This window comes from Sabethes cyaneus, chromosome 3, assembly GCF_943734655.1.
Source record: "Sabethes cyaneus chromosome 3, idSabCyanKW18_F2, whole genome shotgun sequence".
NCBI lineage: Eukaryota > Metazoa > Arthropoda > Insecta > Diptera > Culicidae > Sabethes > Sabethes cyaneus.
The window spans coordinates 147,836,381-148,124,738 of record NC_071355.1 but is presented as its reverse complement, the minus strand read 5'-3'; the positions used below and the strand labels follow the sequence as shown (position 1 = coordinate 148,124,738).

At 40.2% G+C, this 288,358-nt stretch overlaps 2 protein-coding genes and 1 long non-coding RNA gene across 9 annotated transcripts; 2 read left to right on the top strand and 1 right to left on the bottom strand.

Annotated features, from left to right (window-relative positions):
• Nucleotides 1-71,860: 71,860 nt before the first annotated feature.
• On the top strand, nucleotides 71,861-157,071 carry LOC128741425 (Kv channel-interacting protein 4-like). Its single transcript, XM_053837233.1, has 5 exons — nucleotides 71,861-72,272; nucleotides 93,294-93,485; nucleotides 125,759-125,832; nucleotides 126,012-126,224; nucleotides 154,358-157,071. The coding sequence occupies exons 1-5, from the start codon at nucleotides 71,861-71,863 to the stop codon at nucleotides 154,466-154,468; spliced, it is 1,002 nt and encodes a 333-aa protein (XP_053693208.1). The 3' UTR covers nucleotides 154,469-157,071.
• LOC128741426 (uncharacterized) lies at nucleotides 106,367-107,640 on the bottom strand. Of its 2 annotated transcripts, XR_008412213.1 has the most exons (4): nucleotides 106,987-107,640; nucleotides 106,738-106,806; nucleotides 106,582-106,675; nucleotides 106,367-106,521 (listed from the first exon to the last, which is right to left on the bottom strand). It is a non-coding gene; the product is annotated as an uncharacterized LOC128741426 (long non-coding RNA). The 2 variants fall into 2 exon arrangements; XR_008412212.1 differs by having other exon boundaries at nucleotides 106,367-106,675.
• A 3,623-nt stretch (nucleotides 157,072-160,694) lies between the features above and the next one.
• LOC128744612 (uncharacterized) lies at nucleotides 160,695-276,375 on the top strand. 6 transcript variants are annotated; one of them, XM_053841750.1, is made up of 9 exons: nucleotides 162,914-163,218; nucleotides 196,689-198,176; nucleotides 230,819-230,985; nucleotides 251,580-251,724; nucleotides 256,870-257,057; nucleotides 257,133-257,376; nucleotides 257,457-257,554; nucleotides 262,619-263,108; nucleotides 272,978-276,375. In XM_053841750.1, the coding sequence occupies exons 2-9, from the start codon at nucleotides 198,071-198,073 to the stop codon at nucleotides 274,219-274,221; spliced, it is 2,682 nt and encodes an 893-aa protein (XP_053697725.1). In that variant the 5' UTR covers nucleotides 162,914-163,218; nucleotides 196,689-198,070; the 3' UTR covers nucleotides 274,222-276,375. The 6 variants fall into 6 exon arrangements, with proteins under 6 accessions (XP_053697721.1, XP_053697722.1, XP_053697725.1 ...); XM_053841746.1 differs by lacking the exons at nucleotides 162,914-163,218; nucleotides 272,978-276,375 and adding an exon at nucleotides 160,695-160,970 and having other exon boundaries at nucleotides 262,619-265,266; XM_053841747.1 differs by lacking the exons at nucleotides 162,914-163,218; nucleotides 272,978-276,375 and adding an exon at nucleotides 161,036-161,487 and having other exon boundaries at nucleotides 262,619-265,266.
• Nucleotides 276,376-288,358: the final 11,983 nt, after the last annotated feature.

Genomic DNA, 288,358 nt, shown 5'->3' with positions numbered 1-288,358 from the left:
GTATTAACATTGAAAGCCGAATATCTACGAATGAACGAATATCTACGAATACTCGAAGCATACCTTAATTACGTTGCAAAAAGAATGCCATGCATGGAACATTCCGAACGTAATTAAATATAGAAGTTTTATCTTTTTTTACCTCTATCTAAAGAGCTATGCTGTTCCAGCAAAAAACCTAATCATAGAGGATCATGTCACTTTCTAGTTTCAAACACTGCTCTGCACCGCGCATATGTACGTTCTATTTGAGTCTTTAGTTTCCATTAGATGAGATAATTTACTTGTATGTATTCTTCCTGCATTGTTTCCGTAAGGTTCAGTCATTTCACAGAAGGAAGTCCATAATTGCATTTAATGTAGCCCCCGTTCATTGCAACGGGTACCCGAGCGCAGCACAGACCGAGCAGCACGAGATTTTATACCGCCCAGCATCCAGCGCCAGATGCTGTGACTGCAGGACCTACAATCTACATGCACTACTAGAAACAGGACAGGTCCGTTGGGGCTTCATTGGGAAGTTTTTTTCTCTCTTTTCTTTATTTCAGCTTACATTCGTCTTCAAAGACTAGCATTTTTGCACTGCATGATTTCGCCGGATGCAATTAGATTTAGTAGAGGGGTAAATGGTGCATGTTTTTTCGTAATATTGCTTTTCTTGGTGAGCGGTCTTGTGACTTGAATTTTTATTCCATTTTTTTGTATTTTGCAGTAAAATTACTTCAAATGCTAACATGTTTTTGACTTTGAATGAAATCTACTTTTTTTATTGACAATGGTTAAGGTGAAACGGTACTGAATCCAAACATGGCCGGAAAATGGCGCCCGTGTGAGGCAATTACAGAGACTGTAGATTACAGAGGCGACAAGGCATTCAAAAACCGCTAAATTTTGAATCAAAACGGAGAGTTACTTTTATTTGTGATGGTACTCACCGTTTTGTTTCAAAATTTAGCGGTTTTTGAGTGTCTTGTTGCCTCTGTAATCTATAGTCTATTTTCACAATTTGGACGTTTAATCAATTCAAAATTGACTCTGTCTTAATTTTATATTTTTACCTAACTTTATTTCAATGATTATTAGGCCTAGGTGTTGCAATTCATTAGTTAAAGTTCAGTAAATGAGTTGAGCAATGGTATTATGGCTTGAAACATACGGTGTCTCCATCGAGTTGGTTTTAATGGAGTAGCATGGTTATTAAAGACCGACGGCGTCGTTTGACAACAAATGTTCAATCTAGTTTTTACTATTTTCGTGAATTTCACCATGTATGAAACGTCGTATCGAGCAGTTTAAGTTAAAATATTTGCATTCACTGCATACTTTGCAAAATTGAATAGCCCGTATAATAAAACATCCACAATAAAAACTTCCTGTCTGCTACTGCAACATTCGCAGCCATCACCACTGGCACAACAGATGCCGCGACAGACGACACATTTGGGCATTAAATTTTTATGACAATGATTATAAGTGGCAACCCCGCAAACGGAACGTGAGCATATCCATCAGTAATGTCAGAGAGATGGCAGGCTGAAAAAAGGCAAAGACCGGATTCCACCCGGAAGCAAATCATTGTGCAGTTAGTGGAAACTTAAAAATTATCACGAGCGAACATGGCGGGCGCCTAGGCGCAACCGTAAAAGCTTTTGCTTATCTGAAAACTTTCTCAGCAGAGCCCAGGAGAATGCCGGGAAAAAGTTAATAGTGTAAGCACTGCAGCACCTTGACAAGTCCGTGCTTTGGTCCAATTTGCCAGTGCCATGCAGAGCAGCAGCTTGCTGGGTGTTGAGGTTAAATAATAATTCATTTTAGCTTGTTTTGTATAGGGAAGCGCAGAATTTCCGTCAACCATTAATTACATTGCATTCAACAGATGGGAATTCTGCATATTTATAAATGGAAAAAGCAAGTATACATTAATGAAAAAAGTTGAGTGTCCAGGTCAGTTTTAACCCGTGGGCAAAGGTAAAAAGTAAAACCAGTTTGTTAAGAACCGCTTCCTACAGCTCTAAATTTTTCAACAATAGTCCGTTTGTCAACTTCTACGTTGGTTTGTACTTTGTTCAAGGCAAAATTACAACTTCCTTCCGCATCAACTCAGCACAACCTGCCGAAAGCTGGGATCCTTTTTCAATATAATTTACTGCCCATTTTTTGCTTTTTTCATGTTTTGTGTCTGAATAGCACATTTGAGGCATATTTATGAGGCACAATTCGCTGCAACTTCCCAACCTGTCTGTGGTTTTCTGCTCTTACACAACAGTTTTGGCCGCCACCGCCAGTACTGGTCGCAGTAACAGAAACGATAACCTTTCGTAATGTTACACAATCCTTTTTCTATTTCGGGTCAGCAACGGACCGAATTATTAGAGCATGATGGTAAAAACTTGAAATGCTAGGCCCCTACCTATATCGATTGTTACCGTTGCAAATGTTTCGGTTTATTTCAGACAGGATCGTTCAAACTAATGAAAACAGATTATAGACGGAGTGGGCCGTACTCGTGAAAATTATTACATTTTTTCGCTCTCTTAATTCAAATCGTCTTTCCTGTGGCACTTACTAGAGATGCCAATACCGGGAGGTATTTTGAAAACCGGTTTTTCGGTATTGATAAATGCAATACCGGTAAAACCGGTAAAAAACCGGTAAAAGTTAACTCTTGAAAACTATATTCAAAAATCATATGATTTGAAGAAGTTCCTTCCATAATCAACGATTCTCAATTTCTGTCGCGTAGTTAATTCATTAAAAAAATAATATTTAACAATGCGAAGAGAATTTACCATGTCATCTTTTAAACGAGAACAAATTTCAATGAAAAACTTCCGGAGGCAGAGAATCTTCATTCGGTCTCCACAGAGAAAGAAAGAATAATTCCTAGTGATAAATTAGAAATATAGCGTAGGAAAACCCTTGTTCAAGAGCTTTTAATAAGCTGCTTAGATACTGACATTTATGATAAATTATAACTGAAGGTTCAGTTGATTTTGGTTCCTCTGCCTGCTCGGTTTCTGAGTTTATTTAGTTTTAGAGTGCGTAGTTCGTAGAGTTTGCAATTTTTCGGGTACAGTAATTCGACAGCAGCCAAGGCTGGTTTTAGCACTGCGACAATTTCTTATTTCTTCATGAATTCCTCATCGCTTAAATAAAGCGTATCCTTGTTTCTCAGCAACGAAAACAGTTCTCTTTAACGACCGCCTCGACACCACTAACAGAGGAGCTCAACATGCAAGATGGCATGATCAGATCGATAGTGATTTGCGACTTCTGAGACGACTGAGAAATTGGTGACGAGTAGCCCAGGGATTGGAACAAGTTGAATGGAGACGACTGCTTAAAAAGCATGAGGCACTCCGGCTCTATGCTGACAGCGGTGAGGTATTTCAGGGGTTTCCCTTTGGAAGAACTACATAATTGAGTTATTATTTGTAGAACCTTCAATCATGAATTTAAGTTTCCCCTTGCTTTAAACTTTTTACCAGCGATTCAGGCTTCTTGAGTTGTTATTTGATCATGCAAAAAAATACCGAAAATACCGGTTTTTGGTCTTTGAAAAACCGGTAATTCGGTATGGGAAAATAGCCCGGTAATACCGGTAAAACCGGTTTCGGTAAAACCGGTATAGCATCCCTAGCACTTACCACGAGTGTCGAAAACCGGTATCTACGCTGATAAATCAAGTCGATAAAATAAATCATCTACCCAAAAGCACGCCATCCATTTCGTTTCTATACCACGCAGCTTTTGCTACCGACCGACGTGTGCCAACTTTGCCAGCGGAACTTTTCACCATCACAATCATCAAGCAAACGAAAATGGTTCACGCCTATCGCCTCATGCAACCAGCTTCCACTAGCGTCGCTCGCAGAACTTATATCCCGGACCGTGAAAGTCACACGAAAGTTCGATGTGCTTGCTGTAGTGAACGAAGGTGTTTTGATAAATCATCGTTCTGATAGTCATTGAATCATTTGAAGGTTGTGCAAGTATAAATTGAAGTCATTTTTTAAAAGTAATCCTTGTTTTTGTGCGTTCAATAATAATTTAAAAAATGTAAAAATATATGTTAAACGCATTAGATGGAATGAAAATATCAATCGGCAATATCGGTAAAATATGAACTCACTTTTGCACGTACCTTTGCGATCACGTTTCCTCTGCACGTTCATTGTTATGATAATTTGCATCTACCTGATTCTATGCTCTTGACTCTTGACGCTCGTAATGGTTGCGCTGCACAGTCGATTTTCTTTCATGTGTTGCTAGCTCGCATTTTCACCCGTTACGGTTGGTCTGTCATTCTACAGAGGTTCAGCAAAATGCTGGCTTGATTCCTTTTATGTTAGTGTCTGTGTATGTGTGTATGTTTTTTTCATACCGGAAGGATTGCTGTGCGTCTAGCATATTGTTTCCATTCATAGATCAAGCTCTTCCACTTCACCGTGGATAGCTCTTATGCCAATTTCTCTGTTATTTCAATGACTTTTGATGACTTCTTTTCTATCATGAAAGGGTTTGTTTGTTGTTCTTAGCTACATATTTGTAGATAGTTTTCGAGGTAACGAACATTCTGTACACGTTAAATGTCCTTTTTTACCATCTCCTCGACAAATGCTAGAGATGCATTATCATTTAGTGTTTATTTGTGCCTATGAAGATTCTCAATAATTAAAGTCAACAATTTCACAAAAAAATGCCATCGAAATTTAAAATGCTTCGATTGTGTGGTCTCTTCCACACACGCTTATGGACTCTATTATGTAAGGCATGTCGAGTGTTAGCTTGTTGCACTGGTCTGTTCTGCTGGTGATCCGAAGTACCTTTTTCCCGCGCAAGGATATCCACAAAGCCACCTGGAGATCACCTGACCAACGTACAATGAACCAAATTGACCACGTTCTCATAGAGGGCCGGTTCTTCTCTAACATCACGAACGTACGCTCCCGTCGGGGTGCGGATATTGATTCTGACCATTACCTAGTAGCAGTACATGTGCGCTCAAAGCTGTCCACCGTATACCGGACACGTCAAAGCCGCCCTCCTCGGCTGAACATCAGGCAGCTAGATAACCCACAAGCGGCCGAGAACTACGCGCGAGTACTGAATGAGGCACTGCCTTCTTCTGAGGAGCTAGGTGCTTCAAGCCTCGAAGACGGTTGGGGCAGAATACGCTCGGCCATCGGAGAGGCCGCTACCGCGGCACTAGGTATTGAGCCTCGGAGTACACAAAATGATTGGTTTGATGGGGAATGCCAACAAGCGGTGGAGGAGAAAAAAAATGCTTGGAAAAATTATCTAAGTATTGCCACTAGAGAGAACCTGGCCAAGTACCGACGAGCTAGGAACCAGTTGACCACGATCCTGAGGAGAAAAAAGCGCCAAAAGGAGGACAGAGATCGTGAAGAATTAGAACAACTATTCCGAGCTAATGACACGCGCAAGTTTTATGAGAAGGTGAACCAAACTCGGAAGGGCTACACACCGAAACCTGACATGTGTAGGGACGAGGGAGGGAATCTAATTACAAACGAGCGCGAGGTGGTCGACAGATGGAAGCAGTTCTTCGATGAACACCTCAATGGCGAAGTCGCAGAAGGAGGCGGAACGGAAATTAACCTAGGAGCGCCCATGGAAGATAGTAATGTCCTAGCACCTGATCTCCAAGAAGTCAAACGAGAAATCAGGTTGCTGAAGACCAATAAAGCCGCTGGGAAGGACCGCCTACCGGCAGAGCTTTATAAACATGGCGGGGAAACGCTAGCAAAGGCTCTACACTGGGTTATTTCGAGGATTTGGGAGGAGGAAAAGCTACCGGAGGAATGGATGGAAGGAGTGGTTTGTCCCATCTACAAAAAGGGTGATCGGCTAGACTGCTGCAACTATCGTGGTATTACGCTGGTAAACGCCGCCTACAAGGTACTCTCCCAGATCCTGTTACGCCGGCTGTCACCGATAGCACAAGGTTTCGTAGGGAATTATCAGGCGGGTTTCATGGGGGCTCGCGCAACTACGGACCAAATGTTTACTATCCGACAGATCTTGCAGAAATGTCGGGAGTACAACGTGCCCACGCATCACATCTTTATCGATTTCAAAGCAGCATACGATACAGTCGATCGAGACAAGCTATGGCAGATAATGCACGAATACGGTTTTCCGGACAAAGTGACGCGACTGATCAGAGCTACATTGGATCGAGTGATGTGTTTCGTACGCATCTCTGGGACACTCTCGAGTCCCTTCGAGACGCGACGAGGGTTGAGACAAGGTGACGGTCTATCCTGCATGCTGTTCAACATCGCTCTTGAGGGGGTGATCCGACGAGCGGGCATTGAAACGAGAGGCACGATTTTTACCAAGAGTAGCCAACTTCTAGGCTTTGCAGATGACTTCGATATCATAGCCAGGAACTTTGCGACGGCGGAGGCAATCTACGCCAGACTGAAAGCGGAGTCTAGGAGAATTGGGCTAAAAATAAATGCGTCGAAGACCAAATACATGAAAGGAAGAGGCTCAAAGGAAACAAATGCGCGCCTCCCACGGACGGTAACCGTTGACGGCGACGAACTAGAAGTGGTAGAAGAGTTCGTGTATTTGGGATCGCTGGTGACCGCGGACAACAACACTAGTAAGGAGATCCAGCGGCGCATCCAAGCGGGAAATCGGGCCTACTTTGCCCTTCGTAAAACGCTACGATCAGGAAGCATACGCCGCCGCACGAAGCTAACAATGTACAAAACCATTATTAGACCGGTAATTCTTTATGGACTTGAAGCCGTGACGCTGCTTACGGAGAACATACGCGCCCTTGCCGTGTTTGAGCGGAAAGTGCTGCGGACGATATTTGGCGGAGTACAAACTGAAAGCGGAGAGTGGCGGAGGCGTATGAATCACGAGCTACAGGCACTGCTTGGGGAGACTCCCATCGTACATCTAGCGAAAGTTAGCAGGCTACGGTGGGCCGGACACGTCGTAAGGATGCCGGACGACAGTGCGACGAAAACGGTCCTCTTCAACAACCCCACCGGCACCAGGAACAGGGGGGCCCAACGTGCACGATGGCTCGACCAGGTCGAAAGCGATTTGCGACTTCTGAGACGACTAGGAAATTGGCGACGAGTGGCCCAAGACCGAGTTGAATGGAGACGAGTGCTTGAAACAGCACGAGCCACCCCGGCTCTATGCTGCTGAAGAAGAAGAAGAAGAAGAAGAACTGGTCTGTTCTGCAGTTATAGTAATCGAGCTCGACAAAATTCTAACGAGTAACTCGGCTGAGTCGATCGCCCATCCAGTAGGAATTTGTCGTCCGACGTTGCAACAGCGCAAGGAAAAGTTTCGCTTGTAATGGACGTAGTCTGTTCGACTTGTTATCCGTAACGAATAGACGTATGCGAATGAGTGTACCTGTCCTTTGCATATTTGCCTTTTTTGTCAGGATATTGATGACACATTCCAGCGTTACGGGACACTATCCCTACTATGCAGATCGGTTCCTGTTTCATCAAATCCCTGGCATTGTGGTGGAAAATGAAGTACTCCTTAAACAACTATTTTACAAGGTATTTGCCAAAAAATTTTTGAAACAGGAGACGATTCACAGGGTAACAATGGGTGGTAATTGTGTCCCGTAACGCTGGAATGTGTCTGATGCATTATATGTATAATCGTTATTGGTCTCGAAATCCACATCGGTATTCACCAATAAAGATTTCTTGTAACGGCGACAGTTTGCGGAATGTGTTGGTGAATCCATAAACCTCAATCTCCATTTTGTTCCTTCTAACGACTTTATTTCCTTTACTGTTTAACAGCACGTTATGCCATCATCAGTGGAGAAGTACCCGCCCTGTTAGCTCCGAGGTACGATGTTGGTCTAACAAGCTAGTCGTCGTAGGTTCGAATCTCAACTGGGCGGTGCTGCTATTGAGTCAGTAGGATCTTTACACTAGTCCCGTAGTTCACCTGTGCTCTAACAACCGGCTGCGAAGTTTGTCGATAAAGAAGGGCCAAGTTCTTAAGAACGTTTAATACCCATGGCTTTGCTTTTTGTTTTGCGGTGGTGAAGTGGTCAGGTTTTAAGCGTTTCTCGAAGGGTGAGAAATGAATCGAGGAAATGCTCAGAGATTTATAGCTATCTCAAAGGCCGGGTGCTCAGGAACAAGCGAAAGAAGTGACTTCCACGTGTGGTTTTAGGGGAATCGAGTAGGTTTATTGCGCATAATCTAAGTTGGTAAGTTTTTGAGGTAGTTTATGTCGGTCGAAGATTATGAGGGGATTGTGAAGCCTTCTCTTTATCGAGTCCGCTGCGGTTCAAAGGTTCACCAATATCTACGATCCACAAGGCCTGGGAGGAGAAACGGGTTCGAATCCGGTTGTAATTGGCTCGATCCGCAGATCCCCCAGCTTAGGTAAAGAGGGATAGTACCCAACTTTCTAAGCGTTGCTTCAATGATCCTCGATTACCTCATTTTCCGCTCTCTTTCCCACACGTCTTGTCTCCCCTGAGGTCTACTATAAACACCTATGTTTCTTTGTTTTACTTCACTTTCTCCTACCGTCTGCTTCGTCGATTGTAAAAAAATACCGTTATAAAATAGTAATCTCTTGATCTGAAATATGGCTTTTATCTGTCAACAAGACAGGTTTACGTTTACAGTTCGGATGTCTTTGGGTAAGTTGCGTCACCATGAGCCTCTGGGTCTGCCTCATCTACGCTGTCCTTGCGGATTGCAGTCGGGTGCTTCTCTGCAGATCTCGTTCGCTCCTTTCCTCAAGGTGTGTCCGACCTACTTCCACATTTTTTTTCAGTAGCATAGAGCCGGGTGGCTCGTGCTATTTCAAGCACTCGTCTCCATTCAACTCGGTCTTGGACCATTCGTCGCCAATTTCCTAGTCGTTTCAGAAGTCGCAAATCGCTTTCGACCTGGTCGAGCCATCGTGCACGTTGGGTCCCCCTGTTCCTGGTGCCGGTGGGGTTGTTGAAGAGTACGTACGTACGTATGTACGATGGCGCCACTCTCCGCTTTCAGTTTGTACTCCGCCAAATATCGTCCGCAGCACTTTCCGTTCGAACACGGCAAGGGCGCGTATGTCCTCCGTGAGCATCGTCACGACTTCAAGTCCATAAAGAACTACCGGTTTAATAAGGCTTTTGTACATTGTTAGGTTCGTCGCCGTGTACGGTTACTGTCCGTGGGAGACGCGGATTTGTTTCCTTTGAGCCTGTTCCTTTCATGTATGTGGTCTTCGACGCATTTACTTTTAACCCAATTCTCCTAGACTCCGCTTTCAGTCTGGCGTATATTGCCTACGGCGTCGCAAAGTTCATGGCTATGATATCGAAGTCATCCGCAAAGCCTAGAAGTTGGCTACTCTTGGTAAAAATCGTGCCTCTCGTTTCGATGCCCGCTCGGCGATGTTGAACAGCATGCAGGATAAACCGTCACCTTGTCTCAACCCTCGCCGCGTCTCGAAGGGACTCGAGAGTGTCCCAGAGATGCGTACGAAACACCCCAGCTAGCATTTTCATATGTATAAAAAAGGTAAAAATCAGCATTACGTACAGATATACATGCTAAATAAATCGTATTTCATGCGCAAAATTGGCATATCCGTACTATTATGGAGGCGATATACGTGATTACGAATAATTTTGAGCGTTACGACTATATAAGTATTTATATACGATAATATCCGATTAAGCGCGAGTCGCTCCGCATTACTCTACGATTTTGTACTGAAAATCGTACGTATGTCAGTCATTATCATTATATACGACAAAAAATCAATTTGATCCCACTTTATCCAGCTTTAGTTACGATTTCGAGTTTGTTAGGAGATATTTACGATAGTTTTCGTACATTGATATACGAGTTGGTGCTAGCTGGGACATCACTCGATCCAATGTAGCTCTGATTAGTCAGTTTGTCCGGAAAACTGTGTTTGTGCATTATCTGCCATAGCTTGTCTCGATCGACTGTATCGTATGCTGCTTTGAAATCAATAAAGATGTGATGCGTGGGCACGTTGTACTGCCGACATTTTTGCAAGATCTGTCGGGTAGTAAAAATTTGGTCCGTAGTTGCGCGAGCCCCCATGAAACCCGCCTGATAATTTCCTGCGAAACCTTGTGTTATCGGTGACATCCGGCGTAACAGGATCTGGGAGAGTATCTTGTAGGCGGCGTTTACCAGTTTAATACCGCGATAGTTGCAGCCGATCACCTTTTCTGTAGATGGGACAAAACACTTCTTCCATCCATTCCTCCGATATCTTTTCCTCCTCCCAAATCCTCGAAATAACGCAGTGTAGAGCCTTTGCTAGCGGTTCTCCACCATGTTTATAAAGCTCTGCCGGTAGGCGATCCTTCCCAGCAGCTTTATTGGTCTTCAGCAGCCCGATTTCTCGTTTGACTTCTTGGAGATCAGGTGCTAGGACATTACTATCTTCCATCGGCGCTCCTAGGTTAATTTCCGTTCCGCCTCCTTCTGCGACTTCTCCATTGAGGTGTTCATCGATGAACTGCTTCCATCTGTCGACCACCTCGCAATCGTTTGTGATTAGATTCCCTCCCTCGTCCCATGTCAGGTTTCGGTGTGTAGCCCTTTCGAGTTTGGTTCATCTTCTCATAAAACTTGCGCGTGTCATTATTTCGGAATAGTTGTTCTAATTCTTCACGATCTCTATCCTCCTTTTGGCGCTTTTTCTTCCTCAGGATCGTGGTCAACTGGTTCCTAGCTCGTCGGTATTTGGCCAGGTTCTCTCTAGTGGCAAACTTAGATAATTTTTCCAAGCAGTTTTTTTCTCCTCCACCGCTTGGCATTCACCATCAAACCTATCATTTTGTGTACTCCGAGGCTCAATATCTAGTGCCTCTCCGATGGCCGAGCGTATTCTGCCCCAACCTTCTTCGAGGTTTGAAGCACCTAACTCCTCAGAAGAAGGCAGTGCCTCATTCAGTACTCGCGCGTAGTTCTCAGCAGCTTGCGGGTTATCTAGCTGCTTGATGTTCAGCCGAGTAGGGCGGCTTTGACGTGTCCGGTATACGGTGGACAGCTTTGAGCGCACATGTACTGCTACTAGGTAATGATGGTAGAGGACAACCGGTCTAATTAGCGTTTTGTACAGTGTGCACTTTATACGGGAGCTCAGATTGTTTGTGGAGTCCGTAGTAAACCCGTAGTACGAACTCGTCGACTACCCCAAACTCATCCCCGTCGATTACCATGGTGCTGTTCATGCGGGTCGGATCGCGCTCGCACAGACCCCCCCCTCCGCTCATATACTTCATTTTAGACGTATTTATCTTCAACTCCCCCCCAGTTGGCTTCGAGGCATGACGCAGGCCTTATAAGCCAGTCGTCGTATGTTCGAATCTCGATTGGGAGAAGCTGTTAGAGTCAATAGGATGGTAGCAACTGGCCCTGCAATTGTCCTGCACATAAACAGAAGCATAAAAACAGAAGGTCAAGTTTCGATAACGGAATGTAGCACCTAAGTTTTGCTTTGCTTATCTTCAACTCAACTTTGCTTCGCGTTTAAGTTTGGTGCATCCACATCGTTAGCAAAACAGATACATTGACTGGATTTATTGGTGCCCGCATTTTCATCGCGTCTCGTCTTATAACAACTTCAAGCGCAATGTTGAATAGTAGGCCGGAAAGACCATCTCTTTGTGGAAGTCCCTGGTGAGATTCGAATGAGTCCGACAATCCGACAATCTCGGACTTCGCGGCGCTTCTGGAGGATCTGTCGTAGGGTGAAGATTTGGTCCGTTGAGGACCGACCCTCCATGCAGCCGGCCTGATAATTTCCCACGAATCTTTTAGCTATTGGCGACAGTCGATGGAAGATGACTTGGACAAACACTTTGTAGGCGGCATTCAGATAGTGACCATTCGGTAGTTCTCACAATCCAGCTTATCGCCTCTCTTGTAGATAAGCCTAATAACCCCGTCTTTCCACTCCTCCGTATCCCAAATCTTGACAATCAGGAGATGCAGACAGCCGTCCAACTTGTCCGGACCCATTTTAATAAGTTCCACTTCAATGCCATCCTTTCCCGCTGCTTTGGAGTTCTTTTGCCGCTGAATGACTTCTTTAACTTCCCTTATCGATAGGTGTGGCACATCTTCGTTGCTTGCTACACTAATGTGGTCACTTCCTCCGCTATCATGGTCTTCCGCCTGCACGCCATTCAAGTGGTCATCGTAGTGCTGCTTGCACCTTTCGATCACGGCATGCTCGTCAGTCAATATACCTCCATCTTTATCTCTGCACATTTCGACCCGCGGCATAAAGCCTTTCTCCTACATTCTGGCGTAAATTGCCTCGGCCGTCGCAAAGTTCTTGGCTATGATATCAAAGCCATTTGCGAAGCCTAAAAGTTGGTTACTTTTGATGAAAATCGAGCCGCTCGTTTCGATGCCTACTCATCGGGTCACACCCTTAAGAGAATTGTTGAAAACCCACATTCCTCAACCAACTTCCTTGTCTCAACCAGCCCTCGTCGCGTCTTGAAGGGTCTCGAGAGTGTCCCCAAAATGCGCACGAATCACATCACTCGACTTAATGTAGCCCTGATCAGTCCTGCCAGTTTATCCGGAACAACTCCTTCTATCTTTTCTACCGATAGCTTCTCCTCCTCCCAAATCTTGGAAATAACCCAGTGTAAACCCGTTGCCATCGTTTGTCGGTTATGTTTATAAAAGCTCTCCGGTTATAATCTCAGATTACAGCTTGGTTCGACTCATGCACCTTCCAGCATTGGACAAAAGGTAGGAGTCAAAATGCCTACTTGTCAAGCATAGCTACCAATACCCCCCCCCCCCCTTCCTTTCCGCTCTTCCCCCCTCCTTCACCAAAAATTTTCATTTCTTTCCCCTACCGTCCCTTCATCAATTGTAGAACCATCGTTTCAAAAAAAATATTAAATATATGTATGACCTCATTCCAAGGTCAAGACTAAAATCTTGAGATTAGTCTATTACATAGGAACGGGGCCTTCCCTCGAAAACCCGCGCCGAGAAACGCGGCTAACATACGCTGACGGACGAACAGCGTCACGTGCAGTACCTTGCAAGTCGTAAGGGCCGGCACAGTGCCGTCGTCCTGAAAGTAAATAGTAGTTAGATTAAAACTTCTCGCTCGGTGGTAATCTGCAATTGATGCAGGAAGCGGCACAATATGTGTCGATAACACAACCAACACGCGTAGCTATCCTTGAGAAGTGGATTTTGCGGTCTCCTTTTGTCCAGCGCCTCTATGGTTCAAAGGTACAAGTACCAGCGAACCACATGCCCTGGAGGGTGTTGTGGGTTCGAATCCGGTTATAATCTCAGATTACAGCTTGGTTCGACTCATGCACCTTCCAGCATTGGACAAAAGGTAGGAGTCAAAATGCCTACTTGTCAAGCATAGCTACCAATACCCCCCCCCCCTTCCTTTCCGCTCTTCCCCCCTCCTTCACCAAAAATTTTCATTTCTTTCCCCTACCGTCCCTTCATCAATTATAGAACCATCGTTTCAAAAAAATATTAAATATATGTATGACCTCATTCCAAGGTCAAGACTAAAATCTTGAGATTAGTCTATATAAAAGCTCTGTTGATAGGCGTTCCTTACCGGCGGCTTTGTTGATCTTCAACAACCCGATTACTCGTCTAACTTCTTGGAGATTATGTGGAAAATTACCATCTTGCAGGGGCATTCCAAAGTTGACTCCTATTTCATCTTTTTCTGCTACTCCACCATTGAGAAGTTCATTGATGAACTGTTGCTGCTCGTTTGAGATCAGACTCCCTTCCTCGTTCCTACAATGTCAGTTTTCGGATCGGCGCGGAATTTGGTCACCGTGTTTTGGTTCAGTGAATCCTGGACCTTAAAGACATCCATGTCCGGCACATTTAATCGATTTTTAGATAAACCAGATGGAAACATCAGCCTTCTTCGCCGTATCGTGAATCGATAGTTTCGGCCGACGTTGGAATATACTTTCCGATTTTTTGCTGCTACCTGTCCGCCGCTGCGTCACCTGGGTCTCCTTGAGTGACTTCAACACCCGGGACACCGTCGAATAATGGGTTACCAGTTGTTTTTGACCCATCTGTGGGACACAATATATGGTTTGTTGGTTGTTGCTCCGAGGCCATCTCGATAACTACTTAACAGATTGTGATAAAATTTTGATGAAACATTACACTCTTAGATAACTTCTATGAAATTTTCATCAGTTTTTATCCACACGCTACAAAGTAACAAACTATTTAACGTGTTTAATTTTTTCAAGTACAGATTTTCGATATTGAAAATGACTGTCTCGAATTTTGAAACAGAAACTAACAAATCAAACTTATATAATATGATGTAAATGAATGTTGTTGTTGTGTAAAAATGAATAATTTGTAAAGTATCTGCCATATAGAAGCCTTGATGATTGTCAACAATATTCGTTATAGACTATAGTAACAAATTCGCTCTATGCCGTTGACAATAAAAGTATTTTGATAGACAAATTTTATTTTTTTGCAAAGATATTCGGTTGACAAACTTACTCTATGATTATAACATTCTCGATCTGCTTTATCGTGCTCGTTTTCCACGCGGTTTAATGACGTGAGTGTTTCATGCCGCAGAATTAGAGTCTACCCGCCAAAGCCTATCAGGAACGAAAGGTTTTACAGCGGATTATGTTCTTCTAACCGACACAGCTCAAACTTAAATACGCTGCGAATTTCTTAGAATGTGATTAAATGGATTTCAGTGCTGTGAGTGCTGTGAGCGAACATCGCAACAATAAGCTGCGTGTTATTGTACGGTATACGGTAGGATTTTTACGCGTGAGTAATTAGTGTATAGATTTCTGTTCGCAGGATCTTTTGGTTTATTGGAGTTGACACGGTTGTTTATAGGAGACCAATATGAGTAAATATACCATTGCAATTTGGAAAATTGTTTGAATTCAAAAGTTTAAAATTCCTAGTTCTCAGCAGTCCAACTATACTCGTAATCGAATACGATAATGGCGGTAGCAGTTTTGTAGAAAAGTATTATTAGCCAAAGGTTGACGAGACAAATTAATGACTGGTGATGTAAGGGTTACAACGTTTTAGTAAATCAAAAGCAAATACTAATGGGTATAGGTACCAATTGAATACATTATGACATTTTAAAAATATATTTATTATATTAAAACATGTAGATATTCGTTAAACTTTTCTTTCTATACTAGATTGCTAGAAGAATTATTAGCTGACACCCATAGATAACAGCACTTACGGTTCTAGCAGGACGCAATATGTTTTATTTGCAAATATCCTTGCTAGCAATGTTCTCCACCCGAGCACGGCGTTTTAATTCGCACGTACAGCCGTAATAGGATAATGACGAATTGTGTTGGAAAGTTATGGCACTCATACAGATCGTAATTTATATGCGGTGCGTGGTCGTCGTAGTCGCGCTGGAATGGAAATGCTCACATCCGACTGCACCCAGGGTCAGCGTTCCAGTCCCCCCGGAACATTAAAATGTGGTCATATAAGTTCATTGCTGCTATACGCAGCATAGCTCGGGGTTCCATTCCAGGTGCTTTGAACAAAGCAGGGAAATCAGTTTATTCGAAATTTATGATTTTAATCGGAAGCTTCAACAGTCCTGAAATTTGATTGTACATTGTGGAAGAATTTCGATTTTGTGCAGTCGGAGCAAGCAAGAGGTAATGTCGTTGAAGCTGGGTGCAGTGCGATAGTATAAATTGAATTTGGCTTTGCACATGAGAAAGTTCTGAGTGCGATAATCAATTGTGCTGTGAAACGAACGAAAAGTGCAATTGTTTATTATAGCCAGGTGTGTCAGACAGGACATACCGAGAATGTGCGCTATATATTGGTGAGTTTTCTGCAGCTTTTCATCAGGACGGGAACGGGCAGAGGAGCGGTATAAAGAACTTTTGTCACTTGTCACAGATGTTTCATATACCTATATAGAAGAAGCTGTGATTCAACGTATCGAGTAAAGCTGTAATTTTTAATGCAAGAAATTCTACTCAGTAGACTGTAGAAAACAATTTGAAGCAGCAAATACTTTTGGTTTTGAGGTTGTTTTTATGTTATTTGTTAAAAAAAGAAGAACCACGATGCTCATTTTAAAAGTAGTATGCTTAAAGGATGTCCTACATCAAATTGCATCACGGAAGCAACGTTGTAGAAAATTACCTAATTGACCCATCCTTTTCAAATTTTCAGACAATAAAATTTAACCAATTGAGGGGCTCCGTAGCGGCAAGGTTACCGAGTCTGCTTTGACAAGCGAGTGGCCGTGGGCTCGAATCTTATTAAAATCAGACCATTCGATGTCACAAGTGATTTTAGCATGGGTTTTCAGGCCCCTCATTTACCCTTCCTTCATGCTGAATTTTATAGAGTAGGGCGGGGCATAAGTGCGATGTTTGAAGTTGTCATTTATTTTCGTGAGATATAAAGAAGGACAACTACAAAATATATTTTATAGCGATGCAGTAACTCAATGTCTTCACATTCAACTATAAATCATCTGGAATAATAGTGTTATGCGAAATAAATTTTTCATTCTTCTGATCAACTGCCGTTTCGCATTTTTACCCCACTAGCGGGGCAAAAGTACGAATACCGCGGGGAAAAGGGCGAAGTTCGAATCCATGAAATTAGCACAGCAGTATCTAACAAAAGCATATTATCTTCAATCTGCGGTATGTTTCGGTACGGAATATTTTCAATTTGCACCTTTCCTATTTTGCGCTGGTGTATTGCAGCCTCCATCAGATCGAAACTCTTCTAAACGTTTGTTTTACCTTTGTTATACTATAACAAAGGTTTAAAAATTGGTCGAAAAACACGAAATTGATCCGAGGCCCGGAGGGCCTAGTCACATATACCAATCGATAGGGTTCGACGATTTGAGCAATGTCTGTCTGTGTGTGTGTGTGTGTGTGTATGTATGTAATGATTTTTTCTATCGCCTGTTTCTCAGAGATGGCTGAACCGAATCGTTCGCTATTGCTTTTGTTTGAAAGGTATTATTGTCTAGTAGATCACTATTGAGTTGTTTCGTGATACGACGTTTCGTTTAAAAGTTATAAGCAAAAATGTGAAAAATACGTGACACGGGTTTCTCCGGAACTACATGACCGATTACAACGATCTTAGTATCAAATGAAAGCCCTTATTAAAGCTAAATTGTTCAGGATTTTTTTTATTGGAAACAAACAAGTAGTTTAGAAGTTAGTCTTAAAAAACCTGTTTTGACAAGGTAATAATTATCGCCTGTTTCTTAGAGATGGCCAAACCGATTTATGCGCTATTAGTCTCATTTGAAAGATAATATATCCTAATAAATCACTATTGAATGATTTTTTGATTGGACGTTTAATTTGAAAGTTATGAGCAACCGTATACACCACACCAAAATTAACAATAATTTAGAATGATTTTAACGAAGAAAATTTACCTAATTTCAATTATTTTAATATCAAACGAGAGGTTTTCACACTACGAATATATATGCAAAATTTCATAAGAATTGGTTTTACCGGTCAAAAGATATTAACCCTCGAACACTCGCGCCAACTTTTGTAATACAGTTACTCGCGCGCAAAATAGTCCCAAACCAAAGAAAACGTGTGCAAGGGAGTTTTGACTGGGAAAACTTGGTTTTAAGTTTATTAAACCATTGTAAGAGTTTCTTGAAATTGAAAGCTCTATCGTCTGGTAGAATTTAAATTTTGATTAATCCCCCTAAAAGTGAAATAAAAAATTTATTTTTCTTCAGTGTCAATATAACACATTGATGTGTTCTGCAAAGTTATAGAACATATTATTACAAGAAATTTTGTTGAAGACTGTAACCTTCTATCTCTGCAGCGAAGATAGAAAAATCTTATTTATTGTATATGAATTTGTAAAATCAGTTTTTCTATTTTTGCTCTTTTTGTAATTGTTGTATAACTTTTATATGTACTACAAAATTGTACAAATAATAAAAATACACAACTTTGCTGAAAATAGTATACCTGTATGTTTGCTTGTTTAGGAACTGTAGAACTTTGATTATAAAGAATGCCCCAATTTTGACTCCGAATTACTTGACTACCAGCAGACGGATACATTTTAAACATTTTACATTTGCTGATAGTTTTGCTGCATACATTTTCCCAACAGTTTAAATTATTAATGCATTGAATAATTATGACATTTTGCGCAGAATAAGTTTGTTGAAGAATATACGTTGGTTAAACAACGTTTTGTAACTTTATAACAATATGGCGTTGGAAAACCTACACGTGTTGTATCAAATACAACAGCGTGAGTAACCGAAGGTTAATAAAAATTGATGAAAATTATACAAGAAAACTTTACTGATGTGATTCAAATAGAATAGCCACAGAGAACAGACATCCAAGCAAAAGGTCCCCACTTGGATAAAACTTATGTCAAATTAGTTGGGAAACTATAGTGATGATGTCGCTGAAGGCGCATAAAATGCTACACTAAACTCACAACAGCTAGCTTCTGGCGCTAGCATAACGCTTATAGTCCATATAAACTAGCGCCAGAGGAGCCAAAGGTTGTGCAAATCAAAAGAATCATTTAGTTGGGAAACTATAGTGGTGGTGACGCTAGCATATTAGGTGATTTTAATTTGAAATTTTATCCAACAATTCCCAAAAAATTTGTTCGTGAATGGATGTCTGTTCTCTGTGGAATAGCATTACAGGAAACTATGCATAGTTCAAAAACCTATAAACTAGACCTTTACTAAACAATGTATATGTTAAAGAATAAGATTTCCTCTTACAACTTACTTTTATTTGCACTTACTCAGATTAATAACAACAGATTAATAATAACTTACTTATCCTTACTCAGCAATTTCATGAAAAAAGGATCTATCAAAATTTAAGTGTTCTTATTTTGATCAAATTTTGTAAACTTATTCAATTTTCAAAAATTTTATGTAAACCAACGCACTGCGTAACGATAACCAATAGATGAATTATGTTCCGAAGCCGTGTCGATTTCTATCTCAAATAGCAGGTAAGACCGTATAACAAAGGTTCCTTTCACCACTAGGTGGATTAAATCGGGTTTTTTGTTTCATCGGCGGAAAAACATTGTTTTGCTTCCCCAAGTAAGCAAAAGTTCCGGTAAAAGGTGACTTTTTGGATTAATCAGCCAACGAAATGATCATGAATAGAACTTTATTCAGCTTAATTTTTAAGTAATTAGCCGTACTTTCAAGTACGTATTTGATGATTAAACTTCGAAGGGAATACAAAACAGCTTCTAACAGAACTAGAAAGTTCACAAAAGGTTCACTTAAGTCGCTATATAGAACACTGTTCAGCTCAAAAAGAAACTCCAATAATCTTAAAAATAAAAACCCGATTTAATCCACCTAGTGGTGGAAGGAACCTTTGTTATACCATCTTATACGTCATTTGATATGGGCATTTCCAGCACAAATATTATTTTTGATTTGTATTTGAATTTGTAATTTTCATAAAACTGGCATCACATTGAACTAAATTCATATATAAACTGTTTCTTAGGCCCAGCCGTTCTCAAGTTATTCAGAGGTGAAATCTAAAAATTTTCTTTTAGAGTCAACACATGCAAAGTATCCGATAACCGTGTAATCGGATTTGAACCAAATTTTGTCAGATTGTTCATTTTAGGTCAGAAAGCAAAAATCTTAAATTTGGTGCCAATTGATGCGATTAGTGGTAGTACCCCCTTTTTTAAAAAAGATCCTTTTTGTCAAACCTTTTTATTTTTTACTTACAGATAAACATGGAAATCTCGACCAACATGTCAAAAGGTCCAATGTGCAAATGAGAGATTCTCTTTGCGTTTCCTCTCTTATGCTTATTACGGCGGCATAAATACATTTCAACCCAATTATTCTAAAGGATAAGCTTTCCAATAACACCAATAATCGTTTCATGCAAAATAGACGCATTCAAGTGCATTTATGCCGCCGTAATAAACCTAAGAGACGAGATGCAAAGAGAATCTCTCATTTGCACATTGGACCTTTTCAAATTTTGCTCGTCAAATATTAGGTTTAGAAAGAAACTATTTTCACATTCAAATTCCAATTCCAATCGAAAATAGTCGAGTAAAAAACGCCTTTTTTAGCGTTTTGAGCTGGAAATGATCATACAGAAATCGACACGTCTTCGGAACTTAATTCAACTGTTTGTTAATGCTGTGCTAGTTATCATCCATATGCATCCTAGCGATAAATAATCTTCATTGTGTATTTTAACCTACTAAATAACTTTATAGAACATATGAAAGCAATGAAAACAGCGTGTACAGAATTTTTGAGCAGAACTGATTTTAAAGTGGCTGTTAGCCTCGGGGTACAATGCTAGCCTAACAAGCCAGTCGTCGTATGTTCGAATCTCGACTGATCGGTGCCGCTACAGAGTTAATAAGATCTTTGCCCTAGCCCCGTAATTTTCCTGTACTCTAATAACCGGCTACGAAGTCTGTCGATAAAGAAGGGTCAAGTTCTGAAGGACGTTTACACCCATGGCTTTGCTTTGCTTGATTTTAAAGTGGTTTCTTCAAACAAATCAGTAAATTTCGCAACCAGTAAGAGATAGATAGTTACTATATGCAGCAAAGTTGCTTATTTGAATGTGTTCTAGAATTTTTGTGAAGACGCTATTTTTCTGGACGCGTTTAAAAAACAAAAATTTGGGTCACCCTATTAGGTGGATTCACGGTCACGCTAAAAGTGTAAGAAAATGTGCTATATTTTATTAATTAACTGCTGCAAAGAAACACCCGTTGAAAAATTACACATTTTTACTATATTATTCTGTTTTTGAGGTTTGGTCCCATTAAAGGTTTGGTCATTAAGGTTTTCTTGAATAAATTTCATCAATCATTTTAAAATATCTTTTGACCAGTAGAACCAATCCTTATGAAATTTTATAAATACATTTGCAGTGTTAAGACCTCTTGTTTAATGTTAAAACAATTGAAACTAGATAAATTATCTTGGTTAAAATCGCTATAAAGTATTGTAAATTTTAACGTGTAACTTCAATTGCTCATAACTTTCAAACTAATAGTCCAATCAAAAAACCATTCAATAGTGATCTATTCGGCTATATTACCTTTCAAATGAGACTAATAGCGCATAAATCGTCTTGGCCATCTCTGAGAAACAGGCGATAATTATTACCTTGTCAAAACACGTTTTTAAGCATAACTTTTAAACTACTTGTTTGTTTTCAATAAAACTTCCTGAAAATTTTTATAATTTAGCAAGAGCTTTCAGTTTGTACTAAGATCATTGAAATCGGTTGTGTGGATACGGAGAAAATCGTGTCATGTAGTTTTCACATTTTTGCTTATAACTTTTAAATGAAACATCGGACCACGAAGCAATTCAATAGTGATATACTAGGCAATAATACCTTTCAAATGAGACTAATAACGCATAAATCGGTTCAGCCATATCCGAGAAACAGGCGATAGAAAATGAGCTGCACACACACATACACACACACAGACATACACACACACAGACATTGCTCAGTTCGTCGAGCTCTATCGATTGGTATATGTGATTCGGCCCTCCGGGCCTCGGATCAGTTTCGTGTTTTTCGACCAATTTCTAAACCTTTGTTATATACTATAACAAAGGTAAAAATATTGGGGGAATTTTCCCACTTCTTCCTGTCTTGATAGATTCATGACATTTCCCATTTGAACTAAGGTATTTAATTTCAGGTAATAGTGATAACCAATATCAAATATTTTATTTAATGAAAGATCATCAGAAAAATAATGGACTGTATTTTTTAATAAATATTAATTTATTGTAACTTCCCACACACCACCAACCAAACCAAACATCGGAGACTCCCGGGAGTCCTTTCGATGACTTAGATGCATACCACTGCTCCGTTGCTGGAATATGCGATTTGCATCAATATTACTCGATGTGCTAATTTCTCATTTACCACGGCCCCGAAACGAACTTACACTCAAGAACAACTCACAAGTCATCGGCAAAATTCAAGTCACTGGCAGCGTCAGAGATGGCGCAATGCATCAGGATAGGCTTACAACGCGGAACACTCGGGTTCAAATCCAGCAGCGGCTATGTGTTAGGGAGAGTTTTTTTTATATGGTCTATCTTAATCGCATGAACCGACTTTACAGAAATTAGGAGAAGGCAGAGGTAGAAAATAGAAAAGTATAAGAATAGAACTTAAAGTACTATTTTATAAATTTCTGACAAATTTTCTTTCGAAGCTGCTTAGCGCTCTATGCAGCGAAGTCAAGGCAATTCTAAAGTTCGGTTAATTACGAATAAAGCTGCTTAGCAGGCAATAGATCCATAGACATAAAGCTTATTAACCTTCCTTAGACACCATTATCCGAACTCCTAGTTACTTTCAAGTTGCATGTTGAACCTTCAAGCTGCGCGTTGAACTTTCAGGTTGCTACAGATATTAACGGTACTTTATAGATAATGAAGTTCGGTTTACAAATGTAGTGTCTAATTGTTCAGCAAGAAAGTTCTGCGGAACCCAGTTTGAACCAAATATGAACTTCCAAGTTCGTTTCTTAAGTGAAATTCGAAATTTTGGCTGTTTGAGTCGGCCTACATCATCTGTAGAGCACATAATTTCCTGCAGATGCCCCATCCGTGAATCTCACTTTTACCCCGCTAGGCGCTTGACGGGCTTTGATTAAATTATGGAAAAGCGAAATATATTTTGTAAATTCTTTTCACCGTATTTTCAAAACAGATATGCGAGTGATGTAAAACGCTGCCACAAATTTTCAACAGGTAATATCCACCTGTTGATATCGTATTGACCGTATAACGAAAAGTTACATCAAAACCGCCATTAAAAAACATTTGCATATAACTCAGCAACTATGCCTCGTAAGCAACCAAAGTTTACGCTAGATTCAATCTGTCAAAGTAGCCATCCATCCATGCCAATGTAGTCAATTTACTCGGAATCTGTACCGATGAACCATTGAATCGCACTTTTACCCCTCCTTACTCTATTACCCGCTTAAGCCTCTTGACAGTGCAAAAGTCCCTCCTATAGTTAAAAGTACTGGTCAGAGGAACGAATGAGTCCTCGCCAGGGACGGCTATATTATGGGATAGTACTGGCAACGGGGAACGAGTGGGTAAAGTAGAGCAAGCTTTAAAAGAAAGGTAAACCCCAGTACACACAAGCACGCATAAAATTTAATAAGCATATCGCTCAATAGCGATTATAGCAAAAAAATGCAGTGCGGGTCATACAGCAAACACCCGGGCGATATCACAATAGGTCAACGATACTGCCCAAGCAACCAAAAGTTCAAATTTCACTTATAGAACCAACTTGGAAGTTCATATTTGATTCAAATTTATATCCACAGAACTTTCTTGCTGAACAATCAGACACTACATTTGTAAACCGAACTTCATCCTCAATAAAGTACCGCTAATATTTGCAGCAATTTGAAAGTTCAAAAAGCAGCTTGAACGTTCAACGTGCAACTTGAAAGTAACTAAGAGTTCGGATAATAGTGTTTAAAGATGTTTGAAGATTAACAAGCTTTATGTCATTGGATCTATAGCTTGCTAAGCAGCTTTAGTTGTAATTAACTGAACTTTAAAGTTGCCTTGAATTCGCTGCATAGGACGCTAACCAGCTTCTAAAGAAACTTTGTGAAAAATTTCATTTTTATGCTTTTTTATTTTCTACCTCCTCTTCCTGCTCCTTCTGTAAAGTCGGTTCATGCTATTAAGATAAACCTAATGAAAAAACTCAAACTATCACATACCGCTGTTGGATTTGTACCCGAGCGTTCTGCGTTGCAAGCCTGTGCTGATGCATTGCGCCATCTCTGACACCGCTAGTAACGTGAATTTTTCCGATGAGTGGTTCTTGAGTGTAAGTTCGTTTCGGGGCTCTAGTAAATGAGCGATTAGCACATCGAGTAATATTGATGTAAATCGCATATTCTAGCAACTCGAGTTCAAATTCCCGAAGTTTGGTTGGTGGTGTGTGGTAAGCAATAAATTAAACAATAAATTAAAATTTGTAAAAAACAGTCGATTATTCTTTGGATGATCTTTCATTCAATAAAATATTAATTGATATTGGTTATATCACTATTAACCGAAATTAAATGTCTTAGTTTAAATGGAGAATGTCACGAATCTACAAAACAGGTAGAAGACGTGAGAAAGACTGCCGCAATCTTTTTTATTTTCAAGATTAAGGGAGTTCTTTTTTGAGCTGAACAGTGTTCTACATAGCGACTTAAGTGAACTTTTTGCGAACTTTCTAGTTCCGTTAGAAGCTGCTTTGTATTTCCTTCGAAGTTTAATCATCAAATACGAACTTGTAAGCACGGTTATTTACTTAAAAATTGAGCTGAATAGAGTTCTATTCATGATCGTTGGCTTATTAGGCCAAAAAATTCCCTTTTATCGGAACTTTTGGGTAGTTGGGTGGTAGATACAACGATGCAAAAAAAACCATTAGTAAGCTTTTGGCTTTTTTATTTCATTCAACTTCAATACCATAACGGTATGCTCGCACCTTACGCTTAACTCCACTCTAAAATAGACTAATCTCAAGTTTTTAGTCTTTGACCTTGAAATGCGGTCATACATATATATTAATATTTTTTGAAACGATGGTTCTGCGATTGATGAAGGGACGGTAGGGGAAAGAAATGAAAATTTTTTGGAGAAGGAGGGGAAGAGCGGAAAGGGATAGAAGGAGGGGGGGGTTATTGGTAGCTACGCTTGACAAGTAGTCATTTTGACTCCTACCTTTTGTCCAATGCTGACGAGTACCAGCGAATCATATGCCCTGGCGGATGTTGTGGGTTCGAATCCGGTTATAATCTCAGATTATAGCTTGGTTCGACTCATGCACCTTCCAGCATTGGACAAAAAGTAAGAGTGAAAATGACTACTTGTCAAGCGTAGCTACCAATGTCCCCCCCCTCTCCGTCCCTTTCCGCTCTTCCCCTCCTACACCAAAAAATTTTCATTTCTTTCCCCTACCGTCCCTTCATCAATTGTAGAACCATCGTTTCAAAAAAAATATTAATCCACTCTAAAAGTTTTGTGCAACATCTCGCAGCAGCTTCTTCTGTACGAAAACCCATTTTTTCTTCATGTCTTCATCCGATTTAACCTCCTCGGGATGCTTTCGTAGTGCCTGCTTCATAATAGTTTAGTATTTTTCGATGGACCTTAGTTCCGGTGCTTTGGCGGAGAGGGGGGGGGGGGGGGGGGGGGGGGGGTTCATGTCTATGGGTACAAAAGTAACCCCGTTGACTTCGTACCACTCCAGGACATCCTTTGAATAATGGCACGAAGCTAGTTCCGACCAGAAGTTCGTAGGGCACACGTGTTGCTTCAATTAACTGCGATAAATATACAGTGTAAACAATACACTCTAAACTGCTTCCCAGCAAACACCAACTCGTATATCAATGTACGAAAATTATCGTTATTGACTTTTAATAAATTCAGTATCGTAAATGTAGCCTAATGAAATGCACACTGCGACTTCCAGTACAGAATTGTATAGCATTATAAAACTAATCGCATTGAGTCAGGTCTTATCGCATATAAAGTTTTATAAAGTTGAATTGTTAACGTATATTTTGTAGTATGTATTTGGCCTCCAAATTAGTAGGCATATGTTAATTTTGTGCATCAGATACGATTTTTCAGGGTATATACAGGTACATGTAACTCGTTTGTTACTCTGATATGCATACGAAAATGTTTGCTGGGTTACACTCAAACTTTCAAGAGAAAATACCTATTGTTTAATTTTATACAGCGTTTTTTCCGTGTTGCAATTTGATGTGGGACACCCTTTAATAATTTAATTATTTACCAAAATGAATCAATATATACTTATACTTAGTATACGCCACATTTCCGTTTGGACTCGTAATCCTATTAGAGTTGTCATAATAATGTTTGTTTGCCGTTGTGTAGAACAGACCTATCTAGTGCGCCATAAAGCCACAGTAGTCACATCCAGAAACGTGAGAAAAATAACTAGTTTTTTGGTTTTTGATCGTACGTTGCCAAATGGCAACATTGAGGAAACGTAGAGTTGAAAACGGTTGGCATTGCCAAGACGTATGACCCAGTTCGTTTCAATTGTTGATTTGTCAAAAACAACTAACAATCACAATCACAATGATAGTGACAGGCTTGCATTTATATATCTTCGGGTTCGAGCTAGTTTTCATCTCTTTGTCTGTTGTGTTCGATTTTGTAGAAGGTACAAACTTTTCTAGTCGGACTCAGAGGTTATAAATGAATGCTATTAAAATTTTACCTAGACGATGGCTTGTGCAGAATTTAAGTGTCGTTCCACGTTTCACTAGCAGATGAGATTCATCGCATTCAATACGATAGAAGAAAAATCGAACACTACAATGAGTCGTTTAACAATGCGATTAATCAGACATTTGGGTAATTGAATTTGGCTATTATACCAGTTTATAGCTTTATGGCTATACATTAGGGTAGGGTGCAAATGAAAATGGAACGACGCTTGGCGCAAAATTTGATTGGTACATCCTGTGTAAAATTTCAGCTCAATCGGACTTGGTTTACTTAGTGCCATAAAGTCGTCAAACTTTGAGTTTTGTGGAACTTGCAAGACACAAAGGGGGCGGGTGTTCGAATTTATATTTGATGCCAAATAACTTCAAAATGCATGAAACGTCGAGAAAAAGAGTTTAAATGTTGTCTGTCCCTAAGATGCATATGTAATAATCAAATAAATCATTGAATGTTAACAGCACTCGAATATACTGGCCAACATTAGTCCTTCTGTTCCGACTAACGGTTGCCGGGCCATCATTCATGCTAAATGCAGACGAACGATTTTCATTATTCTGGGGTCGCATAGTCTGGCATTTAAAAAGTGGCCATCGCCATTTGCTGAGTGCTGAGTAAGGCATACTCGAAAGGCGAATGCTTAGAATCACGTTAAAATTGATTGTTCGCGCTGTCTGTGTTGGTGTCGTGGGGAATGAAACGTGCTGTGTTTTTTTGCAATTTGATTTCTTGTTGTGGCTGCTATTAACGATAGTTGATGTGTTTTCAGGTCTGTTTGCTACTATAAATAGCAAAATATTCAATACTTTTTGATTTTTTTTATAACTAACTAACTAACAAATATACGGTACTTATTCCTACTGCCAATGTAGAGTTTTTAGTTTTGGCGAGTCTGCTTGAGAGATAAGTGTATTTTTATGCTAGTTTATGATATTGTAATAATAAACAAAACCATCGTTGCCATCATCGGTGAGCAACAGCTGTCAGCTGCAAATGATGATGAACTAATCATAATTGGCCGTAACACAGCCATGTGTAACAATTTGGATTCGCCAGGCTAAAATTGCCTTCCTTTTGGCAACTTTTGTATTTCGTATTGATTTTTTCGAGTACTGAATCAGCGAAATTCTCTTCGCTTAAGTGGTTTTAATACACGACGTGTAGGTTGAGTTGGTATTATAACAATACCTCGTAGTACACGTAATTGTTGAAATATATAGAACATGAGTGGATGCCGCGCGGTAGTAAAACGGAACGGAACGGAACGGAACAAAGCAATATTTATCGTTGCTAATTCTTTTGTATTTGATAAAAGCTCTTTAACCTCAACAGCCTTTTTGTTGTGTTTTTGGGTTCTTTGTAGTATAGTACAATGTGCATGTAAGGCCATAACACGTGGAACGCCGACCATGCTTTCGACGCTTAAATTTTCCTCCAATTAGCGAAATGATGAAATGTTCCGACCGTCCCACCCAAGAGAGACTATTAGAAAATGGCTTTTTGCACTGAAATTGACCATAAAATCGTGCCGTGCTGAGTCACCGTTAACATCGCACGCAAACCTGTGGGCTACTCGACCGCAGAAGAGCCGGGAAAACTGATGTGATTAAATGTTTAAGTCTCCTGGAAATTGTACAATCTCGCTTCGAGCCCGGTCAAACATGAAAGGAAACTTATGTTTTACTTGCACTGATGTGCTCTAACTTATCCTCTGTTGGTCGACTATATCGTTGCTCAGTTTGTCAAACCGTTATAGGCAGGGGATACCGGGGCTGGCTCGTATTAAATAACTCATCCGTGCATTTGCATGATACCCTATGTTAATTTCTAATTTATGCCTTGTTAAATAACACTAAATAATATTGATGGATCTTCCAATTCCGCCACAATTCTCTTTAGCTTAACAGGAAAGGAGCCGGAATCGGTAGACCTGCATCACCTTTCCACTTCTGCTCGACCCACTGGGGATGCTATGTCATTGCACATTAGTTGAGCAAACACACACCGCATACATTATGCCTTCTGCGCCATTATACTGGCCGGTAGGCTAACCATGTTACTAACCGACCTTGCACTTCGCTTCGCCTGTTCCACTCTGACAGATAATTTAAATTTCGCCTGACCAGCTTGACCCAACAAGTGGTTTTTCATTCGGAAAATCGGTTTTGAGCAAAAATCGGGGGGCAAAAAGCTATAGGGTAATTTATAGTTTGATTATATTTCTGTATATTTTTTTCCAACCTCCCAGTTGGTTTCGAGGTACGATCGGTACAATAGGATTGTAGCTCTAGGCCCGCATGTACTCTTATAGCTGGCTGCAAAGTCTGTTTTATGAAAACAGAAGGTCAAGTTTCAAAATCGTAATGTAGTATCCAGCCTTTGCTTTTTGCTCTTTTTTATTGTTTTCCGGTCGATATTGTTAGCTATACCTATGTAACATAATGAATTGAATGAGATAACTCAATCACACCACAAGTAATCACGAGTAACCGTTAGCGGTTGTTTCTTCGTTATAGCCAGATCAGCGGTTGTCGCACATAAAACAAGTAGATGATGTTTGGGATCTACGTGAACCATCAATGTGCAATAGTTTATGAGCCTTTTTTTGTATTAGGCCACATCAGCGCCGGTCACATCCTACATCCGAAGGTCAATAAAGGAACGGGAAGGAACATATTGGACGGATACTCGTTTTGTTAGCAGCGGAAAACACCTCTGCACTCCCTCGAGAAATCAGACAAAAGGTGAAAAAAAGTTAAGGGTTCACATCTGGTCAGTACACCGAGTCCATGTGATGGGTAATAGCTGCTTCCTCGGAAAAGATGAGCATAATTGTGGTTGGCAGCAAACTGAGCTCCAGACAGCCGCCCGATGGGAATGTTACCGAATCGCGCGCCATCAGGGCTCACCCCGTCGCACAGTGGGGAATCGCTGGCCAGCAGCCAAAAAATGAAAGTTCATTTCGACTCTCCGTTGTATTTTTCCTGTGATTCTATAATATTGAAGTGTTCAAATCCAAAATTTTAGATCAATATGACAAAATTTGAATTTTCTATGAATCTTGAAAGTATGCTATCTCAGCATGTTTTAGCGTTTTTTTGAAAAATAACCCAATATTTCAAAACATGCTAGAGGTCTAATGGTAGCTCGGATTTCAACGGTGTCTAAGAAAAAGTTGTACAAAAAATAGTGCTCAATAAAGCCCATTAATTGAGTGTGCAGTAATTTTATCATAGTATGCCACAATTTTAATTTTCATTAAAAAAGTGCCATATTTTCGCGTAAAACACACTTAAAAGTTTTGAAGCTAAGGTTCGCCACTATTGACACTACCGGTAAAAGTTAGCGTAAAATATGCGCTTTCAAATGGATATAGTCTCATTTAGCGCAGAGTAGCGCAGAGCACAGATGTTACGCTTGTAAGGCTACTATATCAGAATTCAACAATATAGACAAAATGCAAGCACTGAAAGTAAACATAGGATATCTTAATTATGGGATATCTCCTTTACATGGTTGGATAAGCTGCTTCGAATGTATGGTCCATATTGCATATTGACTAGATTTTAGAGGTTGGAGGCAATCTGGAGGATACAGCGATAGTAATGACGGAAATACAGCTCGAATATCTTATTTCAATCCTGGTATTAGTTCTGAAATCACGGGTATAGATATGAAATTAATTAAAAGGTTGAGAAATTTTCTTATAGCAAGTTCTTGAACACATTATTTCAGAAAAATTCGAAACTTATTGTTATTGTAAAAACCTGTATGTCAGGGTATAGTCCTCATATAATGCAAATCATATAATCCACTGTAATGCAAAGAATTTGAATTCGCGGTCATACATGAATCTAGACAACTATATTGCTGATAGGACGAATGACAGAAGAAGCACAAAAATAAGTTTTTTTTTGTTTAATTATAGTCACTTTAACAACTCGGGTCATTCGTGACTTCCGCGGGGTTGGGAATTGAACCACGGTTCTCGGTGTGAGAGGCCTGAATGCTAGCCACTACACCGGTATTGACCCTCACGAAAATAAAGTTATTGCCTTATGCTAAAAATAGTAATAAAAATACAAGACAATATTTTACATGCAAAAATGAGTGTGAAAATACAAATCGTGATAGAATTATTCATCTTCTTATTTCTCCGGATAAAGCTTATAGCTTCTTCGAAACGGAAAAATGTAATTAGAAAAATCTTTCTGAGAACGCTATCTATTGTGAAACGAGTGATTCTACAGAAGGAGAAGAAGAAGAAGAAGAAGAAGAAGAAGAAGAAGAAGAAAAAGAAGATGGAAATAAAGAAGATTAAGAAAACTAATAAGGGGAAAAGTTTTGATATTTGATTAATATTAACTTATATGGATTTTGTGTTGATTACTAAAGCTCATACTTGCTTTGTATTGTTTTATATAATGTTTTATCCTATAAAAATACATCTGCTATAGTTTTCCAAATGACCCTCATTTCTTATATGTCATTATACTTAAAAAATACTTGAAAAATAGTAGAAAATTCTCCCTAACTCAAAAAATATACGTTCTAATGCAAAATAAACCTGAAATTCGGGCTCAGCGCCCCAAAATTACTTAAGAACCACATATTACCCTTGATTTAGAGAGATTTTTTTGCTTGGCCAGCATTTGTATGGAGTCGCCCCACTGTGCGTCGGTTAATGTAGTCCCTTATGAACAACGAAAGCAGCATCCGGTTTTCAGAAGGCAGTAATCGAAATTGAAACTTGAAACGAATATCTCGAAACTCATGCCACTGAAAACCGAAAAACATTTATCTTTATTAACTCGATGTCCTAAGAAACCGTTCTGTTCATTAAAACATTCCTTCGGGGTATTTCGGTACATGATTGAGATTGCAAGCACGATGATCGTATACCGGACCGGAACTGCATAGAAGTCACTTAATTATTCGATTATATTTCTATAGCGATAGTTCATGCAGACGGATAAAATTAATTTTAGAGGTCATAATATTTGCAGCTTCGAGATAACTATTGCTTTTTATGTTGCGGATCGCGACACCAAACTACTAGCAATGCATAGATCTGAAACATTTTAGCTTTATTTTATTCACATTAAAGTAAAACTGTAAGCAATAGGGTAGATGATCCACTAGTTGCGCTACTAAGCACAATATAACTTCATTTTGCTTGTTCATTGAGGTATATGCTTCAATTAATGCTTGTGGGATATAAATTTATCAAATACAAGGTATTTGTCACAAGGCAAGACAATTGCTTTCGTTGTACGAGAAGCTTTATAAAGAAAAAATGAATTTTCCGATTCAATTATATTGTAGGGTAGATGATCCATTAGTTGCGCCACTAAGCACAATATAACTTCGTTTTGCTTGTTTATTGAGGTATATACTTCAATTAATGCTTGTGGGATATAAATTTATCAAATACAAGGTATTTGTCACAAGGCAAGACAATTGCTTTCGTTGTACGAGAAGCTTTATAAAGATAAAATGAATTTTCCGATTCAATTATATTGTACCAACAGTTGCGCTAATGTTTCCTTAACTAAGTTTAATGTTCCTTTAATTGTGGTATTCCATATACATTGCTAGGTTGCTAATCTAATCTAATCTAATCTCACACTAACGCAGCCAATTCTTGAAGGCATCCTGGAAAATGACGATTACTTGAATCAATCATTTTTCTTGTCAACGGCCAGGCCAACTGCGCAGCATGTACCGCAGAGAGAATTCCAAGGAATCAAGTGGAACCAGAAAAAATACCTAATTCCATTAAACTCCTTGAAATCAAGGGGAAGGAAGGAAGCGTGGACCTCCCGTACCAAACGCTTCCCATATACATAGATAATGATTTATTTACAGTCGTAGGGAGTATCTTTGCTAATAAAGGTTAAGTGATACTCCGGACCCTCAGGGATGAACTAATGGCATTTAGACCAGAAGCCAGGCTGCAATTGGCCAAGGATATAGCGCCTTATTTCGCTCTCTGAAAATAGATTAGTTTGCCAAAAATATTAGTTTAAATCATATAATACTTGAAAATAAAGTCGTGTGGTTTAATGGTTGCCTAAAACTACATTTGTAAGGTTAGGAACTGAAAACCGCACGACCCCGCACCTCCTAGCTTGGCTACTCAATTATACAAATTGAAGTATTTCCAGGTATGGCCACGTGGAGGCGCTAGGTAGGGGCTTGGGATGGCTAGAGCTATATTGGGCGCTTTTTCCTAGTTGCCTTCCCCATTTCATACCCCCATATACATTGCTAGGTTGCTAAGTGAAAAAACATCGTAGCAAAACTATAGACGAGCGCCTATAGTTGTGCGCTCCAACTGCGCGTTGGATTTTGGAAAATTGGCATTTTAGCAAATAAGGCTTTAATTTTAAATAGTGTAGTCTAACTACCAATACTTCTTAAAACCTGTTTTATATAATGAATGATTTTGTTTTATCTAAAATGCTACGGTGACGAAAATATGCATTAATAATGAATAGTAGCGCAACTCTTGGTATTACCACAACTATTGGATCAAGTACCCTAGTTCTTCTTTAGCTGCTCACATCACATACAATCAGAGTGAAAAAATGTAAAGCACATTGATATATACATAAGTGTCTTTTTATATTTAAGGGATGTATTAGGGTAAGGGATCTAGTTTTCGACCCTGTGCTAGTTTTCTGAATCATTCTTCAAATAAATTCCTAAGGAAAAGGTAAAGAAAAGTTATTATTTAGGATATTCTCAAGGTTGTTATTTTGCTAGAGAGTTTTTAATACCCCACCAAAAGTTTTTTAAACTGGAACTTGAGTTCGACTGTTTTCTTTTCGTCTAGTGAAAATAGATACGGAATCAAAATTTCTATCAATTGTGTATATTACTGCACTGAATTCATGCAATATGTTAAAAGGCAATATTGCTGTCAAATTGTCGTTTGCTGCAGTTCATATTTGTTTTCAATGCTGTATTTAACGACAAGGTCGTCAGAGTACGTTTATGGCAGTCAGTATGGCACCGAATATCACCCTTCCCTTCCCTTCTTCAGTGTACCAACATGCTCCCATAGACTCACAAAAATCACAATATCACTCACAAAAAAATAAAATTAGTTCAACTAACCTGCTAGCCGTAATATTATCTTGCAACTTAAAGCATTGCATTCTATGGGTTCTATTACTTTTTGGGGCATAAATTACACTAAATACTGAGATTTCTGCCCAATTAAAATTCATCATTATATGTTTACTTTTTCGCCGTCGATTTTTCAATAATTTTTTTAGGCCGTTCCATTCGTCGCATCATTCGCGAAACTTATTTTGCGGCACAGAAAACTTTGATGGTGGTAACCCAACAGTTATTTAGTAAGATATTATTACGATTTTGCCCAAATTGTACATTTGAATTGATAGGTAAAACTTCATTTCGTTTCGATTCCAATTCAGAATTCACGACCATCGTTGCTGTACGTTACCAAGGGAACGGACGTATATATGGAATGATGCCAACGTAAACATTTGAGCATGAAATTGACCAATTATTTTCGTTATTAAATTAAAGGTTTTAGAGTATCGATAATCTTATATATAAAAATGGATTTCTGTCTGTCTGTCTGTCGTGAATATTTGCACGTAGAGGTTTTTGGGACCAGGAAAGGTTTTAGTGCCCCACTAAGAGGGGGGGCTCCCATACAAATGAAACACAAATTTCTGCATAACTCGAGAACTAATCAAGCAAATAGAACAAAATTTGGTATGTGAAAGTTTTAGAGGGCAGAATATTTTCTATGATGAATTAGGACCCCTCCCCACTTTAAGAGGGGGGGGGCTCCTATACAAACGAAATACAAATTTCCTCGTAACTCGAGAACTAATAAAGCAAATGGAACCAAATTTGGCTCCTATACAAATGAAATACAAATTTCCTCATAACACGAGAACTAATCAAGCAAATGGAACCAAATTTGGCATGTGAAAATTTTCCAGGGCAAGAATATTTTCTATGGTGAATTAGGACCCCTCCCCACTTTAAGAGGGGGGGCTCCTATACAAACGAAATACAAATTTTCTCATAACTCGAGAAGTAATCAAGCAAATGGAACCAAATTTGGCATGTAGGTGTTTTTGGAGGCAAGAATTTTTTCTATGATGAATTAGGACCCCTCCCCACTTTAGGAGGGGGGGCTCCTATACAAATGAAATACAAATTTCCTCATAACCCGAGAACTAATCAAGTAAATGGAACCAAATTTGGCATGTGGAAGTTTTTGGAGGCAAAAATAATTTCTATGGTGAATTAGGACCCCGACCCACTTTAAGAGGGGGGGATTTTACACAAATGAAGTACAAATTTCTTCATCATTCGAGAACTAATCAAGCAAATGGAACCATATTTGGCAGGTGGGTATTTTTGGAGGCAACCATTTTTTCTATGATGAATTAGGACCCCTTACCTTTTTAGGAGGGGGGCTCCCATACAAACGAAATACAAATTTCCTCATAACTCTAGAACTAATCAATCAAATGGAACCAAATTTAGCATGTGGGTGTTTTTGTAGGCAAGAATATTTTCTATGGTGAATTAGGATCCCTCCCCACTTTAGGAGGGGGGGCTGCCATACAAATGATAATACAAATTTCTTCATAACTCGAGAATTAATCAATCAAATGGAACCAAATTTGACATGGAGGCAAGATTTTTTTCTATGGTTAATTGAGACCCCTCTCCTCTTTAGAAAGCGAGTTATGACCCATCTCCCCTTTAAGAGGGTGGGCTTCCATACAAATGAAATGCATATTTCCTCTTATCTCGAGAACTAATCAAGCAAATGGAACCAAATTTGGCATGTGGGAGATTTTGGAGTCTTGAATTTATTTTATGATAGAGACCTCTCACCCCTGTAGTAGGGGGATTTGAACTCTCATACAAATAAAACAGAAATTTTTGCGAAACTCAAAAACTAATCGTACTCGAGAAATTCGAGACTCTTCCATAAAACATTAGTCAATAACAAGACCACAAAAACTATCTATAGTAATACTAGATCATTCAGGACGAGACGGCCGCGAGTGTTGCCGGCGACCCGCCGTCGGAAGCGCCGCCCACTGATGGGAGGCAACTCCCCGCAGAAATCACTACTGTCTAGGTTTATTTGCTTTCCTACGTCTACCTGGGTTTCCTGGAACGAGCGACAGCGTGTAAGGAGAGAATCGCGAAATGGTACTTTACACAAAAATTTTTTCCGTGAAATGGTACATTCCGCTTAAGGTTTTTCGCAAAATGATATTCCGCGAAATGTTGTACAATCATGGTGAACATTACTATCCGCTTTCTGGCTATGCAATGAGGGGACAGGGGGATTGTTTTCTACTTTACTGTGAGGAAAAATTGCAAATTTGTATATTAAACTACCCATTCCTGGAAACTAATAACACGGTGTTACACGGAAAAAATACTTCTCAAATGACCTAGTGTACGTTGTTAGTCACACCTAGTACACCATAAAAACACGTTTGAAATCTTCCTAACACCCCCAAAATTTCAAGTTATTGCAAAAAAACCTGATTTAATCCACCTAGTGGTGAAAGGAACCTTTGTTATACTGTCTTACTTGCTATTTGAGATAGAAATCGACACGTCTTCGGAAAATAATTCATCTATTGGCAGCACTTATAAATTTTGATAGTACCTTTTCTCATGAAATTGCAGAGTAAGTTGTTACTAATGTGGGTAAGTGCAAGTAAAATAAAGTTGTAAGAAGAAATATTATTCTTTAATATATACATTGCGTAGTAAAGGTCTAGTTTATAGGTTTTTGAACTATGCATAATTTCCTGTAAGGCCATTTTATTTGGTTCACATCAATAAAGTTTTCTTGAATAAATTTCATCAATTTTTATTAACCTTCGGTTACTCACGCTGCTGTATTTTGTACAACATGTGTAGGTTTTTGAATGCCATATTGTTATATAGTTCCAAATCATTGTTTAACTAACGTATATTCTTCAATAAACTTGTTATGAGCAAAATGTCAGAATTATTCGATGCATTAATACTTTAAATTGTAAGAAAAACAGATCAGCATAAACCGACAGAAAATCATAGAAACGAAGCAAGCAGCATGTGAGGTGGGACTTTGGTTTTGGGCTATTGTGCGCGCGAGCAACTGTGTTACAAAAGCTAGCGCGAGTGTTCGAGGGTTAATATCTTTTGACCGGAAAAAGCAATTCTTGTAAAATTTTGCATATATATTCGTAGTATCAAAACCTCTCGTTTGACATTAAAATAATTGAAATTAGGCAAATGGTTGAAATCATCATAAATTGTAGTTAATTTTGGTGTGGTGTATACGGTTGCTCATAACTTTCAAACTAAACGTCCAATCAAAAAACAATTCAATAGTGATCTATCCGGCTATATTACCTTTCAAATGAAACTAATAGCGCATAAACCGGTTTGGCCATCTCTGAGAAACAGGCGATCATTTGGACTTTGTCAAAACTGGTTTTTAATAGTAACTTTTAAACTGCATATTTGTTTTCAATGAAACTTGGTAGAAAGTTTAGCGACAGCAAGAGCTTTCATTTGGTACTAAGATCAATAAAATTGGTTGTGTAGTTCCGGAAAAAACCGTGTCACGTAGTTTTCACATTTTTGCCTATAACTTTTAAACGTAACGTCGTATCACGAAACAACTGAATGGTGATATACTAGGCATAAATACCTTTCAAACAAAAGTAATGGCGGATGAATCGGTTCAGCCATCTCCGAGAAACAGGCGATAGAAAATGAACTGCACACACATACATACACACACACATACAGACACACATACACACACACATACACACACACATACACACACACATACACACACATACACACACACACATACACACACACATACACACACACACATACACACACACATACACACACACACACACACACACACACACACACACACACACACACACACACACACACACACACACACACACACACACACACACACACACACACACACACACACACACACACACACACACACAGACATTGCTCAATTCGTCGAACCCTTTCGATTGGTATATGACACTTGGCCTTCCGGGCCTTGGTTCTATTTCGCGTTTTTCGACCAATTTTTAAACCTTTGTTATATAGTTTATACTATAAGGTAAAACGTTTTTTGACTCGGTGTACACATACTATCATGAATAACTCAATTATTTTCCAAGCAATTTTAGGTTTTTTATACATTTTTTGAAACCTTAGAGGATAAGGTTTCAGGATATATATACATTTACTATGGTTCTACAAAAGTTAGACGAGACTTTTTTAATTAAATTTGAAATTTAACTAAATAATTAAAAATTTTCTCACTTTAGGGGTCTATAAAGTGACCTTAAAAATGACCCACATTCCTAAGCTCAACACGACTTGTTTTATATTCAATCCTAAGACTTTGGTCAAAACTTCAGCCAAATCGGTCAACATTTGCAAATTTGAGACCATTTTTAAGAGTTGTAGAATTTGTTGCTTCTTATATATCACCCGCCTAATCTTACATCGTGTACAAGATGCTCAGTTGCAAGTTTTTTACTCCATTTGAATGCCCTGTTCTTCTTCTTTACAGAACCGGGCTATTTGTTAGTTGTTCCATGACAAATTTATGAAATATCACTTGCTATAGATCTCAAGGTTTGCTCAAAGTTCAACTTTTTTTGAACCTGTTATGCCCCTTGGCGAACGAGGCGTCCACTATTTCAAGGTATCAAAAGTGTAATTCTTATTTTTTAACCATTTTCAACCAATTAAGTGCAAAAGTTTCAATATTTGAAGAACTCGTGTTAGTAGCGGGGGTTTAGTTGTTACCCATTAGTGCTCTTACCGTACCATGTGTTGCGATATGACGTTTCAGTAAGACGTAACTCGTGAGTAGTGATTAAAAGTGTGATTAAGTAGTGATTGAGTTTAAGCATATTTATAAGGTGACTAACTGTAACTGCATAAAATAAAACGCGACTCCCAGGCGGACCATTGACGCATCCGCCGACACAACGATATCCATACTAAGATTGTAGTTTGTCAGTAACAACGGCGACTGAACGGCGACGACCATTCGAATTTTGTGCCCACCATTAGCAGCTGAGCCAAGGGCTGCCGCATTCTCCTTGGCATACTTAACATAATAATTAATGGCACCCAAGTACATTTCGAGTGTAGGGCTGTCGTGCACGTCGGGGCATGTTGGTGATTGGCAGCTACCTTTTCCGGGTCTGATCTGATGCCACCTCCATCGAGAATCTGACCAATGTATTTAACGCGACGCATGTTAAAGGTACATTTTTTGATGCACACATTATTATGCATTATGTGTCCATGTCCGCCGGTCCGGCGGAACAAAGGGATGAAATCAGAGATCTCCACTGCTGACGGTTACCCGCCATGGCTTTTACCTGTCGCTAGGACAGGTTCTCGTCTACAGCCCGGATATCGTTGGCTAAGCTCCGTCGCCATGAGCCTCTGGGTCTGCCTCTTCTACGCTGTCCTTGTGGATTCCAGTCGAGTGCTTCTCTGCAAACCTCGTTCGCTCCTTTTCTCAAGGTGTGTCCGATCCACTTCCACCTACGTTCACGAATTTCTGTGGCTATCGGCCGTTGATGACACCGATGATGGAGTTCCTCATTGGATATCCAGTTATCAGGCCACCAGGCACGAATGATGTATCAAAGACACCGATTAATGAATACCTGCAGTTTTTGCGTTGTCTCCGCTGAGACGCACCACGTTTCGCAGGCATACAGCGGTACGGATTTAACGTTTGAATCAAAGATTCGGGTTTTCGTACGTAGAGTGATCTGGTTTGAGCGCCAAATGTTTCGCAGACCTGCAAAGGCACCCCTGGTCTTCCTGATCCGTGTGGCTATATCAGTCTTGGTACCACCATCGGGCATTGTTTGGCTACCAAGATATTGAAAGGCGGCTACCTGCTCAACTTGTTGTCCCGCTACTGTGAAGTTGGTGGAATTATCAGTGTTCACTACCATAGACTTAGCTTTCGCTACATTGACTGTGAGACCTGCTGCCTGGGAGCTCTCGGAGAGGCCGTCTAACTTGCTCTGCATATCGTTTCGGCGTTGTGCGAGCAAGACAATGTCGTCGGCTAGGTCGAGGTCATCTAGCTGCTCCATCGTTAGAGGATTCCAAGGCAATCCTCGATTTGGTCTACTGTCAATTGCTCCAACTAATATCTCATCCATAACGATGAGAAACAGAAGCGGTGATAAAATGCAGCCCTGTCTCACGCCAGCAGTAACCCTTATGGGGTCGAACAAGACGCCGTCGTGCAAAACCTTGCACGAGAACGCCTCGTACTGAGCCTCGATGAGATGGACTAGCTTATCTGGAACTCCTCTACGCCTCAGTGCGCCCCAGATGTTTTCGTGATTGAGTCGGTCGAACGCCTTTTCGAAGTCAACGTTTTGATGCACACGGTGAACTCAAATTCCTGCAGACGAGTGAGAACACAATAAAAATTACGTCGATGTTTCTTTGGCGTTCGGCCCCTACCATAATGTCGTCTAGACAATCAGCGGTGCACTCTAGGTCGGCGAGCATCGCATCCATTATTTACGGAAATGCCCCCGGAGCCAGGCGACAATCGAGAATACTGGTAGAGACCTTTGTGCGTATTAATTGTAAGAAGCGGTTGATTTGCTTTAGCGACCTAAACCCGGAGGTAGGCGTCCGACAGGCCAATGTGGCTAGAGTAGCGTCAGTAGGCCATTATCGTAAAGATGTTTTCCGGCAGGGTGACTGGATAGCAATTCGGTTGCATCGCAGCATTCAACCCAGTCGAATAATCCGTGCATATGCGAACAGTTCCATTCGGCTTCTATACGACCACTATCGATGCCACTCAGTCGGAAAAGTCAACTTTCTTGATGATTCCTAGACTTTCCAACCGGTGTTGTTCCTCTTCCACAAAGCTCTGCATGCTATAGGTTACCGGACGCCTAGAATGTCGTGATGAACGGTAAAAGCTATGCTGTTGTGATGAACGGTAAAAGAGGATTATGCTACACTGCAGCTCTGAAATGAGGTCAAGCGGCTCCTCAGACGCTGTTTGGATCGGCAAATGCTGATTGTGCTCTTGGACGGTCAAGTTTGATCCAAGACTGATGCGAGATGATGGATACGTCTGACCTGGTGTCCAATTGCTGCCGTAGAGGAACATCATTTACCTGTACGCCTATGAATTTCCGACTTTGGTGGAAGTTCCGCTTTTCTTTCTGTGTTTCGTCGGTTTTCGCTTGCTCGTAGCGCTGCATGATGTTCGATGAAAAGCATGCACGATACCACACTCGATGACCTCGCTTACCACATTTACGACAACTATGATCGCGGAAACTGCGTGTACCGTTTACTATTGATTGATCGACGCCGACAGATGCTGGTTGCGATGAACGAAATTCACAGTTGGTGGATTTTACACCATTTTGAGGTTAGCGAGATTATTGCATTGCTCAACAGTTTGTTGAATAATAAGATTCGCAGCTTCGTTGAGCATGTTAATCAGCTTTGACTACAGACATACGCAAATGCTTGAAATGCTCTTCAGTGAGCTCTGACAGTTTGAAGTCGACGTAGGATTTGTTCACCCTACATGAATAGGCTAGATAACCCTCACTATCCTTCTTTGTTGTCTCGAGACAGTTGTAGCGTCGGCGAAAGATGGTAGTGGATGCATCAAACATCGATTTTTGTTTTTCACTGGGGAGTTCAGGTAGAATAAAGCTGTTGTAGCGCTCATGATTCGGTGGGCTCAGTTTGCGTAGGAGGAATAGTACCTTAGCAGCGGTATCCAACTTATTGGCGCGTTTATCAAAAAAATCACAGACCGTCTTCGGCCATCGCTCTTTCTGAATAACTACAAACTCGACCTTCATCTTCTGCAGTTTTCTTGCCATGGTTGACGCGTGTGCCGGTTCAAGTAAAGTCCTGATCCTAACATTCCAAGTACCGAGTTTCCAATCATTGTTGTCTTTTTTCGTTCACCTATATGTATATGTTTTTGAAGCATGTCGCCTTACTTGGGCTACGATGTCAATTACAGCTACAATTAACAAACATACAATTATGTTCCAAATTATAAAATAAAAATAGACAAAAAAAAATTTAACAAAGCGATTATTAGCTAATTCTTAGACACGGCAAGGTGAAAACTGGTGGACGGAATGTAAAAAAAATAAATTCAAACAACTCAAGCAACTTTTTCTTCAATTGAAATTTAAATGAGGACGGTAAAACTTTATGTCCCTATGTTTATCCTCTTCGATTTGCTGGCAGTAAATGGCGTCATGATGGGTAATAATTCACTGCACCGACGCGGAGGTAGACGTTTTGCGGAAACGACACGGTGTCGCATTGGCAATCCATTTCGAAAGGATAAGGGACACGAGTCGAGTGGTGTAATGAACCGAACAAAGTGAAGCTTTAGAAAACTGAACGCTGCCAAAATCGGTGTTATCGTTAAGTAGGGGAGGAATCAATTCTAATGCCTCTCACGAGTTTTCTCCGAATTTGTATGCAAAAGGTCGTCCACATATATATATAGTAGAAAATCGATGAAGGATTATGCTTGGTGACGCTTGTTTGCAAAGTGGTAGCGCCATTTGAAAGCTTCTATTGCTGCGATGGAAAACTAGGATAAAATTTTGTTTGCAGTGGAAAGTACTGCAGGATTGAGTAATGACTGCCCTATAAGGGTATATGTGGTACATGAAATTTGTAAAACTGATTTACCCTTTACGCTAAATAATAATATATTTTTAACGTTGCGAAATATTATTTAAATAATCTAAAGCTGCAAAACTTTTATGGAATAGCTTAGCTTCGGTTACACTGTGTGTACAGAGAGTGTGGCTTCCAACAAACATGTCCAAAAAGTTTGTTCAATGTTGCAACCAGTACCTACGTGGTCACGAAAAAGGGGAACACCCGACTCGATACATATGTTTGGATGTTTATTTTTTACAGTTCTCTATGAGAAGTATCACTACTATTTACTGATGTTTGAACCGAACAGTGTGCTGTAGGGTGGTGATGCTCTGATCAATCTCTCGATGAGTTGTTTTCAGTCCCTTGCTTAGTAATAATACATAATAATTTTATATATAACCGATTTTAACGAAATGGAAACAAGTTCAGTATCGTTCAAAAATCTTATGAGGAATAGGATCCCGTCAAGTTTTACTGATTAGCTCCATCGGATATTTTCCAGATGGCTCTACACTGTGTGACATACCTACACTATAACCGGCACAATGCTTCGAAAGCAGCATTAGTGGCAACTTGTAACGAAGCATTTGACAACCACACTTGCTTCAGTCTTTCAATCAAGTGGTTCACTTTGCCGCTGCCAACTCGCTTCTGTCGATCGACTCATTTTACGGTGTACGTGCCAGGATAAAATGCTTTTAACGAATGGCTTGAGTTTTGCTCCGCTGAAGCCTAGCTGGCAGGAATGTAAACTATCAAGCCTTCTACAAGTAGCCACGGTTTGGATGTTTGACAAAATTGAAATCGTGCCGGTTTCAAAATTCAAACCATGAGAAACGATTGCAAAAACTTCTAAATGCTAATTTATGCAAACAGAATAGAACGAACCATTTGCAAATTCAAGATTTACAAATACCTACGTTTATGTCTATCCACAGGGTGACTGAAATCTAATTGCATCACAAGAAAAGATGCGACAAAATTCTCCCATTCAACCGATCGTCGTCAAACTTACACCAAATAAATAAAACATATTATTTATGCAGTTGCGATACATTCGGAGGATTGGGATCCTGAGCACGAAATTGGCCTCTTTAGCCTTGAACCACTGCAGAAAATCCGTCAAGTAATGGCACTCGATAAATCCGATCAGAAAGGTGTAGGGCCTTTGTGTGATTTCAGAAGTAAAAGTAGATGCTTTTGGAGGTATTTCCTTAGTGTATACTTCCGGTTGTCGGTGACGAATGGGGCGATCCGCTTTCCACGCGAGCAAATCACTTGCTAAGTGATGCATTTCTTGGTAAACTTTGATAACTTTTGCTTTCTAAGCAGTTAAGAACTGCTCCATGGAGTTATTTTAACGAAAATTCTCACAATTCAAGAAACAAAACCCTTTTTCTTCATTTGAATGTGTCTACCCCCCACATTTTGTTCCCCAGGCCAACCACTTGTAAATGTGTCTTCTTTTCGGCAATCCCTATAATGCGAGACAAAGTCTTTTATACGTTTTTAAACCGCCCCCTTGCTAATTCCTTCCTTTCAGAAATCCCTCCTTGTCGTCTAGTCACTCGTACAACTGCTATCGTGGCCAATAGTTGAGCTAGCAAGAGGGCTGAGATGAGAAAGCCCATGTCCAACATATATTAAAATTGAACCGGGAAAAGGCATGGCCAACGTAAATTAGGATTGAAGGAGGGAACTCCATGGTCAAACCATATTAAGGTTGAGCCGGCAAAAGTCCTTGGCCACAGCATATTGAGGTTGGGTTGGGAAAAACCCTTAGTAATCATTTGTTGGGGTGGAGTCTGAAGAAGTCTAAGCCCACACATATGAAGATTGGGATGAGTGTAAGGCCGATGTTTCGAAAACATTAATACGTTGGATAAATAGAATATCATAACCATTGACATCAGGAAAGTAAAGCTGATAGACGTACGATATCATTGACATGATACGGCAGATACTGGAACGATTATGGGTATCCTACCAAGCAAGACTTTAGAACAAGTAGCGTTTTCTATTTTGGGTCAATTCATTGCAACACAGAAAGTGATTTCTTTACAGATTATGTATGAGGTTTAACGAATTTAAATATAACAAACAAGAATAATCTGGAATTAAATGAAAAGAAAACTTATCCAATTTAATTCTATTATGTATTGACTACTAAGACGCTTCAAAAACTTCAGTCAAGAATAATCTGTCGACTATACCAGCAATGTAAATAATCTATAATTGAATATAATATAAACATTTAGACTTATTTTCGCTCTTTTAATTCATTCTATTAACGTAAAAATTGTGATTTTGGAAGTAAAACGGAAATTTTTCCTTCATTATTCAATACGATCTAGCAGAAAAGGGCCGACCTGAACCGATACGATTTCAATTAATTTCGGTGGCCAATATATTACTAAACATCTATACAAAATTTGATTTGCTGCTTTTCAGCAGTTTTTACGTTATTGACATTTGAAAAAATGCGTATTTTTTTAAATAAAAAATGCCTATAGCTACGGAACCGAAGGAGATAGCGACTTAATTCCTTCAAACAAAATGTGCGTTTTCGTTGGATGTGAAAGTGCTCAGAAGGCAAGATTTATGAGAAATAAACACGAAAGCAGATATTAAGAAAAAACGGATTTTTTAGGTCCACCCCGTCCAAAAAACTTTAAATTGCTCCATCCTATCAACCATAAAAGATAAGACTTTCATTTCTTTAGTAAAGTAATTCAAAATTTAATGTTCTTTAACTTTGCTGAACATTTTATTCAGCTAACTTAAGCCATAAAAAAGTTTATGTTCTGTACTCGCTTATTATGATAGTCACCCTGATGTCAAATACACCAAAAACTGCGGAAGTTGAAAAAACAAATTTTCTCCGAAGATGCTATATACCTAGGACTAACGGTTTTAGCGCAATTACTTTTGTCCACCTAGATTTGGGTTTCATCCCACAGTGTGGCGATGGTGATGGATGACGTGACCTATCTGACCCTAGATGGCAACGACTGGCAGAGCACTTTGTATTTTACTTCCCCCACGAAGGAAGTGACCTCCGAAGTGAAGTTCATTTCACAAACCAACTTCCCCAAGAAGGTGCTGCTGTGGCTGACAATCAGCAAGACGGGGATGTCAAAGCCGCTCTTCTTTTGCTTCGAACTGGCCGTGAACGAGGAAACTTATAGTACGAAGGGCCTGACGAAAGTTGCGTCGATCATCTAGAAATACCATTAGGACGAAGACGCGGTGTTCTGGCCGGATCTGGCGTCGGCCCACTACTCGAAGCGATCGTTGGAGGAGATGGAGCGGCTCCCAACTGCGTCCCATCGGGAATTTCTGGGTAAACCTGAAGCGTAAGATCTACTCCAACAATTTTGTCGTGAAAACTGAGGAGGAATTGATAAATAAAACGAAGAAAGAACTCTAAAAACATGCTTACACGTATGTTTTCGTCCGCCATGGCGAATGCTCCGGTTAACTGTCGGAAGGCCGCTCGCAAGGGCGTAGAATTTTTTTGCAAGTAAGCCAATATAATTACCTTCCATGGAAAATTTACCGAACTCAATTAGATGTCTTAGTATTTTTTACCACCATCCGAAAAAGTACATTTTTAATGTATACGTTATTCTGCTATTGAAATCAACTAGACATCATGTTTTGTTACCGAGTCTAAGTGGCACTTATGATGTATCAGAATTTGCTTTCATTTTCATTAAAAGAGAATGTTGACATGTTGACATGTTCTATTTATGAAATAAATGTACCTAAAAGCAAAGCCTAGATGCTACATTCCGTTATAGAAACTTGACCTTCTCTTTTTATACGACAGACTTCGCAGCCAGTTGTTAGAGTACAGGATAATTGCAGGGCCAGTTGCTACGATCCCATTGACGCTAACAGCCTCTCTCAGCCCCAGTGGCTTATTAGGCCAGCATCATACCTCGAGGCCAACTGAGATGTCCAATTTACCTACAATATTACTCATTACTCATTACTCATTAATACTGTCACAGCCACAATAAAGGATTCCTGGAAATAATTTAAATTATTTCTTAACATAGAAATATTTCAAACTATTTTCTTGTCAGTATTGACATTTGTAAAATATCCCAGATATATCACAAAAATCAAATCGGCCAGGCCAACTGTGAGGTATTGCCGCAAAGACGATTCTGTGAAATGAATCTTGTGTGAATAATTTATTCATACATAAATACATTTCTGAATCAACAGGGGAGGAAGAAACGGGGACGTCTCGTACCAACCGTTTCTGTTCAATTGTTATTATTTAGTTTTAATGCTCGTTGGGAGTATTTAACTAGTAAAGATTAAATAATACTCCGGACCCTCGGGGATGAACCTATGACATTTCGACCATAAGCCAGGCTGCAATAGGCCAAGGTTATAGCGCCTTATTTCGCTCTCTGAAAATAGATAGGACACTCCAGCTACCGTAGTGTTAGAATAGAACAAGATATAAAAATAGCAAAATAATTGTTCAATAAACCAGCGTAAACGAAAAAATGATGAGAGCGCATTCATACTAAAGCTTAATTAATAAATTATGCATATAACTGATTATTAATATGCCGACATAATAATTTAATAATTGTTCAAAATTGATACAAAACCAAATTAGCGAAAGAAAACAATAAGATAAATTAATTTAACACCAATTTTCAATAAGTCAGATTAAAGAATTGTAAAATCCACTATGCTATGTTTAGCATAGAGAAAATCATAGCTAAGATAAATAGTTAAAATACGAAACGATCTCACCGGCATGCATTTGCAAAATGTTCTCTTGCCCGTTCCATCAGCACAGTGAGGTTTGTGAATTTGCTGCCATCCTCCTGTCAGGTTGGAAGGAACATGAGTTATATAGCAGGGAAGAATCTTCGAGTCCGTGGTTGTCGGCGTTCGTCGCCGCCAGGAGCTCCGGGTTCGGCAGAGTTTGATTTTCCTTAAGTCGTAATTTTCGCTTTAATCCGTCAATTAGTACTAACAATCCGGTTAATTGAACAATTTTTTTTCGGAAAACCGCACGAAAAAATTGCAAGCGAAAACTAATCACACGCGCTGCTTTCGGAACGTGACGATTTCCGCAACATTGTAAACTCTTTAGCAACTGCTTCAAGATCCAAACAAAGTTCCGCGTCCGAACCTCGCGTCCAAAAGGCAAGCCGATCACTTACTCACTCAAAACTTATCCATTTAACACTAATCACATTGCGGTGCATGGTTAAATAAGTAAATTATTTAAAAAATTCCGGAGTGAAAAATTCTTGACGCGAAAAATTATATTTCGACCATTCCTGTCCAATTTACCTACAATATTTAAATTAAACTATTTTCACTTGCATTTTTTTCTAGGGCTTAAATTATATGATGATAGTGATTATTAAGCAAATTGGAAACTTATTCAGCTTTCCCATTAATATTGTGTAACAACAAGATTAGTACTTCGTTTGATGTTTGTGATAGCAAGCCAACATAATTTCAGGACAAAGAATTTTGCAATCAATTTTGATATTTTTAGCATTAAACTATCAAATCACACCGTGTAATGAAAATCCGTGATCTCAAGATATGAAATTTAGTTTTCAATTTGCTATAAAACTTTGCTCAGGTTGTGCAACGTCGAAAGAGGCAGCAGGTAACTTTCATAGCGCAACTAATTAATGGTAATATTGACTCACCGACACTTGTGCCTTTCCTAAACTTGTGGGCTTCACAACATTCTCTCCGTTCAACTGGCTTGAAACAAACTCCTTATCATCGCATATTAGAAATAACCGCAATACCATTACCATCACCGCATGCATTAGGATTTTCGAAATTGCAGAGGAATTGTTTGATTTTAATGATAAAACTTTAAGTCCAACTTTGTTCAAATTGATGCCTAATTTAATGTTCCTTGTCAAGTTCAATTTTAAGCCCACCTTTAAGTCCAATTTCAACTCTAATTTGAAGTCCATCCGATGTCTAGTTTCTAGTCTACATATTTCAAGTTCATGGGACCTATTCATCATGTTTAAACATTAATTTTTAAATCTAGGATTATTTGATTTTTCCACGCCAAAACATACTTCTCGGCACGGCTGTCAACTGTCACCTTTTGTTTATGACTGCCTGGACACGCTAGTGATCGCCTTTAGTCTTCGCTTGGTGCGGCATCGATGAAACATTAAAACACACATTTATTCCAGTTTACAGACTATCGAACATTCCTTTCTGTTTACGTTTATGAGCCAACTGCAGTAATATTGGCAGACAGATTTTTGTTCAACGCAACGACATAAAGCATTTATTGTCATCAATTCAGAGTACGTAATCATATATTTTGGACAAAGAGTATACTGTGTATGCATTGCATATGGTTGTAAATTTCCGATAGACGAAATGAAGACAAATAACTTGTATTGGTTGGAAAATAGAGTACATAAAAGTACACGAAAGCCAATAAACCAAAGTATGCTTGACAATGGTAGCAAATCATAGATAAAAATAAAATGTTGCATGTCTCTTCGAGTTTTTATTTAACATACATGTTGTATATTTGCATGTATTGAAATGACGAAAGCATCATCATAAACAGAAATTGAACTTTGCCGCCACGAAGGAGCTCATTTTGGGTAACAACCTTGCAAGGTTAGGCTTTGACGCCTTAGTGATTCAGTGTCCATGCAGCACACATTTACTTCGATGAATGATGAATCACTGCGGAACCACTAGAACGGACATGGCTCGGGCGGCATCTTAGCGTCAATATTTTTTGAAGCGGAAGAGAAAAATATCCATCGGGTGTTTATAGCTCTATATGCCCAGATGCTACGCTAGGATGGCTCCTAATGTTACACAGTAGGATGCTATCGTTACGAAGCACAAGCCAAACTGCTTATGACTTGTGTAGTCGGGAAATAATTAAACGACATGTTTTGCTTTGTGTAGATAACTCTCAATGCACGTGGGGTTAAAAAGTTTTCTTATCTAAAAATGATGTTTAATTTTGTTTTTCAAGGAAATCTTTTAGAGCTTTAAGAACAATTTTATTTTGCAATCGTTTTCTATTTTCTAATGTTTTAGACGGTTTTCATCTGACTTCGACAATATTAGATTAAAAGGATAGACTTAGAGCTTGAAAATGTTAAAAAAACTTTAGTGTGCCCATGAACAATAATAATATGGTGATTCATCAAATGGTCGTAGAAATGTAGAAAACAAAAATGCTTTCCAAAATTTTTTATCAAGCTCAATTTTCAAATCTGGTATCTGAAGTGCCAATGATAACACCAAAGCTTGTACTTGTACTTGTAGTTAACTGAAGAGTGACTTTAACTGCTAATTTATTGAATTCTCACTCTTACTTATAGATTTTGTGGGAAATGAACATTATACATAAATGTAATGCACACTTCATCATAAATAGATGGTGTCACTGCCAGTAAATCCTTGCGAAATTAAAATGATTTTTCTAGTGATTAATAAGTTAAGCTGATTTATTGACACTAGGTACTTCGGCAGTTTTTAAAACAACATGATAGCAGCGCAATTCATTTGCCATTCAATTTAATTAAGCAACATATTAAATTAACTGCAATTTAAAAGGCGGACTAGAAATCTCCAACCAAATAAATTATTGTTCAAAATTTTAAACTATTGTAATTTTTTAATTGCTACTGAAAAGTACTTAGCTTTACTATGGCCCTTCAAGAAAAGTGAAATCCAAAGTACAGCTCATACCATTCATTCAAGTATCTAATAATCTATCTCTAGGTCACTCTAATCTGGATATAACTATATTTATCTATGAAATATGTGTGTGGAACCAATTCATCGCAGAACCGTTCCATGAAACAGGAAGTGGTGTACCGAGCAGGAAAGATTTATGAAGATGCATTCCTCTCGAGATAAGGACAAGCGCTGACATCATAGGGTACAACAGCACACTGTTTATAGCATGTCCCAATGGCGGCTGACTGTAGGCGCCACGGCACGGTAGGTAGGTGCTGCTGCTATCGAGTTACACTGTTTTTAGCTGGCGCTTTCCTTTACCTCCTCTGCCACCTGCTATTTGCCGCCGAATCATCGGATATGTACATTACTCAGTGGGTTTATGTGTGGTGACGGAAATCGCTAACGGGCACTATCCTTTTAACATTGTATCATCTATCGCCGTTAACACTATGAACTACATTTGGGAGCTATGAAAGGAAAAGTTTTCGTTGAAAAGTTAGAAAGGTATGTTAGATGCAAAAAAATGAATTGTTTTCGTTTCATTTATTCCCCATATTTGTTCTAACTTCCTGAAAACGGAGGTTGCTTGCTAGTTTCTTATGCTTTCAGATAGACAAACATACCAAAGTTTTCCAAATGAGCATTGAAATAAGCTCAAGTTTGCGTGTATCAGTATAAGCGGATAGAACACAGGAAAGTCTTGATGCTGTACCTATTCACTTTTTCAACTTTTCTGGTCCTTTGTTTTGAACCGGACAAAAGCTACTCAGATTCAACTAGTAGCAAGGATGAAGATCTCTTTCAGTCGAATGGGGCAGAATAGTATGAATGTATGAATTTAACAAAATTCTTTTTATTTTCATAGTTTCATAGTGTTAATATGGAAATGAGAACTTTCATATTGAAAACAACAATGACGTTTGCTGCTTCAAGGATTCAAAAGAAGTGTTCAGCTAGATCTTCATTAGTTTAATTTCAATTACGGTTTTGTGCTGACGCAAGAACTGGTTTATTATAAATTGCATAACATAGTCGAAATCTATGCGGATCGCGTACGAACTGGGTGGCGTGAATGTTGACTGACGGATCCATGTATTGTACAAAATTTTGTCAACAGATAAAGATTTTATAGTTAATATATAACAGAATACTGGGTCGATCGGATTTCCTTCAATAAGCAAACAAAAGGCGAGTACATGATAAGGATTCACTCCTCCTAGAAAACATATGTGAGTAACCCGTTGCATTGCAGAGATCCAAAACAGAGAAAATATAGATTGTACTCAATGATTCCTGTCACCCAGCACCGGACACCGAGCCGTCCCCTAATACAGGACAGTAAAGTTCTTTACTTGGTCCGGTATTAGGGTCAAATTGTTGGATGAAATCAAGATTTCGCAAAAAAACCCGAATTAATCCACCTAGCGGCGTGACCTAGCCTTTCTACTGCCACAATAATCATTATTTAATTTCTCAGAAACATCTATAATTAACTTGACTATTTTCTTAAATATCCGTTCCGTATTCCTCAAAATCCTTATTTGCCAGTAAAATTCACAACGTATTGCGTAGAATAACTATATTTTCTTTCCTTGGGTGCGTAAATACTTGTAAGCGTCATTTATGTTATTTGATGAACACCTTATTTAGTTTTATAATCGGTCGGCCTTAACTTTTGGGTTTCAGAGCCACATACGAAACTTGTTTTGAACTGACAATATGAAATATGTGTTCATAGCAGATTTTTTGATATTTTTTTTTGAGTGGTTTTAGCCCAAAGGGTAGATTTTTTTTTGATATTTTGATATTAATACCATGCGTTCGAAAGTTAGCATCTTTGAAAAACAAGAGTTCAGAAAAATTATTATTATGCTTCGCTTTTGAAGAAAAAGGATATCTACAACAAAATGATTAATCTCAAAATTTTACTATTAGTTTGCTTGGCTTCAATTTTGCAATATATCTAAATTAGAAAAAATAACTGAATAGAGCATTAGATATGAAAAAGAGAAATTGAACTTTTTCTTAGCTGGCGCCTCTTCAGATAATTATTTTTGCATGGAAATCAAAACTTGAGCTTCTTTTGAATGTACTTTCATGAAAAGATAGTCATTAGCTTGATCGCATCGTTTTTACAATGTTAGAGGGTTAGGAAAACAAGATGAGGTCGAAAAATAGTGCAAAAACTGCGCCATAAACATGCTTGAGAATGAGAAATATGATCGATATGATTTCCAGTGCTTGTCATTTTTGATTTATTTATTAAAACATGATGCATGACATAAGACATCTGTCCTTTAAAATGTCACTAACGAAAACAAATCTTTCAAAGTTACTACCGTGCAACGTCTACTTCCTATTTTTCATATAACATTTCTAAGCTCTAGTATCTATGGATTGAAAAGAGCATATATTGATGCGCAAAATTTGTTTGAAATTTGTATAAATTTATTTGGAAAAATCAACTCACTAGTATTTTGATCCTATACACCACTATACTTATATACTTAAATAAACTGCTTTTCTCCGCTTTTTGCTTTTCGTGTACAATTGTGAGTAACAGCAAGTGAAGAAAATGACAATTGAAATCTAAAATCAAAGAAAAGAAAAAACTTTGCAATTGAATCCCGCTATTTAATATTTATTTGCGACAGATACGTAGTTCGCCTACGACATGCAGGCTTCATCAGTGTCTTATTTCAAAGCGTATACGTATCTGTCGCGAATAAATATTAAATAGTGGAATTTAGTCGGTAAAAGTTTTTTTCTTTTCTTTAATTTCAGAGTTCGTATTCCACTAAGAGGCTTCAAAAACTTCTGACTATTGACATGTTTCTCACTTTTCTTGAATTTCATTGCAAATTGTCATCACATACACAAACATACATACATACATACATACATACATACATACATACATACATACATACATACATACATACATACATACATACATACATACATACATACATACATACTAGGGCTGTCGGTATTGGGCGCTTTTGGTGAAAACCGGTATTTCGGTATTGGCGTAGAAAATACCGGTAATACCGGTAAAATACCGGTATTGGCAGATTATTCGAAATCAATAGAAATATCGTTGTTTTTCAGTAAATCTTTTTATTTTGAAACTTTAGCTTAAGTATTGTTGCTTAGCAAACTAGAATTTAAGCAGATAGTGATTTAATTATCTTACTAGAACGAATTTAATTGCCAACACTTCCAACAAAACAAAAAACTCCTGTTTTTATCGATGTCTGGTGAACGGCTCTAAGCACATCAGGAATTTTCCTTTCATTTCTTCAAATTTATAGCAGGAAAACCCGCCTTTAATTATTTAAAAATATCTTGTATTGTAGCTTCCAGCATAGGTCTCCTACAGCCTCTCAAACAATTTTTACTCCATCCCCAAACCGGAACACCTACATAACGTCATCCTCTTCATTGTCGTTCACAAATACTTTCTCTTCTCTATTACCAATCCCACTATTCGAAGATTGTGGGATGCAGTTTTCATCTCCTTGTTTAATCAATGTATCACTCGAAATACTTGAAAATATTTTAAATTCTTTCCTGGCAGATCCTTTGATGGCAAGAATATTCAAAAAGCGCAAAGATTCCCCTATTCTGATCAGAGCCCAGCATCGTCGAAACAAATAAATGAAGCTAACTTTCCCTTACCTTCGCTTCATACATGAAGCGACTTGTTTTTTTTTTTGTTAAACAGAACGTTTCAAGCAAGTTTTAGCTGAAGCTACTGACTGTGTCAAATGGCGACGATTGACAGTCAGCCACGAATTGTCGATGTTGAGTAGATTAATCATAATATGCTTTGAATAGTAGGAAATGTTACTCAAAATCAATTCAATTTCATTTTAAGTCTATACTGACCTTTTTCTGAATATTTGATAGTAAAATACAAATGAAACTTTAAAACCGGTCGTCATGATGAAATTAAAATCCTTTCAATGACGCTGATTTAGGCCAGTTTTGAAACGAAGCGGCGCTGCTTCTGTTGAAACTGAAGCTTCATTACTTCATTGATGAATAACAATTCACTATTGTAAGTGTCGTTTCTGGGCCCTGATCTTGTTTCTTAAATTCGTTATTTGAGGCCTTCGAATAATTTGGTGGCCTTTGAATATCTAGTTGTTCAAAAATAAATTGAAACGCGACGTCTGGTTCATACAATGATACATTTTTACAGCAAAGTTACGCTACTGTGCCTTAAGCGGGTTCAAGAGTTATAATTATTTGATCCACAATTTCACTGTCTTCATTGTTAGCAGTCGAAGAATCTCGTCGGCATTAACACCAAGTTGTTTTTCTAAGAGTTTTATAATCTTTTATCAAATTTAGTTCTTATTCGAATAAGGAGTTAGAAAAAACAAGCAGATTAGAAAATACTGGAAATACCGGTTTTTTGCCTTTCCAAAACCGGTATTTCGGTATCCAAAAATTGGCCGGTATTACCGGTTTCGGTACTACCGGTACTACCGGTTAGACAGCCCTAATACATACATACATACATACATGCATACATACATACATACATACATACATACATACATGCATGCATACATACATACATACATACATACATACATACATACATACATACATACATACATACATACATACATACATACATACGTACATACATACATACATACATACATACATACATACATACATACATACATACATCGCACACATTGAATACAATCAACATTTGATTGATATGTTTTGATTTCACAAGTTTTAACGGTTTAATATACGGTGCTTAAGTGTTAAAGTTTGAATAACTTTTGAATGAACCGTCCGATTTTAAATAACTCGGTTTCGTTTGATAGATCTCAGCAGTAATAATAAAATGTGTGATGTTTTTCATTGAATTAATTCTTAAATGTTACAAAAATATGTTTTAAATACTATTTTTTCACATTTCTTTATGTAACTTTTAAACTACAAGTCCAATCATCATGAAATTTGGAAATTAAGGGTTTGTAAGGCTCCTCTTTCATATGCAATCAATTTTGTTCAAATCGGTTAAGGGATCTATGAGATAATGAAGTCCCATATTTTTCGTATTTTTATACATAACTTTTGAACTAAAAGTCCGATCAGTATGAAATTCAATAGCGACTAATGGGACACCTAGACCTTTCATTTGACACTAAGAACATTAAAATCGGTCCAGCCATCTCCGAGAAAAGTGAGTGAGATTAAAAGCGTTACATACACACACACACACACACACACACACACACACACACACACACACACACACACACACACACACACACACACACACACACACACACACACACACACACACACACACACACACACACACACACACACACACACACACACACACACACACACACACACACACACACACACACACACACACACACACACACACACACACACACACACACACACACACACACACACACACACACACACACACACACACACACACACACACACACACACACACACACACACACACACACACACACACACACACACACACACACACACACACACACACACACACACACACACACACACACACACACACACACACACACACACACACACACACACACACACACACACACACACACACACACACACACACACACACACACACACACACACACACACACACACACACACACACACACACACACACACACACACACACACACACACACACACACACACACACACACACACACACACACACACACACACACACACAGAAAATGCTCAGTTTTCGAAACTGAGTCGAATGGTATATAACATTCGGCCCGCAGGACCTTCTTTCCATTTCCGGTTTTCCAAGTGATTTCTATACCTTTATACTATATATTTATATAGTAGAAAGGCAAAAAAAAGATTGAGAATAAAGAAAACATCATTAATACCGAACTTATCGATTATCTGAAATAGTAAAAAGCAAGGAAATCAGTTGATGATCAATTTTTCGAAGATAATAGAAGAACTTCGCTGTAGTGTATAAAATACTAATGATTTTTATTTAAGGTAATCTTTCAAACATCTTTAGTTAACAAGTAAGCAAGCAATTAGAGATTTTATACATTTTGACATGTATTTTTCAGAAATATAAGCCCTGAATTGGTTTATTTTGTGATTTCTGTTAAGTGTCCGGTATTGGGAGACACAATTTTTAAGTAATGGTTTTTATCGATTTCTCATTTGTCTCCTAAAATGGTTCATTAGTGATGCAAGTACGTGTAACCTATTTTTATTGGAAAATAGTCTTCTAAATTACTCTTCCAGTGAATAAAAACTGAAGTTATGCTAAGTCTTGATTTTGTATATGTCAAAAACCTTAGGTGTCCGGTACTGGGGGACTTCCCCCTATATAATAGTGTTGCCAGCTTTTCAGTTTTTCGCTTGATGTGTAGCGCTAGATGAGGCAATATTACTTCAAAAAGGCGTAATATAAACGTTGGTTTTTTGATCATAGCCTTGTAAACTGTTTTTCATCTCGCTAATAGACATGAGCTCTTAACTTCCTTGTTTATTGCGTTTATTGTTACAAGACTAACATTCCCTTAATTAATGTAACTAACGAAGGACGAGCTGGACGAAGCCCCTCTCGAGGACTGTTGGAACACTATCAAAACAGCCATCAGCAGTGTAGCGGAGAGCTTCATCGGGCATGTGAACCGGAATCAGCGGTACGATTGGTTTGACGATGAATGTAGGAGGGTGATGGATGAGCAGAACGTTGCGCGGGCGGCCAAGATGCGCAGTACCACACGTCAGAACGTGGAAAGACACAACTAGAAGAAGATGCAGTGAAGTAAGAGCAAGAATATGCAGAGTTGGAGCGGCTGCATCGTTCTCAGGAAACGCGAAAGTTCTACCAGAAACTTAACGGATCCCGCAAAGGCTTTGTGCCGCGAGCCGAAATGTGTCGGGATAAGACTGGCGGAATTCTGACGGACGATCGTGAGGTGACCGATAGGTGGAAGCAGCACTTCGACGAACACCTGAAAGGCGCCCAGGCTGTTACCGGTCATTTTTTCAAAATGTACCGTACCAACCAATGCAATGGCGTCAAAGTTTTCTTTTCTTTAGTGTTTAAGAGTAGTTTGTAAGGGTAGTTCGTAAGATCAATTTCGTAATTTAATTTTCATTGTTTAGGTGACTCTTCTAATTGTTGTTAGTTTGCTTTTGTTTTGAATATTTATCATTGTATTTTTTGTTTAACCTAGAGTAAGCGTTCTAATCCCTTAAAACATTCAACCGATAATTAGACATCGAAAAATGTGCGTGAAAAAATATTATTGTGAACGTTACCATTTAGTGAGGTGAGGAGACACTGTCTGAATGCGGACTTAGGAATCTAAAAGAGACCTTCGGCGTCCACCCCGGAACATCCAGACCAGGTGTTGGAGCTTAGCACGGAGACTCTAAAGGCTCCATAAGACATCCTAAGTCAGGGACAGCCTTACTCACTAAATGCTAACATCCTTAAAAAAATCCTTTTGTAACGGAAAGACCGCAATGATAAAAAACGGCAAAAAGTCCGTACTAATTACATAACCCCTAATAGTTCCCGATCATGCAGCCAAAATTATACAAGTTATTTGCGTTAACTTCACGAAAGTTCTGTATTCGGAGGTGTTGAGAGAGGGAGAGGGAGAGAGGATACCGGAGGAAAAGGGGAGAATTGATTGGGGATGATCGCTGGATGGAGAGATAAGCACGGGGCAGTTGATCGATAGACGTTATCGAGCTCGGAGGGGCAAAACCAAAGCTCCCCGTTGTGAGACTCGAACGTAAAAGCGTGTTTCGAGCGTCGTGAAAGAGCGTCGCGCGGCACTGTAGGGTCAAGTTCGATGAGCCAAAAGTATCGAAGGTGAAGTGTAACGTTAATCGACCGGCGTGATCCGGTTCCCGAAGAGTCCGCCGCCATTGTTCGACGACTAAACGAGATTGGCAACGCGCGGTGATTACTCCAGAGCCACGGTGTGGGCCATTGTGAGAGTTGGCCATCGACGAATAGGCGCATCGCGTGTACCACGTGGGCAGAGAATATCGCTGCAACGCCAATGTCTGTCATCGCTTGCCCGTTGCCACAATCCCTGCGACGCCATATGATATCATCCCCGTTCCAGCAGAACCCGTAAAGTTGCACTGTCATCGAAGCATGTTCATCCCCACTCTCTCCATTCATCATCATCATCATCAATGGGCCCCAACTTGTGACACCGAGCGCCAATAGTACGGTAATAAAGTTTTCATGCATGGAATTTCCTATTCTTTTGATATAAGTAAGAGCCACTAGTCCTTTCCATATCTTTTTTTGACGTTGTGATGGTCCGCTGCGTTTCTGGTAAGTTGTCGGGTTGTAAGAGGCTTCCGAAGGTCGGTTTCCGACCCTGAGATTAAATTACATTGAGCTAGCTGGGTTGAGTTTTCGAACCAACACTTATAAGGCGGAGAACCATAGCCGCGGGGAAAGCGATTTCGACGGTGCAACAAACGGGGAAGAGGTGCCAGTCCCAACGATAGGCGAAGTTAAGGAGGCCATCATGCAGCTAAAGAACAACAAGTCAGCTGGAAAAGATGGCATCGCAGCGGAGCTTATTAAAATGTGACCAGAAAAGCTGGTCGTTTGTATACACCGACTAATTGTTAGAATTTGGGATACGGAATAGCTACCGGAGGAGTGAAAAGATGGGATTATCTTCCCGATCTATAAAAAGGGCGACAAGTTGGACTGTGAGAACTATCGAGCGATTACCGTTCTCAATGCTGCCTATAAAGTGCTGTCCCAAATCATTTTCCGCCGACTATCACCAATTGCGAACCTATTTGTGGGAACTTATCAAGCCGGCTTCGTCGAAGGTATTTCGTAGTATAAAATATTTACACTGCGACAAATCCTCCAAAAGGGCTGTGAATACAGAGTTCCCACGCATCATTTGTTTTTGACTTCAAAGCCGCATATGATACCATCGACCGGAAAGAGCTATGGAAAATCATGGACGAGAAAAGCTTCCCCAGGATGCTAATCAAACTGATTGCATCTACGATGGATGGTACACAGTGCTGTGTTCGGATTTCGGGTGGATTGTCAAGTTCATTCGAATCACACAGAGGGCTTCGTCAAGGTTATGGTCTTTCATGCTTGCTGTTCAACATAGCGCTACAAGGTGTTATGAACCGAACGGATATCAACACGCGGGGCACGATATTCAACAAATCTAGTCAATTCGTCTGCTTTGCCGATAACATGGATATTATCGGCAGAACATCTGTGGCGGTGGCTGAACAGTACACCAGACTAAAGCGCGAAGCAGAAAAGATTGGGTTAAAGGTAAATACGTCTAAAACAAAGTACATGCTGGACAGCGGAACCGAGGCTGAACGACGCCGCTTGGGCAGTAGTATATTGATCGTCGGTGATGAGTTTGAGGTAGTCGATGAATTTGTCTACCTTGGCTCACTGGTAACGGCGGACAATGATACCAGCCGTGAGATTCGGAGGCGTATTATCAGCGGAAGTCATGTTTACTATGGGCTTCACAAGTAATTGCGGTCGAGCAGGCTAAGTCCCCGTACAAAGTGCACCCTATACAAGAGGCTTATTAGACCGGTTGTTCTCTATGGGCATGAAACATGGACAATGCTCGAGGAGGACCAGCGAGTGCTCGGAGTTTTCGAACGATGAGTGCTAAGAACGATCTTCGGCGGCGCACAGGAGAACGGAGTATGGAGGCGGAGGATGAACCATGAACTCGCACCGCTCTATGGCGAACCCAGTATCCAGAAGGTGGCTAAAGCTGGACGGATACGATAAACAATGCATGTTGCAAGGATGCCGGACGACTACCCTGCAAAGATGGTGTTCGCCTCAAATCCGGTAGGAACAAGGCGACCAGGAGCGCAGCGAGCAAGATGGTTAGACCAGGTGTAGCGAGATCTGGCGGAGAGTACTCGGTGTCCGAGAAATTGGAGAGCGGTAGCCCTCAACCGAGTTACATGGAGAAACTTTGTTCAACAGGCTTTGTCTTAGGACGGCAAGCAACCTAAGTAAGTAAGTAAGTAAGTTGCTTTAAAACGCTGTATCTCGAGATCGGCAAAGAATACCTCAGGGCGATAAGTAATTCTTATGTAAAAAAATATACGAAACATGATGAAGCTGGAATTTTTGTGTTCAAATTGTCTTCATTAAGAGAAAAATGTAAATTTAGTTTTCAATTCAAAAATATTTGACAGCCCTGGTGTCCAAAAATAATAGGTATCTTTTTCGAATTTCTTGGGTAATTTCCTATGATAATGTGAAAATAATGTCTTTCTAAACCTAATACATATTTCCTGAGGTATAAGCAAAAGAAAATAAGAGGTTTCGACAAAAACGGTTATTTTCCCTAAAAATGGAAGCTCCGATTAATCGAGGGAATGTTCGATCCGTACCAAATTTTGGATTTTTACTTTCTGACCTAAAACGAACAATCTGGCAAAATTTGGTTCAAATCCGTGATGGTCGATTACACGTTTGAACTTTTTTTCGGTCACTTGACGTGGAATGACCCATATGACACATTCCACGCACTTCTACACCAAGAAATCGGCATTTAAAACTGCATATTTCAACTCATCTTATGCTAGACATGCACCAGTAATTACTGAGCTGTAAAGAAAACGTAGTTCTCAACACAATTAACATACAGAATGTTTAATATTTAGTACATTGAAGCGTACACATATTGTAACATAAGCAGTTGAAAAAGCGGTATTTCTACGATGATATCGCGTTACGAAATGTAACTTGTTATACCTACCTAAATAACAATCTAAATCAAAAAGTAAATACCACGTTAGAAAGTACATTTAACAGACATAATTTAAAATTTGTTTAATAACTTAGCCACAAACGTAATTTTTGCTAGCGGGAGCAAAATATCAACGAAAGTCGGGTCCTTGTGTTGTCCCGTTACGCTGGAATGTCGTATGCCGTTGAATACTAAATTAAACTTGAATTCGGACATGGAAACGAAGTTCTCACGCTCTTCTGTTCGTTTTTTCTTTTCCTGTCTCATTTTTCCACGTTTTTCTCGTTTTGCACTTTCAAGTGCATTACTAATGAGAATTGGATCAATAGAAGTACTTAATATCGATGAGGTAGTAATAAGCATACCGAGACCGCGTGTGAACTTCGATGCAGTGAGAACAATAATATTTAAATTCTATTTCGCCACGGCAATGCAGAAATTATCGAGGTTGGTAAGCAATTCACACTCGTTTTGGAAATATATCAGGACTTCGTTTACCGAAAAGGTTAATAAGCTTTTATTTATCATTTTCGCTGTAATTTTAATAAAATAAATAATATCAAGCAGTTTCTAGCATCTAGCATTTCATTGTTACAAAGTTGTTTCAAGCTTGCTTTTATGTTGAAAAAGTTTTTTTTATTCTTTTTATTTTCATTTTTATGCCAGGTATAAAAGCAAAAATTTCATTCTTCAATCAATTTTTGTTTTCAATTGAATCGTTCCAAATTAGTACAGTTCCTAATTGTTATGATACCATTCTCAAAGTTTATGTGCTATTGTATCACTGCTGTCTATAAGGCTTTAATAATTTACAAGGCTTTTATCGACGCATCCACCGAACTTTTATGTCGAGCTTTCAAACAAATATTTCAATTTTATAGACAAGCAAGCTAGTGTTTGTCGAAACCGATTTTATCATTTCGAAGGCAATTTGCATCATTCATTGCCTGCCGCCCAACAGTAAGTCAGCCATCGGTGTAGTTTACTACATTCAATATAATCAATTTTCCATGAAATTGAATCGATCCTTCTAAATCGTAATAAAAAAAACTGCGCACGTCGCGCCGCGAACGGTTATGCCTAAACATAAAAAGGGTACATACACCCATCCTGCTTTCCTGCTCGCATTTTTAACCAGCCTCTGTGATGAAAAACAGGCCGTACATCACTCCATTACCATCCATTGTCGGGATTGCCTTTTCACCATCGGCAAAGTGTTTTTTTTTCATTCGCTACCATCATCGGCTAGCAACTGGCAGCTGTTGCAAGAAAATTCGCGGTTTCTCGCGTGTATTCATAACTCAACACAGTAGTGTTGTATATACAAAGTACTGCAATGCATTTCACGGGGGTAAATCAGAGATAAACATATCTTTTAAGTAAATTTATTGATTTAAAACACATTCAGATTTGACGTGAAATTTCCAATTTCAGGCTAGTTGCTTTCAATACTAAAGTAATCATAAAATATCTGATAAATATTTGTAACGTTTTACCCGTTATAACTACTTTAAATATATAAACTGAACCGCGCCGGAACGGACAATCAAGTAGGATCTTAACTGGCCACTAACCAGAAGAAATTGCAGTGCAGTACCGGGCTATACAATAAAAGCGCCTGTCAGCAGCCAGAAACTACCTCTGCCTGCAGTGGATTACAGTAATTGGAGCGATGTTTCTTTTTGATAAATTACCCACGCGATAAGTTCATCGCTTGGATTAAATCGTAATTATTTCAATGAGTGCCCTCGCCCTGTGAAAGGGCTGCGAAAGGAAGCAATAGAGATACTATATCACAATTATCGTCGGAGTTCACATGCACTGGTGTATGTTTATCCTTGAACTGGCGTACAGAATTGACCAATTATCTTTAAAGTTTTCCATTTGCTATTAGGCAGATGATTAGTTGCGATACAAAACACAACAGCAACATTCATGTTTATGGTTGCTGATGGAGGCGGTCTTTGAATTTGTTTACATTGCAGTTAAAAATAACAGGTGTACATCACTCTGAATACATACTGAGATCTATTTTGCGTTGCAATAAATTGAGCTGAGATTTGGGCATATGAATAAAACTGATTCATACCATATATATAGTTTGCCTTCTAAATCATCATTTATTAAAAAATCGCCGTTTTCACCTTGATCCCTTTTAATTTCAAGACCACCATCGGAAAGCTGAGAAAAAATGCTATAAGAAACATTCATCAAGTTAGGTGTGCAATGGCATTAACTATATAAAACAATTAATTTTCTGTAGCAAGATATTCCATTATATGAGAGTTGAAAACCTTGATACAGATAATTAATCATTTAATAGGGTAAATTAGGCTGACTCAATTGTTTTTTGGGAAGTATTGTATTTCGAATTGTTGCAGAATCGTAAATTTTCGTATCGGTTATCTTCAATTTAAAAGAAAATTGGAATGCAGACTAACTAGAAATAAATGGATGAAGTTTTTCTTCTGCTCTTGAAGGCAATACAGAGGACCACTGTTTGTTCAAACGGTTAAATGGGACGTGTTCACGCACCACGTCGGTTGTGGACGGACCGAACTGCTCGAATAATTTAGAATAGTGTACTCTTTCCATCTTATAGTAATTATCAAGCTATCGCAGCACCCGATAACGTTCTGCCGAACGTTATCAGTGCACATCGAATCAATTGATTTCTCTTATCCACTCATCTTCCCGCTTTACGATAAAAGCCGATAGGAGTAGGTCAAATCAAGCTTAGTATCGATCAGAACTTCGAATAAACCACATTACTCGTCACACCGAATATCGTTATTTATATACTCGATGGAGAATAAAGTTTTATCGTTTCAATCTCCATATCAAAAGCACTGATTCCCAAGGTCCGAAACGTGATCCCCGCAACAGGACGTTTCACGTCCGAATTATGAGGAATCGGCCTTTTCGCATTTGAACCTAGTTTGGGTAGATTATTTATTTGAGATTAAAACGAAAATATCATAAGTTTAATGCCACTTAGATCCCCTTCTGATCTTTTTTCCGTAAAACAACCACTCGAATTCGTCTATCGTAATTGATAATGGCAGCTCCAATGACCATAAGCCCTGCGCGAGCTCCATCTATCCAATGCTTATATTACGATTTGGTCGCCGCTACTTGTTTCCTCGTTCCATATGCCTTAGGTACTTTAGATGCCTTTAATTCCAGATGTTTTGAACTACCCTTTTATGTTTTGCAATCGTGAGAACCGGTTAGGGTCGAAACTGGTCAAATCTGGTTCATTTAGGGCAGTAAGAGGTTCTCCAAGGAAAAATGGGCCAGAAATTAAAGCAGATAAATCATATGCAGAGTCGAAAAGCATAAGGGGTGGACGAGAATCGAGGACGGATTCGGTTTGGGCTAGGATGATTTTGGGTTAGCGATTTGATTATGATGCGCCGTCAATGGAATTTAAAGGATTCAATTCTAACTTCCCATCTTTCGTCGAAATGTGGAAAACCGAAAAGTCCCAATGCTTTTATGATTGACGGACGACCGAGTTCGACAGCGCACATTGAACAGCTTTGAGGTCAACGGCTATTAAGTTCAATGCTGACTACTGGGCACTTATCCGACATCCGTGCTACGTAGCTATCCTGCAGTAGATTGCCTGCGAAAAGACAGCGCATAATAGATAGGTGCTTCAACCCTCGAAGACAGTTGGGTCAGAATACGTCCGGCCTTCAGAGAGGTCGATACTGCGGCACTAGGTGAAGAGCCCCAGAGTATACGAAATGATTGAATTGGTTGAGAATACCAACAAGCGGTGGAGAGGAAAAGATTATCTGAGTATTGCCACTCGGTAGAACTTGGCCGAATATTGAACGAGCAAGGAACCATTGACAATGATTCTGAGGAGTAAAAGCGTCAGAAGGAGGACAGAGATCGTAAGTAATTAGAACAACTATTCCGAGCTAAAAACACGCGCAAAGTTTACGAGAAGGTGAACCAATCTCGAAAGGATTACACACCAAATCCTGACATGTGTAGAGACGCGGGAGGGAATCTGATCATAAACGAGCACGAGTTAGTCACACAGTTAGGCAGGTACACACATGTAGACAGTTAGAAATAGTTCCTCTATGAAATAGCAAAAGGAGGTGGAACGGAAGGTAACCAAGGAATGCCCAAGGAGGATATTAATGTACCAGCACCAGATCTTCAAAAACCGAGAAATCGAGTTGCTGAAGACCAACAAAACTATCGGTATAGATCACCTACTTACCAGAGCTTTATAAGCATGGCCGAGAAATGCTGGCAATGGCTTTACATTGGGTTATTTTCGAAGAAGGGAAAACTACCGGGGGAAGGAAAGGAGGAGTTGTTTGTCCTGTCTACTATCGCGGTGTAACGCTAGTAAACGCCGCCTGCAAGGTACTTTCCCAGATCCTGCTCACCGATAACACAAGGTTTCGTAAGGTATTATCAGGCAGGTTTCATTGCAGCTCACGCCGATACAGACTATATAGATCTTGCAGAAACGTCGGGAATACAACGTGCCCACGCATCATATCCTTATTGACTTCGAAGCAGCATATGATTCAGTCGTTCAAGAACAATAATGGCAGATAATGCAGATACATTGGATAAGCTCGAAAACGGAGGCCTCTCACCTTTGAATACATACTATCAGATGCACCTTATGCCGCAAATACTGTGTCATGGACATGGCAATACTGCTCTACTCTAAGCTCGATTTCAAACCATACATAGCCATTTATTGCCAACAAGGCCTGCAGGAGCCTTGGCTGCGCATCGCCAAAAATTTCTACGACATCTATTGTCTCAAAACTCTCTACTATGCACTAGTCAGTTCCAATCTTGAATACTGCGCTTCAGTGTGAATTCCCTATTATCAAAATGCAGTTGACCACACCGAGTCAGTGCAGAGCAGATCCATCCGTCCATGCTGTAGACTCATCGATCTTGACCCCTTGAATACTCGTCGCGATGTGATAAGAACAATAGCTGTCCCTAATATGCTGACCTTGAGAGTGGATTGCCCATCTATTCTAGCCTGCAGCAACATACACGCTCAAAGTTGTACTGTACGTAAGGGTCATTTTCTGCGCGTACCGTATAGGAGAACCAACTACAGCTGCTTAGCATGATCACCGGTCTGCAACGCCACTGTGATCGCTTCGAATCCAGTTTCGACTTTAATGTTAGCCGCGAGGTGCTGAAAACTAGATTCCTGACACTAGCACGTACGTTCTAGGTTAAGCGTATCAGTAAGAGCATAAGGCCTCTTGATAGTTTGACATTTTTTTGTATGGGTTTATCACTTTGACCACAACATTATTGATCTATTGTAATGTTGCCCGGGTGTATGCTATATTCTGCAGTGCATTTCTGTGCTTTATCGTTATTGAGTAAACAATAGGCTTATTTTTTTTTATGCGTGCTTATGTGCATGAGGGTTTTACCCTTGCTTCGATGCATGTCCTACTATACCAAACCTGTTTCTTCTCGTTATAGTTAGAACTGGTGAGTCCTCATGAGGTTCAAAACCATTACCTCAAAAGGTCCTCATACCAGTATACTAACCATAAGAAGCGTCTTCGGGATAATGTAGAACTCAGCATGAAGTAAGGGTGATGAGGGGCCTGAGAGTAAACCCATGATAAAGTCACTTTGACATCGAATGGCCTGATTCTACTAAGATTCGAACCCACGACACCATTCGCTTGTCAAAGCAGACTCGGTAACCTTGCGGCTACAGAGCCTCCCTATATTTTTACATAAATAAACATATAATAATGCACGGTTTTACGAAAAAACTGACACAACTGATCAGAACTACATCGGAACCAGTGATGTATTTCGTGATATCTCGGGAACACTGTTGGGTTCTTTCGAGACGGGGCAGGGATCGAAACTCTTTGACGGCTTGAGGGGATTATCCGACGAGCGGGCATGCAAACGAGATGCATGATCTTCACCAAAGGTAGCCAAATCTTAGGTTTCGCAGATAATTTTAATATCATAGCCAGAAATTTTATGACGGTAGAAGCAATCTCCGCTAGACTGAAAGCGGAGTCTAAGAGGATTGAGCTAAAAGTAAATACATCGAAGATCATGTACATGAAAGGAAGTAGCTCAAAGGAGACAAACGCGCGTCTCCCACAGTATCCGTTGATGGCGATGAACTAGAAGAAGTGGTAGATCAGATCGTTCATTTGGATCGCTGGTGACCTCGGACAACAACAATAGTAAGGAGATCTAGTGGCACATTCAAGCGGGAAATTGGGCATACTTGGGCATTCTCCGCAAAACGCTTCGAACAAGAACCATACGCCGCCGCATGAAACTGACAATGTACAAATCCCTTATTAGACTGATAGTTTTTTATGGGTTTGAAGCTATGACGTTGGTCACTGAGAACATGCGCGTCCTTGGCGCATCCGAGCGGAAGGTGCTGCGCACGATATTTGGTGGAGTACAAACTAAAAGCGGAGAGTTTCGGAGGAGTATGAATCACGAGCTGCAGGCATTACTTGGAGAGATCCCTATTGCTACAGTACTGTCGGACACGTCGTCAAGATGCTGGGTGTGAGTGAGACGAAAATGGTTCACCGGCTGTTCCTGGTGCCTGGAAAAGCCCAAGCCCAAGATGACTCGAGCAGGTCGAAAGTCATTTGCGGCATCTGTAATACCTGGGAAATTGGCAACGAGCGGAGATCAAGTTGACGAACACTTGCAACAGTACGTACCACCTCGGTTCCAACACCCGACGGGTTAACACCGATGAGCGATGACGAAACCTAGGAACACGTGAGATTGTGTGATAACGGTACCGCTCCACTGCGCGCCTGCCCATCAAACAGAACTTTTCAATGTAATTCAATAACCCGTCACCTTGCTTCAAGTCATTTAACGTCAAGAACGAGTTCGACACTTTACACGTTTTTTTTGGCACTCGCATCAGCTGCCACAACTCATTTCGCCTAACTAAATCGTACGCTGCTTAGAAGTCTATGAACATTGGGTCGCACTCGATTATCCGGGTGTTCACTTTTATTTTCAGCCCGGATAATCGAATCACCTGGATAATCGAATCATATTTTTGGTACCGCCATCCGGGGCGAGATTGCGCCAAAAAAGCATATGTTTTTGTTCTTTAGCTCAGTATACACGCAATTTAGGAACTAAGTTGATTTCAAACCTGTCAAATTATACTAAATTGTTCAATTAACAACTACCGTAGAGATGGTTTAGTTACAATGAAACCTTATTTTACTGGAAGTGCATGAACTTTGGCACAATCTCACCCCTTCTAGGGGGTGACATTGTGCCAAAAAGATAAAGTTAGGCTAAAAATCTAAACAGTGAACATTAGCATGTTTATAAACAATACACATAAATATCAGTATAAAGTAATTCATATGGGGCTGTCCATGAACTAAGTGGACTATTAGGGGCAGGGGATCGGCCAAAAACAACGCATCATACAGAAAGTATGAACGAAAAAAACCCGGGGAGGTCTGAAATAACTAAAAATGAGTTCATACTCAATGGACAGCCTTTATATAGCCAGTAGCGTTTCGAGGGTTAACAAAGGGGTGTATCCCAAGGGGGCATACCTATTTAATCATTTAACAACAGTAACCATTACTTCGTTCGAGAACCCGCGGCCGCAGAACATCCCACGCCCCTCCCCCTCCTTAAAACTTGCAGTTTATACACAGTATAATATATTCGTCTTATATTAGAGTGTTTATTCAATGTATCTGAAATTTCCAGAGAAAAAGTAAAAATTAGTTTAAATTATTCAGCAGACATATGATGCTGTTTGCTCTAAAATGGATGATGCAATCTAATCTGTCAAAATATTGTGCTCAATAGTAAAGAATATAAGTATTCTGGTGTATACTGACGTATTTTTGTTGTGTATGTGAAATCCACAAATAGGATCGATCATTATGGTTTGGCACAATCTCACCCCCATGAAGCTCGAAAAGTACAAAGTTTCGAAAAATATTATTTTCGTAATCAAAACTTATCCAACCTATAATAACCTTTCAATACATTGTAAATGATTAGTTTATATACCTTCAAAATAGCAAGTTGATGCGATTTCTTGTTTGGGTTTGTTTATGGGGGACATTTTTTACAAGCGTTATTTCCGAGTATTTTTGATCGCGAACTTTGAAGCCCTGTTTGGGCTAAATAGTTTGCTAATATTATCTGTGTTCCACTCTAAGTTATGAATAATTATGTTATGTTCATCATTAGTTTGAATTTAGGTCACCAGTTTCTATAGATATAATAAATTTTCACAAATAAACATTTTTGGTTTTTGGCCCAATCTCACCCCGGATGGCGGTACTAATTTTTTTTTGAGAGTCATGTGTTTTGACTTGTAGGTTTCATACATCTATTTCTAGTATTGATTAATCTCCCCTAAAGTTAAGAAATTCCTTTCTTACGATTTTTATCACTGATGAATTATATTTTTGGTTCAAACTTTTTTTGTGTGCCATGTTTTTTTTTACTTTTAGGTATCATATATGTTTTCTATTATTGAATAGTTTACCCCAAAGTAAGAAAATTCCTTTCTTTGATTTTCATCACTGATGATGATGATGATGGTTGATCGTGATGATGGCCATGATGATGATTTTGATAATGATGATTTTGCTGATGATTATTATTTTGATGATGCTGATGTTGATCATGATGATGACCATTTTGATGATGATGATTGTGTTGATGATGATTATTTTGATAATGATGATGATGCTTTTGATGATGGTGATAATGATTATGATGATTTTGTTGAGGATGATTATTTTGATGATGATGATGATGATGATGATGATGATGATTATGATGATGATGATGATGCTGATGCTTTTGATGATGGTGATAATGATTATGATGATGGTGATAATGATTATGATGATGGTGATAATGATTATGATGATGGTGATAATGATTATGATGATGGTGATAATGATTATGATGATGATGATGATGATGATGATGATGATGATGATGATGATGATGATGATGATGATGATGATGATGATGATGATGATGATGATGATGATGATGATGATGATGATGATGATGATGATGATGATGATGATGATGATGATGATGATGATGATGATGATGATGATGATGATGATGATGATGATGATGATGATGATGATGATGATGATGATGATGATGATGATGATGATGATGATGATGATGATGATGATGATGATGATGATGATGATGATGATGATGATGATGATGATGATGATGATGATGATGATGATGATGATGATGATGATGATGATGATGATGATGATGATGATGATGATGATGATGATGACGATGATGATGAATTTTGAATCATACCACGCAACAATTTAAATAAAAATTAAAAATTGACACCTTTATTACTCTCTGATAACAATATATAGGAAAGGAATTTTATACCTTTAGGGAGGTGAATCAGTATTTGTCATGCTTGAATCATTATCTAGCGTGAAAACTATTACATTTGTGTTAAAAGTAAATTATTTGAAAAAAAATTTTTTTTCACCCGGATAATCGAGTCTAAAATCCCGGATAATCGAATCCCCGATTAATCGAATCTCAGGTTAATCGAGTCCGAACTGTAGTTCAGTTTCATTAGATTTGTTTTGACGCTGATTTATCTAACTTGGCATGTTCTCTACACTTTCTAGCTGATTTGCCGTCCTTTTTAGTAGTTTAGCCGTTATTCAGCTCGTCCAGAGCTGATGGATCTGCGGTTTACTCATCACCTTTAATTTTTATCCTGTTTCTATTGACGGCTTTGTATTTGTCACCAATGAATAGTGCTTCGAAATCAAGATACAAACAAAAAAGCATGTCTTGTAACTTAACCATTTCTCAAATACTTTCTCAAATAATCGGTTTTGTGGATAATGCCTTGCACAGAAACCGGAGTTACTAAAGTGCCTTAAGGTTTTTCGTCTTCTTTATGTTGAAGTAGCAGCAGCAGCCGCATGCTTGGTTTATGTACCTAATGGTCGTCCGTGCGTGTGAAGCAAGGCTGTCACACGAAAAATATATGGGAAAATTTGATCTTGATCGTGAAATGAAAGGCCCACAATTGCTGGATCTGTTATGAATTGATTGGTATGCAACATTCCTAATTCGTTCAAAATTGGATGAGCTAAGCGTTAAAAATCTTTCATTTACTCGTGACGCCGCCGTCCTGAATCTAAACTTTTTGATTGACACCTTGTGGTAAGGCGTAGTTTTACGTCAAAAACTTTGTCTGTATAAAGGAATAGGAGTTGTCGAAAAAAAATATGTGGAGCAGCTGGGTGGCAAAAAAGGGAGAGCTGAGGAAAAGGGCTTTGTTTCTTGCACTGTTGAGCAGCCACCTTAACATTTTTGAAGGATCTACTTAAACTAAATTTGATTTCAGTTTGTGAACAAAATTTTTCTTAGTTCATTTGATTTAGAACTGGAAAAAAAATCCAATTAAAATTAACGCGCATTTTTGATTGAGTGCGTTCCAATTTGGAAAAGGTTAAATTTTCTTCTGTTGTGCTCATTCCCTATCCACAAAATAATTTTTTGAATACACTGCATATCCCAAAAAAATCGTAATAACAAAATTATTAAACATCACATAAAAAAGTTTCGCTTTTTATGCCTCTTTTTAGAAGAATGATAATACAAAAGTTCAAACAAAGCCAACAAAGAAAGCGTAAAAAATTCTAGGATAAAGCTGCTGCCCGCCTTCTGCGGGTGCTGCTGACAGGATGCAAATCCATTCAATCTTTAATGAAGTGTGTCTTTTTCCTTTTTTCTTACTTTCCTTTTCACAGAAAACTTTCCAGCGCTGATCCAGCACAGAAGGGTTTCTTTGGTGGATATAATCGTTGCTATCGACCTCGGTTGCTCCTTGCAGGCTGTTCGAATTGCTGTGATTGCATGCATATTCATACTCGTTATCGTCCGGTTGCATACATTTTTAATAGCCGCAATCACTGCTCGTTTCGTTAGTTGCTTGCATTTACCTGGGCAGCAGCGAGCCTGTAACGGGGCCAGTAAAGGAAGAATCCCGCAGAGAGGCTCAGTCCCGCTAGTAGTCAGCTATGGCCAGTATGGTGCAACCATCGACGACGGCAGCGTCTCGCTCGCAACAGGTGGCCTGCCAAAGCCAACAAATCGCTATTGAGATCGCTTCGGAACCGGTGCTACCTTCACCTCCCGCGCAACTCCAGATTCATCATCAGGAACTACAGGCCCATGCTCTGCTTGCTCAGTGCCAACAGCCTCAGTCTCTTTCGACGCCTAGCGTTGACATTGTGCTGCGCGAGTCAACGCGGGCAAATTTGATCAGCCGGAAAAAATCATCGACCAGCGGAGATAGGCGCGGTGGCAGTGTTGCCGGTGGTGGCAGATCCGGTGGGCGAGACGACAAAGGTGAAGGAAAATCTGTCTACCGAAAGTTCTTCAAGCGCATCAAGACGATACTGGACGGAAACGATCCGACGGCGAAGAGCAGTGAGTATTGCCTTTCTGTTGCTATTTGTTACCGGGGGAGGGTTACAGCGCATAAAACTGTATATGCTAGATCTACTCACTAGAACTAGAAGATAATTGAAAAGACCGGCCCGTTGAATGAGTGCAAAAGCGCCGTTTGCTTGCTGGTTATAGTGTATCCTTAGTATACACTTTCAGCAGAGCGTAATTACATTTGTCCAACGAGTACAATTCAGCTCATGCTTATCGTTGAAGCATGGTGTTGCTTTTAATTAAGCAGACTTAGTTGCAATTATATAGCTTTATTTTGCACGAAAGAAGAAGGATTTTTAATTCATACAGACGTTCTAGCAGAAAGAAAATTTTCTGTTTGTTCTAGATTTTCTTGTTAGACTAATGGATGTTGGAAAGTTGCAGAGTACAAAGTTGAAAAGCATCAAGAATAGCAGCTATGATTTAAATATACATACTTCAGGAGGTATTATCATACGTTAAAAAAAGTTATTAATCAATTGCTGTCGGTGTTCTCTTACTCGATGAAACACCTTCAATTATTTGCAATATTTACTAACGTGCACAAACGGTGTGAGATTCATCTGGATGTCGAATGCAGGCTTTAGCAACCAACGGAATTGCAGCCCTATAGCGCCGTAAATACAAAAGATAAAACATTACTTTCTTCAGCAACATTGCAGATAATAACTAATTCTACAAATGCCCCATACACCACTTTTTTAAATTTGACTTGGCTGGGGTGCAGTAATCAAAAGAGCAAAATCGAAGCGAAAAATGCATGCCAAGCCTGGTCGAATGTTCAACCAAAACGCCCGACGTAATCATACCTAATGGATTTCACATTCCAGCCTTTACATACAAATCGTTTCAGTAGGAACACAGGATAACACACCGTGCTAATCCTATTCACTTTTTGCAATGGGATTACTCACTAAATGTTGTATAAATAATAAACGTTTTTTCTTGATCACCTTACTCATTACCTAGTAATGGTGCGATACGTGATGAAAAGGACTGCACATAAAAAGTGTACGAGTTTTAAAAGCAAAGCACTAATTTAGGGTCATTTGGCAAGACAAAATGCTGGTAATTAAAATCTGCATAGAGCTTAAATGTTTTTTTTTTTGCAAAAAAAATCCTTCTGATTTTGATGCAGTGTGTAATTAAAAAAACGCGGTTTATCTGTTCAAAATAAGTTGCAAATTTTGTGGTGCAACTGAGATTGCGCAATGGAGGCGTGCGGTTGATTATCTTTTTGCTACGTGTGTGAAAGAGTCTGTAAAAACGAATGTTGTGCAGTCGATGTATAATCGTTTCAATGTCAAAAAATATTCAACTTTTTTTATTTATTACCTTACGATCGATCAATCGATTGGCCTTTAACTGAAATATGTAACTGTCCTTTGTGGCCTTTCTCTTTGTACTCGAATAAACAGAGGATCGATTAATCGTATCGGTTCGCGGGCATCGGAAAATTATTCGACTGTACACTAATCGCCAAAAATGCGACATCATCTGTAATTACTTTCTTATTCATCCAGAGGAACCGTCTGGTTTTGACGCAACGTTAATATTCCATTCCTGCCCGCACAACATCCAATTTCGAAATAATAAAATCTACATATTTAACTTTCGTTGTTGTCTTTAGACGGTTGTGGCCATTCCGTGGCGATGTGGCGATGTACCTACCGTGTGTTTGTGTATATATTTAGCGTGGCGTTTGCGGCGAAGAATAACAAAGTCCAGCCCGGCTATAAATGAACGGGTTGGAAGCTGGCGATGGATGGGGTGCTCCTTAGAAGATGCGAAACCAAAATGAATAGCACAGAAGATAAAACAGAAAGTGTCAGTGTAAAATAGATGAAATAAATCTGATTCTATTAACAAAGAGCGACCCAATTAGTGTATGCAGCGAATGCATGTGAGGTCAATTGCGAGAAGACCCGCTTTTATTGCTGCTGTTGAAGTATGCATTAAATTTAATACCACATCATGGCGTTTGTGGTAGCGCTAAAAACTCATTATATGAAGTACGGTCATATGAAAGCGTTCCGCAAAACGGTACGATACAGAACTGGAATAGAATGGAATTTGGTTTAATTAAACCGAGGTTGGCTTTTAATGTAGTTTATAGATAATAGCATTAATGGAATTTATGTTCGTCCGTTGGATTGTTAATCGATAACTTTATTCAGCTGCCATTTCCATATTGTTCTCGGTCAATTTAAACGTTTTAATGTCTATTTCGAACTTAGTGTATCCTGCTATAAAATTTGAATTAAAATCTATTCATGTTTCTGAACATTATTAATTCATCGTCAACTTCTATCGTAATTTATAATTGTAATTTCATATATTCATATAATTCATATACTATACGACAATACTAGCTGAGTGCCCGATCTTATTCGGGGTCCCATTGTAACTCAGGTACTTCTACATCTTTTTTTTTCTTTTTTTTTTCAACATTCTACATTCTATTATTGCAATAGAATTTCCCATAATGCAAGACACAAAACCCTTTTTCTTCATTTGAACAGTTCTACTCGCCCCGGCTGTCTCCTATTCACTTGTAAATTTGCCTTCCTTTTGAAATCTCGTTTCAAATGGCTACCTCATCCCCATCCTTTTTAGAACCCTGTCTTGTCTCTCAGTCATTTGTACATCAGTTTTCGTTCCGGCAATTCACATAATGTAAGACTAATAAAGCCCTCTTTCTTTATTTGGATCTCTTTACCATGTTACATATTTTTATATATGTATTTAGATCAGACTTCCCCAGCCAATTTGTGTATTCCAATCGCCTATATATCTGTTTTTGTTTCGGAAATAATGCAACAAACACAGCTTACTTTACTTACTTTATTAATCGAGAGCCGGGGTGGCTCTTGCCGTATCAAGAACTCCTCTCCATCCTCTCCATTGTCCTGGGCTACTCGTCGACAATTCGTTGCGCGTCTCGGCACGCATAAGTCGGCTTCAACCTGGTCGAGCTAACTACCACGTTGGGCCCCTCTATTCCTGGTGCCGGTGAGGTTCTTAAAGAAAACGGATTTCACTGCCACAGTCGTCCGGCATCCTTGTGACGTGGCCGGCTCACCATAGTCTCCCAACTTTCGCCAGGTGTACGATGGGAATCTCTCCAAGCAGTGCCTGTAGCTCGTGATTCATACACCACCGCCTCTCTACGCTTTTCGTTTCTACTCAGCTAAAACTAGTCTGTAACACCTTTCGTTCAAATACGTGCACGTATGTCTTCCGTGCATCTTTTGTACATCGTCAGCTTTGTGCGGCGCCATATGCTCCTTGATCGAAGCCCCCTTGCGGAGGGAAAAGTAGGCTCGATTTCCAGCTTGAAAGCGTCGTTGGCTCTCCTTACTCGTATTATTGTCGGCGTTGACCAGAGATCCCAAATAAACGAACTCATTAGCCACTTTCAGTTCATCGCCGTCAACAGTGATTGTTCGTGGGAGCCAAACGTTGCTTTCTCTGGAGCCTCTTCCTACCATATATTTGGTTTTCGATGCATTGATTTGTAACCCTATCCTCCTAGCCTACGTTTTTAGTCTGACGTAGATTCCCTCCGCCGTCCCAAGGTTTTTAGCTAGGATGTCGAGGTCGTCTGCGAAGCGTAGAAGTTGAGTGTTCCTCGTTCCTAGTTCCTCTCGTTTTGATGCCCGCTTTCTTCCTCTTTAGCTTTAGCTTAAGACTTTAGCTGCATCACCCAACTGAGCTTCGAACAAGCGACGACTGGATTTTTAAAACTAGCATCGTGCAACGAAGCAAGCTGGGCGGTTCAAATGCAAGATACATGCACCCCTATAATGAAAAAGAGAAACAAAGCCTTTTTTCCTCATTTTGACCTCTCCCCTAGCTATAGACCCCCACCCGCTTTTTGTCAATCCTCTGCACTGATTCATTCATGCCAAAAAACATGTGTACCGACTAGCTACTAATAACCCCCCCGCCCCCTTTCACCTTTCTGCTCTTTCTCCTGCAGTCTAAATTTCATTACTTTCTTCTTCCGTCGCTTCGTCAATTGTAAAAGAACAACCGTGTCAAAAAATATTAATATGTACCAAGTTTGATGGAGAACCGTCCTGACGTTCCGGAGTTATGGTGGAACAAACATTCATACTCACGTTCCTCGTTCCCTCTTTCGGCTCCTCCCTTATGTTGTACTTGTCTCATAACCAAGCTGTGATGGCTTGTGAAAGAGTGCGTCGGCTGTCAGTGACCAAAGCAAGAGAGACTGAACTCCTCCTTGTGGATATCCTTCGATTGCCGAAATCGTGACCGACGTATCACGCAATGTTGCTGTGATTTATCTCCTCGAAAGCGCTGCTTGAAACCAGCATTGTATTGTAGTGTGATCGATTTCCTTTTGAAAGAGAGCCGTATTAATTGATGCAAAGGACGTGTCATCGAAAACACCTTTAATATCAAGAAAAGCACATAGTGTCTCTTCATATTTGAGCAATATCTCAATTGACGTCACTAAGCAGTGCAGTGCGGTTTCCGTAAATTCACCGTGTTAGTATGTATGTTGATTGCCATTCAAATGATGTTATTTAAACCTCTATAAGGCAGTGGCAACTATATTGCCACCAACAAAAAATTTTTATTTTGCTTCTATAATTATATTTATGTCATTATAGACGCAAAACAAATATTTTTCGTTGGTGGCAATATAATTACCACTGCCTTATAAAGGGTTAAAACTCATTAAATTAACTATGCACAATCATAATAGTTCCTGAACTCTATAAACATTGTAAGGAACTGCTAGTAACGGCAGGAGAAACTATCGAAAGACTGGGTAGAAGATGTGCTATTTCCCATCCACCTGAAGGTCGATCGGTTTGATTAATGTAATTAGTGCACATTTTGCTGGTCAACGTCGCCTACAAGGTGCTATCCCAAATTTTTCTACATCGTCTATCTCCAAAAGACACATTCCAGCATTACGGGACACAATTAGCAACTATTTTTACTGTGCAAATTGGTTCTTGTTTCACCAAATTTTTAACAAATAGCTTGCAAAATTGGTGACCTAAGGAGACTTTGCTTTTCAGTTGTATGCCAGAGATTTGGTTAAATAGGAACTGGGGTTACATCGCGATTCTCGTTTCGAGTGATTTTGGTTCGTTTCGGTCATTCGTTTAACGTGGTCGAAACGAACCAAAATCACTCGAAACGAGAATCGCAATGTGACCCCTGATTTGCGTGATGGGCATAGTGTCCCGTAACGCTGAAATGTGTAAAAAGATGAACAGTTCAGGCATATCGATGGACTTTATAGGGTCATACGTTACCGCCGATCATACACTCCGATAAATCTTTCATATGCCGTATCTACACATAATAATTATGTTGATTTTTGAGCAGCACACGATACCATCGTACGGCAGCAGATGATGCGTAAGAATGCATATCAAGAAAAACAGACGAGGATAAAGGGTGTCCCATATCAAATTGCACCACGGAAGAAACGCTGCAGAAAATTACCCATTGGGTATTTTCTCTTGAAAATTTGGTTAGCAGTAATTTAGAGTATATTGTTTACACTGTATTTTTAGCTCGGTCAGTTTTTCGAAAATTGGAAAAAAATGGCGTTACCGGAAAAGCGGAATCCCAATGCTTGGTTAGAGATATGACCAAAAAGTTAAATCTGTCCAAGTCTTTCGTTCAGAGACCTAAGGACCGGGAGAGACTGCATACATACAAAGTGTAGAAGGCTCCAAATTGTGACGTACGGCAAAATACGGTGGAAAAGTTACGGGCTCGGAAACTGTACACCGAGATGCTGACGAAGCCTCATTGTCTCATCATGGATGATGAGGCTTACGTCAAGGCGGACTTCCGGCTGCTTTCGGGGTTACTGTGCTTCAGAGGAAGTGAGAATGCAGAAACTTTCAAAGTTTACCAAGAAATACATGATTTGGTAAGCGATCTACTCATGTGGCAAACGGAGTGCGCCGTTCGTGACTGCCTAGACTGTAAACGGGGAGATCTACCTCAAGGAGGGTCTGCAGAAGCGTATGCTTCCTCCGTTAAAGCAACACGAGGGCCTTACGTTTTTCTGGCCGGATATAGCTTCGTGCTACTATTTAAAGGATGTCTAGGAGTGATACGAAGTGTCCTGGGCAGGCACTATGGAAACATCTCTAGAAGGTCAAGTCTGAGAAAGACATGAAGAAAAAGTGGGTTTCCTTACAGAAGAAGCTGCAGCCAGATGTTGTACAGAACCTTATGAGTGGAGTTAAGCGTAACGTTGAATAAAATAAATATGTCAAAAGCTTACTAATGGGTTATATTTTGTTGTCTGAAAATTTAAAAAGGATCGGTCAATTAGGTAATTTTCTGCAGCGCTTCTTGCGTGGTGCGATTTGATGTGGGACACCCTTTAATAGCTTCCGAAAGGTTGAAGTGTTAAGCATTTCTATTAAAGAGAGTACGCCACCGCATAAAACTGAAAAAGTAGAAAATGCTAATCAGTCTGTTAGTCTTTTACGGTCTTGAGATTGTAATTGTGCTTACGAAAGATGTACATATGAGCAGCTTCTGTACTCGAACGAAAAGTACTCCGGACTATATTGGCGGAAACCATACAGGAAGCTAAGAGTACTGTAGGCGCATGCGCCACGGTACAGTCACTCTTCGGAAAAATATTAATAATGCACAAGGTAAATATGTGGAGGTTATGGTGAGTCGGTCACGTCGTGAGGATGCCATACGACAATGCCCAACAAAGCGAAGTAAAAGAAAGCCTTTGCACTGTAACTAGCGGGTAGAGGACACACACAGCAATGCAGAGACTCCCCTCTTCACTGCCTCAGGGTCGGCATATGTTCTTGGCTACCGGACAAGAAAACACTAGGAATCGGTCTCAAGCAAACTTCCTTTTATTCTTCTCTGTCGGCACTTTATTTTTCCCACTTTCTTACTGTCTATCTCCTACCTCTTAGTTTTCTATCTTTCACCTCGGGGCCACCTTTCCATCCGCAGTCGCTTACTTCCGCTTTTTTTTCTGGATATAGGGAGAATGCGTTTGGGCGTCGGTCGACGTTCCTTGATGCCGACGTGCTCACACCTACTGCAGGTATTGTAGCGACCGGGCCACCGTCTCGGGATGATCCTCAATAGCGTATATGATGGACAATATGAGGTATACAATGAGGGAAAATAGAAAATGGTGGGTAGGCGTCAGTTGGAGGCTTTTTCCGTTTAAATCCGGCCTCTTTTTACCTGAACGGCCAGTATATCCGGCACGATCCTCTTCTTTACTCTTTCATCTTTCTGCCTTTACTTTTCAGCTTTACGGTTTCTTCACTTTAATTTTTCTTTGGCCAATCTTTGTGGCTCTACTACTTTCTTTTGTGTATATTTGCAGTCTATCACTTTTGCGACCTTTCGTTTTCAGGTTAGCCGGATTATAGGATAGTTAAGGATGGCGGATAACATTTCGCGCTCTTCAACAGCGCACCCACTAATTGCTCCCCATTTTCCATCGTTTTTACCGCTTTTCTTAGGCCGTCCGTTGTCCCGCATGGGTCGCGGTGGGTAGATGTACTGCGGTTGTTAATCGTTGTGCCATTTGTGGGATTTGTGGAGAGAGACACCTTTGACCAATGGCAACTATTTTCTTGACTGAAGTTTTTGGAGCGCCTTAGTAGAATACGAAACTTGGAATTAAATAAAAAGAAAACTAATCCAATTTAATTCTACTAAGTATATTTATTCTTGACAGATACGTATTTCGCCTACGACTCGCAGGCTTCCTCAGTGGTTATACGTATCTGTCAAGACTAAATATACATAGTAGAATTAACTTGGATTAGTTTTTTTAAATTAATTCTAACTATTTTCTTGATTTTTTTCTCATTTTATACGAGCTACTCGTGGAAATTTCGGCATTCTTGGGTTGCCATACGGTCAATGGTTACAGCACTACATTCCGTACTGCATTTGGAACTTCACGTTCTTGTTTTTATTCGACGCATTTCGCAGCCAGCTTTTAGAGTGCAGGACAATTGCAAAGCCAGTGCTATCGTCCTATTGACTCTTACAATTTCTCCCGGTCGAGATAATTAAACCCTTATCTCGATATATTTGAAAAATGGCAAAACCACTAGAAAGAACAAAATCGTGACCGCACTTCTCAGCTTGTTGAAATTTTCGAGGCAACGTACGATTCGGTTAAGCAATTTGAAGTGGTGGAAAATGCTCATTCCCGATTGGGACCCAACCTTATCAATAACCATGGGGTATTCATTCGGTAAATAAGTGTTTGTGCCTTAAAATATCATCGATACCTCTGTAGCTATTCGTTATTTTAAATTTGCCGTCTTCATCAGCTAGTTGGTGTTACGGGTACGGTGGGCAAATCTTCAAAGCGTTTCGAGGAACATGTTGCGCATGTTGCGTATGCTAAAACCTGATGGAAAGGTGTTCTCTATTCCAACTGAGCTTCTTGGGAGCAGTTTTTACGTTTGGATTTTGCGCTAACTCAATATGTATCTCCCCAATCCCCCCGAGGCTTCTCCGTTGTTACCTAGAAGTTATTGAATTGGATATAAGATACACATCCTACACACTCCGCTTGCACTCTAACACCCTCTGCTATACATTTCGCAAAGTAACTTACATTTGTACTTGCAGGCTTTTATATTCAACATTAGAAGCAAAACTCGAGCGCTTTGGTGAAATATGCTTTATTGAAAAATGAGTGGTTCTTGCATGGACGATGGAATCAATCTAAGTATCTTGTCCGTTTGTCTGTGGATTGAGGTTTACCCAAAAATTTTCTATCGGTCGCAGCTGGAATACTTTGGGAGAGTGTGTGGTCTTGATATGGGTGGCAACATCCGGAAGACACTACGTACTCAGTACCCTGTCAGTCATTGCCATCCAACGTAAAATTGGCCTCGTCATCTGTTATGACCATGAAGTCGCGCTTCACCGGGAACATATTTTTCACCAGGACCCGCATGTTTTTCAGCCACTACTTCAGGGTGATTGTCCGCTACACAGGCACGGCCAGCCTCGACGGACATTTCCGCATAAAAATGTCTATTTTGGACCGGTATATTTCCACAGTTTGACCGGTAGCTTCGACCTCCCGGCCAAAAGGCGTGGAACGATGACGCCACCTAGCTCTCGGTTTTCCTCTTCAGCTTTCTACTATACTTGAGGGTCGTGCAGCAGCATCGAGCGACTCGAACCAGGCTTCCGTTTGACGCAGTCGCTGTTCTTCAGAAGGGAGAGAATGTTTGAATTGCCGCATCAGCTATATCCGGCGGACACAAAGCCCCTCACGATGTTTAACTTTATCGCTCCGGGGTGGAGCTGGCAGTACGAACAAAGCGTCGAGCGTAGTTGCTTGTTTGTTTTCGTCATGGGTAATAGCATTAACATTTACTAAAAACAACTTTGTATAGTTAGTTAGCTTGTCTAAAATTTATCAACACTGAAAACATTATTTTATGATATTTCTGATTACGCCACGAATGGTTCATATTTGGCACGAAAGCCTTTTGAAAACTCATTTCACACTGAAATGCGATTTATGCTTGTTCACTGGTGGTTATCGGCAAGCGAGATAGCAGAGGACGAATTTTCTAAAGCGAATATACATTATTTTTCTATTACATTAATCGAGCACATACAAATTCAAGTTATCTATTCAGATACATAGAATGAAATTCAATTTTCATATTTTGCAGATTATGGTTATAAACCTTTATGAACTATACTTAACGCCTACAGATAAATGGAGAACCACCCTTCCGTTTCCCGCAAAACAGAAACATTCAGCAGTTAGTCATTCAATTGGCGGAGAAAATCTTTTCTGCGCTGTCTACGCGGGCCGCCGCACCGCCGCGCCGCACCCGTCAAGCGTCAAACTGCTGCGGCGAAATCGAACCGCAGTCCACGTATGTAAACACAGTCTTAAAGCAGAACCGAGATAATTGAACCATTTTCCGGCAATTTCCGTACTGGCTCGAGTTTGGCCCTGCATGAGCACCACATCCATCCGCACCCGAGGCGCAGCGCATTGCACTCGGTACACGTTCGCTTTCGCTGCCCCGGGAAGAGCAATCTTATCTGACCAATTTAGTATGAATTCCCACCCTTTTTTTGACTCTTAACCTTACGTTATGGTAATTTGGAAATATGATCTTTCATTTTCTTTTGAGGTACGTAATCTGAATATAATAATGATGATAGTACGATGATGATGCTGCTTAACTCGAAAAAGTTATTTTTTGATGTTCTTTTTCTACTCTGGTTTTTTCTACTCCATTCGATTTTTTAAATATTGGGGATTTTTCAAAATAGTTGTATTGTACTGAAGGATTCTAGAATTTTATTTTATCATGGACTTCAAACGAAAACAATATTCAAAACATCGAATTCTCGTGTTCACCGATTTTCAGTATTAGGCTTCTTTTTCATTCCCATCGCAAAAAAGTATCCAGAGGTGTCGTTTTGCTACTTTCGAAGCCGTTTTTCTAGCAATGTGCACAAACGGGTTAAAATGTGTATAGATATCGAGAACGCGCCAGTCAAAATATCCGACCGCTCGCAGTACGTTCAGTACGGTACGGCATCGAAACCGATCTCCAGATCAAGGCATGGTCTTGCTAGTAATGCTTTCGGTGGGAAATTTTCGCGTTTTCACTAAAATCTAAATCTCTTTTCCTTGGTGCGGCTCGTCGTTTAGTGGCCAGTGTTTGTGAAAAACATTGTTCAGTTCGATCTTGTTGTATAGGAAATTAGCTGTTTATATGCTTATTTTATAAATTACCTACCGCCCGGCTGAGGAAAGGTCAAATTCTGATATCGAACAGAACGCTTTGGGACCAAGGCAATTTTCCGGGCCGACCGCGTGGAAAGTCAAGTGCTTGTTGAGATTCCCGGGTAGCTCGTGTTTGTTGAAATTTGACGGACGGCGCTCTAGCAGCAGCAGTCATCACCCAGTCTGTGCGCTTTCAAGGCATAAATGAGAGGTGAGAGTTGGCAGTGCTTTGGCGATACATCGATCTAAATATTGTTAGGACATTTTGTGTTGCTATAGACTTGAAGGGAATCGAGATTCCGAACTGGATTGACGCGGCTTGTTGACGCCTTCTCGCTCCACAAAACGAAGGTGGCAGCCAGCTGCAGTAAAAGCGACAGCGGTCGAGTGATTGATTCGTGTTCTGGTTTATCTTTAGTCGGTTGGTATTAGCTGGAGATAGACAACGTGGGTTCCCTATTCGGATAGATTCATCAAGCATCAAGTGTTGAACCAAACTGTGTACAAAAGATAAGATTCAAAGTTGATGACTTCTTTTGTTATATTTTACTGTTGATTAGGAAGTTCGAAGCTGAAATCAAAAATGGGCATTCGAATGAATATTCGGCATATTATTTATGGTAAGTGTTTAGTGTTCTCTAATTTTTTCAAAACAAATCAAACTGGCAATATTTGCTTGAAATAGCACTAGCAATTAGGAAATTGATCCAAAAATAATCAGGACATTGAGCTTCAAAGAATAAAAATAACTGAACTGTACTTATTGAAAGACGTTCCTTCGAATCTACCAACTTCACGAAGATTATTTTCCAAATATTTCACTTCCTAGTAAACCATTTTCTCAAATATAATTCTATTGTTCTGTATTGCCTAAATTTCTTTAACGTTTCCATGACATTCATTTACCCTGGAAATCACGAAATGAAATTAATTAACTCAGGAATCACGAAATACGGCTATATGAAGATCGACGTATCTTCAAACTCCACCATCTGGTGAGTTGGGTTCAAAGGTACGTACATTAGTTCCAGCGAGCCACATGCCCTGGCGGGTGTTGTGGGTTCGGATCCGGTTATAATCTTAGATTATAGCTTGGTTCGACCCTTGCACCTTCCAGCATGGCATTGTAAATTTTAAAAAGTTGTACACGATTGCTCATAACTTTCAAATTAAACTTACTTACTTATGTATCCATGTCCGCCGGTCCGGCAGAACAAAGAGATGAAATCAGAGATTTCCACTGCCGACGGTTACCCGCTATGGGATTTACCTCTCGCCAGGATGAGTTCTCGTCAACAACCTGGATATCGTTTGCTAAGCCTCGTCGCCATGAACCTCTGTGACTAGCTCTTCTACGTTGTCGTCGCAGAATCCAGTCTAGCGCTACTCTGCAGATCTCGATCGCTCCTTTCGTCAAGCTGTGTTCGATCCACTTCCACCAACGCCGCAGCCGTTGATGACATCGACGATGCAGTTCCTCATTGGATATCTAGTTGTCATGCCACCAGGCATGAATGATATATCACAGGTTGCGATTTATAAATATCTGCATTTTTTTCGTTGTCTCCGTTGAGACGCGCTACGTTTCGCAGACGTGCAGCAATACGGATTTAATATTCGAGTTGAATATTTGGGTTTTAGTGTAAAGAGTGATCTGGGTTGAGTGCCAAATATTTCGCAGACCTGCAAAGACATCTCTGGCCTTCCTGATTCGTAAAGCTATGTCAGTCTTCGTTCCACCATCGGGCGTTGCGTTGTCTGGCTACCAATATATTGAAAGACGTCCACCTGCTCAACTTGTTGTCCCGCTACACAATAGTCGGAAAATTGCGATTTTTGGCCAAAATTATTTTTAGTTTCAAATTGATTCTAGATTATATTTGTTACAAAAGAAATGATTTAAACTCATAAGAACTCATATTTAGGGTGATTTGGGGAAAAATGATCAAATGTTTCCGATATAAATATTTGCTTGACAAAAACAACTTTTTCTTTCTCGCGGGGATTCTCCCATTTTCTCATTGAAACTCTCTTCAGGTACTAAATAAATTTAGTAACAAAGATAATTAAATTTGTCGAAAGAGTACTTAAAATTTTAAAGACTTGCTAAAAATATGACAATTTTATTATTTTTTTCTGAAAACGTCAAATTATAGCAAACTTTTAATTCATGTTTTATTACAAAATACTTCGAGCTTTCAGACGCACTGTAAGAAACTGCGGCGACAAGAGTTGTTTTTTTGATTAAAGTTCATGAGAATTTCATTTTTATTACAAGTAGCCAATGGCACACCTCATTGAGTTTAAATTTGGTTTCATTTCTTTTTTTAATAGGCTAAGAGATCAGTTTTAAAATGATATATAACAATAATATTTACATCCGCGATAACTATTTAATTTTTTGACTTTTTTAAAATGACTTATTTTTCAAACTTTTGAAATGGGCAACTTTGACGGCTTACTTCTGCATGATATTTTTTTTCTATCAAAATTTTATTCACGAATCATAAAAATATAGACAATTTACTACAAAACCGCGTTTAAGCATGTGCTAAAATGTGAAATTTTACATTCGGCAATTTTGACCGCGACTTTCTATGGAGCCCTTCTTATGTGCGCTACTGCGAAGTTGGTGGCAGTGTCAGTGTTCCTTTCCATAGGCTCAGTATTTGCTGCATTGACTATGAGACCTGCTGCCTGTGAGCTTTTGGAGACGTTATCTAACTTGTTCTTCATATCGATTCGGCGTTGTGCGAGCAAGACAATGTCGTCGGCAGCGATGACAAAATGCAGCCCTGTCTCACACTAGCAGTAACTTATAGAGTTGGACATGACGCCATTGTATGGTATTGTATGTATTTGAATATAGGATTTGAGCCCGTTACCCAATCTTAACCTAGTTACAAAACATAAACATAAAATACTCTTCTTAAAATGAATAATACATATAAACAATAAAGAGACTAATACAATTGTTCTCTAAAATATAATCTAAGCTTATGTCTAATTGTATCTGGGCTCACTACTGGACTGGACTATTGTTCAATGTTAGTCGGCTGACAAGAGGTTAGCTGACAGTTCGTCCTGCAAGAATATTCGTGAAGAACACGATGTCGGCTATCTTATGCCTCGCAGGGACCGAGTCAAGGTCTACCAGGCAGCACAGGCCCTGATAAGCTGGTAGCTTTTCTCCGTTCCATCCGAGATTTCTGAGAGCAAACCTTACGTATCTCTTCTGGATTCCTCCTATTCGCTGAATGTGAGTTACGTATTGCGGGTGCTCTATTTCGCTAGCATAATCCAATTTGCTTCTAACAAGACCTTTGTAGACTGCTAATATAGCATAAGGATCTTTGAGGTCACGGCCAAATCTTCTAATGAGCGAGAACAGTTTCAGGCTTTCTTGGCTACATTAGCAATGTGTCTATTGAAGGAAAGCGGGCGGTTGAATGTTACACCCAGGTCACGAACATATTCTGTGCGCGGCACTACTCTATTTCGGTACTTGTAATCGAAGATCACGGGGTTAACTTTTCTGGTGAATGTTATTACTGAGCACTTGTCTGCATTTACTTTTAATCCACGGTTTTCGCAGTGCCTTCCAACGTGGCGTAGGTCGAGCTGCAATTTCAGGCAATCTTCCGTAGACTTGATAGGAAAGAAGATTTTTATATCGTCTGCATAAACTAAAATTCTAGCGAGGGTGATAGCATCAGGCAATTTGTTCATTAGAATCACGAACAGCAACGGTCCTAAGTGACTACCTTGTGGTACTCCAGAATGTACGGTAAATGAGCAAGATTGGTTGCCGCGAATTTTAACAAATTGTACTCTATCCATCAGATACGATATCATCCAGCTGTACAATGGACCTCGAACGCCAAACTCTTCAATTGCCTCCAAGATGCTATGAATGCTAACGGTATCAAATGCTTTGCTCATATCGGTATATATACAGTCTACCTGAAAACCTTTTGTCCGTAACCATTGAGGTGAACTCACACAGGTTTGTTACAACTGATTTCTTCTTCAAGAATCCGTGTTGCACAGAAGAAATACGTCCGACTACATTGTTATAAAGGTGACAATAAACTATTGATTCGAAAAGTTTCGGGATAGCCGATTGTATAGCAACCCCACGATAATTTTCTACATCGCCTCAGGCACCTTTTTTATTTTATGAATCGGAGTGATGTGCGGAATCTTCCAGATTCCTGGGAAATGACCGGCGGCCAGACGCGTTGAATAAGCTAGTGAGCGGAAATACAAATTCTTGCCGAAATTGCTTGAGAATACTATTTGCCAGCATATCAGGACCAGCGGATTTGTTGGCATTGAGTGCACAAATACCGTTTTCCACACAAGTATGGGACAATTGGTACGGTGCATCTTCATTAGTAATAGGAAGTTCTCTGATACTACCAGTTGTTGGAGTGAACACACTTTTGAAGTAAGCCGCAAAAAGTTCGGTTGACGATTGAGCATCGGTAGCTGTGACACCCTTATAATTAACGCGCAACATTGTGCAACACTTTACACGAAAACACCTCATTAGACTCCGCCAAAAATAGTCCGCAACACCTTCCGTTGTAATACGTATCTCTTCCGTAAGCAAGGTGACTATCTCAAGTCCGTAGAGGACTACCATTCTGATAAGCGTTTTATACATCGTCAGCTTTGCGCGGCGCATGCTCGAATCGTCTTGCGGAGGGAAAAGTAGGCTCGATTTCCAGCTTAAATTCATCGTTGAATCTCCTTACTCGTATTATTGTTGGCGGTAACTAGAGATCTAAAACGTATATTAGGTTTTCGACGCATTGATTTGTAACCCTATCCTCTTAGCGTCCGTTTACAGTCTGGTGTAGATTGCCTCCGCCGCGCCGTCCGAAGGTTTCTAGTAATGATGTTAAGGTCGTCTGCGAAGGTTAGGGGTTGGCTACTCTTGCTGAAGATCGTTCCTTTCGTTTCTATGCCCGCTCGTCGGATCACACCTTCAATAGCGATATTGAATAACATACAGGACAGTTCATCCTCTCGCCGCAACCCTCTGCGTGATTAGAAAGGACTCGAAAGTTTCCCCGAAACGCGCACGTTTCGCGCCCGTGTAGCTTTGATCAGCCGCGTCAGTTTGTCCGGAAAACCGTACTCGTGCATTATCTGCCATAGCTGTTCTCGTTCAACTGTATCGTATGCTGCTCTGAAATCCACGAAAACACGATGCGTTGTACTCTCGGCATTTATCCAACGAAGCGCAGTTGCTAGCGGTTCTCGGCCATTTGTGTAGAGCTCTGTCGGGAGTCGGTCCTTTCCGGTGGCGCTATTATTCTTCAGCTGACAAATTTCTCACCATATATCTTGGATATCCGGAGATTCGTTTGTAGGCACTCCGAGATTAACATTAGCCCGGGATAGTTGTTCCAGCTCCTCACGGGATTATCAGATAGTTAGTTAGTTTTTCGAACCGATTGATTTACGGATCAATTGAAGAACCATCGTTCTAAAAAAAATGTTAATTTTCTCAAAATATTTCTTCCTATTTGCTTTATTTTTTGTGAAGATAGTTTAAATTATGTCCTAAAATCTGATGAAGAGCTACTTATGGACACTCTTTCTGATTTTGGTTCTTAGGCCCAGTCGTTGCAAATGTAAAATCTAAAAATTATTCATAGGGTCAAGTCATGCAGTATCAGATAACCGTGCAATCGACCTTCGCGGTTTGAATCAAATTTTGTCAGATTGTTCGTTTTAGGCCAGAAAGCAATAATTCTAAATTTGGTGTCGATTGGACCACGATTAATGATAATACCTCCTTTTTAAAAGCAAAGACCCGCGTTGTCAAACCTTTTTATTTTCCTCTTCTTATAGATATACTAGCTCACCCGACAAACTTCGTATTGCCACAAATTAAACTATGTTGTACATAAATCGTGAATCTCGGATGACCTTTGTCACAATCTCGAATTTTGCAAGTTTCTGAGGAGTACATGGGTGTTTTAGTATACAAATTTTCCTCACAGTAAAGTAGAAAACAACTCCCCCCATCGCTCAGCCTGATAAAATAAAGCGGATAGCATTTAAATATTCGCCATCATTACGATCCATTTCGCCGAATACCATTTTGCGGAACACCAATTCTCGGTTGACCATAACGCGGAATATAGAGTTTCGCAGAATACCATTTCGCGAAAAACCTTACGCGGGATGTACCATTTCACGGAAAATCTTTTCGTAGAAAGTACCATTTCGCAGGGGTGACCCAACTGAAGGAAAGTAATAGAAGTCAGTAGATCTAGGAAAATAAATAAACCTAGGTAGAGGTGATCTCTACGGGGGCCCATTGCCCCCCGCAATGGCCGACGCTTCCGACGGCAGGTCGCCGGCAACACTCGCGGCCTATGGCCGACTCGCGCCTAATTATCTAATGTTACTATGATAGTTTTTGGAGGTCTTGTTATTGATTAATGTTTCATGAGTCTAAAATTTCTCGAGATTGATTAGTTTTTGAGTTACGCAAAAATTTCTGTTTTATTTGTATGAAAGTCCTTATCCCCCTACCACAGGGGTGAGGGGTCTCAAATCATCATTTAAAAAATCCTGCCTCCAAAACCCCCCACATGCCAAATTTGGTTCCATTTGCTTGATTACTTCTAGAGTTATGAGGTACTTCATGTGTATAGGATTCCCCCCCCCCTCCTAAAGCAGGGAGAGGTTTCAATTCACTTAGAAAACATTCTTGTCTCCAAAAACACCCACATGTCAAATTTTGTTCCATTTGCTTGATTAGTTCTCGAGTTATGACGAAATTTGTATTTCATTTGTATGGGAGCCCCCCCTCCTAAAAAGGTAAGGGGTCCTAATTCATCGTAGAAAAAATTCATGCCTCCAAAAACACCCACATGCCAAATATGGTTCTATTTGATTAATTAGTTCTCGAGCTATGAGGAAATTTGTATTTCATTTGTATAGGAGTCCCCCTTCCTAAAGTAGAGAGAGGTTTCAATTCACCATAGAAAATATTCTTGTCTCCAAAAACACCTACATGCTAAATATTGTTCCATTTGCTTGATTAGTTCTGGAGGTATGCAGAAATTTGTGTTTCATTTGTATGGGAGCCCCCCCCCCCCTTTTAGTGGGGAGAGGGGTCTCTATCCCTCATAAGAACCTTCCCTGGCCCCAAAAACCTGTACATGCAAATTTTCACGCCGATCGGTTCGGTAGTTTTCGATTCTATAAGGAACATACGGACAGACAGGCAGACAGACAGACACAAATCCTTTTTTATAGGTAAAGAAGATATGGCAATATTACGTTTAGAAAGAAACTATCTTCACATTCCAATTTCAATAAAAAATAGTCGAGTAAAACTGGCTTTATTAAGCGTTTTGAGCTGAAAATGGCCATCGACACCTTTTCTGAACTTAATTCAATTGTTTGTTAACGCTGTGTTAGTTATCATCCATCCATATCCTAGCGATTAACAATCTTCAAAGTGTATTTTAACCTGCTGAATAACTTTGTAGAGCATTTGAAAGAAATAAAATGTATCGTGTGTAAATTTTTAGAGTAGAAATTATTTTTAAGTGGGTTCTTTAAGCAAATCATTACATTTCGCGACCAGCAACAGATAGATAGTTACTAAACTCAGCTAAGTTGCTTATTATAGTGTATTCTACAATTTTTGTGAAGACACTAATTTGTTGGGCGCATTTTAAAAAACAAAATAGTGTCACCCTATTACGCGGATTCGCGGTCACCCTAATAGTGTAAGAAATCGTGCTATATTTTATTAATAAACTGCTCCAAAGAATTGTGTTTTTCAGGTTTGGTCCCACTGATTCATATCAGCAAAGTTTTGTTGAATAAATTTCTTCAATTATTTTTAAATATCTTCTGATTGGTAAAACCAGTTCTTACGAAATTTTGCAGATATATTCGAAGTGTTAAAACCTCTCGTTTGATACTAAAATAATTGAAACTAGAAAAATTATCTTGTTTAAAATCATTATAAATTATTGTTAATTTTGATATGTTGTACACGATTGCTCATAACTTTCAAATTAAACGTCCAATCAAAAAATCATTCAATGGTGATCTATCGGGCTATATTACCTGTCAAATGAAACTAATAGCGCATAAATCGGTTTAGCCATCTCTGAGAAACAGGCGACCATTTGAACTTAGACAAAATTGGTTTTGAAGGCTAACTTTTAAACCATTTGTTTGTTTTTATTAAAGCTTGGTAAAAAGTTTAGCAATAGCAAGAGCTTTCTTTTGGTACCAAGATCGTTGAAATCGATTGTGTGGTTCCGGAGAAAACATTTGGATTTCCGAAATGGGAGCCCAGCCCAAAGTTTTTAGTGCAATTATTCATGTTCTGACGCTATCACTGTTGCTACTAAATCAATTTTGATGAAACTCTACCGACGTAAGAAATACACTCTCAACTGTTTTGAGTCAGAATTTACTTATTACTACTCATACCTCATTTTTACTTACACGTTAAAAGTAACATAAGTTACACTTTTGTGTCCAATTTTTTCTTCGAATGCAGTCTTTATAGATATTGGGTGAAAGGACTTTTGGAATCCAACTGTAACAATTGGAGCACAATTATTTTTTTAATTTGTATAACGGTAGTTTTTGTTTAATTACTTTCTTCTATCGCCCTTCCGTCAATTATAAAACACTACCGTTATAAAAAAATAATTATATGCCTGACCTCATTCAAAGGCCAAGACAAAACACGAGGTTGGTCTAATTTTTTTTATCAAGATGTTTCAATATGCAAAAATGAAAATGATCAAGTAAAGAAACACAAAAACCTCTTTCTTTCTGTAAAAACTGCTATTTAAAAAAAATCATAAAAATACTCCTGAAACACGCGTATCTGAAACATTGCTTTGACTTGTAGTAAAAGTATGCGAAGAAGCATGATTTATCTATTTTGGACATGCATTACGCGTACTTTATTTTGGACATTTACAGCAAACTCAAATGGAAGTGTCCAAAATGAAGTACGCGTAACGTCTGTCTAAAATAGGTAAATCACCCTAGAAACATGTTAAAATGTTGGCAATTCTGAACCCCTTGAGACAAGTTACCCCTTGGATTTTTATTCGTTAGTGCATTGTACATTGCATTTTCTACCTCCGGTAGCAACCTAACATCGATTTTATTTTACGCGTTTTTTATTTTACAACAATATCCATGGAAATAGCAGCAATTTATCGGTATTTCTGCCTCAAGACATGTGAATATGTCACATAAAAACCTTCCCGGTTTGAAGAAGTCGGGAAACGTTGCCTTCTATTCCAGCAACATACCTCTTCTGCATAATGGGGATCTAAATCAATGGGAAGGTGGTTGTTGAGTATGTATTGTTTACAGGCAAGCAAATGGAAGAAGTATATTTTTGTAATAATAATTAGTAAAAACTTATAAAAGTATGTACAGCGGTATTACGATTTCTATGGATCTATGCTATGGTTGTCACAATGTAATTGTAAGATTTTTCTTTTTTGCAGGCGTAATTTGGGTGGGTCTGCAGTGATTCCTGCATAATGTTCCATCTGGTAGTCAGTCGATACCTAAAATTACAGTTTTAGGGCGAACGAACCACCGGTTGAAAGTCCCATTAAAAAGTAAATAAATAAATAAATGCCTAAAATTATGTTTAATAACGATTTATAAATTTCACAACAAAACCTTAGCATTCTGTTTTGCCTTTATGTTTTATGTTGAAGCAACGAATTTTATAATGTCACCTATTTCTGAAACGGAGCACGTAATCAATTTCTATTATCAAGTTCTTAAATAACGAACAAAATAATGGCAAGAAAAATTAAAAATAAACGAATCATTCTCCATCATTTCCGGAACATAACCAGTGTGTGTTTAAGCTTAAGGATGAAATATAAGCTCTAAAGTAGATTGGGAAAATCGAGAAAGCGAGAAAGCTTCGGCAAATTGTTCTTTTCTGTAACGAAGGAGCACTTAATGACCATCATGGCATAGTGCTACTGAGTAGTTTTCACAATCGCTCCGTTTTGCTTCAAAGCTGCCTGCCTTTCTGCAAATTGAAATTTTAAAAAGTATTCATCATTGTACGTACCTAGCTGCTGACGAAGGGAAAACAAAAACCGCGCGTCAATCATGTCAGCGATGAAATATTTACCAACTGCTCCTGCTAACTGTTCCATTTCTTTTCGTCTGTTTTCGCTCCGCAGAACCGGAAGCCGAGGATCTGCCCGTTCCACAGCGCTACTACCCGGACTCGCTCGTTGAGTTGACGCGGACCGCCCGCTTTACCGAGGACGAAATCAAACGAATATACCGTGGCTTTAAGGCGGAGTGCCCCACCGGCATCGTCAAGGAGGAAACCTTCAAGGGCATCTACTCGCAGTTTTTCCCGCTCGGTGGTAAGGACAGAGCAAAATAACGTTTGTACCCAACTATCCCTCTCTCTAGTGACGATTTGTTGGTTATATTTATTTATTTATTTTTTGATTTACGTATGTTTAACTAAATGCATTCGTCCTCCTTATAAATCCTCGATAAGATATAAGTAACAAACGTTTTACAAAATATTTCAATTTTTATTTACTTTGTTACTAAATTTGCCTCGTCAGGCACACAAAAGTTGGATACCGTGAACCAGAATTTATATTATGCGATATAAGCGCATTTTCAATTACGTTTGGTAAACTCAGTAAGGAACTATGAATTGGTAATGGCGGGTAACGACCCCAGAATTCGCCCCTTTTATCAGGTTTTTATGCTGTAGGTATATTGTCTTACATAATTTGCTCACTAATTCAGATCAAACATTTTGAGAGTTGAAAAACAGATTGGATTGTTAAAAATTTTGTGTTCCTGCAGGTTTACCGAAAACCATCCTGTCAAAGGAACTGCCAAAGATGCTATCAAAATTCTGTTTCAGTTGATATTTCTCTATCAATGGACGTTATCAAAGGGACATAAACGAGTGAAATTTTTGGAAAAATCACTGTTTTTACACCTTTGTTATACTATATAACAAAGGTTTTATTTCAGACATCGATTCTACAAACTGTACCGCTTATTTTGATACTAAATTTGTAATTTAAATTCAAATAAAATAACAGGGGTTAGTCCTGGTTTAGTGGTTAGCATTCACGCCTCTCACGCCGAGGACCCCGGTTCGAATCCCAACCCCGCAGAAGTCACGAATGACCTAAGCTGTTAATGTGACTATAATAAAAAAAATCAAATAAAATTCGAACTTTATGCGCCTCGAAAATTAATCAACGCATTGGAACAATTCTTTTTTTGTTTCGTTGGTAGACATTTGGAGAAAACTTTCGTAATTGTTAAGAATTTGTTTCATTACGTTGAGTAGTTTTCGAGCAAAACGCGCAAACATTTTGAAAATCGTGTTTTTATAGAAGCGGCACTGTAACAAGAATTTATTCCGCGCGGCACTGGAATTTTTTTTGTCGGAAGATTTGACCACTGCGACCATTATTTTGAGCTATTGTGGTAGCGGCACTGGAATACTTATGTATATGATCGTTTTTCGTTCACTTCCCGTGGTCAAATCAATTAGTATAAAAAAAGCGGTAAAGTCTGTAGAATCGAAATCTGAAATCAAAAATATTTTTTTCCAACAGAAACAGACACAGAAATCAGGTAGTACCCTTGATATTTCCTTTGTCAAGATGGTTTTCGATATCCCAAAAAAGCATAACATATTGCTGATTGTCAGAAAAATTTTACCATCAAAAGTACGCAATTGCTTATAAAAGTGCTGTTTTAGGTTGAATCATTTCGGTATCTTCGGCGCATTTTTTAAACGCAAAATTTGTTTACTTCTCTGTCAGAATCTAAAATATCGTTGATTTGTGGTTGAGTCTGCAATCAGACGTAAATTGAGGGGAAGCACGCTGTATTTACCGGCAATTCCAATGTTTATTGTTTATTTGATTATGATTGACCTATATACGCTTGATTTAGTAAACAAATTAAATAAATATGAATTCTAAAATTGCAGCTGAACTTACATGTTCGAGCATAGTACAGTTTGGTGATTACCGCTGTTCTATAAAAAATATTTTGAATCTGTACGAATCCTGTTTGGACTGAAAATATCGCTGTTACCTATTGTATATATTATAAATTCGCTAATTAAACTGGAATGGAAACTGTTTAAATCAATGTGAGAAGCTGAATCAATGACCAGTGATCGATCAGTGTTGTTGATAAAAAATCTGTTTACTTGCTAAACAAATTTTGGAATAACTGTAAAATCAAATGAAAATCACTGATGCAACTGTGACACTAGATCGACCGCATTTCTAAGAAATAGCATTTTTTTCATGAAACTTTTGTAAATTATGTTCAAGTTATATCGTACTTTTTTTTGGGATAAATAACTATCCTATATCATATTGTGTGTTCAATCACAAGTGACGACTTTTTAACACTATTAGAATTGCATTACCTACCTACCATTACCTACTAACGGGTGGCAACTAAAATTTTGGAATTTTTTCTCAAGCTATCAAAAAAAGACAAAGATACATGAAGAAGATCTGATTTACCGAAATTAAAGGTACATTATCCATCGTTGAAAAAAATTAGTGTACATTTGAAAACGGTCCGTAATCGGCAGTTTTGCGGAGCTTTCGTTTGACGTCGAAACAGGAGCGTTGTACGGTCGTAATGTGAATTTTGTGAATGCATCTCTTGATTCTACCAATCAACTGTTTGCAATTCGTGGCTCTCCAGTTATTTTTGTACACCAATCAACTCAAAATCCTGAAGAAATCTTCGATTGGGCGCACTGAGACAGATTTTTCGAGTCGTGGTTTTTGGGTAAAAATGGGGTCGAATGGGTATTCAGTAACGATTGTGTTTTTTGGCGTAATGCGATGATGTTCTATCCGACCAAAACACGTATTGTCCATTGGATTGGAAATTAGGAACATGGAACTGTCGGTCTCTAAATTTCCTCGGAAGTACCCACGTGCTTTCTAAAGAAGTGAAGAGCCGCAAGTTCGACATCGTAGCGCTGCAGGAGGTATGCTGGAAAGGAACGATGGTACGTACGTATAGAGATGGCCATACCATCTACCAGAGCTGCGGCAATACACACGAGCTAGGCACAGCTTTTATAGTGATGGGCGAGATGCAGAAGCGGGTGATCGGGTGGTGGCCGATCAACCCCCGAATGTGCAGATTAAGAATCAAGGGCCGATTCTTCAATATAAGCATAATTAACGTGCACAGCCCTCACCTCGGAAGTACCGATGATGACAAAGACGAATTCTACGCGCAGTTGGAGCGTGAATACGACCGCTGCCCAAGACATGATGTCAAAATTATCATCGGGGACTGTAATGCTCAGGTTGGTCAGGAGGAGGAATTCAAACCGGTGATTGGACGGTTCAGCGCTCACCCGCAAACGAACGAAAACGGCCTAAGACTTGTCGACTTCGCCGCCTCCAAGAACATGGCCATACGTAGTACCTTCTTTCAGCATAACCTCTACCATCGGTACACCTGGAGATCACCCAACCAGACAGAATCATAAATCGACCACGTTCTGATAGATGGTCGGCACTTTTCAGACATTATCGACGTCAGAACCTATCCGGGCGCTAACATTGATTCGGATCACTACCTAGTGATGGTAAGGATACGTCAAAAACTATCTGTTGTGAACAACATACGATACCGCCGCCCGCCACGGTATAATCTAGCGCGACTGAAGCAACCAGAGGTCGCCGAAAACTACGCGTTATCTCTCGAAACCGCGCTGCCGGAAGAGGGAGAGCTGGATGAAGCCCCTCTTGAAGACTGTTGGAATGCCGTGAAAACAGCCATTAACAGCGTAGCGGAGAACGTCCTAGGCAGTGTGGCACCGAATCGACGTAACGAATGGTTTGACGAGGAATGCCAGCAGATATTGGATGAGAAGAACGCAGTGCGGGTACAAATGCTGCGTAGAGCCACCCGTCAGAATGTGGAGCGATACAAACAGAAGCGGAGGCAGCAAACCCGACTCTTCAAGGAAAAGAAGCGCCACCAAGAGGAGAAGGAGTGCGAAGAACTCGAACAGCTGTACCGCTTTCACGACACACGGAAGTTCTATCAGAAACTCAACGGATCTCGCAAAGGCTTCGTGCCGCGGGCCGAAATGTGCAGAGATAAAGATGGAGGTATCCTGACTGATGACCGTGCGGTGATCGAAAGGTGGAAGCAGCACTACGATGAACACCTGAATGGCGTGCAGGCGGAAGACCATGATAGCGGAGGAAGTGACCACATTGGTGCAGCAAGCGACGAAGATGTGCCACCCCCATCGATAAGGGAAGTTAAAGAAGCCATCCAGCGGCTGAAGAACAACAAAGCAGCGGGAAAGGATGGCATTGGAGCGGAACTTATTAAAATGGGCCCGGACAAGTTGGCCGGCTGTCTGCATCAATTGATTGTCAAGATTTGGGATACGGAACGACTACCGGAGGAGTGGAAAGACGGGGTTATCTGCCCTATCTACAAGAAAGGTGATAAGTTGGATTGTGAGAACTACCGAGCCATCACTATCCTGAATGCCGCCTACAAAGTGCTGTCCCAAGTCCTCTTTCATCGACTATCGCCAATAGCCAATAGATTTGTGGGAAGTTACCAGGCCGGCTTCATGGAGGGTCGGTCTACAACAGACCAAATCTTCACCCTGCGGCAGATCCTCCAGAAGTGCCGCGAATTCCGAGTCCCCACGCACCACCTGTTCATCGATTTCAAAGCCGCATATGATAGCGTAAACCGACAAGAGCTATGGAAAATTTTGGACGAAAACGGCTTTCCGGGTAAGCTTACTAGACTTATCATGGCTACGATGGATGGGATCCAGTGCTGTGTGAGAATCTCGGGTGGATTGTCGGACCCATTCGAATCTCGCAGGGGACTTCGACAAGGAGATGGTCTTTCCTGCCTGCTATTCAACATTCAACATTGCGCTTGAAGGTGTTAACAGGCGAGCGGCGATCGAAATGCGGGGCACAATTTTCAATAAATCTAGTCAATTTATCTGCTTTGCTGACGACGTGGATGCTGTCGGCAGAACATTTGAGGCGGTGGAAGATCAGTACACCTGACTGAAACGCGAAGCAGAGAAGATTGGATTGCAGATAAATACGTCTAAAACGAAGTATATGCTGGCGGGCGGAACCGAGCGCGACAGGGCTCGCTTGGGCAGCACCGTGGTAATCGACGGGGATGAGTTCGAGGTAGTCGACGAGTTCGTATACCTTGGCTCGCTGGCAACAGAGGACAACAATACCAGCCGTGAGATTAAAAGACGTATTATCAGCGGAAGTCGGGCCTACTACGGACTCCACAAACACTTGCGGTCGAACAATCTGAGCCCCCGTACAAAGTGCACACTGTACAAAACGCTAATTAGACCGGTTGTCCTCTACGGGCACGAAACGTGGACACTGCTAGAAGAGGACCTACGAGCACTCGGAGTTTTCGAACGGCGGGTGCTAAGAACCATCTTTGGCGGAGTGCAAGAGAACGGTGTATGGAGGCGAAGAATGAACCACGAGCTCGCGCGTCTCTACGGCGAACCAAGTATTCAGAAAGTGGTTAAAGCTGGACGGATACGTTGGGCAGGACATGTTGCTAGAATGCCGGACAACTATCCTGCAAAAATGGTTTTCGCATCAAATCCGGTAGGAACAAGACGAAGAGGGGCACAGCGAGCGAGGTGGCAAGACCAGGTGGAGCGAGATCTGGCGAGCACTGGGTGCCCGCGGAACTGGAGATCAGTTGCCATGGACCGAAACAGATGGAGAAATTATACTGCGCAGGCCTTGTCATAAGACGTTAGGCCATTTAAGTAAGTAAGTAACGTATTGTCCATCTGCATGGTGCTTTTGTAGAAACGGAATCAAAATTTTCTTCAAACATTCGTCTGGTGCATCTTAATTGATAGCCAAACCAGAGGGCTTGTTGTTGAAGAAACGAGAAAGAGAACGATGTCTTTCTGCGTCCATAATTTTGGATGGTCTTCCACTACCTTGCTTGCGAATAGTTGTTGGGCATCTTAGGATATGGTAAACAGTCGAAGCCGCAACATATTTGCTTTTTAAATGTTGTACCGTATACTTTTTGCCGTGATTTCTGTTGCAGTTCGTAGAAGTGTACAACGCGCTCCCGAAATGCTTCTTGTTTCGACGCCATTTTTAGCAAAACCGGGCAAGCAGAAACAAAACAAAAAATATCAACAAAAAGAGGAGAGAGAGCTAACACATACATACTCTCATTTCTCTCTGAGCTCGTTTGTTGTTGAGCGTAAGGGCCGCGAAAAAATTCCAAAATTTTAGTTGCCACCAGTTAATTCTCATCCATCACACTATTCATGTAACATTCACGTGAATTATTGGGAACTCGCACTCACACTAACCAGTTTACGTTCGATCCCGGTAAATTTTATCAATGTTCCTATTAACTAGTGCATGAAGTTCATGTAAGTTGCTGTACAGAAGTTGACATGATTTTTCACGTGGATGCGACGTGTCGAGTTTTTAGAGTGTAGAATAGGGAGAACAGAGGCTAAAGTGCCGTTTCCTACGTAGCAGATTTTTTTTTCATCTTTTTGCCAATTAAACTTAACCTTATGCTTTACAGTGAACAATTTTAGTGTATCATTAAACTGAAATCCCCGTTCTATCTAGTTCCTAAGGTTCTCCGTATTTCAGCTAGCCCTGTTTTCTTAAAATCCTAACCAACTAGTTGTGTGTCCGTCATTTCTTATTTAAATTAGCCCTCAGGGCAAAGTATCGGAAAATGTTCTTTTCCTTTCTATCGAAGCTTTGTCAGCGGTCGCGCTGCAACAGGGGCATTCCCAAAGGGACCATTTTATTCTATCCTGACGGTGGAATGAAAGCGAAAGAAGGTAGTTAGCGCCTGGTGATTCGGAATGAGAGAATCCACGACAAATCACGCTAGGTGGAGGCACCTATCGGATGAAACGATTGGTAATGATCGGAAATATGTTGCACCAGTGGAAAAGACAAACCACAGAAGAATATAGCAACGATAAATCTCTCGAACAATAAGTGACAAACTAAAACTTGATATCGATGTCATAGCTAGTATGCGACTCGATCACAAAATATACATTAGGTCAATACATATTCTTTGATGTGTTTGGCAAATTATATCTGGAGGACACCACGGGAAGTTTTTACTCACAAAAATCGAAAACTTTCTTCGAGCCTGTTAGTCTGTTCTGTGTTCTGTGGAAAATCCGTGTCTTTGTAGACTAGGTGTGCGTTAAGCGCGCTAGAACCTGAACAAACACAGCCGGTTACAGAACAGCGATATGATCCTAGACCTAAGAAGACCTTGAAGAGCTTTGCCCATGACCTGGTAGCGATAGGGACTTAAACCAGCAGTAGGAGTAGGTTGATCTCGCTGCGTAACAGCACAGTGGTGCCGAATCGCAAACATTGATCATTGGCTAAGTCGTTATTCTGCGACGATACAAGCATTTCCGTAAAAGGAGAAAGTCGAATGATGGCCAAGTCGAATAATCATACATATCACCATCAGAACCAAAAAGCTCACAAGAACGGTGCTCCAAAATCAAAATGCCAGCGCAGAGAATCAACCCACGGTATGTGTCGGAAATTCCTGTCTACTCCACGGTTTATTTGTTAAAAAATCAACAGATTTCTTGATCCTAATGACTACTTAAAAACTACTGGCTGGTGTCCAGCACGTTGCGATTGATGTCAAAGTCGAAACAAGCTACGAAACGGTTACAATTACGCTGTAAGCCAGTTATAATGCTAAACGTGCTGTAGGTAATTGATTCTCCGATGTGATGTACGCAAGAAAGCATTATTCCGTGTTAAGACAGACCGAGCTAAGATGTCGATTCATTCTAAGATCCAAAGGCAGTCGATCCGAGACGTCAAAACGTAAATAGGGTGACCATACGTCCGGTTATCTTGCCCTCATGCCCTTTCGACTGTCTGACGGAGGTAGACCCGATGACGAGAAGCAAGCCTTCTACGTACAGCTGGATGTGACGTACAAGTTATTCGCCTCGGGACATCAGGATTGTCGTCAGAGATATAAACGTCCAGGTTGATGGGGAACATTGGCGTAGCTGGATGGGGTGCCTAGGGGACCAGCCCCCCTTCAGAAATTTTCACCATTAAATTTGAAAACTGGAAAAAATTCAGTGTATATGTTCTCAAAAATAGTTCCCTCCTAATTTGTCTCGCACAAAATACAAACGAATGTAAACAGTTTTGTAATTACGAAACCTGACATATGATAGGGACGAGCAGGGAGGGAATCTAATCACAAACGAGCGCGAGATGGTCTTCAAGTGGCAGCAGTTTTGACCAGCGTTACATTGGATCAAGTGTATGTTTCGTGCGCATCTCGTAAACACTCTTGAATCCCTTCGAGGCGCAACGAGGGATGAAATAAGGTGACAGCTTATCCTGCATGCTGTTCAACATCGCTCTTGAGAGAGTGATCCAACAGCTTGACTTGACTTAGGTGGCTTGCCGTCCTAAGACAAAGCCTGTTGAACAAAGTTTCTCCATGTAACTCGGTTGAAAACTACCGCTCTCCAATTCCTCCGAGTTGTTACTTTACTTCACTTCAAAAAATGTTACATCGCTGTGTTCAATTTTTCTCGGCTGGCCGGTGCGGATGTTGTGCTGGGCGTTGAGAAGGCCTCCACCGGTGAGGTTGCCTGCTTTAGCGATAATCGCTACGAGGCGTATTTGAAGGCAATGATGTCCACCGAATTTTAGATACCGAAGCGGGCGATTCTGCTGAGTCCGTCGCCGAGTAAACATGTAAGGTGAAAATATAAGATTTTTAACACGAATGTAAGTCGCGTAATTGGGGATCAAAATTAGGGTATTTATTATAACAAAAGTTTTACAGCTCCTAAATAAGCAAAGATAGAGGTATACTACATTTGGCAAAGTTGTTTATTTTTACTATTTGTTCAACTTTATAGAACATGAAAAAATCATACAACAACTACAAAAAGAGCTAAAATAGAAAAACTGATTTCGAAGATTCACATATAAGAAATAGGACTTTTCTATCTTCGCTGAAGAGATAGAAGGTTACGGTCTTCAGCAAAATTTCTTGTAATAATATGCTCTAAAACTTTGCAGAACTCATCAATGTGTTATATTGAAGCTGCAGAAAAATAAATTTTTTATTTCACTTTTAGGGGGATTATTCAAAATTTGAATTTCACCATACGATAGAACTTTTAATTTCAAGAAACTCTCCCAAAGGTTCCATAAACCTAAAATCAAGTTTTCCCACTCAAAACTCTAATGCGCACATATTTTTGGTTTTGGACAACTGTGAAGCCCCACGGGAATATGTTCCGGAATGGCCGTGCCGTGGCAAAATCATCAGATAGAATCAAAATAATGAAAACTGACCTTCTGGAGTAATTTCATGAATTTAGACACCCATATTGCCAGTGTTGCAAGCCAAACAGTTTTATGGCCACAGGAGGTCCCACGGGAACTTGTCACAGAATGGCCATTCCAAGGATATATCATTGTATTGTCTTAAAACAATGAAGAATGACCTTTCGGAGTAATTGGAAGAACTTTGGACACCCATATTACTATAATTACATCCAAAAATATAAAAAGTGCTTTAATTCCGGAACACATCCTTGGACTGCCGGATTTCCGGGAACCAGATGAGCCACTTCCGGCTCTGTTATAACCACACTGGAAGTGGATAAGTTCCTGAATCTTTTGGTGGTAAAAGTGTCCGAATCGGTCAAAAATTGCCAAAGTTACAAGCGTTTCAATTTGTGGGTACCCGGGTACCCTTGTCGAGCACTTAAGGCGGAACCGAAAGTGGCTAACGTTATTGTGTTAGTGCGACAAACACTGTACTGTACATCTCATGTGTTCGTTAAAAACCTAAACGTTTATTTGAATATTGCATTAGTATTGGTAATATATGTCAAATAGCGGAGCTTGCAAACATAAACAGCTGATTCGCAGCCAACCGCACTGACTACAAACATCCCGAAAAAGGGTTTGTTTTCTTTATCAAGGCATTCCGATTCAATCAAAATTAACAGCAGCAACTGAATAATGCGTAGGATCACTAGGATGTTTAATTAATCCGCTTGCATCGGATTGCGTTTTTGATTCCTGCGTTTGCGTTTTGTTTGTTTACTTCACTCTAAGCTCATCGATGCGGCGAAAGTTGAAAGCTCTTTAAAAGCTCATTGATGTGACGAAAGTTTGATACTGTGTTGCTGCTTTTTCGGAAATCGCTAGTTCAACGAAATATGTGCGTAACCAAATATCTATTAACTAATTCTAAATTATACATTGGTCGCTTTTATGAACACGTAATGATCGATATGTTCAGTTAAATTTATTTTCCATTAGCAATTATGTTTTGCTGAGCATTTATTGATACATAGCAGATCGATAAATTGAATTACAAGTTTTAGGAAATTATAACAGCGCTGGCAGCACTGATTATGTGGCGAAAGCGTGCTCTGCCAATACAGATGCATTTTTAAGGCGCAAAACAATACATGCTTCGAATGGTAGCCATTTATCCAGCCATCTTTGAGCCACTTAAGGTTTCCCCTTAAACTCATCTTATAACCACTGTTTTAAATATCTACTCAATAACAAAATGTGTTATCAATGTATCTCCATATCTATTCAATAACAAAATATACCATTATAACACAGTTTGATATTGTTTTATATTATTTTGCTCTTCGCTCCTGCTCGGGAGCTTTACGTTGCGTAACGCTATGATCAAGAAGCTACGATTGTCGCCGTACGAAGCTGACAATGTACAAAACCGTCATAAGAGCGGTAGTTCTTTACTGAGTTGATGCCGGGACGCTGCTCACGGTGGATATACACGCCCTTGCCGTGTTACAGCGGAAAATGCTACAGACGATATTTGTACGAACCGAAAGCAGAGAGTAGTGGAGGTGTATGAACGAAGAACGCCAGCATTCGTCGGAGAGGAAAAAATATCTAAGCTTAGCTCCGCTAAGATCTTGATAAGTAATGTGATTGTACAAGCGATGTAGAGGAAGGAGCTTATAAAAACTAGTGAAAATTTGGCAAAGTATCGACGAACGCGGAGTGAGTTGACCATGATCCTTAGGAAAAAAGCGCCAGTAGCAGGAAAGAGATCGTGAATAACTAGAACAATTATTCTACACTCAGACAATTCCTTCCAATATGTTGGGAGCACAATATGCCCACGTATCATATTTGCGTGGATTTCAAGGCAACATACGATACAGTTGAGCGCGAAGAGTTATGATAGTTAGTGCACAAGAACGGTTACCCGACCAAACTAAATAACACGGCTGATCATAGCTACCCTGAAGCAAGTGATGTTCTACGAGCGTATTTCGGTAGCACTCTCGAGTTCTATTGAAACGGTCGATGGACGATCACGTATTCTATTTAACATCGCTATTGAAGGCGTGAGCGGGCGTCAAAACAAGAGGAACGATCTTCAACAAAAGTAACCAACTCCTATCAGAGGACCATGCCATCATTACTAAAAACCTTGGGACAGCGAAGGCAATCTACACCGATCTAAAAATGAAGCATCGTATACCTGGAGAACGGCGGGAGGCTACGGTGCTCCAGCTATGTCGCAAAGATGTACCGCCGATATCAGGAATAGAGAGACCCTACGTACTGGATAGCTCAATCAGGTTGAAGCTGGCTTGAGAGTGTTCAGATGTTCAACGAATTAGCGAAGAATAGCCTAGGTCGAGAATAATGGAGACAAGTTCTTGGTACTTGCTTCTGTAATCTAAACATAGGCAGAGAGAGGTTAGGTTGGTAATTTGTCGAATCTAAATCTACATCCTCATGGTTTGGCGGAAAATGATTTTAATTTAGACCGATATGGTCACCCTAGATATAAACTGCCGCTACTCGCATAACAGTCCCATATAAATAGGAAACTCCATGGAAAATGGGACTGTTTCCGTCCCGACGTGATTACGTCCCGATGCAGAAAGTCCAGGTTGATTAGCCTGCAATGCTGTTCGTAACTCTGCAGTCAGATCGGGTCGTTCCATGGTAATCGTCTCGCAAAGCGAATGAACACCATCACCGTCTTGGTTCGGGTGGCACCGTTTTGGTGATTCGGGCTTTATACGGGTGCGAAATAACGCACAGCAGAGCGATTTCAAGCAGTATGTGTCATTAAAATTTTTGGCGATACGCATGATGAATCCCAAATTCCTGCAAGCCTTGTCGACAACTAAAGAAACGTGGGTTGCGAGGGTTGTACCGCTATCCTTCATGGGGATAGAGTGCAGAGCCAGTTCGGTGCTAGTCGAACTTGTACGAGTTATGGCTTACTGAATGAAAACTGCAGTCCTGCTATCAATGGTTGGGTGTTAAACCGGGATGCTAAACTTGTGGATTAATTTTAAAACTCGACAAATGAATAAATAAACAACAATTTTCGTCACTATGAGTCTAGGGAACACTTATTCAAAGTAACTCAATTCAACTCTAAAAATTTAATTTAAAGTTTATAAACTACAATTTCCAATAGTAGTTTATATTCCATTATCAAACAAACAATAGATGATAAGCTAAGGAAAAGCTGCTCTCCACATAGTTAGCATTAATTGCTTTTGTTGGCATTGTTCAACGTCGCGTCATCATGTTCTCGCTCATCTCATCCTCGTACCCTAGAAAGGACGGCTCGGTGGGACATTATACTAGATAGACCGGTAAAAACTCAATTAAAATATCATTCTGCCTCATGGTTGCAGAATGATGTGCAGACGATGTGATGCGTATAGATTGCAATGCACACAACCAGCAGCAGTAGCGTTGACAGTGGCCGCGAAGAGCGTCACCGTGTGAGCTCTGCCGGGAAAACAGCGACAATAGTGTCAAGTGCCAAGGGAGGGACTATTTGCCATGCGAGCTTGTACTTGCTGTCATTGCATGCAGCTGGTGCGTGAACTCGTGAATTACTCGCATCATTGCTCAACAAATTAAACATACGCTGTTGGTTGAAGATTGACTTGGTTCACTTGGTAGGCTCGTGCGGTGTGGCACTGTTTTGTGCGGCCGATTAAGGATTGTATGGTTATGGTAAGAACAATATAAAAGGTTGAAATTTCCGTCGGCGGTTTGCTGGACGCGTTGGTTTTTCCTAATTCTCATAAAACTGAAATTAAGGGTTTTAAAATTTCATTTTACTATTTTATGGAAATCGGGAATCGCGCATTCAAAAGTTGGATTATTTAAAACTTATCGTAAGTTAACCGTAACTATCAGGTCCGACTGTCTATCATCGGCTGTCTGGTAGGCACGGGGTGCTTCACTATTTACAATCCACATCCTTCTTTTCGAATCAACCACAACACTTTTCAAACTGAAATGTCGTAAGCAGTCAATCGGATTGGCACGTTTACTTAGCTGTTTGTAACATTACAGTTGCGCCATCAAGTTTGCACGTAATGGAGAAGTTTCTTGCTCGTCTATCGGAAACACGTAAGCAGTGATAAAATGCTTCTTAATCCGCCTTACTGTAAGACATAAAAGACAAATAAAAAACCATTGGTAAACAATAATGCTCAAGAGTACCTACCTATGTACCGCCAAGCAGGTTAACTCATTCATTGGTAAATGACTGGCATTTGTCGGCGTTTTTGTTATCCTGGAAAAATATTCAACACTTCTATCGGTTGCAGTCTTAATACGAAAGTAGAATAACGATAGAAAGTTGTTTGTATAGATTTTGTTTGTATGAAGTGGTGAAGATCCGAATTTTTGGGAGTGGCAAGTTTCAACCCAAAATACATCAATTATCAAATAAACTGATTGATATACTAATTACCTTTGAGTGTTATCAGGTGTACATTTGACTTTCCAATTTGGAATTGTAATTTAAAAATAGTGTACCGTCCTAATTATTTTTTCGTAAATAAAACATTACGTCATTCTGCGGCCCTCTATCGAACATTATCCTTTAGCTTTATAATATTATTCTCTAATTCCACGAGCATAACAAAAACGATAATTTGAGAATATTCATCTACATCCTCCGCTTAATCAGCATTGTTCCCTTGGTAGCTGGCTGGCTGGCTGGCTTGGCTAATCGATAGCATTTTATCCAAGTTCGGTGCTGTGTCGGACGGTTGCTTCTGTTCGGTTCTCAAAGAATGCTGAGAAGGAGGCTCTAGTGACGGTGATAATTAATTACAAGCAGTAACAGTTGTGAACATTATCAATGCGAAGCAAGTGATTATTTGTAACCGATTTCTGCTCTCTTCTACAACCCGCTGCTGTGTCGACACTGTAGCTATACATATAAGATATATTTATAAATGTATGTTCCGGTCAAGGGTTCTCCAAATAAGAGTTTTTAGTGTGACCGTAGGGCTTTCATACCACGTCCTAAATTCACTTCAGTTGGCTGTTTGTTTCAGCACGTACTTAGCTTCCTTAAGTGAATGAAAAAGTGTTTTACGAGGTGCTTTATTGAAAAAATCAACAGCTGCAAAGGTATTTGTTTTTATTATATCTTAGTCCGACGCGATTGTGAAAGTTTACAAAAGAGAAACATACACGAACTGCAACTCGATTTAAAAAATCTAATACTTAGTGTTAAAAAGTAAACACATGTGTCTGATCGAAGAGTAGGTGATAGAATACAGACGACAACTTGTCTGTACGTCAAAATACCTTCTACTCAAAAAGTAAAGCAAATTTAGAACTTCTACTCAAAAAGTCAAGGGAATTTAGAACTCTCCAGAAGTCCCCTTTTTGAATAATCTTTTCTTTTTGTCTGTCTTTTATTTAGCTATAACGTAACCATTAAAAAGGAAACTGATTTGAGCAATTTGTCATGCGATTACCCTGCCATCTGATGGTGAATCCTCCCGTGCATCGCCAATCGTAGCAACCTGTTGTGTGAGGGAAAAAATGACAGTGCTATCAGTTGATTTACTGCAGCCAAGGCGAAAACGAATACGCTCGATGTTTTGTTCGTACTGCCAGCACCACTTATTTCTTACTTCTAGCGTCATAGAGCCGGGGTGGCTTGTGCTGCATCATCAAGAACTTGTCTCCACTGTACTCGGCCTTGGGCTATTCGTTACCAATTCGTTGAGCTTTTGACACACGCTAGTCGGCCCCATCCTGGTCGACCCGTCTAGCACGCTGGGACACTTTATTCTTCATGCCGGTGCCGGATTCTTAAGGCGGAACCGAAAGTGGCTAACGTTATTGTGTTAGTGCGACAAACGCTGTACTGTACATCTCATGTGTTCGTTAAAAACCTAAACGTTTATTTGAATATTGCATTAGTATTGGTAATATATATCAAATAGCGGAGCTTGCAAACATAAACAGCTGATCCGCAGCCAACCGCACTGACTACAAACATCCCGAAAAAGGGTTTGTTTTCTTTATCAAGGCATTCCGATTCAATCAAAATTAACAGCAGCAACTGAATAATGCGTAGGATCACTAGGATGTTTAATTAATCCGCTTGCATCGGATTGCGTTTTTGATACCTGCGTTTGCGTTTTGTTTGTTTATTTCACTCTAAGCTCATCGATGCGGCGAAAGTTGAAAGCTCTTTAAAAGCTCAGTGATGTGACGAAAGTTTGATACTGTGTTGCTGCTTTTTCCGAAATCGCTAGTTCAACGAAATATGTGCGTAACCAAATATCTATTAACTAATTCTAAATTAGACATTGGTCGCTTTTATGAACACGTAATGATCGATATGTTCAGTTAAATTTATTTTCCATTAGCAATTATGTTTTGCTGAGCGTTTATTGATACACAGCAGATCGATAAATTGAATTACAAGTTTTAGGACATTATAACAGCGCTGGAAGCACTGATTACGTGGCGAAAGCGTGCTCTGCCAATACAGATGCATTTTTAAGGCGCAAAACAATACATGCTTCGAATGGTAGCCATTTATCCAGCCATCTTTGAGCCACTTTCGGTTTCCCCTTAAAGAGAACGGATTTCACAGCACAGTCGTCCGGCATTCTTGTGACGTGGTAGGCCCACCGTAGTCTACCAACATTTGTTAGGTGTATTATAAGAAGCCCTCCAAGCAGTGCCTCCTGCTTGTGGTTCATTACTGATTACGTTTCGTACATCGTCATCTTTTTTTGCGAACGGCGTATGCTTTTTGATCGAGCGTTTTGCTCGGTGGTGACCTACTTACTCACTTACGACTTACGGTCCGTTTCCGATTCTGCGATGAACGCAGAATGGTCCTCCAGTACTGTCGGTCCTGGGTTGCCGTTCTCCAATCCCCACGAACAACCGCTGAACGTACATCGTCTGCGACAGCGCACACCTATCATGTGCGGTGTCTTCCTCGGAGTCTATGGCCACTTCCTGGTTCTCTGCTGAAAATAGTTTTGGCTACTCTTTCGTCGGGTATTCCACGTGCCCAGCCCACCGCAGCCTGCCACATTGTACTACCTTCAATATATCAGCATATTTGTAAACTTGGTACAGCTCGTGATTCATGCGTCTGCGCCACACTCCATCTTCCATTTTGTGACCAAGTAAAAAAAAGCAAAGCCATGGGTATAAACGTCCTTCAGAACTTGACCCTTCTTTATCGACAGACTTCGCAGCCGGTTATTAGTGTACAGGAAAACTACAGGGCTAGTGCAAAGATACTATTAACCCTGTTGCGGCATCGCCCAGTCGAGATTCGAACATACGATGACTGGCTTGTTAGGCCAACATCGTACCCCGGCGCTAGCTGGGCGGGCTTTGCTACCAAGTATGGATCGCAAAATTTGACGCTCAAAAACCCCAAGCACTCATTGATCAGCATCCTTTAGCGTCCGTGATTCATATCCGTAAAAGACCACCGGAAGGATTAGTGTTCTATAAAGCGCCAGTTTTGTGCGAATTTGCAAACTACGAGACTTCAGCTGGCTACGTAATCCGTAGAAAGCCAAATTCGCGGCTGCAAATCGTCGTTTCACTTCGCGGCTTACATCGTTGTCATATGTCACGATTGCACCAAGGTATATAAATTCCTCCACTACTTCATATCGTACCCCATCTAACTCCGCCTCGGCACCAACACCACTTGGTCTCACACGTTCCCTACTAGCAATCGTGTATTTCGTTTTGGCGGTGTTAAGGGTAAGCCCCTATCTCGCTGCTTCCCTTTTAAAAGCCCTGAAGGCCTCTTCCACTGCTCTACGATTGATTCCGATGATATCGACGTCATCCGCAAAGCCAAGAAGCATGTGAGATTTCGTGATGATAGTTTCATTCCTTGTTCTTCGTATCGCACCTTCCAAGGCGATGCTGAATAGCAGGTTAGAGAGTGCATTCCCTTGCTTCAGTCCATCCAAGGTCACGAAAGCGGCTGAGGACTCACCCGCTATTTTAACGCATGATTTTGACCCATCCAGCGTCGCACGAATAAGCGTGACTAATTTCGTCGGAAAACCATGTTCTAGCATTATCTGCCACAGCTCATTTCGTTTGAGTGAATCGTTAGTAAATCGTAGTGTCTGCAAGTTGTACTCCTGGAACTTGTCTAGCGATTGACGCAAGGTAAACATCTGATCCGATTTTTACGTTGAGCGACCCTCACGAAAACCAGTTTGGTACTCGCCGACGAAGAACTCCGCTAATGGTCTGTCTTTTTTTAATGAGTAGCGAAATCTGCTCAGCACCTTAGAAGATATGGTACTATCAGACACCTGAGAAGACAATTCAGGGAGTGGGATTTGGTATCCCGACCCCCTCAATGGGGCGTGAGGACCCAGACCTACTTAAACCGTACTCGCGTCTCCAGCCTCAATCCCCCCTGGCACCACCTTATCGGTATCACTTCAGGGAGGGGCTATTGTGCTTAACGCACCCTCTTAGATAACTACTGGACCATGGTAGTTAGGCTATTTACTCGCCGTTGAGCGGCTCTCAGTGGTTTTGTAGTTCAAGTACAATCTGAGTAGTAGCCGCACTAACCGCTCCCCAGACGTCCGAGCTAGAATACATCCTTTGGACTAAGTTGTCCGGAGTAGTGTCCTGTCCACTAACTGCCTGCATGTTGCTTCTCGTGTCCACGAAACGAGGGCATATAAAGAAAACATGTTCTGCAGTTTCTTCTACACCGCGTTGTTCACCACGATAACCTCCGTTTTGTGATGCGCTAGGTCCAGTTTCCTGGAGCGCATCCAGTCTTCGACAATGCTTATAGAATGGGCAGCCATCAACTCAACCTCTCTGATAGATTCACCGTAGAGTTCCAAGGTGATATCGTCCGCAAAGCCGACAATCACCACCCCTACCGGGAACTTTAACTTCAACACCTCGTCATACATGACGTTCCACAACACCAGGCCCAGTATGGAACCTTGCGGGACCCCTGCGGTGATTGGAATAATTTTCCAGAATTCTGTACAGCGACACCGGCACTTGGACGTTCCGAAGCGAGTTGACTAGCGCTATTAAACGCATTTTTCACGTCGAGCGTGACAACTGCGCAATAACGGATACCTGTCCTCTTGGGCTGGAATGCCACCTCGGCTGTCTTAGTGACAGACAAGATGGCATCCACCGTAGATTTGCCTTTTCGGAAGTCGAATTGGTTCCTTGACAGACCGTTTGTACCCTCCGTGTACTGTACGAGTCTGTTAAGGATAACCCTCTCCAGCACCTTGCCGGCAGTATCGAGCAGACAGATCGGCCTATATGACGAGGGGACACCCGGAGGTTCTTCCGGCTTCGGCAATAGGACCAAGTTCTGTCGCTTCCATCTATCCGGGAAGTGGCCATCTTTCAGGCATCTACTCATTACTGCCCCAAATAATTCGGGAGCCTATAGAATAGCCGCTTTAGTGGGCATATTCGGGATTCCGTCTGGCCCCGGTGTCTTGCTCACCTTTGAGGATTTGGCGATCTCAATTAGTTCCTTGTTCGTAACCGTTACTTTCTTCCAGACCTCCAAACCGCCGTAGCCCACGTTACGTTGCATGTTCGGCTGGGAGGCCGACCATCCTACGCTATGGTCTGAGATACTGGAACGTCGGCCGTGGGACGACTCAGTGGCCTGGGGCCAGGCCCTTGGCTCGTGGCGCGGAAAGAGGCCCTATAGCGGACCGCCTGATGGTCACTGTAAGTGTAGCCATTGTCTACCCTTCAGTCTCCTATCAGACCAGGACTGCCGAATGTCACGTCGATGATAGACTTCGCACCGTTCCTACTGAAGGTACTTGTGGTGCCGACGTTGGTCAAATCTACGTTGAGCTTAGCCAGAGCCTCAAGCAGAATCCGACCCCTACGGTTCGTGCGACGACTTCCCCAATCTACCGCCCAAGCGTTAAAGTCTCCCGCCACGACCACCGGCCTTAGACCAGTCAGCACAACTGATACTCGGTCTACCATCCGCGTAAACTGCTCGATAGACCATCTCAGCGGAGCATAACAGCTGCAGTAGAACACTCCACCCACTTTGGCAACCGCAAATCCCACGCCTGCGGTTGACACAACCTCTTGAACCGGAAACCTGCTTGTCGTCCATATAGCCGCCGTCCCGGACCTATCCGAGACCCAGTTGCCGTTTCCGGCAGGGACGCGATATGGGTCCAAGATGAAGGCAACGTCCGTTGCCGACTCGGAAACTGTTTGGTGAAGCAGCTGCTGAGCCGTGCTGCAGTGGTTCAGTGCGTCCCGTTTACCGGTACAGATCAAGCACTTGGGCGGCTCCGCGCAGTCTCTTGCTTTATGGCCAGCACTGCCACATCTCCTGCACAATTGACTCCTATCTGGCCCCTTACAGTTCCAGGTCTCATGCCCGTGCTCGAAGCACCGAAAGCAAGCCTCCGACTGCTTGAGCACGCTCAGTGGGCATACCGACCACCCCACTTTTAGCCTGGCAGCTTTCAGGGCTTCGTTTCCGTCCGACAGCGAGAGTCGTATGGTGGCTACCTGAGCAAAATAATACAAAAACAATATCAAACTGTGTTATAATGGTATATTTTGTTATTGAATAGACATGGAGATACATTGATTACACATTTTGCTATTGAGTAGATATTTAAAACACTGGTTGTAAGATGAGTATAATAACTGATAACTGATTGTTGTGTGTTTTGGTCGCTGCACACAAGGTTCTTCAAAGCATGAGCAAGCTCTGCTTCAGGTCCTTGGAGAAATTAGCGCGACCTGACGTGGACTCGATAATTATATCGAGCTGTTGTGACACTGCTACCACTTTAGGTAGTGCGTCCCTATTCTTTCCCATCGCCCTGATTAGCGCTGGGTCGCTCATCGCTGTGTCCGGCGTGGTAGGCATACCCCTGTCTTGCCAACCCACACTAGCACTTCTAGGTGCATCCTTCTCCACCCTTGGTGGAGAACGCTGGATGCCTCCTCCCGCGAACGGAGTTGCTGCTTTTATTAGCGGCAGGCTGGTCGTCGCTGCGTCCGGCGCACAGTGGGACGGATTAAAAAGAATACGGACATCGATATTTGTGACGAAACTACTAAAGATATCAACTTAATGTCTTCTGCAAAGTTTCTTCGATTTATAAGAACTTTTTTATGGTGTTGGAAAATTTGGGATTAAGGGGATAACACAACAGATAGAAAAAATAACTTTTTAGTTTTAAGCCTAACGTCTTCGATTGGTAAGAAATATTTGTAGATATTATTATTTTAAGCAACTTCACTGAAGAAAGAAATTGGCTATCTCTTAAGGGAAAAAAGTTACGGAGCGAATCTTGCGGATACCCCCTTAATATTGGTTTTTTTACTTAGCTCTTTTATTTCAACTCTTATAAACATGAAATGTTCTGCAAAATTGTAGGCAATGCTAATTTGCATATTTTTGTAAAATATTTGGAAACTCTACAATTGCCGGTTTTCAATTTGTTGAAATTTTTTGCAAACTTTAAGGCGATGCATCTTGAGTAGTAGCAGAATGTAGCAGCTGACTTATAATGTTTTTGTAACATCGACTCTTTATGTGTAAGCCAAATCATTTATGTGTAAGAGCATGTATAAATGACAGTGGGATCTCATGGGCCAAATGAGTAAACTGCATTTTAGTTTATCAGTTTTACAGTACAAAAGAACGTTTAAAGTCGTACAAATCTCATGTTACCTTAAATTAGCTGATTTCTTTTACTAAACATGTCTTCTATATACATAAACATAAAAACAAATTAAGGCACGAATGCCATAACCAGGGTGAAAGTAAAGTAAAGCCTAGATGCTATTTTCGAAACTTGGCACTTTGTTTTTTATAACGCCAGACTTCACAGCCAGTTGTAGGAATTCAGGACAATTGTAGGGATAGTGCTGCGATTCTATCGCAGCATCTCCCAGTCAAGATTCGAACAGGCGACAAGTTGTTAGGTACATATTATTTACTTTGATTCTCTAACAGGTAACATCGAAAAAAACCGTGCGTTCGAGCTAATGACTTTTTTCCACGATTCCCATATCTCCAGCGGTATATCTAAATATTTTTCAAAAATCAAATGTATTACAAAATTTAAATAAAGCATATGAACAACTCACAAAAATGATGAGGTCGATTAATTTGTTCTAAATGATCTTTTCTCTAAAAGTAAAAATGACGGAATAATCTTTTTACAATTCTCATGAATTCTTAGTTTTGAAAGATGATAACTCTCAAACGCATGGTCAGAATGTTGTAATCTTGTTTCCAAAATGTCAAGAAGTCTATTGTAAACAAACTTTTTATATTGTTCGTTCAAAACAAATTTCATAACTTGCTCTAAGGATCTAGGTCAGCAGGCGGTCTTTCTCGTTGGAGGGTTAAATCTTCAAAACTGAAAAACTTAAATGCAGTTTACTCATTTGGCCCATGAGATCCCATTGTCATTTATACATGCTCTTATACATAAAGAGTGGATGTTGCAAAAACATTATAAGTCATCTGCTACATTCTGCTACTACTCAAGAAACATCCCCTTAAAGCTTGCAATGAAAAAAGCAAAAAATTTAAACAACTTGAAAACCGGCAATTGTAGAGTTTCTACATATTTTATAAAAATATGCAAATTAGTATTGTCTACAACTTTGCAGAACATTTTATGTTTATAAGAGTTGAAATAAAAGAGCTATGTGAAAAATACCAATATTAAGGGGGTACCCGCAAGTTTCGCTCCGTAACTTTTTTCCCTTAAGAGATAGCCACTTTCTTTCTTCAGTGAAGTTGCTCAAAACAATATTACCTACAAATGTTTCTCACCAATCGAAGACGGTAAGCTTGAAACTAAAAAGTTATTTTTTCTATCTGTTGTGTTATCCCTTTAATCCCAAATTTTACAATGCTATTATAAAGTTCTCATAAATCGAAGAAACATTCCAGAAGACAGTAAGTTGATATCTTTGGTAGTTTCGTCGCAAATATCGATGTCCGTCTTCTTTTCAATCCGTCCCACTGTGCGGCGTAGATACAGTTGGAGCGACAGGTGTGCCGCTTCCTCTTCTGCTTGCGCTGGCGCTTTCGCTTATATCCATCGGCGGAGATCCCTGGATTCCGCCTCTGGCGAACGGATTATCTAATCCGTCCACACTCACTGAAGTTAAATTTATCATGTTTTCATCCATGTAAAGTTCCACGAGTTGAGGGGTAAGAAGAGTCCGCCGCATCAGAGCCCTTCATGTTGCGGTAAGGAAAGATTACTGTGGGGGGCGCCCTGGTACTCCACAGGCGCCGTTTGCGGCTGAGTATTTATAACCCCCCCCCCCACCATTCATCCCTCGGCACGGGTCGCGTGACACCTTGGATTAGGAGTTTATCCATTTTCGTTTTTACATTTAGCCATGGATAACAGCTGTTAAAACCATCCTCCTTTCCTGGGGCTTTGGACCCTCTGCTCTGGGCTGGGGGCAAAAATGGATAGGTAATTATATACAGATTGAAGCACTGTATTACAGATACTAGAGAGGGAATATCTGCTCTGCAGAAGACTGTGCACTCTATAGATGCTAACCGCAGCAAAACCGCATCTATCCGTTGGTAAAACGAAAAAAAAACATTCAGGGTTCAGCAAAGTTTCGGGCTGACGAAGGCTGCAATACACCAGCGGAAAATAAGAAAGATGAAAATAGATTATTCCTTTCCGAAACTTAACGCAGATTGAAAATATTATGGTTTTGTTAGCTACTACTGTGCTAATTTCATGAGTTCAAGCTTCGAAGTTTTGCCCGCGATATTTCCACTCTTGCCCAGCTAGTGAGGCAAAAGTGCGATACGGCACTTGATCAGAAAATTGAAGAATTTATTTTGCATAATACTATTACTGCAGATGATTTATAGTTGAATGTGAAAATATTGAGTTATTGCATCAATGTTAAATACATTTCATTGTTGTGCTGCTTTACTATCTCATGAAAATTGATGACAACTTCAAACGTCGCACTTATGCCCCGCCCTACTCTATATAGTTATGGACATTCCCGCACCGTGTACCAGACGGCCGACTATCCGAATCTACAACGTCAGCAACACGTGGGCTCTTCGCAAGTTTCATCATAGTAACTTCGTCAGCAAAGCAGCCAACACAACATTCCAGACCAAAACGGAGACATGCTGCCAGCGCAACGGATACGGTTTCCCTGATGCAGCAAGACTTCGGCACCGGGCACTCACCAGCAGCGGTGGAGCGGATGCGGAATCCCTGACGCAGCAGGTGTGTGGCCAGTGATAGTCAGGTAGTTAGGTTCGTTTAGTCAGGAGCTCAAGTCAGTCTAAGTTATCGTTTTGTTGAGTGAAGAAGTGAATGTAATTAGTAATAAGTTGTGAAGTAATAAATATTTTTTTTATTGATAATCACATGGAGTGATCCATATTTGGCGCAGTCGTACGGCTTACCCTACGACTTAGTGAAAACTCGGACTAGCAAGCCAAATTAATCTATTAGTGAAAAGGCCCAACCCGTGGCATAGAAAATAGTGCACAATCAAAAACTGTTTCGGACAAAGTGCTAGTGTCAAACCATTGACTACGAGAACCCGGCTACAGTGTTCATCGAGAAGACGACGGCCATCCCTCAACCCGCAGGCGATTTGTGGTGCTCGGACCGGAAACAACTAAGTTGGTGGATTTTCATCCTTCAAGGGTAAAGAACCGTGAGTAACTTATTTCCTCTCCCTTTTTATGAAAAGATTTAACCCCGTTCCTAGAGTTAACGCATTAAAATATACTAGAAAAATGGAGCCAAACTTCCAACACCTGTTTGACTCGATTCAAAATATGGAGCAGCGAATCGGCGCTCTCCAGTTGGAAAATGAAAATCTCCGACAACAACAAAATCAGCAACAGCAACAGTTGCAACGACAGCAGCAGGCCCCCGTTGTGGAGGACCGGCGAATTGATTTCTATAGGATTCCTGATCCTATTAGAACGATTCCCTCTTTTGATGGGAATAAGAAACAATTAAGTTCATGGCTGACATCAGCTAGAAGAACTTTAAATTTATTCAGGCCACTCGTAACAGCCGAATTACTCGCTGTTTACGAACAGGCTATAATAAACAAGATCGACGGCAAAGCCCGTGATACGATCTGTGTTAATGGAAACCCTTCGACGTTCGAAGAGGTGGCAACAGTCCTAGAAAGTGTTTATGGTGATCGTAACAATATTGCTACATACCAGACACAACTATGGTCAACAAAAATGCAAGATTCCTTGCACACGTACTACAAACGTACGAAAGAGATCATGATAAACATGAAATCTCTAGCCAAACGAAACGATACTTACAACCAACACTGGGTTGCAATAAATCATTTCTTAGAACAAGAAGTTCTAGCAGCTTTTATCAATGGACTGAGTAAACCATATTTTGGGTATGCCCAAACTGCTCAGCCAAGCGATTTAGAAACGGCATACGCATTCTTATGTCGCTTCCAAAACGCAGAAAAAACGAAATCTCAAACACAACCTGCACACGAACAACCTCACCATAGCAAAGTTTACAAGCCATTTAACCAAGAAAAGAACTACAAACCATTCAATCAAGAGAAAAATTATTCCAATCCAAAACCTGGACCATCATCGGACAGAAACAGAATTACGCCCATGGATATCGACCCATCCCTTAGATCTAATCAACGAAATAGGCTTTTTAACCATACTGCCGAGAAGGATGAAGAAATTGAAACAGATAGTGAAGCTTCAGAAGCGGAAGAAGAGTCAAATTTTCAGATAGGCTCTTACAAGGACATTATGAAATAAATGCTACTAACGGCCTACCATTTATCACATTTAACATTTTTGGCAAACAGGCAAAAATCCTTATAGACAGTGGTGCAAATAAAAATTTCATATCTCCACATTTGGTTCCAAAAAACGTACGGATTCCATGCAAAACAACTAAAATTTCAAATAGCTCAGGTAGTCACAAAAGCAGTGAAAAGGTAGCCATTAAATTGTTTGCTACTGGCGAAAAAGCTAATTTTTACCTTCTCAGATTCCATTCATTTTTTGATGGTATTTTGGGATATGAAACTCTTTCAGAACTTGAAGCAATTTTGGATATTGCAAACCACAGACTCGTTTTACCAAAACAAACGGTCAAGCTGAACATACGAAATCTTGGATCACCGGAAATTAAACTTAATGCTCACACTGCTACAGTTTTGGAAATACCAGTAACAGAAAAAAGTGGTGACGTTCTACTAAAAAGACCAATCAGGATAGGAGACGCAGAAGTTCCTGCCGGACTCTACAAATCTCAAAATGGATTTATTAAAGCTCTAAGCATGAATTATGGCGAACAAATCACATTCAAATGGACAAAACCTGCACAAGTACACGGAATTCTCTCAAAAGTCGAAATTAATTTAAACCAAACTTCAGAACACGAAAAGCTAAGCTGTCAGGATGTCGCGAAACTCATTAGAATTTCGCACCTGAACATAGAAGAAAAACATGCTTTACTTAATGTACTTTCGAAACATTCAAATATTATACACGACGAAAATTTTAAATTATCGTGCACTTCATCCATACAACATCAAATAAAAACGGTTGACGACATACCCATCCATACAAAAACATATCGGTATCCCCACGTTCATAAGCAAGAGGTCGAAAAACAAATCAATGAAATGCTTGCTGATGGAATAATACAGCACTCGATTTCACCCTGGACCTCGCCCATCTGGATCGTGCCAAAAAAGGCCGATGCCAGCGGGAAACAGAAATGGCGCGTAGTCGTAGACTATCGAAAGCTAAATGAACGGACAATCGACGACAAGTTTCCGATTCCAAATATCGATGAAATTCTAGACAGGTTAGGAAGAAGCATGTACTTCACTACCCTTGACCTTAAATCTGGATTTCATCAAATCGAAGTCAATCCAAGAGACCGCCCGAAAACAGCGTTCAGCACAGACAAAGGACACTTTGAATTTATCAGAATGCCCTTTGGCCTTAAAAATGCTCCCTCAACTTTCCAGAGAGCTATGAACAGCATCTTAGGCGATTTGATTGGAAATTGTTGCCTAGTTTATCTAGACGACATCATAATCTTCGGAAACTCGTTGCAGCAACATCTGGATAACCTGAACAAAGTACTACACAAACTAGAAAAAGCAAACTTGAAGATACAACTTGACAAGTGCGAGTTTCTTCAGAAAGAATGCGAATTCTTGGGACATGTAGTCACACAAGATGGAATCAAACCGAACCCGAACAAGATCGATAAAATTATAAACTGGCCAATACCAAAAACACCAACCGAAATTAAAGGCTTTCTCGGTATTCTGGGTTATTATAGAAAATTCATCCGAGACTTTGCGAAATTAACGAAACCAATGACCAAATGTCTAAAAAAAGATGCACAGATTATACATAATGCGGAATTCATCCAATGTTTCAATGATTGTAAAAAAATTCTAACTACAGACCCTCTGCTGAAATACCCTGACTTCGAAAGAAAATTTATTCTCGAAACCGATGCTAGCGATTTTGCTCTAGGATCTGTCTTGTCCCAACGCTTCGACGATGGCATAGAACACCCAATTGCATATGCTTCACGTACACTGAATGATACCGAAGTGGGATATTCAGCAACGGAAAAAGAATTATTAGCTATCGTATGGTCCGTAAAGCATTTTAGACCTTACCTATTTGGAACTAAGTTTGAAATCAGAACAGATCACAAACCGTTAATCTGGCTTAGACAGAAAAACGATCTCAACAAACGACTTCTTCATTGGAAATTGGCCCTAGAAGAATTCGAATTCGAAATAAACTACAAAAAAGGGACACAAAACAGTAACGCAGATGCTCTTTCCAGAATTCAACCTGAAATAGAAGTAAACGCAAACACTTCCAGTGACAGCATGACACAACATTCTGCAGACACTGACGACAGTGATTTCATTCCTTCAACCGAGAGACCGCTCAATGATTTTAGAAACCAAATAGTTTTAGAAATCTCTAACGAAAATAGCATAGAGTGCAACACAATCTTTAGAAACTACCATAGAACAATTATCAAAAAACCAGTGTTCAGCCCCGCTATACTTATAAACATTCTAAAGGAACGTGCATCACCGAACTGTGCTAACAGCCTTTTCTGTGACCAACACACACTCCTTAATTTGCAAACGATTTATAAGAATTATTTCTCTAGAGCAAAAACATTCAAAATCTATTGGACTGAAAAAATTCTCACAGATGTTACCGATGAATTAGAGCAAAACCAAATTATACAAAACCAACATGATGCCAACCATCGAGGTATCAACGAAACTACGAGACACCTAGCCCAAACATATTTTTTCCCACACATGAAGTCCCAAGTAACACGTTATATAAATTTATGCAAATTGTGCCAAAAATCCAAGTACGAACGGCGACCCTACAAACAAAAATTCCTATTAACTGAAACCCCAGATAAACCCCTTAAAATTGTGCATATGGACATTTTTATTATCAAAGAGAAGCATTATCTCACCTTCTGTGATAAATTTTCTAGACTTGTACTTGCACTACCAATTAGAACTCGGAACAGTGTGCACATCCTTCAATCTATCTCGAAATTTCTCGGAACACTAGGAAAACCTTCCCTCATAGTGATGGATCAAGAACCAGCGTTTACATCTGCCGTAATACGCGAATTCCTCGAAGATAACCAAGTCCAATACCATTATACCAGTGTTGGACAATCATCCTCAAATGGGACAATAGAAATCGTTCACCGTACCCTACGGGAACTACATAACATTTTATCCAACAAACCCTCTACAAAAAACCTCTCCGAAACTGCAAAAATAAACCTAGCTGTGTCCATCTACAATGATTCCATCCACTCCCAAACTAACTACACACCAAAAGAGCTTTTCTATGGCATAAAAAACCAAGAACAGCTTCCCGAAGACTTAGAAGAACGCATTCGCCTGAAAAAAAAGTTTTATCAGGAATTCATTCTTCATAACACAAAAGCGAAGCAAAAACAACTTGAAAAGATAAACAAGACAAGAGAAAATCCTGAACATTTCTACCCAAATGACATAGCGTATATGCGCAAAAGAAATAATCTTAAACACCAGGAAAGATATAAAGAAATTAAAATCACAGAAAACAGAGACGTCAATGTTATAGACGATACTGGACAAAAGATACACAAAACCAAATTGAAAAGAAAAAGGAAAACAAGCCAACCAACATAACACTAATACCCATTTTTTTCTGGTTCTGTTTTAGCTCTTCTCTTTTCAGCCTACAACAAAATGACAACAGTTATCCACACCACCCTCATCATCCTCATCATTATCCATACAACCTCAACCAACCCCTTATCTCATTTACAAATTACGGATTTGAACAACAATCCTGGTATTTTTGCTTTGAAAATTGGAAGAACATACTTAAAACAAGGTTACCATAAGCTTATTCAAGTTCAAGTTACATGCGTTCCATTCAATACTTAGACAATACGAAGCAATAATAACTGATTTAGAAGGGAACCCTCAATTAGATGAAATCACTAAAATTGTAAAACAAAAACACATGCAAGCTAGTACAATATTACAAACATTAACTCCAAGATACAAACAAAAAAGAAGCATTGAAATATTAGGTTCAGTAATCAAATCAATTACGGGTAACCTTGATAACGAAGACCTTTTAAAGCTAACCAATCAAATTCAAAATATTAGAAATTCTAATAACATATTGATAAATGAGAATAATGAACAAATTAGAATAAATGACATGTTCGGCAAACGTATGAATAACCTCACGAAGCAAATATTCAAGCAATCAGTCGAAATTAGTAAAATCGTTAAACAAGCTAGATTAGGGCTAGACAAATCATTCGACTGGCAGCACACACTTCACATTCATAATATCATCTTCAACCTGGACGACATACGTTACCATCTAGACATCATCTTCGGCGCAATCCAGCTCTCCAGACTAGGAGTAATTTCGACAGCACTTCTTCTGCCTAAGGAATTAGAGTTGGCCACGCAAATTCTACAGTCGCAAGGCATAAATATCAGCAACCACGATCAAACGTATGAATACCTGGAGTCTGCAGCATACCATCACGACGGTTCGATAATCATCATTATAAAAATCCCAAAAATTCGAGAAGGCTACTACCAGCTACTCCGTATCGAACCAATTCCGATTGATAGGAAGGTGATTGAGATCACTAGTAAATTTGCTATTACCAACAATGTCGAATCTTTTCTATTGGACGAAAAATGTGGTCAAATCGAAGGAACATCCCTATGTGACATACAGAATCTTATAAATGTTACCGATGATCAATGCTACCATCAATTGTTCCATGGTAATCCAAGCAGATGTACTTTCGCCAGCCACCCTGATTCGTTAGAAATCCAAGTTGTGGAAAACAGTGGAATACTGGTGAAAAACGCTATCAAACCCGTTCATCTTGAAAACACCTGCGGATTCGGAGCAAAAAATCTCACCGGATCATTTTTCGTAACGTTCGACAATTGTTCGATTGAAATCGACCAACAGCGTTTCGATAGCAAAACTTTCAAATTTTCTTCAGAACCTATCATTCTTCCACTTCATTTCGTCAATGTTAAGAAAATCAACGCCAAAGTTAAACCCATGGAAGAGCTCCAGGACTTGCAGTTTAGCAATCGTCACAGGATAAATCGTTTAGAGAACACAAATCAACGAGACAACCTGACAAACTTTGGAAGCATCATCATGTTAACAATGATCGTTACAGCTGTTCTGATCTACATCATCAAGGAACTCCAACAACTTAGGCGGAGGACGGCTGTTCGAGTTCCCGAATCCAGTTCATAGGTTGAACCGAGACGTTTCAATCTAGCAAGGGGGAAGTTATGGACATTCCCGCACCGTGTACCAGACGGCCGACTATCCGAATCTACAACGTCAGCAACACGTGGGCTCTTCGCAAGTTTCATCATAGTAACTTCGTCAGCAAAGCAGCCAACACAACATTCCAGACCAAAACGGAGACATGCTGCCAGCGCAACGGATACGGTTTCCCTGATGCAGCAAGACTTCGGCACCGGGCACTCACCAGCAGCGGTGGAGCGGATGCGGAATCCCTGACGCAGCAGGTGTGTGGCCAGTGATAGTCAGGTAGTTAGGTTCGTTTAGTCAGGAGCTCAAGTCAGTCTAAGTTATCGTTTTGTTGAGTGAAGAAGTGAATGTAATTAGTAATAAGTTGTGAAGTAATAAATATTTTTTTTATTGATAATCACATGGAGTGATCCATATTTATATACCTGTCAATCATTCTTGTTTTCTAATTATAAATATATGAATCAAAATATCTTTTGTATAAAAATACGAAAAATATATTTTTAATATTTTTTCATGCTGCATTTCGAGTTAATATACCTATTTTATAGAATTATAAACTTGAGTATTTATTTGTAAATATGCGATTGGTTGTGCTTTCCATTGAATTCGGTTTTAAAATTTTGGTGTAATTAAAAATGCTATCAAAGCAAGTCGAGCCAAGACTATTGCATATTGGGCCATTCAAATTTCATTCATTCACTTCACTTCATTCACTTATTTATTGACTACCCTGATAGTGTTGTTCGAATACCCTGAAAGTTAACTGCTCAGAGGCCTCAGGACATTATGATGAATAATCACGACATCGGAAAAATATACTTACGAGGATATCTCTGCCATTCTGATGTCAGATAAGAACTAATGCAAACATACATTCCATGTCAAATTCTTATCATCTTATAAGAATGGAACGGCTTGCGGACTCCGATACTAATACCCTCCTAATCCTCATAGAATAACAAAATTATCATTAGGGGAATGTTTATCCTTATGCTTTGGTTTGTGTAAATCCGATATGATTTGAGAATAAGAGTTGCTTTTATTTTCTCAAAAGAGATGTATTTTGGTATGATGATTCCTCTTAGACGTTGTACACGAATGTCATCCCAAAGGTACCATTCTGCCGTGCCTATAAAGCTTTCCCTGGTCCCAGAGCAATCATTTGGCGGAACTATTTTCAATAACGTAGAAGGTAGGCAGCACAAGGAGGTAGAAATGCCTTCAGTGATTTGTTGGATCGCTAAATTAACACGTCTTGTTTATGCTTCGTCGTTATCCGAAATAAAAACGTCATCCAAGTTCAAAACTGGCAGTTCCTAAGCTAGCATTAGTTGCAGTTATTCGCCTCGTGTGACACGCACGAGACTGACGACCAGGTTAATCCACCCGCTAATGCCGAGCCATAAATCACACAATTCACAGGCAAAACCTATGGGAATGGAACCGTTGTCATCGCGCCGCGCGGTTGTGGTTTGGGAAGGAAAATAAAACTGCCATCGGAATTCCTCCTTCCCTCCCCATTATTGCACTGGCTCGATTTGTTCGCAGCGATATGTTTGGTGAATTAAGTGCGTCATCTCGAATGGTGAAACTGTCAGTCGAGAAAATAGCGTGGGCATGGAATTTACTGCCTGCCTGCTATTTGAATGTTTGTCTATAATGGAATTGATGGTGATTTGCAGGTTCATAAATCTTTATTGCCAAATCATATCTATCGACCCCATAATGATAGACGTACGGTACGGGGCGGCCGGCAGCCATTGACTCCCAAATGGCGTTCCACGGTGGGAAGCGAGAACCTATGAAACTATAAAGAATGATAATGAAGTGGGGGTCGTTAGAAGGAAAATTCGATCCCAAACACTTCTCGTGCGGATTTTATTGTCGATCGAGCAATAGCATTTTTTTCTCGTTCTGATGGAGGCGCACGGTCACGTATTGGTAATTTTACTTGTACTGTTTGGGTTTTGCTTTTCAAAGGATTAGCTTATATTATTGTATAATTATTTTCTTCGATGATTATTATGGGAAAGCGTACCTACGAAAAAGCTTGTCTTATCGAAATTATAGCTTTAATTAGCACATTAAGTTAAAATTGCTAAAAATGGTTGAAAATAAGTTAAACGTAAATTGCACTGTCAGATATATTCTATCCAGAATCCATTTTTTTATATTCATAAATTATGAAAATGCCATAAACCATCGCAAATCATCCGTTCCCTACCGTAATAGCTAATTTTGCTTTTCCGATTTGCTGAACATTTTCTTTTCACCGGAAAATTCCTGCCAACAGCCAGCAGCGGTCAATATGCTCATTACGTATTCAACTCCATTGATCTGGACCGTAATGGTTCATTAAGCTTCGAGGTAAGTCGGTCGTAAGTTTCGTCAGAAATAATTGTACAGGCAAAATGAAAACAAATAAAAAAAAATCGACATTTTTGCCACTACCGTCAAATCAATTGCTAATTCATTCCTGATTATTGTTTTCTGATTTGTTTGTTTCTTCCAACTCCCTGCAACCTGCATTCCGCTTCTCCAACCAGGAATTCGTCGCAAATCTATCGATTCTGCTGCGTGGCACCGTGGACGAGAAGCTACAGTGGACTTTCTCGCTGTACGACATCAACGGTGACGGCTGTATTACCAAGGAGGAAATGAAAGAGATCGTAACCGCCATCTACGAGCTGATGGGCAAAGTGCCCGAGGGCTGCGAGGAGGAACAGGCCATTAAAGATAAAGTCGAGCGGCTTTTCGAGGTAATTTTATTTCGGGTTACCGCAAGTGGTAATCTACACTTGTTGAAGGAGGGATGAAAGAAACCGGTTCACAAGTATTACGGGTTGGCTTTAATGTAAACTGAATTTTTACGTTCAGTTTATTTTTATTCTGTTTAATTAAAAAAAAATATTTGTTTTAAATTTTGTTCAAAAGAACACATTATTTGACAAATTTTTTGATTTATAACGTAAGAAAATTTCCCATTATAAACATATGTTTCTTCCTTAGTAGGGGAAATGTGTATAATGTGCCCCCCCTAAGCATAAATGGATATATCTCCGCTATACTTCCCCAAATTAATGTTGGTATTTAAGCAGACAACCAATTGCAATTGTTTATTTCATTTAGTATTGTGGAATAAACATGCTAGGAATTATTTAATAAAAGCACCTAAATGTTGTGTTTCTTGTCTGCGCGGGGTAAAATGCCCCATCCTGCGGTATAATATGCCCAATGCGGTAATTTGAGTATTTCTACCAGTGACAGACCAACTCTATTTTGTAGAAAGTGAAACTATTTCCTTTGTTTTGCAAAATATCGTTATTTTATGTAAAATAAACCTAGTTTCGGCCTTCTGGTGCACTTTTTCTTTTCTGCATGGGGCACATTATACTGCAGCTGTGGCGTTTTTTACCCGGTAGTTGAATTACCTAGAATTTGGACGTTGGTAATAAATTATTCCCACCACGGTTGCTCTACAATACTAATTGAATTAAATAATGGCAATTGGCTTCAACTTAGAACTGTTTACCTATGTTTATAGCCACATTTGCAAGGGGGGCAAATTGGCCTGCTTTTACTTATTTGAAAAAATATTAAATGCTAAAGCAAATCAAGCGTTTCATACCGTTATTTTTGGCAGGGATGTCTTTTTGAAGTTCACTTTACGCAATCGAATCGCAACAACCGGTTATTTACAGATTTGGACAAGAAAATAGCTTATGGAAATGACGCCAAAAGTTACATCGGAAGCTGCTCAAAAACAAATTTATTTTTACAGCATGTGACAACTGTCATACTTGCATAGTAGGCTAGTTCCATCAAATACTATGGTTTCTGGGTGGTTTTGCATTTTGATTTCGCTTGTTTAGCGAAAAACGAAGGGGGGGCACATTGGCCAGGGGGCACGTTATACACAATTCCTCTAACCATTAATTACAAAATATGTAAATTTTTCTACAATTTTCAAAAATTCCCCAGCAGTATTTTCATATTTTTTACCCTAATTTGTCATGCGTTGCATTTAATGTACAACATTGTGAGGAGTAATAGCAGTCTTTTCAAGTGAATCATTGATTAAATTGTGTTGCTAATCTTTAAATACCACCTATAACTGGGTGCAAGCTGGTAAACGGCTGAATAATGCGTACCGTCGGTGCCTTGTGCACGTGTAGGCATAAAATAGACCCTACAGTGGTTCATAGCCTCTTATTCAGCAACTCCTATTCCTACCGCCTCGTGGTACCAGCCGGGATACGAGCAACTTTGGTGGAGATCGGGTAACCAACCCCGGTGGAAGCCAAGGTCGTATGCTGACAGGAAAGGAGGGCTCTTTCGAGCTTCGTTGGCCCTCCGGCGAAACAGGGGGTTGGTGTAGCAGGCTTTGCAAGCCGTCACCACGAAAAATATTAAAGCATGGAACGAAGAACAAATATATTCTTACTGGAACAATCGGAATAGACCCACGCGACGAAAAAGGACTATGGATTGGAAACTCGGGACGTGGAACTGCCGATCTCTCAACTTCCAAGGGAGCACTCGAGTGCTCTCCGACGTATTGAAGAGCCGCAAGTTCGACGTCGTAGCGCTGCAGGAGGTGTGCTGGAAGAGCTCAACGGTACGTACGTTCAGAGATGGACATACCATCTACCAGAGCTGCGGCAACACACACGAGCTGGGTACAGCTTTCATAGTGATGGGCGAGATGCGGAAACGGGTGATTGGGTGGTGGCCAATCAATCCTCGAATGTGCAGGTTGAGAATCAAGGGCCGATTCTTCAACATAAGCATCATCAACGTGCACAGCCCTCACCTCAGAAGTACCGATGACGACAAGGATGAATTCTACGCGCAGTTGGAGAGTGAATACGACCGCTGCCCAAAACATGATATCAAGATCGTCATCGGGGATTTCAATGCTCAGGTCGGCCAGGAGGAGGAATACAAACCGGTGATTGGAAGGTTCAGTGCACACAAGCGAACCAATGAAATGGGCCTAAGACTTATCGACTTTGCCGCCTCCAAGAATATGGCCGTACGTAGTACCTTTTTCCAGCACAGAATCCACCATAAGTACACCTGGAGGTCACCAAATCAGACAGAATCACAGATCGACCACGTTTTGATCGACAGTCGGCACTTCTCAGACATTATCGACGTCAGATCCTATCGAAGCGCTAACGTTGACTCGGACCACTACCTAGTGATGGTTAAGATGCGCCCAAGACTCTCCGTTGTGAACAACATTCGGTACCGACGCCAGCCTCGGTTAGATCTCACGCGGCTGAAGCAGCCAGACGTCGCCGCAAACTACGCGCATTCACTCGAAGCTGCACTGCCGGAAGAGGACGAGCTGGACGAAGCCCCTCTCGAGGACTGTTGGAACACTATCAAAACAGCCATCAGCAGTGTAGCGGAGAGCTCCATCGGGCATGTGGCCCGGAATCAGCGGAACGATTGGTTTGACGATGAATGTAGGAGGGTGATGGATGAGGAGAACGCTGCGCGGGCGGCCAAGATGCGCAGTGCCACACGTCAGAACGTGGAAAGACACAAACAGAAGAAGATGCAGCGAAACCAAATCTTTCGAGAGAAAAAGCGCAACCTGGAAGAGCAGGAATATGCGGAGTTGGAGCGGCTGCATCGTTCTCAGGAAACGCGGAAGTTCTACCAGAAACTGAACGGATCCCGCAAAGGCTTTGTGCCGCGAGCCGAAATGTGTCGGGATAAAACTGGCAGTATTCTGACGGACGATCGTGAGGTGACGGATAGGTGGAAGCAGCACTTCGACGAACACCTGAATGGCGCCCAGGCGGAAAACCATGGCGGCGGGGAAAGCGATTTCGACGGTGCAGCAAACGGGGAAGAGGTGCCAGCCCCAACGATAGGCGAAGTTAAGGAGGCCATCATGCAGCTAAAGAACAACAAGTCAGCTGGAAAAGATGGCATCGGAGCGGAGCTTATTAAAATGGGACCAGAAAAGCTGGCCGTTTGTCTACACCGACTAATTGTTAGAATTTGGGATACGGAACAGCTACCGGAGGAGTGGAAAGATGGGGTTATCTGCCCGATCTACAAAAAGGGCGACAAGTTGGACTGTGAGAACTATCGAGCGATCACCGTTCTCAATGCCGCTTATAAAGTGCTGTCCCAAATCATTTTCCGCCGTCTATCACCAATTGCGAATAGATTTGTGGGAACTTATCAAGCCGGCTTCGTCGAAGGTCGGTCTACAACGGATCAAATATTTACACTGCGGCAAATCCTCCAAAAGGGCCGTGAATACAGAGTTCCCACGCATCATTTATTCGTTGACTTCAAAGCCGCATATGATACCATCGACCGGAAAGAGCTATGGAAAATCATGGACGAGAACAGCTTCCCCAGGAAGCTCATCAAACTGATTAAATCTACGATGGATGGTACGCAGTGCTGTGTTCGGATTTCGGGTGGATTGTCAAGTTCATTCGAATCACACAGAGGGCTTCGTCAAGGTGATGGTCTTTCATGCCTGCTGTTCAACATAGCGCTACAAGGTGTTATGAACCGAGCGGATATCAACACGCGGGGCACGATATTCAACAAATCTAGTCAATTCGTCTGCTTTGCCGATGACATGGATATTATCGGCAGAACATCTGTGGCGGTGGCTGAACAGTACACCAGACTAAAGCGCGAAGCAGAAAAGATTGGGTTAAAGGTAAATACGTCTAAAACAAAGTACATGCTGGCCAGCGGAACCGAGGCCGAACGACACCGCTTGGGCAGTAGTATATTGATCGACGGCGATGAGTTTGAGGTAGTCGATGAATTTGTCTACCTTGGCTCACTGGTAACGGCGGACAATGATACCAGCCGTGAGATTCGGAGGCGTATTATCAGCGGAAGTCGTGCTTACTATGGGCTCCACAAGCAATTGCGGTCGAGCAGACTAAGTCCCCGTACAAAGTGCACCCTGTACAAGACGCTTATTAGACCGGTTGTTCTCTACGGGCATGAAACATGGACAATGCTCGAGGAGGACCTGCGAGTGCTCGGAGTTTTCGAACGACGAGTGCTAAGAACGATCTTCGGCGGCGTACAGGAGAACGGAGTATGGAGGCGGAGGATGAACCATGAACTCGCACAGCTCTATGGCGAACCCAGTATCCAGAAGGTGGCTAAAGCTGGACGGATGCGATGGGCAGGGCATGTTGCAAGAATGCCGGACAACTACCCTGCAAAGATGGTGTTCGCCTCAAATCCGGTAGGAACAAGACGACCAGGAGCGCAGCGAGCAAGATGGTTAGACCAGGTGGAGCGAGATCTGGCGGAGAGTACTCGGTGTCCGAGGAATTGGAGAGCGGTAGCCCTCAACCGAGTTACATGGAGAAATTTTGTTCAACAGGCTTTGTCTTAGGACGGCAAGCCACCTAAGTAAGTAAGTAAGTAACTGGGTGCAAATTTTGGGTTGTTTGATGTTTAATTGTGACCCCTACTACTGATTCTACTACCTATTATAAATTATCTTTTTGTTTGGCAGCTTCAAGCCGGGGTGCTTCAGGCGGTATCAGGAACTCGTATCCACTCTACTAGGTTGTGGGTTATTCGTCGCCAATTCCTCGTCACTTGCAAGTCAGTTACAACCTCGCGGAGCCACGATGATTTCTTCTATTTATGGTGCCGTGGCATGGCGGTGGGGTCCTTGGGGAGAACAGATCGCACCCCCAACTCCTATGGTGAACCCCCATTTGGAAAATGCTGTTCTAATATACAAATATTAGAAATAGATAGGATTATTGTTCCCATTCTCTCGACTTGTGACAGAGTTGCTAGTTTTCTTGATGAAATGTCCCCATTCCGTAACTTACCTACTGATTTGGCCTTATGTCTTATGACAAAGCCCGGCGGACAAAACGGCTCCTTTCTGTGAGCGGTTCTGAACCGTTCATTTCCTACTGCGAACTGATTCAAATGAGCGGCTTCGCCAATCCAAACATGTTCGCCCATCCAGAGTTTGAGAGCTAGCATTACGTAATTCTTCCATCTAACTTAATCCATGACAGCTGATCTCCAGTTCCAGTTCGCAGTAGGCACGACTTTCGCTGATAATCAGGGTTGCCACATGCATAGATTATTCTGTGTTTAACAGATATTTGAACACAGAATACAGATTTTTGCCAATTACAGAGGTTAAACAGATTTTTAAGATTTACAATGAGAGCGAATGAGACGAAAAAAAAAACAAAATGACTATTGCCGTCTCTTTCACTCTTTTTTTTTTTTTTTTTTTTTTTTACGAGTTGGGAAATCTGCTGAGCGCCTTAGAAGATACGGTACTATCAGACACCTGAGAAGATACCTCAGGGAGTGGGGTTTAGGTATCCCGACCCCCCAATGGGGCGTGAGGATCCCGACCCACTAAAACCCTACTCGAGTCTCCAGCCTCAATCCCCCCTGGCACCACCTTATCGGTATTACTTCAGGGAGGGGCTATTGTGCTTAATGCACTCGCTTAGATAACTACTGGACTATGGTAGTTAGGCTGTTTATTCGCCGTTGATCGGCTCTCCAGTGGTTTTGTAGCTCGAGTACAATCTGGGTAGCAGCCGCATTGACCGCTCCCCAGATGTCCGAGCTGGAACACATCTTTTGGACTAAGTTATCCGGGGTAGTGTCCTGTCCGCTCACTGCCATCATGCTGCTTCTCGCGCCCGCGAAACGAGGGGATATGAAGAAAGCATGTTCTGCCGTTTCCTCAACATCCACGCATTCGGGACACGCGGGGGACTCCGCATGCCCAAACTTATGCAGATACTGTCTGAAGCAACCATGCCCTGACAGAATCTGTGTCAGGTAGAAGTTGACTTCGCCATGGCGCCTGTTGACCCACCCATGACCCCTCTTTCACTCTTATTGTTTTGCATTAGACAGATATTTTTCCTTACTGTACAGATGGCCAGATTTTTCCAACAAAAAACGCAGAATAGAGGTTTTCCGTCAGATCATAACCCTCGTTTTCTTATTTTTCTCGAAAGTACTCCCAATACGAGTGACAATGCTGCAAAAATACATTTTTTTCGTTGACTCTAGAATTTACTACGATTTTTTAAACAATGCAAATTGCAAGAATGTTGAATTTCTTTTCACCAAATCACGAATGTTGAGTTTTAAAAATTTCGTTTCGGCTGCACTGTTTATCAAAATTTTCAGATTTTCTGGCAATACAGCACAGCAGATTTTGACATATGTATATCAGCGGTTGAGTGAAAAGGACAAAACGAATGAAAAGCTAATGATTACCTTCTTTTTCGTTTCGTGTGTTTCTTGCCACAAGAGTAAAGAGTGGCACAGATAGTTTCGAAGTGGTGAAAATAGAGGACACTGGTACAAAAAGGCATGTAATACATCCGAGAAGTGACGGGTTGAAATAGACGTATTTTATTTTTACATTTTTACAGCAGTTAGAGGCTTTATTAAAGCAAGTTTTATATTGGTATCATTTCTAAGAGTCAAAACCGAACATTTAATGAAAAAAAAAATTTTTTTTTGACGGAAAACCTCTATTATATGTGGCTTCCCTTTAGCTCGTAGTTCATACGCCTACGACACTCTCCGTTTATACTTCTACAAAAAAATCCGCTACACCTTTCGTTCCAATACGGCGAATGGTACGTATGTCTTCTGTCAAAGTTACAGTTCCGTACATGTTACCATATATTTGGTTTTCAACGCACTGATTTGTAATCCGCTTTTAGTCTGGCCTCTGGCGAAGATTGCCTTCGCCATCTCAAAGTTTCTCCAGTTCAATAACGATATTGAATAACATACAGGACAGTCCATCCCCTTGCCGTTAGCCTCCGTGCGAAGGGATTCAGAGAGTGCCGAAATACGCATGTAGCACATCACTAGCTTCAGGGAGGAAAAGAAAGGGTGGTTTCATACTTTAACAAAACAAAATTGTTTACTTTCAGGACATCAAATTGGACTAAGTTAGATGTTCAAACAACCGCCCAGTTAGCTTCGATCTCGATGTACGATGCTGGTTTAACAAGCTAGTCGTCATATGTTCGAATCTCGGCTAGGTGCTGCTGCTAGATAGAGTCAGTAGGATTGTTGTACATTGTACTAGCTCCGTAGCTATCCTGTACTCTATCAGCCGGCTGTGAAGTCTTTCGATAAAGAAAGGCCAAGTCTTAGAAAGACGTTTAAGCCCAAGGCTTTGCTTTGCCAGATGTTCAAACGATAACATCGGTTGAAGAAAAGGGGTGGTTTTGCACTAGGGCGTGCTTCCCAAGCACAGATATCGAATTGGTATAGGTTTAAACGTTGTAAAGAATCTTCGACCTATTGGGATGAAGGGGTTTTGTTGTTATTTTTTTCTAAAAATAAAGTAAACGATATAACAATAACCAGAAAGTGTATTTAACTGTCGTCCCTGCCTGTGAAGTAAGACGATCGCGAAGAAAATGTATGGGTATATTTGAACTAGAAAATTGTTGTTAATTTTCACTCATTCGTAATTGAAAAAGAAAGTTATAATAGAAATCACATAATGGCTACATCTATTATGAGTCGATCGGTACCCAAACCATGAAAATCCATTCATAATTGGTAGAGCTATCAGCGCTCAAAATCTTTCATATTTTCGTGACGCTCGCATTTTTTGATTTTTTAAAATGACACTTTATCCCAAACCTTGGCGTAAGACGTAGTCGTACATCAAAAATAGTAGGGTGAATGATTTGAAGTGGTGCAGTTTGATGACTTTGAGACCATTATTCCCATTCCTCCTTAACCCTCTAACGGGCAACATCGTAAAAACTATGCGATCAAGCTAATGACTATTTTATAATAAAAGTGCACTCAAAAGAACCTTAAATTCTGATTTTCATGCAAAAATAATTATCTGGATGCCGCTAGGATACAAAAAGTCCAATTTCCCTTTTTTGTTTTTCATGTCTAACGCTCTACCCAGATATTTTTTCAATTCAAATACATTACAAAATTGAAATAAAGCATGAAATTTACTCATAGAAAATTTTTAAGGTCAATCATTTTGTTCTAGATATCCTTTTTCTCCAAAAGTTAAAAACGGAATATTCGCGCATTAATTATTTTTGAAATTTTAGTTTTTGGAAGATGATAACTTTTGAATGCATAGTCAGAATGTTGTGATATTAATATCAAAATGTCAAGAAATCTATTCTGAACATATTTTGCGTATTGTCAGTTCAAAACAAATTTCGTATGCAACTCTGGAGCACCAGAAGCGAAGGCTGTGCACAGACGGTCTTACCTGTTAATTAACCCGTAGGGTTAATTTTCATTTCCAATTTGCATTATAAGTTGGACACACCTTTCCATAAGTGATGTTTTAGTCGCAGGCGTTCGTCTAAGTACATGTTTTTCTAACATGTTTTGATAACATGTGCACCATAAGGTACTCCTAGTGATATCCGTTAATCGTTCGATTAATTCAACTAATCGAATAACTATAAAAATATTCGAATAATTTCCAATCGAATACTGCCAGCACGAGTAGACTCCACGTTAAACGAATCAGGTAAAGTCCACTCCAGATTAGAATTTGACTTGGCCATTTTATTTGCCTTACCTAGCTCTGATTCAGCTTACCTAGCATTGATCGACCTATACTGAGTATCTGAGGTAGCAAATAACTTGCTAGGTAAACATTGTTTATTAAAACTACCTACCCTTTCTATACAGTATAAATTCTAACGCGCCGACAAATCGACATCAGTTTATTAGTAACTATTGTTTGAACAGCAAGTACGAGCACATTTATACTTTCTGGAAAAATCGACATCATGAATAACAACATGGAGCGAAAATCGGAAAATGGCGAGCTAATGATGAGGTTTCTGGCGCAATTTCAGAACTTTGAAACAAAGAAGCGCCAGTTACAATGCCAAAATCAACAGCTCACCGAAGAGAACCTACTGCTACGCAATGCATTACAAGGCATTCAGCAACAGCTTTTTGCAGCGGAGTCGACCATTTTGCAGCTGCAACATGAAAAACAATTTGTGAAAGAACCAACAATTTCCGCTATCTCACCGGATAAAATCCAACAACAGGTGCTCAAATATGTGTCTCAAGATCGCCACGAAATGGCCATGCTTCTATGCACGGACGCTGTGGATGAACTGGAGAGAACTTTTGGACATGATCATCCTGATGTTGGGGCCATATTGAGCACCTTAGCGCAAATCTACCGCGATCAGTGCAACTACAAGGAGGCTAGACGTCTATTACACGACGTGCTAGCTATCAGAGAGAAAACTCTTGGAGTTCATCCTGATGTCGTCGCAACCTTACACAACCTTACTACACTGTACGATAACTGTGGCAATTCGCAGCAAGCAGAGATATTCTGTTTGAAAGCCTTGGATATGCAAGTTCGTTTGGTGGGTGAAAGTCATCCGGACGTAGCGAAAAACCTTCACGTGCTGGCATTCCTGTGCCAAAATCAGCAGAAATTCGGACAGGCAGGTTTTTACTACGAACGAGCGTTACAGATATACGAAACAGTTTTAGGACCAGATGACCCAAATACGGACGCTACTAGGAACAATTTGGCTATATGTTACGTAACCCAAGGCAAGTTCAACGATGCAGAGGTACTGTACAAAACCGTGTTGACGAGGGTACATGAACTGAAATTCGGTCCTATCACTGTAGACAACAAGACAATATGGCAGATGGCAGATCAACGCGAGGTCGACAAGGGTTTGAGTCGTGACAATACGCCATACAGTCTTTATGGAAGCTGGCACCGCATCGACATGGTAAACTCATCCACGGTTCAGGAGACTTTGAAGAAACTTGCCACCTTGTACCGTAAACAAGGGAAACATGCGGCTGCCAGCACACTAGAGAGTTGCGCTGCGCGAATGGCATTAGCCGACCAAGTCCCATCTGCAAAAGAAAGAAGAAAAATAAAAAGAAGCAGCAAAGCGAAGAAAACCTATAAATTACCAGTAATTAATAGGTTGAGGCGTGAATAAATACTTATTTTAAATATCATTTTAAATTTCTTGCGCTTAGGGGAAGAAAGAACTTTCAATCGTCTATACTATACTATAAATAGTTGTGTTGCTTATTGTGTTTTTTGTTTGATTAAATTGATTTGTTTGATTTGTTAACTACCAATTCAAATTTTTTAATGAATAGTTATTTAGGCATTCCGAAAAAAATCGGCCTTTCGTAACTCGGCCTTTCGCGATTCGGCCTTCTGTGATTGTTGTTGAAATTCGGCCATTTGGATTTCGGCCATTCGTGATTCGGCCATTCGGTACCATCCCTTGGTTTTTACACAAAATAAACAGAAGATGTCGCCGATTTTACTTAGTTACTTCTAACAGCTTAAAGCCCAGAACCGTTCTGTGGTGTGTCACCAAGCGCGCTTAAATCCGAACCTCGTGCAAGGGAACACAAAACAATAGAGGAAAATTGGAAATCCTCTACAGGACTAAGACAGTCTCAGCGCTTTATACAGCCAGACCGTAAAAAAGCATATCATTGCTTAATTTGAAGAAAACCGAACTAAGTTTAATAATAGGACTATTTACCGGTCATTGTCCGAGCAAACGCCATCTCAAAACGATTGGTAGGTTGGACAATGATATTTGCCAACTCTGCGAATTCGAAAGCGAAAACCGCAGAACATCTGCTCTGCCAGTGCAGTGCACTAACTCTTTGCAGACTAAGAATCTTCGGTAAAGGAACAATGGAGCCTTTCGAAGGTCTGCAAATCTTAATCAGGTAATAAACTTCATAAGAAGTTCAATGCCGAATGGGAGAAGAGGTATGAATTCATTGTCATTGTCAAACACTTTCATCAATAGTGTTATGTCGGCAACTAATACCTAGACAAAAGAAGAAGTATACCACAATACAATCAAAATAATGGTCGCAGTGGTCAAATCTTCCGACAAAAAAACAGCATAAAGCGGGGGTTTATTTATTTATTACATTATTATCACTATCCCCTAATGATATTTGAATTAATTAGAATTAATTAGAATCCTTGATTTCTCAGAGTTCTTGGTTGTACCTGTAGCCAAATGCTGTTGAGCAATGCTGGGTACTCAGTTCTAGCAATTAGGACGTCAGACACGAGAATAGCACGGGCAACATTGCGACGGACAACTAATGTATCCAAATTGATTAGAATGGATCCCTCCATGAAAGCCTCCGCTGTACAGCCTTGATACGATCAATTCCATTTTGGTAATGTGGATTCCAAATTTGGCAACAATACTCGAGAGATGAACGCGCCAGCGAACAGTATAAAGACTTTAGACAATAGATGTTACTGAAATCATTAGCGATCCGGAACATGATACCTAGATTTGTAGAGGCTTTCCTGATTACATACGAAATATGCTGCTGGAACGATAGTTTGCTATTTAATAGCATACCTAGATCTTTGATGCAGTTAGTTCTTCCAATGCTAGTGGCTAAGAGCTTGTTGTCGAAAGAAATAGATTCTTTTTTTTCTTGATCGGCGATAGTGGTGATTCGATAGAAGATTTTCAAATTTGCTGTCTGATCTGTGTTGGAGATTGTTTGTGCATATACTCCGCTAGTCAAATAGTTAGAGTCGCACAAATAAATCTTCAACACAAACGGGCAGCAAATTTGTATTTATGCGAAAAACTTTTTAATGGCTCTGTCACCATCGCATTGGTCCAGGAGCCATATTTTCGCAAGGGGTACTTTCATTCGACAGATATTGGAAACCAGAACTTTGCTGTTTTCAGCAAAACTGGTATGACAAATCCTCGTTTGATGCCCAGGGCATGCATATTGTTGCATAGGTCAATTAGTGCATGCCTTATCTCTGAGTTGACTACTCGAGATATTTGTGCAGTCACAGTAGAACTCGTCGTGGATGATGTCCATAGGCGCTATGTCTACTGTTCTGCATACTTACCACACGATGAACCGTCTCCCAGCGACGATTTCAGAAATGTGGTGAGATACTGCCAATCTAGTGGGCTTCCGCTCATTGTAGGCAGTGATGCCAATGCCCATCACATCATTTGGGGCAGCTCGGATATCAATCTGAGAGGCTCTGATTTGATGGAATATTTGAGTGGTACCAACCTTGGAATACTCAACATTGGCAATTGTCCAACTTTCATACGAGCTGGTAGAGAGGAAGTGTTAGATATAACACTCTGCTCTAACAGGATCAGTCATGAGTTGGCACAATGGCATGTTTCAAATGAGATACCAATATCTGATCATTGCTTTATATATTTTGATCATTTGGGTGTCTCCTTGAACGCTGCAACATTTCGCAATCCGAGATTTTCTGACTGGGAACTCTTTGAGGAGGAACTGGCGACGAAATTTCAAGGATTCGAACCGACGATTGAGTCATCGATCGACTTGGATGTGGCTGTAGATGTCACAACATCTTTTATTGCGGAAGCTTTTGAAGTAGCTTGCCCACTAAAAACTATTAAAACGACTAGAGGAACACCATGGTGGAACTCTCATCTCGCGGAACTAAAGAAACGATGCAGGAGAGCTTGGAATAGACGTCGGAGGGATGGCGTGGAGCCTTTCAAGCAGGCCCGGAAAGCCTATGCAAAGGCTTTACGATCTTCAGCACGCACGAGCTGGCACAGGTTCTGTAGCAACGTTTCCAGTTTCGGCGAGGCAAGTCGACTTAATAAAATACTGTCAAAATCGAAAGATTATCAGGTTAATAACATTCGAAGTTCGAACGGTGAATACTGTTCGAATGACAATGAAATCCTGGAATGTCTCTTTTATAGTCACTTTCCGGGCTGTGTGGAACCTGAAGTTCGAAACGATCCAGAAATCGTTTTAGGTGGCTTAGACTCATGGGCTTTTGCTCGGAGACTTGTCACAACTGAAGCGATTGAGTGGGCCGTGAACAGCTTCTCTCCATACAAATCTCCTGGAACAGATGGAATATACCCTATTCTACTGCAAAAAGGATTCAAGTACTTCAAACACATTCTGAGAAGGATGTTTGTGTGTAGTATTGCTATTGGGTACATCCCAACTCAATGGCGTGAAATAACCATTAAGTTTATTCCTAAAGGTGGACGCGCGACATACGAGCAAGCCAAAAGTTTTAGACCAATCAGTCTAACGTCTTTCTTGCTTAAATCACTCGAGCGGATTGTTGATCACCACATCCGCGAAACAAGCTTAGTAGAAGTTCCTCTTCATTCAGCACAACATGCTTATCAAAGTGGCAAATCTACAACCACTTTATTTCATGATGTGGTGGATAAAATTGAGGTTGCTTTTTCACAAAAGGAATCTTGCTTAGGAACTTTTTTGGATATTGAAGGCGCGTTTGATAACGTATCTTTCGCTTCCATTTTGGAGGCTGCTCGTTATCATAATGTGCCTTCAATAATCATAAAGTGGATAGAACAAATGCTTAGTAACCGATTGCTTTTTTCGTCCTTACGGCAAGCAAGCATTTGGAAGCAAAGTGTTTGTGGATGTCCACAAGGTGGCGTTCTCTCGCCTCTTTTATGGAACCTTGTGGCGGACGGCCTATTGAGGAAACTCAATGGTCTAGGCTATCCGTCATATGGTTTTGCGGATGACTATCTCATCCTAGTAGTTGGAAAGTGCATAAGCACATTATTTGACTTAATGCAGCAGGCACTACGCGTCGTGGAAACGTGGTGCCGAGAAACTGCACTTTCGGTAAATCCGAGCAAAACATCTATCGTCTTATTTTCAAGACGTAGAAATACCAATGGAGCTCGCGCTCTGCGCTTTTACGATTCGGATGTTGATGTTGTGAACGAAGTGAAGTACGTGGGGTTGATTCTCAACTCCAAGCTTGACTGGTCTACAAATATTGACTTCCGAATTAAAAAAGCGTGCATGGCCTTTGGGCAATGTAGACGAGCAATTGGCAACTCTTGGGGGCTTAAATCCAAATACATACACTGGTTATACACGGTCGTTGTCAGACCAATACTGGCGTATGGTTGTCTTGTATGGTGGCAGAGAGGGGAAGTTGTGACTGTCCAGACAAAGCTAAACCATCTTCAAAGGATGTGTTTAATGGCAATGTCTGGTGCATTTACTACAACTCCTACTGCCGCCCTAGAAGCTATTTTCAATATTAAACCTCTACACTTCCACCTGAAGCAAGAGGCACTAATATGTGCTTATCGACTACACGCGATTGGCCTTTGGCAGTCTGTGGACGGTTCCACTGGTCATACTCGACTGTGGTCGCAAATTGTTGCTGAGGACAAGTTTGCCCTTGCTCCTAGCGATGTAACGCTCATGCGTACTTTCCCGTATAGGACTTTCTCAAGTGACTTTCCTCCTAGAGAGGATTGGATGTCAGGCTACATGGAAAGGAAAATTTCCGACTATGTGGTCTGTTATACCGATGGTTCCTTGTACGAAGGTCGCGCGGGTGCTGGTGTTTACTGCCGTGAGCTGGAATTGGAGGAATCCTATTCGTTGGGTAGTTACTGCACCGTTTTTCAAGCTGAAATCTTTGCAATTATGTGCGGAGCTCAGTTTGCACTTCAGAAAGAACTGATAGGCAAGATTACCTACTTCTGTTCTGACAGTCAAGCCGCTATAAAAGCCCTTTGTGCGGCTAATTCTAAATCTAAAACAGTCATCGCCTGCCACACCCAATTAGAAGAACTAAGCATTCTAAATGCCGTTCATCTGGTTTGGGTTCCTGGCCATTCTGGTATAACCGGAAATGAATGGGCTGATGAACTAGCAAGATCTGGAGCAGAAAAGTCGGTTTTCGGACCGGAACCTGCTTTACCAATTGCGGCATGTTGGATAAAACAAAAGATTCGATCTTGGTTTTCATCTGAACATGTACGTTATTGGGAAAATCTTGAAACTTGTCGTCAAACGAAAAGTTTCACTGTTAAGCCTTGTGAGAAGGTTGCGAAATTTCTTTTGCAACACTCAAAGGTAAATTGCAGTATTCTTGTCAGATCACTGACTGGTCACTGCAGACTAAATTATCATATGGCTACGATTCAGCGAGCTGAATCGTTTCATTGTAATTTATGTGAATCCGACTACGGTACACCATATCACGTAATTTGCAACTGTCCTGCAGTAGCACAATTGCGTCATAGGATCTTTGGATCCTACGTCTTAAATGAATCGGATTTTAGGAAACTAAAATTACGAGACATTTTGATGTTCCTTACCGAAAGCGGTATTGAGCTATAAGCTCTTATTTATCATGAGTATACCCCCCAGGGGGTGTACTTTTGATAAGTTAACTACCAAGGATTGCAGTATCCCCTCGGGGGTACAAAAATCTCTCGGTATATATGTGTTTGTCCAAATTCCTCATCCACCCCTTCCTATTCCTCCTGTTTTCCTTCCCGTCCTCATCAGGTAAATGATGACACGGGCAAGATGGGCAAGGCACAAATCTTCCACATGATTGTGAGGAACGTGCTGCTCGAGCCAAAGATGCTGATACCTGATAGTTCTTCCAATGCTAGTGGCTAAGAGCTTGTTGTCGAAAGAAATAGATTCTTTTTTTTCTTGATCGGCGATAGTGGTGATTCGATAGAAGATTTTCAAATCGTCGGCGAAGGATAAACGGGGAACTTTGAGTTTAAAATTCACATCACTGATATATAGAAGGAATATCAACGGTCCTAGGCGGCTGCCTTGGGGAATTCCAGATGGAGCAGAAAATTCATCAGAATAATTATCACCAATTTTTTACTGCCACCTGACGGCCAGTGAGATACGAACGTAACCAACTGATAACTCTGCCGCTGAATCCTAGCTATTACTACTACCGTATCAAAAATTCCTCCCTACTGTACTAAATCCTGGACTACGCCCCGCCAATGCGTTAAGCGTGTCGACACACGCAAGCTGGCTTCAACCTGGTCGAGTCATATAGCTACCGCAAGCAGCACCGTTTCCGAATTTATTTATTATCAACGACCATAACTCAAACAACGGTACGTGCACACCGAACGAAACACAATCCGAAAATGAAACTACGTCAAGAAAGACTTAAGTCATGATGACACACACACACATCGTTTTAGTTTGCTTGTACTAATTGTATATGCCGTTGCAAGTTCGATGATTTTTGTTCGAATATGTATGTGTCACACTGTATGTTATTTAATATCGCTATTGAAGGAGTGATCTGGCGAACGGGCATTGAAACCAGAGGAACCATCTTCGGAAAGAGAGATAAACTCTTAGCCTTCGCGGACGACCTTACCATCATTACTATAAACCTTGGGATGGCGGAGGCAATCTACGCCAGACTAAAAACGGAGGTTAGGAGAAGTGGGTTACAGATCAATGCGTTGAATTGGCAGGAAGGGGCTCCAGTCCAGAGAAAATAACGTTCGCCTAACACGGGCAGTAACTATTGAAGGCAACGCATTGAATACAGTGGACTTTCTCGCTGTACGACATCAACGGTGACGGCTGTATTACCAAGGAGGAAATGAAAGAGATCGTAACCGCCATCTACGAGCTTTCGGGTTACCGCAAGTGGTAATCTACACTTGTTGAAGGAGGGATGAAAGAAACCGGTTCACAAGTATTACGGGTTGGCTTTAATGTAAAGTGAATTTTTACGTTTAGTTTATTTTTATTCTGTTTAATTAAAAAAATTTATTTGTTTTAAATTTTGTTCAAAAGAACACATTATTTGACAATTTTTTTGATTTATAACGTAAGAAAATTTCCCATTATAAACATATGTCTCTTCCTTAGTAGGGGAAATGTGTATAATGTGCCCCCCCCCCCCCCCCCCTAAGCATAAATGGATATATCTCCGCTATACTTCCCCAAATTAATGTTGGTATTTAAGCAGACAACCAATTGCAATTGTTTATTTCATTTAGTATTGTGGAATAAACATGCTAGGAATTATTTAATAAAAGCACCTAAATGTTGTGTTTCTCGTCTGCGCGGGGTAAAATGCCCCACCTGCGGTATAATATGCCCAATGCGGTAATTTGAGTATTTCTACCAGTGACAGACCAACTCTATTTTGTAGAAAGTGAAACTATGTCCTTTGTTTTGCAAAATATCGTTATTTTATGTAAAATAAACCTAGTTTCGGCCTTCTGGCGCACTTTTTCTTTTCTGCATGGGGCACATTATACTGCAGCTGTGGCGTTTTGTACCCGGTAGTTGAATTACCTAGAATTTGGACGTTGGTAATAAATTATTCCCACCACGGTTGCTCTACAATACTAATTGAATTAAATAATGGCAATTGGCTTCAACTTAGAACTGTTTACCCATGTTTAAAGCCACAAGGGGGGCAAATTGGCCTGCTTTTACTTATTTGAAAAAATATTAAATGCTAAAGCAAATCAAGCGTTTCATACCGTTATTTTTGGCAGGGATGTCTTTTTGAAGTTCACTTTACGCAATCGAATCGCAACAACCGGTTATTTACAGATTTTGACAAGAAAATAGATTATGGAAATGACGCCAAAAGTTACATCGGAAGCTGCTCAAAAACAAATTTATTTTTGTTTTGTTTTTACAGCATGTGACAACTGTCATACTTGCATAGTAGGCTAGTTCCATCAAATACTATGGTTTCTGGGTGGTTTTGCATTTTGATTTCGCTTGTTTAGCGAAAAACGAAGGGGGGGCACATTGGCCAGGGGGGCACGTTATACACAATTCCCCTAACCATTAATTACAAAATATGTAAATGTTTCTACAATTTTCAAAAATTCCCCAGCAGTATTTTCATATTTTTTACCCTAATTTGTCATGCGTTGCATTTAATGTACAACATTGTGAGGAGTAATAGCAGTTTTTTCAAGTGAATCATTGATTAAATTGTGTTGCTAATCTTTAAATCTCACCTATAACTGGGTGCAAATTTTGGGTTGTTTGATGTTTAATTGTGACCCCTACTACTGATTCTACTATCTATTATAAATTATCTGTTTGTTTGGCAGCTTCAAGCCGGGGTGCTTCAGGCGGTATCAGGAACTCGTATCCACTCTACTAGGTTGTGGGTTATTCGTCGCCAATTCCTCGTCACTTGCAAGTCAGTTACAACCTCGCGGAGCCACGATGATTTCTTCTATTTATGGTGCCGTGGCATGGCGGTGGGGTCCTTGGGGAGAACAGATCGCACCCCCAACTCCTATGGTGAACCCCCATTTGGAAAATGCTGTTCTAATATACAAATATTAGAAATAGATAGGATTATTGTTCCCATTCTCTCGACTTGTGACAGAGTTGCTAGTTTTCTTGATGAAATGTCCCCATTCCGTAACTTACCTACTGATTTGGCCTTATGTCTTATGACAAAGCCCGGTGGACAAAACGGCTCTTTTCTGTGAGCGGTTCTGAACCGTTCATTTCCTACTGCGATCAGATTCAAATGAGCGGCTTTGCCAATCCAAACCCGTTCGCCCATCCAGGCTTTGAGAGCTAGCATTACGTAATTCCTCAATCTAATTTAATCCATTACAGCTGATCTCCAGTTCCGCCAGCTTGTTCAACCGAAAGTGTTTGTGGAGCTCGCAGTAGGCACGACTTTCGCTGATCAGGGTTGCCACATGCATAGATTATTCTGTGTTTAACAGATATTTGAAAGAAATTGCCTGTACAGAATCTGTTTACACAGAATACAGATATTTGCCAATTACAGAGGTTAAACAGATTTTTAAGATTTACAATGAGAGCGAAAGAGACGACTATTGCCGTCTCTTTCACACTTATTGTTTTGCATTAGACAGATTTTTGCACAGATATTTTTCCTTGCTGTACAGATGACCAGATTTTTCTAACAAAAAACGCAGAATAGAGGTCTTCCGTCAGATGATACCCCTCCTTTTCTTATTTTTCCTAGAAAGTACTCCCAATACGAGTGACAATGCTGCAAAAATATATTTCTTTCGTTGACTCTAAAATTTACTACGATTTTTTAAGCAATGCAAATTGCAAGAATGTTGAATTTTTTTTTCATCAAATCACGCTTAGTTGAGTTTTAAAAATTTCGTTTCGGCTGCACTGTTTATCATAATTTTCAAATTTTCTGGCAACACTACACAACAGATTTTAACATATGTGTATCAGCGGTTGAGTGAAAAGGACAAAACGAATGAAAAGCTAATGATTACCTTCTTTTTCGTTTCGTGTGTTTCTTGCCACAAGAGTAAAGTGTGGCACAGATGGTTTCGAAGTGGTGAAAATAGAGGACACTGGTACAAAAAGGCATGTAATACATCCGAGAAGTGACGGGTTGAAATAGACGTATTTTATTTTTTCTTTTTTACAGAGTTAGAGGCTTTATTAAAGAAAGTTTTATATTGGTATCATTTCTAAGAGTCAAAACCGAACATTTAATGAAAAAAAAATTTTTTGACGGAAAACCTCTATTATATGTGGCATCCCTGCCTTTAGCTCGTGGTTCATACGCCTACGACACTCTCCGTTTATACTTCGACAAAAATAATCCGCAACACCTTTCGTTCCAATACGGCGAATGGTACGTCTGTCTTCTGTCAAAGTGACAGTTGTCAAAGTTAAGTTACAGTTAGCGTTTTGTACATCTTCAGTTTTGTGCGGCGATATATGCCCTTGATCGGAACGACTTGCGGAAGGAAAACTAGAGATCCCAAATATACGATCTCATCAACCACATTCAGTGAGAAAAGAACATTGTTTTCTCTGGAGCCACTTTCTACCATATATTTGGTTTTCGACGCACTGATTTGTTACCCGCTTTTAGTCTGGCCTCTGGCGAAGATTGCTTTCGCCATCTCAAAGTTTCTCCAGTTCAATAACGATATTGAATAACATACAGGACAGTCCATCCCCTTGCCGTTAGCCTCCGTGCGAAGGGATTCAGAGAGTGCCGAAATACGCATGTTGCACATCACTAGCTTCAGGGAGGAAAAGAAAAGGGTGGTTTCATACTTTAACAAAACAAAATTGTTTACTTTCAGGAGATCAAATTGGACTAAGTTAGATCAAAAACATTCCATCAAGAAGACTGGCAACTCTGCCAAAAGTCGAGAGACAGTAACAGCAATGCTATCTGCCGAGCTAAAGTTGAACTAACACATACTAGTGTGTGTAAATCAAAATATAGATGTACACAAACACGTATGCAATGCATTGCCACGCTCGCACACTTCTTTTCCCACTAATACATGTACACACAGCTTGAACTTTTGTCGGGAGGGGTGCGCTGTTGATTCTGTTGCTTGCCATTTGTATGGGCGCGAGCAAGAGATGCCAGTCTTCTTGATGGAATGTTTTTGGTTAGATGTTCAAACAACCGCCCAGTTAGCTTCGATGTACGATGTTGGTTTAACAAGCTAGTCGTCATATGTTCGAATCTCGGCTAGGTGCTGCTGCTAGATAGAGTCAGTAGGATTGTTGTACTAGCTCCGTAGCTGTCTTGTACTCTATCAGCCGACTGTGAAGTCTTTCGATAAAGAAAGACTAAGTGTTAGACAGACGTTTAAGCCCAAGGCTTTGCTTTGCCAAATGTTCAAACGATAACATCGGTTGAAGAAAAGGGGTGGTTTTGCACTCTGGCGTGCTTCCCAAGCACAGATATCGAATTGGTATAGGTTTAATCGTTGTAAAGAATTTTCGACCTATTGGGACAAGGGGGTTTTGTTGTTATTTTTTCTAAAAATAAAGTAATCATTATAACAGTAACCAGAAAGTGTATTTAACTGTCGTCCCTGCCTGTGAAGCAAGGCGATCGCGAAGAAAATGTATGGGGATATTTGAACTAGAAAATTGTTGTTAATTTTCACTCATTCGTAATTGAAAAAGAAAGTTATAATAGAAATCACACAATTGCTACATCTATTATGAGTCGATCGGTACCCAAACCATGAAAATCCATTCATAATTGGCAGAGCTATCAGCGCTCAAAATCTTTCATATTTTCGTGACGCTCGCATTTTTTGATTTTTTAGAATGACACTTTATCCCAAACCTTTCAAATTATTCATTGACATTAATATCAAAATGTCAAGAAATCTATTCTGAACACATTTTGCGTATTGTCAATTCAAAACAAATTTCGTATGCAACTCTGGAGCACCAGAAGCGAAGGCTGTGCACAGACGGTCTTACCCGTTAGAGGGTTAATTTTCATTTTCAATTTGCATTATAAGTTGGACACACCTTTCCATAAGTGATGTTTTAGTCGCAGGCGTTCGTCTAAGTACATGTTTTTCTGATAACATGTGCACCATAAGGTACTCCTAGTGATATCCGTTAATCGTTCGATTAATTCAACTAATCGAATAACTATAAAAATATTCGAATAATTTCCAATCGAATACTGCCAGCACGAGTAGAATTAATCGAATATTTCAAAGGAAATAATATGAATGCGAATAATCCCCGAATAATGGCCGCTAATCGTTCGTAATCGTTCGATTAATCGAATTAATGAAAAAAGTATTCGAATATTTCTAATCGAATACCACTAGTACGAATAATTGGATAAATCGATTAGTGGAGACAACGCTCGCCGATTAATCGGTAATCGAATAATTGAAAATTTCGGACATCACTAGGTACTCCACGTTAAACGAATCAGTCCACTCCAGATTAGAGTTTGACTTGGCCATTTTATTTGCCTTACCTAGCTCTGATTCAGCTTACCTAGCATTGATCAACCTATACTGAGTACCTGAGGTAGCAAATAACTTGCTAGGTAAACATTGTTTATTAAAACTACCTACCCTTTCTATACAGTATAAATTCTAACGCGCCGACAAATCGACATCAGTTTATTAGTAACTATTGTTTGAACAGCAAGTACGAGTACATTAATACTTTCTGGAAAAATCGACATCATGAATAACAACTTCGAGCGAAAATTGGAAAATGGCGAGCTAATGATGAGGTTTCTGGAGCAATTTCAGAACTTTGAAACAAAGAAACGCCAGTTACAATGCCAAAATCAACAGCTCGCCGAAGAGAATCTACTGTTACGCAATGCATTACAAGGCATTCAACAACAGCTTTTTGCAGCGGAGTCGACCATTTTGCAGCTGCAACATGAAAAACAATTTGTGAAAGAACCAACAATTTCCGCTATCTCACCGGATAAAATCCAACAACAGGTGCTCAAATATGTGTCTCAAGATCGCCACGAAATGGCCATGCTTCTATGCACGGACGCTGTGGATGAACTGGAGAGAACTTTTGGACATGATCATCCTGATGTTGGGGCCATATTGAGCACCTTAGCGCAAATCTACCGCGATCAGTGCAACTACAAGGAGGCTAGACGTTTATTACACGACGTGCTAGCTATCAGAGAGAAAACTCTTGGAGTTCATCCTGATGTCGTCGCAACCTTACACAACCTTACTACACTGTACGATAACTGTGGCAATTCGCAGCAAGCAGAGATATTCTGTTTGAAAGCCTTGGATATGCAAGTTCGTTTGGTGGGTGAAAGTCATCCGGACGTAGCGAAAAACCTTCACGTGCTGGCATTCCTGTGCCAAAATCAGCAGAAATTCGGACAGGCAGGTTTTTACTACGAACGAGCGTTACAGATATACGAAACAGTTTTAGGACCAGATGACCCAAATACGGACGCTACTAGGAACAATTTGGCTATATGTTACGTAACCCAAGGCAAGTTCAACGATGCAGAGGTACTGTACAAAACCGTGTTGACGAGGGTACATGAGCTGAAATTCGGTCCTATCACTGTAGACAACAAAACAATATGGCAGATGGCAGAGCAACGCGAGGTCGACAAGGGTTTGAGTCGTGACAATACGCCATATAGTCTTTATGGAAGCTGGCACCGCATCGACATGGTAAACTCATCCACGGTTCAGGAGACTTTGAGGAAACTTGCCACCTTGTACCGTAAACAAGGGAAACATGCGGCTGCCAGCACACTAGAGAGTTGCGCTGCGCGAATGGCATTAGCCGACCAAGTCCCATCTGCAAAAGAAAGAAGAAAAATAAAAAGAAGCAGCAAAGCGAAGAAAACCTATAAATTACCAGTAATTAATAGGTTGAGGCGTGAATAAATATTTATTTTAAATATCATTTTAAATTTCTTGCGCTTAGGGGAAGAAAGAACTTTCAATCGTCTATACTATAAATAGTTGTGTTGCTTATTGTGTTTTTTGTTTGATTAAATTGATTTGTTTGATTTGTTAACTACCAATTCAAATTTTTTAATGAATAGTTATTTAGGCATTCTGAAAAAAATCGGCCATTCGTGATTCGGCCTTTCGCGATTCGGCCTTCTGTGATTGTTGTTGAAATTCGGCCATTTGGATTTCGGCCATTCGTGATTCGGCCATTCGGTACCATCCCTTGGTTTTTACACAAAATAAACAGAAGTTGTCGCCGATTTTACTTAGTTACTTCTAACAGCTTAAAGCCCAGAACCGTTCTGTGGTGTGTCACCAAGCGCGCTTAAATCCGAACCTCGTGCAAGGGAACACAAAACAATAGAGGAAAATTGGAAATCCTCTACAGGACTAAGACAGTCTCAGCGCTTTATACAGCCAGACCGTAAAAAAGCATATCATTGCTTAATTTGAAGAAAACCGAACTAAGTTTAATAATAGGACTATTTACCGGTCATTGTCCGAGCAAACGCCATCTCAAAACGATTGGTAGGTTGGACAATGATATTTGCCAACTCTGCGAATTCGAAAGCGAAAACCGCAGAACATCTGCTCTGCCAGTGCAGTGCACTAACTCTTTGCAGACTAAGAATCTTCGGTAAAGGAACAATGGAGCCTTTCGAAGGTCTGCAAATCCTAATCAGGTACAGTGGGATTTCGAATTTGGCATGGTTCGATTTTGGCACCAAAGTATCCGTTTTTGGCAACACAAAATATTTTACTTCCAAAAATATGCTTAAATATCAGTCAGTTTCCGCATACATACTTTAGATGACGAAACAATATTGCCCCAAGTGTATCCATGAAAAAAAGTTTGCGGTTTCGAACAATAATATTTTTATTTCCGTAGGACTACGTCTTACCGCAGGTCGCCAAAAACTTACTTGCACCGCACGGATAGCTCTTGGCGGATTTTGTAAACATGAAAAGGTTGCAATCGTTGGTTAATAACATTTTGTCAATTTCTAATGCACTTACATTCAATTTTTTCATATCAAAAAAGGGGCTCGATTTTGGCACGGTTTCGATTTTGGTAACATAGGCGATACGCATTTGTTGCCATATTCGAAATCAAACTGTAATAACCATCATAAGAAGTTCAATGCCGGACTGGGAGAAGAGGTATGAATTAACAATGACAAACACTTCCATCAATAGTGTTATGTCGGTAACTAATACCTAGACAAAAGAAGAAGTATACCACAATACAATCAAAATAATGGTCGCAGTGGTCAAATCTTCCGACAAAAAAACAGCATAAAGCCGGGGTTTATTTATTTATTACATTATGATCACTATGCCCTAATGATATTTGAATTAATTAGAATTGTCTTAATATTACGTTTGATCACTTCTCTGGACAAATTAAAGTCAAAACTTCCTGCAACTCTATTAACCCATTAAGTCTCTCACTTTTCCCAGCAGGGGTAGAAAGTTGAAACTTTCAGGAAAATTCTCTTTTAGGTCAGCTAAGGAAAAGCCGCTCACATGTATTTTTAATTTTGACCCTGTGTCCCGGAACGCTACGTTGCGAAAACGCAACTCTGGGCATTAAGGGTATACCGTTTTTGCATACCTTCATTATTATGCATATAAATGCTTCATACTTTTTACCGTTAAATCAAAGTTGGGATTTTTTTTTGTGATTTTGAGTTTTAATAAAGATTAAATGAACGACTTAGAATATTACATGTTATGTTTTATCATGATAGATATCGAAACATTTGGGTTGGAGACCATCTTTGCACTAGACGCATAGTATGCAGTTTGAATGCTAAATGCATATCATCGCAGATGATTAAATGCCTACCAACGCGTTTCAGAAAGGTTGTAACATTAAATTTGCGTCCATGAAACTGTCGTTGCCATCACTCAATTCCTCCAGATATTCCGGAGGCAAAGGTACTTTAACAATTTTATTACGCTCTTATCACAACGGCTTCTCCATCAGCCATCAGTGTTGGAAGCTTTGAATTCCATGTTAAGTAAACTTTTATAATGTTTCCGGGATATTTTAAATAAGCGAAAGATAAGATTTACATCCATTTGTTTACTAAAAAGCAACGACATCAAATCAAACACAGCAGCGAACGAACGAAAACAAATGTTCCCGTTGCAAATTTTGAATATCGTTACTTCCTAGCGTTGCGTTTTCGCAACGCAAAGCTTCAGACCTATCTTAAAATTACAAAAATAATCAAAATTATGAAACAAAGTTTTTTTGGCAAGCAACCGATTCTTACTAACACTGATTGATAGGTCAAGCGTTAATAGAGGTAAAATCGAGTTTTATGAGAATTTTTCCTTAACTGTCTAAAAAAAAGCAAAACCTGTTGTTTTGTCACAGCTGTAATTACCCGGTCAACATTGTTACATAACATTTACCAGATTGTTACGTAACTGTGTTATGATGTGACGTTGAAGTTACGTAACCTGAGAGTAACATAATGGTTGAAATTTCCCACTTTTTTACATAACATTGTTACATTACAATGTAACATTGCGATAACGTTTATGTAACATTGCAATAACATTAAAGTAATGTAACGTTACGTTACATTATTGCCATTGTTATGTAACAATTCTATTATTTCTGTTATGTAACAATATAAATGTTTTTGTAACGTCACAAAAAATACTTAACTGTGACACCTCAATAATACATACCACCAGAATGTATGTACACAGCCTCGAAATACTATGCGAATTGACTAACTGCTAGCAAGTGCACTTAAAAGCTGATCATAAACTCACGCAGTTTACGTGTAATGTAACAAACTTAATGTTATTGTTACATAACCTACAGGTAACATTTTAACGTAACAATGCTACAATTTTTTTATTTAAATGTTACGTCAAATTGTGATAACTTTGTTACATTACAATGTTGCTTCTGTGTTACATAACAGCAACATTGTGTTACATTCAGTGTTACCGGGTATGTTGCATGTAACATCTGACCTTTGAGCAAAAACAGGTCGATTAGATTTTTTTCCAATCTTTCTTTGTTTCTCAGGGTCCAAGTTGATATCTTCAACCGGGCCTTCACTAGAAACGAATGAAAGTGCGTTGCGTTTTCGCAACGCTGGGAGGAAATGGGTTAAATAACCGAAGAAACCCAACGATATTACCGTACATGCCGTAATTCGTCCGCCGTGCGGGAAGTTGTAGTAATCCTTGTAGTAATCCTTGATTTCTCAGAGTTCTTGGTTGTACCTGTAGCCAAATACTGTTGAGCAATGCTGGGCACTCAGTTCCAGCAATTAGGACGTCAGACACGAGAATAGCACGGGCAACATTGCGACGGACAACTAATGTATCCAAATTGATTAGAATGGATCCCTCCATGAAAGCCTCCGCTGTACAGCCTTGATACGATCAATTCCATTTTGGTAATGTGGATTCCAAATTTGGCAACAATACTCGAGAGATGAACGCGCCAGCGAACAGTATAAAGACTTTAGACAATAGATGTTACTGAAATCATTAGCGATCCGGAACATGAAACCTAGATTTGTAGAGGCTTTCCAGATTACATACGAAATATGCTGCTGGAACGATAGTTTGCTATTTAATAGCATACCTAGATTTTTGATGCAGTTAACTCTTCCAATGCTAGTGGCTAAGAGCTTGTAGTCGAAAGAAATAGATTCTTTTTTTCCTGATCGGCGATTTTCAAATCGTCGGCGAAGGATAAACGGGGAACTTTGAGTTTAAAATTCACATCACTGATATATAGAAGGAATATCAACGGTCCTAGGCGGCTGCCTTGGGAAATTCCAGATGGAGCAGAAAATTCATCAGAATAATTATCACCAATTTTTTACTGCCACCTGACCAAAAATTCCTTCCTACTGTACTCAATCCTGGACTACGTCCCGCCAATGCGTTAAGCGTGTCGACACCCGCAAGTTGGCTTCAACCTGGTCGAGCCATCTAGCTACCGCAAGCAGCACCGTTTCGGAATTTATTTATTATCAACGACCATAACTCAAACAACGGTACGTGCACACCGAACGAGACACAATCCGAAAATGAAACTACGTCAAGAAAGACTTAAGTCATGATGACACACACACGTCGTTTTAGTTTGATTGTACTATTTGTATATGCCGTTGCAAGTTCGATGATTTTTGTTCGAATATATATGTGTCACACTGTATGTTATTTAATATCGCTATTGAAGGTGTGATCTGGCGAACGGGCATTGAAACCAGAGGAACCATCTTCGGCAAGAGAGGTAAACTCTTAGCCTTCGCGGACGACCTTACCATCATTACTATAAACCTTGGGATGGCGGAGGCAATCTACGCCAGACTAAAAACGGAGGTTAGGAGAAGTGGGCTCCAGTCCAGAGAAAATAACGTTCGCCTAACACGGACAGTAACTATTGAAGGCAACGCACCGAATGCGGTTGAAGAGCCGCCGCACAAAGTCGATGTCGAAGTACAAAATTGTAATCAGTATCAGACCGTTAGTCTACGACGGACTTTAGACGGTAACTTTGCTTACAGAGGACATACGTGCGTTTGAAGCGTTCACAAAACTCAAAATCGCGATTAAATGATTTAATCGCGTCAATCACAATTTACGCCATATTTTTTGTTGTTGTAACACCCCGATTTATCATTTGAACGATGAGCCCCCAGGTTTCGTGACATGTTGCTATTTTAGGATATCCTTTCGTACATTTTTATGAATTCTATATATCTGCCACTTTTTTCTTCCAGAAAATGGACCGCAACTGCGACGGAAAAATAACACTGGACGAGTTCATAGAATGCTGTACCAACGACGAAAGCATCCGACGTTCGATTGCAGTTTTTGACACCATATTCTAGAAAGTGACTCAATCGCGAGAAACGATGATAAATAGTGAAAGCGGTTAAACCTGTCAACATCTAGCAGTTTTTTGCGTTATTAGCTTAAAATTATTGGAAGAAAAATCCGACGCGTTGTTCACTACCCAGGTAACCAATAAGCATTAAAAGACTACTTTGGAAAAATAAATAGTCCTGTCAATGTACTGACAATGCTTATTTGCAATTGATTATTGTCAAGAAGAATTAAAATAGAATTTTGGATGCAAATTTACAACGGATATTCAGTCAAAAAGCTCATATACATCAAAGTTTGATGGACTGCAAATATTAATGCTTATCGGTTACCTGGGTATGGTGACTAATTAATAGCTTCGGTAATTTATACTTCAAAGTGATATTGCGGAGAGGACTTCTTTTCTTTTCCATTTTAATCTACAACGCTTATGTGTAACCAGATGATCAGTACTTCAACTGCAACGTGAAACATTTTTTCTAAGTGATACGTATGCACGTCAAAAGGAACGAAAAGTCCTCTACGATACAAAGGATGATTAAAAAATAATCATAACAGGAGATATAAGTGCCATTGTCTTCTAGTTGGCCTCGAAGTACGACATTGGTCTAACAAACTACTAGGTACTACTACTGGTTCAAATCTCGACTGGGAGCAACTGTTGTCGAAAAAAAGGTCAGGTCAGGTTTCGAAACCGGAAAAATGCACCTAAACTTTGCTTTTTTATAAGTGTCATTTATAATTAAAAAACAACATTATAATTCTATCGCATTTAATCTCCTGTTTTCCTAAAACATGTTTTATGGATAATCTAAAATTTAGCTATTTATTTTTATGACAGGATTGTTATTACATTGCATTGGAAGATTTGATCGTTACAAAGTGCTTAATACAATCGAAAAGGTGTGGATAATCCTTAGCGATTAGATATTGGTTTTCATCGTCGTTCGCTGTTTGAAAATGAGTAGGAAAGCACGAACAGCCAATAAAGCATGACTATGTTAGGATTTACGTCGAATGGCTGATTTAACCATATGAGTTTCGCGTTACCTGCTGTTTCGATAGCTAAACAAGAGCATTATGTGTACTAACAATATGTTCAATAAAAATCTAAAACCCGATTAACTGAGGCAAAATGTAGCTCCAGGAACGGCAGTAAATCATGAATGTTAGTTGTTTGTACAATAAAAGGATAATTTGTTAGTTATACCTATACAGTAAATGCAACAGTGATATTAGGTGTTAATAATGTCAAAGATCATAATTATTTCATGCTTCCTTCCCTCATAATTACAATCGTAATTTGTCGCAATCAGCTGTTAAATGTAGGCAGGTCTAAATGAAATCGACTATCACTTTATCACGACGTTTATCAAACTTTCTAATTGTGTTTGTAGTTGAGGTCCAGTTGTCTAGATGAGCACAAAATATAAAAACGATGTATTTAAATTGGTTACAGTTGCACCCTTTCTTCCCTGACCTTGTAGTTACCAAAACACTGATTGCATCTAGATTGTTTGTTGGTCTTCTGAAATTATTCAACTTCACGTTCACCTGTTACCTACAAGAACTTATATTAATCCTATTCTCTAAAATTTTGGACTTCCTACTTAAGATGCATGTAGTATATCACAAAAAATGCAAACTATTAAAACTGTTTATATTTAATGATTGTTATACATTAGTATTAGCTAATTTCTTTTCTCCTGCTTCAGAAAGTTTAATGCTAGACAGAATACTATCCTAATCGAAAAACTCTATTACTAATATTACACCAACTCCTTGTTGAATTGTTTCCCAAATCAATCAATACTCTAAGAACCTGAAACTATCAAAAATATCTGGTTAGATGTCGATGAATGTTCAATGTAGACAATTACTAAACGAACCAACTATGAACATGAAATCATAAAAAAATAAATAGTCCACACAAGGCAGAATGTATGTGGATCCAAAGAACTATAAGAACTATATCATTAACAATAGTTAATACACTAAATTCAACCATTCGGTTAATAGATCATTTCTAATGCTCCGGAACCAATGAATTAACTCCAGTGATAGAACTGTAAGTGTTTGTGTGTATTATATACATGTTTCCCATGGTGGTATATATTTGGTACATCCCTTCCAGAGAATAGAATTTGTAACGATGTTGTTCTTACATACGAAAGAAAATTCAACGACTGGACTTGAACCAAAAGTCACACATATGATGTATTTATAAAATTTTAGGATCGAAACTTGAAATCCATTGTTGTTTTTGTTATCCTACTTCGTGGGCATTTTGAGAGAAAAATTTTCAGCCAGTCCGGGCAGGACTATTCTTGAATAACTCTAACGATTGTTGTTAATTGTCCCAAAAATTCATACTTTAAACCGTAAGATAAAATCTAATAGAAGGGTTCATCCGCATTTATGAATGTTACTGATCAGATAGGAAATGAAAGCTTACTGTTAAATGCATATTTGTCCACAGAAACCGTTGTTTTTAGGCTAATTAAAGCTTCGAACAGATTAGCTGTCTTACTATTTGTCGTAGAATAGACCCAAAGTAACGTGATTGTGGTAATACAAGAAGTGCGACCCTTATTCAGTTGTTTCGATGTTCAACAAACTTTATCCATTTAATAAATGATTAATAAAATGAAATTCTATGATATAAAGATTGCTTTATTTGTGTTTTTGTTGTATGAATATTATTGCCAATCAGCACCCCGCTCTCCGATTTAAATTAAATTCTGAATGAGTTGTGTTGGTCCCATATCCAGCAACTCCCATTCCTCTTATCCATCTATTCATATCTTTATCTGCTGGTGGTACCAGCCAGAATACAGGAATACCCCGAATAAGGCGATGGGTGATGGTGTAGGCCCTTCGCGATATCTCAGCTGTCCATTAACCAATAAACTTGATTTTTGGTAGTTGACTAGGTTATACAACATACTAACAATGTACCAAAAATCTACTTTATTGAATAAAGGACCACTAAGAAATCGCCGTGGCGTACACCACCACCCACCGCCTTATTCAGGGGACTGCTGCACGAGCAACCTTAGCGAAGATCGGGTAACCAACCCTGGTGGAAAGTAAGATCGTATACCAACAGGGAAGAAGGCACGGTGTTGTATCGGCACTATAAGGTGGCAGCCCATGTCCATCACGATACTCGGTAGCGCTGCCCTATAGTACCGCAACCAACCTAAACCCACCTTACTACAACAATTCAAGTTAATACAAATCGGAATAATCGGCATCGACGTAGGCAACGAAACAAGAACAGCTTGAACCCCGTAAATTCGGTATCGTAGCTCTGCGAGAGATGTGTCACAAAGGAGAGAGGCTCTGGAAGATTCGCGGTGGAAAGGCCCAGTTTTTAATGAGCGGTGGCACTATCAACGAACTGGGAACGGACTTTGTAGTTTTGGGCAGAATGCAGGATCGCGTGATAGATTGGAATGCGATCGACGAGAGAATGTGTCTATTGAGGATAAAGGGCCGTTTCTCCAATTACAGCATCATCAACATTCACTGCCCGCACAAAGGTAGACCCAGAGGTGGGCACCGCTAACCGAAATTTTAGCTTCGCTAACAGCTAGTCCGCTAATTCAAAACGTTAGCTTCGATAACCGCTAACCGCTAAAGTAACCAAAAATTTAGCGGAAGCTAAAGCTAACCGCTAACCGCTAAATTGGTTAGTAGCGCAAATTGAAGAACATTTTCACATTGAAAATAGAATAGATAGAAAATATTTCCAAGTGACAGGCTATGGTTTTTTCGATTATTCTTTGCAGTTTTCTGTCACTGTGGAACTTTTTGTAAAAGATTTTTCCAAATAATATTTTATCCGGATTGGCAATGATGAAATTTGCCAATGAGTCAATGGCCACATTTGTAAATGAATGATACAAGTAAAAGAACAAGAAACAATAAAAAACATGTTAGAAATTTTCCATAAGATAGAGTTTTTCAAAGTTTGCTTTGGAGTTCCGCAGCCATAGAAAATTTTGTGAAAAACTGTTTTCCAAGCGTACAAAACTTTACGAAGTTTTGAGATTCGACTCAAGTCTGTGCGATAATGTTGATAGATAATAGTTCAATAGCAGAATTAAAAGAAAATTTTCATATTCCTGAACAATTTTCCTCCTGCTAAAAAAAAGTTAGCGGTTTATTTAGCGGTACATAAATTTAGCGGAAGCTAACAAAAACGCTAACGGTTTTAAAAATTAGCGAAACAGCTAACCGCTAACCAAAATATTAGCTGAGCTAATTAGCTGTTAGCGGATTAGCGGAAATGTGCCCACCTCTGGGTAGACCCGACGATGAGAAGGAACTGTTCTACGTGAGACTAGATGCAACGTAAACTGGTGATAGGACCGCATAGTTTGCACAGCGAAACGAACGGTAACTACCAACGATGTACAAACTTCGCAGCTTCACGAGGTCTGGTGATGCGAAGCACATTTCTCCCATGCACAGATATCCTCAAAGCCAATTGGAAATCAAATGACCAACATGCGATGAACCAGATTGACCACATTTGTATATAAGGCCGATTCTGCTCTAACTTCACGAGCATACGTTCCCTACGGGGTGCAGATACTGACTCTGAATACCAGTAAGAAGTAGTATATGTGCGCTCAGAACTGTCAACCGTGGCAATCTGCCGAGAACTAAGCACGAACGATGGTATGAGGTACTGGCTTCTTTCGAGGAGTTAAGTGCTTCAAACCTTGAAGACGGTTGGGACCGAATGCGCTCGAATATCGGAGAGGCCGCTTCCGCTACGGCACTAGGCGAAAAACCTTGGAGAATACAAAATGATTGGTTTGGTGGGGGATGCCAACAAGCGGCTCAACACTGGATCATTTCCATGATTTGGGGGAGGAGAGGCTACCAGAGGAACGGATGGAAGGAGTGGTGTGTCCCATCTACAAAAAGAGTGATCGGATCGACTGCTGCAACTATCACAGCATAACGCTGTTAAACGCCGCCTACAAGGTATTATCCCAGATCCTGTTACGCCGGCTGTCATCGATAACTCAAGGTTTCTTAGTGAATTAACACGGAAGCTTCATCACCATCACCACCAGCATACGATACAGTCGATCGAGACCAGCTGTGGTAGATAATACACGAACAAGGTTCTCCGGATTAACTGACGCGACTGATTAGAGCTGCATTGGATTGAGTGATGTGTTTCGTGCGCATCTCGGGGACACTCTCGAGCCCCTTTGAGACGTGGTGATTGTTGAGACAAAGGTGACGTCTTATTCTGCATGCTGTTCAACAGCGCTCTTGAGATGATGATCCGACGAGCAGGCATCGAAACGAGAGGCACGATTTTCATCAAGGATGGCCAACTCCTAGGCTTTGCAGGGGACTATGATATCATAGGACGAAACTTCTACGAAACGGACGAAACTTCTACGGACGAAAATCTACGCCATACTAAAGGCCCCCATATACGTACGAACATGTTGACCGAAAATGTTGATGAGTTCATGTTCGGCCGACACGCTTGGTACTTCTCTCACGCGCCCTATCCTCAGCTCACAGTCACCCTCACCTCACTTTACCGGCCCGATTTGATTTGTAGAGTCACCCAGGTGAGTCTCACAATCGCAAATTGTGCTCTCACCGAAAAAATTTATGTGAGGTGACTGTGAGAATAGGGCCCGGTATCTTTGGAGAAATTTATTAACAAAATATAGTGCATCTTTTTACGCTATTAATACCACCGCGAATAGCGAATTCACCTATCAGGGTGATTCATTCTACAACTAATTCCCTTGGAACAAGTGCTTGATAAGCTATTATACAACAAAAATATTACTTGGGCTGTCAGTGTCCGTATTGAGATCGCTGACAATTAACTTACACACACATAGCCGCGAGATTTATTGTCATACCCAGTTAAAAAATATGCCCGGGATAACAAGATACATTTTTTTCTATTCCTGCTTCATAAATAGAAAAAACTATTCACATTACTTATGAATATGATAGCGCCAGAACTGGCACATAGCGGATAAAATTAAATTATTGCGGAATAAGATACCTTTGCTTGCAAAATTCTTTGTATTAATGGTACCATGAAAACAGTGGTGTCAGCTGTGATAAAATTGTTAGATACATCGCACTGATGAATAGTTGTATCGATTTCATTTATAAGTTCATTAGTGAAACTTGTCTTCCGCTAGCGTTTCTCGCGTAAAGTACGATAAGTTTGTACGATAAGTGCATCATGTAATAAAGAAGAGTGGTTTCGTGGATTGAAACAGCAATCGAACGTTCACGTACGTTACGAGAATATTTGGATTATTACAGTGTTAAGTGGATTGGATTGGATTCTTATAGTAGTTGAGTGGTTCAAAGAGGAAGCAATCTGCGAAGCGAATTGTGTACGGTAAACGATGTGTGAGTGAGTCTATATCAAAGGTTCATTTAGGGTCATAAACATATTACGTAAAGCAGGCGTCCGTTTTCCGTTTTAACTGCGCACCGGTAATTATGCTTTCCTACAGGTTAATATGCAAACATCTGAGATATAACTGATTGCGTTAGATGTTGACTAAAGATTAAAACCTGCCTCGTGTGACGACGTGTTTTTGGCGGCAATTTAATAGTTAATCCGTAAGAAACAGCGTACAGTACTTTATCGCAACATGTTACGTAATTTATAAATGGACTTTATTATACATTTATAGTTTTTTTGTGATTTTTCTTTAAATAAATTTAGAAAACGCTTCGAAGCTTGTTTGCGCTTATAAGAAGCAGATAGGAAACGCAAAGTTGCGCAATAATAAAGCAAAAATATTGCTTTTCCCTTTTTCGTAAAAGCCAGGAGTATAGCAGCATAACGCAGATCATGTTTGCGTATAGATCGCACCAACACCATCATGTCGTCATGAATGAATAATGAATGAAACAATTTGACGTAATTTGACACCGTAGATGTAAACTTTGAAGCCGAACGCGTGTTTAGAGCGAACAGTGTAGCCAGTAGCTTATTCGACAGTGGGTGAGTAATTTGAAAGTTACAGCAGGTTATAGTAAACTTACTTATCAGGACTTAAATATACGTATATGTATTTAAAATGTGTATTTTAGTCGTGCTAACTTACATAAGTATTTAATATTAAACTTTTAGATTTTGTCTGGCATGTAGATAACATGCTGGAATTTTATGCTAAGCACATACGTAAGGCTTACCAAGCGGATGTATAAGGCATTATTATTAATTTTTCGTCTTTTACAAGCACAGTGAGGCGCAAGATGGCCTTGAGGGTAAAATGGATTTAAAGATTTAAAAAACCATTTTTTTTGTATATATGACAAGTTTTGGAGTAATTTGTTTGAAATATAAATTAAAGTTCTAGAATAAAACCGCTTATTCTGAAATATTTCGTAAAGTTTTTCTCTGTTCGTTTGGCGTATACTTAAAAGTTGCCATATATCGAAAATGTTTTAGATATATCGAATCATAATTTTTACAAAATATTTTTATGTTTACGTTAACAAAAATAACGACCCATAATCAAAACTACTAGACTGTACCATGAAAGGTAGTAAAATTGTCTGAGAACATTATCTGCTTGTAAAAGAATCATGGTAAACTTAAATAACTTTTACATGGTACTTTCTGAAGCAAGCGTTTTCAGAAAATAATATACGACATACCATGGTTCTCGTTTAAGTGTAGGTATTATGAAATCTGTTGTCTCCATTATAGCAATCAGGATATCAAACATTAATTTGTATAATTCAATTGTCTGGCATCTTTGCGTATTACAAATGTGTCAGTGAATTTTTTTCATTTCGGATTGAGGCTTATGTCGAATTTGTTTATTCAATCCGGGTTGAAACTGGATGAATTTTATCTGTCAGATAGGAGCAAATGAACACAAAAAATTCATCCAGTTCCAATCCGGATTGAATAAACAAATTCGACATTAATTCTTGGTGTTCATTTACTTCTATTTGACAGATAAAATTCATCGCAAGTTTCATCCCGTGGGTTGAATAAAAACAAATTTGCTATAAATCAACTGTGGAAAATTTATGCACAAAACTAGGGGTTTCCAGCGAGGCATAAGTAATTAGATATTACTAAGTAATTTACGTTTTAATTGCGTAATCAACGATATTTAATTTAATAATCTCAAGTAATCATGAATGTTTATAGTAATCACAACAGTGTGATTACCAGTATTTAATGGTAATTAAGGTAATCGGAGGCTACTTTTTCCTGCGATGCGTTGTAATCACAGCTGTTGGAAACCTCTTAGCACAAACACCGTGAACATGAGCATGAACAGCCTGTTCATTCATTACTACATCCATCACATCCATCATTGCGATCATCGCATGAACTCACTTGACAGTTCCTTCTAGTTGTCAAAACGCAGTATTAAGTTTTGCATAGAGTGTCGAGTGTTTCATGCGATGCGGACGGTTCACGATTAGTTTAACACAAAGTGGATGCGAAGATATTTTTTCTACTGGAATATTTTACGGTGTGCTGCAATTTTTCTGCCGGACTTGCACCATTGAACGTCGTGATAAAAGGTCAAAATTCGACTGGTGAAGTGATCAGCAAGCGAAAAGTTTTTAGAATGTGGACCGCTGAAGCATTAAAATGAGTGAAATTTTCAAGGCCCTCTTGAGATTGTGTGATTTTTAAAACCATCCGTCGCAGAAAAGGTTGTGCTGAGAGCATAAGCTGAAAAAGGTATTCCATGAATGCCAAATGGTAGGTTTAACTTTCCTGTTTGCGTTTTGTATAGTTTAGCTTTATTAAGGTGGATAATAAAAAAAATCCATTAAGTTCCTGCAGGAAGAAAAGTGAAAGCTCTTCCTTGCGGAAGTGTTACTGTCCTCTCTCTTTGTGTGGATGACCTGTACTTTCCTTTTTACCGGTGAGTTGTTTCATCGATCCTTGTGAACATTCTGAATAGTACAACGTTTTGATGTTTCCTTGTGCCGGTCCATCCGAGGAAAAATCGCTTAACCGTAACGGTGATTTTGTCCTACGATAATTACTGAATTCCGGCACATTAATAGGAATTTTCCTTAATTTTCGCTGTGAACATTTTTTCACTGGACATGTTCGATATTTTCCTGTTCCTGGTGAAAACAAAGACACTCGCCGAAGCATGCGTAGTCCAGGCACAGAGCTGTGAGGTAAAAATGGATGAGAGTGAGAAGCAATGCACGAATCTCTTAGCGAAAACTCGTTTGCCGTGCAAACGGCAAAATGCTCCAGCAAAAACGTGCTGTAAGAGAAAGGGAGGAGGAAGCAATACTCGCTTGCTGCCGAAGGGAGGGCCAACGGACGTTGAAGCAATCGATTCCCTTTTTTTTGGACAAAACGTTCAAAGACATTTTCTGTAAATGTCTGAAAACTGAATGTTACTCTTTTTGCATCTAGCCACATCTCTATAAAATTTACTATAGTGTACGTAATGTGCCAATTGTCTCAATTATTTGATGATAAAATTCACAATAACATTCATAAAAGCATCGATATAATGATATAAAACGCTGCTACCTGCTACTGCTGCTAAGTAGCAGTTTTTTTTGCTGTCGAATGAGTTTTAACTGGCTTTGTATAAAGTTATAACTCCTTTAATCATTGATGTAAACGAAGCTAATCACCTGTTCAAGTGGTTGGCATAATAATATATTCGGCAAGGTGCTCTCTCCCATACTGTTCTTTAGACTGCCGGCGAGTACCAAGCTGTTCCTGGTAAATTCCAAGAGTACAACTTGCAGACTTATCATCTTTTTCTGGACTTTAAGGCGGCATATGATTCAGCCAAACGAAATAAGTAGTGACATATTGCTAGTACTTGGTTTTTCGACGACACTATTTAAGCTGATTCATGCGACGCTGGATGGGTTAAAATCATGCGTCAGAATAGTCTACAATGAGAACTCGTGCACATTTGATACGTTTTCAAAACGTTTGTTTTCGTTAAATTAAAACAACCAATTCATAGGGTGCGCGCATGTGAAAATTAATAGAGTTACCAAATATTCAGATTAAACTACGCTTACGTGGACGTGGTGACCTTCATATTAGATCCTAGGTTCATTGAAGAATTTGATCCTTTTGAGTTTGAATTCCGACGTGGCAATTACGACAGCATGACACATTAACATTTAACATTACACAATTGATTGGACGCCGTTAGATAATTGGACAGATGTAGATGAACCTGTGGATAAATTCACTATGAAGATTCATGATATCAAATGACATGTCCCTCTAGTTCGCCGACGCCGTAAACTCGTCTAGGGAAATGATGAGCTCCCCTGTCTAAACCGTAAACATATATTTTCTCTCTGCACGTATCAGAGGACAGAAACTGTTCTCAACCGGATGCGTTTCACTACTGCTGGTAGGAGATACAAAATTCTTAATAAGACGCTCTACGTTATCTCAGTTATATTCAGAAAACTGAGTGAAATCTTCGGCTCAACCCAAAAATCTTTTAAAGATTTATAAACACGAAACGCAAGTAGGTTGGTTGGCTTTCCAGCCTTTAGCAAATTTCTGAAAGATGATGAAACGATTTCTCTACACGGAAAATGCAACTTGTTTGCTAAACCCTTCTCGGGAGTTTTAACAGTGAACCAGCAACAGGTGGCATAGTATTTTCAAAGCTTTGAGATATGTTCCCAGCTATGAGGTTGGGAGTAATGCAATAAAAACTATCGAGAAATTACGTCTTTTTGTGCTTGCTTGCTTGATGAAACTGTCTTTCGTGTGAAACATATACGCTTCATAGTATGAATTTTTTTTCCTGAAGGCAGTATTTGACCAAGTCGATCAAGGTATTGTAGTTAAGCTCGAAGGAACAAGCTAAGCTTAATAGACTGGGAGCTTCGGCAAACGTGGCTTGCCTCTTACCTACAAAATCGCATAATGGCTTTGAAATTAGGTATGTCTTTGTCTGATTGGTTCGGAAATGCTTCAGCAGTACCACAGGGTAGCACTCTAGCACCTTTACTGTTTTCACTGTTTGTAAATGACTTTTCCCGACTGCTACCACTTCGCACACGCTTATTTTATGCTGAGGACTCTAAAATTTATACGATCATTCGTACCGAAATGAACGGCCTGAGACAGTAAAAAAACCTGAGTAAAAAAACAAATAGAATTTTTTAATCGAATTTCAAGAAAAAAAAGTGACCGTCCCAATAGGTCGAAGATTCTTTACGACGATCTAAACCTATACCAATTTGATATCTTTACTTGGGAAGTAAGCCAAAATAAGTGACAAAGTTTTCTCGTGTCAACAAAATTCTTGCGAATGCGATTAAACCTAGTTCGATTTGATGTCTGTGTTGGGGAAGAGCACCAGAAAAATTACACAAGTTTCTTGTCCCAAAAGATCGCAACTTCTTTACGGCGAAACGATTGAACCTAGGCGAATTTGATATTTGTGTTAGAAAAGCACGCTACAGCTGTATTGTTCGGTTATAAACTTCTAAAATTCTTCCCATTAGGAAGAAAAAATCATCCTCGTCACTTGAAAACCTTAGACCGATAAGCATTTTAAGCGCGTTGTCTAAATCATTCGAACGAGTGGTCAAGGGTCAAATCAGTTCTTTTATCTCAAGAAATAATCTTTCTCCCAAGCAATCTGGTTATCGTTCCGGACATAGCACAAAAACAGCCTTGCTTAGTGTCTGTGATGATATTGGTTTAGTTCTCGACAGGGGAGGAAGCGTAGTCATGATTCTTTTGGATTGTTCAAAAGCTTTTGATACTATTAGCCATGTTAATCTTTGTAAAAAGCTTCAAAATCAGTTTGGTTTCTGTTCTAATGCACTAAAAATGGTTCGATCTTATTTGTCAGATAGATTTCAAACTGTGATGTGTAATGATTGTTTTTCGACTTTATTGCCAATTATCTCTGGCGTTCCGCAAGGGTCCGTTTTAGGCCCTTTGCTATTCTCATCGTATATAAATGATTTACCTTCCAAGCTGAGGAATTGCACGGTACATCTTTTTGCCGACGATGTCTAAATGTATTTTGATTGTACTAACAAGACGAAAGAAGAAACTGAAAATCTCATTAATGACTGTTTGGCAGATGTGGCCAATTGGTCCAATAAAAATAGTTTGATTTTAAATGCAAGAAAAACACAAGCTACTTTCATCAGTCGTAGTAGAAATGCATCTATAGAGCTAAACATATTGCTGCATAATAATTTTATTCTCAAATGAAGTTGTCAGTTTAGGAATAACCATACAGAGTAACTTCGAATGGGATTCTTTCGTATTAAAACAATGTGGTAAGATATATGCTTCATTACGATCACTCAGATGGAAAGCTGGGTGTCTGAGTTCTCAAACTAAACTTCGACTCTTCAAAGCCCTAATCTACCCTCAGTTTTTGTTCTGTGATTTTATACTTATGCAGGCTTCAGCTAACATCGTAAATCGATTGAGGGTTGCATTAAATTGTTGCATACGGTTCATATTTAATTTGAATCGGTTCGCAAGCTCATTTCATTTGACTCATTTACAACATATTCTGATAGGTTCTAACTTTGATAAATTTCCAAAGATGAGGTCGGTTTTTCTTTTGCATAAGATAATAACTAATGTAACGCCAAAGTATTTATTTGAAAAATTGACGCCTATGAGAAGTCAGCGCGGTAGAAAGTTTTAAATTCCTCGGAACAGAACTTCCTACACGCAGAAAAAAAAATTGTAAATGCAAAAAAATTCTGTATCAATTCAACAAAAAATATTGTTGACTGAAGGCTAACCCAGATATTTTTTTGATTCTAACTGTTTGACTTTTTAGTTCAACAATAAGGTTTGTTATTTCGAATAATTGCTAGTTTCTATCAAAGAAAAAATTGTAGAATCAAAAATAAGTACTTTTGGGTTTATAAACGATCTAGTAGAAGCAAAAGGAGTACGAATTCAGTTTAAACAATATTTTTTTGATTCAAAAATATGATACGAGTTGAACTCAACAACAGGGGATTGTTGTTTCAAACTATCATCATTTTTCTGCGTGTACTATGGTAGCCCGTTATTTGTAAGAGGTATCAGCACATGGCATGAGTTACCATCTAGCATACAGTTAAACAATTCAGCAGTAGGATTCAGAAGATTATGTTTCGAGTATTTCTTTTGAGATTTCTCAAATTAAGGGTTTTTTTTTAAATCAATGTTTCACGTTTCTACATGTATAGATTTTCTTATTGTTAATTTTTCACACGTATCACTTGTCTTACCCTCGGCACTTGAACATAAAAGACAGAAGTCTTAAGTTTTTGGAGATCAATAAATAAATAAATAAATAAATAATATGATTTTGTATGGATACGCATGTTTGCCGTTTTATTGGAAGTGTAGTGAAAAGATATGTTGTTGATAAAAGAAAAGGGTGTTACTTACAACCTAATCGCAAAATAGCATAAAGAGCAACACAAAAGCATGAACAATATCGACAAATATGGAACAGAGTTCTTCTTGAAGGATCTGTCTAGGTCCGGAAGAAAACCTGGTTCCAGTTAGCCCCTAGTGGATTTTATAATAGTAACTCATCAAACGACATCGATCGGTATCAACGAACGATTTGGCTCAAATGCTTGAAACAAGCATTGGGATGATTCAGAGAATCAAGCTCAGGAACTCCTTAAAAACATACAAGAAGCGTAAGGTGCCTAAGAAATCCGGAGAGCAACAATCTGGAGCCGAAACAAGGGCACAGAATCTATAAACGGATACTGGGCAACAGCAACAAGTGCAACGAAACTTATGTCAAATAGGTTTCAAGAGCGCTGCCAGGACCGAAATTCTACACAAAATCGACGAACGAAAAGGTGGACGATACTGATAGTACGAAAAATTTCTACATAAGGTTCTAGTATGGCAATCTATTTGTGATTATGGTCAGCTGTAACGTATTTTCTTCACAGAAGGTGCAATAAATGCTCAAATTTACAAAGATGAATACTTGAAAAAAAAAATGGAGGCAGTATCAGTCTCCTCCTCTGCATACGTACAAAGGGCAGAAGGCTCCAAATCGTGATGAACAGCAAAATACGGTGAGAAAGCTACATGCTCGGAAACTGTAAACCCAGATGCTGATGAAGCCTCATTCATCGTTGACTGCATGGTTCCGAGTTGTTTTCCGATGACCTGATGAGAGAGTTGAGGATTTTCCAAATGCTTGCGCAAAATCAATTCACGACTCTTCAGCTGAGGCTATTTTTTCCAATTTTTAAAAACCTGACAGCGATAAAACTACAATGTAAACAATACACTCTAAATTTATTCTACCCAATTTTCAAGAGAAAATACCCAATGAGTAATTGTCTGCACCGTTTTTTTCGTGATGCATTTTGATGTGGGACGCCCTTTATGATAAGGTTAAACAATGAGTGATTCGCTTAGACTGCTAAAAATAGGTTCCCTACCCTAATATAAATGAGAACCAATAAATTTGTATGGATGAGAAGTACATAACCTTTTTTTTCAAGCTCCTTTAGTTAGTTAGCAAGTGTCTTTTGTTAACTGGCATATAGATAGTCGTTAAACGCAAGAGAATGTATGCTTGCAACCGGGTAATTTAGCTCTGTGTCCGATCAGAAGTTGAAACCAAAACAAGCATTGCACGCATTCTGTTATATAGTTCTACGTGACCCTCTTGTCCATCTAATTTCAATGTATACGGTGATTTTTAAATTAAAAAAAATCACCGTAAATTAGGATTTTGCTGCAATGAATACAATTTTATCTCAAAAATTGCAGCATCATCGTGCTTCCCGTTTTTACTTATAAATAGTTTATCACATTTTGTGCATTATGTGCATTTTGAACCCGATGTCAGAATTATTAATTTTATTTATTTGATTCTACTCACCAAGCTATTCTTTGTTATTTTGAGAATCATAAGTTTGATTTTTTTGACGTACGACTACGTCTTACCATATCATTTCATTCCATTCCAAGATTTGGATTTGAGCCGGCGTCACGAAAGAATAAAAGATTTTTTGAGTGTTATAGTTCGTATAGTACAGAGTTTGGTATTTTAAGGCATAATTTGGTATTTTTCAAGCATGCTATATAAGTCTCAAAATACATCACGCGTTTGCGCTGTTTTGTCGCAAAACAAATGGCATGGATGGCACATTGTGTTAGAGTGGCGGTAAGCATAGCAATAGTAATCAATTTTTTACCCTTTTTCCTGTAAGGCATAACAATATTTCACAATTTGAATAGCAAATCCACGACAACACTCGGTGTGCTCAGGAAACCGAATATATATTTCCACGTGTTCGGCATCAAAATTTGACAACGAGAATGTTTTCGTTATTCGCAGTGCCGGCACTGCAAAAAAGCCAAACATGATATTTGGACCTTTGAGGGCACGCATTTCAATATCGAAAACTTTTTATAATCTCCGTCATAATATTCTCGCCATGTACCAGAAGCAGCGTCTGTGTATTCAGTCAGCGTTGTTGGTATAAAATGATTTTGCTCTGCTTCATCATGCCAATTCTGACTTTAGGTCTATAGCGCGATGATAGCTCTCTTTGGTTACCCCTTCCGCTACTTCGACTTCACCTACTGCTGAATGTGGCAAATCTGTATCGTACGATTCCAGTTTTTTAATAGCTTCTTCTGCTAGCTCCTTCCCCCGGTCCTTCTCGCTTCCTTTACGACCGCTCAGCTCTTCTGGCACAATTCATGTAGTACTGTTTGGCTACTCGTCAGACGCTTTCTATGTCTTTATACATACACAATTTGACTGAGATTTTTCTCCACACAGTTTCATTGTAGTGTGTTTTTTCTTTACCGTACTGCGATTGCCAGCGGAAAGCAATCGGAAAATCGGTATAAGGAAATTGTGCACAGAAGAAACCAAAAAGCTGTATGTGGAAGAAGACAGACAAAGTGGAAAAGTTGAAAAGTCATTCGGACCGGTCCAGACTCAGGCGGAGGTGGCTTTCCGTTTGTGGGTATATGCCTACTCAGACAGCTCTGATAGTTTCAATAGTGGCGAGAGGTACGAAAAGGTGCACGCGCGTGCTCCGGTACTTATAGTTGTATCGACCAACTTGCCAGCCCAGTCTGGCTCAAGCGTCATTGAACTCCTCGCCACTTGTGTTATGTACTGCCGACCACCTTTTACGGCCGACCTGCTTGAACCTCATTCGTGCACTCCGCAATTTCTTGTTTTCCGTGTTGTTGCGTTCGCCGGTATTGGCGTAGTTTTGGAACCAACTGAGTTCAGGACAGCCCCATCGCTGGCCCGATTCCGCCTGTGTGCTCTACTCAGCCGGCCGGACGTAGCAACACAGCGCAAAACGTGAATTCATAACGAACTCGTGTCGGAGAAACAGCTGATTGAGAGTTTTCTTTGGCTTCCTTCTGGCTTTGTTGGGCTTTGAGGGGTAATTTGTTTCCCTCTATTCGCAAGATTACGTGTGACTTAAACGATCATACTGACCCAAAGGGTGAGTGTTATGCTTTCATCAAAGTGTGTAGAAAAATTCGAATGTGTGAAAAAAGTAACTAGCAGAATCCAATTATGGAGTTATTCAACAATGTTTTACTGTCACTTGATAGACTAATGGTCCCACCAGTCTTGAGAAAGTTTTGAATTATTAACCGATTCGAATTGCCAACTGGAGATCCCCATTTTAATGCATTTTTTTCAGATTGACGGCCCGATTGCCGTGCTAAACAAATTGTCACAATGTATCAACTTCTTTCACATTTCTTCATGCTTTCTATTCCGACGGCCGAATGAAGCAAATCGTTTCGACGTGACAGCCGTAAGCCGATAAATGAATGGAATCGGTCAATTGTTGTTACGCCAAATGCTCGAGGTAGTGAATTATGTAACCAACCGATACTAAGCTGCCTCTGCCATCGCCACGAAAGTCACTTCTGTAGTCGTTGTTTTTATTATTGTTGTTGTTGTGTACAGCCCTGTCTGCCGATGAGTCTTCATTTATCACCGTTTATCATATGTTGATGACATTTGCGCGCACCGGGACTGGAAAATGTGCAAAAATGGATGAAAGACATTGTGTTTCGAAGTTTACATTTGTCTTTGTAAAAAGTTCAACTGTTGGCTTTAAGGACGGTTTTGACTAATACTATTATTTATTAGTTGTCAAGTTGTAGAATAAGCGTCTTCGATTTTATTGTTCTTCACAGAAAAGTAATTTGTTTTTTCTTTGGATCAACGTAGAACTATGTTTTTGTTTTCTATATTGGGGTGCACTTCAAAAGTATTATGTCACGAAATGTGGTTACGTTTTGCATAGTTAGTCATTTTTCAATAAATTTTAAAGATAATTGCATCGATTAGAAATTTTTCTATGCGTTAGAAAATTCTATGCTAGAAATAAGCATAAATATCAGGCACTGTCAAGAATTATCGAATCAACCAATCACATGTAAGCACGATTTTGCATCCCAGAGCTGGAACGGCAACCTGGAACGATTCTAGAAAAAAAGTAACAGAGCCTTCCCGTTTCAACAGGTCAGAAGCTATTTATTTGGATTGAAACTAGACCAAGGTGATGTCCTGAAAGTAAACAACGTTGTAAAAGTGTAATTGGTTTCATCATTTGAATATTGAATTTAGACCGGCTTGATGTCCTGAAATAAACCGTTAAAGAATAGAGCGCAGCAATACCTTCCCCTCAACCGATTTGTATATCGATATACTGTGAGAATTTATTCGAAACTGAAGTCTTGCATGGAAATGTGTTAGAGATATTTGAGCATGTGTCGTAACGCAGAAATTCTCAAAGTGAAGAACTTCACTGAACAGAATTTTTTACATATTGTTGTTGTAAAGTATAAAAATAAATAAAAAGCAGATTGCAAAGCAAACTTTCAAGATACAGAGAACGATAATAATATAATTGACAATTTTCTAGCAAGCATAATTTTAACTGGCATTCCAGTCACATGTTAGTTTCAGTTAGTTAGTTAGTGTAACAATCATACTTCAAGTCAATCCATCATAATAAATGTTGCTTTCAACTATGTTCGAAGAAATCGACGACAGAGAATCAGTGTTGCAAATAATAACCCAAATTAATTGATCATTAGTTTCTATTTAACCAAAAGTTGTGCCAGACAAGTATTTTATATTTTCCATCCGTTGAATTTTGTCAAAACTTGCTCGTACAAACGTTCAGCACGATTTTTGACTACCAAATTCTGCTTCAAGTGCCGATTTGGTTGTTTACTGGGGGCACTGTAAGACCTATAACCTCTTGATTGGACTTGACGAACGCACCTCTTCCTCTTCAGTTCTTGGTCCCTAGATTTTGTTTTCTTAAAAATTGTTTGCCGCCTTTCCACACCTAGGTTTTCCTTATAACACAGTAGGCCATTACGCTTTGTTGATTTTGGAATTTTTAGCACTTTAGCCAACTTTGATGAAGAATATGGATATTCCTTGTGGAGAAAGGCTCGCAAATAGACGCCATCTATACTGACCTGTCGGTTGCATTTGACAAAATGGATCACAATATTGCACTGGCGAAATTCAAGAGAATTTCTCGGGGGTTATAAGCGCTGTAAGAAAGACCTAGGTGTGGAAAGGCGGCAAAGAATTATCAAGAAAACTAGGAAACAAGCTTCAGGTTTTCAGACCCGAATCCGTCGGGTTTGACAGACAAAAAAATTGGGTTCGGGTCGGCTTCGGGTTTGACTGAGAATAAAATTTCGAGCCCGGGTCGGATTCGGGTTTGGAAAATATGAAACCCGACCATCTCTACAATTTGTAGTAACCTACACTTCTGGCTGTGTTCGTACCTAGTCGAACGAAATATGTCCGTTAAGATAGAAGATTATGTTTCATCTTCGTTTCAAGTTCCGGAGATCCACAAGACAGCCGTCTCGGTCCGTTTCTTTTCCCGTTATTCATGAATGATGCAAATCTAATCATGGATTGTTATAAAAAATCGTACGCAGATGATCTAAAGCAGTGATGGCCAAACTACGGCCCGCGGGCCGCATGCGGCCCTTCAAGATATTTTGTGCGGCCCGCGGACTGATTTGAGAAATGGTGGACTTATGAGTAACTTTTTTGATGACACATGGGTCACTCGAATCAGTCGTAATGCCTCGTGCATTTTGTAGTTCCGAATACTTTCCGGTTTAAATCTTCTGGTAATTCCCAGAAAATGGTTTTTATTGCCCCATATTTTGCATTTTGTTATGCGCAGGAATGGCCAGAGGAATTTGCGGCCCGCGATATCATGGGGCGATCTCGTTTGGCCCGCACCATGTCTATGTCTGGGCACCACTGATTTAAAGCTTTATTACGTCATCAACAAACCAAGTGATACCCTTTCTGTTTAACAACAACTGGAAGAAAATTTGACCAAACCTCGTGATTTTATTCATGACCTTGAAATGCGGTCAGGCATATATTAATATTTTTTTGAAACGATGGTTCTACAATTGATGAACGGACGGTAAGGGAAAGTAATGAAGAAGGATGTTTTGGGAATGGAGGGGAAAGAGTGGAAAGGAAGGGGGGTGGGGTAATAGGTAACTATGCTTAACAAGTTGTCGTTGTGACTCCTACCTTTTGTCTAATGCTGGAATGTGCATGGGTCGAACCAAGTTATAATCTGAGATTATAACCGGATTCGAACCCACCTTGATCTATATCATGTGCAAACTTTTACTTACTTACTTATGTGTCCATGTCCGCCGGTCCGGCAGAACAAAGGGATGAAATCAGAGATCTCCACTGCTGACGGTTACCCGCCATGGCTTTTACCTGTCGCCAGGACAGGTTCTCGTCTACAGCCCGGATGTCGTTGGCTAAGCTCCGTCGCCATGAGCCTCTGGGTCTGCCTCTTCTACGCTGTCCTTGTGGATTCCAGTCGAGTGCTGCTCTGCAAACCTCGTTCGCTCCTTTCCTCAAGGTGTGTCCGATCCACTTCCACCTACGCTCACGAATTTCTGTGGCTATCGGCCGTTGATGACACCGACGATGGAGTTCCTCATTGGATATCCAATTATCAGGCCACCAGGCACGAATAATATATCGCAGGTACCGGTTAATGAATACCTGCAGTTTTTGCGTTGTCTCCGCTGAGACGCACCACGTTTCGCAGGCATACAGCAGTACGGATTTAACGTTTGAATTAAAGATTCGGGTTTTCGTACGTAGAGTGATCTGGTTTGAGCGCCAAATGTTTCGCAGACCTGCAAAGGCACCCCTGGCCTTCCTGATCCGTGTGGCTATATCAGTCTTGGTACCACCATCGGGCGTTGTTTGGCTACCAAGATATTGAAAGACGGCTACCTGCTCAACTTGTTGTCCCGCTACTGTAAAGTTGGTTGAATTGTCAGTGTTCACTACCATAGACTTAGTTTTCGCTACATTGACTGTGAGACCTGCTGCCTGGGAGCTCTCGGAGAGGTCGTCTAACTTGCTCTGCATATCGTTTCGGCGTTGTGCGAGCAAAACAATGTCGTCGGCTAGGTCGAGGTCATTTAGCTGCTCCATCGTTAGAGGATTCCAAGGCAATCCTCGATTTGGTCTACTGTCAATTGCTCCAACTAATATCTCATCCATAACGATGAGAAACAGAAGCGGTGATAAAATGCAGCCCTGTCTCACGCCAGCAGTAACCCTTATGGGGTCGGACAAGACGCCGTCGTGCAAAACCTTGCACGAGAACGCCTCGTACTGAGCCTCGATGAGATGGACTAGCTTATCTGGAACTCCTCTACGCCTAAGTGCGCCCCAGATGTTTTCGTGATTGAGTCGGTCGAACGCCTTTTCGAAGTCAACGAACACCAGCAGAAGAGAGTCCTGGAATTCGTTGATTTGCTCCAATATAATGCGGAGCGTTGTGATATGGTCTACACATGATCGGCCAGCACGGAATCCAGCTTGCTGCCGCCGGAGAGTAGCGTCGATCTTCTCCTGAATCCGGTTGAGGATTACCTTACAGAGTACTTTGAGAGTAATACAGAGCAACGTGATGCCACGCCAGTTACCGCATTCCGTTAGGTCTCCTTTCTTAGGGACTTTGACCAATATGCCCTGCATCCAGTCCACCGGAAAAGTTGCGGTTTCCCAAATATTGCTGAAAAGCTGATGCATCATCTGTGCTGACAAAGATGGGTCAGCTTTGAGCATTTCGGCTGAAATACGATCTATCCCTGGCGCTCTATTGGATTTCATACTCTTGATGGCAGCTACAATTTCATCCAGCGATGGCGCCTCCGAGTTCACGCGATTTATTCGACGAACTGTAGGCGTCGTACGCTGCTGGTTTTGTTGGTCTCTGACATTTGAAACTCGGAAGAGTTGTTCAAAATGTTCAGTCCATCGCTTAAGCTGTTCTGTACGGTCAGTCAATAGCTGACCAGCTCTGTCCTTTAGCGGCATCTTTGTATTCATCCTGGCACCACTAAGGCGGCGAGAAATATCGTACAACAAACGGATATCACCATTGGCGGCGGCGGTTTCTCCTTGTTCGGCTAGGGAGTTAGTCCAGGCTCTCTTGTCCCGCCTACAAGCACGTTTAACAGCCCTCTCCAGTTCGGCGTATCGTTGACGGGCAGCTGTCTTAGCCGATCTGGTCCGCGCTCGCTCAATGCCGGCTTTCGCCTCTCTCCGCTCGTCGATCTTCCTCCAAGTTTCATCCGAAATCCACTCCCTCCGCCCACTGCGCGCTTTACCGAGGGTTTCATCACTGGTCGTGATGAAGGCGTTCTTGATGCCGGTCCATTGCTCTTCGACGGTTCCACCAGATGGCAACTCCGAGGCTCGAGATTCAAGTTGTTCAACAAAGGCCCTTTTCACCTCAGGATTCTCCAATCGGCGGACGTCGTAGCGGCACCCAACTTTCTCCTCCCGTCGTTGGACACGTGCGACGCGCAGACGTATCTCAGCGATAACAAGATGATGGTCGGATGCAATGTCAGCGCTGCGTTTGTTGCGTACATCAAGAAGGCTCCTTCTCCATTTCCGGCTGATGCAGATGTGGTCGATTTGGTTTTCTGTTCGGCCGTCGCGGGAAACCCACGTGACTTTATGTACTGGTCTATGGGGGAAGAGCGATCCACCAATGACCATGTCGTTATTACCACAGAATTCTGTAAACAGCTCCCCGTTTTCGCTCATCTCTCCTAGGCCATGGCGTCCCATGACGCGTTCAAGGTCCGCGTTGTTTGGGCCAATCTTCGCGTTGAAGTCGCCCATGTGAATTTGGATGTCCCCCTTCGGGATTTTCTCAACCACGCTGTTCAGCTGGCTGTAAAAGCTCTCTTTCTCCTGCAGGTCGGCAGCATCTGTTGGCGCATAGCACTGGATTGCCGTAAGGTTCCTAACCCGTGTTCTAAATCTGGCAACGATTATTCGCTCATTTATTGGTTCCCACTTCATCAGGGCCGCATGTGCCCCTGGGCTCAGTAGGAATCCAACTCCTCTTTCTCGAGTAGCATTTTCACCTCGTATGCCAGAGTAGAGCAAGACTTGCCCGGATGATGTCCTGTGTTCGCCAGTACCCGGCCAGCGGACCTCGCTCAGCCCCAGGATTTCAAGCTTCAGGCGGCTAGCTTCCCTTGCAAGTTGAGCCAGCTTGCCCTGCTGGGCAAGGGTCAGTATATTCCATGTTCCGATTCGTGTCCGTGTTTTCATGCTAAAGGTCGTTGCCAATAATCCGGAGAGATTTCTTCTTTCATTTTCATTAACTTTTTGTGTGTTCTGGTACAGTAGGCTGTTAACCTAAGGTCCTTATCCCGCTGATGGGGCTGCCATCTTAATGTGGGCGGGAGCCACTGTGCCCCCTTTCCTGTTAGCATACGACAACCGAAGTTGCGTACCCCAGCCGGCACCTCGTGGAGGTAGGAATAGGAGTTAATGAACAGAGGTTATGGAATGCACATGTTCACCCTTTGCCAGCCATGTGCAAACTTTGAGATTAGCAAACTTTGCAAACTTTGAGATTGAGCAATTAACCAATGGTAGGGTTTATTTGTAATTCCCGTCGTAGTAAGTAAAGCCATTCTAATTTTTATCATTTTTCTGGATGGATTTAATGAATACTTCACAAGTTCTTGTGCTGATTTGACTAAAACACACTTGCCTTCCGATCCGTGAACTTTGAAATCACTGAAAAGCTATTATTAAAGTATATTATTGAAATTACGCAACTTACTTCATTTCTTAAATTCGTCGTACCGTTTTAAAATCCGTTCGTCAAAATTTTACATCGTCCGAACTAAAAATCACAACAATGTTTACTAAAATAACGGTACGAAGCGTGTATTTCTGTAGGACGGCAGGACAAATGTTGTTCTGCAAAATTTCTGCAGGTCAGGCAAGTTTTCCTGGCTGTAGAATAACGACAATGCCTTGCGTGAGTTATTTTCATTTATGAATGACGGAAATTAAAACGATTAGTCGACATTTTCTACTTCGTCGCACGAAAAAACGTAGGAAATTTGGCTGGTATGACTTCTTTAATGATAAAAAGCATTTAAATAGATCTCAACTCACTTTGATTGATCGCGTATGATAGGCAACACAACTAAAATTTTAGGGAATAACTAGTTTTGCATTGTGTGTCATAAAAATGCTGATATTTTTAATAATTTGTGATGGATAGGACGGGAATAGGCAATTACGACGAAGCAGCAACATACCCTGTGATTTTGTAAAGAAGAACAGGGCTTTCAAATGGAGTAAAAAATTTTTTGGTAGTTGGTCATCTGGGATTTGGTCGCCATATTGGATTTTATCAAAAAATCGCCGTTTTCGCCATGATCCCCCCATCCAATTTTCATTTTATGACCACTATTGGAAAGCTGAGAAAAAATGCTACCAGAAACATTTATGAAATTAGGTGTGCATTGGCATTGACTAATTGAAATAACCAATTATCTTTAGCAAGGTTCACAATTTTCATATAACTATTGTGATATTTCTATAAACGACATGGTTTTGTAGAGGAATGATAGGGCTTGAATATTGGTGATCATTTTTGTCTGTTGCTTTTCTTTCGAGTTCAGTCTTTAGTCAGACTTTAAATGCTATCTTATTGCACTTATATCCGATATTTTCAATCATCCGTTTCCGTTTTCCACAGCTGGTCTAAATTATTCCAAAAAGAAAAATGCACAAAATTTCAACAAAATCGAACCACTTTTAAATTTTCATTATGAAATTGCCGTATAAATATGTATCTTAGTTTTGACGATTTTGTCGATCAAATCGTTATCAATCGAAGAATGAGTCTTGAGTTTTTTCGAATGAAAAGAAAATGTTTCAGTAGAACCGTAAGACAAGGAACGACATCGATCGATAATGAGACCCATCAAATCGAGGACCAAACTTGCTTTGTCGATCTATTTTTGCAAATAGGCATTGCCAATTCACATCATCACCGACCACCGACCGCAGGGGCGCGCACCCCGCATCCCCACATGCTGAACCACAATGAAACTGACAGCTTTCGACACGGCACATGCCCGAGGACCACCTGTACGGTAATAATTGTAAGCTATTTAACATGGCATACGTATCTATGTATGTATGTGCTTGTGCGCGCGTACATATGTCAGACCTAGAGCGTTTGGCTGACTAACTAGCTCCAAGTATTAACGTGACTGGGCCTATTAAAGTGTAATAATTAATAATGACCATATAGCGTAGAGTAGCAACCAGTAGAGCCGGTTTAGCATTACGATGCGAATGATGGCTCCGTTCATCATCGGACGGCCCAGTTCGCTGTTATTGTTGTTATTGTTATTGATGGAAAATTAACCAGCTGTGCGTGATGTACGGCTGTTTTCGCGGTTGTAGCTATTATCTTCCCTCCTGGCCCGTAATAGTTGTCACGCTCTCGCATTGTGACTGACTGGCGTTAGTTTTTTTTGTGTGTGGAATAATGAAGAATTAGACTTGTCTAGAAGGTATCGAATGTAGGCTAATATTGGCCCTTTTGAGCGACCTTCCCATTTTTGCGTAGGCTAGCTAAGTGATATCACTTGCCTGGACAAAGGCCCATTGCACCGAAGCTATTGATGATCTATTGTATTCGATAAAAGTTGGATACACTCACTTGTTTGCGATTAGTTTTTTGATCCTGTCAGTTAAATTTACTGAAATAGTTGAGAGTGTATTGTTTACATCGGGAGAATTTCATCACTGTCGATTGAATGGGTGAGTCCCAAACTCAAAGCATAGTAATTTATTTCCGGAAAATTTGATGAGAATCGAACTTAAGGGACAATGTTTCAAAGTCCAATTTCAAGTCCAATTTCAAGTCCAATTCCAAGCACAATTTCAAGTGCAATTGAACTCCTTTTTTCGTGTTTATCGTTTAATGTTTTATTTTTTTATTTCTTAATTCATCTGATTACTGTCTACATGAAGTCTAATAACTTTAAAAGATTGGAAATTTTTATCTTCTGCACAAACTTGTTTATGGCTCATCGAAATTGAATAACTCTTCCACCTTTAAAAAGTTTCTAGTATATGCGATATGTGGTTTATTGTATCCAAAAACAGTACGGTGAAATGGTACTTGCAGTAGGGCAGTAGAACATTGTTCTACGTCGATAATCTAACGAGCTAAGATCAAGTAGACGGCAGCGATCTAAGTATGACGGGAGATGCTCGAGATTACCCCATCGCAGATGTCTCAGAACAAGCCGGATAAAGTTTCTTTGCACTCGCTCGATGCGGGTTCCCTGTTAATGTTTGAGAACACCACACTATGCTGCAATTTTCATGCAACGGTCGATCACAATATAACGATTTGAGGTAGTGATGATCATTATAACTCCGTCCAGTTTCGATTCGGCGACAATTCTCAGTTTTTCCAACAGATAAAAACAGTTTCAAATCATCAGCGCCCACAAGTCGGCAACCGATATCTAATAGCAAAATGCCGTCGTTAAAAAATAGTGAAAAAAGCAATGGTCCCATATTACTACCTTGCGCAACACTTGAGGTATTGGAAAATTGCGTAAAGATACAGGAACCAAGCTTCATGCGCGGTACCCTGTCGCGCAAGTACGAGCCGAGTCATTGTAGTTGTTGTTGAGATGCAACGATATTGTATGGTCAATCCGGTCAAAAGCTGCTTTCAAGTTCGTGCAGATTACGTCCACTTGCTTCTTATTTATTATCTATTTGCGAAATACAAGTTGAGGCAAATTCCATTAAATTGGTGCAAACGGAACGACCAGGCATGAAGTTATTAAAAATTTTATGATAACATTTTTGCTGTTTCTCGGTTTCCCTGAATATTTACCTAATTCAAACATTCATATCTCATGAACCAAACAACGCAGACCAATCAGTTTCTTATGAAATGCGTGTAAAATTTCTTAGCAAATTCACAGAGGGATTACCGATGGATCTAGACGTAGTCTGTCTCCTGTTGCTTTCCAGAAAAAGAAGCAGAGAAAATGGAAAATAGCACAAAGAAAAACGTGACAAGCGGGTTGGGGAATAAGCATAAGCATAAGCATAGGACACCGCTTGTGTGTTGCTACTCCGTCTTTGACCAGGAACGCTGAAAATTGTAAAAAGATGGTTAGAAAAAGCATACTTGACACAGCACACTATCCCCGTTTGTCAATGGGGTTAGGAAATTATGCAAAACGCAGGAGAAAGAGCACAAATTGGTATGAAAAAGAGAAACATGAAGCAAAAAACACGACAGAATAGGAGGGAAATCGAGGCACAGAAAGAGAAAAAAGTGGAAAAGTAGAAAATGAAAGAATAAATGGTATAGAAAAAGCAGGAAAACGAAGCAAAAAACAAGGAGATTGGACAGAAAGAGATGAAGAATCGAAGAAAAAGGAAGCAAAATGAGAGAAAAGTAGAACTCTAAAGAAAACGAAGAAAATGAGGATAAATGGAGCAGAAAGATAAAAAACGTGAAAGATAAAAAAAACAAAAAAGGAGAGAAACGAAGGAGAAAAAGAGGAAAAGAAAGGGAAAATATACGAGAGCAGGAGAATGGAGAAAGGAGTACAGAACGAGAGGTAAAATGATGGGGACAAAAGATTAAAACAAACGATAAAAGAGAAAAGAAAAGGAGGTAAAGCAGGACATAATAAGAGGAAGAACGGAGCTGTTGAATGAAAAAAGACGGACGAAGATCGGATGAAAAATGCGATAGAAAAGCAATTAAAAGGCGAAAAAAGACGAACCGAAGCCGGGACCGAAGGAAGTCGAAAGGGGGTAGAAATTAATATATGTAGAACAAGTTATGAAAAGAAGGCTGAAATCGGGGAAGACGAAAGAAGAAACCTGGAATTAAATATTAACAAAAAGAAAACTTATTCAATTCCAGGTTTCGTATTTTACTTAGACGCTCCAAAAACTTCCCGAAGCAGAAAGATAAACAAAGAATGTACAAACAAAGAATATAACAAGAAAATTTGGTACTGAGGAAAAGGGCGAAAAACCGAAGAGGAATAATATAGAAAAGGAAAAGAGAGAATAAAAAAGCAGAGAAACCAAAAGGGAAAAGACGAATAACAAAAGAACCGATAGAGGAAATGAGGTAAACGAAAAAAAGGTCAAACGAAATATTAAACGAGAAATATTGAACAAAAAACGGGAAAATGGGACAGAAAATAGATGAAGACGTAGACGGGAAACACGGATTAAAGAAAAAGGTAAAACGGAAGAGTGGAAGAAAAGAAAAACGGGAGATAAAAGAAAAAAATAACCGGAGAGGAACGGGCAAAGGGAAGCCAAAAATAAAAGAAAACAGAAAAGACGTGGCGAAAGGCGGAAAACGGTACAGGCGAAGACGAAAAACGAGTAGGAAAGCGACAAAAAAGAAGAGGAAAGACTGAAAAAGGGAAAGAAAACAACAAAAAACAAGTGAAAAGTATGAGAAAAAATAGTACTGAAAACAAAAACAATGGAAGAGAAAGCGAAGAAAAACGGAAAAATTAAACAACGGAAAATGGGACAGATGAAAAGAAAACCGAGAGATATAGAGGAAAAACAGAAGGAATGTGAGAATAAAAACCACAAAATGGTACAGAAGAGAAGAAACAATGGAACATAAAGTGAAAAAACAGGACTGAAAAAATGTTACACGGATGAGAGAATAAGACAAAAAATGTCAATTTTAATTTCAAGTAAAACTTCGTGTCTAATTTCGTGGTCATGTATGATTTGAAATAAAATTTGAAGTTCGAATTAGTTTAAATTGCAGTCCGATTTTAAGCCCAATTTCAGGCCAATTTAATTTCAATTTTAGGTTCAATTTGAAGTCATCTTTAGTGATTTGATGTCCAATTTCAATTTCCAAGTCGAATTTAATTCAAATTTCAAATAAAATTTCAAGTCCTATTTTAATTAAAAGCCTCAAATTCTGTCATAAGTCCTATTTCATGTGTAATTCCATGTAAAACTTTTCGATATTATTGTGATAAGTAATATTAGATTCGCCACCCTACGACGATAACTTCATATCTCGAGGCTAAAGCATTCTCCTGAAAGGTTGGGTGCCCCACTTTTTGTTAATGTCTGGGCACGCTAGTAGTATAATTAAAGGGTGTCCCACATCAAATTGCACCACGGAGAAATACTGTAGAAAATTACTCAATTGACCGATCCTTTTCAAACTTTCAGACAATAAAATATAACCCATTAGTAAGCGTTTGGCATATTTATTTTATTCAACTTCGACGTCATAACCGAATGCTCGCACCTTACGCTTTACTTGATGCTGTACAATATGCAGCTAAGATGCTGTACAATATCTGGCTGCAGGTTCTTCTTCAGAAACTCACTTTTCCCTCATGTCTTTTTCATATTTGACCTCTTTGGGATGCTTCCATGGTGCCTGCTTCATAATAGCCCAGTATTTTTCGATGGACCCTAGTTCCGGTGCGTTGGGGGACGGGGGTCTTGTCCTTGGGTACTAAAGTAACCCCGTTGACTTCGTACCACTCCAGGACATCCTTTGAATAGTAGCATGAAGCTAGATCCGGCCAAAAGATCGTAGGGCCCTCGTGTTGCATCAGCAGAGGAAGCAGCCGCTTCTGTAGACATTCCTTGAGGTAGATCTGTCCATTTACAGTCCGGGAGGTCACGAACGGCGCACTTCGTTTGCCACATGAGCAAATCGCTTGCCAGATCATGTATTTTTTGGAAAACTTTGAAAGTTTCTGCTTCGTTACTTCCTCTGTAACATTAAAATTGTGCTGGGAGGTGTTCTCAGAGCTTCGCAATAACGTTTAATCACACGTTTGACCGTTGACTGCACGATTCCGAGTGGTTTTCCGATGAGAGATTCGAAGATTTTCAGATGTTTGCGCAAAATCAATTCACGACGCTGCTTTTCGGATGACGCCATTTTTTCCAATTTTCGAAAAACTGACAGCGATAAAAATACAGTGTAAACAATACACTCTTAACTACTACTACCCAAATTTTCAAGCGAAAATACCCAATGGGTAATTTTCTACAACGTTTCTTCCGTGGTGCAATTTGATGTGGGACGCCCTTTAGTTGGAAATTGTTGATTTTGTCAAGAACCTTTACGTGGCTTGGTAATAGTTTATTTTCGGAAGTAGAAATTGTTCACTTTTGTAGTGAGACAACGATTTTAATAATTGTCAGAATAGTCGACTGAAGTTTTTGGAGCGTCTTAGTAGAATACGAAACCTAAAAATAAAAAATAAGAAAACTTATCCAATTTAATTCTACTATATGTAGTACACATAGTAGAATTAAATTGGATAAGTTTTCTTATTTTTTATTTTTAGGTGTCAGAATAGTTTTCAGTCTGAACTCGGACATCGTCTGATTTATCGGGCAATTTATCATCTAAAAGAATAGAAATACAGATTGATATGTAATTCTATTTTTTTTTTAATTTTTATGTATGACTGCTGCTTTTGCTGTGAGCCAGGTATCAGCATTTGTGACTGTTGTGACCCAAAACAATAATATTCATTTCACGTTTCTGCTTCGATCGTTAAATTAATAAAAAAATGAGACAATTTGCTGAGTTCGAGACCCTTGGCCGTTTATTTGTAAAGGAACGGCTGGTTGGTCCCTTCACTTCGTCTTTTTTTTTCACTGATGGGACGAGCATGATCTTCGGAAACCATGTGTTAGCGTTGCCGGCGGTTGGGTAAAAAAACGCGTCCGGTGTTCTGCCAATTCTGCCTATATCAACAAAATCATCATCAGCTGCTCGAAAATAGCGTTACACCCATCGACGCTTGGTATGACTGCGGCAGACTCTGAACCATACATACACCAATAATGCGCCCCTCGCGTACAGCGAGTTTCCGTTCCTTTCCCGAGGTTACCTCACCCAACACGGTGCCTCTTGATATATCCCGTATTCGATGCCCATTACTGCACTCAACCGCGTGCCTCTGTGGTGGTGAAGTACATAAGCACCCATCGAACACCGAAACAAAAAGATGGACACAAAGGCCATAAAATGAAGGAAGAACGAAAATGAATTGACTTTCGTTCCAATGTCAAGGTCAGCTATTCCGGCTTAAAACACCACCCATCAATCGGTCTAATGCATGATGGACAAGGAATATGTAACAGAAGACGCTAGAAACCGAGTCGGTGGTGTTGGGTTGGGGATGGTGTGTGTTGGTGGCACCGACAGTTAGCAGACCGGGGGACGGCACTTTTCCGCCGCCGCCGGTATCCACTAATCACCATCGCCATGGCGCAATGTGGTTTTTGTTTTGGTCAAAACTTCCTCCAAAGTGTTGGAATTGAATAGGGGGCCGCTAAGGTGCAGTTGCTTCCGTTGTTTGGAACTGAAATTATGCAATCGGGGGGAAACAAAGTGCGGCTAATTACTTATTCCTGCTCTATATGCGTTATCTGCTTTTGGACTGTAAAATAAAGGCTAAACTACTGACGTTTTTTTTGTTTAAGTATAACTAATTTAAAAAATGTATGTTTGTGCATTAATTGTGTTCGAAACTACTCACATTCTAATTTTTTAGTCAGTTTTATTTCTAAATTGAGTCGCTGTTCGATTGGCACCGTAATAATTTCCAAATGGTTTCGTTTTACTTTTTTCGCAACTAAAATACAACAATTTCGCTAAAAAAGAACTTTCTATTAATGTTTGAAATACCGAACAGCTGGTTCGTTAAAAATAATAATAGAGGGATGTCCTCTACTCTATGGCTGGATAGTCTCTATTCCAGAACGTTGGCGATTTCTCCAAAACAAAGAATGAGAATTGTTAAAAGTACTATTGTTTCATTCTTTGCGAATATTTTTATCATTCTATGTTGTTGATAAATTGCTTGTGTCGGCGTATAGAGACTGTCCATCAGTCATACAGAACTTCCCCTTTGTGGATACCAATGCTAGTGTTATCTACGAATAGTAGAAGTTTGATAAGCTAATATCATATTATTATTATAAATTTGGATGGATTTATCCCTTTCCTGTAACTTGCAATCGCATGAAGATTTCACGAAGAAAAGGCTCTTATCCGCTGTTAGTTGGATTAAGGTTTGTTTCTTTTTTTGCCCGGTCCTTTTTTGGTACAGCCGGAGCAATTTTGCAAAGTGCTGCTCTATACCACTTCACTACTCCTACAGTTGTGGTCTTCCTCGGATAGCACCGCACCCATCAGCCCACCACACCCGCGTGTGTGATGGATGAAACCAAGATCCGCGAAACGTAAGTGCACACCACTTGAAATCCACCTTCTACAGAGCCGAAACTAGCCGGCCGGCCGGCCGGCATCGTCGTTACATCAGCAGGATGACGCGTTCGGTAGAATGCCGCACCGGACGGGTGGTGCAGAGAGAGAAAAAATGTATAAATTCAAGTTTCGGGCCTTTCGCAAACGGCTCTCGCTCGACTCGTGATCAGTTGTTGCCAATTGCAGATTTTTATTTAATTTATAGTTTTCTGCTAGCGATCTGGATTGTAGGTACGTTTCTGTAATTATTATAAATATGATGAAATAAGCGCTTATTTGGTAATTATATTTTTACAGAGTTCTTTTGGTCTGGGTATTCAGCAATTTAAAGATGTGGACATGTAGAAAATTGATGTTCTGTCGTTTGATATAGAAGATAGAAAATTACGGAGTCCAATGAAAAACGATCAATTTTCATCGTGAAAAGTAATCCAAATTTTTCTGTTAGTGACGTTGTGAGTATATCAACAAATATTTTGATATTTTGAATAGACATTCATAAAAATTGACACATTTGTTGAATCCTCAATCAAATAGTTATTTACTACTTTCTAGTTTCTAAAAAAAGCCTTGGGCTTGAACGTCTTTCTAAAGTTTTCCTTCTTTTCCGCTTTGTTCTTTAATTATGACTACTTAAAATCTGTTCAGTTATAAAAAAATAAGTTTCTGACATCATTCGTGACGCTTAAGCCATCTCTATCACGAACGCCCGCGTTACGAGATAGCAAATAGTAAACCTCTTGCTGGTAATTTTCTATATAATAGAAGAAGTTAAACAACCAACGACAAAAATAACAATAAGTCCCTATTGGGTAGTCGTTAAACGATCGACGGTGATGAGTTTAAATTAGTCGACCAATTTGTCAATCTTTTCGGCTCACTGATAACTAAGTACAATGATACCAGCTAGCGGATTCGGAAGTCTAAAAACCACTTCCGGATCGGCCAGCAACAGAACTCGTAATTTCTATAAATGTCATTTGAAGTCGAATGGAGTTAGTAAACGTCACCGTCGTCATCGTTATCGGCATATAGACGGGGAGGCTCGTACTGTTTTAAGCAGTCCTCCTCTTTTAACAGCATAGAGTCGGGGGAAGGCTCGTGCTGTATCAAAAACTTGTCTAAATTGTATTTAATCCTCAATCATTCTAGCTCGATGAGTGACTTGGTATTGGCAAATCGGCTTAAACCAGCCATCAAGCACGCCACACTATTGCTAGTACCAGTGGTGGGGTTCTTGAAGAGAACAGACTTTACTGCACTGCAGACTTCGTTCGGCATACTTGCGACGTGGCCGGCCAATCGTAGCCAACCAATCATCACCAGGTGACGAAGGAATTCTCTCCTAATAGTGCTTGCAGCTCGTGATTCACTCGCCTGTGTCACTTTTCCCCTTTCGTTTATACTCCGCCAAGTCGCAGGTCCGTTGAAATACGGCATGTTCACGTAGATCTTCAGGGCTCAAGCAGTCACCTTCATCAAATTCGGCCTTAAGTCACTCGTCACCAACTTTCCAGGCGTCTCAGAAGTCGCAAGTCTACTTCGCACTGTTCAAAAGAACTCGTGCGATCGACCTTCTGTTTGTTCCTGGTTCTTGGTCTGTTGGAGAAAACGGTCACTATTGCACTAGGGTAACGGCACCAGAAATCGCCACTTTTTCAGACAGCAAACAAGAAAGTCGAGATTCATTACCATATAGCTCCATATCGATGAGTAATGTTCAGCCTACATTAAATAGAAACATTTTTGCTACGTTTTCAGCATAAAAAGTAAGACCAAATATTTTAAAAAGTCGTTGCAAATGTAAAATTTGTGATGCATGTTGAGGCACCAGTTTTCGACCCCCAAGACCCAGTTTTCGACATTCCTGTGCTTCAGTTTTTGCCAAAAGCATCGTTTGCATCTTGTTCTAGTCTGAAAGTTCATTTATGCTTATATTTTTTTTCCGAAAAATAGAATCAATTTTCAGTTAAATTGTGAAAACAGAATGGATCACTGGTTCCTGTCATGTGCCCAAGAACGCTCCATTAAAATTCTTCAATGGCGAAAAGTGGATCATGTTCAACTCATCTCAATCTGACGCCACAAACTAAAAATAATGCCAGTTTGTCCGGAAAAAAATAACCATAACATGAAGATAAAAATTATTGTAACAGTAGGATACAAAATACAGTAAAAACAATAAAATTTATCGCAGAAAAGATAACCAAACCATCAAACTTATTGTTGTCCACCATAACGTTCATAGTTGTCAGAGATTCTACCATAAAAATGACGGGTTGTTAAGTATCTTAACAGGGGTCAGTCCCAGCGTAGTGGTCAGCATTCACGCCTCTCACGCCGAGGACCCGGCTTCAAATCCCAACCCCGCAGAAGTCACGAATGACCCAAGCTAGTTAAAGTGACTATAATAAAAAAAAGTATCTTAACAATAAAAATATCGAGTTTTTCACGAACAAAAATTTTCATTTACAGTAAAAGTTATCGTTCTTTTATAGTAATTTTAGGCGATTCTATCAATTCTATAGCATAAAATAAGAAACAAAAATGTGAATAAAATTTGAAAGTAAGGCACTTTTACAATAAATTTACCATAAGTTTCAATGTTCACAATAAAAACTGTTGTAGATGCATTGTTTCTACCACGGCAGGTAACCAAGTTTTCGCCGCCAACATCTCGTGTGTGAGAAAATGAAATAGCATTTCACCACTGCGTTTACTCGACTGCCAGCAGTTTGATTTTGGATGGTTTCTACTACAAAGTTTATTGTAAATTTTTTTTCGGGTACCCATTAAGGGTTTGGAGTCGTATTATATTGGTTCAGTACATAGCTATGTTTAGATTATTGAGCACGTTATGCTAATTATTATATTCTAAATATCAATAAAGTACTTGTGAACCACTAAGGTGGCGAAAACTGATGCCCTGGCGAAAACTGCTTCCGTTGCCCTATCGTCCCTGACCCACTGTAAAGGCGAGATATTCGTCAGGTGTTCGATGGAATTCTCCACAAGCATTGCGTGTAGAACGTCATTCACCTGCTTCTGTCACTCTCCGTTTATAATCTGTAATCAAAACCAGACCCCTGACAGGGAGCCATATTTTCGTGGTAAGAATCAGCACGCTCCTTACCCGTTTTGTACAAATCAGAAACTATACATGTGCCGCTTAAACTACAGCTGGTACTAGCACCTCACGAACACTCTCTTATCCGGGGCAGGAGTCGTGGGCCCGAAAAAAAAAGTTGGTGGTATGTGTAAAACTTGGCTAATTAAAGGAACTAGATATGCTAGTCTTTGATTTCCTCATATATAAGTAAAAAGTATGCCATTAGCACTATCTACTGGCGCAGGGTTTATTAGATTATCATAGTCTTCCCGATCAAATGAAATTAACAAAATTATAACAGGATGAATTTTTTTTTGTTTGATTATAGTCACTTTAACAGCTTGGGTCATTCGTGACTTCTGCGGGGTTGGGATTCGAACCCGGGTCCTCAGCGTGAGTGGCGTGAATGCTAACCACTATACCGGGATTGACCCCAACAGGATGAGTTCTAAATAACAAGTTTTTTATAACAAAATCTCCTATGCCTTTTGTTATAAACTTGGTCTCATTAGTAGTCATAAATAACAAAAATTGTTACAAAATCCGCTCTAGGCATATCATAAATATATCAAATTATGATATATTTTGATCTAGTTTATATCAAGAAGTGCCACCAAAACCAGAATTCTGGCCTGCTAACCTAACCTAACACTCTGTATACTTAGAGTACGATCAATATGTAAGTCAATAGCGAATTTAAGATGATTAACATCGGTGTTGCCATCTTCGAGAAAAGTGACTGCGATTACGGAGTTACACACACATACAGATAATTCTCAGTTTTCGAAACGGAGTCGCATGGTACCTAACATTTGACCCGCTGAGCCGTCTTCACATTTTCGGGTTTCCGAGTGATTCTTATACCTTTCCTACTAAGTCTTTCTGTAGCAAAAAGACAAAAAGAAGAAGCGAATTATGTTCAAGCAAGTTTTTGAGATATTTGTGGTACCGACTTTAAAAATCGGCATAAAAGTTTTTATTCGCTGTGTAATCGCTCCGGACATGAGGTTACAAAAAGTTGTAACTTTGTCAATTTTTGGAGTTTATTCAAGCAGCTTCAGACACATATGTTCAAAATGACTATCTTTCGTCTTAATAAATACATACATTTGTTAGAATTAAAAAACTCCTATGCTTATGGTACCTATATTTTTTCGGAACTGTTCAACGCCTCAACCCTTTCTACACTCGATTTACGTTAAAGTGTAACTGTTAGCACGTTATTTCCGCACGTTTCTAGTACACATGGCTGCTTATATAGAAGCCAGTAGACGCAAAAAATCTACACAAATAGCAATCGTCTCAAGAACCACTCGACCAAGCGTCCATCCGTCCATCGTTTTCAGTCGGTCAGTAAAACACAAACACACCCAAAGGCAGCAGCGCTGTACTCCCAGATAGCACGCCATGTGTATTCGTTTTGTGTTTGCTATAATATGCAAACTCAGTTTCTTCCGTCCTCCGATATGCACCACACCACGAGCTTGTCGATCAATCAATCTGCCGGCGCGGCCATGCCTCTGCGTCCGTCGCCGTGCCGCCGTACCCAGCTCTTTCACTTTCCTCGACAAACCGGCCGCCTACGAGTGGGCTGCCACGCACCAGCCAGCAGCCTCAGCCTCACTTACTCCCGTGGTCCAGTTCCATGTTCGAACGAACTGGCAGAATCAGACTTGGTTTTGCCGGATCTGCACTAATCACGAAATAACGAGACGCAAGATGAATAGCAAATCGTCGTCGCGTTTAAAAGAATGTAGCATTCGATTTGAATTTGAATACATAAAAGCTCTTCAGGCTGAGTTCCAGCGCTGATAAATCGGTTTGAACCGGTACAGATAACTCGGCAATTTCACCCGTAAGCAGCACGAAAATTGAAACATCCAGGAAGGCGTTTTGAATGTAATTATTGTATGTGTATTTAAAAATCAAGTTAAAGGAAGAAAATTGCGATTTTAATTTGAGAGTCGCCTTATCGTAAATCACCGCTCAGTTGGTTTCGAGGAACGCTGCTGGTCTAACAAGGCAGTCGTAGAATGTTCGAATGTCGGGTAGGCGGTACTGCTGGATAGAGTCAGTAGGATTGTTGCACTAGCCCCGTAATTGTCCTGTACTCTAATGCCGGCTGTGAAGTCTGTCGATAAAGAAGGGTCAAGTCTTAGAAAGACGTTTAAGCCCAAGGCTTTGCTTCGTTTATCGTGAATTGGTACATTTCCATCGACGGTAGCAGTGTCGATGTAAAAATTAAGAGCATTTTTTCTTAGAGAACCTCTTTTCAAACGATAACGATTTCAATAATTCATTGTAGTTATTTCGTTACTGTCTAGTTGTCGAGGTACAAAGTTTCTATTATTATTCTTGCAATGCAAGTAAAACTGTTTAGCAGTTAAAGTGTTAAATTAGTTGCACAAAAAACTCATCTGCCAAAAGCTGCGAAAGTTTGCAACTGTCTCCTGATAATAATCACATGGAATACCAGAAAAATATACAACACAGTTTTCACTGGATGAAGTCTTATCTGATTACGCTATTTCTTCGCTCGCGACTGCTACCTATTTCGGCTCCATACAAAATTTTGCTAGAATAATAAATATTTAGAAAACCTGTTAAAAATTTTAAATTATTGTCGAATGTTTTAGTGCGGCTTCAAAAATTAATACTTGGGAAGTTAAGAAATTGTGAAGAAAACGACTCCAAAGAAGATTTTCCCTAAAATTTTCAAATCCAGCAAAAACTAACTTACTCTTCACAGGGATGGCATTGTGATTCGATCACGTTTGGCATTGCCGATTTCGATTCGAGCTCGCAAACGGGTGTGACAAGGTGCTCTCCCAGATTTTGTTGCGTCGTCTATCCCCAATAGCAAGAGAATTCGTAAGGCAGTATCAAGCGGGCTTTATGGGGGCCCGTGCTACTACGGATCAAATTTTTACTCTCCGACAAATCCTCCAGAAATGTCGAGAATACAACGTGCCCACGCATCATATTTTCGTGGTTTTCAGAGCAGCTTACGATACCGTTGAACGCGAACAGCTATGGCAGATAATGCACGACTACGGTTTTCCGGACAAACTGACTCGGCTGATCAAAGCTACTCTGGAACGAGCGATGTGCTACGTGCGCGTTTCGGGGACACTCTCAAGTCCTTTCGAATCGCGCAGAGGATTACGGCAAGGGGATGGACTGTCCTGTATGTTATTCAATATCGCTATTAAAGGTGTGATCCGGCGAGCGGGCATCGAAACGAGAGGAACGATCTTCAGCAAGTGTAGTCAACTCCTAGCCTTTGCAGACGACCTCGACATCATTACCAGAAACCGTGGGACGGCGGAGGCAATCTACGCCAGACTTAAAACGGAGGCTAGGAGGATTGGGTTACAAATTAATGCGTCCAAAACCAAATATATGGTAGGAAGAGGCTCCCGAGAAAGTAACGTTAGCCTCCCACGGATAGTGACTATTGACGGCGATGAACTGGAAGTGGTTAATGAGTTCGTATATTTGGGATCTCTAGTCACCGCTGACAATAATACGAGTAAGGAGATCCAACGACGCATTCAAGCTGAAAATCGAGCCTACTTTTCCCTCCGCAAGACGCTTCGATCCAGGAGCATACGCCGCCGCACAAAGCTGACGATGTACAAAACGCTAATAAGACCGGTAGTCCTCTACGGACTTGAGACAGTAACTTTGCTTACGGAAGACATACGTGCACTTGCCGTCTTTGAACGAAAGGTGTTGCGGACTATTTTTGGCGGAGTACAAACGGAAAGCGGAGAGTGGCGGAGGCGTATGAATCACGAGCTACAAGGCGCTGCTTGGAGAGATTCCCATCATACACCTGGCGAAAGTTGGGAGACTACGGTGGGCCGGCCACGTCGCAAGGATGCCGGACGACTGTGTAGTGAAATCCGTTCTCTCCAAGAACTCCACCGGCACCAGGAATAGAGGGGCTCAACGTGCTAGATGGCTCGACCAGATTGAAGCTGACTTGCGTGTGTCGAGACGCGCAACGAATTGGCGACGAGTAACCCAGGACCGAGTACAATGGAGAGGAATTCTTGATACGGCAAGAGCCACCCCGGCTCTCGGCTGAATAAGTAAGTAAGTATAAGGTGGTACTAGAATTTCGAGTGAAATTTGGCATTACGTAAACATTCAATCGAGTTTTTTTTTATCCTCGAATCGAAGACAAATTGCTCGATCACTGAAAATCTTCCGTTTACATACGAGTGCATCCAAGAGAGTATATTTTAAAGGAAGTAAATGTTGTTTCTCAAGTAGAAAATTCAGTAACAGCAAGAAACATTCGACATATTTTGTTTTTAATCTGGTGAACGACTGGATAATGCGTAACATAGATAACATTGTGGTATTTAGTATTTTATCCAGAAACTCCTATTCCTACCTCCTCGTGGCACAAGTCGGAATACGAGCAACGTCAGCGGAAATCGGGTTACCAACCTCGGAGGAAAATAAGATCGCATACCGACAGGGAAGGAGGCACTGTGTTGTCTCAGCGCTTAATATGGTAGCTCCATCACGAGACTCGGTAGCGTGGCCCTGGTAAGCGAACCTACCTACATAGTAGTTTACTACTACGGAAATTCAAGTCAATACGGAATGCAATATTTGGCATCGACTTAGACGACGAAACAAGGAGAATGAATGGAAACTCGGTACAGTTCGTTAAATTTCGCAGGTGGCAACCGGATGCTGTTCGAACAGTTTGAACCCCGTAAACTCGAGTAGTAACTCTGCAGGAAAGGAGAGAAGATTTGGAAGATCCATGGCGGCAAGGTCCAGTTTCACCAGAGTGGTGACACTACCAAGAAACCTGAAACGGATTTTGTGGTGTTGGGCAGAATGCAGGATCGCGTGATAGATTAGAAAGCGATCAACGAGAGAATGTGCCTATTGAGGATAAATGGCTGTTTCTTCAACTACATCGTTGCACGTTGATGCACTTTTCGCACGGGGTGGACCCGACGATAAGAAGAAAGCGAGGCTGGAGGAAATGTATGACTGCTTGCTACGGGACATCAAGATCGTCATCCAGGATTTGAACGACAAGATCGACAGGGAAGAAATGTAAAGACCCGTGATAGGACCCCATAGCCTGCACAACGACACGAACGATAACGACTAACGATGTATAAACTTCGCAGCTTTCGAGACCTGGTGATCCGAAACATCTTTTTTCCACACAAAGATATCCTCAAAACCACCTGGAGATCACCTCACCAACGTACAATGAACCACATTGACCACGTTCTCATAGACGGCAATTTTTACCATCCGACAGATCTTACAGAAATATCGGGAGTACAACGAGCCCACGCATCATATTTATTGATTTCAAAGCAACATACGATACAGTCGATCGAGACCAGCTATGGCAGCTAATGCACGAACACGGTTTTTTGGACAAAATGATGCGAGTGATCAGATCTACATTGGATCGAGTGAATTGTTTCGTGCGCATCCCAGGGATACTCTAGAATCCCTTCGAGATGCGGCGAGGATTGAGACAAGGTGACGGCTTATCTTACATGGTGTTCAACATCGCTCTTGAGGGGGTGATCCGACAAGCGGACATCGGAACGAGAGGCACGGTTTTCATCAAGGGTAGCGTATTCTTAGGCTTTGTAGATGACTTTCATATCATAGCCAGGAACCTTGCGACAGCTGATCCAATTTACGCCAGACTGAAAGCGGAATGTAGAAGGATTGCGAAAAAAAAATGGATCGACGAAGACCAAATACGAATTACAACGGGGAAAAACGCTGTAGAAAATTAGCTAGTTGACCGATTTTTTTTAGATTTTTCAAACAATAAAATATTCATTCATATTCAATACCATAAACGTATGCTCACACCTTACGTTTAATTCCACTCATAAGGTTTTGTACAACATCTTGCTGCATCTTCTTGTGTACGAAACCCCACTTTTTCTTCACTTCCTCCTTAGATTTGACCTCTTTGGGATGCTTCCGTAGTACCTGCTATAGCTCAGTAGTTTTCGATGGGCCTTAGTTTCGGTGCATTGGGGGGGTCATGTCCGTAGGTACGAAAGTGACCCTGTTGGTTTCTTACCACTCCTAGACATCCTTTGAATAGTGGCACAAGGCTAGATCCGCCCAGAAGATCAGAAGATCGTAGGGCCCTCGTGTTGCTTTAACAGAGGAAGCAGAAGCTTCTGTAAACACTCCTTGAAGTAGTCCCGGTAGTCAAGAACGGCGCACTTTGCTTGCTTGCCACATGAGCAGATCGCTTGCCAAATCATTTATTTTTTTGGCAAATTTTGAAAGTTTCCGCTTTCTTACTTCCTTCGGAACATCACAATTGCGCTGGGCGGTCTGGGACTGTCTCTAATCGTAGTCTGTGCCTGGGAAGTAAGGCGAACAGACGGTAAATGTATGAGGAAATCCGTCCTTGAAAATTTTCACTAATTTCAGGTATTTAACAGTCTAAAAACGATGTTATACTAATTACCATATAATTACAACATCTTTTATGAATCTATTGGTATACAAACCAGCCAAAACCGTCCATAACTGGCAGAGTTATTAAAAAAATCTTCCATAATTTCGTGACCCACATCTGAATCGAAATTTTGTAATGACACGCTGCAGAATGACATAGTCCTACGCCAAAAAATTATAACAATAATCAGAACAGCGGACCACTGCTGGTCTTTGATAACTGGCAAATGTATTCAATGTGATTAAAAGCGAAACTGATTCTCTAATCATTTTTTTTTCTCGTCTAGACGGCGATTTTTCTCATCTAACCGACGTCAATTAGAGTAAAATTTCTGTACAGCGACTTAGCCATGCAAAAGGCACAGGCACAGTGACATGTATGGGCTTTGGGAAAATATTATTAAAATACAGATGGTCAGCACCAGCAAATACCGGACCACTTGGACTTCGTGCCCGGAAGAATCGATTTATGGCCATCATCATATTACTCATAGATCAACCGTTAGTTTTGTTGGCATTTTTATCTTTCAACCGTTATATAAAAAATTATTATCAATGCGATATATACACTTTTTACGAGTTTGATACAATGCAATGCAATGTACTCGTTTCCAATAACTAAAATAGATAAGAATTTCGGTTTTTTCATGAATTGATGTTATGACTTTTTTCAGCTATTTAATTAGCTTTGAGCTATCAAGTAGTATCAGTGTCGAATAACCCTACAGAAAATAACCTTAAATATCTCTTGTCTAAACAATTTACCGAAGTCCTCAGAAAGACCGCCTTTCGTGATAGAACTGTAAAGAGCAGAAATAATCGTTCAATGTAAAGCATTCATCAGCTGATTTCGTAATTAATTTTCCGTTCTTCTTTTTTTCTCTCTCGTTTCTTTTTCTGCACTCTTCTAGCTTCTTCACTACGGAACCAGTGTGTTATAATTAAAATGTCAATATCCAGTTGACATGAGGAGTTTCGATCATCAGCTTCAAAAGTAGCAGCAGCAGCAGCAGCAGTAGCTTCATCCCAACCCGGTTTCTGCTTCCAAGCCAACCAACATCAACATCAACGAAACGAGTTTTCCAAACAAGAGAAGCGAGTCGTCGCGAACTGGGTCTCAGACCACTTTGGTGATACTAGTGTAGTAGTAGTGGCTAGTAGTGCTTAATCGTAGTCATTCTGGCGTTGAGCCGCGCAGCAGCAACAAACGACAGCACCGAACCTGGAACCAAGTTCCCAACCGACCTGAACCATATCCAGCCCGACAACAGGCTTCAAGTGTAGAGTAAATCAGGAATTACCGTGTAGAGGAGAAAAAAATAATAAATATGATTGTGAGAAGTGGTATGGCAGCTTCGATGCAGATGTATTAAGGCGCTGAGCCGAGTTTTGAATCGGTGTAAGTAAGCGATTGCACCTTCCTCAGACTGGTAGTAGCCTGTCTGGTTGCATGAGTCTCCAACCGGGCGCATGTGTGTCAGTGCAGTGAGAAATTGGTAGTCGAGCCTGCCGCCTATACAAGCATCACGTCCAGCGAGGTACGTACGGCACGGAACGGCACGGCACGTTGGGTTCATGAAGTGAGGGCGGTGAAGCAGTGCAGCGTGGAGAGCAGACGAGACGAGTGCCGCGAGTGGAATGGGAATGAAAAAAAATCGGTGGCTCAGTTCAGTTCGGTACTCTCCGGCGCGGTGTGAAGGTACACAGTGATTGCAATTATTAATTTGTTCCGGCCCGGGTTGGTAAAAGTCTGAGCAATTGGTTAAAAAGCAACTGATCGCAAAGTTGCTGTTTTAAGTGAAGTGAATTCTGCATCCATTTGATAGAATTGTGCTCTCTGAAAAAAAAATGTAAATTTTCTCCAGTGCAAGTGAAATAAGAGAGAGGTAGGGAAGCGACTACCTTCGGACGTTTAATCTGTTTTAGTGCCAATGTACCAAAACGTGCATTCGAAATTTGTCCCTAATGGAAGCAGCTAGAAGTGTTGCAAGGACCAAGTGCGCTACATCATCGTATAAACCGGCTGCTAATCTGCTGTCCGTTTTATCTAGTGTCCTCGACGGAAAAGCCGAAGGTGAAGGTGTCAAGTGTTGTTCTGGTGACACCATCAGTGCGGGTGATTGCCCCGAGAAGTGTGCAGGCCCATAGTGTCACGACCGGTGGCCACAAGAAAAGCGAAGCGCAGTGTTTTGTGCCAACCTGGTGCGCAGCGAAACGTGCAAAAACCGAGCACGGAAAGCTAGGGGTGACAATAGGGAGCATCAAGCAGCGGCTATCCAAGTGGCAACAGTTTATGGCCAACACTTTGTCGACGACGAAAATGACCAATCCAATTCGCGGGCTCGTCAGTAAGCGGCGGATACGCTACATCCAAGATGGATTTGATCTGGATCTCACATGTGAGTTGGAAAAAATTCCCAATTTAAAAAAAAAATCACCGTAGATTGTGTAGCTAAGCGAAAAAATGAATTATCGTGGAAAACGAGTTATTTTTTCATTATTTCAGTTTTAATTGCATCTTCCTGTCAAGGTTTCGGGTAATTCTGTTTCATGCAGCGTCTTTCTAGCAGTTCCATTATTTAACTGAAACAAATAAGAGGTACGTGGAAGACGAATAAACCGTAGACAGAGAGAAATGGGAAACACAAACATAAAGCTGTGCACCACAATCTCGCAGGGATACGGGATGCCTCAAAGGGGTTCCGGCTTCATGCCGGTATTCGTAATTTTTTCACGTCACTTTTTTCGTTTCAAATCTTCCATGCGTTTACTTTAAATATATTATGTAATACTCCTCGCCTATATACCTACACCTACACTTATTTTCCAAACAAAAATTTAAGTTATATTCCATGCACAAAGGTTGCTCATTGTCAGTATGAACATTGGCGTTGTATCTTCAATTGGCTACGAAGTCGCTAAAACCGAATGATTAATCAGAATTCAAGCGCAATTGTTCCGCGATGTCTCAAATAAACATAATTTTGCAGATGACGTGAATGTACCAATCACTGCGCGCAGAAGTGCACCGCGATTTCAGCGAAAGTAAAAACATTACTTGATTGCGGTTTTTTTATTTTTCCTTCTCATCGAATACTGTTGCACAATTCTGTTCATCGGTGCAATGAATATGCAAACTCCCAGAAAGTTTCATCATTAATAGATGAATACCCTTGCAAATCTTGTTGTTCGAAAGACGAAAAAAGAGTCTATTCTGATACACACTTTGGCTTATCTCCTAAGAAAAAAAAAATGCTAACGCTATCAAGTTTTTCCTGAAACGTGCCCTAGCTCTTTACGCGAATGATTGTGACGTCTAGACTCAAAACGTCAACCAGACGAATCAATTCTCACTATCAGTTGCACTTTACTATCACGGAATGTCTTACGGGCCAAGTCGCTCGTCGATGCGCGTCTTTGAAAGGTTCTTGGCACGCATCAAGGCGCCGTCAATTACTCGAAATACATAGTAGTAACCGCAAAGTGTACACGCCGGTTGGCTCGCCACAGCGACGCGTCGGAAACAATGTTATTCCACAATATTGCTCTCTGTCGTACTCGTATACCTACTTTGTGGCAAGGAAACCAACCTACAGACCAATCAATCTCGTTGGCGTGCCCGAGTACTCAGCTCATCGCAACAAATCGGTTTTCTGCGGGATAATCCTAATTACGAATGTATTCGCTTCATCGCAGTTTCGTCTTCGCCGCCACCGGAGGTTGCGGTGATTTATTGCACAAATTTTCCGACCGATCCAAGGAAGTCGCTTGCACATCTGGGTTGATGGGGCGACGCAGCAGCGACGCTTGCGGGATCTAAATGCCACGCTGGGGATGCCAATTTGTTGCTTATGAGAGCGACGTTTCGCTCGGCTCGTAATATGTCGCTCGTGATGTAATTAGCCGGGAGCGGTAAGATCTATGTGACGTGACGTGTTCGAATTGCGCTAAATAACACCAACACGCCATCTCCAAAAGGATACCAGATTTTCAGCAGACTTCACACTTTTTATAATGGCAGAATGACTAACGAAAATTTAAAAGTTGCTCACATAATATTGTCTTTGACATCTCTTCTGCCACTTTACCTTCGTCAATTCGATGAACATGCAAATTTTAAAAACAAGATTTCATTATAAATGACAGTCAAATCGATGGTTGGCCTCCTAGCGGTCATCTCTAGCCTATCTCACAAATATTATGTTTTATGATTTGAAAGAAATTGTATTTTAATAAATTGGTTTGCTATTAACTTTACTGCTATAAACTATTTTTTCAAACTCATTCTAAAAAGTTGTATGTTATTGTGGTATAAACAAAAGTAAACTATGAGAAAAGATAACTACTGTAATCTTCAAGAAAATGTTCATTCGAGGTGATGTTGGCCAAGATTTTATCGTTTTCGAAATTTAATATTTCCGCCGAGCGCGCTTGATATTTATAATCTGTTTATGATAATTAATGTACATAAATAGTTCGCACTAGCCAAAACCCGACACCGTGGCTAAAGGAAGTCGGTTCTAACCAGTTTTGCTGCTATTTTCAGCACCAACAGCGAACAAAGTATATCCATGTGTTTGCATATATCACACGGAAAGATTATGCAATTAAGTTTTAGCGGAAGGCCAATGCGACAATCTTACTGGAGTTTTTAGTGACGGGCAACGTGGTTATTGTCTTGTCAGCATCACGAAACTTGAAATTGGTCAACTATTGCCCCGATAGTTTCAGATTTCAATGAAACTTTATATGTATTCAGAAATAGAAATCCTATTTTAACTACAATATAATTTAACTGATGAGATTTTTATAAAAAAAATGAAAATGAATGCGCATTGTAATGCTGCATATTTTGGTTGTTACTTGGAATAGTCGAAAACTTTCTGTTGAAATTCTATTTCGTCCTCATTGATCATTTATTGGTACAAAAAAGGAAACCGATCAATTACTAGTTCGTAAAGCATTGCAGCGTGAAAAGCCCACAAATGTTTCATAAACAGAAGCTAGAACCTTCTCCAGGTGAAACATAAATTTTTCAATGTTCGTACTTCTGCGACTATGCTGCACGATTACAATCAACTCCAACCACAATTTGAAGTCCACGTCATTAAATGATGCTCGCGTTTATTATCCACCAGAACAGAACATGCGTCCACTGTGTGCTATACGCGCGCTTCGGTACCTACCAGCATCAATCATTTTGCCTGTCCAATAGACAGCATTTCCTCCTAGTCAAACTTCCCTGGTTCTTCTCGATGAGGCAATGATCGTCAACTGACCGGTCGACTATCATTAGTGCACACTTCATCAATCGCATTCAGCGAGCGAATGGATGATCTACTATTCGTTGAATCCATCCACCACAAGGTACGCGCCGGTTCCCGAGTCGGGAGGAAACAACAAAATAATGTCTTTTTTATTGAGACCGCAATAACTTAAAAACAAAGTTTCAAACCAATAACCTTATTTCTTATTCACATATTCTAGAGAACAAAAAATAACAGAAGGTAAAGTTTCGTCAATATTTGGCATCAATAAATGCCAAATATCATATTGATTGGATTTAATTTTATAATGGTTTTCTGCTCGGACATGACTTCTGCCCGCTTTGATACTCATAGTTGTCTTCTTAGTTATTTATGCCAGAAGCTGTATTTGTATACCTTAATATAGCATCAGTGGAAATTGCACTCAGTCTTACGGGTCCGGCCTGGATGCATCTGACTGTCGATATCGTGGTCTTTTCCGGAAAGACTAACTGTACGGTTTATTTTGTACATTTTTTTATTCACATCTTGTCGGCCTTCGATTTAGAGCCTTAGGGTCACATGCGAGACTCATTTTGAATGGACAATATGAAAACTGTGTTCAGAACTGATTTCAGAAAAAACACACCCAGTGTGGTAAAAGTCACCAGAGTGTTGGTCGACGGTTGACACCGATTGCCAAGCTCCTACCACATTGCAGTCGCAGTCTATCTTCTCAGTAGTAGAAGCAGAAAGAGCAATCATATAAAAATAATTACCGCCGGCGGGTGAAGCGTGTGGTCGGTGCGTACGAATGGTTAGACTGGAATATAGGGTGTCGTGTACTGATAGTTTAATTGTTAAAACACTTGAGCGCAAACCGAGAGAGTGTAGGTTAGAGTCCCACTCAGTAATTGAACCACACAATATAATTTTAACCCTACATAGTAGTTTCGCAATAGCATCCAGTCTACCATTCTTTCTCACCAAACGCTCCTCCACTTTCAATAAAAAAATGATTTACGTTGGACCGCGACAGAGTCAAACACAAGTAAAATAGAAACAAAATCAGTATTATGGCATTCTGACTATACATTTAAGAGTTTTTACCTGTCAAAAACAGAATTCAGGTAGATTGCAAAAAAAAGTATTTTGAATATAAAAACTTAAAATATGGTCCGTCTTCATATGGTTCAGGGGTTGCACATAGTGAGAAAATTCGAGTTTCGAACTTAATAAGTGTGCTTCAAATGATCCTGCTCTCATCTTATGTTCTGCTCTATTCTCTTCATGTCTTGCCCTACCCTAAGGATATTATATACGCCTTTGTTTCAATAATTTCTTCTACCATTTCCTTTATTTATTGTAAAAAGTGTGGTTATAACAATGTATGTGGGAAGGTATGTATGCCAATGTATGTGGGCAGGCTTACAGTAGATGGAAAAAGTCCTACTTGACTGATCTGGCATCTGGCTATTAAAATCGGAGAATCAATATCCAGCAAGTTTATTGCTACGTCCAGTATTCCACAAGGCACTCATTCGGGCTTGCTTAACTTCGTGCTATACTTCAACGATGCAAACTTTTCACTACGAGAATCCAGGCTTTCCCTTGGTGATGATCTTAAGATCTATCTCAAGGTCAAAAAAATAGAAGACGCTATGTCTCTGTAACAGCAACTTTTTCAAAGAGAGCTTTTCAAGTTAGTGTAGAACGGTATTAGAACGGTGAATAGAACGGTGTTCAACATTAGCAAGTGTCTCTCTAGGGAAAAACGATCAATCATTTTCGGCTGTCATCTCCATCAAGCCCCTGGGAATCCTCCTTTACTCACCGCTCACCTATAAGCAGTCTTGGCCTAATTATGAGAACTGCGCGTTTCACTGCTTCACTGATATACCTTGCTTGAAGAATTTGTACTGCGCGCTTGTCCGTTCGACGCTGGAATATTGCTGGACGGTCTGGAATGCTCAATCTCAACGGCGTTGATCGATTAGAGAAAATACAACGCGAATTCATTCGATTCGCCCTTCGTCGCCTACCATGGAATAACCCGCTCCAACTACCAAGATACGAAGCACGCATGATGCTAATTGAGCTACGGATACCCCAGCAACCAGGAGAAATCAGTACCGAGCGTTCCTTGTAGCTTTTTTTGTATGATTATAGTCATTTTAGCTGCTTAGGTCATTCGTGACTGCTGTGGAATTGAGATTCGAACCCGGGTCTTCGGCGTGAGAGGCGTGAATGCTAACCACTACACCGGGATTGACCCCCGATCCTTGTAGCTGATATCCTGGTGTCGAAGGCCGACATCATTCCAGGTCCCGGACAAGTTCCTTCGAAATCCGTTCCGTGCTTGAATCAGAAAAAAACCCTCCTCGGGGCCGGAATCGGTCATTTGACCTCTGAGAAACATGAGATAGTCGCCAATCTACGCGAATGCTGATGTTTTTTGATATGCGACACGACATACTTTACTGATGCTGAAAAGTCCCTTGATAGGAACTGGTTCCGGATTCAAAGTGTCCCCCCGGATCCGGATGGTGCGCACCATGGCTCGTAACTGCGGCAAAGTAACTGATACGGTCACAGTCGATGATATGGTTCCAAAAATCAGCAGATTTCAAACAAATTTTAACTATTTGGCAACTTTATCTAAAAAAGCCATGTTACGGTCCCCCTAGGAACTCCGGAATAACTCCGGGGCCGTAAGACATATGACCATTATCTATAGATATTATGAAAATAGAAAAGATTTTCGGGAATTCCCCCAAATTTGGTGAAAAAATATTGAAAGATAAAAAAGTTACGACCATCTTACTGAATTTTACGGTGCTAAAAATGATGTAGACTTTAGAGGGGCTAATCGAATATATTTATTTTGCTTAAACAACCTGTTTTTAAAAATTTAATTGGTGCGTTAATTTTAGCCGCCTATTCTTATATGATCGATAAAATTTAATGCGCATATGCTGCACAACTATGGAAACTGCTGAAAGTTTATCATTTATTATACTATCGGATAATTTATTTCATTTTATCAAATCAATTAGCATGATGTGACAGTAAAACGGTACCTTTTCTGCTCACGACTATATACAGCGCGGACTCGATTATCCGGGTGCTCATTTTTATTTTCAGCCCGGATAATCGAATCACCCGGATAATCGAATCATCATTTTTGGTACATTTTTTTTGGTAGGTCAAGTTTTTTGACTTTTAGGCATCAGAAATGTTTGATTTATTATTGATCTATCTTCCCAAAAGTCAGAAAAATCCTTTCTTACGATTTTTTCCACTGATGATTTTTTTGGTACAATATTATTTTTTGTATGTTATGTTTTTCAATATTTAGGTATCATAAATGTTTTTTTATTATTGATGAATCTCCCCTAAAGTCATAAAATTCCTTTTTTGCAATTTTTTTACTGATGATTACGATGATGATGATGATGATGATAATGATGATGGCGATGATGATTTTTAAGTAAAAAAATTGATTTCATCATCGCAGGATTTATTTTTGTTTTTTTCGCCGATAAAAGGGATATAAGAAAGGAATTTTGTAGCTTTAGGGAGGTTAATCAATGCTTGTCTAGTTGGAATCATCATGTAGCATGAAAATTATAACATTTGGGTTTAAAATAAATCAGTGAAAAAAAAAATTTATTTTTCACCCGGATAATCGAGTCTAAAAACCCGGATAATCGAATCCCCGGATAATCGAATCCCCGGTTAATCGAATCCCCGGATAATCGAATCCGGCCTGTATTTTCAAGTTAGTAAAGCTATCTAGCTGATTTAGCTTTTTACGCAGTAGGCTTTATTCATTGTCGCTTTGTTGAACAAAGTGAAAAGCTTAATTAGATTATGGCGGTTTCCATTGCAGTGAAAAGCATAATTGGTTTTATTGTTGCTTTCAGCAGAGGGTAATAATAAACCTTACTGTGCTTATGGACTGACTCTTCAAGGGGTTGTCTTCTGACGAGTGGGCCTTGGTCGGAAGGAAGATTCATAGCAATCATCAGAAGCTCATAGTTTTACTAGTCGTTTCACGAAATTGATCATGAAAATCACGTAAATAACGGAAGCGTAATAAAACTTAAATTTGGATGATTGGGAGTCGTCCGGCATCTGTGCGACGTGGACGATCCATTGTAGCCTCCTGACTTTCGCCAGGTGCACCTTGGGAATCTCTCCAAGTTGTGCCTGCAGCTCGTGGTTCATACGTCTCCGCCACTCTCCGCTTTCCTTTTGTATTCCGCCAAAAATTGTCCGCAACACCTTTCGTTCAAATACGGCAAGTATGTCTTCCGTAAGCAAAGTTAAAGCCTCAAGTCAGTAGAGGACCTTTGTATTCTACCGACTTTCGTCAGCTTTGTGCAGTGATGTATGCTCCTTGATCGAAACAGCTTGCCGAGGGAAAAGTGGGACCAACTTCCAGCTTGAATGCGCCATTGAATCTCCTTACTCGTATTGTTGACGGTAACCAGAGATCCCAAATATATGAACTCATCAACCACTTCTAGTTCATCACTCTGTTTTTAATCTCCCATAGGTTCCTAATGTTTCTAGTTTCTAGTAGTTCCACCTTGATATCAGGTTATCTGCGAAGACTAGGAGTTGGCTATTTTTGCCGAAGATCATTCCTCTCACTTCGACGCCCGCTCGCCAGATCACATCTTCAACAGTGATTGATTGATTGAATAACATACAGGACAATCCAACCTCTTGCCGCAATCCTCTGCGCGATCCGAAAGGACTCGAGAGTACCCCTGAAACATGCACGTAGCACATCAGTCACTCCAGTGCAGCTTTGATCAGCGGTGGTTGTTTGTCCGAAAAACCCGTTCTCGGCAGGTATCTGCCATAGTTGTACGCGCTTGACTGTATCGTATGCTGCCTTGAAATTCACAAAAATATGATGCGCGGCCACGTTGTACTCCCGACATTTCTGAGTGAGAGTGACAATTTGTTCCGAAGTAGCACGGGCTAGATAGATTTATTATGATTGTTGCACCAACCCCGCAATTGTATACTCTAACAGCTGGCTGCGAAGTCTGTCGATAAAGAAGGGTCAAGTATTAGAAAGACGAGCCCAAGGCTTTACTTTTTTATATCAATGTGATCAATGTTCCAAAACCTCGCATAATTTGCACGTAAGCTTGTAACGAAGGTATGAAATCTTGATTTTGCAGAAGAACGTAATATTTGAAAACAATACTGTTAAGGTAACTCGTTTTCTGATAACTTTTTCACACACTTTCACACACTAAAATTAGTATCTGATGTTCGCAAAATTGCCCAACAGCTAAGTCATTGTCCAAGATACTTGTGGGTTGACGAACGATAGCTTGCTTCAGCAATCTGCTTTACGGTTGCAATCTTATCGGCAAAGTGCTGGTGACTTGCATCGATGACCTATGTCACTTTTCATCTAATTGTACTTTATTAAGCTTTCGAAGGCGGTTTTTTTTTCTCAAGCGATAAGCATGTATTATGCAGTGTAATTAATATCTGCACCACTTTGAGTCGCCGTGCATGACTTGCAGTCATGTCTGCTACTGTGTTTGTAAATAGCGGACTCAACCGTGTTTAACTATCACAGGATTATTTCCTGCAAAATTTAGCTTCTAACGTTCACCAAAAGTTTTAATAGATTATTCCGAAATTATAAGGGGCTTCCATTGAATCTCATTTGTCCTTTTATAACCACCAAATATGCCACCATAGTGTGAATTCGTTTGCTTATCGGGAACTTTGCACAAGCTAATCGTCGCTTATTAGCTCCGTCGTAGTCTCTATCCTCTGCCCAGTGTACGTTTCGTGTCGTTCCGACCGGTCGTCGGGCCATGTGTGCGGAGCTGTAACCGAAGAAGAAGGAAGGACACGCCTTTGTTGATACAGTCGCATAGTCCGGTTTATTTTTCGCACACTTTTTTGCGCATTGACCTAATTTGCTTGCGATATTCTTCCGCCCTGCTGTCGTCGCCATCGCATCAGCAGCACAAACGTTGCTGCCTCATCGCCACCGCCGCCGCTGCTGCGCTGCTGGCTGTGATGTTGTGTCACATACAGCCGAGAAGCGGAGCCGCCGTCGCAGCTCACAAGGCATATAGTGGATCAATTATGCTAAACACGCAGACGGGAGGGCGAGCTGTCGGTAGACGTTTTCGATGAAGCTTTGCTGAGGAATCGTAAAGATTCTCCGCTAGGCATACCTATTGATTCTCACTTGAACGTTTTGTATTATTAATTATCAAACATATCAAAAATTTGGAAAAGTTTACTTAAAGGCTTTAAAGAATTGACAAATAATAAATACAATGGAGACGCATGGTTTTTCTTAAATACGAAAAAACACAGGCTTCATTTGTGATCTTTTGTTCGGTACATCCTCATTTGACTACAGCGTCTCAACGAAACTGAATTCGAAAAAGTAGTGTAAAGCTCAACTGTATAGTTAATTATTGTCTACAATAATGCTGAAGAAAGTGTACAGTGTGTCACATATATATTCGAACAAAAATCATTTTATTCTTGCAACAGCATATAATTAATACAATCAAACTAATACCATGTGTGTGTCATCATGGCTTAAGTCTTACTTGACGTAGTTTCATTTTCGTATTGTGTCTCGTTCGGTGTACACGTACCAATGTTCGGGTTACGGTCGTTGATAATAAATAAATTCCGAATCGATGCTGAATGCGTCACTATTTTTCGTTACCTCAATCATCTCGACATAAAAAGAGGATTTCCATGCAATACAATAAAAAGATTTGTCGAGACCAGGGATGGAAAAAATCGCTTCTAGCGATCAAGATCATAGATGCGATCAGATTCAGATTCATTGACATCACTACTTGTAAGTGACAAACACTTTGTCGCGATTCGTACAGATTATGACAAACCTCATGTCAGATCTGGTTCATTGCATGATTGCGTTGAGAAATATAACAGATACAGACGATTGATTGTGTGCATCGTATGAATCACAATACAAACAACACGTGTGACCTTCTTTCTCGCTGTTAGGTAAGATGTAACACGGGGGGCTCCGAAGCCGCAAGGTTACCGAGTCTGCTTAGGTCGTGGGTTCGAATCTTAGTAGAATCAAGCCATTCGATGTCAAGTGACTTTAGCATGGGTTTATTCTCAGGCCCCTCCAATTTACCCTTCCTTCGTGCTGAATTCTATATTTACCCTCTGAAGCCTCTTGACAGTGCAAATGTCCCTCCTATAGGGACATCGGGATCTGTACGTGTGGCGATAACTCACAGATTTTATCAAAATCACTGATCTTCCATCCCTGGTCGAGACGGGATCTGTTGAAAATCGTAAAAAATACCGGAAACCCCCGAAGCGCTAGAACTGCAGGGGTCAAAAAGGTTATTCGAGAGCGAATTCGTCGCAGTTGCGACCGGTCCGCACAGAACATGGCAGTTGAGCTGAATATCAATAGGGAATCACGGATCACGGAAAAACGGCATTAACTAGGCATGTTTTTCACATATATTGCAAAAAACTTGCAAATTGCAAAATACAAAACAGGAATAGAATGCATCACAGCGGGATCGAACAGTCACAAAATATTTTTAATTTGCAGTACATCTTTTGTATCGGATTATTTATTAAAAATGTAGCAATATTATGTATTGTATAGGGCTTAGAATTTGCCTTAAACCTAATTGTACATTGTTTAACTTACAATATTGCATCGCACATCATTTAGAGAAAAGTAGATGATTAATTTTTTTTGCCAATTATGTTGAGATATGAACCCATTATATCCCAGCAAACAAGCGTATGTAACAAACGCTATAACGAACGCTTCCGCCATTTCGGCAGCCTAATTTTAGGAGTTTATACAACACGTGATTATATGTAAATTTTCTGGTTGCGTTTAAAGCCTAGCTGGGCAAACTTGGTGCGTTTTGACCACGGGCTTTGGCATTTTGCCCCACATAATGATTTTGACTCTTGGCAAAAATCGTCAAAAATAACAAAAAATACTGCTTTTTGTTAGGAAATTTCACCAGGAGTCAGTGTAAAAAAGATCCCAAAGTCTTCTAGAAGTTGACAAACGTGGAATAAACACGCCGTGGCTCTGTAAAATGATGTTTTGCCTAAGCGGTGTATTCTTCACCACTTTACCTACACCAACTTCAATTCTTTTAAGTGAGCTGCGTGCATCACCAAACGTTACAAATTGTGTTTTATCATTTAAACACCCCTCTTATTCCATATAATGCATGTTTCTGCAGTAAGATATTTTGATTAATTGTATCAAAAGCTTTTTTAAGATCAAGAAACAATTCCCCAACAATTTTTTTACGCAATTCGATTAATTATGCCGTCTACTAGCTCTGTTAGGTTATCATAGTACTACACAGCTTTCTGAAGCCGTATTTTAAAATTAGTAAAACACATTATTTGCAATGAGCAATTTTTCTAAATTTAAATCTGATCTAACATTGATCCTAATGTGAATACTCACAACGTATGTTGATATCTTCTTTGTCAAGTGATTTTTGTCTTTGGAATAAAAGAAGTTATCGGTTTTGAACACTCTTCACGACATGTCAGAGGCTTTGTTTGGTTGTATGTATTTTGTGTTTATTTCAAAAAAGCAATTTTCGACATTATTCACAGAAATGACTATGTTTATATATTGGTTAAACAGTAAGCCTCATATTATCCACAACTTTTTTAGTGAGAACATGTTTTTGTTTTCTGCCAGTAAGACGTATAGTGGTTAAAATTGGCGAATGATTGCATATATTGGTTAGAATTGTATCATTACGTAGACAAAAAGCGTCATTTATTTTACAGACAACATGATCAAGAACGGTATTCTATTTTGATTAAAGCAGAGGAGCGTTTTGTGCGAAAAATGTTAGACTGAATACTGGGAAAGTTTCGATCTGCGGCTAAAGATATATTGGGTTAGTTTGTGGCAGTGGGACTCCAACCCACAATTTCTCGATTAGTACTCGAGTGCTTTACGCATTTAAACTATACCACACCCATGTATTTATGTGCGCGAAAGATGGAATGCTTGGACTGGTAGGGACAAAACTATACACGCATACATGAAAGTATGCAAAAATAATTATCTGGAGGAGCACCAGGTAAGAAAAAGCCCAATTTCTCTTTTTCTTTTTTCATGTCTAAAGCTCTGCCCAGATATTTTTTCTATTCAGATATATTACAAAATTAAAATAATGCATGAAATTTATTCATAGAAATTTTTTTTGGTCAATCATTTTGTTCTAGATGTCCTTTTCCATCAAAAGTAAAAATGGAAATATTCGCGCATTAATTATTTTCGGAATTTTTGTTTTTGAAAGATGATAACTTTCGAATGCATGGTCAGAATGTTATGATATTAGCATCAAAATGTGAAGAAATCTGTTCTGAACACATTTTGCATATTGCCAATTAAAAACAAATTTCGTATGCGGCTCTGGAGCTCCAAAAGCGAAGGCCGTCTACAGACGGTCTTACCCATTAGAAGGTTCAGAAATAAAGTCGGTTGCGTAATTTCATTAATATGCTTTAATAATCGCTTTTGAGTGATTTCAAAGTTCACGGATCGGAAGGTAAGTGCGTTTTAGTCAAATCAGCACAAGAACTTTTCCATCCAACAAATGATTAAAATTAGAATGGATTTACTTACTACGACGGGAATTAAAAATAAACCCTAGATTTTTTTTTATTCTATATCAGAGAGATTTTCAGCCTGCGGCTGGTTCGCCTGTCAAACCCTAGATTGTTTTTGATGTTTTGCACTACATGTTGTAGCTTCTAGGTAATTTTATGCAACTTTTTCCTTTTTAAAGTTATTTTAGAAAGTAAAAGTAAAATATTTTGTATTTTGCAATAATAGAGTGACCCTACTCAATTAAGTTTAGGCTATATGTAGCTCATCAGGTAAGAGGCCTTGAGGAAGAAACTTGATCAATGGATACATTCACGCGCTCGCACAGCGGAAAACGTCGTCGGAATTTAAACGCCCGAAAGGCTCACATTATGGTAAAGTTTTATTTTTAGCTTCGATATCAAAATAGTATACCTATTACGGCTACCTGCTTCTAACGCGTTTTCACAATTCCAACTACCATCGAGCAGTGACCGCGGCGACGGCGGCGATGCCCTGTGTGTAGAGTCGTTTCAGCATGGCCAAGTTACCTGCGCCGAGAGTCGCGGTTGTACGATTTATGGCATAACTAACGACCGCGCGCATCTGGCCCGCGACGACGCCGGTTTACTTTCTCTGAAATGAACTTTTGCCGATCGCGAGTCGTTCACATAGGGGAGTAATCTGTGGCGCCAGCCAGCGGCCAGCAGAGTCCGGTGCTCAAACTGGTTCTGTGCCTTCGTCGAATAAATCAATCAATCTTTTTTAACTTGACGTGTTAAATTAGCACTAATTAGAGCCTGGCTCGTTTATACTACCCAACACAAACTATTGCCCACCGGTGGTAATATAGGACTGGGTTTACCCAAACGGGTGATCCAATTTAGGGATGTTTCCGTAGATGTTTTCCTCTCATGCAGATAATTGCTTGTAAATTATCATTATTATTGTCCGCTTTAACGGGTTAGGTCCACACTTGCAAAGCAAAAAAGGGTTTTGGGTTTTTTTAGATTTACTTTGAGGACAGGTTTAATCATTTATTGACTAAAGATGTGTATATGACATATGCTCCGTTGTCACGTTTTTCAGATTTGCGATATTTTTGTTAGTAAAAGTGTACTAAGATGAATTTTTTATAATGAAGAACATCACGTAAATCGTGTACAGCAATTTCAAGAAAAAAAGCTGGATTTGTTCATACTTTAAAGTGAATGTGAGCAGCGAAAATAACCGAACTATTTAGTTTATAACTATATGTTTATTAACCAATTCGGCTATCGTCAAGGGTAACACTCAGCATGAATTAACAACAAATTTGAAAACTAGAAAACCTCTCTTGATTAACCTAGCACAGAATAAAAAATGAATTTCACATTCGTTGTAAACAAACATCACTTAAATTTTTTCATCTAATAAAACGTAACTAGCTTAGCCCGTTTTTAAGATATATTTTTACATCAAGCCAACTGTGCGAAATAAATAAGATTATAAGTGAAATAACACGAAATTTTATATGATTCGCGGTGCTCCATTTATGTGTACTTCGAAGTGTGTATATCACTGTGAAGGATTTATCATACACAGTTCCAGATATGTGAATCAATTTGGGAATCTTAAAATTATGTAGCGTCAGGTCGCGAAATCGAAAACTTGGCGTCACGAAAAAATTAACCTTTTAAAGTAAGAAAGAGTTTTGTAAATTGTTTTAAACTTATCAAGTGATTCTTTTCCAATGGCATGGAATTGAAATTTATGACGCAATGTATGTTCAACCAATCATGGCACTTGATTGCCCTATAAATTACACTGTTTAGTAGCTGTATCGACCCTATTTTGAATCTAGAAGTTGACTCTACACCGCACGGTCTTGGGCTGCCATTCTCCAATCCCGTTGGTCACTAGTTGCTAAAGCAATCTTATGGATGGCAAAAGTGGGATCTGCGTTAGTCATCGGCCCCTTTCGGGTATCCGACTAAATATTATCTTCGCTGCTCGTGCATTCGGCATTCTCGCTAGGTGACCAACCCACGCTAGCCAATAAATATAGCGACCACTCCAAAAGAATCTCCATATCTCACTAGCCCCCGGACGAGCTGTTACGCTGCCTATCTACCATTATGTACTTCGAATTTATGACGAGTCCAATTCTCACAGTTTCCTTCTTGGGAGGCCTCAGAGACGAAAGACGGCTCGGCGTCTTACACTCCTCTTACAGTAGTTAACGCCGACAAAAATGTAGTCCGCAAAACTTAGCAACATGTGAAACTTCGTTATAAGGATACCGCTTCGCTAAATAGTAGATTTGGCAGTCCGTTCTTTTATTCAAACCATCTAACGGCATAGACAAATCCGGTATCAAACCCACCAATTGTTAAATTATCAAGAGTCTAACCAGTTTCGTTGAAAAACGGTGTTCAATCAAAGTCCGCCATAACTTATTTTGCTTTACGTATTCATACGCTGCCTTGAAATCTATAAATATATGGAGGGTTTGTAAGTTAAATTCTCGCAATTTGTCGAGAACTTGTCGCAAAGCAAACATTTGAGCCATACTCGCAGTGTACGCCATTTACTCGCAGTGGATTACTCAATAGATCCGTTTGCGTCCGAACTTCAACAGCTCAGCAGGAATGTTGTTGTTTTTAGCTGCTTCTTTCGCCTTGCTTCAATTTCTCCTCCATCATCTCCGCCATTTTCTTCAATCTCTCCTGTTATCGACAACTCCGTCATTCAACAGCACATCGAATTGTTGATTACAACAACATCTGATCACCTCCAAACTCCCGGTGTTCAGGTTTCTCTGGACTCTGGAGGAGTTGGTGCGGTCCGGTTCTTCATTCCGTTGATCGTTTTATGGAAGCTTCTTGTATCGTGCCTAGTGAAGCAATCTCTGCATTTGCAAAAACACGATTCCAGTGCTAACATTTCTTGCGGTTAAGCCTTTTCATGCACATGTGTAGGGACGTTGGCGGAAATCTAATCACGCTAACGACGCTGGAAATCGAGCCTACTTTTCCCTCCGCAAGACGCGTCGATCGAGAAGCACACGCCGCCTCACAAAGCTGACGATGTACGAAACGCTAATCAGACCGGTAGTCCTCTACAGACTATTTTTGGCGGAGTACAAACGGAGTGACGGAGGCGTATGAATCACGAGTTATAGGCGCTGCTTGGAGAGATTCCCATCGTACACCTGGTGAAAGTTGAGAGATTACGGTGGGCCGGCCACATCGTAAGGATGCCGGACGAGTGTGCAGTGAAATCTGTTCTCTTCAAGAACCCCACCGGTACCAGAAATATAGGGGCTTAACGTGCTAGATGGCTCGACCAGGTTGAAACCGACTTGCGTGTGTCGAGACGCGTAACGAATTGGCGACGAGTAGCCCATTCCCGAGTGCAATGGAGAGGAATTCTTGATACGGCAAAAGCAAACCCGGCTCTCAGCTGGTAAAGATGCCTTTTCATGCAGCGCTAACCTCTTGATCAGTTAATACTCGGCAGTAACTCTCTCCGCCGATAACCGCAGGATCTTCAATTGTATCTTCCTCGTTGATTTCGATTTAAATACTGTTATCGTTTTACTACTAAGTTTGCTTATGTCGTACTTCCACGTGTTACTGCACCTGGCGAATTTTCTTCGATCGTGCTGGCTTCCGTGTCTTCCGCTCTATCCGTCACATACGAAGTACGTTTCCATGTCGTCGTCACTGTTGTTACTAATTCAAAGTGTGTGTCAGTTACCCCCCAACACTCTTTTAGATGCTGGTTGATGGTGTAATGGCCTTGTCGGATTTACCGGCTCTGATGTCACTGGCCAGTAGTACCGGTTTTGCACGATGGAGCATTTAGAAACACACCTGGAAACACCCTAATGTAGAGGCCTGCTCTCAGATCAACTAGGTTCTGATTTATGTTCAGCACTTTTTTGATGTCGCAGACGTGCAGTCCTTCTTGGGTCCAAATGTTAACTCGGACCACTGTCTCGTAGTAAGTAAGCGCCCGGTTGTCGAACGTATTCAAATCGAGACCAACGTGGAAGATACGACTGAGCATTCGACGGTTATCAGCGGAAGGAGTTGCTACAGCGTACTCTCGAAAAACTGATGAGCGGATTAGTAAACAAATTCAAGAGAACCTGATCGAGCAGTGGAAGCACATCCACGATACGATTAGTACTACAGCGCGAGAAGGGCAGGGTACTACTGCAGCAGCCACTTCCAGTGAATGGTTTGACGCAGAGTGTGAACAGGTAACTGATGAGAAGAATGGAGCCAGAAATCACATATTGACTGCAACCGTTACACACCAGAGCAGGGAGAAATAACGAGATGTTAGAGTTGCTGAAAAGAGATTTCACCCGTCGTAAGAAATGCCAGCACTGAGATCGCGCTCTTGCGGAGTTGGAGGATTACTTCGAGGGTCATGATACGAGAAGCTCCTTTAAAACAATCAACAAAATCAGGAACCGGATTTCTGTGCTAACTCCTGTTATGTGCTATGACAACGAGTGGAAGCTGATTACCAAAAGATCGATGGTGACCAGGCGTTGGAAACAACATTTCGATGTACTGTTGAATGTTGAGCAAGATGAAGCTGTCAACAGAAATAGGATAATGGACAAGCAGTGAATTCTCCAACTTTGAACGAGGTTGAAAAATGGCAAAGCAGCTGGAAAAGACGACATCCCCACCGAACTGTTGGAAATCGGGAGCGAACGGCTGTTTAACTGTAATCCATCAGGTTATACTGAAGGTATGGACTGAGGAACAATTACTTACGAACTGGTTGGAAGGTCTCATATACCCTATTTACAAAAAGGGCTACCGAGTCGAATGCAGCAATTATATCGAGGCAATTCCGTATAAAAAATTCTCTCCCGCACCCTGTTTCATAGACTGAGGCCGTTGCAGGAAACCTGTGTTGGCGAATACCAGTGCGGTTTCGAGGAGGACGCTCCACGATGGACCAAATGTTCACTTTGCGACAAATTCTGGGAATTCAATTTGTAGACTCACTATTGATTTATAGACTTCAAGGTAGTGTACGATTCAGTTTAACGAAACAAGCTGTGGCGGATTATGCTTGAACATGGTTTTCCAACAAAACTGATTAGGCTTTCACGTGCTACCCTTGATAAGCAATATTCCAATATCAAAGCCTCAGAATAGCGGGCTAGACATTGTACTTGTTTGTGACGTTCGATGGTGTGAAGCAAGATGATGGGGTATTATCGTTTTTCACGCTAGTGAATTGGTAACTGAACGCTTGTCTGTCAACCGGGGGACTTGTTAGAGCTTTATTTGTTGTGAAGTTCGGCTACAGTCTAAGACTAAATTTGTTTTTATTACAGTTCTGTCTAACGATTATGGCTTTAACCCAAACGAGTTAAAGTTACTTAAGACCGTTAGACAATCAGGTGAAAATCTTGTATACTCATTGGCGGAACTAGGGAGGGGCTAGGGGGGGGCTAAGCCCTCCCTAGGAGAGATTTAGCCCCCCCTAGAAATGAGCGCTAGTTCCGCCAATGTGTATACTACAAGATAGCGACCCGAGTCAATGTGTCTAAACCATTATTGATATTCTCCCGTATAATCAAATAATAACATTAGAATGACTATATATAGAGTAGGGACACCAGTGTTCGAAAAAATGAACAGCCCTACATGAAGGCAATTATAAGATGCATTCAGCGTATACAGGTTTACCCCCGGTAGTATTCTTTTATCTGTCAGCCCATGGGCATACTACTGAGCTGCTGACAGTATTTCTCTATCTCAGTTTTCTACCCCTCAAAACAATTCATTTATGAATTACACTGCTGAATGATTGTTCGACTAGCCTGTCAGTCATTTTTGTTGCACTCGACTGATATTTTAGTTTTCAAACCATAGTTTTTTAAACTGCCTGCTTTTAAAATCAATGAATGAATGATTCACATTTGATTTCATTCACTATTATTGAGAATAAAGGAAAGTAGAGAAAAACACGAACATGAACGCAAGTGATTCGCTCGAATCGTTGATTTCAGGTTGGCAATGCTGAGTTCATTTCATCTGTATGAGCAGTGTATTGCAGCAATTCAGGCGTATTGCATAAATTGATTGAGATTTTGAGGGGTAAGGGGCACTTAAAATTGGAATGATAATTATCTATCAGTATTTTTCCAATCGATCCGACAAAATATCTAACGTATGAGTAGACAAGAAAGAAAATACGCATGGAAAACTGAAAATACTATACTGCAACTAGTTTTATAGTTACGACACGAATTGTTTTGTTGCTAATCTATCATTACTGTCTTTTAGATAAAAATAGAACAAAACTAGCCAGCAATTTAAACCTTAACTCACATGTTCCCAAGGCGATCTTGTAATCGAGTTCAGTTGAATTAACATAACTAATGATCAGCTCCGAATTCCTCCGCAAAACACAATTAATCATAATGTCTTTCACTGCGCAATTGCGTCGCGTAACGAAGTTATAGCTTAGGCATAGGTTTCACCTCCCTAGATTCCTACCCTCCATCCGCCGCTCTAAGCAATCGACAGGCGCTGACATTTTCGCCGGCATTCCAATACCAGACCTAGTGTCAGTAAACGTGTAGTCACTTCTACATATGTCTTAGCTGAATTTTACAATCATTGTTCAACAGGGTTATTTTTATGCAGGAGTTACATGGTGTAAAAAAGCCTTTTAAGGTTCAAATACGCGTCATTGATTTTTTGGTTGGCAAAAGCAGTTTTTATGCTCAAAATAAAAGTTAAGTTCATAAAAATATATTCATTGTGTTCTGATAGAAGATGGAGAGAATAAAGGGAGAACTGTTTCACGAACAATATTTTCATTTTCAGCATAAAATGGCTATTGAAATCCAAAAAACACTGACGCATATTTGAACCTTAAAAGGTTTCTGTTTGAGTGTTCTTATTCATGGTTCTAGCTGCCTAGTTTACTGCTGCAACTACATTGGCTAACTTGTTCCCAAGCTAAGGTTTAATTCCAAGCTAAGGTCGAATAACGTTTATAGAAGATGGTTCAACCAACACAAAGTTGATGAACATATCTTTAGCTCTAAATTCATGTAAACCAAGAAAAAAAATCGCCAGCTGTAATCCCCTCTGTATCACAGTAAAGATATCGGGTTTCGCGTTTTTATGATGCGACGAATTATGATCATAAAAAACTTTCTGAAGGCAATGTGTTGCACATTGAAATATACTACATTGAATAAATGTCTATTTCGGGGTTATCTAAAATCTACAGAATGGTTGTAGTAATTATTCAAGCATCTTGAATAGCCATTAATGCTTCCGAAATTTGACTTTTATTTCCAATCATAATTTGTCACAAGCTTTCAGATGCATGGAATATATGATATAATAAAATTAAATATTGCTCGAAATTACAGTTCCATCCGAAATTATCGAACATTACTGTTAGTGTGCATAATAGATTAGCTTGACATTCTTTGTCCCTTGCTTTCTCGTTGTCAGCTGGGGGTGTTCACATATAGGCACCACTCGGTTGACGATAATGATTAATATTGGAATGCTAATTTATTCCGTACGCTAATTCATAATCCACAGCTTCTTTATTTGGAGTCGCATGTATGAGTAAGTGTGTGTGTGTCTCTCGAAACAGCCACGATGCTGTAAGCGATAGCAGCGATCTCTGTGTACAATTATTATCTCATTGGTAATAAATGAGTTGAAGGACGCGGAACGAAATGAGAGGACCGAATAGCAGAATGATAATGTCGCTCCAGGCTCTGTTGATATCAGTTTTATTGTTATTTACATAGACGCCTACTCTCGTCTCACTCACTACATCTGCTGAACCAGAGCATCTCACATAATTTTGTATTAATTTCAATAGAAGATTAAAGCATGTTAGTTCAGAGTGGCTCCGAAGCTGGCAAACTATTCGGTCGGCCGTCCGTTTGGTTTCACCTTTTTGCCTTTGCCTGCCCATAAAAAACCTGCTTCTTTGTGCCTTATTGGCTTTGACAGAAGGGCGTTGTTTGGTACAAAACATCACGACGACAGCCTTGCCGTGATCGCCTTGACAGAAGGCGCCGACTGCTGGAGGCTTGGGTCGAAAGGTCTTGGAATTTTATGACATTTTCTCCACAGGTAGAGCCGATGTATTTTTAAACGGAAAAAGTTGAAACATTCAGAGTCGCCAATTTTTATTTGCGAAAACATCCAATTAAACTTTTTTAATTTTTTGGAGCGTAATATTAATAGAATCATTTGTTATGAAACTAAAAACAAACTTACAAAATTTTCAACTGTTTGCAAATAACAAATTCTAGTAAATTAAATGAAATGCGAAAGGTTTTCAAATGTTCCTGAATATGATAGATGATGTTTGAAGAAACTTAAGGTGAAATTAGTCGTCATCGATTCTGCCAATTTCAAAAGCAGTTTTTTTTGTTTGAAACAAAAATTCTGTTCATGAAAATATATTTGGTGTTTTTGGATTGGCAAAAAGAATGCAGTATTTACATTTTTGTAAACAGAATCCCGCTTTTGGGCCCAAAAACTGCTTCTGAAATTGAGCTTTCCGACGAAAAGTTAATGACTGCTAGTTTCCCGTTAAATGATGGTTATTTCATCTTCTATTAAGGTTCAAAAACGTGTCATTGATTTTCGCATTCCAAAAACAGTTTTTATGCTCAAAATAATAATTACGCCCATTGAACCGAGCAAATTTAATTTTTTGTGTCTGTCAGAACACAATCACAAACATTTGTGAACATCGAAGATAAAAACTGTTATTGAAATCCCAAAAATCAATGACGCGTGTTTGAACCTTAACATCGGCGTGTCGAGTGAATTACAAGTTCTCGGTGCGTCCGATGTGGTCGTCCGAAACAATCAAAAACCCGGATCGTAATCGAAATGATAAAAATATCAACGATGTCACGAGTTGATAGCTTGCAATCGTTTTTCTTGCTGCTACACCAAACGCGAGACACTTATTTATGATACCGAACCAGTTTCCACCGAAAATAAAAAAACGACTGACGATAAACTGGGTAAGTCTTGTTTTTTTTTCGTACCAGCAACGGCAGCAATTAGCATCAAAACATAAACAGAGGCTATCAAATACGCCTTTTGCTCTTTTCAAAATTTATGCAGTAATCAAACCTCACAGTGGATATTCTTGTAAATTGTTGTCGTAAATGTTTTAGGAAATTGTTTCTTTTTGATTTCTCTATCATATATATTACGTAAGAAAATGCTAGACTCAAGTCTCAAGTTTTCATAAAGAGCAGTAAACTCTCCAGGTAACCAATAAGCATTAACATAAACAGTAAATCAACCGGTTATTGGCATATTTGGCATTTTATACTGCACGTTGCTGTTTATTAGCTTTTTGAATGCAAGGCATCCAAAATTCTATTCAAATTCTTGTTGATAATGAGCTACAAATAAGCATTGTCAGCACTATAAGAGGGTTAGCCGTAAAGTAGCTATCATTTTGCCAAAGTAGTTTTTGTGTAGATACCTTTAAAATCACTTTAACGTTTATTGGTTCACGTGGACAAAAACCCATAAGAATCAATTAAAAAAATCTTTGCAATTTGTTTTATGCAGAACTCTCGAATTGAGAACTTGAGGAAAATAGAGCGAATATTAAAACAATGAATGAACAGAGATGAATGAATTTAGAATCTATGTATGTATCAATTATGTGATATGGAAGTGAAGATTTATTCTAAGACACTTAATAACAGTTCATTGATAATTATAATTTGCATTCAAGTCAAGAGTGATAGTCACACGTACTGCGCACTAGCTCTTTGGCCTCGAGGGGTGAGTGGCGGATGCGACTCTGTGGTTTAAAGCTTCTGTCGAATACCGCGAACGCTCAGATCGTGCTGCGCTCAATTTACTTTGTAGACCTATCTTGGGACAGTGCATAAATGCCAGGGGGATGAAAGATGAAATTTGTTCCATGGGTCCTGATAGCCCTGATAGGTTGATAACTGCTGATGGTCCAAGAACTGCCTTTCTATAGGTTCATTTTTGTGGTTGTTTATGTTGGAAAATTGATGGTGGGTGCGCGGTTGAGGACAACCGGTGTTAGGCGGGGCTGACGAGATCTCTACTTCTTCACATTTTACAACTCAAGTGGTACAAAATGTCCAGGGCAAAACACATTTACATCTATCATTATTCCTCTCATCATCATTATCATCATCATCATCATCATCATTATCATCATATGGGTCATTCCATGTCAAGTGTCCGAGACTTGTGTAATGGACCTTCTCGGATTTTTTCGATGAGATTGTTTGTTTTGGGCCAAAAGGCCAAAATCCCAAGTTTAGTGTCGATTGAACTCCCCTGCCTTTACGGAAACTTCCCCTTTTATAAGAAAAAGCCGTATTTTTGTCAAATTAGTTTATTATCTTTTGCTTTTTACCTTTGTTATACTATAACAAAGGTTTAAAAATTGGTCGAAAAACACGAAATTGATCCGAGGCCCGGAGGGCCAAGTCACATATACCAATCGATAGGGTTCGACGATTTGAGCAATGTCTGTGTGTGTGTGTGTGTGTGTGTGTGTATGTATGTAATGATTTTTTCTATCGCCTGTTTCTCAGAGATGGCTGAACCGAATGGTTCGCTATTACTTTTGTTTGAAAGGTGTTATTGTCTAGTAGATCACTATTGAGTTGCTTCGTGATACGACGTTTCGTTTAAAAGTTATAAGCAAAAATGTGAAAAATACGTGACACGGGTTTCTTCGAAACTACATGACCGATTTCATCGATCTTAGTATCAAATGAAAGCTCTTATTAAACGTAAATTGTTCAGGAATTTTTAATTGAAAACAAACAAGTAGTTTAAAAGTTAGCCTTAAAAAACCTGTTTTGACAAGGTAATAATTATCGCCTGTTTCTTAGAGATGGCCAAACCGATTTATGCGCTATTAGTCTCATTCGAAAGATAATATATCCTAATAGATCACTATTGAATGGTTTTTTGATTGGACGTTTAATTTGAAAGTTATGAGCAACCGTATACACCCCACCAAAATTAACAATAGTTTATAATGATTTTAACCAAGATAATTTACCTAATTTCAATTATTTTAATATGAAACGAGAGGTTTTGACACTACGAATATATATGCAAAATTTCATAAGAATTGGTTTTACCGGTTAAAATATATTAACCGTCGAACACTCGCGCCAACTTTTGTAACACAGTTACTCGCGCGCACAATAGCCTCAAACCAAAGAAAACGTGTGCACTAGAGTTTTGACTGGGAAAACTTGGTTTTAGGTTTATCGAACCTTTGGAAGAGTTTCTTGAAATTGAAAGCTTTTTCGTCTGGTGGAATTTAAATTTTTATTAATCCCCCTAAAAGTAAAATAAAAAAAATATTTTTCTTCAGTGTCAATATAACACATTGATGTATTCTGCAAAGTTATAGAGCATATTATTACAAGAAATTTTGCTAAAGACAGTAACCTTCTATCTCTTTAGCGAAGATAGAAATATCTTATTTATTATTTATGAATTTGTAAAATCAGTTTTTCTATTTTTGCTCTTTTTGTAATTGTTGTATGACTTTTTCATGTACTACAAAATTATACAAATAGTAAAAATACACAACTTTGCTGAAAATAGTATACCTGTATGTTTGCTTGTTTAGGAACTGTAGAACTTTGATTATAAAGAATACCCTAATTTTGACTTCTAATTACTCGACTACCAGCAGACGGATACATTTTAAACATTTTACATTTGCTGATAGTTTTTCTGCATAAATTTTCCCAACAATTTAAATTATTAATGCATTGAATAATTATGATATTTTGCTCACAATAAGTTTGTTGAAGAATATACGTTAGTTAAACAACGATTTGTAACTTTATAACAATATGGCGTTAAAAAACCTGCACGTGTTGTATAAAATACAACAGCGTGAGTTAATAAAAATTGATGAAGATTATTCAAGAAAACTCTATTGATGTGATTCAAATAGAATGGCATTACAGGAAACTATGCATAGTTCAAAAACCTATAAACTAGACCTTTACTAGACTATGTATATGCTAAAGGATAAGATTTCCTCTTACAACTTACTTTTATTTGCACTTACTCAGATTAATAACAACTTACTTATCCTTACTCAGCAATTTCATGAAAAAAGGATCTATCAAAATTTAAAAGTGTTCCTATTTTGTTCAAATTTTGTAAACTTTTTCAATTTTCAAAAATTTTATGTAAACCAACGCACTACGCAACGATAACCAATAGATGAATTATGTTCCGAAGACGTGTCGATTTTTATCTCAAATAGCAAGTAAGACCGTATAACAAAGGTTCCTTTCACCACTAGGTGGATTAAATCGGGTTTTTACCTTTGTTATACTATAACAAAGGTTTAAAATTGGTCGAAAAACACGAAGTTGATTTGTGTGTGTGTGTGTGTGTGTGTGTGTGTGTGTGTGTGTGTGTGTGTGTGTGTGTGTGTGTGTGTGTGTGTGTGTGTGTGTGTGTGTGTGTGTGTGTGTGTGTGTGTGTGTGTGTGTGTGTATGTGTGTATGTGACGCTTGACTTTAGTATTCTGTTTCTCGGAGATGGCTGAACCGATTCGTTTGCTATTACGCTTATTTGAAAGGTGTTATCACCTTGTAGATCACTATTGAATTGTTTTGCGGTCCGACATTTTGTTTAAAAGTTATAAGCAAAAATGTAAAAATTACGTGACATGCTTTTCTCCGGAACCGCTCAACCGATTCGAACAATTTTAGTATCAAATGAAGGCTCTTGCTACTGCAAACTTTTTGGGAGAGTTTTATCGAAAACAATCAAACGAATCAAAAGTTATGCTTAAAAATGTGCTTTTTCAAGGTGTCAATTAGTCGAACGTTTCTCAGAGATAGCCAAACCGATTTATACGCTATTAGTCTCATTTGGTAGGTAATATAGCCTCATAGATCACTATTGATTTGTTTTTTGTTTGGATGTTTAATTTGAAAGTTATGAGCAGTCGTGTACAGCAGTTATTTGTCACAAGGCAAGACAATTGCTTTCGTTGTACCAGAAGCATTATAAAGTAAAAGTGAATACGTACAGTTGCGCTAATGTTTCCTTAATTAAGTTTGGTGTTCCTTTAATTGTGTTATTCCATATACATTGCTAGGTTGCTAAGTGAAAAAACATCGTAGCAAAACTATAGAAATGAGCGCCTATAGTTGCGCGCTCCAACAGCGCGTATAGTTGGGTTAGATTTTGGAAAATTGGCATTTTAGCAAATAATGCTTTAATTTTAAATGGTGTAGTCTAACTACCAATACTTCTAAGAACCTGTTTTATATTGTGAACGTAATTGTTTTATCTAAAATGCTACGGTGACGAAAATATGCATTAAAAATGAATATTAGCGCAACTGCTGGTACTACCACAACTATTGGATCAACTACCCCAATCAATCAGATTTCAATTATCTTAGTATCAAACGAGAGGCCTTAACGTTGTTAACATATCTGCTAAATCTTATTAGAATTGGCCTTACCAGTCAAAAGTTGATTGAAAAACATTGATGAAATTATTTAAGCAAATTTTACTGATGAACCAAATAGAAAAAAACGCGGTCATGTGCTCTAGCGCAAAAATGCTTAATTTTCGGGGTGGTGTATCTTTGGAAGAGATTATTTAAAAAATATGGCGCAACTTTCTACACTATTAGGGTGACCGTAAATCAACCTATTATGTTATAAATTTCTGTTTTTTTAAATGCGTCCAAAAAAGTACAGTGTCTCCACAAAAGTTGTAGAACACAGTAAAATAAGCAACTTTGTTGTACATAGTAACTATCTACCTCTTACTGATTGCGAAGTGTAACGATTTTTTAAAAATGCAGCGAAAATTGAAAAATTGAGATATCGAAAACCGGCTACGTCACAATTTAGATAATTAATTTTTACACGTCAAAAAAAATCAGCCAAAACGATCCTCTAGATACTGAGAAACACGCACCGTCGATGAAAACACATAGTTTCGAGGAGAGCGCGTTTAAACTATTGTACAGCACTGAACTTCCCTTCAAGCGATCCCACAATTTTATTGCAATACAATTTTATTTATTGGTCTCAACGAGACCACGTACCGAAAAATACTTTGGGTTCTACATTTCTGAAGGTAAAAGGCTCCTAAACATGCATTACAAACAAGTTTTTCGACTTTCCAGTGAGGGTCCCCCCTTAAATATTCATCCTGCCCAAAAACTTTGCACACGATTTTTTGATTGATTTCAAATATTCTACAAATTTATCAGTATATTACATACACATGCATATGTGTTGATGATAACTACCATTACTACCCATAAAAGCCTCTCAGTTGGCTTCGAGATATGACGAGGATGAGTCGTCGTATGTTCGAATCTCGGCTGGGAGAGGCTGTTGGAGTCAATAGGATCGTAGCAACTAGCAACTGGCCCTGCAATTGTCCTGTACTCTAACAGCTGGCTGCGAAGTCTGTCGTATAAAAACAGAAGGTCAAGTTTCAGTAACGGAATGTAGCACCTAGGCTTTGCTTTGCTACTACCCATAAACGCATAACAGTCCCATGTGAGTTTTCACCACTTTTGAGGTAAACCTGGGAATCACCTTTAAATTGTTCATTCTTTCAATATTTCAAACAGTAATGTTATATTTGTTCTCAAAGTTCCGGAATATATAAACATTGAACATAGAAGCACCTTGAATCATAACAATGCCGTCGTGCGACACCTCCAAGTACTCGAAATTGCAAAACTAGACGTATAAAATGTATAAAATGTAGTCGTATAAAATGTTCAAGATATCATCGGACACATCTGAACACGTCCGGGAATGTTCCGGATCGGGGATCAGTTTCTGAATTGAACTAAAATACAACATGTGACATCTTTAAGTACTCAAAATTGGAAAAGTAGTTCATTTGTCGTCATATAAAGTGTCCAGGATTACATTGGCCACAGCCGGACACGTTCTAGGAACGTTCCGAATACATCTAGGAAAAAGGCCAATTTCTAAATCCCAAACCAAATCCCAGAATGCGACCCCGCTATCAACTCAAAATAACAAATTACAAATAAAAGGAAAACATTTTTTGATACCTTCGAAATATTATACAAATTTATCAGTATATTACATAGACATGCATATGTATTGATGATAACTACCATAGTGTTATAAAAGTTGAATTATGTTTCGAAGGCGTGTCGAATTCTAACTCAAATGACAAATGAGATGGTATAACAAAGGTTCCTTTCACCAATAGGTGGATTAAATCGGGTTTTTTCAAAGAAAATTGACCAAGTAAGTCGAGGAAAATAGTATTTTTCTGCACCAGTGCTGCCAAATATTTTTATTCGAACTGAAAATTAAATTTCTATTTTTCTATTAATGAATACAACTTGATCTCAAAAATTCTAGCTTCATCGTATTCCATGGAGTTTTCTATTTTTTACTATATACAGAATACATGCTTTCAAAACAGAGCAAAGTAGTAACTCTGTAGCGGCAACGCCCAATCGAGATTCGAACATACGACGACTGGTTTGTTAGGCCAGCACCACTCCCCGGAGCTAACTGGGAGGGTTTAATGGTCATGGTCATATGTTACATAGTCCCGGAGTTATTCCGGTATGGCTTTAATTTCCCGGATATGTTTCTTTTCCGATCCAAGCATGAAACGGATTTCGAAGGAACTTGCAAATTATGATTTTGAGCTAATTAAGAATGAGATAAGTCGTTTACATAACAGAATAAAGAGTAGAGGTCCTAAATGAGAACCTTGGGGGACACCCGACTTAGCATTAATAGGGCTTGATTGTTTTCCACTATATCTTCAATTAGTTCACGGTTGGTCAAATATGATTCAACTCAAGCCAGTTATAGAATTCGTGCTGGACTCTTGTCAATTCAAGCAACTTTTGTCCGAGATTGGTTATAACTGTTTGACATGGCTGGCTTCCAGCGTTTCAACAGCAGCAAGTTTATGTAATTCGCTTGGGATCGCTAGTGTCCGCGGACAGCAACACTAGTAAGGATATGCAGCGGCACATTTAAGTGGGTAATAGGGCTTTCTTTGCCTTCGCAAACCACTACGATCCTTACGTAGTGAAGCAATCGCTGCCGTGCGAAGCGGACAATGTACAAAACCCTTATTGGGTCGGCAGATCTTTACGGACTTGAAGTTGTAATGCTGCTTACGGAAAACCTACGCGCCGTCTAAAGTTTTTGGAGCGTCATAGTAGAATACGAAGCCCAAAATTAAAAAAGAAGAAAACTTATCCAATTTAATGCTACTATGTATATTTTATTCACGACAGATACGTATTTCGCCTACGACTTGCAGGCTTCCTCAGTGTCTGTTTTCGTAAGTCGTAGGCGAAATACGTATCTGTCGTGAATAAAATATTCATAGTAGAATTAAATTGGATAAGTTTTCTTCTTTTTTAATTTTAGGCTACGCGCCGTGTTCAAGCGAAAGGTGCTGCGGACAATATTTGGTGGAATACAAACTGAAAGCGAAGAGTGGCGGAGGCGTATGAATTAGCGTTCGACATCGGAACGAAATCCAATTCGGTTTCCGATCCGGTACGGTTAAAAATCGGAACGAACTTCGTTGGTCCGACTTTATTCCGCTTCGATTTGGCTCTGTTCTGGTTCCGGAACGGGATTAGGGCGCGTCAAAATACTCTCCGACCTTATACGACTTGGGCTGGTTACCACATTCCTCATCTAGTCTTCGATTCATTCGGAGCATCAGGGTAGTAGAGATGGTCGGGTATGAAAATTTGAATACCCGAACCCGACCCGTACCCGATTAGGAAAAAAAATAAAAACCCGTGCCCGACCCGAACCCGCAAGTTTATTTTTTTTGATACCCGAACCCGACCGCAACCCGTCGGGCACGGGTACGGGTCCGGATACCCGACAATCTTTAGTGTTAAACGAGGTCAATAGACCCGACCCGACCCGTACCCGGTTTCAAAACCAAACCCGTACCCGACCCGAACCCGCAAATTATTTTTTTTCAATACCCGAACCCGACCCGTACCCGGCGGGTACGGGTACGGGTGCGGGTTTCGGGTAAATTTTCCGCTACCCGACCATCTCTACAGGGTAGCTCCTTCCCCTTGACGATAATGATGGCATATGGTAATGTAATAAAATATGTGTTATATGAATATACATTATATTAAAGTAGAACAATCTGACCAGCAGTCCTTTAAATGGAATAGAGATGCATCATTTGAGTTTACATGAGTGCTTTCATTATTAATTTAATTCTTTCTTCTGGTATTCATGAGCATTAAACTTTAAACTTTCTTCGGCCCGAGTTTTGACTGTAGAGTAGGAGGTGCTTGCTTAATGAGCTAAAACGAAACAAATAATTAAAATAACGTATGTTAAATTTACCTGCTAACAAGGTCGTGTGGCTCACCCGTCATCCAAACCCGCCGTTTTGAGATCAGGCAGCCGGGAACCACCCATTATCGCATCTTCTAACTTGGCTACTCAATAGAGCATTACCGGGTAAGGCCACGTAGAGGCGCTAGGTAGAGGTTTGGAGCTCAAAAAAGTACTATTTTTCACCAAAAAAGCTCAAAATCTCCGAAACTTTAGAAAATAACGTATAATAATGTTCTACAAAAACGTTGATTTTAGCAAGATAATCAACTTTCTAGAATACTATGAACATGTAAAAGTTGACCAGAATAAGTCAGGGTATAAAAACTGACTTAAAGGGTCTTGTCCACGAATAACGCTTCATAGATAGTTTCCTTGAAGAGATGCAAGTATGGTGTCTTTGACAAAGTTGTTTGCATTGATATTTACTAATTAATACGATGAATCTTTGCCGAAAGTACCAAACCTGTATCTCAAATATACGAGAAAATAAATTTCGTATCTCACTTTTAAGAGAATTAATCACCCAAAAGTTTCTGTCATAAGAAGGAGCTTGTTATACCAAGAAATGTTCCTAAAGACACTACATGCGTAAAATTAGCATTTGGATAATCCGCTATTTGGACCACTGTACAGTGTGATAAAAACGATACTCTTCAACAACTCCACCGGTACTAGGAATGGAGGGGCTCATCGTGCAAGATGGTTCGACTAAGTCGAAAGTGATTTGCGATATCTGACACGCTTGGGAAATTGGTGACGAGTGGTCCAAAATCGAGTTGAAAAGAGACGACTGCTTGAAAAGCACGAGCCACGGATCTATGCTGTTGACGACAACGACACTTGAAAGTCATTCTCTAAATTTTGTTCTAAGATTTTTGAAGCGTCTTCCTCCTCCTAAAACCAAACCTAACTTAACAAGATAAATGATAATTATTTACAACGATTGCTATACCTATCTATCAAAAGACCCAAAGATGAACGTCTTTGTATCTACATATATTAGCCATTGAAGCAATTACTTCATTATAAACTTAACTTTCTATGTAAACGAATGCCTCATCAAATATACAAACAATATCCTAGCCGGCTCGCTTGGTTCGGGGTTGAAATTATCATGCACAATGAAAATAAAGTGCCGACAACGTTGTGATTGCATGTGCGATTCGTACAACCAGCTCTGCTGAGACCTTTCTGCTGATTCGTGTCTCCTTAACTCGTTGATCCACAACCTCAAGTTCGACTGTGTCGGTGCCGTTGTTGATGATCCAAATGTGTACATACAGTATATTCGTTGAACGATAATTTAAGAAAAAAAATCTTTCACTTCACCAAGTCGTTGACCCGGACGCACCCACCGCTAACCGGCTGCAGACAGATGTGTGTCAATCAGTGAAATGATCGCGCCGCTGCTGCTGCTGGTGCCGCCACCGGCCGCGGTGATGGTTGTGTTGGTTATGGTTATCTGGTACAGCCTTGGTTGGACCTCACAACAATGTAAGGTTGCGTAAGGTTGCGTAGGTAGGGCTGCAAATAAAGGGCGAACCTCTGTCAAATTGTGAAGCTGATCGTGTACCAAACTTTGCATTATCTAAGAGTTTTCCGATTATCCAAATGTCCACCCCTTGCTACACTCCTGCCACCGGGTTCACTGTTTGGCGAATGTGTTCATTTGTCGTTCTGTTTTGGTAAACAGAAGATTTGCGTGAGTGACGTAAAATGTGCAAAAGCTGATGTGCAATAAAAAGATAGCGTTTACGTTATTTTTGCGAATATCTTTATGCTTGTGCCAATCACACATCTTTGTGTTGCTATTTCATTAGCAATGCAGCGTGGTGAAATTTATAATTCCGATTGCTGTCAATAGGGCTCTCAAGTTGGGTACGACTTGTTATCAGTTCCAAGCGATTTTTTCTTCGGCTCAGACAGTCAATTTGTTTTATTGTATTTTGTATACTTTTTCAATGTCAAATTTTTTTGACACAACTCAATACATACCGAAATGTTCCATGGAACCGGATAGAGCCATTCCACACGAAATCTCCCTAACAAAGCTAGAATCTAAAGCAAACGTTTCTGATTTGGTTTAAACTTTACTTATGAGTTTGACCAGACCATCTCCCAGAAACAGACGATCACTTAGCGACGTCACGCACACGTACATAATAATGCTCAATTTATATGGAACTGAACTGAATATTTGATGAAATTTCGCTTTGCGAACCTCCGATCACTATGATGTTTTCGATCGATTTTTATACGTGGGCTGTTTTATTACAAAATATAAAACCCTAACCCGATCTCGCTTGATTAGCCAACTCATTAAACTTCGAGACCGTCGCTCTGGTGTAGTGCTCGTGTAGCCGGCCGAAGGGATCGTAATTTGTTATTCATAGTGCGCATTTGCATTAAACGCACGATTCCCTTAGCATTTTCGTCGTCGTCGATCCTATTCCATGGTGGATGGTGCCGCCGCCGTAGCGAATCTAAATGCTCTCACCTGTTTTGGATTGTTGCTTTACCGGCGCCAGCGCTACAGTACGTGAATCCACAATTACCAGTCAGATTGCCTTCGTTTGGATTTAATTATTTAAATTTAGTATCTATGATTAGGATCTCACGAAACTTGAACGATATCTTTCCTCGCTAGGAATTAAAATGGTAATGAATATGAACTAACCTTCTGTTTTTTTTTTTCTGTGCGCTCCATATTTTCAGATATTAATGATCGAATCATCGCCATGGGTTACCCGGCTGAGCAGCTGGAATCACTGTACCGTAATAAGATCGAGGACGTGCAAAAGATGCTAGAGAAGAATCATGCTGGATGCTATAAGATCTACAACCTTTGCTCGGAGCGGAACTATAACCACGAGCGCTTTCCGGTAAGTCCTGCTTCGGTCGTAGCGTGCGTTACCCAAACACGCAAACACACGCGCGCATAGCATTAACCTTGGTCCAGTTTAGCACCGGTTGTTTACCGTCACTGAAAGGCTGCTTGGAATTTTACTATTTGCATATTTGAACGCTGAGGAGCAAACATTGATACTCGGCGAGTAATGATCGTTGTTTACTTACGATGGCATGGAGCAGATCTGCATGAGACTTGCCATCTTTCTTTGCGCTAGAAAAACCAGTTCCTGTGTAAAATTTTTCAAATTTTTCAATTACGAATTCCTGTACTACTATATTATTTACCATTTAGCTGGTTTCCTCTAAGTGTATTACGCACCGAGTCATTTTCGGCAATCCTCGAGTTCGCAAAATCCTTCATCCGAGCTTTTAACGTGGAGTGAAGGTGAAGACACCGGTTGTACTCCCGGTAGTCACCAGCACCCGGCAACGACGGTCTGTGACTATGAGCGAGGATTCCCGGTGAAATAATTTAATTGTTAAATAATCGTAATTGCGATAATTGATCGCTTCGAACGATCTCCGCTCTGTCATAATTGTTGGCGAGGCAGCAACAAAAGCTTCTGGTTGCGGTGCGCAGCGTTGTGCTTGCCGATGAGTGACTGTGTATTGCTGCTGTGCTACAAATGATGATGCATGGCTGAGGGGTGTATCAGTATGCTGAACAGCCGGTGGTGCTGATTTCGGCTGCGATATGCATATATACGTTGTTGCTTTTTTTTCTCGATTCGGTGGCAAAACTCATGCCAGGTCAGCTAGCAGTGTAATCAATTTTTTTATGCTCAATTATCCAATCGCCATGGACACAAACGCTACTATCTCTTCAAATCACGACAGCACTCAGTGGGGATTTTATCTGTGCGAATAACAATGTTTTATGTACGTGAGGCACGTTTAATGTTCGAACTTAAAAATAATGTATGCGAATTAGGTATCTGAAGAAAAACGAACCGCGCAATATAAACATAATGTTTCTAACGATGCTGAAATTGATTCACACCTACTGGCAACAGGAAATAGTTGGTAAACAGTTCCTGGAAAAAGCTGCATTCAAATGTAGATATTCACCCAGATGATTGTGTAACTTTGTCATTTGGTTGCACAATAGTATAGACGGATTTCACGCTAACTTGACCAGAGGTTGGCATGACCCTTTCGGAATCAAATGAAACTTGATGGGTGCAAAGACCTCGTCTAATTGAGAAACATGGCATAATTAGGTACTTAATTACTTGCTTACAGTTCCGCGGGCACTCGAACTCAGTGCTCGTCAGATCTCACTGCACCTGGTCTTGCCACCTCACTCGCTGTGCCCCTCTTCGTGATGTTCCTTCCGGATTCAATGCAAAACCATTTTTGCAGGCTAGTTGTCCGGCATTGTAGCAACATGCCCTGCCCAACGTATCCGTCCAGCTTTAGCCACTTTCTGAATATTGGGTTCGCCGTAGAGACGCGCGAGTTCCTGGGTCATTCTTTGCCTCCATACACCGTTTTCTTGTACGCCACCAGAGATTACCCGCGGTTCGAAAACTCCGAGTACTCGTAGGTCCTCTTCTAGCAATGTGCACAATGTGTTCCAACATATAGGAACTCGTCAACTATCTCAAACTGATCTCTGTAGATTACCACGGTACTGCCTAAGCGGGCCCAGTCACGCTCGTTCCCGCCCTCCAGCATATACTTCGTTTCAGACGTATTTATCTTCAACCCAATCTTTCTGCTTCGCATTTTAGTCTGGTGTACTGATATTCCATCACTTCAAATGTTCTGTGGACAGCATCCACGTTGTCGGAAAAGCAGATAAATTGAGTGAATTTATTGAAAATCGTGTCCCGCATTTCGATCTCCGTTCCGCCGTCAAGCGCAACGTTGAATAGCAGATAGGAAAAATCACCCCCTTATCGAGGTTTCCTGCGAGATTCGAATGAGTCCCACAATCCACCCGAGATTCGCACACAGCACTGGATCCCATCCATCGTAGCTCGTCCATAGCTTTTGTCGGTTTACACTATCATATACCAATTCGGCTTTGAAATCACTGAATAGGTGATGCTTGGGGACTCGGAATTCGTGGCACTTCTGGAGGATTTACCGTTGGGTGAAGATTTGGTCCGTTGTAGACCGACCTTACAAGGAGCCGGGCTGATAACTTCCCACGAATCTGTTGGCTATTGTCGATATAAAATGACTTGGGAAAGCACTTTGTAGGTGGTGTTCAGCATAGTGATCGCTCGATAGTTCTCACAGTCCAGCTTATCGCTTTTCTTGTACGTAGGGCAAATAACTTCGTCTTTTCTTGCGGTAGTCGTTCCCTATCCCCAATCTTGGCAATCAATTGATGCAAACAGCTGCTTAACTCGTCCGGGCCTATTTCAACAAATTCCGCTCCATCCTGCCATCCTTTCCTGATAATTTGTTGCTTTGCAGCCGCTGGATGGCTTCTTTAACCCTCTACCGGGTAAGACCGTCTGTACACGTCCTTCGCTTTTGAAGCTCCAGAGCCACATACGAAATTTGTCTTAAATTGACAATTTGAAAAATATGTTCAGAACAGAATTCCTGACATTTTGATATTAATATTACAACATTTTGACCATGCGTTTAAAAGTTATCTTTCAAAAACAAGAATTCCGAAAAATATGGTGCGAATATTCCCTTTTTATTTTGATAAAAAAAGCATCTGGAACATAATGTACGACCTCAAATTTTTTCTATGAATAGTTTACATGCAATATTTCAATTTTATGATATATTTGATTTGAAAAAAATATTTGGGTAGTGCGTTAGGCATGAGAAACGAAAAAGCGAAATGAGAAAAAAAAGCGAAATTGGACTACTTTATACCTGGCGGTTCTTCAGATAAATATTTTTCCATGAAAATTAACACTCCAGCTTCTTTTGAATGTACTTTCATGATGTCATTTGCTTGATCACATCGTTTTTACGATGTTGCCCGTTAGAGGGTTAACTTCCCTTATTGTTGGAAGTGGCACATCTCCGTTGCTTGCTGCACCAATGAAGTCACCTCACATCTATCACTATCACTGTATTCCGCCTTCACTTCATTCATCGTAGTGCTGCTTCCACCTTTCGATCACCACACGGTCGTCTGTCTATACCTCCATCTTTATCTCTTTCGCCCGCGGTGCGAGATTCGTTGAGTCTTTGATAGAACTTCCGTGTGTCGTGAAAGCGGTAGGGGGAAGTCCTGTCCTGTTCTTTCCAAATAATTTTATGTTTCCTTGTTTTTGAGAAATTGCTAATGTCCGGGCATAGAGGCCTGTCCGGTCAAACAGGACTTCCCCCTACAGCTGCTCCAGTTCCTCGCGCTCCAACTCTTGGACCAACTTCTTCTCCTGGAAGAGCCGAATTTGCTGTTTCGAATTCTGCTGGTTCTACGCAGCTTCAATACCCACGTCATCCAGTATCTTCTGGCACTCTTCGTCAAACAATTCATTACGCCGATTTGGTGTTACACAACCTAAGATGTTCTTCGCTACGCTGTTGATGGCTGTTTTCACGGCACTCCAACAATTCGTAAGAGGGGCTTCGTCCAGCTCACACTCTTCCGGCAGCATGGCATCGAGGCATAACGCATAGCTTGTGGCGATAGCCGGTTGTTTCAGTCGTGTTAAATTATACCGTGGCGGATGTCGGAATCGTATACATATATGTTGTTCACAGAAGTTTTTGACGGAGCTTAATGTTAGTGATAGAGTTGTTGTCCGAATCAATGTTAGCGCCCCGATAGGCTCTGACGTGGATAATATCTTAAATGTGCCGACCGTCAATCAGAACGTCTATCAGAACGGAAAAGCAAAAAGGTACTAGGTTATGTTCTTGAAGGCGGGTGAACTGTCCAATCTCCGGCTTAAATTCCTCCTCTTGTGACCAACCTGAGCCAGGTGTGCGATGGGAAGTAGTGTCTGCAACTCGAGGTTTATACGCCTACGCCACTCTCCGTTATCCGTTTATACTCCGCCAAAAATAGTCCGCAACATCTTTTGTGCAAATACGGCAAGTGCATGTATGTCTTCCGTAGGTAAAATTACTGTATCAAGTCTGTAGAGGACTATCGGTCTGGTTAGCGACTTGTATATCGTCAGCTTTGTGCGGCAGCGTATACACCTTGATCGAAGCGTCTTTCGGAGGGAAAAGTAATTCCTCGACTTCTAGCTTGAATGCGTCGTTAAATCTCCTTACTCGTATTATTATGTGCCCAGAGATCCCAAATATACGAACTCATCAACCGCTTCTAATTCATCGTCGTCAATAGTCACTGTTCGTGGGAGGCAAACGTTTTCTCTGAAACCTCTTCCTACCATATATTTGGTTTTCGATGTATTTATTTGTAACCCAATCCTCCTAGCCTCCGTCTTAGATTGCCTCCGGCATCCTAAGGTTTCTGGTAATAGTTTCGAGGTCGTCTACGAAGGCTAGGAATTGGCTACTCTTGCCGAAGATTGTTCCTCTCGTTTCGATTACCTCTCGGCAGATCGTACCATCAATAGCGATATTAAATAACACACAGGACAGTCCATCTCTTTACCGCAACCCTCTGTGCGATTCGAAAGAACTCGAGAATGCTCTCGAAACGCGCACCTAGCACATCACTCGATCCATAGTAGCTTTGTTTCAGCCGCATCAGTTCCGGAAAACCGCACACCTGCATTATCTGCCATAGTTGTTCATGCTCGACTGAATCGTATGCGGCCCCGAATTCCACAAAAAATATACGTGCCTCTTGTACTGCCGACATTTCTGGAGGATTTGTCGGAGAGTAAAAATTTGGCCTTAGTGGCACGGGGTCCCATAAAACCCGCCTGGTACTGTCCTGCGAATTCTCTTGTCATTAGGGATAGACAACGTAACATAATCTAGGAGAGCACCTTGCTGGTGGCTTTGACCAGCGTTATGCGGTGGTAATTACAGTAATCCAGCCGATCGCCCTTTTTGTAGATGGGACAAATCACATCTTTCATGGAAATTTTTCCTCCTCAGAGTCGTGGTCAGCTTCGCGGCGATGCTTAGACTGTCGGAAACAGAGATGTCAAAAATGATGTGCAAGGTTTATGAACATGTATTATGTCGCCGCTATTATGGCGCGTAAAAAGCTGGCAAGTCTTTGTTACTGCCGCCAACGCCCAGTGTGCTCTTTGGTCAATTCTGAATTTTACTTACTTACTTATGAGTCCATGTCCGCCGGTCCGTCAGAACAAAGGGATGAAATCAGAGATCTCCACTGCTGACGGTTACCCGCCATGGCTTTTAGCTGTCACCAGGACAGGTTCTCGTCTACAGCCCGGATGTCGTTGGCTAAGCTGCAGTGGTTGGAGAATTCGCGAAAAAGTGATCATTTGAATCGATGAACATCCCTCATGAACATACACTATTCGCCTGCCTCGCCGATAATGCACGCATCAGCTTTGAATTTTATCACGAACAGAACCTCAATGTGAACATCAGAATTCGTTCAAAAATTGAATATTGAACATTGAGTGTGTTCGATTTATCGGATATAGAATACCCGGGGACGCCGGAAAGTATTCAAAATAATATTACCACGAAAAGGGAATAGTTTAAAGGAGTGTTAGTGGCTTTACAAGCAGCAGAAGACGGTAAATCGCACTTTTGCGTTGCTCACGATATTCGTATATTCAGCGATGCTATGAAGCGTGAGTGTATGTTGCTCATTGTTATAGGCGAATTGAACCACTCGCGTAGCTGTTTTATCATGATAAAAACCGTTGCCGATGCTCGGTGTATCTATTCATTTTGCGAGTTTTCCAACCTCTGCTAAGCTGCGTCGCCATGAGCCTCTGGGTGTACCTCTTCTACGCTGTCCTTGTGGATTCCAGTCGAGTGCTTCTCCGCAGACCTCGTTCGCTCCTTTCCTCAAGGTGTGTCCGATGCACTTCCACCTACGTTCACGAATTTCTGTGGCTATTGGCCGTTGATGACACCGATGATGGAGTTCCTCATTGGATATCCAGTTGTCAGGCCACCAGGCACGAATGATACATCACAGGCACCGATTAATAAATACCTGCAATTTTTGCGTTGTCTCCGCTGAGAGGCACCACGTTTCGCAGGCATACAGCAGTACGGACTTAACGTTTGAATTAAAGATTCGGGTTTTCGTAAGTAGGGTGATCTGGTTTGAGCGACAAATGTTTTGCAGATCTGCAAAGGCACCCCCGGCCTTCCTGATTCTTGCGGCGGATGGTCTTGGTACCACCATCGAGTGTTGTCTGGTTACCAAGATATTGAAAGGCGTCTATCTGCTCAACTTGTTGTCCCGCTACTGTGAGGTTGGTGGAATTGTCAGTGTTCACTACCATAGACTTAGTTTTCGCTACATTGACTGTGAGACCTGCTGCTTGGGAGCACTCGGAGTGGTCATCTAACTTGTTCTGCATATCATTTCGGCGTTGTGCGAGCAAGACAATGTCGTCGGCTAGGTCGAGGTCATTTAGCTGCTCTATCGTTAGAGGATTCCAAGGCAATCCTCGATTTGGTCTACTATCAATTGCTCCAACTAATATCTCATCCATAACGATGAGAAACAGAAGTGGTGATAAAATGTAGCTCTGTCTCAAGCCAGCAGTAACCCTTATGGGGTCGGACAAGTCGCCGTCATGAAAAACCTTGCACTAGAACGCCTCGTACTGAGCCTCGATGAGATGGGTTAGCTCTCCTGGAACTCCTCTACGCCTAAGTGCGCCCCAGATGTTTTCGTGGTTGAGTCGGTCGATCGCCTTTTCCAAGTCAATTCTGAATTGCTGATTCTTAAGCATTTATGGCCTATTTCCAGTCCATATTTTTTCAACTGTGTAGCCCGGTTTTGCAAAACAATATCGGGATGAAAATATCAATTTAGCGTAATATCGACGTCGTAAGTTTCGATAAAATACATCGCAATATCGGCCTTCGAACATTGATATCTCGGGTGTCGATGCGGTTGCGCTCAATACTAATCAGAACCACGACGGCTGCTTATTAAAGAAAAATTAACAGTCATTAACTTTTCGTTGGAGGACCAATTTCGGAATCTGTTTTTGGGCCCAAAAGTGGGGTTCTGTTTATAGAAATGTATTCACAGCATTCTTCTTAACCAATCTGAACACAGCGAATATATTCTCATGAAGAGAATTTTTATTTCAAACAAAAAACTGCTTTTGAAATTTGCACAATCGATGTCTACTAATTTCACCTTAAGCAGGTCAAAATTGTACAAGTATATTTTCTTACACACAATCTTCACAGCCCAATCTCGTGGATAGCAATACCAGACAAAAACAAACATGGTTCAAATGCGTTCTGGTGCAAAACATACTACGAATGTGTTCTAGTAACAAATACGAACCATTCGTAATAACGACATTTACCATGGAAATTAAGCTTATGAATTTTTGTTTTTATAGCCTACGGCTCGATCATCTCTTTTCTACGAATGTTTTCTAATGGTATGAAATTTTTTAACATACATTACAAATGTTGTTTTACGAATAATTTTTGTAAAAAATACGAAATTTATTATGGTGTACTTATTTATCGAAAGTAACAAAATCTTCTTGATTTCTTTTATGAATTAGCTTCTCGGATTGCAATTTAAGTGATAGGTATACACATCAATTAATTTTCGAAACAACTTTGATTATTTATTGTCGTTTGTCGGTTTGTATATGATTGTAAAGCCTTTCTGAACAAAAATAAAACAAAAGAAAATTTTTAACGCACAAACATACACGTGCACATACGGTCGGTTGCCAGCAGAGCAGTATTGACCGGTGAACGTGTGCGGTGCGGAATATGCATACAGTTACAGTTACATACAAAGTGCGGTGCATAATTTCGCGATACGTTTCGTTACGCCTCTCCCTAATACCGTCGTAATTGATGCTCATCGCCGGTGCGTTTCATAACGCCGTAGATTGGGGTAACTTTGACTATCGATCCCCTTTATTTGGATTATTTCAAAACTTTCTGTCAAAAATGCTGGTCTGTATACTTTTGAATTGGACAAATTTAGACAATTTTATATCCATCATTGACTAGTAATTTTTCACAGACCCGAAGAAAAAAAAAGTTATTTGATTCATGACACGTGTTCGGTCATCTAAAAGTTTATACACTTATGCAGTTTCGATTAAAATTATTTTTGGTACTGTTAGATCGAAATTTTAGATTATCAAAATTACACAGGTATACTGTGTTAATACCTATCGATGTGCTTACTTAATTTTACGCATTAGCCTGCCACTATCACAATAGGTTAGGTACCTGATTCATTTTTCTACGCGCCGCTCCATCCAATTAACAACGGCCGGTCGCCGCCGCGGCCGTCGTTGTCGGTGAGCTGCATTTAGACAATGAAGTAATAAATTTTGAAAGTGAAACTGGGAGCAGCTTACAGATAGCTCACGTATACGATGAATAGTATTAGGTTTAATTGCGCACTTATTCAAATTGGAATTTATATGCTGATGTGGTCGCTTTTCGGAAACAAAAAGCCTCACTCAGAACCTGCTCGGTAGTATTTAACACAGAAGCTTGCACCCGTCGTGCACCGGATTTTGTACGCTCTTTCCAGTGTACAGACCTAAAGAGCCCATTTTTTTTCTGTGACTGATGGCTTCCACACTTAGCTACAGTGTACTTTTGTTGCTTTGTACTTTCAAATGATCGAGATTAGTTTTTATTGGTCACGATTTAAATTTATTTTCGTGTGCAGAGCGCCGCTCTTTGTGATGCATTTTAACTTTCATAAATAGAAACTTCTCCGCAATAAGCTTTATTTTTAAAAGGCCTTTCCAGCTTAGATGCTGAACTCTATTGAGTGTTGATTGTAGCGATGTCACACCGATTACAATCGGTCGACTACACATGCCACTAATGTTACACGAGGATAGGAAATGGCGGTAGGAAATTGAACCATATATTTCTCATGTGAGTGGGCTGACTCTCGGGAGCAAAGCTCACTGTGATTACGCAAAAGCTTATTAGCATGTTAAATATTGATACAAATTGCGCAATTTCTGTGCTATCGCTATTATTACTATTCCATGGAATACAGCTTCTCTCAGAAACTGGAAAGGAGGAAATTGCTATTGCTGTAGATTCATCGTATGTGCACGTTAATTTTTAACTTTGTTTGGTTATGTAAATTTCACGACAACTTATCTTGAACAGTGGAACTAGTCATCTGGCAATAACAATAACGGCAGTTGGCCGTGGTGACCTACGGAATTGATTCACGCAGATAGATGGAAATAATTGCTGAATCGTTGGGTCAAGGTAAACTCTAGTTCCAGAACTATCAATAGTGTACCCGGCAACCATTATGTAATTCTACGTCGATTGATCAAATACACTTTTTTGATTTCTTGCTGGAGTTACCAAGCTTCGCGCCTAGCAACTGTGCTGTCATTATGCATTTCCTTGGTTGCTCTCGGTTGCTCCCAATACAAATAGAATCACACAGCTGTTTCATATGATGGTATGCGATTTAAATTCCTCGATACTGCTGTAAGTGACGTGTAACAGCAAGCTGTCAAGTCGAGACGTGCTACTTTCCAAGGTGCGGAGTAAAGATGCACGTCAGCACATCACTTAAATGCACTGTATATGTGTACCACGTGCCACCGCACCGGCGAAGTGTTCGACGAGTCCGGAAAACGAAGTAGATTACAACAATGGGTTTTCTAGACAGTTTAGTAGATAACAGATTAAGATAAAGGATGATTCTGCCTTGCCTGGGTCAGTCAGCAGAGCGCGCATTCACCCGGCCGCGCCTAGTGCACTGGCATTCGCTACCTCGGCCGGTAGTCAAGTGCATATAGACGTATATTAGTCGTACGCTGTTCCGGGCTACAATCATAAGCATCATTTTTGTGATATCGTTGTATGTATGTAACAGCGAACGCGACGCGTAAAGAAACGACAGCAGGTCATTTCAGGAAGTTAGATTTGTATGAAATCGTTAATAAATTGAGATCGCGTCATAGTGGGAGCAGTAACGGAAAACAAAATTGCATCAAGTTTGGTTTCAAACTCGAAAAAATTAGATTGAAACCCGCTGGCTAAAGAATATATGCGAGGAGTACAAATCTCAATAAGATAATTAACTTAATAAGAGGTGTTGCACCTAATTTGCTCTTGTTCTGGCTGACATAGTTGATAAAATAACAAGGAAAAATCAAAATTTTGCTTCTTTGAGGTCAAAAGAATAACTACTAATAACAGAAAAATACTACTTGTATTCATAGTTTGGAAAAACATTTATTTTGGTATGGATATCATCACTACGACCAGCATTTTTGATCTATTGTGATCTTATCCAGGTGTTTTTCCGCACTTCGTTATTATTGCAGTATCGCTATAGAGTGAGCGAACCGCTTATTATCCGTGTCGGTTATTAAAGTGTCGGTATTTTCACCCCTTTTTTCCTTCTACGCTTTTTACTACTTTTTAACCAATCTAGCTCTAGAGCCAGAAAGTAGGGAGACGTGTTATAATTTGTCCTTGGACAAGAGGCTTCATTCGCACCACGAGCAAGTATCATTCTGATAACCAGCCCCCGGTTAGACGCTTCATGGTCGGTAAAGCAGAATTCAGCACAAAGTGAGGGTGTTTTTTTACGAGTAGGGAAATCTGCTTAGCACCTTAGAAGATACGGTACTATCAGACACCTGAGAAGACAACTCAGGGAGTGGGATTAGGTATCCCGACCCCCCTAATGGGGTGTGAGAATCCAGGCCCACTTAAACCCTACTCGAGTCTCCAGCCTCCAATCCCCCCTGGCACCACCTCTGCGATATTACTTCAGGGAGGGACTATTGTGCTTAACGCACTCTCTTAGATGACTACTGGACTATGGTAGTTAGGCTGTTTATTCGCCGTTGATCGGCTCTCCAGCGGTTTTGTAGCCGCATTGACCGCTACCCAGACGTCCGAGCTGGAAGACATCCTTTGAACTAAGCTATCCGGAATAGTGTCCTGTCCGCTCACTGCCATCATGTTGCTTTTCGCGCCCGCGAAACGAAGAGGACCCCGCATGCCCAAACTTGTGCAGATACTGTCTAAAACAACCATGCCCTGACAAAATCTGTGTCAGGTGGAAGTTGACTTCGCCGTGGCGCCTGTATCCCACCCGGATAGTTCCGGGATAAGTCGATGTGTCCACCTACCTTTTGTGGAATTAGACCATGCCCACTGCCATGTGGTCATCGAGGCCGATCTTGTGGTACTCCGTATGCCTCTAGTTCCAAGTTGGTTGAAGCACTCTACGTGCTCGCTGATGATGATGCTAATAGGCATCATACCCGTTAAGACGCAGATTGCGTCATGTGAAACTGTGCGATACGCACTCGCCACTCTCAAGCACATAAGACGATAGGTGCCTTCCAGCTTGGCAAGATAGCTTCGCCTTCGCTTGCTGCCATATACTGCAGAGCTATTAGACATCATACGAGACAATGTCGAAATAGCTGTTGAAGCCTTCTTGGAGGCATAGTCGACGTGGCTCCCGAACTTGAGCTTTTCGTCGACCGTGACTCCCAGGAGTATTAAGCACCGCGTTGACGAAATAGTGCCTTCCGCGCACAATAACCTCCGTTTTATGATGCGCTAGCTCCAGTTTCCTAGATAGCATCCAATCTTCCACAATGCTTATAGACTGTGCAGCCGTTAACTCAACCTCTCTGATAGATTCACCGTAGACTGCCAAGGTGATGTCGTCCGCAAAGCCGACAATCACCATCCCTACCGGGAACTTTAGCTGCAACACCTCGTCATACATGACGTTCCACAACACCGGGCCCAGTATGAAACCTTGCGGAACTCCTGCGGTGATTGGAACGAACTTCTGATCCTCCTCCGTGTTGTAGCATAGCACGTGATTCTGGAAATAATGTTCCAGTATCCTGTACAGTAGAGATGGTCGGGTAGCGGAAAATTTACCCGAAACCCGCACCCGTACCCGTACCCGCCGGGTTCGGGTCGGGTTCGGGTATTGAAAAAAAATAATTTGCGGGTTCGGGTCGGGTACGGGTTTTTAATTCTTGTTTTTGAAACCGGGTACGGGTCGGGTCGGGTATCTCTATTGACCACATTTAACACTAAAGATGGTCGGGTACCCGGGCCCGTCTCGTATCCTTCGGGTTGCGGTCGGGTTCGGGTTTCAAAAATAGCAAACTTGCGGGTTCGAGTCGGGTACGGGTCTTTAATTTTTTTCTTAATCGGGTACGGGTCGGGTTCGGGTATTCAAATTTTCATACCCGACTATCTCTACTGTACAGGCGACAGCGGTAGACATTCCAAAGCGAGTTGGCTTTGGAGTCCCAACTAGCGCTAGTAAACGCATTTCTCACGTCGAGCGTGATAACTGCGCAATAGCGGATACCCGTCCTCGTACGCTGGGTTGCAACCTCGGCTGTCTTAGTGACAGACAAGATGGCATCCACGAGTCTCCAGCACCGGTAGTGTCGAGCAGGCAGAACGGCCTATATGACGAGGGGAAATCGGACAACCGGCGGAAACTCATATGCGGACAGAGAAGGCGGCACTCATGCGAAGTCTGAGTGTAAACTCTCCGCCTGCAAATGACGGATCTCGGTAGAAGCATGTTCGATGAATCTGAAAATACTGAGAACCTGAGCAGAGGGTCCAAAGCCCCCAAAGGAGGATAGTTTTATTAGCTGTTATCCGTGGCGGAAAAGGAAACGGCACACCTGTCGCTCCAGCTGCATCTACGCCGGACAAGAGAGACATGCTACCAAGAGTGGTAGCGGCGTCTCATCAGCTCGATGCCATTATCGAGTTCGTGGCAGGCCGCAGCACCTTAGCGAAGGACCTGAAACAAAGTCTGCTCATGTCTCGGAGCACCATGCGTGCTGCGACGAAGGAGCACAGTGAACTCGAAGCGCGAGTAAAAGTGGCAGAGAAAGAGACCGAAAAGACGCCTGTCTCGAGGTCTGCACAAACGGATGCCTGCCCGTCAATGGCTGACCATACCGTGGCCCTCGCGACTACGGAGCAGTCTAACGACAGCAAGGCATCCGCTAAACGCGCAAGGCAGTCTCCAGGGGAAGAAACCCCCACGGGCCCGAAGAAGCGCCTGATAGTACAGGGCCGTAAGCCAACCGAAGAACCCACTGAGGGTAACAAGACGCTGTTAGCGTCCGACAACCAGTGGGAGTTGGTCAAAAAGAAGAAGGCCAGGAAAAATAAGGAGGATCGAGCTCTACCGAAAGTCGGCAGGAAAAAGAGGAGCAAAGGCGATGCCCTTATCCTCAAAACTGAGGGGCCGAAATATTCGGAAGTTTTAAAAGCCATGAGGGCATGATCAGTTGAAGTGTCTTGGCGCGGATGTGCGGAATATCCACCGCTCTCGCACAGGCGACATGATCCTTGAACTCAAAAAGAATGCCACTGAAAAGGGTTCTGCTTACAAAGTGCTGGCAGAAAAGGTCCTTGGAGATAGCGTGCAGATCCGCGCACTAACGCCCGAGATGACTCTCCAGCTTAAAAACCTAGACGAGATCACCCAAGCGGGCGAACTAGCACGAGCTCTCAAGGAGCAATGTAACGCGATGGTGACTACCGAGGCAGTTCGTCTGTGCAAGGGACCGGTGGGAACCCAGGTAGCAACTATAAGACTTCCACTGGTAGACGTCAATGCAGCCCTGAAAGTGGCTAAGCTGAAGGTGGAATGGTCCGTATGCTCACTGAGCGTGTTCCAGCAGCCGGAGCCCTGCTTCCGGTGCTTTGAGATAGGGCACAGGTCCTGGAGTTGTAAGGGCTCAGACCGTAGCCACTTGTGTAGGAGATGTGGCGGTACGGGCCATATAGCGAGGGACTGTACTGCGCCACCCAAGTGCCTGATATGTACCGGCCAACGGGACGCTAAGCACACAACAGGAGGCCCGAAGTGCTCGGCAGCCGCGCCGGCAACTAAAACACGGACGTAGTGCAGGTAACGCAACTGAGCTTGAATCACTGCTACGCGGCCCAGCAGCTGTTGTACCAAGCAGTTACTGAGTCGTTGACGGACATTGCAATCATCTCGGACCCATAGCGCATCCCTGCCGGAAACGGTAACTGGGTATCGGATAGGTCCGGGACGGCGGCTATATGGACGACAAGCAGGTTCCTGGTTCTCAAGATGTTATGTTAAGACGAGGGATTTGCGCAGACGAGGGATTTGCTGTTGCTAAAGTGGGTGGAGTGTTCTACTGCAGCTGTTATGCTCCGCTGAGTTGGTCTGTCGAGCAGTTTACGCGAATGGTAGACCGGGTATCAGTTGTGCTGTCTGGTCTAAGGTCGGTGGTTGTGGCGGGTGACTTTAACGCTTGGGCGGTATAGTGGGGAAGTCGTCGCACGAACTTTAGGGGTCGGATTCTGCTTGAGACTGTGGCAAAGCTCAATCGTCGATCGTCGTTGTCGGCACCATAAGTACCTTCAGTAGGAATAGTGCGGAGTCTATCATCGACGTGACATTCAACAGTCCTGGTCTGATAGAAGACTGGAGGGTAAACAATGGCTACACTCACAGTGACCATTAGGCGGTCCGCTATGGCGTCGGTCAGATAACGAGGCGGCAGGCGGAGGGTAGAGCCGACAATCCAACCACCCGTGGATGGAAGACATCATACTTCGATTCCGAAGTATTTGTGGAAGCGATCCGAAGAGAGTGCGATGATTGCGGTATGCCCGATCCGAACGCTGATAATTTGGTTGAGGTACTGTCGCGAGCGTGTGACGCCACCATGGCTAGGAAAGGCCGATCAAGGTATGGGAGGTCACCGACTTACTGGTGGACAGATGAAACTGTGGAACTCCGCGGAGCGTCCTTTCGTGCGAGGAGAATTATGTAAAGAGCCCGTTTGGACGAAGGCAGGGCTGAATGTCGACTAGCACTTGTTACACGCGCAGCGCTTATACGTGGGATAAAAGCTAGCAAACGAGGCTGCTTTGAAAGGTTATGTGCTAGCGTCAATGCGAACCCGTAGGAAGATGCCGTAATGGAAAAGACCAAGGCCACCCGACTCAGAAACTGCTTGGTGTAACAGATGCTGAGCCGTGCTGCAGTGGTTCAGGTTCAGGTTGTGTCACTTGCACTATGAACATGTCTTGGTCGCCGGCACACCGGCCTTGGCACCTCCCGTTACGTGCTTTGCGTCCCGTATACCGGTACAGATCAAGCACTTGGGAGGCTCCGCGCAGTCTCTTGCTAAGGTCAGCATTGCCACATCTCCTGCACAAGTGACTCCTATCTGGCCCCTTGCAGTACCAGGCCTTATGCCCATGCTTGAAGCACGGGAAGCAAGCCTCCAACTGCTTGAGCTCGCTCAGTGGGCAAGCCGATCACCCCACTTTCGACCGGGCGGTGGTGAAAAGTTCAGATTGCCACCGCTCGAACATGAGTGCCCATGAGCTGACCAATGTCCTGACACGTGCATGCAACACAACCATGCCTACGACTGAGCAGCCAACGAATGGTCGTCGCTCTGTATACTGGTGGGACGAGACCATCCCAGCAAACCACAAATCGTATAATTATGTGTGAAAATCATCTTAAATATCGCTAAACAAACTCGAAATCGTACATAAAGCCTAATAAAGCGCACCCTAGTTTACATTTATTCGTACAACATGATAGTAACTGATCCACACACGATTTTCGTCTCAGAATTGTATAGGATTATGGAACTAATCATGTTAAATCGGATTTCATCATATGCAAATACTTATGAATGTGAATTGTTTTCATATAATTTGCAGTATGTATATTGCCTCCAAAACAGTACGCATATGCTGGTTTCGTGCATCGAATGCGATTTTTCTAGATATATATCGGTACATATATCATATTTGTTACTTTGATATACGTACGAAAATGTTTGCTGGGATCGATCTCCTCCGTTCCAGATGCCATAGAGCAGTGGATGTCGAAGCGCGTGTGGTCAAGCTTAGAGTGACCAGGTTGGCGCTAAACAAAGAGGCTAGGTAGTAAGAAATCCTACTTTCCGAAGCTATGCCATGATGCGGATTCAAACTTCTGGAGTGGTGCTTACCAGGTGATGATGAAAAAGATGATGGGTGCATCTGCTCAGCCGGAAACCAGTTTAGATTCCGCAAGGGGAAGTCTACTGCCGATGCCGTCAAGTCCGTAAAGCCCATGAAACAGAGGAGGCGGGGCTACAGGTATTATGCCATAATCACGATCGATGTCAAAAAAGCCTCTAATCGTGCGATGCGATCACGCTAGCGCTTCATAGGAAGAGAGTACCGGTTACCGGTCCATCTATGCAAGTTACTTAAAAGCTACTTCGAGAACCGGACGCTAGTGTACGACACGGCTGATAGGGCGAAGAAGTACAAAGTGACAACCGGTGTTCTACAGGACTCGATTCTCGGCCCTACGCTCTGGAATGCCATGTACGATGCGGTGTTGAGGCTCGTGCTGCCCACTGGGGTCGAGATATATTTTATGCAATGTTTTAACAAAACTCATTTCAAAATTTTTCTAAAATATACAAGTACTCTAAATTAGAACAAAGTCAAAGCACTCAAAATTCGATAGCATCTTTTCATGAAACTTGCCGATAACTCAATGAGTTCAGATGAAGTGTTCTGGATTTAAGCTTCATATATTTATTCCCGTAACGAGTTTATATCTTTAGCCTATAGTTTATCGATAACATATCGGTTTTCCTGAACACATTAGGGGGTATTCACGTAGCACTTGTTATGTTGTGTTTACGATGTATTGCGTATTTATACTGCCGCTATTCGCATAACAGTTCCATCTCCATAGAAACTGGGAATGTTAAACGAATAGTGGCAGTATATACACGGAATACATTGTTTACGCAACATACCAAGCGCTACGTGACTACCCCTACTATGTTATACTGATCTTACTCAATACAGGTTGACAGTTATCTACAAAAAGATAACCTAAAAGTTCATATGTGTGTGTATATGTAGGATGAAAAAGCCGTCGCTTTGAGTCCAATGCCATCATAAGTACGAAATGTTCCAAATTAATTACGGGTCTTGCATCAAAACGATGACAAATGGTTGTTCGGCACGAGGCTACGATAATTGAAAGCATAACGCAGTTAGACCTGGGTTGTTGCCAAGCCGCGCGCTTTGTGTTCCAACTCGTGTGCTCCATCTGTGCGTACATTTGAATCAATTGTCTCATGTAGGCTTCCCTTGGATAATTGTGCTACTTTGCGGCTGGTCGTAAGTTCTGTGCAGTTCGTTAACTTTGGTAATTTGGTGGGGTTGGGGAGTTACTGATAATAATTTTTATTACTATCGTTTTGGTTTGTTTGTGCACAGCAATTGTTCAATCCCGCTGTTTTTATGTGCACCCAAACTGAAATGTACAAAATTCTGAATGGTGTGATACTTTTTAACTAATCATCTAGTTTATTATTATGCTCTAGTTGTTAAAATTGTAATAAGCTATAATAGCTTCAATGAATTAAAATTAATTAATCACCATTCAGCTGTGAAGTTTATGTTTCATAAATAAAGGATATTACGTTCGCCAATAGCAACGAACTGTAGTGACGCTTCCTCAACAGTCGGTTGCAACTTCGAACGATCCTACATAAGTATTTTCTTTTCAACTCGCCCACATAACTAATATAATGTCATTATATATCATCAGCTTTACAAACTGTTCATCCATAATTCGTTTCTGTCTGTCCTCGAACAGAACGATGCGGTGGAACCAGTACTACTATTTGCTTGCGATTTCCGTAGACGCGGCTACAAGTGGCGGAGGGAGGGAATCGACATAAATAATGCTATAAGCAGGAAATTTGTGCCTGGAAACACAACTCGGCAACAACAGTTTGTCTAGCATTTTGGCCAGTACACATGCGCACAGTTCCGCCACATTGCCGCTGCCGATAGATATTCGAGACAGCGAACGGAATAGTTCACCCCGTTGGGTGGTGCTCTGTCAGCTGATTTTGACATTTTGATAATCGGCCTGGATATATTACATACTTTCAATACATAGTCTCATAGCTGATAGCCGGTCCTTTCGACGACAGCCCTCGGATGGGGTTATTCGGGAACAATGAACGGAATGTTGTTTGCATAATTTATGAGCGTTACATATTAAACACACTGCTGTGAGTTAATGCCTTTAGAACTCTGGGTGAACATTAAGGAGTGACTTCCCGGTTGGTTCTAATATCATAGCAGATTTACGATCCTAAAAGTGGAATAGACATGTTGGAAATTTTCTTTGGAAATGTACCTTTTCATTAAAATGTAAACAAATTTTCTTAGCAAGGTAGGAAAAATGAATGATAATTTTGAAAACTGTCCTTATAAACAGCGCATGACCCTGTTAAGGCAATCTAATTGAATCAATTAGTACGAAAATTCAAGGCAATAAGCGGATCGAAATATTCGGCATCGACCTAGGCGACGAAACAAGGACATACAGATCGCTATCGCGGCGACCGGGTGCTGCTCGAACAGCTCGAACCCTGTAAACTCGGCATCCCACGTAACTCTGCAGGAAATCTGTCGCAAAGGAGAGAAATTTTGGAAAACCGCGGCGGAAAGACCCAGCTTGCATCAACAAACTGGGAATGGGCTTTGTAGGCAGAATGCAGGATCGCGTGAAAGATTGGAAGGCGATCAACGAAAGAATTTATCTATTGAGGATAAGGGATCGTTTCTTTAATTACAGCATCATCTACGTACATTGCCCACACGGAGGTAAACCCTACGATGAGAAGGAAGCGTTCTATGAAGCAATGTACGGCAGCTGCTCGCCATGGAACATCAAGATCGTCATTACGCCCCGGTCGGTAGGGAAGTGATATATAGACGGGGATGGGACCCTATAACCTACACACCGACACGAACGATAACGGTCAACGATGTATGAACACCTTTTTACTAACGTACAATGAACCGGATTGATCATGTTCTCATAGATGGCCGGTTCTTCTCTAACATCGCGACCAAACGTTTCCTACATGGTGCGGATTTGGACTCTGACCATCACCTAGTAGTAGTATATGTACGCTTAAAATTGTCAACCGTATGCCGGATATGGATGCCTCCCAGTGGACTTCGAGGTATGACGCTGGCCTAATAAGTCAGTCGTCGTATGTTCGATTTTCGGCTGGGAGAGACTGTTAGAGTCAATAGGATCGTAACAACTGGCCCTGCAATTGTCCTGTATTCTAACAGCTTACTGCGAAATCTGTCGTATAAAAACAGAAGGTCAAGTTTTGGTAACGGAATGCAGCACCTAGGCTTTGCTCTGCTATACCGGATACGTCAAACCGAGGCACTGCCTTCTTTCGAGAAGATAGGTGCTTCACACCTCGAAAACGGAGGGGAAGACGCCATCGGAGGAATGGAAGGAAGGAGTGGTTTGTACCATCCACAAAACGAGTGTTCGACTCGGCTGCTGTAACTAATGCGGTATAAAGCAAAGCTGGTATACGTTGCCTACAACGTACTCTCTCAGATCCTGTTACGCCGGTTTTCACCGATAGCACAGGGTTTCGCAAGGAATTACCAGGTGGGCTTCATGGGGGGTCGCGTAACTATGGACCAGATTTTCACCATCTGACAGATCTTCCAGAAATGTCGGGAGTTCAACGCGTCAACGCATCACCTCTTTGTTGATTTCAAAGCAGCATACTATACAGTCGATCGATGGCGGATAATGCTCGAGCACGGTTTTCCGGATAAACTGATGCGACTGATCAAAGCTACATTGGGTCGCGTGATGTGTTTCGTGCGCATCTCGGGGACACTCCCGAGTCCCTTCGAGACGTGGTGAGGGATGAGACAAGCTGACGGCTTATGCTGCATACTGTTCAACATCGCTCGTGGAGAGGTGATCAGATTTTCACCAAGGGTAGGCATCCTCTAGACTTTGCAGTTGGCTTTGATATAATAGCCAGGAACTTTACGACGGCGGAGGCAATCTACGCAAACTAACGTGCGCCTCCCACGGACGGTAACCGTTGATGGCCACGAGCTAGGAGTGGTAGATGAGTTCGTGTATTTGGGATCGCTGGTGACCGCGGACAACAACATTAAGAAAGAGATCCAGCGACGCGAGAAATCGGGCCCACTTTACTCTTCGCAAAACGCTACGATCAAGAAGCATACGTCTTCGTAGAAAGCGGACAATGTACAAGACCCTTGTTAGACCGGTAGCTCTTTATGGACTTGACCCCGTGAAGCTGCTCACGGAGGACATACGCGCCATTGCCGTGTTCGAGCGGAAGGTACTGCGGACGATATTTTGCGGAGTACAAACTGCAAGCGGAGAGTGGTGGAGCTACAGGCACTGCTTGGAGGGATTCCCATCGTATATCTGGTGAAAGTCGATAGGTTACGGTTGGGCGGACACGTCATTATGATGCCGGATGACAACTTAACGAAAACAGTTCTCTTTAAAATCCCTTTTGGTCTGAGCCGACTGGGAAATTTTATCTCTATCATCCTAATAAACTATTTTCAAAACAACATTTTAATCCCATTTCCATTCTTCTAATTACAGTGCTACTCCGGGTATCCTTTTAAGGACCACAACCCACCGGACATCGAACTGATCAATTCGTTCTGCAAAGACGTTGACGATTACTTACGAGCGGATAGTAAAAATGTTGTAGCCGTACACTGCAAAGCTGGCAAAGGAAGAACAGGTTAGTAGGAAGTCCTTCTCAATTATACGCACGTTGCTGATGTCGGTCTGATTAACGAGTCGGAGTTGAAACTTTTTTTTTTCTTCGAATGTTTCCGCTAGTGAAAGTTTAATACAAAAACTGTTTTTATGCCAACGTAAGAACCGATAACTCAATATTTAGTAAACGGGACATAACACTAATAGTTCTTACAAACGGATAGTTTACCTTTTAAACCGACCGGTTTCGGGAAATAGGTTTCCCATCAACGGTTGGACATCACCCCGTTGATGGGAAACATATTTCCCGAAACCGGTCGGTTTAAAAGGTAAACTATCCGTTTGTAAGAACTATTAGTGTTATGTCCCGTTCACTAAATATTGAGTGAAAGTTTAATTTTGAGTTCTCATTAAGGAAATTTGCAATGTTAAGTAAGTTTCACCTAATCGTAGTCTGTTTTGAGAAAGGCAAATTATTTTTTTGTCGTTCTTGCAAAACGTACGGTAAAACATATCTACAACAAACGGACATAAATCAGCGAAACCTATAATTGATTCAGAGCGACAGTCGATGTTTAGTTTAGCGATATGAGCGGTACCGCTCGCTCTTATCCGGAAAAGGGCTTGGTTTGGAGCCTACAGGAAGAACAGATTCGCGAGCTAATGCACTCACCTGCGCTCAAATTATGTACTTCTAAAAAGATCCTTGAGCTAAGCAATTACATTTCAAACAAAGGTGATCATTAATAAGCTGTCGAGTATCACTTCCACTCAGTGGCAAATAGGAACGGTACACTGTGTGCTGTTTAATGTTTTCCACTGGCAGTGTCAGTACTGTTCAGCTCGAATCGAGCTAAATCCCTACTAAGAGCAAACAGCTAAGAAGCCTAAATACGGTATTTAAAGCAATTAACTTGTTCGTGAGTCTCCGGTTATAGCCGGACCAGCTCCAGCACTTAATGTGTCTTATTGAACTTTGAAAGGTGAGAATGCTCCTATTCTCTGTTGCAACTGCACTACTGCAAGGAAATCATTTTATAGCATTCTACCTACAATTCATTCGCAAATGATGAATGATATTCTATTTCGATATGGTGCATAATAATCTCCCAGTCGGCCGTGAGATGCGATTCTTAATTTAATTGTCCTAACAAATATGGCTGTAGGCATAACGGAGATACAGGTTTTCAGCTCACGATAAATTATAAATAGATCAGGTTTGGTTCAAGTTCACTGCAAAAGGCAGAGATAGCAAAAGTGGGTTCAAATGCGGTCATTTCTGGTGAGATTTTCCGTGTCGAAATTTTTTACCATTTTCTTTGAAATTCCACTTTAAATCGAATATTAAGGGGACCGAAAAAAGGTTTGTTGTCATGTTTTATTTTACTTAAAAATAAAGTTGGAAGTCCTTTTATTCTTCAACAATAGTTATTTGTAAGAAGTTGTTTCCTTGTTTTATGATTAAACACAAAGGAATATCACCAAACCGGCAGCGAATGACTGCAGCACTCCTCAATGACATATTTTCTCTCATACAGATCTTTTCAATTATTCAGTCCTTTTCGCGAGATGAAAACACTAACGACGGGAAACAAAACATTTTCCACTTGGACTGCTATCGCGGCGCAGCTGCCAGACAAAACTGCCAACCCGTTCCAGGTCTGCTGAGCTGTTTACATTTTCGCGCCCTCTAACTGCTCTCTCACTCTCTCCTCCTGTCACTGTGTCTGCCATTATGTGTGCCATCGGGAAAACAAATGAAAAGAGCGCAAAAGCATAAAAACCCTCCTCCCAGCAGCGAGCGGTACCACCCTGCTGCATTGGAATCTGATCCACAGACGTAATCCTTAAATAAAAATACGACCAGAAAGTTTAATGGCATGCAAAAGAACCCCTTTCATCCGGCGGGGGGTTTCACGTACCTATTCCATTTTGTTTTCCATAAAATGAACCGGCATGCCATGAGCTAGGTTGCTATCCAGCCAGACACATGTTTGAACTTTTTAGCAGGAACGACTGAAAAGGGTTCATGGCCCCCTTAGCGGCGATAGCCGGAATTGCCCTGCCAGAACATGCATGTTGTAGCTCTAGGCAGGTGCACAGCAACCGGAAGTGCCGTCTGTAGAAAGGAATTCTACAAGAAAATATATACGGATGTGTCTGTATGCTTTTAGTTCAAATGACTATACAATGTACTAAAAGGTATTCACAATAATTCTGGCAAGTTATGTGATGTTGTACTTCACTTGTATTCTTTCACTTTATCTGCCGCATAGTCAGCAAAGAAACTCTTCCGATCTGAATGACGTTTTTTGTCGGGGATTTTGGTGATTTATTTCACAAAACCTCAGAGTTATTGGAACCGTCTAAAAATGTTAGTTATCAGTAACAATTTTTAATGGTATTTCCCGTTCGGTCTTACTAATACATTCTTTTCAAAGCTGAATATTTTTTTAAATTGATGAGATATTTAGGGTTCTGACTCCACTTCTCATTTAATTTGGTTAGAAACCAAATTTATCCGGACTTTTTGTAAACCTAAACGCAGGAACAGAAAAACTAGCCCCAAATGTAACACAAGTTCGTGGGGGGCTCCGTAGCCGCAAGGTTATCGAATCTGCTTTGACAAGCGAGTGGCCGTGGGTTCGAATCTTAGTAGAATCAAGCTATTCCTTGTCAAGTGACTTTAGCATGGGTTCATTCTCAGGCCCCTCATTTACCGTTCCTTCATGCTGAATTCTATATTTACCCCCTGAAGCCTCTTGGCAGTGCCAATGTCCCTCCTATAGTTTAAGTGTATATTGGTCAGAGGTACGAATGAGTCCTCGTCAGGGACGGCTATAATATGGGATAGTACTGGCAGCGAGGAATAAGTGGGTAAAGTAGATCAAGCTTTTAAGGAAGGGTAAACCCCAATACGAGAATGGATCTCAACAATGAGCAGAGCATTGGGCAAAATTCCCAAAAGTATCGATAATTGAATATCGATATCAAGTCCGCTGCTTTATCGATACCCTCGACATATCGTTCGCGAAGTATCGATATTAACCTTATCGATCTTCGCATAAAATGCTGCACGTTTTGATCGTTGTTTGCATTTTTCCTGATATTTTCGAGTGTGCGGCCATTGGCACAGCTGAAATATTACCTTATCCTATCGCCGCGCATGAGTCTTTGAAAGATGGCAACACCTTAAAGAACCGAGAAAAAGTTATAGAGAACTTTCTGATATTCTATTGAACGACAGTTTTTCTCAAGGGAAGGATTGTTTTGTATAAGGATGATATAAAAGTAGTTATCTTATGATTTATATTATGCATTCAATTGCAAGTAACGAGTTTTTAATGTAGAACTCCATTATTTGGAATGATTAAAATTTGTTTGCTTTCGTACTTAAGATGCTGACCATTAGTGTTTACCGTGCAAGCACCATATTCCAAACGGGGCCTAATCCTGGACAGTTGCAAATTTTTCATAAATATTGACAAAACTCTAGCTATTAAAACCATTTTAATAATATGAAATCATCAGGTGTAGTGATTAAACTGTTTAAATAGCTAAAATTTTGTCAATATTTATGAAAAATTTGAGCGATTCCACGGAGTTTCGCAAAACGATTTTAATTTGTCATTTTTGATTTAGCTGAAACTTTGCATAGATATTCTCCTTAAAAAAGATGTCATTTTACCGTATCAATGTTTTTTTTAAGATCTCGACTGCTTTATCAAAAGGGCCTAACCAAAAATGGTACTAACGAATTAAATATTTTATATTGGAAAAATGGTTGGTTTAATCGAAATGGTGTCTTCAGCAAAGTTGTAGATAATAAAATTACCCTTCTTTTTAGATTTTTTTTAAATATGTGTACTGTAAAAATTTTTTTTGTTGACAAAAAACAGAAAATAAAATTAAAAAGGTAAATATCTAAAAAAGTTGATTTTTTAAAAATTTTATTTTTTGTTGTATTAAAGGTAGTAATATCTACTACTGTTTCTAAAAGTTTCATGATGGACAAATTAAAAGCGATCAAGTTTTGAAAATTTCAAGTTTTTTTTATTTTCACCAAAAATTATTTTTACAGTGTATAACGTTTTATAAAGATGCGCTTACATGCTGCATTTTCACCGAATATCTTTAAAACAGCTATGGATGAAATCGGGAAACAAAGCATGCCTGCAGTATTACTTGTTTTACTACAAATATACTCAAAATATCTAAAAAGACTCATTCGTGGTTTGAAATCAAATTTAAAATCATAAGAAACGCAAAATCAGAAAAGTGTTGCAAGTAACCCCGTTTACTGGGTAACTTGCAACACTTCTATTTTCGGTTCATTCTACAGATTCATTTAGTTGATATTTTGTCTCATAATCATAAATCAAAAGTACTGACCACTATACAAGTTTTGGCTACTTACACTTGGACCTAAACGGTGCACTTCGAAAGTTATACCAAGTCATAGTTCAAAAGTGTTGCAAGTATCCCCGGATAATAGTAACTATAATAGCTTGTGATCTAAAAATAAAAATTAGTCATAAAAACTATTATAAAAGTAAAAGTTCAAACTGTTATATAAGCATACACAAATTACGGAAAACTAGAGTACATATTAACCTGTACCAAAAATTTTCTCCGGTCACAGAAAAACTTGACTATTTTGTAATCATTCAAAAATGGAGAAAAGTCTCAGGAAGGCTAAAACGTCCAAATGGCACTCGAGATTGAGGAAGTTGATCATAAACTTTCTCGTGGAGATAATTTTATTTACTAAAGCTGTAATCTTCATTCGTTATCACCATTATGTCAGTTAGCCTAGCCAACTAGTCTGAGAGGTAGAGGTACCTTTTGGAATAGTCATTGCAAAGGTTATCTCGACCGCTTGCGCGGATGTTTTTATTACACATGCCACCCGCAACCTAGCAACGTGTTCTCTGAACATTGATTCTGAGTGTTCTACATTTGAAAGTTATTTGAATAAATACTTCATAAATTCATTATGAAATTAATTCATATCATTTCGCTTATCAATATTATTTATCAATTGTTTGACGATTGTAAATATGCAATTCTACCTTGTATTGCATCACTAAGGATTTCATAAATGCTCTTTGCGCATAGTAGGACTACCGAATATACTTATCTCTGTTTTTTCAACATCCTTTTTCAGGTACCATGATATGCTGCTACCTGTTGTACAGCCGGCAATTCAATACGGCCGCTGAGGCGCTTCACTACTACGGCCAGAGGCGCACCAGGGACAGTAAGGGCGTTACGATTCCGTCCCAACGACGATACGTCGAGTACTACGCGACACTGCTTAGGAGCAGTGAAACCTACCGCCCGGTGACGTTATACGTAAGTTGCAATCGCTTCCGCAGGAGCTATGGTATGTGTGATTCGTTCTAACTCGCTCAACGTGATCCTTTGTAGATTTGCGAAATACGACTGTCGCACCCGATTAACGTTAAGGAAGGCACGATCACCGTTAAGGGACAAAACCCGTTGCCACTGCCGGAGTTTAAACGTGTCGATGACAGCTTAGTGACGAAGCTTGACTATTGCATGCCACTGGCCGGGGATGTTAAAATCGAATTTGTCAAAAGTTTGGTTTTGCGCAAAGAGAAACGATGTCACTTTTGGTTTAATACGTATTTTGTGGATAAGATGGCGTCAAGTTAGTTTCCCTTCTGGCAGAAGACTTTGGGTTTGTTTTCGCGTAAGTTACTAACGATAACATTTTGTTGTTTATTTTAGAAGACGCCGAAGGAAATTTGTTGCTAACACTTAGCAAATCGGAAATCGATGATGCTCACAAGGATAAGCAGCATAAGGAGTACCCTAGTAATTTTACGGTAAGTTAAATATGTGTAGATAACGTGTGAAGATTGAGTTTAATTTCAACATTTTTGGTCGAAACAGCACTTAATCTTAGCACCTGAGAACAAGTCGATGCAAACAATCGGCAAACTTGTTTGTGGCAAGTTCCGCTCCGATATCATTACTGCATCTTTTGTAGTGGATTTGTTGTTTTCAATTCTCAGAAAGCATCCTTAGCTTCGCTCATCGTTCGGGGTGGCACATTTCCGCCACTAGCTGCACTGACGTCTTCATCCTTCTCATATACCCAATTCCAATGTTTATCGAAATGCTACTTTTATGTTCGGTTAACATACAATTATTTATCAAGATACTCCTATTGTTATTCCGACAATTTCGTCTCGCGGTACCAAGCTGAATGCGTTTACCTCTAGTTTCTTGTAAAACGTTTGCGTTATATGTGATCAGTATAGCTCTTCTTGACTGAAGTTTTTGGAGCGTCTTAGTAGAATACGAAACCTGGAAATTAAATAAAAAGAAAACTTATCCAATTTAATTCTACCTACTATGTATATTTTATTCTTGACAGATACGTATTTCGCTTACGATTTGCAGGCTTCCTTAGCGTCTGTTTTCGAACTAGCGTTTCTTGCGCTTCATATTGCTACATCTCCTGCTGGCGGCGTTTCTTACTTAATTATTCTAGCTGCGACAGACGGTCTGTTATCGATCCTACGCAAACGAATTATGATCTTCCAGTACTGCCGGTCCTGGGTTGTCGAACACCAGCTGCACGTTCATCCCTCGACAGAGAGGTTTACCCCGAACTTTATACGGCCTCTTCCTTATTTTCTGCTGAAAATAGTTTTGTCTACTCTTTTGCTGGGAATTCTGGGCCCTTGCACAGCCCACCGTAGTCTATTACATTGTATCAGCTACATTGTACATTCACTATATCAGCATATTTACATACTTGACACAGCTCATAGTTTGTGCTTCTGCGCCACAATCCGTTTTCTATTTTGCCATCATGTATAGATCGCCGAATTTTACGCTCAAAAACTCCAAGCACTTGTCGATTAGCGTCCATGATTCTTGCCGGTGAAGGAAGCCACCGAAAAGGCATTAGCGTTCTGTGCAGCGCTAGTTTTGTGTAAATTTGCAAAATGCGAGATTTCAGCTGGCTACGTGATCCGAAGAAAGCCCGATTGGCAGCTGCAATTCGTCGTGTTTCCTCGCAGCTTACACCATTGTCACATGTTACTAGCGTACGAAGGAATATGAATTCCTCCACTACTTCATATCACTCGACATCCAGCTCCACCAAGCATGTGAGATTTCGTGATAACAGTCCCGTTACCTTCCACGTTTCCTATTCATATTGCACCTTCCAAGACAATGTTGAATAGCAGGTTAGGGAGTGCATTCGCTTCGTTATATCCATCCAATTGCATGACAGCGGCTGAGATCTCACCCGTTATTCTGATGCATGTTTTGACCCATTCAGCGTTGCACGAATCAGTGTAACTTGTTTCGTCAGAACACCATGTTCTAGCATTCTCTGCTATAGCTCATTTCGTTAGACTGAATCGTACACTGCCTTAAAGTTCACAAACATAGGATGAGTCTGCAAATTGTATTTGACATGAACATGTCTAGTAAGTCCCAGTCTATAAAAAAGGATACGGGAGAGCACCTCCCAAGTAAGAACACTTACGATACTTTAATTATATCAACTTATTTACGACATAAATTAGTCATATAACAGTCAGTCCAACTGTTTTATACCAAGTGCGTTACTAGCGTTTAATGGCAGAATTGGGCAATGTAATGCCTCGATAGTTTTTTCACTCTAGTCGAGGTCCTTTTTTTTAAAAAAAGGGCATAGGAGGCCATCCAACCACTCCTCCGGCATTTGTTCTTGCTTTTAAATCCTGATGATCCTCCGGTGGATTGCTTCGTACAGTTGCTCGCTTCCGGCTTTTAGAAGTTCAGTCGGAATACCGTCCTTTGCAGTAGCCTTACCATTGTACAGCTCATTAATTGCCTTCTTGGCTTTCTCCTGTTTTGGTGGCTCTACAGCTTGGCCATCGCTCACAATTCTTATTCTATTTCTGCTGATCTCCGTGTTGACCTCTTCATGCAACAGCGTCTGGAAGTGCTCCTTCCACCTGGATTTATCAGTATCCGTTTTATCAGTAAGCAGGTTGCCAGCATTACCATTGCACAACAAAGGCACGGTAAAATTTCTGCACCTCGCCGTCTTGTAGAAACTCTGTGTGTCGTTGCTAGCGAATCACTCCTCTGTGCCGGCGAGCACATGCTCCTCGTATTCGTGTTTCTTATACTGTGAGTTCTTTTTTCCGCAGCTCTAGTTTCTTTATACCTTTCTCGGTTATGACGTGTTGCCAAGATGAGCAGGTGACTCCTAGGCTGGTTCTTCTCATCTAGCACTTTCAGGCATTCGGCGTCAAACCAGCTGTTACGCTGTCTTCTACGCGTGGAGCCTACTACCTCTCTCGTAGTTGTGGAGGTTCCTCAACAGCCCACTTATATCTTCTTTCCTTTCATTCTGCTGTTCTGCGATTCGTTGATCAAGCTTCTGGCGCATTCCCCTGCCACACCATCTGCCGTCAACCGCTTGATGTTGAAACATAGCGTCCTCTCAGAGCGAACCTTCGCCGTGTTCGATAACCTTACGCGAATCCTTCACACGACGAGTGGTCAGTGTCGATGTTTGGTCCCCGAAAAGACTGTACATCGATGGCATCCGGAAAGGTGTCGACCTTCAATCAAGACATGATTGATCTGAGTGCTAACGTCTCCATTTGGATGGCTCCAGGTGTGTTTCCGATTATACAGACGTGGAAATTAAGCGCTAAAGATGGCCATACTTATGACAGATAGCCGCGGCGAAGTTTATGAGTCTCAAACCGTAATGGTTGGTCGACAGACGAAGCTCGTGTCTACCAATCAGAGGACGTTAGAATTCCTCCGCCCCGATCTGCGTATTTATATGTCCGATAATGATTTTTACATCACATTTTAGGCACTCTCCATAGGTCCTCTCAAATCTATCGTACAACTCTTCCTTAGCATCATCGATTTTATCGGTATTTTGTCGGTGCGTTAATACGTTAATTAGGCTGTAGTTGAAGAATTTGCCCTTAATTCTGAATACATATAGACGGTCATCTATGTGTCTACTGCAAAACTCCCTTTCTCCGAAATTTGGTTACCGAACTACCTGAATAGCAGCGATCTCCACTCCGAAACGATGTAGCTCTCGAGCAAGCAGGCTTGAGGCTTAACCCATTATGACCCAGCGTATGATATATCATACCTCGTCTTCAAAACCTGTTTACTGCTGAATTTCAACAGTTAGCATTGTTAATATATCACTACAAGAGAGATAAGACATCAATCTGATGTGTGTGTGACATAATTTGTCAGTTTTTGTCATTTCATCTGTATTTTCAACAGTTCAAAGTTGTGACAAATGGCGGAAAAAAAGTTGAAAAAACGGCGGAAAAAAAGTTGAAAAAAACGGCGAAAAAATTTTTGTCTCCAAAACGCATGAAAAAGTCTACATTTAGTGACGAAACATTACCTGACATGTAAATTAGTATTTATATGTAAAGTCTATCACAAAATTCGAAAAGAAATCTGTAAAAAACTTTGTAATTTGTTGGATTGAAACTGAGCCTATAAAATATTTAACCTGCGATATTTTGGCCTTGAAAGCATTCCAAATGACGATTTTGCGTTTCCCGACACATTCGAGCCATAATATAATAGATTACAGAATTTCACTTCATTTGGTCCAAATTTAGGTATACCCGGGTCATAACGGGTTAAGAGAGCCAGAGTTGTATTCGATGCTCCTTCCGGGTAAAGGCTCAGACACAATGCATACGGATTTTACTACGTCGCGGCAGTTTGGCAGTTTTTCCATGGGTTTTCTGTCAAATTTCCGCAACGTAGTAAAATCCGTATGCATTGTGTCTGGGCCTTAACTCTGGCGGCGGTGTTATTCTTCTTATCTGTATTGTTCTACGTTCTGATGGTTAGCTTCCGGCAGCGTAACTACGAGCGGCTGGGTGTGGCCTTTGGCGACGTTAGTTCACTTCAGCTTCGCGAGGTTGTACCGTGGTGTGAGCTGGAACCGAACGTTTTTAGCCACAACGATGATTTTTTCCGTTGTCATAGCCATATCCCTGGAAGCAAGTAAGTCGATGGTTCTTTCTGTTAGCTGTGTACTGCGCTTTCCGATAAGGGGTTTGAACTACTCCTTTAGAACAACCTAAGCTTTGAATAGTTGATATTTTAGATAGCATAGATAGCAACTGTACGTTCATAGTAACCATCTCGAAACATACCAATCATAGATCATTTCCAGCTAGTAAATCTACGAACTATGATGTTGAGTATGCGGTTCTTTAATCGGAAAGTACGAGAGTGTATTCTAAGGAACAGAGAGATCAACAGTTTCGCATCCCGAGCTTTCAATCGTTAGTTAGTTCTGGTGATCAAGGTTTATGCCGATCCGCACGGTCCGAATTCTCTAGTTTCTCGTTCGTTGCTTAGCCCCAATGTAACTGTCTCGAAGGAGCACCATCATGGTACTCTCACGCATCATCTAGGCTAAACCAAGACAAATAATAATGTTATAGTATCGCATGCCGAGAACTTGAGTTCAAATCCTAGCCCCGCAGATGTTACTAAGCTAAGCTGACCTAAGCTGTAAAAGTAACTAAAAAGCGAAACAATAAATTTATTACTCAAATTAACTACCTACGACTAAATCCGCTTCTTCTAGTTGCGTACTAGTGGTTGGCGGATTTAATTGTGCTGTGGAATCATCTTCCCTTAATTTTGAGTGTTTCATATGGTTCCGGGTCAATTTCTGTGATACTAAAAATTTCCGAGCGAATGGATTTTTTCGGTATCACTGTATCGTCTTCTTGGGTATTGATAAATGAATTAATAATCAATTGAATCAAGTTAGGTGAATTTTTTTTTATTTAAATTAAAACTTTCGTTTCTCGTCGTATACGACCATACGTTACTGTGCGTTGACAGACCTTTTTTCGTTTTAGGTAAAAATGGTCCTCCGAAGGGTACCACCGGGTAAATATTCAGACAATGTTAGTCTGAAAAAGTGTCATTCACCGGTGGACCCCGTGACGAACTCACCCATTATCAAGTGCAACATGGAAAATAACAGCACGCAACAGCACCTACCGCACTCGCAGCCACAACCGCAACATCAGCAGAGATTGTTTCAGCAATCCTTGGGACAGAATCCCATTGCTCACCACCGACAGCTGAACAGTGAACCGTACTGGCCGACGGTAACCAATTATCAGAACCTAAATTGTATCGACGGGAACATCAAGTCGGGGGTTCATGGCGCGCAGTGCAACCATCATCAGCCGCAAATTTCCACGCAACAGCAGCAAATTTCCCAGACAATGCTTCACGACCAGCGGTGTGACATGTGCGAAGAATACGAAAACAATCATTGTGTGGAGTACTCGGAAACGTCCAGCTCGGAGTCATCCACCGAGGAGGAAGGCTGGGATTCCGGTGAGTGTTGTCCTCCGCTACTACTAGCGCAGCCTAGCGATAATGTAGCCAATTTGTACTATCGAAACGATAATTATTACTACGGTAGTTGTGCCGCGGGGGTCAGTGCCGCTGGTAGCAATGCATCACCATCTCATCCTGCTTCTCCTACGCCTCTTCCTACTCTTCTCATTGCCACTACCACTCCCCCAAACATGTCCCCACCATTTGTCCGCAACAGTTCTGACAAAAGTGGTACTCCGCAAAACAGCAGCAGCAACAACTACAGCAGTGATTCGAAGCCCTCGGAATCTAACCCTAGTGATAGTTTTAGCTTTAAAAATAATAGTGGTAGACTTAGTAACGGTAGTGCAAAATTAAACCAATCATTAGTTAGTACATCGGCCGCGGATTCTGCGTCTTTTTCATTAGATGAGGTGAATAACGTAGCATCACTTCGTACGCTGGCCAAGCTTCAGCATGAAAGCAATCGCATTAGTAGTAGTTCTAGCAATAATACTCTTCGTAATAGTATTGGCAATAGTGGCAAGCTTTCTCCTATTTCTTCTACTTCTGTTGAGCCATTAACAAAGATTGCTTCCTCAGCTACTAACCATGCAATTTGGCCAATAACAATTATTGGATTGAAGCGGAAAAAGAAAAAGTCGTTTAAATCTAGTTCAATCAGTAGGGACTTTGGATCAAGCGCCAGTACTATCTCAGGTGCCTCGTCGGTCAGTGGTAAACAGAACAAAGTGAAAAGTGGTAAAAGCCGTTTCCAAAAGCTTCAATGGTTGAAAACAATGCGCAGCGATTCCACTTTGAAGGAAGTTCTGGCGAAAAACAGCAACATCGTCTCGTTCACCCAATCACCTGTCGGAAGTTTAATATCTAGTTCAATTCCAGTGGCTAGTGCTAGTCCCAAAACCCCACCTCTAACTGCCTCAAAAGAGAACCTTCTGTCGCTCGATTACTACTCATCAATTTGTGATAAACAGCTTAGTTTCGAATCGCCCTGTAAAAGTCCAGGTCAGTTGATGAAGCAGAATCTTGCATCTGCGGAATCTCGGCCTTTGCAGGCCATTCCAGACAGCGAGTGCGCCATCGTAATAGCCAAGCCTAGTGAACAGCGGTTAAAGATAGGCTTCGACGTTAGTCCATCCCAGACTCCCACAAATAAAACCAATCCGAATAACCCATTGGCCGCTACTTCTACTGACGTCAAAAGCACGTGTGATAAAACTGTTCCTCTTGTGCAAGAACAGCAACAAGTGGACAGCAAACCGGTACCCCGATCTTATAGTTTAGTCCCCAAATCGGAGAATTCCAGTTTTTGCGATAGAATTCTACAAACTATTGTCTCCCGGGGGAGTTCTTCTCGAAAGTCGCTGGACAACGAACTGCAGGTTCCCTCGACTAGCACTAGCGGCGGAAACAGTCCAATTGCACCCAGAGTTAATCGCTGCTCTCCATTCTCCTTCAGAGAATTAGGCCAGGAACTAAAAGCTGCCATGATGCCCGCGTCCAACGGTAGCCATGTGAAACCGGCAACGGAAGTACCTTCGACGGCTTCACCGACGATGACAACGAGAACGACAACGGCGACGACGACGACAACGCCGACGACGACGGAGGCCAAAAAAGCCGATTGACTAAGGTGCTCAAACCTAATTCCACATTTCCCGCCTTCCTTACCTTTCTCTCAATACCTCTGCGGCTGTGCTGTTTACGTATGGGTGCGTGTTCCGTTCGAACAAGTATAGTTGTTGTTGTGTGTCTATAGCTGTATTCGTGCTCTTAGCGACTTGGAGAGATTATATCTGTGTTTTAGAGTATCGATACCTGTGTCAAGGGAACCAAGTTCGAAGGTCTTGCTTGTTTTACTCTTTTATTCCCCGCATCCGTTGCGTTTTGGTTTAATTTTTCTTTTTGTTTTTCGTATTTGCTATGCATCTGTGTAGGGCAGGTTTAAAGCTGAAGAACAAAATTTGTCGAATGCTTGAGATAGAGAACTACTTAAGTGAAGGTTCTATACAATAGCGTTAAGAGATTTTTTAATTGATTATTTTATTCTGTTGTAAGTGTAATTATCTTTTATACACCAATAATTATAGAAAGAGAGAGCAAAATAGAAAGCGATGAAAAAAAAACATAAAATTGAATAAGAACGATTATTTTGTCGAAATACTAAGTTGCTTTTCATTTGAGATCCCGTGTCTTTTTTATTTTACCGTTGAGAAATTTACAAGAGATGCAGACAATGTTTGACTTCTTTTGCAAATATTTTTGAGATCTTTCGTTTCCGATTTATTTGCAGCAACGTTTACAGTTAACGCGCGTCAGGTATTTTGAAAAAGAAAAAGAAGTAAAATTTTTGTAGGTCCTCTGTTTGCATACAAATATTTAGAATGGTAAGTTTCATTTTTTCCTGTTTGGGAATGCTTGGCTATCAATTTGTGACCACTGACTGGCGTAAGCTAACATGGACTAAAGGCTTCACAGGACGCTAGATTTTTATTTTAGCTAAACAAATGAAAAAAAAAGAAAGTTTAGATTTTCGGGATATGTTTTGTGTTTGTTTGACATTTGATTTAAAATCATAGATAACCATCTAATTTTATTAGTTTCAATTCGGCTGTTTCTATCGAATTAAAACTAATGGAAATTGCATGAATGGGTTCAATGGGTGTAAAGCTAAAACTTTGTTTCGTAAATACGATCCTAATGCGGTATAATAAGTTTCATGTTGACTTCTTTTTTCATGATTTGTGAGAGAGGGACTACATTAACTATCGTTTTACTAAGCGCTTTTCAGTGTGACAATGTATGGTTCTGAATTTCTTTTTTAGTTGGACATATTTATTGATTGTATAACATCATATAACACCTATAACACTGATATTGATATTTCACATTCAACGAAACGTTTCTCATATAAGTTTAAACCAAACCCTTCTCTTGGTGTAAACTGATTTTCGATTTTATATAACCAAGCTGACGTTAATTAATTTAACTTCCAATTGTCCACAAAGGTTGACCCGTTGAAAGTATCCAGACAGGCAAGGTATCCAGACAGGCATGGTATCCAGACAGGGTCAAGGCGTGAAGGAGAAAGAGTGAAAAATTATGTAAGGAATGGTGTCAAGCTAGGGGATACGCGAATCGAAATAAGCTATATTCGGATCCTATTATAACTGGATTCGAACCCACTTCTTCTTTCAGGCCCAGTGGACCGCCGATCTTGGTGAACCTTTAAACTACAGTGGACTGCAAAAAAAGGAGACTCCACAATCCCCCCCCCTCCTTATTAAATGTGGGATGCTGACGTATTTTAAACAGGGGCTTGTGATGGGTACCATGTTTTTATTGCCAACATCTCAGCACATCTCGACAAGGTTGGCAGCAAATCTACCTGTCAGACGGGCGCTATTTCTTGGATTTCTTGCAATAGCGCCCTTCGTTAAGTGGACTGTCAAACACCGTTCGTTAAGATAGGGATAGCACTCCGCTGATTTTAAACTCCACCAGCACTGGCGAGTTGAGTTATTTTTAGACACAAATCGTACCACTGGCTCCGTCTGTTGATAGTCAAATTGCCGAATGGGAACTTCAATTTTACTCTGAAAAGAACTGATATGACCACAGTCGAATAATTTGTTTGAATAAATCAACATGTTTCAAACAAATTTCAAAAATTTGACAAAAGAATCTAAAATAGCCACATCAGGGTCCCCTACGGAACATTGTAATAACTTCAGGCACATGGTCCGCTACTTGTAGGTATTATGAAAACAGTAAAAATTTTCGGAGAATTTCGCAAATTTAATGAAGAAATATTGAAAAAAAACGTTACGGCCATTTAGTGAGTTTCGCGGTGCTAAAAATGATGTAGACCTTCGAATATTATCCAGGTGCGATGTCTTTAGAATTTCCCCGCCAACAAACTCAGTCAGTGGCTGACCGTCTCCAATATCTCAAATGCTCCACCTTAGAAAGGTTAATTTACACTCTAAAAAATCGACACGTTCCTTCTACGTGAAAAATCATGTAAATTTCTATACTGTGCGAATAGTAATAACTTTCAGTAAAGTAAATGGTCACAAAAAGGCGTTTGCATAAATTTGAATTTTGAGTGATTTCGTGTAAAGTATATCCATAACATTTGTCTTAAATTAGTCCTTTAATTACCAGTCGTCGACCAGAAATCGTCGTTGAAAAGCGTTACAGTTGGCACGCACGATGTCCTAGGACCTAGGCATTTCATTCCAATTTTTTTTCCAAACGTTGCTTGAAAGTATCTGCAGTGAATTCTTTGGTGATCCCTTGTTTACCTAGCATCACGTAACCCCATGCATAGAAGTCGAGAGGATTCAAATCAGGCGAAAAGGCAGGCCACTCTCTAGAAAAAAATAAATCCGGAAAATTGTCCGCACACCAAACCTGTGTAACTTTCGCCTGGTGAGACGGTGCAGAATCTTGTTAGAAGCACTATGGTGCATTCTTGTAGTGCTTTTTGTCGATGGGAAGCATATGGCTCTTCAAAAAGCACCAGGTTCAAGGTTCTGTAGGAAGTTGGGACTACAGATCGATCGATGGACGTGATGGGAAATGACAGGAACATTTTTTCGTCTGAAAATAGAATTTCACAATTGCCATGCCGCTTGAGCAACTGACGACATCTTTCGACTCTTGCAACCTTTTGCTTTTCAGTTAAACAGTGCACCAGTTGTTTTTTATTAAAAAAAATCAATCGAATCGATCATATTTCGAAATATTCAAGGTTGATTGCAAAATTCCCTGTTCCTTGGCCATCCTACGTCCAGACTGATCTAGATTTCGTCGAATTGACACGGAAAAAACACAGTAGAATATTACCTAGTTGACCGATCCTTTTCAAACTTCCAGATAATAAAATATAATCCATTAGTAAGCTTTTGGCATATTTATTTCATGCAACTTTAATACCATAACCGTGTGCTCTCACCTTACGCTGAACTCCACTCAAAAAATTTTCTACAGCATCTGGCTGTAGCTTCTTCTGTACGGAAACCCACTTTTTCTTCATGTCTTCCTCAGATTTGACCTCCATGGGATGCTTCCGTAATGCCTGCTTCAAAATAGCCCAGTATTCTTCGATGGGTCTTAATTCCGGTGCGTTGGAGTGGTTCATGTCCTTGGGTACGAAAGTAACCCCGTTGGCTTCGTACCACTCCAGGACATCCTTCGAATAGTGGCACGAAGCTAGATACGGACAGAAGATCGTAGGGCCCACGTGTTGCTTCAACAAAGGAAGCAGACGCTTCTGTAGACACTCCTTGAGGTAGATCTGCTCAGTTGCAAACTTTGAAAGTTTCTACTTCCTTACTTGAAGTTACTTCAAACTTGTGCTGAGCGGTAAAGAACGGTAGCTCCGGAAGCTGCCGAAAGTCCGCCTTAACGTAAGTCTCATCATCCATGATGAGACAATGAGGCTTCATCAGCATCTGGGTGTACAATTTCCAGGTCCGTGACTTTGATATCGTATTCTATCGTTTGTCACGATTTGAAGTCTTCTTCGGCACATGACTCACCGTTGACTGAACGATTCCGAGTTGTTGTCCGATGTTCCGAAAAGAGAGTTGAGGACTTTTCTGGTACTTCAGAAAAAAACCCAAACCTTGCTGTTAAATGTCAGCTGCTGGAATATTTGAGTTCGAATTCTTATTGTAGCTTTCGACTGAGTATCTTTGCAGAGTTTTGTTTTTCGGTTTGCAGTCAAAATGCTGATAAAAACGAACGTTTTTCGTCTACTTCCGACGTTTCGATTTGTATTAAATCTTTTTCAAGAATTAGAAAATTTTCGTTTTTCGTCTAGTGGCTCAGATTTTCAATTCAGATTTTAAGGTTTTTTAAATTGTGATATTTTGTGATAATTTTTATACAAAATTGTAATGCAAAAACGAATGCTAGCACCGTTAAAAGAAGTGACCATTAATGCTCAACTGAATAGAGCCACTAGACGAAAAACGAAAATTTTCTAATCCTTGAAAAAGATTCAATACAAATCGAAACGTCGGAAGTAGAAGAAAAACGTTGTTTTTATCAGCATCTTGACTGCAAAGCCGGGAAACAAAACTCTGAGTTAGAATTCTTTGTTGATTCCGGAACCGTCGGGTTATCGAAAAGGCCATTCTTGTGAAACCGCATTGAAAAAAAAAACTCAATCGTTATTCAGGAACTCATTCGATCCCAAACCACAACCTGACGAATCTGTCTCAGTGTCGCCCAATCAAAAATTTCTTCGGGAGTTTGAGGTTCTTGGTGTACAAAAATAACTGGAGAGTCACGAATTAACAGTTGAACAGTTGATTGGTAGAATTAAGAGATGCATTCGCCATGTTGACATGACGGTCGTACAACGCTCCTGTTCCGACATCAAACGAAAGCTTCGCCGAACAGCTGACTACTGACCGTTTTCAAATGTACACTAATTTTTTTGACGTAGGACTACGTCTTTGTTTACTATACTGGGACTGGGTAGCACTTTGTGAAAACGAAAATAGAAGTGTAACGTTTGAATGAAAGATTTCAAATGGTAGTAACTACTAAACTACTGAACATAATTGAACAATTTATATGTCGTTGGATAGATAAAATGACCAGCAATTTTATTGAGGGGGTAAGAGAGCAATTTTATGAAGGGCGTAAGAGGGGGGGGGGGGCTCCTATACAAATGAAACAGAAATTTCCTCAAAACTCGAGAACTAGCCAAGCAAATGGAACCAAATTTGGCAGATGGGGTAAGTTTTTCTATGGTAAATTGAGACCCCTCCCCTCCTTAGGAGGGGGGTTCTCATACAAATGAAATACAAATTTCCTCAGATCTCGAGAACTAATCAAGCAAATGGAACTAAATTTGGCATGTGTGGGTTTCTGGAGGTATGAATTTTTTCTATGGTGTACTGAGATCCTTTCCCCTTCTAAGAGGAGGGGGGGGGGGCTCCCATTGAACTCCCAGTTGAGAACTAATCAAGCAAATGGAACTAAATTTGGCATGTGGGGTTTTTTGGAGGCATGACTTTATTTTATAATGGTTTGAGACCCTAACCCCTGTGATTGAAGGATAAGGACTCTCATGCAAATGAAACAGAAATTTTTGCGTGTGTGCCATATTTTCTGCTATGCACCAAGCAGCTAAGCTGTGAAAGTAAACTAGTAAAACCTTCTCGGAGCAAGAGAAAGTGAATCGGCGCCGCTAACTTACGTGCCTGTTGCCATTCATGTCAAAAGAGAATAACATTCGGCTGGCACTTCAAATTCGCAATGAACGTGCTTTGGCTTTAATGCATTTGTAACCAATGGCCCTTTTAAAGGCCACAAGCGAGTTAAAGTAGGATTTTTGAAACATGTCAAGCTACGCATTTAGTACAATAATCAGTGGGCTGGTTATTCATTACTGTTTCAACCTTTATGATGCACACAAATGATTTTTAAAGCAATCTCTGTCTCAAAAGTGGCAATGATCCCCATCCACTTATTTTCAAAGCCACCATTGCATACAATGAAGAATTGAGTCTGAAAATTTCGTTCCTCTCTTTTAAACATTCACTTAAACAATGGCACTCACAGATTCTTATAAACATACTTATGCCAGAAATGCAGATTACATTAATCTTTGATCTAATGATCTGATATAGTTTTACGTTACCCTTCCGTACAGTCCCTACGGCTGTATACCCTATAGTTTTTTTCAACAATGGATAATGTATCTTTGATTTCGGTAAATCAGATCTTCTTCATGTATCTTAATCTTTTTTTGACAGCTTGAGAAAAAAATTCCAAAATTTTAGTTGCCACCCGTTAATCAATCAGCCAGCTCTCAAATTTTAATTAGAATGATTACAACACAGAACAAAAAATGAATGTCACATTCGACGTAAACTAAAATGCACATAAATTATTAAAACCTATCAAAAATCAGATATATTTTTCCATTAAAAAGCAATGCAAAGCTGTGGGTATAAGCGTCCTTAAGAACTTGACCCTTTCATATCGACAGATTTCGCAACCGGTTATTAGGATTATTTTTCATTAAATAAAAGGTAAATAATCTAAGCCGTGTTTAAAGATCTATTTTTACATCAAGCTCAATGTAATAAATAATTCTATAAGTGAAATAACACGTAATTTTATAGGATTAACGATGTTCCATTTATAAACATGTCAAAAGAAGTAAATTTATAAGATTATTTCGAAGTGTGAACTTTTGTTTGTGTTTCAGATTCAAAGTGGAATTTTGAAGCTAGATCCTTCCTTTAACGCTGGAAAAAATATGCAGAATCCAGTAAGATTCGGTAATATTTCAAGACAGAATGACTGTTTGGTACTTTATACTATAGGGATTAATATTATTATTGGGTGGCTCAAATGGAGAAATTCGTCACTACTAATGTACATTTCGACTCTAGTAGCCAGTGTTAGCTATTCAAAACGTTAAAATGCTTTTATTCGTACTTTAAAAGATATTCGAAATCGTTTGTTTGAGAAACCCCACAAGCGCTATTTGACATGAGTCAATTTTATGAGTTTCTACAATTGTGTCAAAAGCACATGTGGGGTTTCTCAAACAAATGATTTCGAATATCTTTTAACGTATACGAATTAAAGTATTTTAACGCTTTGAATAGCTAACACTGGCTGCTAGAGTCGAAATATATATTAGTAGTGACGAATTTATCCATTTATTCCATTCCATTCATTTATTAGATATTTTTATTTAAAATATTAAATTTTCACAATCCATGTTTATATTTTCGGCTTATTTTGGTTGGTTAACTCGCGAGTCGGGCCGAGACCCAATTAGCAATTCGCTGCAGCACATCAATTTGCCCAAAAAAAAATCGAAGTTTGTGTTTATATGGATCTTCAGGTGTAACTTTTATTCACATAAATTCAATCCAATATTCGTCTTATGTATTGCTTCGTCAGTGTATTGCTTCGCACAAGGACATTCTTTGCTTTTCTTGTATAAGAAGCCAAACAATTAACAACGATGTGGGAAATTTCAACTCAACTTATTTTAATTCCAATGAATCTCAAAGAAAAAAACAGAGCATGTTGTTTGCCAGGTCTTACAATATGTAGTATTTGATCGTATTTCCTGTGAATTTAGAATCAATGTTTCAGCCCCCGTGTTAAAAAAAAATCAGTACAATAGAATTTTCGCTAGAATTACTTTTACGATTCTGTTATCTATAGTTCATTAAATTAGTACTTTTACTTCGCTGCTTCTGACTCTCTGACTATTTGATTTTGGCTATCGGTTTCTTTTCTAAAATATTGTAACCTTCTTTTTTCTGCGGACTGGGGATTTGGTGTCGTATTTACTATATTATTTTCAGCTATCTTCAATTTTAAAATGAAATAAAACCAAATAAATGCTTACATTAGTTTCAAAGTATAACCAGTTATATTGCGTGCTGTATGCATCTGTATTGAAGTTAAATGCGATGGAGATAATTACCCGTTAGTTTATTCGGTAATGCGATTATCATACGTAACATAAGTGTTTCATAATTCAAGTGCATATTATCATTACGTCAAATCTGCATCACCTGGTAAAGTTTGCGTTCGGGGGTGCTGGTCCTGAAATTAATTGTCGATTTCAGTTCACCTATAGTATCATTTGTTGTTTATTTTCCTATAATTTTGTCTGCTCTGTTTGTAACGTTAAAATCATGCTTGCTGTATAACTCATTTTCATTCGATGTGCATCGCTAACAGTGTTCGTAATCTGTCATTACAAGCCTACATGTCAGAGATCCAAATTTAAAATAGTCATAAAATAGTAAAATTTCCCAGTACTGCCCAACCGACCAGTACTAACGCCAAACTTACCACCCCACCAACAGGGTCCGTTATCAACAGCATACGTCACCACCATCAATCCATCACTACAGCCACCACTATTACCACCACCACAACCACCACCACCTCCACTGCGTCCAACAACGGCAACAACGATAACGATAGTCGCAATAAAATCCCTGCTGCCGGCCATCGGCAGCAACAGTTCTATCATCCACCCCATCATCAACGAAATCATCATCCCTGTGATGAGGACGATCCGCATGGTAATGTTCCGAGCTCGAGTCGAGTGGCTTCGTCGATCGCTTCTTGTCCGCATGAGTTGCCATCGTCGGTATCCCCGCCGGTGTCGACTAGCACGATGAAATCGCCTATCCGAAAGTCGGCCTCGGCGGTGGAATCGGTGGTCACCAGCGCCGCCCACAAACTCAACAGCAAACTGCGCCGAATGTCAACTAATGCGATTCTTAGTTTAAGTGCTCATGCTAGCAGTAACCATAATTGTAAGTCTAACAATAAACCCGGTACGAATGACAACGGTAACAGCAGCAAAAGCAGCAATGTCAACGGTAGTAGTACCAATAAATGTGATATTTTCAATCTAATGTCGCGCTCTGCAGTGAATGCCCAGCATCAGCAACAGCAGCAGCAGCAAAAACAACAGCCAATCAATAGTCAAGGGTCAAACCCTTCAAGTCCGGTAGCAAGCCCCGTTAAAGTGGTAGGCCGTAGCATAAGTAATGATCCTAGTGCTGTTGCTGGTTCAACTACAGCCAATGATCAACCGAGACGCGATTCGCTGCCCATCATCGGCGGTCTACTGTCGTCGTTCTCGTCCTCGTCGGTATCATCCTCGAACTCATCCTCACTTTCCTCGTCCACGTTCGGAACGGGTAGCACCAACCATGGTCCGCCATTGTTTAGCACCCAATCCGGACATCATAAGCACCATAAACTGCACGCGTTATTTTCCGTTAGTTCCTGTTACAATGGTTCCTCTGGTCGGGATCCTGGCGATAACGACGATATCGAAGAGGATGGTTGTCATAAGAATAGAAGCGGTGGAGGCGGCATCGGCGGCTGCGTCGGCGGCATCGATGGTGATGACGATGATGATGCTGACGATGACGATGGACGTGACATCAGTGTCGTTGGCGGCGGTGGCGAACGGCGTAAAGCTGCTGGCGGCTGCGGTGGGGCCAGCAACAGCGATAGCGGTCGAAGCAGTACCGAAATTGTGCCCGAGACAAACGGCACGGACCACCATGTCTGTGCTGGGTCCGGTTAAGAGAATCTAGTGCTCTAAGATTGTCATGTACGAGTGGAAAATTTTCGACAGAATAAATGGTTCTGGATTTTTTTTTAAATGAGAACGAACTACGCTAGTTTGACTGACGGATTTGTGGTTTTTTGCACATTGATTTAATTTTGCTTGTGATGTGAACTCCAAGCTTATTTGTTTTTAAAATTACAAATAGAGACATTTGGGTTGATTCGTCTATAGCACCATCTATGAGTAAAAACTAGTTTTGAAATCAACTGATTACGTTTTTTTGCTTTTAATGAAGTCCACAGTTTTTGACGAATCATTATTCTACCATTAAAGGGGACCCTAAACAGGAAAGTTAGTTATGATTTTAAAAAAATTGAATTATTTCCAATTTGGTATGAAGCTTTTATCTCAGATCCTAACTGGTTAATCCTGTATGAAATTATTTTTTCGTTATCCAAAGAGTAATTTTGGAAATGCTTTGAAGTTTAGAATCTTTTATTTGAAATCACAACGAATTGAAAGCTTTAGGTTGGCCATTATACTCTTTTAAATTAACAAGAATATCTGTAATGTGTTTTAATTAATATGGAGGAGTTATACAGTGAGTTTTTTCACGTTGGTTCGTGTCAAGGTTCGTTCTCGTTATCAACATAAAATTATGCGATTCATGCGGTTATTTTTCACTGCATTATCAACGATCAGTGTTCGATTCCCAAGAACCAACTGCATAACTTTTGATTTATTTTGTCAAATTAGATGGTTGAGTGACAACAAATCATCGTATCCTTTTGTGAACGGTAATATAATTACTTCGTACAGACAAGAAAAAAGGAATATTTCATAAGTTCGTAAATATAACATCCCCTGATGGTGGACGATTAATATTACATAGATTTCGAAGAGTAAGCTTTGGTCAGAAAGAGGTCAGAACGATCGATAAAAGTAAGGAAAAAAGAAGCGCGATTTGTGATAACCGAAAAGTACGAAAATGAATTTTGCGAATCACTTGCTGCAAACACGCAAGTGTTAGTCGACAGTTTCGTAGGCTAAAATAGATTTTTAAAACAAAACTTTAACTTTAGTATTTGCAAAACTATTCGAGCCCTGCTTTTTCAGCACAGCTGGTTCCGAAGCTAGAGATCCTTCACACAGAAGTTGAATGGTGCAAAATGGCTTTTATTGCGCGTGAATTCAATTCCGCATTTGGTATGAATTCACCAGTTGAGTTTACTGAAAACATCCTAAAGCATTTGAATTTGATCAAAATCGATCTTGTAACAAGGTTTTATCCGATGCACCGTTGAACGTGTGTGTGAAGAGCGAATATTTGCAGAGCGATTTTTTAATGTCGGTTACTACTTACAATTTCAGAATAGCTAGGAGTTTAAAGTGTCGTCCGCATTTGGGCGGACCTTTGATAGAGCTATGGAAAGTAATTTCATTAGGTATTAGTTTGCCATTTGGGTGCTACTCTCAGTGGTAGGAATCACCATCGAAAACAACAAACAGAAATAGAAATAACAACAAACAAATAGCAGATGCAAATTGTTTATACTTAATACCTGCTTTTGCTGTTGAATAAAAGTGAACGTCGGATAACCATAATCTATTGGCATTTTGTAGCACACATTTTGGAACATTCGGAACGAAATAAAATTAGAAAATTTTGCATGGAAAGTATCTAAAACAAAAATCTGTCATAGGCGCAAATGAAATTAATGTTTTGCGATAAACGATTAAATGTTTGGAAGAAATAACCCATATATTGTAGCATCATAAGACATCTCTTTTCGGCATAAACAGTGACAACACTAGGCTATTCTAGGCGAGAATAGTGACAAACAGTAATTAATCCGACAAAAATGAAACCAACACATAGGATTCAACTAACAAAAATCGCCCGTCAAAAAATGACCGTCAGTTCTTAGATGTTTCGACGTAGCAGCAAATGAAAACGAAGTATTTTATTGTACTAAATTAGTAGACATACTACAAAGCTACATTACAAAAAAAAAGCATCAACAGGATAGGAAACTTGAAGTTTGTTCATAAGCGGCATCAACAAAATCAACTAATCCAACATTTATTGTCCACCAGCGCGAAGAATGAATTTCCCTTACAGGAGGAAAACATTGAGGAGGAAAATAAAAAGTACAAATAAATGTTAAGTGATCTATTAGAAAATTTAGTTTCACTTTAGGTTTAGTTTTTTTCTGGTTTATCGTAGTCGAACTTTAGTATTCAGTTAACGTTCTCTGTCCTAAGGGTATTTGGGAATGAATAATTCGAACCGTCATCCGGGGATACTTGCAACACTTCTGCCAATCGCGCTTTTGATAGCTCTAACGCATTTGTTTGTTAACATAACCATTTGTAGCCAATGTCGTTTTAAAGAACGGACGTTTACATATTGTTTAGTTAAGTTTAATCCATTATACCATTGTTTTGCTTGTTTTCATACGATTGGAAAGTAATTTTACTTTCAGAGTAGGAAAAATGGATGTGCAAAGTTGCGTCAGTTCATTGACATGAAATTATTTTTTATCGTTTAGTTCCTGTACACAATTAGTGCATCAAATAGCAACATTGAGCTTTGTTTATGTTTTGAACTTGGAGAAGAAACGATGAATTCGTGTTGTTACTTCCAATATGGTGCGGCTTGTAGCACTTGTAAAATAGATCATAATCGTAATATACAATATGTACAAAGTAAGATATTTCTCTACTACTTTACGAATTTTGCCGGTTTTTGCGAGGTTCTTCAATAGGACGGATTACATCGTGTTGATCTTATTACTTTCCAAGAAAGCATTTCCATTAACTAGCATTAAAATAATTAAAACTTTCGGTAGTAGTTTCAATGGTGATCTGCAGAAAAAGTGATCATAATTGTGTAAAACTTGGAATTTCATGGCATAATTATGAGTCACTTTTATTTTTCTTCGAATGTCCGTAAAACTTATATAAAAACAAGTGTTTTTCTCGTGGAGAATACAAATTTTATCTTTGTTTTGATACGAGCATGACTTTTGAGATGTAACTCTTTTTAATTTACATTTACGAAGCTTACGAATTCACTAGCCGCACGTTCAGTTGTTTACTGTTTCAGCGATAGTTTGACAGCTGAACTATTTTATTCAGCGTTCTGGGGTACTATTGACTTATTTAGTAGTACAGAATGAATATATTAATTTTTTCTTTCAATGAGTAATATTCTAACAAAAATACGCGGTTAAAGCTAAAAGTGACTAATAATTGTGAGTGATCCATGATTGTGGACTGACTGTAGGATTTTTCAAAATAATTAAAATTTCAAATTGTCCGCATTTCAAAAGTTTCCCGCACTGCGGTACTAGAGATGGTCGGGTAGCGGAAAATTTGCCCGAAACCCGCACCCGTACCCGTACCCGCCGGGTTCGGGTCGGGTTCGGGTATTGAAAAAAAATAATTTGCGGGTTCGGGTCGGGTACGGGTACTTAATTTTTGTTTTTGTAACCGGGTACGGGTCGGGTCGGGTATCTCTATTGACCACATTTAACACTAAAGATGGTCGGGTACCCGGGCCCGTCCCGTACCCGTCGGGTTGCGGTCGGGTTCGGGCATCAAAAATAATAAACTTGCGGGTTCGGGTCGGGTACGGGTTTTCAATTCTTTTCTTGATCGGGTACGGGTCGGGTTCGGGTATTCAAATTTTCATACCCGACCATCTCTATGCGGTACCAAAATATTTCAGTGTCTCGCGTCTTATTTCGTTGGTAGGGTAATGTTGTTAGTGTCGGGTCATTGACTGTTATGGTCGAGCCATCACGATTTTACAGTGTGAGTAACTCGAGCTTTCTATGTACACGCATTATAAACCTTCTTGCTGTGAAAGCTAATTTTGTAGAATATTGTGAGTTTCAATCGTGTATTCAAAACATGCGTACTGAATTCAGTGACTAAACGTCACAAAAACATGTTTTTCTGGCACAGAGAACTTTTTTTCAAGAAATGATTCATAAATGCAACTATCAAGATAAATATCAGGGTGTCGATTTCCTGGAAAAACCTGGAAAATCAGGGAATATCAGGGAATTCATTTTTGGATCAGGGAAATCAGGGAATATCAGGGAATTACGAAATTCAATCAGGGAAATTTTGTTTACCCGGCAATATTGTTGATCAAATTTGGAATCAAATCAATTTTCGTGTAAAATATACGCAGATTAATCGGTTGAATTAAAACATGTTACATGTCTAGTGGCGATTCGATTATCTTTCAGTTTGCCGTAAATTTTTTTTTTGTTTTGCGCCGTACAATTGTCAAACTTCACTCGCTGTAGTGCTCGAAATCGGCAATGGCAGGCCTCACGCACTTCACGGTGCAGACTCGCACACATTTTCTAACAATATATCTAGCTAAAGTTTTGCCGTACCTCGAAGCCAGCAAAACGCACATTTTTGTACCAAAAATCTTTGGAAAATTATCCCTTAACCCCATACTTTTTGATTTTGCAGCAAAGATAACAAGCTGAAACTTCCAGGAAAGTTTTGTTTTAGTTTAACTGAAAACCCGCAGACATGTGTCCACCTTCCAGCGGCAAAGTTACTAGTTTGAGCTGACTTAAAATTAGCAAGATTTGTTATGTTTACACGGCTGTAATTTTGCTGTATGTAACATCTAAGCTTTGTGCAAAAACAGGGGTGATATTGCGATTCTCGTTTCGAGTGATTTTGGTTCGAGACGCCCATTTGTTTAACGGGGTTGAAACGAACCAAAATCACTCGAAACGAGATGCGCAATGTCACCCCAGGTCGATTAGATTATTTCTCAATCTTTGTTTCTTTGGAGTCAAGTTGATACCTCAAACATAACTGTCCCTAGACTCGATAGAAAAGGGCGTTTTCGAAACGCTGGTAAGAAATAGGTTAAGAATCTTTGATGTGTTCTTAAAACATGAAGAAATCTAGCTTTAGTTTTCAGCAGCTCGCATAAGCCATGCTAAAGAGTTAAAAACTTAAGCCAGAAATCGCCCAAATAAGCTTGATATTCGAGTTTTGAGGGTCAGGGAAAAATATTTGAAGCATCAGGAAAAATCAGGGAAAGTCAGGGAATTTTATTTTTGGATTTGAGTCGACACCCTGAATATTGAAAATGTATTAAGAGTGTTGTGCTTGATACGAAGCCCATGGGACAAATCCGTCCTCTAGGGTTTAGGTAGGCTAAGGAGAAATGCTACAAAAGCGCTTACTGTATAGGTCGGGCACCTTGTATAGTCAAGTTTGAGCCACCATAATTTTTAGCCCAAAAGCGAAACATTCGCCAGGGAAGGTCAGTCATGTAAAATATGACGCAATAAAGCAAAATTAATACGAATGAAACGTGAATTGTTGTTTTTTTGAATTTCAGAAAGTCGATTATAGTAATATTGGGTTTCAAGATCGTCAAAATTTCGCAAAAATGTAATTAAAAATAGGGTATTTGTGCACTTATATGTGCTGTTTTTCACGGAATTCATTTTTTTCATCTTCTATACCTTTAGAAAGGAATTTCTGTCTGTCTGTCTAGTCTGACTAGTACATACACTATATAGACTCGGAAACTACTGAACCGATCGGCGTTAAAATTTGTATGCAGGGTTTTTGGGGCCGGAGAAGGTTCTTAAGATGGTTAGTGACCCCTCCCCCTCTAAGAGGAGGGCTCCCAAACAAATGTAACACAAATTTCTGCACAACTCGAGAACTAAATTGGAAATGCAGAGTTGGAAATTTAAATAATACTGATAAAATTCATGCACGTGAACTGCGTGCATACATATTTCAACAAATACAAAACTTATTTTGGTGGAACTTTCCAATTCTCAATTGAATCCTGTTCACGCACGTAAGTGTTTGTTCCTATGCATAAGAAACAGAATTTTTCATTCCTTCGTATTTTTTGCAAATGCATCTGTTTCCGCTAATATAACTAAAATAGATGAACGATTGATAAAACGCCTGTGTGTAATACTCGCTGTAATCTCTTCTTGTGAACAAATTGCTGAAGAAAGATCTAAAAATTATGCCTATGAAATTGCACAGGTTGACGTGTCTCTGTACGGATGGCATCGAATGCCGACAACTTTGCATAAGGTTCTTATTCATGATCATGAAATAATTAATAAAGCTGTGCTTCCGATTGGTCGGATGTCTGAGGAAGCGCAGAAGCATATGAATAAAGGAATGTAGCGTCTTAGAAAGAACAATTCCCGAAAATGTTCTCGAATGACGAATTTATTGGATGTGTTTAACGGGTTGCTAATTTCGTCAGATCCGATCATTTCTGGGCTTCGCAAAGAAACGGAACGGAACAATGATTTATCAGCAGATGTTAAAACACTTTTGAAGCTAGAAGAGGATGATAGTGATAAACAATATAGTAAATTTTTATTAAAAATTCATCGTTTCAATAAACTCAAAAAAATATTATTTCTTAAATATCTGAAATCGAACGAACTCTTTCTCTGATTCATGTGTCGCTTCCATATTAGGTCATTACTTTTATTATCCAACAATTTGCTTCAAAATTCCAAGGATAGCAAAAAATCAGAGGATTGTGTACAAGACACGACCACATATGTAGGTGACGCAGGACTACGTAAAGTATCTTTATAGAGATAGTAGCATGTATCCATGCATGTAATCATTCGATTTTTCATGTATACATGTTATATGCAGCATATATACATGCTTCATGCTACATGCGTTGTATGTAACATTTATCAAAGTAGCAACATTGTATACCTCCGATCCTCAATATATTCTAGAGTTATTTCTAGGTGCATTTGAAAAAAAAATACAAAATCAAGAACACAAACTATTGCTTTCCTGCTACCTTACAGAAATTAATGATTGTTTTTATACCAATCGTTCCACCACGTTGAAGGGATTTTACCAACTCAATCTAATTTTATCAACAGCACATCTTTTCATTACACTTCCAATGCAAGGCAAATTTGCCCATCCATGCAGAATTAAATTATAACCGAACACTACAGTTGTAGTGCACTTGTACAACAAAGATATCAACGTCGCCTAGATTTAAACGTCTGGCCGTAAAGAATTTGCTATCTGTTGAGGCAATGGACTTTATTCATTTTTTCTGGCACACTTCCCTAACACAGACATCAAACTGTACTAGGTTTAATAGCGTTCGAAAGAAATTTGTTGACACGAGGGGGTTTTGTCACTCTTTCTAGCGTATTTCCCAAACAAGGACATCAAAATGGTCTAGGTTTAATCACGGTGTTAAGAAATCTTGATGAGACGAGGAAGCTTTGTCACTTGTTTTGGCTTACTTCCCAAGCACAGACGCTCGTATTTTTTTTTTGATTTTTTGGAATGCCCCTATACCAGCTACCTTCCTGAAAAATGTAGCCCTACGTCAAAACACTGTTGGCTAAAAACAGTTAATTTGTTTCTAAACATACGTGAATATGAAATAATCGTTCAAATTGAAACACAGATATGTATTGGAAACATGAATTTTAGTAATTCAGTTTGTTGCAGAATACAAAATATGTATATGACACATTCCGCGGGCCGGTATACCAATCAGACATTTCATAAAACATGCTTTTTGCATTGTTGATTATTTTTCCAATGTTTGAACCTTTTAAAACTGCCGTAACTGGTATTCTAGCATTTTCGGAAGTTATATAAAACGTGTATCGAAAATAAATGAAATTTACAAGAAATAAATGATTTTTCGTGATATTTTTGAAAATGCTGCTACAGTGCGCTAAAACTTTTCATAATATCGCTTGTTTTCGACCAACTTACAAAGGAATATATGCTGAATCCATTCGCAAAATAGTTTGGATGTAATTTTGCAATTATTTTGTATTTCAAGTGGATGAAATAGGGCCATTTTCTTGCGTAGTAATGTCACGAAAAAGGCGTACTTTTTCGCTTTCGCAGAAAAGTAAAAATTCGAACAATCTAATAATCCGCATGCTCTTTGTACTCATAAATACCTTTAAAACGGTGCCTAAAGAATTATGATACTTAAAGTAGAACCTAAGTTACAACTGATTGAAGCTCGCGTTGTAACGTCACGGCGGTCAGCCGGGCGGATTCAAAACAAGTGAGACATAAGTAATAACATCGAAACCTTAAGGCATTGCATAATAGTTGCTTCAGAAAAGTTTCTTCATTTAAAAAGCACTTGCTAGTGGTAAAAAAATATTCGGACATTAGGGTGTCCTCAAGCAGATACAAAAAATATTTTCTCTATTTTAAGTCAGAAATGATAGCTGTCTACAGGATATTTGAAGAAAAACTAATTTCAAGAAACTTCATTGAATGCTGAAAATTTCTATTTCTTACATGAAAAAAAGTTATAGAGCCAAACTCTTAGGGACACCCTCAAAAACAGGGGTTTCGATCTAGCTCTTTAATAACGCTTCGTACACCTTTTAGATGTTCTAATAAATTGGTAATCAAATTAAATTGCACATTTTCGTCGAAGATACTAGAGCTCTATCTTTTTCCCTTTAGGAGCTATCCCTTGTTTCTTTCATTTCGACATGTTCACCTACGGTTGTCTTCATAATACCTTTTTTTAGATATTCCTCAGTGTTCTGTCCTATATAGTACATGGTGGAATACAGCATAAATTGACTCACAAAAAACAAGTGAAATTAGCTGCTTATAGCTGCTTTTCCCCGAGATACAGTACATTAAAGAGTACATGTAAAAATAAAAAGCCAGTAATAGCTTCTAAAGGGAAAAAGATAGAGCCCACTATTTTCGACAAAAATGTGCAATTTAATTAGATTACCAATTTATTAGAACATTTTCAAGCCATACGAAGCGTTATTAAAGAGATAGATCGAAGAAAAAAAAAACTATTTTTGAGGGTGTCCCTAAGAGTTTGGCTCTAAAACTTTTTTCATGTACGAAATATAAATCTTCAGTGTTCAACAGAGTTTCTTAAAATTAGCTTTTATACAAATGTTTTGTAGACAGCTATCATTTCTGACTTAAAATAGAGAAAATATTTTTTGTATCTGCTTGAGGACACCCTAATGTCCGAATATTTTTTCACCACTAGAATGTGCTTTTTAAATGAAGAAACTTTTCTGAAGCAACTATTATGCTATGTCTTAAGGTTTCGATGCTATTACTTATGTCTCACTTTCTTAGCATCCCTCCCACTGCGCGACGTAATCTGTGAACAACCCCACAATTACGTAGGCGAAATAGTGAAAGACAAATTAACAACACGTTTTTGGATTATCCCTTATGTACAGAGGGCAGCAACAGCGATAATTAACGAATATTAAATGAATAGATTTTTCGTGACGTTACAACGGAGCTACGACCCTCTCTGTGCAAAGCAGAGCGTTGTAACGTCACGAAAAGTAAAAGCTGTTTAAAAATTAACTTTACTAACTATCGGAATTCTGAAAACGGCAAGTTGTTCAGTATTCATCTCTTATCAAATCATAGAAGAAAATCTTTAGATAAAATTTGAAAGAGAGCAGAATTTTCATGTTTTTTGACAGAAGAACCAAAAGACGTATTTCTGGCGCGTTGTAACGTCACGCTACATATTTGCTTTCCAAAACAATCTGGGCAAAGCAAATGCTATTAATTTGTTCACTTTTAATAGTAAATTTTATGCTCTTTCCAAATATATAATAATATTTGGGGGTTTCTCAACGATTTTCCCAGCTAAAACAATTATTTTTGATGGGGCTTTCAACCGTTGGTTGGTTCGCCCCAACCAGCTAAAACATAAATACTGTGCAAAGAAAAGTCAAAACGTTGTAACGTCACGGCGGAATGTGTCATATACAGACAAACAGACAAAGTATGATTTACAGTATTAATAAAGTTTTTAAACAACCCTAGACCTTCATATGATAATTTTAGAACATTTTAGACGCAAAAATCGGATTCAGCGACCCAAAATTACCTCTAGATGACATTTTCAGCATCTTCGGACAACTTTTTTATTTTTATCCAGCTTTTGTATGGAGAGGATCCACTGTGCGTCCGAAAGGGTTATGTTTTTCATTGAGTTTGAGTTTAGCATAAATCTTCCACGCGATTGTGAGGAACGTGCTGCTCAAACCACAAATGCTGATTAAAAGTTGTTGTTGAGTGTTTCTAGGAAAAGGTTTTTGATTAAAAATGCTGGACTAAGAATTTGAATTTTAAGAGTCCTATCTTCTTTAAAGTTAAGTCTACTAATAACTATCTGCGGCTGAGGTGGTCTGACAGACACTAGAAATCAGATAAATGCAACAGATGCATTACGTATTGTGATTTTAAAGTTTACAGTGTCTTCCCGACTAGTCTGCGGTTTTATTTTTATTACATCAAATAGGTCAAATACAATCAAATAGGTAAACTTATCTTCTCAATTCTAACATAATTAATACCTAAATTCACATAATTCAATAATAACAATTTTAAATTTAAGTTTAGGGGTCCAGCGGACTACCACGTCAGTTCAATAGTTAAGATTAGAGCGCTTCAGCCACAAAAACTTTTTATTTGTACAAACAGTTCAAGTTTTATTGTATTCTTATTGTGGTTTTATGTCAATTTTGGCAATAAAATCGTTATCAGTGTGCGATAAACTTTACATTGTTACATAGAATAGTTATATATATTTATTCTTGGGTAGAACGTAATTCTGTCTGTGAACATTTTGCATCAATAATTCGAAATGGTAAACATATCACATACAAGTCATTCAAATGCATTTAAAAACCAACTGCTATTCTCCTTTTATTCCGTTCACATGCTGCACTAACACGTCCACCTCCGTCCTACTAACATCCAGTCAATTCGCCGGAAAGTCTCGTTCGCTATCGGTTACTCTCGGAACCGGAAATAGTTACCCTATTGGCGGCAAACGGAACCACAAACGGGCCGAAACGGTGCGACGAAGAATGCTCTCCGCCACCGGCGGTGGTGCCTTCGTATTCACTGGAGCACAACGGGTGTCGCGAGCAAGCATCGGATCGAGAGCCGTTCGAAGCGTCCGAAGTGACGTCAACGGACAACAACACTGCCAAAAGCAGCCTAGTGCCGACGTAATGTAGACTAGGGGGCCACCTCGGGCGCGGACATCCTCGGGGATCCGTCAATCCGAACGCTAATCACCTGTTTCATCGATATTTAACACTTGCCTCACTTGGGGCCATCAGCAGTAGACGGCCCTCGCCATATAATTCATTCTCTATGCAACTAACCAATTAACACACACTTACTGCAAAGGAATTCCGTTCATTCAAGCCAAAAACAAACACTATTAGAAGCGCTAAAACAAAGTAGATACAAAACGCATTAAGAGTAACGATCATCAACACAAAACAGCATCCGGTACCATTTGTAGACATTTATACATATATTTATATTTATTACTAATATTAGATTTATCTAACAAACTGAGAGCATTTAGGAATGGATGTGGTTCTAATCAGACTTTTTAAAGTACACGCCCAATAAAAACTGGCTAAGCAACCATTCAGAGAAAGTGAACTAACGAAAAATCAAGTGTAATGCCGTCTGTGTGACTAGCTGGGTTACAACAAATTTGCAATAGCAAAATTCCAGACCCAAGCCCAAAACCTAGTCGTAGGTACATTTCGACTATACTGCGCGTGTGCTTTGTGAGCTGGAAGTGTATTCAATAATAAAGAAAACTGTCGATTCTACTATACTCGAGAAAAGAGAATTGACAAAGTTAACAGCATGATGTTGTTTCTATACTAGAGAGATATTGAGCAATTCCATCAAGAATTGATTCCACCGTAAGCCTTGTTTTGTTCCGATTCTCTCCGGAATTTAATAAAATTTTTTACATAAGTTAGCTGCTAGCTAAACATTTTGTGTTTATAAATTATGTCATTTTGTAACATCGTTATTTTTTACTATTTCTTGTTTTTGAGTTCAAAAAAAGCATGTATTCAAATTTTTTGTCGTTGCATTGACATTCTTGAACATAAAGTCTTTATGTTATATTCGGGTTTCGCAACTTAAGCTTCTATCTCTATTCGACTTGACAGCCAGGTGTCACAGTACAGGACAACTGCGAGGCTAGTGTATTATCCTATTGATTCTTTCAGCCTCTCAGAATCGAGCTTCAAACCAACTGCGACTGGCTTGCTAGACCATAGTCGTACCTCGAGGCTAACTGGGAGGCCATTTGTAAACAGAGTGAACACAAAAACGCATATAGAAAACACAATTCTGAAATGAAAAGTAAATGCTACGTAAATCTATACAAATATTGCTTTCAAAATTTATGTTAGGCACATTTTCGTACCATTCATTTCCAGCATTTTTCGGTGTGGTGAAAGGCTCCTAATTTTACGTCTTTTTCCTTTTCTTTGTTTGTGTATTGCTTATTTAGACCAGTAACATTTCGATTTCTGTGTTTGTGTTTGTATTTATCTTGTTCTTCTCTCTTGTAACTATTTTATAATTGCAGGTGAATCAACGTATCTTTGACTAGATCTCGGTTAGATAGATTTTGTTCCTTTAGGTTTATTTTGTAGATGTGTGCGTGTTTTAGTGTACACCTCGGCAGTTGTTGATAGTTAATGTACATGCACTGATCGAAGAGCAATTGCACAGCACCCGTAGGACGTTGCTACTTCACTCAGTATCTGCACACACATTTGTTCATTATCTTGTATGTATAATCTTGCACCAGTTTGGTTATTTTTTTATTCGATTCTTTTAATTGGATGCGTGTGCGCTAATGTATATATATACCGATCACACACCAATACATCCAACAGATCACTATGTACAGATCACCCGGCTCTGAAACTTAGGATCCAATCACATAAATCGCAACGTGACAGGCAGTAACAACGATCAGCATCAATTTCATCATTGTAGCTACCACAGTATAACTTAACCATTCGCCATATGTGGGATAATCATCCATCGGGAACCGTTAATTATTGACCAACCAATATCATCAATCGCTTGTAAATAACATGAAGCCATTCGTCATTTAAACAATCAACACCGGCAAAGCTAGCCCATCTCGATTAATCCACATTGGGTGCGAAATTGGCGAGTAATCGACGTAGTGTGCTACAAATTTCACAAGCATTTCGAAATTACGGAGATTAACGTCCTTCAAGTCTTCATCCTACTGTGCAAAATTGCTTTAACGAGGAATTACTGAGTGTCATACATGTAATCTTTATTTAAGGTTTCACTTAGGGCTTAGCTTTTGTGTACATACGAATGTCATGTCATTACGATCCAATGATACCACCTAGCTTGAAACGTAAGAAAACTATTTTTGTTCGTGTTTTTCTAGAAAATAATAAGATTTTGGTTCAAAAACAGCGCATACCCAAAATAAAATATGCTCTTAGGTTAGTTTTTAAAAGAAAAATTACTAAACGATGCGCTACCCTGTATTAGTACTATGGTATAGTATTTAGTGTTGATCGATTTCTTGCATGTTTCATAGCTAGGATATTCGATTTAAGTTATCAGTGAAGAAATCTGCCGACAATGCCAGTGAGGCTTTAAAATCTATTTCCTACAATAGTAGTGATAAGTTTTTGTTTTGGAGAATGTCATATTGCATCCCTATTAGTGAAATTAGTTTCGTATGTGAAAATCGATAGAAGGCTGTGTAATTTACGTTTAGTTCGCTACATCCATCAGCTCCAGTGCGCAACTCTGTTGTAGAATTATGTTAATGTTTCCTTACGCAAGGCTATGTTTTTTAAGATTTGATAGATAAACCCGCACCGATTAGTTTATACACCTTAGTTAATAAGTCTGGATCATGTGTTCAACCGTTGTGAATTGGTGATTTTATCGAGCTCACTGTAGCTTACCACGAAGCTTTAAATTAAAGTTTAGCTCCAATTGTGGCAAATTTTGAAGGGAAAATCTCGATCAACCCTTCCAAGTGCAGTACAAATCAAGCGTTCTCAAATTGGCATACATAAAACCAGCATGCCGACGAAATCTGCAAACCAAGTTACAATCAAGCTGATCTCCTACTTCGCTGTTTAGGTTCCAGTTATACCTCAACGATTTCCCACCACTTTTGATTATAGTTACTGTATATATAGTGTAGCGGATAGAAAACCAGGCAAATTGGCATCCCTGATTATGGAAATTAAATTTGAAATTA

Excerpts from the sequence above, each read along its gene's own strand:
- LOC128741425 (XM_053837233.1), top strand. The coding sequence starts at position 71,861 with ATGGCCAGTATGGTGCAACCATCGACGACGGCAGCGTCTCGCTCGCAA. Across the intron at positions 72,273-93,293 it reads CGATCCGACGGCGAAGAGCA|AACCGGAAGCCGAGGATCTG; the intron begins GTGAGTATTGCC and ends TTCGCTCCGCAG. Across the intron at positions 93,486-125,758 it reads GCAGTTTTTCCCGCTCGGTG|CCAGCAGCGGTCAATATGCT; the intron begins GTAAGGACAGAG and ends TCCTGCCAACAG.
- LOC128744612 (XM_053841746.1), top strand. The coding sequence starts at position 198,071 with ATGGCCAACACTTTGTCGACGACGAAAATGACCAATCCAATTCGCGGG. Across the intron at positions 251,725-256,869 it reads AGCTGGCAAAGGAAGAACAG|GTACCATGATATGCTGCTAC; the intron begins GTTAGTAGGAAG and ends ATCCTTTTTCAG. Across the intron at positions 257,058-257,132 it reads ACCGCCCGGTGACGTTATAC|ATTTGCGAAATACGACTGTC; the intron begins GTAAGTTGCAAT and ends GATCCTTTGTAG.